We start from the raw sequence: 288,358 nt of genomic DNA on the forward strand, positions 1-288,358 counted from the left end.
AAAAGGCAATGCAGCAACATATTGTTCAAAACCGTAGTAAGCAGAATAACTTCGAAACATTATACGGAAAACGCTATGCATTGAATCAATCACCACAGGCAAGGTATACTCGGTCATTATCGGCTTCATCATCGGAGCAGTCGACACCAGCAGAACCCAATACAGTGACACCTCTAAATTCAAGGGAAAGAGCAACACGTCAACAAAATGAAGCAGTGAGAACGAAATCTGCGTCGCGTGCGCGAGTTCCTGCGGAACAGTTTACTCGGGTACCATTGCGAACACCTCAAAACATAAACCGAATAGCAGCATTACGCAATTTAGGTGAAGGATCAGCAAGCATGCTAACTAATTCCCCGCGAGCCATCAGTAAAATCGAAATACCCCATTCTACCGGAAGAGTAACGGCATTTGACAGCGGAAACTCGCAAGAACCACCAATGACAATTTCCCAACGTGTTTACAAGTCCGGAATGGTTCTGCCATCTAAACAGGCGAATCAGCACATAATGCAAGACGGACGCCTTTTTTCTAAATCGTACATTCAATTGCACGGAGGCGTACAGCTAGGTGGTCATTTACCTGCGGACGTGCGGCTAGGAAGTGCACGAACCACCGCGCAGCAAGATGCAATTCCACGATCTCAAATGGCTTCACAACAGCAACACGACGCAGCAGCTTATCAGAAAGACCCGAAACCTGCTGACATCTCACCTTCTTGGCATAGTTCGAGTGGAGGGGCGCTAATAAATAACACGAAACGCGGGCAGGTATATTATAACGCACAACGTGGGAGTGGAAGAGTGGCGTCACAGTTTTCTGAAATTTTGAATAAAATGGATAGGCAAGGTCAAACAAAAGCTTATCGCGCAATGGGGGCGAACAAATCACCACTTTCTGGAAGATTCCAAAGCATGAAATACAGCGACCCGCTTGCACAAAGATCTACAAAGATTTCCTCGGCGAGCGAAGCGCAACGTTCGCCCGTTCCAGCAAGAGGCATGACCAATACGCCTGCCCTAGTTAGCTCGTGGAATCCAGAAAGTAGGTTCAGAAATGCCACGCCAGGAGTGCCAGAAAATGAAAACTCTATGCAGAGGTCCCGCAGTTTAGTTGGTCAGGATACAAAGGTATTTGAGGGTGCATTAGGGCATGCGAGTCGAACTTTCAGGCGAACTAGTGGGGTGACGCAATACAGAGCGCCATTCAATCCGCATAATAAAGCTGTCGAAGAGAGTAAAAACCGAGAAGTCATCGCACATGGAACATTTCTCCCAACGCCATCTATCGGAACCTTTACGCAAAACAGAAACTTTCATCGGGCACCTCCAATGACGTCCATCACAACAACGACCGGAACTTCGCCGACGCTGTCAACGTCAAATACAGTAACTCCAGCGGTGACACCACTACAACCGGGCCGAGCGAGCTATCAAAGAAACATTCCGTTCACTTCTGATCCAAGTGGAACGCCTACACATATACCATATGGACCAGTTCCGGAGCAACGACAACGTATGAGCGCCGAAACTACTAATCAGCCGTACGCGTTAGGCCCTAACGATGGAACGGCTGCATACCAGCTCGGTACAGCCCCACAAACGCCCACACGGCTAGCAACACATGGTGTGAGTTCCACAGTTACTGTGCAGCGAAAACTAGCGTCTGTCTTTGGCCCAACACTAGGAACAACTCGAGTACGTGACGTGCCTTCGTTGCAGCGGGATCGCCAAACGCAAATAAACGGAACACCACGAGCAGTGCGTCCCGGTAGCACATCAGCCGAGCCGTATTTTTCCCCAGCACCTGAACAGCCACCACAAGTAGTGAGATCTGATGCATATATGCAACGCGCAGGGCCATCAGCAATTCAAGTTGGAGGTACGCAGGGGATGTCTCAGAAACGGTTCATTCGCAACGCATTAAGTAATGCGCATTTAATCCCAAGGCGACAAAGTCCGCCACCACTTACAGAGTCATCCAGGGGCAATGTGCGTGTGGCGTCTCCAGTTTCGGGAAACATTGATGTGCGACCAATTTATTCACAAAACACAGTCCTACCAGGCACACCAAGAGAAAATAGTGGCTATGGATCAGCGTCGCAAGGACGTCCACTAGTAAGAAACAGTGCAACTATCATGCAGCATTATGCAGTCAGCCCTGTAGAACGAGAACAATTTATTCCCACCCAGACTAATGCACAAACGACATCCACGTTCACACGTTTGACACAAGCGACTGAAACGACAACGCAGAATCCGCAGAGGCAGAAGCCCGTGCCAAATCCCCAAATACCATACAAGCAGCCCATATTGACGGACGCTGCTATAATAAAAAACAAACGAACATTCATTCCTTTTCAAAGACAGACATCAACCTCAGCTCGCGTAGTTGACGTTGCCGAGAAAGCCCAAATGATAAACCGCAGAACTGCACCTCAAACTACGTCGTCATCTACTGGCTGGCTGCCTGTGAAAGGAACGACTATTGCGGAAATGCTAACTGCAAAGATGGACCGGCATTTACGAACTATCTCTGGGCAGCCAACAATGACATCGAACAGGCTAATTCACAAGAAATCGGTGGCATTTCCAGGTCAAGGAATCGCACCTGCACGCAGTGCAATGCCGATAGTACGGCCTAACCACACCAGCAGGGCTGAAGAACAATATGCAGTGCCTGTAGGCAAGCGGCCCACGGAGCCATATTATAGAGTAGGGCAACAGGGGTCAACATATGTGACAAGAGGTGAAGTCAAAGAGGATAGCTCAGTGCTTACTTCAAGACAAACCGGAAAAGAGAACATAGCATCTCAAGCATCGTTCACTGGCAAGAGATATCAAGCGGTTCCTCGTGGTCCATATGTGCAAAACCCGCAAACCTTCACAGCACCGAGCAGAAACCGCATAATTGCCACCCATCCTTCTCAACTAACGCCCATTTCCACTCGTGGATACGTTTCAGGGAAGGCCTTTCAAGGCGCATCTCCAGACAGTATACCCATTGAAATCCCTGCTCAACAAACATATGGTGCCGAGATTCCACATCAATCACCAAACAGATTAAATTCTGCGAGTGTTAGAATACCTGAAGGCACAAGTGCAGCATCAAAAAATACAGCAGTATTTCAAACAATTGGAGGGAACGCACTACCTTATGCAAAACCATCTATGGACTATTCCGCAGACTTGCCTCAGAAAACGCCGAGGTACGTTGAAGGGCCACAAGTACCACAAAACTTGGCAATCAGCAAAACAGTGAAGCAGTTTGCAGCATTCCCGTTAGTTGAACCTGGAACACTGAGAAGTGCGCAGGACACCTACCTACACGATGGAACTACTACGGAAAAACCAGGACATCGACTTATGCAAGATGTACCACGTACAGGGGCCCAATTTGCAAAACGTGTACCGCCAGAAACCGCAAGCACGCTTGAACGTAAAGTACCGCGCCAAGTACTACCTGCTGTATCTTATCAAAAGACGCCATTTAAACATGTGCCAAGAAAACATTTTCCAGGCACAATACAAACATCAAAATTTACTGCTGGAAGAACACCAGCGACGAGGCTTGCTACAGTTCGAAAACAAATATATCAAAGAAAGACGAGAACGACCATGCCGCATAGTGCTCTACAACCTGGGCAGAAACCGGCACGAAATATGGCAACTTATGATTCGCATGCTCAGAAAGCAGTGGCTGTGAGCAATAATAGCAAAGATAACGAGACAGCACAAAAATTAATAGCTAAAGCGCCTACAAAAACAACTGACACAAAGATATACAAAATTTACAAGTCTACAAAAGTAGAGAAGGCTAGTTCGCATCTAAAATTGAAATCAGATCAAGGAAAAAGGCCACCATGCGCAGCTGTACCACCTACATCAGGTGTGATTAACGAAGCTGAAACTACGCCGCAAAACTTAGATAGAACAATAGAAAGAACGTCTACAGCACCAGTAGCTTGGCATAACAGTAAAACAGACCTCACAGATACGTCTCACAGAACTGCCGCGAATATACCTAAGGAGATGCCGGCGAGCAAATCGGAAACGCTGAAACCACATTCTAGAATTCGGCAATCAGTTCAAGCAAACAAAACGACAACAAACACAGGGTTAAGCAGGAGACAAGAAGGCAAACCACGTGCTCCAGTGCCGCGTACGCAACCTAATAATTCTCCGCCTAGCGCTGTGGATGAAAAGACGTCAGTAGGAGCAGATGGAAAGATACAAAGAAGTGCCGTTTCGCACACCAAGGAAACGATAGTTACTAATAAAACGACAGTGCACAAAGGGACAATTTCGAAAGTGACAATAGGACAAAAGCATCCTCGCAATCTTCCAGGCAAACAATCACACTCCGAAGAACGGACTACGTCTAGAACAGTGACGACATTTCCTACCAATGCAAGTACGAGTGTAACAAGAGTCACGACTCACAGCAATGCAACAAAGATAACAAGAAAGGCGCCAGTGACCGAAAGAACAACGGTGAAACCACATTTAGGAAGTCAGCAATCAATTCAAGTAAGGACAACAACTACAAACACTACAATAAGAGGAGGGAAAGCACCCGTAACACATGCACCATTACCAACGACGAAACATAATAATTATCAGCCGAGTACTCTTCCTCGAACCCCATCGGTAGGAACACATACAGGTGCAGTTTCGCACACGAAGGAAACGACAGTTACTAATAAAACGACAGTGCACAAAGGGACTATTTCGAAAGGGACAACAGGACAGAAACATCCTCGCCATCCTCCAGCGAACCGGTCAACCTCCGAAGAATCGACCACATCTAGAACAGTGACCACATCTCCTACGAATACAAGTACGAGTGTAACAAAAGTTACTACTCAGAGCAATGAAACAAAGATAACAAAAAAGGTGCCGGTGACCGAAAGAACAACGGTGGAACCACATTCAGGAAGCCAGCAATCAGTTCAAGTAAGGACAACAACGACAAACACTACAATAAGAGGAGGGAAAGCACCCGTAACACATGCAACATTACCAACGACGAAACGTAATAATTATCAGCCGAGTACTCTTCCTCAAACCCCATCGGTAGGAACACATACAGGTGCAGTTTCGCACACGAAGGAAACGACAGTTACTAATAAAACGACAGTGCACAAAGGAACTATTTCGAAAGAGACAACAGGACAGAAGCATCCTCGCAATCTTCCAGGCAAACAAACACCCTCCCAAGAACGGACTACGTCTAGAACAGTGACGACTTTTCCTACGAATACAAGTACGAGTGTAACAAGAGTTACGACTCACAGCAATGCAACAAAGATGACAACAAAGGTGCCGTTGACCGAAAGAACAACGGTGAAACCACATTTAAGAAGCCGGGAATCAGTTCAAGTAAGGACAACAACGACAAACACTACAATAAGAGGAGGGAAAGCACCCGTGACACATGCACCATTACCAACAACGAAACGTAATAATTATCAGCCGAGTACTCTTCCTCAAACCCCATCGGTAGGAACACATACAGGTGAAGTTTCGCACACGAAAGAAACGATAGTTACTAATAAAACGACAGTGCACAAAGGGACTATTTCGAAAGAGACAACAGGACAGAAGCATCCTCGCAATCTTCCAGGCAAACAAACACCCTCCCAAGAACGGACTACGTCTAGAACAGTGACGACTTTTCCTAAGAATACAAGTACGAGTGTAACAAGAGTTACGACTCACAGCAATGCAACAAAGATGACAACAAAGGTGCCGTTGACCGAAAGAACAACGGTGAAACCACATTTAGGAAGCCAGCAATCAGTTCAAGTAAGGACAACAACGACAAACACTACAATAAGAGGAGGGAAAGCACCCGTAACACATGCACCATTACCAACGACGAAATATAATAATTATCAGCCGAGTACTCTTCCTCGAACCCCATCGGTAGGAACACATACAGGTGCAGTTTCGCACACGAAGGAAACGATAGTTACTAATAAAACGACAGTGCACAAAGGGACTATTTCGAAAGAGACAACAGGACAGAAGCATCCTCGCAATCTTCCAGGCAAACAAACACCCTCCCAAGAACGGACTACGTCTAGAACAGTGACGACTTTTCCTACGAATACAAGTACGAGTGTAACAAGAGTTACGACTCACAGCAATGCAACAAAGATGACAACAAAGGTGCCGTTGACCGAAAGAACAACGGTGAAACCACATTTAGGAAGCCAGCAATCAGTTCAAGTAAGGACAACAACGACAAACACTACAATAAGAGGAGGGAAAGCACCCGTAACACATGCACCATTACCAACGACGAAACATAATAATTATCAGCCGAGTACTCTTCCTCGAACCCCATCGGTAGGAACACATACAGGTGCAGTTTCGCACACGAAGGAAACGATAGTTACTAATAAAACGACAGTGCACAAAGGAACTATTTCGAAAGAGACAACAGGACAGAAGCATCCTCGCAATATTCCAGTGACACAATCACCCTCCGAAGAACGGACTACGTCTAGAACAGTGACGACTTTTCCTACGAATACAAGTACGAGTGTAACAAGAGTCACGACTCACAGCAATGCAACAAAGATGACAACGAAGGTGCCGTTCGCCGAAAGAACAACGGTGAAACCACATTCAGGAAGCCAGCAATCAGTTCAAGTAAGGACAACAACGACAAACACTACAATAAGAGGAGGGAAAGCACCCGTAACACATGCAACATTACCAACGACGAAACGTAATAATTATCAGCCGAGTACTCTTCCTCAAACCCCATCGGTAGGAACACATACAGGTGCAGTTTCGCACACGAAGGAAAGGACAGTTACTAATAAAACGACAGTGCACAAAGGAACTATTTCGAAAGAGACGACAGGACAGAAGCATCCTCGCAATCTTCCAGGCAAACAAACACCCTCCCAAGTACGGACTACGTCTAGAACAGTGACGACTTTTCCTACGAATACAAGTACGAGTGTAACAAGAGTTACGACTCACAGCAATGCAACAAAGATGACAACAAAGGTGCCGTTGACCGAAAGAACAACGGTGAAACCACATTTAAGAAGCCAGGAATCAGTTCAAGTAAGGACAACAACGACAAACACTACAATAAGAGGAGGGAAAGCACCCGTGACACATGCACCATTACCAACAACGAAACATAATAATTATCAGCCGAGTACTCTTCCTCGAACCCCATCGGTAGGAACACATACAGGTGCAGTTTCACACACGAAGAAAACGACAGTTACTAATAAAACGACAGTGCACAAAGAGACTATTTCGAAAGGATCAACAGGAGAGAAGCATCCTCGCAATATTCCAGTGACACAATCACCCTCCGATGGACGGACTACATCTAGAGTATTGACCACTGCTCCTACGAATACAAGTACGAGTGTAACAAGAGTCACGACTCACAGCAATGCAACAAAGATGACAACGAAGGTGCCGTTGACCGAAAGAACAACGGTGAAACCACATTTAAGAAGCCAGCAATCAGTTCAAGTAAAGACAACAACGACAAACACTACAATAAGAGGAGCGAAAGCACCCGTGACACATGCACCATTACCAACAACGAAACATAATAATTATCAGCCGAGTACTCTTCCTCGAACCCCATCGGTAGGAACACATACAGGTGCAGTTTCACACACGAAGGAAACGACAGTTACTAATAAAACGACAGTGCACAAAGAGACTATTACGAAAGGATCAACAGGAGAGAAGCATCCTCGCAATATTCCAGTGACACAATCACCCTCCGATGGACGGACTACATCTAGAGTAATGACCACTGCTCCTACGAATACAAGTACGAGTGTAACAAGAGTCACGACTCACAGCAATGCAACAAAGATGACAACAAAGGTGCCGTTGACCGAAAGAACAACGGTGAAACCACATTTAAGAAGCCAGCAATCAGTTCAAGAAAGGACAACAACGACAAACACTACAATTAGAGGAGGGAAAGCACCCGTAACACATGCACCATTACCAACGACGAAACATAATAATTATCAGCCGAGTACTCTTCCTCGAACCCCATCGGTAGGAACACATACAGCTGCAGTTTCGCACACGAAGGAAACGACAGTTACTAATAAAACGACAGTGCACAAAGAGACTATTTCGAAAGGGACAACAGGAGAGAAGCATCCTCGCAATATTCCAGTGACACAATCACCCTCCGATGGACGGACTACGTCAAGAACAGCGACGACTTTTCCTACGAATACAAGTACGAGTGTAACAAGAGTCACGATTCACAGCAATGCAACAAAGATGACAACGAAGGTGCCGTTCACCGAAAGAACAACGGTGAAACCACATTTAGGAAGCCAGCAATCAGTTCAAGTAAGGACAACGACGACAAACAATACAATAAGCGGAGGAAAAACACCCGTAACACATGCATCATTACCAACAACGAAACATAATAATTATCAGCCGAGTAGTGTTGCTCGAACCACATCGGTAGGAACACATATAGGTGAAGTTTCGCACACGAAAGAAACGATAGTTACTAATAAAACGACAGTGCACAAAGGGGATATTTCGAAAGAGACAACAGGACAGAAGCATCCTCGCAATCTTCCAGGCAAACAAACACCCTCCCAAGAACGGACTACTACGTCTAGAACAGTGACGACTTTTCCTACGAATACAAGTACAAGTGCAACAAGAGTCACGAAACACAGCAATGCAACAAAGATGACAACAAAGGTGCCGTTGACCGAAAGAACAACGGTGAAACCACATTTAAGAACCCAGCAATCAGTTCAAGTAAGGACAACAACGACAAACACTACAATAAGAGGAGGGCAAACACCTGTAACACATGCACCATTACCAACAACGAAACATAATAATTATCAGCCGAGTACTCTTCCTCGAACCCCATCGGTAGGAACACATACAGCTGCAGTTTCGCACACGAATGAAACGACAGTTACTAATAAAACGACAGTGCACAAAGAGACTATTTCGAAAGGGACAACAGGAGAGAAGCATCCTCGCAGTATTCCAGTGATACAATCACCCTCCGATGGACGGACTAAATCTAGAGTAGTGACCACTGCTCCTACGAATACAAGTACGAGTGTAACAAGAGTCACGACTCAGAGCAATGCAACAAAGATGACAACAAAGGTGCCGTTGACCGAAAGTACAACGGTGAAACCACATTTAAGAAGCCAGCAATCAGTTCAAGTAAGGACAACAACAAACACTACAATAAGAGAAGGGAAAGCACCCGTAACACATGCACCATTACCAACGACGAAACATAATAATTATCAGCCGAGTAATCTTCCTCGAACCCCATCGGTAGGAACACATACAGGTGCAGTTTCGCACACGAAGGAAAAGACAGTGCACAAAGAGACTATTTCGAAAGGGACAACCGGAGAGAAGCATCCTCGCAATCTTCCAGTGACACAATCACCCTCCGATGGACGGACTAAATCTAGAGTAGTGACCACTGCTCCTACGAATACAAGTACGAGTGTAACAAGAGTCACGACTCACAGCAATGCAACAAAGATGACAACGAAGGTGCCGTTCACCGAAAGAACAACGGTGAAACCACATTTAGGAAGCCAGCAATCAGTTCAAGTAAGGACAACAACGACAAACACTACAATAAGAGGAGGGAAAGCACCCGTGACACATGCACCATTACCAACCACGAAACGTAATAATTATCAGCCGAGTACTCTTCCTCAAACCCCATCGGTAGGAACACATACAGGTGCAGTTTCGCACACGAAGGAAACGACAGTTACTAATGAAACGACAGTGCACAAAGGGACTATTTCGAAAGGGACAACAGGACAGAAACATCCTCGCCATCCTCCAGGGAACCGGTCAACCTCCGAAGAATCGACCTCATCTAGAACAGTGACCACCTCTCCTACGAATACAAGTACGAGTGTAACAAAAGTTACTACTCAGAGCAATGAAACAAAGATAACGAAAGAGGTGCCGGTGACCGAAAGAACAACGGTGAAACCACATTCAGGAAGCCAGCAATCAGTTCAAGTAAGGACAACAACGACAAACACTACAATAAGCAAAGGGAAAACACCCGTATCACATGCACCATTACCAACAACGCAACAAAATAATTATCAGCCGAGTACTGTTCCTCGAACCCCATCGGTAGGAACACATACAGGTGGAGTTTCGCACACGAAAGAAAGGATAGTTACTAACGAAACGACAGTGCACAAAGGAACTATTTCCAAAGGGACAACACGACAGAAGCATCCTCGCAATCTTCCGGTGACACAATTGCCCTCCGATGATCGGACTAAATCTGGAGCAGTGACCACTATTCCTACGAATACAAGTACGAGTGTAACAAGAGTCACGACTCACAGCAATGCAACAAAGATGACAACGAAGGTGCCGTTCACCGAAAGAACAACGGTGAAACCACATTTAGGAAGCCAGCAATCAGTTCAAGTAAGGACAACAAAGACAAACACTACTATAAGCGGAGGGAAAACACCCGTATCACATGCACCGTCACCAAGAACGAACCATAATAATTATCAGCCAGGCACTGTTCCTCGAACCCCATCGGTAGGAACACATAAAGGGATAACACGAGGTGCAGTTTCTCAGAACAAGGAAACGATATTAACTAACAAAAGGACCGTACATGAAGGGACTGCTTCGAAAGGCATAACTGGGTTCATAGGTGCTGGCCGTTACCCAGAGAAACATTCACCTTGCGCACGACAGACTACGTCTAGAACAGTGGCGAAGTTCCCTGCGAGTACAGGTACAATCGTAACCCGAGTTACGACTCACACTAATACGACAATAATAACAAGAAATGTGCCATTGACTGAAGGAACAAGGGTTAAAGCACATCCAGAAGGTCAGCAATCAGTTCAAGTGAACAACGTAACGACAAACACTACATTAAGCGGAAGACAAGGGAGGATATTGCGTGGAGCCTTGCAACGTACACAGGCCACTGTTCCTGAACCAAGCGCTGCGCCGTCTCCTTCCTATCCTCCTCCTTCTACTTCTTCTCAACCAAAGCCATCAGCTGGAGCAAATGAAGGGACAAGAATTAGTTGGCAACCGTGCAGTGGTGCAGTTAATCGCAGTTATGCATCCAACATACAAGACGGGGCTTCGGTAAGGATCAATGCGACTACTACACGCTTTATAACGGTCACACAGACCATGCCTCGCAATGAAAACGGCAGTTCACTACGTATAACCACCACGACTGTGGAAAACCAAACCATCCAATTTCCCGTAGGATCTGGTGGTGGTAAATCTTCGGGTAGAGTTCCTTCCACGGGAACAAGTAGTGCTTTATTGTCTGCGTTAGCACAAGACTTCTTGCTGAGAAGCCTGGTAGGAGTTCATGCGACTAGTCACAGCATGGATACATTTAGAAATGCACTTGCTTCTTTGACGAGGAAACCTACCCTTGCGGCAACTGGGTCTACGAGCGTTAAAGAATGGATATACGGCGCAGATTCAATTGCGAAAAATATCAAGGGCTCTAGAGCAACTCCTTTGGGACTCGAACACCTGTTTCAGCTGAGAACTACCACCACGACAACAACTACTCTTATGAAATCTAATGATGGTCTGCTTTTCAATAATGCGGATGCCAGCGTGTCCGCTACCACCACTAAGTCTGCTGAGACGTCAGCAGCTGCGACACATAACGGAGGTCCCACAAAGCCTTGTGCCACCGAGAACACCCACAATCAAATGTCTGCAGCACGAGATCATTCGAATGGCCAAACAGCAGCTCAGCGCGAACCATCGTCTTTGGGAGTACGAACAAAAGGAAAGCCTTGCAGACTACAACCACCGGTGAGTAAGAAAGGTGAAGTAGAATTTGGTTATTTCGGGCTGCTTCATTGAAGCGAGGAATATATGAGAAATAAATGTGCGTAGGCAAGGTGATGAACACCAATGTGCAGGATTACCGCACGGCAGGAGTACCTCAAAAGCAATACCATGCCGTGCTTTTGGTGTCAAGCTATATATTTACGCAATTATCCGTTTGCGCTGGGCACTCTGGGGGCCAGCTAGCTTACTATTTCACCGGAAAAGGGTAAAAATTATATGAAATCTAGAATTATAGGTGACTGAACCACAATTTAATTATGAGGCACGCAACAATTTGAGAAGTTGGTCCTCTATCAGATGACTTGGGGGTCTTCAGTGCGCACCCTAATCAATCAACACGAATGTTTTCGGACGTCGCACCGACCGAAATTCGTCTGTTGCGAGGTCGATCGCTCGACCTGATATTTAGCAACGCAGCTTCAAAATCATAAGGATGAAAGAACGGTGGGTTCTAGAAGCGGCAATTGAATGTTACTTCGATATAGAGGCATAGATATAAAATGTGTTAGTGGTGGCAGGGGCAGGCGATAGGCGAGTGAACCTCTATTACCATATGTGAGTCTGAAGGAAGGGAGATGATTTTCTAAGGGCTCGTTTATCTTTGTTAGACACAATATTAATGAGAACTAACAGACAATAACGCCAAGGAAAGTATAGGGGGTGTTATCTGTAGTATTTAGAACATAAATGTGAAGAAAGTAAAGTGGACGAAAAGATGACTTGCCGCCGGCAGGGACTATTGGTCAGCTGCCAGCTCCTAAAAAGATCACGTGCTACGTGACGCCACCAGGCAAAAAAAGAGTGTTCTACACTCGCCGCCATGGCTGCGATTGGCGCTGACTAACGCTCCTACGTTTAAATCAACATATATACCCCAAAAAGTGGACGGGAGGATGACCGCCGCTGTAGCTCAGTGGTAAAGCATCGGACGCGTTATTCGAAGGTCGCAGGTTCGGTCCCTGCCGGCGGCAAGTCATCTTTTCGTCCACTTTACTTTCTTCACATTTATGTTCTAAATACTACAGATAACACCCCCTATACTTTCCTTGGCGTTATTGTCTGTTAGTTCTCATTCATATGTGAGTCTGCGTTATATAGTTTGCAAAAAGAGTAACACTATTGAGATTTACATTTTATTCTTTTGGCTGCTCGAATATTGCTTCTCGGGGAATGAACCCTTTGAAATAATGACAAAACAAAGTTCACACAACGTATAACAAAACTTTTATTCTCGCTACCGTGCAATAAAAAAAACCGTCTGGGAAATACTTTAGGACGACACTAAAGGTGTATGGTTTCCTTGTTACCTTACGTAAGCTAACTTCAAAAACAGATTTAAAAGCCTCTTTGGTGGCTATTATAGCGAAGTATTGTATTATATTAGGTGCTTTGGCTTATAGTTCATAAACTTAACTAGCACTTAGTATCACCTATTTAATTGAGGAATTCACCTTATGTTTACATACAAATAGCTCACAATGTTTAGAAATGGTTGTAATTTCCACAATGGTCATTAAATAATTGTCCGCCATAGTTGGCTGATATGTATCTACAGTCAGTTACAACATAAGAATCAATACAAGATACACCCGCAAAACCTCGGCGCGCTTGTACATCACGTACGTAAGAGAGTTGTGCAGGCTGATTTCTTTTCGCACTGTAAGTGCATTTCTGTGCTAATGTGAGTACCACGCATACCGGAATATAAGGGTTGCTCATTCCTACCTTAAGTATGACCTCTGGCTAAATAGTGATGTGAACCTTTGATGAAATTCGCCAGGACATTCAAGTTTCTTCACTTGAAACCTGCGACACGAACATGTCTCTGTATGGATTCATCAATTATCTGAAACTTGTTACACGGAAATCAGCGAATATAGCGTTTGGTTGGTTACTATGTGTCTAATGGTGAATTCCATTGGCGGATTCGGAATGGCCGAAGAACTCTACGCCGGAGCACTCAATTCCATGGAGAGCATCCGGAAGAAATCTGCCAATGGAACACAAGCGCCCTCGCCAGAGCAAACGGTAGGGGGCGCTAGAGCACATCTGCATCGCAAGCGCCCAGCATTCCTCCCGGTTCGCGCAGTTTTCGCCTTCACGGGCACGAGCGGAGAGAACGGGCGCGGTCGGACAGCGCATTTCATCGCACGCGCGGTACGCCACGCTCTGCGCACCCGCGGGGAGCTTGCGACTTCCGGTCGAATCCGTCGCATTTCGCGGAGTAGCGAGAGCTGCTCCGTAGAGTGGATCTGGCGCCGGAGCTGCTCCAGATCTGCCAATGAAACATACAGGGAGTACTCTCAATCTGCCAATGGAACAGGCTTGCTCCGAATGGAGCAGAAAAACTGCTACCGGATGTGCTCCGAATCTGCCAATGGAATTCACCATAAAGTCGGTTACAACTTAAGAAACACTCAAAGGGTCATTTAGGCATTCGCCTAAGATGACTCGAAGGCGAAAGCCATCTTTTTTTTTTTTCTTCACAATCAATGTACTGATCCTGGCCCGCCACCCTCCGAAAGCTTTCCGCAGCTAACGCGTTTTTCCACTGCCTCCAAGATTGGAGACATTGCAAGCAATCTGCATCTCGCCTGGTTTTGCACTGCCTCCGTGATCAGACCCCCTTTAACCATGCGTCGACGTCCCGTGGTCATTATGACGTACAAATTTTGGTGATCTGTGACATCTGATGGCGTCATATGGTGAGGTCATCACGTGATCATGATTTTTTGCATGACTCGTGTTGACACCGTTGACGCCAACGATCAATTTTCGCCTTTTACGAGGCATCCAAGGCTTTCGCCTTAATAAATAGAAGCACCGACCGCAAATGTCTTTGCAAACGTCTATGCAAATTCTGTCTGTGTGGGACAGTGATGGCAGCGGGTGGAGCTCGTGTTTATTCTTAGGTTCTTACCCTACTATATTATGTTTTCTGTCCCTGTGTTTCAACCATGACATTACTCGCCCAAGGCAAAAGCCTGCTTGCGCAAAATATAGTTTCCACTGCGGCGTTCGCAGCGCGCAATTGCTTGCTGTAAAGGTGCGACCATGTGAGGCATGGTCATACCTTTTATATATGCATATTTAATATTCATTTACACTATTATTTAGTATTCCTTCTTTTTTGTAGTTGCCGCCCGTCCTAAATTGCAGGTTCAAGTGTGACAACCCGAAACACGATGAATGGTACGAAATGGAGAAAGACGGAACACCGTGCCACTTGCACATGAGGGTAAGCTACAAGGGTTCGATTACAGACCAGTAAATATATTTGGATAAAGTTGCTTCTGTACACCCCGGCATAAGGTCACAGTGGTAGTAGTAGTATCCCCTACTGCATGGTCACCGTGCTCAAAACAGCATCGTCTTCCGCTGCTTTCAACGTGTTCTTCGTGACTTCTCTTCATTTACGGCAGCTACAGAGATTAGACAGCGCAATTTTCTTGCATCATTGAGGGGTCTGGCTGGTTCCTAAACCACAAGACTGTAAATAACCTCACAAAGCGACCTTGAGACATAGAGATCGAAAGGTATTGTCTTTAAAGAAAAAATACTCACAGGGTTCATTATTCATTCGTCCAAGACGACTCGAAAGCCAAAGCCATCTTCTTCTTTTTCTTCCTAGTCAATGTATAAATCCTCCCCCGCGCCCTTCCGAAAGCTTTCTGCCCCTACGATGGTTTTACAATGCCTCCGATTCTGGAGGCACCGATGATGGCGCCGATGATGCCGTCACCGATGATGGCGTCACCGATTCTGGAGGCACCGATGATGGCGTCAATGGCGACGTCATTACGTGATGATGATTTTTCGCATCACTCGTGTTGAGGCCGACGCCGACGGTCAATATTCTTGTTAATGAGGCATCTAAGGCTTTCACATTAATAATAGTGAGGTATGTGAAGCACTACCCATCTCATCAGGAGCATCGGAGCTATCGCTACTGTTTTTAAATGTGACAAATAGTAGTAATAAGCTACCCCGCCTTTGAATTGAGCTTAATAACATGGGACGCATTCCTAACAAGTAAGCTTCATATATATGAATATTTTCACATGACTCAAAGAAAAGCAGGCTGTAGAAAGATGGAACGAAACAGCTCTTTACTGTCTTTTTCTTTGCAGGTGAAGAGCTTAGTCGGCGTCTGCGTGAATGGATGGTGCCAGCAGGCTGCAAATAAATGAGCACATGCATTTTAATATTAAAATGTTTTTTTATTCTAGTAGATGTGCTCTTTGGTAGTTCTATGGCTATGTCTGGTGTTGTGCTGCTGAGCATGAAGAAGCCGAGGGTTTAATTCGAAGCCACGGCGGCTGCAGATCTATGAAGACGAAGTGGAAACATGCGTGCGCAAATAAACTTAAGTGCGCAATAAAGGACATGGCATACTTACAATTAACCCAACGCCCTTCACTGTTAGGTCGCCCACACCAACTGTGCGCGTTAATGAAATCCTTAAAAAGCGCAATTTTTTTTTAAAAGTAACCTGGCTGGCCGACCAACATTGGTGTCTTTGTGTTCAATAAAAATGAGCGGAAGGTGTCTGTTCACCCGAGAAATGCACACTACATTTTGTTGGTGGATCCCAGAACAAGATCTAATCACTAAGATAGACAAATACTTTGCATTCCTCGGAAGATCTCGAGGCTTGTACTTGGAACACGGTATTTAGCTTTGCGGTAGCAAATGTTGTGATTCGCTTGATTGAAGGAAACGCTGCGGCAACTCATTTGTTAGCACAATGCGTGCTATTAGTTGTAAAAATAAACTGAAGCATCAAAGGCTCTCACACAAGATTTTTTGATATATGAAAAATTTTTCAGAGTTATAAAACTGAAAGTTAATTTTATTTATGGTCTAACTGTAGGGTTGTGCAATCATCATTGTTTGGCTCTACAAACAAATTTTTGAATGTAGGGGTCGTTTTGTAGGTCTTACGCTTGAATAGTGGGAATATATTTTTCCCGCGCACTGACTTTTGTGCTGTTTCTTGCACCTTCAAGTATATCTTCAGTCGATCTTCAGCAGCTGCTCGGCTGAAAGACAGACACTAAAGATATAATAGGAGATAAACATGTGAGTTTGAAGAAGATGGGAAAAGCAGGTACACCGAGGGTCAACGTGTATCATAGTAGTTTGCAAAATATATGCTAATTTATTTAAAATTTAAAAAAAAATGTTAAAGATCGGGCTAGTAAGTACTCCATCATGTAACTTCATCGCGTAAAACAAAAAACAGTCATACTGTTCCTTATGCATTTGTCTAAGACGACACGAGTCGATTATATTAATACCCCCCCCCCCCCCCGCACCCCCCGAAAGCTTTCTGCACCTAGCGTGGTTTCGCACTGCCTCCGGGATCAGAGGCATTGCAAGCGTTATTTTATTTTGTGAAAATAGTAAACATCGCTTTCTCAAAGTACTTCGCTTAGTTTATCGGTGTTATTTGTTTATTTATACGGGGTACGAATGCAGACAATGACAAATAAAAGAGATGAATGCGAATTGTATTTTGTACCTTTAAATTGTTGGAGGTAATTGATAATCTATGGAAATGGCGGACTGCATCAATTTTCTTGGAGTAGTTGAATGAGACTGCTTACCATCTTCCCTTAGTGTGGTAGAAATGGCAAACCATTCAACAGTTTACCGGCTGATGTTGGGGCTCGTTTGTTTCAGACGAGATGGATAAGCGGTGCTGGTGGCTACCAATAATATCGGGTACGCAAGCTGTCACAAATTATTAGCATATGCAGTTCAGTACGCGAGCCTAAGTGATACACTTTATAAACTGCTCAAATACGAGACGTGTATGCAGCTTTGTAAACATACAGTTCAGCTACGACAACACGCAGTGTCCCTAATGCTCATAAATATTATGTGTCGAAGGCTTTCTGTTTATTGGCAACTTGCTTCATGTGGTGCCTCTGGTCTTCTGTCAGTAAGGCTTAACCAGCAGTTTCTAGTGAATATTGAGACATCTGCTACACTAAACGAAATTTCGCTCACATGCTAGATGAGCAAGTTTACCACTCTTTTATAGGTCAGTGCTCGGCTCCTGCTGACAAAAATGTAGGTTAAAGTTAGCTATGTGCATCCATAAGAAAGGGGACGTCAAAGACCTGAAAAATTACAGGCCCATAAGCTTACTGTCGGTTGTCTACAAGCTATTTACAAAAGTAATTGCTAACAGAATTAATACGACATTGGAGTTCAATCAACCAAGGGACCAGGCAGGATTTCGTACAGGATTCTCAACAATAGACCATATTCATACTATCAATCAGGTGATAGAGAAATGCGCGGAATACAACCAACCCCTATACATAGCCTTCATAGATTACGAGAAGGCATTTGATTCGGTGGAGACATCAGCAGTCATGCAGGCACTGCGGAATCAAGGCATCGACGAAGCCTATATAAACATAATGGAAGAAATCTACAGCGGATCCACAGCCACTATAGTCCTCCATAAAGAAAGCGACAGAATCCCAATAAAGAAGGGCGTACGGCAGGGAGACACGATCTCTCCAATGTTATTCACCGCGTGTTTACAGGAGGTTTTCAGGGCCCTAGATTGGGAAGAGCTAGGGATAAGAGTTAATGGAGAGTATCTCAGTAACCTACGATTCGCTGATGACATTGCATTGATGAGTAACGCGGGAGACGAATTGCAGCTCATGATTACTGAACTGGATACGGAAAGTAGAAGAGTAGGTCTGAAAATTAATATGCATAAAACTAAAGTAATGTGGAACAATCTTGGTAGAGAACAGCGCTTTGCGATAGGTGGCGAGACACTGGAAGTTGTAAAGGAGTACGTCTACTTAGGACAGGTAGTAACCGCGGAGCCAAACCATGAGAGTGAAATAACTAGAAGAATAAGGATGGGTTGGGGCTCATTCGGCAAACATTATCAAATCATGAATGGTAGTCTACCACTATCCCTCAAGAGGAAGGTATATAACAGCTGCATCTTACCGGTACTTACCTACGGAGCAGAAACCTGGAGACTTACAAAGAGGGTTCAACTTAAATTGAGGACGACGCAGCGAGCGATGGAAAGGAAAATGATAGGTGTAACTTTAAGAGACAGGAAGAGAGCAGAGTGGGTCAGGGAGCAAACGGGGGTTAATGACATCATAGTTGAAATCAAGAAGAAGAAATGGATATGGGCCGGGCACGTAGCACGTCGGCAGGATAACCGGTGGTCATTAAGGGTAACTGACTGGATTCCAAGAGATGGCAAACGCGTGACGGGGAGACAGAAAATCAGGTGGGTAGATGAGATTAAGAAGTTTGCAGGTATTACGTGGCAGCAGAAAGCACAGGACTGGGTTGATTGGCGGAACATGGGAGAGGCCTTTGCCCTGCAGTGGGCGTAGACAGGCTGATGATGATGATGATGTGCATCCCTCTTGCACCCCAACATTTCAATACTTCGTTTCATACATCAGGGGCAGCGCTGTAGAAGCTATGCAAGAAGTTCGGTCAGCAAAATGTCCGCGCATCTCTTATGTGGATTTCACCATTGTAAATGTGGCCTCCGCGATTGGCTCCGGCTGCTCGCTACCGGAACTGATCGCAGTGGCCATGATACAAAAACACAGAGACACTAGGCGATCCAGAAAAACATAATGACAGCCGTATAAATAACAGGGTTTGTTTATTTTTGAAGCACCAAGCATTTGCTATTATTACTTAGTCTAAAAACAAAAGAAAAACCATAATATGGTGGCAAAATTATTGAAGTATATTTTGGTGCGAATGCATGTACTGCAAGAAGTCTCTCGCTGGCTTTCATAGCGTTGCCTCTGGTTTATGAAACGAAGTATAAGAAAGGCCGCGTGCTGCCCGCTTGCGCTTAGACAGAATTGGACCAAGGTCAGTCCTCCATCTTTCATGAGTAAAATCCTTCTCTTGACAGATGTGTGCCAAGAATCACCGCATAAAAAAAGCCTGGCATACAATAACAACTTGACCCATTTGTCCCAGCAACAAGAGCGCGATTTCTTGACGCCCATATGGCCGAAATCGTGGTGGCTTAGCCTTTAGGTTCCCTGATCCCTTTCTTTATATGCTGACAGCCATCGTCAGCGATACACGGCAGACACACGTGACCGAAGAATCGGCCAATAATCCGCTCGCAGTTGCATTAAATGTAGAAACCTTCACTTCTTGTGTGAACGTATTTATTCGTGCAGGCGCTAGAGTGCGTAACAAAACGCGCGAGCCAGTGGATATTTGCCGAAGAATATTTAGCCAACGTCTCGGCCTTGGAAATATCGGCGCAATGTTCCTTGACATCGTTATATATGCAAGTTTGGCCATTTTAGCCTCAGGTACGTGGTAAAGATGCTTGTGTTGGAATAGGAATGGTTGTGAATCGAGGCTGCATGATCTTCAGAAGCAAATATAATAATTAAATAAACATAAACAACGGATCCCAGAAGGCCTTTACTTAGGTTTCAGAAGTGCTGACTTTGTCCAGCATAGCTCCGTGAGTGAGGAATGCTGAAATATACACGTTTATATGGTCATGAAATTGTGCGTCATGAAATTGTGCCTGTTGGAAAACAGAAATTGTTGTACGATTATCGCGTTGCGTTTATTAGGGAACTTTAAACTTAGCGCCTTAGTGTAACTCAAAGAACTTTAGCGCACGTATAGTTCCAAACCCAGCCTGCGTTCTGTATGGTCAACAAGTTTGTGATTTTTTTTTTTTTTTGGAGTACCGGCGGTTCGCGAACGCTGCATTACGCTAAGACGCAAGAATGTAAAGCTCCCGCTGTTCTTATGCGACACTGATGTCACGGACATTACAGCCAAATTTCCGCTGTCGATGGTGCTATGCAGTGCAAAGGCGCCATCGCAAAGTCAGTAGTAGGTTTCTAACAAACCATATCATGTACGGGACCACAGTCTAAGCTTGGACAATTATTTCCTACTTTCTTCTCGCTTAGCGCAAATTAAGGCACCAGGACCCGTGCCACCCTCGGTACTCACGCCACCACCTGAACCACAGGTTGCTCAGACACCCCAAGTACCACCACAACAAAAAGTACCACCTGTATCCCCGAAACCCCCGGCGCCCTCAGCACCATCGCCACCTCGGGCACCTCCTGCGCCCCCGTCACCCCCTGCAACCGCAGCGCCGCCGAAGGCGCCACCAACGCCTTCGAAAGCTCCTAAGCCCCCGAATGACAACAATCCGGATTGTATTGCCATGAGGTACCATATACCCGTAAGTATCGCAATAGATTTCCTTCTGTAAGTTCATGCCGCTCATACTCCTATATTGTCAGAGGCCGGGTGACTTTAACGCCCATTTAATATAGCACAAGTCCTTAAAGATACCTTAAGAGGATGCCATGAAGTATTCACAATGAAAAACATGGAGGCAAGGCAACGGCAACCGTTGCCTTGCCTCCGTGTTTTTCATTGTGAACACATTGTGAATACAACTCACTCGTTCATTTTCAAACATTATAACATTTTGTGTATTGATGTTACGATTTCCTTTAGATTAAATACCACGTGCAGTGGGCACATACAGGGTGCTTTCTTAGACAATGCAGATTTTTAAATAAAAATGCTGTAGAGTAAGGTTCCTGTCGTCTACGCACACGAACTCTACGTCGAGGCGGAAAAAGCTTGCCGCAGCTAAAGTGCCAGTAAGTGGACTAAAAATTAAGAGAGGCTCGGTAATTTACATTTTAATGACTGAATTGAGGGCAATCGCTTCGTGGGAAAGTTGCAGGGCATCACATTTCATGGTGTGCCATTTTTTAGAAATCGCGAAATTTGTGCTTAATTTTAGATATTCGTCATACAATTTTAATGTAGATAACGAAACTGAGCCTGCCGCCCGCACAGCAAACATGGACGCTTTGTTACGCCATGCCGGAACCTTCCGTGGCAAGGAAGTGACAAAATTTGAACCAAGGCGCGTCGCGGCAGTATTTTGACATTGAAAGCAGTGAATCATGGCTGGACTAAAACCACAATTCCTCCGTCCTATGTATGCAAGAACTCCTAGAGTGTATGCCATATATATCCGGCAAATCCCACTACTCACCACTGGTCCGCTAAAAATCAAGAACACACGGGCGACAAACCTTAGTTAAGATTACTGGACAGGCGTAACCAATTAATGAGAGAGGCTTTAACGAACTGTCAGTATTAACCCAGTGATAAACACCTGGGCCGCACGATTCAGCTTCGCTGATTAGCCGTCAGTATGAAGTGCTAGGCTTACCATTTTTGATAAAAAAAAGCTTAGTTCCGTAAAGAAGCTACTCTAAATTGTCGACCATTTTTCCAAACACAGAAGCCCCTTCCAGATTCAACTTTTGTGGTTATAGAACGCCAATACCCTGGCACGCTTCTGTCTTACTGGCTGGCATGTTATTAGCTGCCGTTGATGCTTATGAGTTTCAATTGCGAGATATTATGATAGTCCAGTTTGTTTACGTATGTTATTCGTAGGCGTTATTTTTTTTAATGAGTAGTGGGTTTGTTAGCTGGGAGCTGCATTGCCTTCCTATGTAAATATGGTACGGGGAAAGCACAGCGACTTTACCTACAAACACGTGGCACTTGTGAGGTCTTACTTCGCCTGCTGTATCAAAGAACCGTTCTCTTTACTAAGATGCACTCTACTGCGTTCCCTGTCGCAGAAATCGAAAGTTTTAGCGAGGTGATGCATCTGCATATGTTAGAATCTAGGTCATAGTCCTTGTAGGAAAGAAAAAGGGCCGAGTGACCAAAATGGGCGCACTGACGTCTAGTGCCTAAAATTCCAGTGCTTTTCCTTTAGGCTCATATCAAGTATCGTTTTATCTTTCTTAGTTCTTTGCATTTTTACATACGTCATAATAACGTTAGCATGACCTAACATAAGCACTAAATCTCGAACTGCGCCCTAATTGTGGGTCGTTTTCTCCTTCAAACTTGGCAGTTCTCCTTCAAATTTTCCTTCAAAGTTGGCAGCACAATTCTTCATGGCATGATTCACTTTTCTTTTCGATTTAGTGTAATTGGTAACGTTTTTATTTTTCCTTTTTCCACAGAGGCACCTTTTTTACAACTGTACATTTGTTTGTGAAGGAGATGAAGAATTTATTTTGGGCAACCGCGAAACATGCTTTGTAAGTATAGTTCGACTTTTACGGTCTATTGCAATGCGAAATCTTTTCTATGGAAGTTACCTTTATCATGGTACCATAAAATTATAGCATAAAAGTTGAAGAAAAATAATTTGTGCAGAACAACTAACGACGAATCACAGCATGATTACACGAGATGTGAAAATGGAGCACAAGTTAGGCGATACGACTCAGCAGCAAAAAAAAAGCAAAACTTTTGACCTCCTCATTCTCAATTAATAGGTGGGTGTATCACAAGTGTAAGACAGTCTTCACAACGCACGACGATCTTCCCAGTCATTCCCTAAGCAAGAAAAGAACTTCTAAAGATTTAACTGACAAAACTACCTGCGAGCTGCTAGCACACGTAACTGGACATCTAGGCAGAAAAGACAGGGTTTCGTCCGAGGGGCTCATTTTCTTATTATGTATGACTAATGAAACCGACAGACAGTTAAGCTCAGAAAAACATAGGGGACATTATTTGTGGTTTCTTAACTGCAGTGCAATGACTCTCGATTAAATTGAAAGGAATTAAAGTGGTCAAAAAATCATCCTTTCTGTCAGCGGGATCCGCACCCACAACCTTCTAGTTATGCATCCGATCTTCTACCAATTGGTCTGCAACGGAGGCTGCTTCCTCGTCCACCTGGAAAGAAGTTGAAAGTGGACGAAAAATCACCCTTTCCTTCGGTGGGATCTAACCCCACAACCATAGCACAAATAAGTACCGGAGAAAAAAGTGGGCGAGGGCGCGTCATCTATTGTAGCGCAATTGGTAGAGCATTGGACGCGTAGCTCGAAGGTTGTCGGTTCAGATCCCGCCGATGGAAAGGGTGATTTTTGGTCCACTTTCAACATTTTTCAACTTAAGCGAGAATCTTTAGACTACAGTTAAGAATCCACAAATAATGTCCGTTATGCTTTCCTTAGGTTAACTGTAGGTCGGGTTCATTAGTTGTGTATAAGAGAGGCAGGCATGTGTTTGAGGTGAAATTATTTTGTGGCATCTATTTACGTAATTCTGTTCAAATGATCTCTGCTCACTGGTAAATTCCTCGAATGTGCTGATATTAAGCACCGTTCATGAGACAAACATCTTTGCCGCATGGATCCATGACTTGTTCGTAACTAGCCATTTTTCTTTTTGTTTTTCTTTTGATGTGTTAGGCTCAAGACCCAATCGAAGACATGCCTGTCAGAAAGGGTGTAAGAACTGTCACCGGGGACATGGGAACCTGTATAGATGGAAAGTGCGTCATTCCAGAGAGTGGGACACCACCGAAAAAGCGTAAGGGAAATTTTTAAAGAATGAGAATGACCCGCATTTCTTCGAACTTTTTATTAATTTATCTGCTCGCTTTTTTATCAAAAATAATATAAGCGCTTGCGGGCTGTCACAGGGGTGGGAATGCAATGCACAATACGACGTACGAAGCAATTCGCTAACAATGGTTCGTCTTAGTTGAGCACGCCTTAGTTGAGCTTTCCGTGTACTGGGCGATGTCAGTGCACGTCAAAGCACACCAGATGGTCGAAATTTCCGGAGCCCTCCACTACGGCGTCTCTCAAAATCATATCGTGGTTTTGGGACGTAGAACCTCAGATATTATTATTATTATTATTATTATTATTATTATTATTATTATTATTATTATTAGTTCAACTTATTGCACTTATAAATGGTACGTAGCAAAAAAAAATAAGAAAACTGAATATATCAACTTTTGTGCTGAAGGAAAGAAGTGGAAATTTTAAGGGCTCGTTTTTCTATGTTATACACAATAATAATGAGAACTAACAGACAATAATGCCAAGGAAAGTATAGGGGACGTTATTAGTAGTAAATGTAATGTAAATGTGAAGAAAGAAAAGTGGACGAAAAGATAGCTTGCCGCGGGCAGGGACCGAACCTGCGATCTTCGAATAACGCGTCTGATGCTCTACCAACTGAGCTACCGCTGCGGCCATCCCCCCGTCCATTTTAAGGCCCGAACACACGTACGCGTTGCAGCGCGTCAACGCGTGACCTTTTGACGCGGCGCCGCACATTCTCCCTATGGGGAGAGAGGGCGCGCGGCTGCGCGAAGCTGCGCGCCCTCCCTCTCCACAGGGAGAGGGCGCGGCACCGCGTCAAAAAGTCACGCGTTGACGCGCTGCAACGCGCACGTGTGTTCAGGCCTTTATGGGGTATATATGTGTATTTAAACGTGGGAGCGTCAGTCAGCGCCACCAGTAGATCGGTCCCTGCCCGTGGCAAGCTATCTTTTCATCCACTTTTCTTTCTTCACATTTACATTACATTTACTACTAATAACGTCCCCTATACTTTCTTTGGCATTATTGTCTATTAGTTCTCATCAACTTTTGGGCTGTAAGATAAGACAGCACTGCGGATATTGATACGCGGTGGCAGTTGTCCTGGAAGGCGCAATACAAACTAAAGACAAGGGACGATAAGAGACATCGTGAGGAGTTGAAGACGTAAGAAAAGGTGCATGTATGTGAATAAAGCCTCCCGCAAAGAAATGAGGTACTAATCTTATCGTTAAGCGCGCAAAAGAAAATAACCTTCAGTGTAAGAAACCAAATACCAACGCAAGGTAGACCATTTGCTAGTTCATAACCAAGACGGGCAATAGAAAATACAAGCAATGGCGAATCGACAGCTAAGATGATCGCACATAGAGTGTATATGCAACTATTTCTGTTTATGGGAAGCAGTTAAGAGAAAACATTTATTCCACAAAGACACCACTACAAAAGTCACAGGGTCACTTATGCATTGACCTAAGACAACTCAAAGGCGAAAGCCATTTTCCTTTTCTTGTCAATCAATGTATTGATCCCGCCCCGACACCCACCGAAAGCTTTCCGCCGCCTAACGTGGTTTTGCAATGCCTCCGGGATCGGAGGCGTTGCAAGCATTCTGCACCTCACCTGCTTTCACACTGCCTCCGTGATTAGCCCACTTTTGGCCAAGCGGCGATATCATGTGATGATTTCACAATGACGTCATCCCGTGATGATTCATCCTGCCTTCTATATTCCCGGACAACTTTCTTTTCTTTTTGCCATGGAAAGACTTTCTTTCGAACATTTAGGCCCAGCCCCCCCGAAAAAAAGTCTTGGCTACGTGCCTGTCATATAATATACCAAAAATGCATCAGTACACTGCAACAACACAGGTAGAGTACACTCGAAAATGCAAAATTTCATTACGTATGTTGACTTTTCAACCCATTTTTGTATTTAGATCCTTTCCACTTTAAATTCGCTTGAGACGTGAGTAGCATATAATTCATGTATGAGCGATGTGGAGCTTTGGGCGTGAGCGCCAAGTAGCGTCTACTGTACGATTCCTTGAAGACATTATCGAACGCATTGTAATAGTGACTCCTGAAACACCACTTATAACATTCTATCGCCTTTTAGAACTGTCACAGAAGACGTTTATTTATTTTATCAATAATTATCTTTTGTTAGCTAAACCTCCAAGGCGTACTCCAAAGCCGAGGCCACCCGCTGACATCAGCCCAGACTGTGATCATCCGAACACCACCGTAAGTTTAGAAATATATTTAACTTTGCTTTTCAACGCTGTGCGGAAATCAGGGCTGTAAAATCGCGTGTTCAACTTTTTGATCCGGAAAAGCAAAGTAAGATTAAAAGCATTGTGAGTCTTCTGCTCTTCAATGACTATTACGCCTTCCTAGGTCGGCTCAGGATGTGCACCCTGAAAGAAGACCAGGATGCATACAGTGATTAGCATAAGGAACGCGTAAATGCAGGTGGATTTACCAATTCAGGTTACTTGTTAGACTTCCAAAACAGCCGACTCTAATTCTGCAACCTACTCGCTTCCAGTAGAAGTCCTCATAGTACCTTACGTAAAAACTGAAATACCACGTATTTTTTATCTTACGCACGAAGCCATTTTTTTCACGTTGTTAGAAATCTCACTGCATGAATACTCAATGAACAGCGCTGTTCAATTCACAGAAATGTTCACAATAAAATTGGTAGGCTGTGAAAATTGCGTCAGAAAAACTTTCGGCGCAACACAGGAAGCACATTTGAAACTGCATCTTCAGATGCTCTTCTGCCAGATGCGTAAGTTACTTACACGGGCAGTTGATATCTTCGAGGGGGGTGATTGGTTCGGATCAGCAGCAATGTTTAATTGCGTTAAGTTTATTATATTAATTTTTTGAGGATTTCAATACTACATATTTTTAACGGAAATCCTTTGATTAGCCCTGTTTTCAATATATGTCCCGTACTGCTGAAACAATACAAATAATATGTCAGCGCATATATTGAGCATCTATTAATGTTAAGGACGTACCTATGTGTCTATATGGTCTCAAGGACGGATGTGTCGAACGGGTGTAGTAGGCTTACGAATAATCAGACACGAATTATCAGACACAATTTTTAATTTTCGATGCCTTATACAAGGTGACATTTGGCGGCTAATGCTTAAGTATACTACTCTCGTTGAACCTTGTAATCAACTCACACCAGATGTTCAAGCCGCTAAAACATTCGTACTCCAGCGAAAGTAAACACTTAAGGGTTGGTGAATAATATGTAAAAAATACAAGAAATGCGCAACTTGTACTATCTAGACTATGATCACTGGCTTATAAAAGTTGCCGCGAATAATGATTGCCATGCTACTATTTAGCTTCAAGTTTATCATTTTGAACATGTATTCTAAGGTGACCATTCTGTAAGTTTAAGGAGGGGAATTCTTCTGTTACCTATACCTCGCCATTTTGAGTTATGACGGTAGTGTCCACGTTAACGGAAGGAATGAAGAACTAAAGTATGTACTTAGTGATAAAAACATTGTTCAAAATAAAAAAAACACAACACGAAGGGCTTAACGTTGATGTCGTGACAGCTGTGACACCCGACTGATCTGCAATTTTTTTTTTATTTCAGAATTACGTTTATCAGGAATGCAGCTTCATTTGTCAAGGAGACCAACTTTTCACCTTGCGAAGTCGCGAGCGGTGCATAGTAAGTGTGAATCAACGACAATTTTTATTTTTCAGTGCCTTATACAAGGTGACATTTTGCGGCTAATGCTTAAGTATACTACTCTCGTTGAACCTTGTAATCAATTCACACCAGATGTTCAAGCCGCTAGCGCATTCGTACTCCAGCGAAAGTAAAGACTTAAGGGTTGGTGAATAATATGCAAGAAATACAAGAAATGCGCAATTTGTACTACCTAGACTATGATCACTGGCTTATAAAAGTTGCCGCAAATAACGCCCACAACATCGCCAGGTGAAGATAAACAATCAGCTTTTCTGACAGGCCAAAAATACTGATTGTTAATTTCACCTGGTGATGTCGTGGGCGGTATTGGTGTACTGTGCATGCGTTTTGAGGGTTCCTGAAAATAAGATTTGCAGGTGTTATTCCAGCGTCGTGTACGTCGGGGTTCTTTGTCCTCCCTAATTTTTTGCTGGTATTTTCAACCAACATGAACCAACTGACTCAGACAGCGACTCTTCTTACTATTTCAGAATGAAACTACATAATATTCACTAAAATAATTTCAAAGTTCCAAGCTCCACGATAAGGAAGCCGCACTTAGTTACTTGTGTTGAAAACGGGGTGAAGAAATGGCAGAATGCCACCCAAGGAAATTGCTGACGACGTGCCAGTGCTTTGAATCCTACTATTGTGACAGTAATTCAATTAGGCCGTACACCTCAGCTTTATTTGTTCATTCGTGTGCCTGCGAAAACTGCGTGAAATTCTTTCCCCCCTCTCAATTATAAGAACAAAAGCGTAAAACCAGGTGCACAATGGTTTAATCTGAACAAAGAAGTTAATAAGTTAAACAGAAGAAATAGCACTTGACCTGAATTCCCCTTGCACTAACTGTTTCCCTGTAGAAACTAATAACATCAATTGTATGTTCCCCAGCTGAGGAATTAAACTCTTAATTCGTGTGTTTTACACCACTTCCTGTGACGTAGCTCATTTTAGTAAATGTATACCCCTCAAGGTGGTTATTGTATTTCAAACTATAAGCTATCGCTGTCGGCAAAGCAAATCACTATATTTCAAGAATACGATAGTGACATCACTGACGAGCTTATTTCCCCCTTCCAACATTTCAGCTGCCAGGGCAAAATTCATCGCGTGGAACATCTCCAGTAAAGGGAAGCGCGACAGCTTTCGTTACGGGAGTCTGCGTAGAAGGAAAATGTGTACTTAACGATACTTTGGCTCCACCGCAACAGCGTAAGTTGTGTTCGCTCACCATTTTCGCTGATGGGATTAAGGGCAGCAGACTTAGGCGGTACAAGGTAAGGCTTTCTCGAACTTCGTCGCGCAACACAGCTCGTTTAGCCGCCGCTTCTATTGTATACTTTAGGACAACAACCTAGAACCACAATATATTATGGACAATCAGAATAAAAAAAATGTGTTGTTGTATTGCTGATGTCTAAGCCATTGTCTCAGACACAGTCATAACTCTTTATGTGAAGAACAGTCTCTTTAAGTTTCTTTTCCGAAAAATTTCTTTTTTTCTGAACGGCATTGGTGCTCAAGCATTTATTTGTTGTGGGGTTTCTCCGTCGAAGGCACCATTTTCCGCCAAGAAAACGATCGCCCCGCCATGGTGGTCTAGTGGTTCTGGCGCTCGACTGCTGACCCGAAGGTCGCGGGATCGAATCCGGGCCGCGGCGGCTGCATTTTCGATGGTGGCGAGAATGTTTGAGGCCCGTGTACCTAGATTTAGGTGCACGTTAAAGAACCCCCAGGTGGCAGAAATTTCCGGAGTCCTCCACTACGGCGTCATTCATAATCATATCGTGGTCTTTGGACGTTAAACCCCAGATATTGTTATTAAGAAAACAATCATGCATGATGAGCCAGCAAAATGAGCACGTCTTTATTTTAGGATGTGTTTCGCTGTAACAATAGCCAAACTTGTCATTTTTATGAATTTTAGCATTATTTACGATCCTCCACGCTCTTAATTTGCACAATTCCACGTGATGAAAATTTCCTTTTTCCGAAAGAAAAAGGCTAGCAAAATGCTGCCTGAATTAAAACGGTAAAATCTGCACCGGCCATTATCTGAAAGTTCCTTGACCGGCTACATCTTCCATGCGTACATTGGATCTCGACAAATAAACAAAAATATAACGAACGAACTTCTGCAAGTTAACTTGAAAAAGGCCGAGTTCATTTGGTATCGAAGCACAGACACCGGCCTAAGCAAGCAGCAGGGGTGCTGAAAATGTTTCGTGTACACGGGAAGACGTCAGCTTTCTGGAGTAATGAACAAGTGAGAAACCAAAAGCGGATGATATTAGATTAAAGAAGCGTACTTACATGTACCCTGTGCTTCTTGAGAGCAGTCTATCAGTGAGTTTAAGGTGCCGTTTCTGTACAATGATTACCTTCTCCCCCTAGGACCTTACCATTTGAAAGTGTTTTTGGTGTGTTTGTCCCCTTCTGATTTGCGTTCTTAACACACACTTGGTTGTATTTCTTTGTTTTCCTTGTTTCCTTGTACTTCCTTGTTTCTTTTAATTTACAAGAGCGCGAAACAACGGGAGACCCATCGGGAACGAGGCTGTACCAAACTAGGCTGCGAGGAAGCTAGATTAATGCAGATATTTTGTCTTCTTTGCTTTTGTACATATCGGCTTCGTGCTGCTGTAATTATGGGTACTAACAATAAGTGCGCATACTTTAAGTATTGTTATGGCCCTTCAACTAGAATCGTCAGTGGTGCACCTCTCCCATTTTGCTTCGACTCTATGGAGAAGCTAGTAAGAATGCCCGAATGACACACTTGTCGAACTGGATGTGACTTATTCCAAGACTTACAAGGAACGCACTTCTCATGTTCCTTGATTTTGTTTCACCTTAGAAAAATTGTTGCTGAAGATTCAAATCCACACATGTCCCATCAACATTTTTTTAAACAGCATGCTCTGAATTTGTAGGTAATCAATAATTCCTTACTTTTCATGTAGCAATAATACCAATGCCCCCACGAGAAACTAATCCGGATTGTGCTGCTAGCAAGCAGAAGAATTCCGTAAGTACCACGGATTCCTTTCTCGAGTTCGTTGGTTCAATTGCTTAATTACATCTTCAGATGCTCTAAAAGCGATAGCGTGTTTTTTGTCTTTTTTGTTAGTTTTTCAAAACTGAATGAAAAACTTCCGTCCTAATTGCTGTCCTTCCTTGGGCTTGTGCCTATCTATTCACATTTTCTCGACTTTTGTTGAGTTTTTTTTTTCTTCGAAATTTCGCCAAGCGGAGAGCACACAGCCACACCTTTAATGCAGCTAAACCGTCTTTCTACTTTTGTCCCCCCTCCAATCCATATCAGTGTCATTCAGCTGTACGCTCATCATTTCCCGTTATAGACGTTTCGGCGGCATGCTTCTAGAAGCTAAATCACCAGAGCTCGCGCACATGCATTAAGGGCCATTTTGAGGATAAAGGAAGAGATTGTGGCTTATTAATGGTATCACACCTGCTCCGGCGCGTAGACACAGATTTAGCCGCTCGCCTTCTCTTGAACCACAATTTCGTCACTGAATAAGTGTAACCAGGTAAATTTCGCAGGAAATAATTGTCACAATGTATAACCTAATATTAGCAATCAGCATTAAGCCCGGCGATTGGCGATATATTAAGGCTTCAAGTACACAGCCCGCAGTGAAAGCACGCAGTTCTGCCCCATATGCCAGCATTGTTTTGGTACGCTAGGGATAAGTTTGTTTTCTAAAGAAACGATGTTAAATTAATTACACGTGCCATATGTCTGATCTAATTAGCAGTCCTTACTTCTATCATCCCTTTTTTTTTCAGAGTTATCTTTATCACAATTGTACATTTGCCTGCGAAGGTGATGAAGAAGTAGCGTTGGTCGATAAAGAATCCTGCGTGGTAAGTATGTCTGAAGGAACAATTTTCGTTTTCTAAGAAGACAGTGCTGCCATACTGTTTCCTAGACCAAGGTTTCTAAACTACACTCTATATTTGTGCAATTCACATTCAGTTTGAGCATGATGTGCTGTATTCCTTGTGCAATTTCCAACGAAAAGAGCTGTGCTAGTGTAGAATAATTCTAAGCTCTCTAGCATATTCCATATGAAGTATTTAAAAAATAGAATTCGCTAAGCTAAATATAGAGCAAAGTTCATAGCTGTCAGTAATCCCAGTGGAAGTCGTAGCCATTATTGACACTGTTATTCAATATTCTTACACCCGAAATTTCAGCTCAAACAGCTATCCCAAGCAGGTACCAAAAATCAAGTTAAAACAGGAGGCCAGCTTGAAGTCGAAATGGGATTCTGCTTAGAAGGCAGATGCCTTCCGCCGGGCAGTGAGGGGCCACCATCAAGTAAGATAAATTCACGTGATTTTTATTCCCGTACCCAAAATTAATTGCAATTTGAACAAACATACTGTACCTAATACAATTCCACCCGCATAAGTTTTAGGTACGTCACAAGACATGCATTGCACAATATGCAGTTAAGAATCCCAGTAGGACTTCGAAAATGGTAAATTTTCAGCGACAGTGAAGTCATATAGAGCTAGTAAAATAAGCAGTAGCATACTTGCTTGCAAAAAGGAAAATGGAATGTCGAAGGCAACAAGAGTAATACAAGAAAAAATTTGCTTGTATTAGTACAAATCCGGCGTGTTTACTCTTTTTATTTATTAGTGTGCTCTAAAGGCCCACACGGGCATTACGTAAGAGGAAGGGGGCGTGAGTTTGAATGACAATCATGCAAAGAAAGAATATTAGTAAGATACATTGAAGTAATTATCTAGAGCAAATGAGTTGATAAGTAGCTAATTAATCACCAATATATCTAATTTTGCTGTTTCGTTTGAATGCAACTTCGTTAAGGATGTTACCGACATGCGTTTTCATAAAACATTGATTCAGTGACATGCAAGAAAAATCACACCATCTCCCGCTAAAGGGGACCATGAGGCGATGCGAAGCAGTGTTTCGGCATGTAGAGCCCGCGTTCAGAGGTGGAGTGGTGACGGGGGAAAGGGGAGAGGAGAAGTGGTGAGGGCGTGCGCATGCGCAGTAAGGGTGATCACGCCGCACACCACCACCACCACCGAATTGAACTCCGCTATAAGATGCTTCACATCTAATATAACGTTACATGGCTTAGTTACACTTCAACATATACTAAAGCACGAAAATGGGCGGTAATGTGTACAGCCCCTGTCGCCATTTTTTAAAAAGAAACTGACTAATGCTTTGACGTCAATCTTCCCTTCATATTTATTGTAGATGGAAAGCCCCCACGTGACACAAACCCGGATTGCACTGCTTGGAAAAAGAAGCAAGCCGTAAGTATTACTCTTACAATACTACGCTCTGTCTTATGTAGACTTTCTACACATGCCTCACCGCCATTTTCAAGAAATTAGATCGGGCTAGTAGTATAAATATATCGTATTAGGTAGCTCACTTTTAACACGAAAGTGTTTTATGCCGGGGTCCACCAAGTACATCCGTCACGGATATGACGTTGATAAAATAGACGCCAACGGGTGAGAAAGAAAAAAACCAAGAAAAAGATACCCCGCTGGGAATCGAAGCCACGACGTTGCCGCCGCGACAGCAAGCGCCCGGCGCCCTACCGACTAAGCTAACTCGGGAGATGCGAGACCCGGTGCGAACGCGCCTTATATCTTTCACACATTCTCTTTCGCGGCGGGCGGAGCTTAGGCGGAGCGGGGCGGTGCCGCCGTTTGTGAGAAGTGAAAAGAAGTAATGCTTCACGATCGACACTTACTAGCGCTTACTCCGAGATTGCACGCGATATCGGAGGTCATGGTTACAGCGTCTCGATACCAGAGAGGTAGACTGGCCGCGCTTGCGTCGCCGAGGCACCCTTGACGCAGTTACGTTGGTTAAGGTCTTTCTTTGCATTTCGCTTCGTGTTAGCGTGCGTCGGCTCATCGGAGTAGTGCAGCTTCCACGTGCACCAACGGGATTTCTCCGCCGCCGACTACTTCAATTGCGAGAGCACCAACTAACAAAACTGCTGCAATACGCGTTGCAGAAAGGATGCGATTTCGACGGGCGAATGTCGTGCCTTGGTGGAGCGAGAGCAGCGCCTGCGAGACAGAAACCAGCGGGACGCACGCGTTTGCGGCTCAGGCTACGAACCTCTACCTCCCGTGTTGCTGAAGCGCAGTGTGTGTTAGTGTATGCATGAGCACAGGCGTCGGCTACCCATTACTAGAAAGACCACACCGTGCCGTTTCTCTCCTTAATTGACGACGCTTTGAAGAAGTGCATACCGGGTACCAGTGTTGATTATGAGCTTGTTGATATCACCCTTACGCGGGATTCACAATTCGCTGTGTCCAAATATATGTTCACACCGTCAGCTACTACAACGGTTTAATCATAATCATGGGCGTTAGTCGTCGCGATATAGACATACTGTCAACATGGGTGCATCCACGTCAAACGGTGCTATAGCTGGCAAACACGAATAGACATTGTGGAAGCTTTCATATATCACTACACAATAAGCACTACTTCTGTGAAGAAACGTTTCACTTTCGTGTTATACCGATTCCTATGACGGAGGGATCAGCCATGTTTTTGCAGGGACAGGGTAACAGATATACACAACACGCACTCTTGTGGTTTGCTTTAGTCTACTTGACGTGCAGTCCACAAGCGCAGTCCGTTTGTCGAAATGGGTCCAGAGACATTCCTTGCATTCAATGATTTCTCATCACATCCTCGAATGTATTTCGTTAAACACATGGAATATAAGGTAGTCTAATCGGCATTCATTTCCATCTTAATGTACAGACCTTTTTGCCCCATATACGATTTTAAATACTTATTAACGAAATATTGCTTCGTATGTGTTTTAAGAGTTGCAGTCTTGTTCTGCATTATCTTTCAGGATTACCCATATAACAATTGTACATTTATATGCGAACGAGATGAAGAAGTGCCATTGAACAATAGGCAATTCTGTGTCGTAAGTATAATGGTGGCTACCACAATGTGATTTACGCTTCTATTTTCATGATGAAGATATTTTAAAGGGTGCACCATTTCAAAAAATTATAAAATATACAGCTTCTTGCTCATTAAAGTAGTGACCATCTTGTTTTTATACCTTACACTGAGTCTTGTAGATAAACAAGTGTTTAAGCAGTAGGAATGAACTTTAGTAATAAAACAGGGACGACAGAAAAATAGTTGGATGAGCGTGGCGTTTCTTGTCCACGGAAAAGTGAAACTGTGCTGATATATTGGACCGGTTCACTACGTAATGATGATCTCCGGGGCTAAAAATACGGTCTTCTCCATGAGCAATGCCATTTGCGCGTCCATCATATCGAGCAAGCAAGTGGATACATAAAGTTTTAGTTTATGTTCTTCAAGATAAAGCAAGCACACATCGCTTGAATTCATCGTTCGGGGCTTTTTGTAATATAACAATGGAAATTTTCAGCTGAAACCAGCATCTCAAGCCCCCACGAAAACTCAAGTTAAAGGAGGAGACCGGGATACTGCCGAGTTAGGAGTCTGCGTAGGTGGCAGATGTGTTCCAACGAATGCCCAGACACCGGGAACAAGTAAGATGAATCCACGTGTCCTTCGTTCACGGGGCCATTGGAGAAATTTTAAACATACTGCCACAGAAGCTCCCCAATGGATGTTTGTGGGCTTTTCAAGGCATGCACTGCCAAAGATTTAAGTGCATATGTTATTAGCACAAGGAAAATGTTAAATTTTATATAAATCTACGCAATGAGGATACTAAGCACCGTCATATGCGTATAATGAAACAAAACACAGAAATACAAAAGAAAAACATAGCATTATTTCTTACCTTTGTTTTTGAGCGCAATAACAGCGAAATGGCACTGCGGGTAAAGTATGAATAAGTGAACAAAAGAATCCTTGTCGCCCACGAGCGTCGGCAGGACGTTGTCTTGAGGGGTGGGGGCGAAACCCGCGTTGCATCGCGGTGGGAGAGGGAGGGGGGTGGAGCTGGTGTGGCTTGGGCGTGGGGCACGTGTTTGTGTGGCTTTGGGAGGCAAGTACTCCTTTTGCGCACCCCCTGCTGACTCCCATGTCGTCGCCTCCTCTAAAGCAACTAGATTCTGCTAAATGTGACGTAAATCTTCCCTTATCTTTTAATGTAGCTGGAAAGCCAGGACCCCCACGTGACACAAATCCGGATTGTAATGCTTGGAGGGAAAATCTGACAGTAAGTACAACACAGACCCTTGTCACTTGTGTTGGTTCTCTAATATAGAGACCTCCCACGCACGAATGCTCAATATTCATCGCCTTTGTGCATTAGAGCGGTGGGCTGATAGACCGTGTTGACTCTCGCCGCTGCACTGCCGCGTGAAATCTCGTTGTGTCTTGTTATCTCTGAGCACCACATAGTCTTGCATTTTAGGCACATTAGTGTGCATTTCGGGTCGAATTCCGATTGTTTCGTTCACTAGGCACACCAAACAGGACCTACCTGTAACTTTAACAGCATTTTTTGCGCTGTTTCGAAATAGCTGACCTGGTAATACGAGGATTTGGCAGGTTCAAATAATGGGAGTTCCGAAATGTCTTAATAATCAGGAACTGAGATAGTAAAGTGAATCATGCTTGGTGACTCGAAGTTCTATCATTCGGTAGAGCAGGTAGTAAGCTTCCGTATCCAGACGCTACCCCCCTCTATTCACTCTTACGCGATAGTGACAGTGATCACCACGTCAATCTCTCCTGTCAACTAAGGGCTTCAGATACTGCGGTCACTCAACCAATTTCACTCGCGTGTTCATACAATGTCGTAAAGGTTTCAGGTCTACCTGTGCGTATAATGGCCTGGCAAGCTGGGGTGAGTAATTATGCAGATATCCCAGACAACTCGCGTATTGCCACCTCCAGTGGTTTTTAATGAATGCGTCTCAGGTAAAAGAAATCCAGAAAGAAGCGTTAATTATCCATTCATATATTCATAAATTTTAGTGCAGTTCGTGAAAAGATTGTATATATAAAAGTGATTGTGCCGGCATTCACTTTCGTCGAAAATGTATACACCTTTTTCCGCACGCAGGATACGAAATCTTGAATAGCAAATTAGCATTCATTGTTTCGCATATTTAGTTACATTTTTTGTTCATTTTTATATTTCAGAATTACCTTTATCACAGCTGCATGTTTGCATGCGAAGGAGATGAAGAAGTGCCTTTGAAAAATAAGCAATCATGTGTTGTAAGTATGATTTATCAAAACGCTTTGATACATCAATTAATAAATTAGCGTCCCATTTCTGTTTACCTAAAACATTAATACCTCCTATATGGAGGTATTAATTATCTTTAGACCTTCTTTCTCTTTCCATAGTCCATGAACATCGATCTAGAAATGCAGTATTCTGATTGACCAATGGTGTTTGCGCCTTTAATATTAAAAAAAGCGAAAGCTGTATGATACCTCAAAGTTTTAGTTTTGCAGAGAAAAACTGCGATGCATCCCTCCCACGGATGCATATTTTTTTCAACTTCCTAATTGAAATTTCAGCTCCATTCGACATCCAAACAAGGTAAAAAAAATCATGTAAAGGGAGGAGAGCTGGGCACCGCAGAGATCGGATACTGTAAAGACGGCCAGTGTGTTCCCTTGGACAACAAGTCACCGGTTACGAGTAAGATTTACATTCTCGTACTTTTTTCATCCGTATAAAATATCTCTAACAATTTTAAGATGACTAGGACGCGTAAAAACACACTCAGAATTATATCTAGGTGTGCGTGCCGGTAGATAGGCATGTGTGTCATGCGCACACAACACCATTATGTAATATTATTTAGTAGAGCCATAGGCAAACGATGGAGAGACGACTAATATGTATGTTTTCAAACTCTAATTAGAACTCCCAAGGGACGATAGAAGTATCTATTAAATCCCACAGTACTGGACCTGAGGTGGTGTGGCTTTTCGCTTGTTTCTCGTGAACGTAAGAACTATAGTTGAAGCTAGCGATACGCGTTAAACTAATGATAATTACTGAATGAAATGTCCGATAATTGTAATGTTACGTCTTTTACTTGCAATTTCATGTTGTTGTTTTTTTTTTTTCTTAAATCACGGGAAAATAGTTGAATCGACAAAACCCCGCCATCATTTCTAAGCACATGAAGCGTTGGAGCGCTGTGACGTCACTCATCCCTTCATTTTCTATGTAGCTGGAAAGCCACAACCCCCGAAGGAGAAGAACCCAGATTGTTATGCTTGGGAGAAGAATCAAGCCGTAAGTATCATACATTATCTGCTCCATTGTGTTGGGCGTACACATCTTCGCGTATACAGACCTCCTTTATTTGTCTGCTCACCGATCTTCACTTGTCGACTTTTCGGGTGGAAGATAACGGTTATTGAAGTCTCTTAACACGAGAGTGTTTTTCTAGGCACATAATCAATCGAGTGAGGTTACTGAATTTTATTTCCAAAATAGTTGTGCAATGCACATAACACCTGCAGCGTGTCTTTTGAGTTGTCCGTGACTGTTTCCCTATCAGGAAAGTAGCATGAGGTTGCTATCTTTTGCAGCGCTGCCAATTTCCTCCAGTCACTCACAGAAGAGTGAAACTACTCGCCGTGATAGCTCGGAATGTAAGGTTTCGCGCTAGTAAGCTCGAGGACGCAGGTTTGATTCCCTTTCACAGCTGCCGCATCTCGATGGGGGCGAAAAGAAAACTCGTGTATTTAGATTTAGGCGCACGTTGAAGAAACCCAGATGGTTAAAATCGATCTGGAGTCCCGCACTACGGCGTGCGTCATTATCATGTTATGGGTTCGGTAAGTAAAATGACCGAAATTATATTATTTCGCGAAACACCCGGTATAGAAACAAAATCCAGTGTCTGTATTCGCGAAAGCATCTTAGGGTGCGATTGTCCTCGAGTGCGGAAACTTTAGCCAACCTGGCATCTCAGCATACCATTAGCGAAGACATGACCAAGGACAGATAGGTTGCTTACGAAAGAAAACCTTCGTAAGTATGTGCCCAGTTTTGTACCTGATATGTACTGCATTTTTCGCATGTAGCACACCTAATCTTTGTTAGGAAATAAATGCTGATATTTTTTCTCGCGTGTTTGCTTGCACATATTCTTTTTTTCTCATTTTTACCTTTCAGAATTATCTTTACCACAGCTGTACATTTGTTTGCGAACTAGATGAAGAAGTGCCATTGAACAATAAGCAATCTTGTGTAGTAAGTACGTTTCTTTGTAATACGCTTGCTGCCTGTTCAATTTTGTTTCAACAACCTCTGCATAAAACTCTCCCGTAGTAGTGTAACGGCTGCGTAGCAGAAATTTTTTTCCGGGGGGGGGGGGAGGTTTCAACTCCCCCCCCCCCCCATCCTCGCCAACACCCAGCCTTCCTGGCTGCAGCAATGCAGTGTACTTAGTACGCTAAACAGTTTCCCTTTTTTGTTAACACATAAAGTGTTGTAGTTGCCAGGCCTGCTTGAAACGTTATGAAATATATGTATTTATATTCGTCTAGTGGCCATCTCTTGGTTACATTTTACTGTGGTTTTGTTGTACTTGAAAAAAATTCGCCAAAATTCCGAGATTTGATGGTAAATAACAAAATAATATATATGACATTTCCTGGTTTTACAGTTTTTAGCCTACTCCGCTTGAGTACGTCAGTTTGACATTTCTTTAACACTCTAATCCAACATTCCAGCTTCAGCCTGCATCCGGATTACCTTCAACACATCCGGTGAAAGGAGGAGAGCTAGGAACTGCAGACATTGGACACTGCGTGAATGGCAAATGTGTGTCCCCGAACAGCAAGCCACCAATGATAACGAGTAAGGTACCTTCACATGACCTTTCCTTTTAAATTATTTGAGCGCAAATCAGTCTAAAAAGCATATACAGGAATTTTGTGTATAATCTTATCTTCGTTATTCACGTTGCACGCTTGGTTCTTACTAGCTAGTGTTGTATATGCACATATTATTAGTGGACGCTATTACTATACTATTGTATTTTATTACCATTGTATTGTGCTTCATTTCCCGGTTACCCCTCCCCTTTGCAATGCCCTCAGGCCTTGAGGGCACAATAAATAAAGAAATAAATGAATAAATGAATAAATAAATATTCATTATCAATTTCATCGGGATAATGCAAGCGTGTCCTTGTGTATACAAGATGTCCATTGCAGCAGCTAGATATCATGGAGTACTTAAAGATGGCAAATTTTGCTTCATTGCTCAGTAATAAGCAACAGACAAACCAATTGCTTATGTGCATGTTCTCACATTATAAATTGATCGCTGAAGGGAAAACGAATATCCCGAGGAAAAATGGCCGTGTCCTAGCTCTTATACGGCGTGTTCCATCCCCTGAATGTGGTGCGTTCACATGAACGAAGGAACTCTTTGAACGGAGAGTTACAGATATCTAGTAGATCAAAAATCTTTCGTAAATTACTTGCAAAAAACTTCTGTGCCTTTGTTTTATATCGACCTTTTTTTCAACAGCGGAGCCGTTTAAGCTGGCTGTTCGTCCGTGACCAGAAAACAGACATGATCATCATCATGAACCGGCGCACGTTCTCTTCGTCCTCTTCTTCATCTTTGTCGTCTGCTTATCATCTTCTGCTTCGCTCCCAGAACGCGCGCGGCAATTTCTACGGCGCGGGAAACAATAACCTAATGTGCGAGAGAACGAGTACAGAGAGAGGGAAAGAAAGGCAGCAAGAGAGAGAGAGAGAGCGAAAGAAACATATAAAGAAAAATAAACAGAGAAATTCTTCGGTAAAAAAAATTCTTGGCGAGGCCGGATTTGCATCCGCGTTCCCACGATCCGAATACGAGCATCGTAACCACACGGCTCTCCAGGTGCGCTAGCAGAGCATAACATAACGTTGTATACAATAGTTATAGCAAGGGGTAGGAAAGGGAAGTGAGGAGAGATGTGAGGGTGAACAGGAGGGAAAGGAGGAGGGAAGAGAGTAAAGGATAGCACAGAAAGAAGGAGAGAGAGAGAAATAGAGAGAAAGGCGGGCAAAGAAGAAAGAGAGAAAGAATAAAAAACAGTGAGAAAGAAAAGAGAGAAAAGATAGGAAGAAAGAGGAAGCAAGCAAGAAAGCGAGACAGAGAAAGAGAAGGAACAAAGAGAACGAAAGATAGAAAGAGCGACAGATAGAAAGTGTGGGTGACCAAGAAGAGAGTGAGAAAGGAAAGTCAGGGTGACGAGGAGGAAAAGGAGGACGGGAGAGAATAAAGCGTAGCACAGACAGAATGAGCAAAAATAGAAATAGAGAGAAACAAGTGTAGAAAGAGAAAGAAAAAGTGAGAGACAATCAAAGAAAGAGAGAGAAAGAAATATATAGAGAAGAAAAGGTAGAAATAGAGCGGAAGCAAGCGAGACATAGTGAGAGTGAGAGAGAAAGAGAAGAAATAGGAAGAAAGATAGAAAGAGCAAGACAGAGACAGAAATAAATAGATAGAGAGAAATAAACACAGAAAAAGAGACAGAAAAAACGGAAAGAGAGGAAAAGAAAGAACGCAAGAAATAAAAGAAATGAAGAGACAAAGAAGGCATCCCAGCTCCGCACTTCCTTCAGCCTTGGAACTTGCTCGAAACTGCTGTAATATTTTTATAACGCTGCAAATGACACGAATCCGCGCTTCCGCAGTCACATTTTTAAGCACCTAAAACGTCGAAAAGGTGTGACACTAACCTTCCCTGCATTTCCCGTGTAGCCAAGCAGCCAGGACCCCCACGTGAAACTAATCCGGATTGCACTGCTTGGATGACGAATCGAACTGTGAGTATTATGTATTATCTTCTGAAGTGTTATCTTTGTCGTTAATAATAGTGATCTCCCTGGTCTATCTTATTGGGATTTTTCGATGCTAAAAGCTGCTTTGAGGTGGGATACCTACCATGTACTTCACTAAATAGAATCGCATGTACGGTAGTACCACGAGAAGGAGAATAGTTCATTCATCGCTCCTATGGGCTGAACTATACTAAACAGGAACTTTTGAGCCAAAAACAGTGATGAAAACTTCATCCCTTCTCTGGAGCTGAACTCCTTCAGTTATTACACTTCACTGTGCGGCCACCGTAGATATCAACATCGGTAGCACTGTCCGATTCTTCAGCCAGTTCGAGAGGGAGCGTCCTTGCGTAACTGTCGCCGGCATTTAAATATATTTTACACAATGTCATAGGATAAGTATTTCAGTCGAAGTGTAAGCCGAAAGTACACGAACGATTTTCCGTACATATTAGTTTCACGGTAAGGTAAGAGTCAGCAGCGAAACGTCAGGAAAAAAATTGTCCACCCTGCAGTCCGGCACATACGTTATACGTTTCATATTGCGGATGCGAATTGCCAATCGCCTCGCACATTTTTTGGACTTCGTACATAAACGTGCGCATCTACATCTGTTTTCGGTTTACCTGGTTCATTCAATATTTCAAAATAGCAAGCACGAACCAGCAACAATTGCAGCAGCATTGAAAATCACTTTCCCGATAGTAAGAGGCGAGGACAGCTTCATATAACGCCTTTCTTAGAGTTAGCCCAAGTTTTAAAAATCTCATCTTGCATATAGGAGAAATCTAATTAAGCTAGATTACTTAAAGAGGTAGATATTACCACAGCGCTGGAAATCAAAATACATAATTGACCGCATTGTTTACAACCCCACAGAAGGCTTTAGGCAAGTTGTTAAAACGTTAGCATCAAAGTTAGAGACGGGAGTGCAAATACGGACACAAAAGAGAAGTCAAGACACCACAAACGCTGAATGGATGGGGACAAAGTGAATAAACGAACCGAGATACACGGGCGTTGTTCCGTGTCTTCACCTTGTCCCGTCCTTTTAGCGCCGCGCGATTATTCCTGTGCGTCCCCAATATATTAGGGCGGAAGACTTCAGTGCCTCTCCAAACGCGAAAATTGACCATCGGCGTCGGCGTCCCGCGGCGTCGGCGTCCATACGAGTGATGAAATAAATTATCATCCCGTGATGATGTCACCACATGGCATCACCATGACGGCAGAGGTCGCCAAAATTTGTGACGTCGACGTGACGTCACATGATGACGTCATCACATGACATCATCCTTGGTGAAATGTCTGCCGATCACGGAGGCAGTGCGACACCCGGCGAGGCTTTCAGAAAGCTCGCAATGCTTTCGATCCTGGAGGCAGCGCATAAGCACGTTAGGTGCAGAAAGCTGTCGGAAGGGGGCCGGGGAAGGATGAATACATATACTGAGAAGAAAAGGAGGATGGTTTTCGCCTTCGAATTGTCTTAGGAAAATGCACAAGGGACCCTGTGAGTTTTAATTTTCTCTCGCATATACGGCACGTCTTCACCAAGCACAATTTTATTCGTTATTTGAGATCTTTCACGACCAGTTGCTTTTTTTTGCCGTTTTTCAGGATAATATTTATCACACCTGCACGTTTAGCTGCGAAGGAGATGAAAGAGTGGCTTTGCGCAATAAGCAGTCTTGTGTGGTAAGTACTGTTTAGGAATTTTTCTTATTAAATTTTATGTCGAATTGATTGCATCAGTACACTATCTTTGTTACTTCGTTGAATCTTCCAGCATATTTAAGCAGCGACAACCTCATTACTAGATTTTACTGTGTTCGTTGTGCACGCTTGTATAAGTCTACTTGCAGGGCCTTGCATGACCACAATGAAATCTGCACCTCCAATATGAAACGAACATGCTTCATATATAAATTCAAGCTTTTACTGTTTGAAACGAAAAACATGCAGCGTCATTTCGATATTTTCCACTTTTTAACTAAATATTTCAGCTTCAACCGGCGTCTGGGTCAACTAAAAACCAAGTCACAGGAATTTTGCCTTATCTGGAGATAGGAGTCTGCGATAACGGAAAATGTGTTCCACAGAACAGCAACATACCTCCGAAGATACGTAAGATTCATTCATCTATCGTACACCGTAACACTGGCAGATTTTCAGGAGGCAGCATAAACTCCTCGTATGTAGCATTGTTTTTCTCTTAACATGACGCATAAGCGAAACGCTGCGACTAAATGCGGTTATTATAGGTATTTCAGATTTGACTCTCTACTTGGTGCCATATTTAGTGTCACTTACGTTTTTCTCTTCTTTTTTTCTTTGTATTGAATGTGTCGTTTGTTACGAAAGGAGTAGCCAGTGCCGCTATAAGTGCACCAACCTCTCCTATACATCGTTTCCAGATCCCTCTGTCATAGGAATCGGCATAACATGAAAGTGAAACATGTCGTCACAGAAGTAGTTGATTGTTTATAGTGCATTGGTATACGAGAGCTTATGCAATGTCTACTGTTGTTTGGCAGATACAATGCCGCTTGATGTGGACGCACTCATGTTGACGCCTATTGTGGCACATCTCCGTAACGATGCCTAACGCCCATGATCGTGATTTAACTCTTGCGGTAGCTGAAGTTCTTAACAAATGCGTGGACACTGCATATGGTGAATTCCCCGCAAAGATGGCATCAACAAGAACATAAACACTGATACTCGATATGCTCTCCATCAAAGCGTAGTGAAACGCGAGAAGAAACACTACGTGCGTCGTGTCTTCCCTTTAGCCTGGCCGTTAATTCTCGCAAGGCGAGCGGGGAACGCGGTGCGACAGCCAGGCGAGCGTCGGAGAGCTACTTTTTTCGATATGAATGGATGCTATGAGCGAGGCTTGGGCTAAAGCCACCACCTCGCGGTGTGTTAAAGCGTTGACGAAATTACACTTCTATTGGAAACGCACCGAATGGCACGGACGTAGAAACGGTGCCTCTTTTTTTTCGATACTGGTGGCACACATGTCACCGCCCCGTTATAAAGGGGGACGCTCATAGCAGCCATCCGTCCATCGAAGAGCACTGTGAGAGGAAGGTGCGAAACATAAAAACCGCTTTCATGTATCCTCCTTTATGTGTTTGGCGGCAGCACAGTGGGCTAAACGCCCGCCAGTCATCGCAGCGGACCGACAGGTCATGGGTTCGACTCCCGTCAACGGAACTTTTTCTTACAGCTTTTCTTTGCCATCTGATGGCGTTCATTTTGGTGACGTATTTCTGTGACGGAAATACGTCATGAAAGTCTTGGTGGACCCCGGCAACAAACACTTTCGTGTTAAAAAATTACTATTATATTGCCATCGGTAACACTTGATGATTTCGTAAAAGTTATGACGCACCACGTACACCAATATTATGAGCTTAACAGCATAAATATACCCACAATATTACGAGCATATTGTCCTGTGCCTTTGGCAGAAAAACAATATTCAACAGGTGAACTGATGTATACGTAGCTAACAACTATAACCTAATGATCAAGTGATCATTCCTAATTTAGTGAAACTAAGATTCCAATAAAGAGAGAACCCTTGATGGTACCCTGACGATGATAGGCTGGATGATCACCCGGCATGCAATTTCATGTTTTGGGCAATAGTTTTCGTTACGCGTTGATAATATAGACGCACAAATATTACTATGCACTCACGAGCTGACACCCACGCAACAGATGAAGTTCGAAATGCTCAACGAAGCATTGCCGAACATGCTAAAACTATACTGGAGTATTTCGGTATTCAGTCAATAAAGGGCAGTGCTTGCGTAAGGCTGCATATTCTGATTTATTGCTTTCCTAATTATACAGCTCTACAGAAAGAGACTGTTGCCTAAATAATGGTTATACGTCAGTACGGGAAACAACCCAAGTTTTATCGTTCCAGGTGCCCGTGTCTATATAACAAAAACATAGCGAATGAGAAGCCTATCTGCATCATACAAATGCAACGTATCTTCTCGTATAATGATTTCAAGGGTCTAAGGTTCCGCATATTTCCTTCTCTTTTGTTTATTTAGCAATGCCCAGGCCACCAATTGACAATAATCCAGATTGTAATCACATGGACGATGGCTCCGGTGTAAGTTGCTATCTACAGTTCTTTTTTTATAAACCCTCGAATCTTTCACGGTATTTTTTCGACGCAGCAAGCTTACACTGCAAGGACAGGGGTAACTGGGTATTTCGCAGAGTTCGTAACGCATCAGCTCTTTGGGGCAGGCAACGTAGCCGTTGTCGTCGAATGCAGTGAGCACACAAAGTTAGCAACTACACCACGTGCTGTATTAATGAGGCTACGATTACGAAAAGCCTGATGCTTGTACTGCGGATGTGTTCCCTGCTTTTGTTGCCTAGTGGTGGCCCCCTGGCCTCGTGAAGAGGTACGCTCATGGCTTTCTTGCCATGGTGGCCTTCAACACTTTTGTTCGTGATTGTTGTAAATAAATCTTGACGTGACTTGCAATCCGAATGGCAAAACCCTAATCGGCTTCTTCTGCATGCAAACCATCTCTGAACTCCATAGATGTGTGATACAGGGTACTGAGGTTACATAGTAAGAAATCTCGCGTAACAGTTGTATGGCACAGCCGGTTTTTACCTCCCCTACACTGCGCACTATGAAGCTCAGATGAATTCCACGGTAATAACTTATATATTTTCTTCCTTAGTTTCATGATTTATGAATTTTTCAAACATGGCAGTTGTACGGAATGTACAGCATATCAGAAATTGTGTCGAATATCGGCGATAACCCTAATGATATCTCTAAAGGCGTCAGGCATAAATGCTTCGTTATCGAGTAGTCGCTTGAGATTCTGAAAGTCTCGTGGGAGACGACAAACCCAGGAGTCTGTTTGTGATATAGCGACAAGACAAGCATACAACGCTGAATAGGTCCCTTTATGCACTCTGATCGAAAGAAATACCCTCAAGCTGTTTGCCGAGCAACAGTTGTTGTCAACGCACGTCATTCTGCCCACCTAACCCAACTTGGCCTCGCGCCTACTAACGCACATAAACCAATGTTCTTGTCGGAAGAAACCAGAACTTGTACATTTGTTGATATTAAGAGAACTGAGCACCACGGTGACTCCTGCTTAGCTTTCGACGTTTTTCTTCACGGCATTGCAATTCCATAATTAACACGACGCCTGCAATTTTTCCAGGAATACGTTTACCAGAACTGCTCGTTTGTTTGTGAAGGGGATGAAGAGTCCTACCTGAACAACAGTGAGAAGTGCGTTGTAAGTATGCCTAAGTTCCGATGAAATCGTGTATCTGCGACCATGTTATGATTAAGGTCTTTATTTCCTAATAATATGTGTGGAAAAATGATCGTGCAGTTTGATGATGCAACAATACAGACTGCTATTATTGCAGCAGGCATCAAACTGAAATTTTGTTTGACCTGTTCAGGCTGCATCAGTTGCACCAGCTGAAAAAGAAGCTGAACTAGTGACAAGAAAGCAGCGTCACGTCATTTATTGTAGGCCGAGCTTCCTTATAGTTTAAGTATTTGTATTACTTATATACTCTCTATAATGAAGGCCATTGCACTGATTGCCTTTGGTCTTTCATTAATTTCTCGTCAAATACCTTATCTGCTAAGAAGGCTCTGAGTGAAAGGATCCTTTCATTTTTCTTACATTTATTTCTGTTCACAATTAAAATTTAAACCTGCTGGGTGTTTTTTTGCTTCCGTACTTAAAGCTTCAAGGCCAATCTCCAGTCGCCATTCCAACTTCGTTACAAACAACGTCAGCTGCTTTTGGTACGGGAGTCTGCAAAGAGGGACAGTGCGTTTCTAAAGATGCGGTTCTACCTCCAAACCGTAAGTTGAACTATCACATGTTTAGCCTCTGAAAGCAGATGAAACATATACAGTTTCTTGTAGATTAAAGCATCGAAGTACGGCGAACTAGTTCTCGAGTACGCTGAAGAGTATTTAAGTTTCGCGATATTTCACTACCGACACCAATGCTCATAGTTTTCAAAATGAGGCAAACCATGGCTTTTTATTGCGTCAACACAGTTGATTGTACAGACCAGGCACTTTGGTTTTACGAATACCTATTACAACATGTTGTGTTCTTTCAGCCTTACCCTGTACTTTCAAGTGGAGTGATGATATGGTTGCTCTTTGCGACATGTGCTGACTCTTCCCCTTGTTTGTGATCGCCCAAAGGAGAGACATGATACTGTCGCTCTCTTTGATAGGCCATCGCACACACTGTAGCTTTCCTTCCTGCAATAAATAACCGTTCTAGCAAACATTGCTCGACGCACTTTCGCCCTGCGATGATGGTCGCTCGTCAACTTATCGGGTTCTCTAGCGTTTTCAATAAACATTCTGGGCGTTTATGTCCGCATTTCCTTATGGGCTTCCGTGGCACCACGTTCGCGCGGTTGTTCGGCATATCTTAACACCTGCATAGCGTACTAGTGCACGCGCAAATATCACAGTTTACAAGTAACATGAGCAAGTTATGGATCATCGATGTATCATTTTTGTATTATCGTCTCCAGAGGAAGATGATGATACAAAAAGGTACTGTACATCGTGCCATCGCCACTTGCTCAAGCAGCAGATGGTGACGGCGCAACGGCTTTTATCGGACATTGTCGTGTGATGGCTACAATGAAAGTTTAGAATACTGCTACTTCTGTGGACATTCCCCGGTGGAATTATATTCGCAAAAACTTAGTTACACGCGTTTATGTTGATGTCTTCGACATTGAGGGGGGCCAATGTACTATGGCTGCGTATATTTCGCCGCCATAGCCTTCCAAATCTCTTAGAGGTATTTAAAAGGGCGTAAGGCTAGTCAACCTTGATTATGCATTTATTTTACGTTCCCTTCCTTCAAATACAACTAGCTGGACGGCCAAGACCACCACGAAGGAGCCCTGACTGTAAAGCTTGGAAGAAAGGGCTCAAGGTAGGTGTGCGCATGCGCGCCACTAAGCTCTACAGCCTGTACCTCTTGCCTGCCTATATTTAAAAATCTTGCAGCGTTAAGTAGCCTGTCTGCACATTGCTAAGCTCTTCTGACTTGGTCATAAGCCACAGGCGTTTTCGCACAATAGTTCAGCTTTCTAGTTACATCGATACTCCTTTTTTATCATTTGCTTACCGATGCCATTTGTAACTGAAATGACAAAGTAACTAAGCTAGCTGTGAATATGTGTTGCTGGCTCGCGGTGCATACACCCAGTATCGAGAGCGACCAGATCTGCAACGCAAGTAGGACAGACGTGCATATTGCGAATATCTTCATCCAAATCTGACGTTGAGTGGACGTTTTCAGGGTTTAACTCAAATCAGACACAAGTGGAAACCTCTTACGTGTGCACAGAAAGACAGAAACGTATATATTTTATTTTTTAGCCTTCCAGCGTTAAGATAACGAGCAAAGGTATGCATGAATTTATCACTAAGAAATAGTGCGATAATTTGACTTGGCATGCCGTGTAATTCTCAAATACTTCGTCGAGTGTCTGCGTAGGATCACCAACTAATAATACCTTACAAATAAAATTCCCGTGTGCTACGACGATCGTCAAATACGGCCATGTAATTCAATGTCATTATTTCAATTTCCACAGAAGGGACTAAGGCTTTTCAACGTCTATAGGCATTTTATTACACGAATATCCGCATCCAGTTTTAATTTACCCTTTTGTCTAAAAGCAAGCACTCCAAATAATAATCCTCTCCGCGACCTCTTTTGGGCCAGAAGGCAGAAACCCAATATCGATGAGTGATATGGGCTTTCTGATATGGGGAATATATAAATGTTCATATTGAGTGATATTGGGTTTCTGATATAGGGAATAAGTTCTAGGCAAGGGCACCTGAAATTTATGCTACTTTGTGAAAAGCCGCAAAGATTATTGCAGGGTCGGTAGCAAATTGGCAGTGTAGCTTAGAGTCGTTCATTGAAATTAGGTTATTTCACAACACCTTGTTCAAAACATTTTTCTATTTGCTATAAGAGCACAAAGCTAAGCAGGAGTAAAACCCTGCCGAAAATGAACAGTACACACACCACCTGAAAATGCCTCTACTCTGCAACCTTCAGCACGTTAGCAATAAAACATGATTTTTTTTTATGAAACCGAACAGCCGTTACTTCAACATAAATGCAAGAACGAGTGGGAAATTACAGACTTTTCGCTCAAATATGCGAAGATACATTTTACGCTGAAGCTAAAGATCATTGAACTTGATAGCTTCAACAAACATTGCTTATTTAGGTATACTTCTATTTCAGAATTACGCTTATGGCAAATGTGCATTTCCTTGCGAAGGAGACGAAATGGTGTTCTTAAAGACAGGACAAAAGTGCATTGTGAGTAGACGTCACGTCATCTTTTTTTTACTTCTTTGTAAGTCAGATCTACCGCGTAATGTGTGCGAAGTGTGAAGCCATGTTGTCGTCCTTGACAAGCCCTTTCCCGAAGTGTTAAAATACTTTTAAGTGAGTTGTGTTCTACGATAGGGTATCTATTCGTTGAAATCCTCTCTACCGCTAAGTTTAGCGTGGCAGGTCATATTGGGTTATGAACATATTGCCGTTGTTGACTGTAAGGTGAAACACATAAATAAAAAACCTACTGGTTTAACTCGTCGAGTGCAAGTTGTGTTATTCTAAAGCAAGTCGAGCTATGTCGCATGTAAAACTTAATAATAATGAACATGTGTCTAACCAGCGTCTAACGCAGTATAATCGTAATGAAAAAAATACTTATTCATTATAATCATTGCTTAATTGACTGCGTTGCCGGGCCGGTGTAGATGATTAAGTTTGGTTTCTTTAAATTCGCGTTTTAATCATGCAATAGGATGTGAAAATATCCGTTTTTCATCAATACACTAGCACATGTTATCTAATTTCCTGCGTGTACCTGTGAACGTTTGTTTTGAAACAGGTCATAAGCATCTGTTGTTGCAAAATTAGGAAATGATCGTGTGGTTCTAAGAAGAGTAAACTTGCCTCACAACCAACATTTAGGGATAAGTGGGCGGAGCGCCCTCTCTTGGCGGTGGCTACGCATGAGCCCGAATATGAATTGAATATAAACATAAATTCATATCTGAAGAACAAACCTAGTTACCAAAAGTGGCTCATCGTTGTACATACCAGACACTTACTGTAATATTCTGTTAAAATTTGAGGCGTACCATAAGCTACCTAGGTTTCGAGAACATTTGCATATTTTGCAGATCCACCCACTAAAGTATTGTGTAATGTTGTAAAATATTTAAATGCCCTGGACATGTTTTGTGGCACGACACGAGAATTTTACAGCATTATTCCAGTTCTGCATTATATAGAACCATGGTTCGATTTTGGTATGGTGTTTTGTTCGTGAGATACGATTATTGCGGTCTATTTCCTATTCGGCTGTGGTGTAGTGCGCGGCCACTACCGAAAGACACGCCCTGATGTCCAGAGAATGATGTAAATAAAGATAAAGGTTAGACCCTGAAGGTCTTGTGCGCAGGTATGCTTATCGACTATATACTACCAGCTTTCACGTTAATATTATTAAGGCAAAAGGCTTAGATGCCTCATCGAACGCAAAACTTGACCGTCGGCGTTGGCGTCCCGCGTCGGCGGCGTCAATACGAGTGATGCAAAAAAATCATCGTCACGTGATGACATCATACACGACGTCATCATGACGACACAGATCGCCAAAATGTGTGACGCCATCACACGACGTCGACAAAGGTGTGCCGATCACGGAGGCAGTGCAAAACCAGGTGAGGTGCAGAAAGTTTTCGAAAGGGGGTGGGGGGATCAATACAATCAACTTAGAAGAAAGAGAAAAAGGGGATGGCTTTCGCCTTCACGTCATCTGAGGGGTATGCGTAAAGGACCCTGTGAATTTTTGACAATTTTTTCAACTTTGTTGCTGCAGCGCCTTCTTGTTACTATTTGTTCTTTTTCAATGCATTCCAGCTTCCAGAGGGCCAGACTATAGATACTGCAAAGAAGGGTAGACGCACACGCCGAAAAGGAATCTGCGAAAAAGGAGTGTGTGTTCCTAGAAACAAGAAAGTGCGACCGCCAAAAGGTGTGAACCATTATACGTACCTCTTTTTCGACGCATTGCTGTGTTTGTATTTTAATTTAGGCCAAGCAAGATTAGGTCGATCAGATCGTCTTGCATTGCAGAGAGCGCGTGAAAGCACGCATTATCTTTAAAGAACGCTAGAGTATCTACAGCGTGTAGGATAGGTACAACAGCCCATAATTACAAACCATAATCACACATTATCACTAACAGAAATTCCAATATTCTGAAAAATTGACAAACTGTATTTGTAAAATATGTCGAGTGCCTCTGTCCTGAATTCTCAAACACAATGTTGCAATTGTTCAACAAATGTACGATGCAGGCACTTATTAACACTGTGGAATGCGTATCACGGTAAGCTTGGGAAGTTTGTTTCCACAAGGTAAATATTGAATGCGGCTTCAGTGAGTCTCGCAACATAATGCTTGCTGAAGGTTTAATGGAACGCTGCTCAAGACTAAGAACCACAATTCACATTTTCAATGAAAGGCTGCTAAAAAAATCAGTGCATGCAGAAAATGAAGTCTGTAAGGTCACCAATGTTTCCCCTTGGCTTCCTCCACGTGATTCCTGTATATGAGTGAAATTTAACAAATTCTTGCATCTGTAAGTCACCAATGAGTAGTCGTGAATTTCCACTTTGGTGGAGTCCCCTATATAGTATTCACCAAGGCTTCTTACTATCTCACTCAAAGAACTGCAATAGAGAGGTATTTTTGGAACATCTCGCACTCCCATGCTGATGTCACAGTTGCGCAAAACAACAGGCAACAGTTAACCGTTGCACCTTTCCGCAGTCCCACCTACGGTGCCAACACCGCCACAGGAGAAGAACCCGGATTGTAAAGCTATGTATCAAAAATCAAAGGTAAGCAGCACAAGCTCGCACATACTGCTTTGCACTTTCAAAACATTTAGTATCGTGCGAAAAAAAAAAAGAGACACCACAGCAGTCGCTAAAACTTTTGCATCTTGGCAGCATCCCAGTATTTCCGTCACGAACTAAGGAATATCCTCTGAGGACAGCCTGGGGGGACATTCAAAACTGCCGCGAACATTATCCGGCCAATGGTTTAGACATGCATTGGAAGTGTGGGGTACTGGTGGAAGAAACACCGCTGTCTTTACTGGCACGAAGTCGTTGTATGGTCTAAACAGATAGTTCTAAATGTAAGGGAAAAATATGAAGTAGAGATGCATAAAAATCTCACACCGCAATAAATAATAGTGATACCTAATTTAATAAAGCAGGCTAGGTAACAAGACGTTACCAAAAAAATTAACAACATGATTTTTATTTCTTCTTCTAACCTGCTTAAAGCAGGCTAAGAGATGAAATAAAAATAATCCGTCATCTAGAGCTATTAGGCACCGCCTGGGCTTAATATGCGGTGATCTGGAGAGGGAAGCTTCTCTCCTATGCCGAATTAACACTACCTAATGAATTGAGTTGACGCAGAGTCGTTCTCCTCTATACATCGCCTGAATGATAGTGCGTAAAAAGTAGAATAGCTTATTGTAAGCTTGAAATCACTTCTAAGTGATGAGCATTAAATTTGGCTACAAAAATAAAAGGTCCTTTAGGTGCCTTAAGTATTTTTCGTCACTCTGGTTCACGCATTTATTTTGACACGTCTGCTATAAATTACTTCAAATTTAGCTGATAAAATAAAAGCGAAGCTGATAAACTAGTTGCTAACTCGCATAAAGTCTTGACGTCAAGGACGCAAATGATTACCAAGTTCGAAATTTCAGCCTGTTATATAGGGAACCCAAGCTCAAGTTTGGGCGCGACGCTCGCGCGGCTGAACTATGCGTTACTAGGGGCCGACGCTGCCCGCGAAGGCGGTTTGTCGCCAGATTTGCCAGCGGCGGCGGCAAGGTGCGCACGCGCTCCTCATTCGGCCTAGTCAGCAATAGTTACATTGTGACGCACCACAGATGCAATCCAAGAGGTCTGCGCGTGCGCGGAAGCGGGGTCGGCAGCGTTTTGGCCGTGCATGCCCCCAGTTGCGATAAGAGCAGTGGCGCCGCTCGACGTTGCTTTTGAAGGCTATAGTAGAGCAACAGGTGTTCGGACGCGTGTAACACCTACGCTATACAAACGTAACCTAGCCTAAACCTGTTCACTAAGCTTGGTATTTCCTAATAAGTAGCTCGATCCATACAGAGTTAGTGTAAACAAAAACATTTAAAATAACGAATAGAAAAAATAAAAGATGCAAATACAGAAATAAAAGAAGAGCATGAACATAAAGAATGAAGAAGTAAATTTATAATAATTCTTTATTATAACATACAAATATGACGTGAAAACAATATTACGTCCAAAACACCGGCCCTTCACAACGCCGAACAACAGGTGTTGGGCCGCATGTACCATAGATGTTTTGATGAACGTTTGTAGCGAGTCCATATTCAAGTAACCTTAACTTCAATATTTGTGTTTTATATAGTATATTTTAAGTAAATGGTCACGTTGTGAAATCATGTAGTCGTTGCGTGTGTCATCTGTGAGTGATGGTTACCGCTATTTTTCTGGCGCGTCAGTAACAGCTACGGCATTGTGGATAGCTTAAACAATGGTGAGTAGAGACACCTGAAAAATAGTCATTACAGAGAGGATCAGTCTAAATAACTACACGCTCTGGCCTGCGAAGTTTCCGAAGTTTTTTTTTTTTTTTTTAGAATATGAAGAAGTTGCACCTTGTGATGCTACTGCTCTATTCTCTTGCATTCTACTTTTAATAATTCCCAGTACAATGTTTATTGATGAGTCCCGTATTGAACATCCAGATCGAAGTTAACTTCGTGAACAAAAAAATATTCGTAAATCCCACAGGCACTCTTTAAAGATCACAAATAAGTGATTATCACTTCACAAACGCATCGTCGAAAACTAGAACACAGGCATACAGACACAAACACCATACTACCTGTGTCCCCGTCTTCCAGTTTATGGCCGTTTTGACATGTGTTACCAACATTCAGGAGACGTCTACACATGTCAGTTACTACATTTATTCGTTTTTAATGTCTATTTTAAAATATTCTTTCACAGGCTCACGTTTATCACAAATGTACGTTTGTTTGTGAAAGAGACGAGGAGATTTGGTTGAGAAACAATGAAGAGTGCATGGTAAGAATTTTTTAATAATAATTAACATTATACAAATTGCATTGCGAAGTGTACGAGGCAGATATTTACTATCATCACACACACGTGTCATGTTTTCAAAAAATAATAGATAACTGAGCTGACAGATACGACACGTGGCTGTGGTCCCAAAACGTACGGTTTCCATAGACAAATTCAAGTTTTCTTCGCCATTCACAAATTTTGTACGCGGGAAATAGCTAGTTTCACTGGCATTGTAAGGCTTTCAGTGCAAAATCAGTATATCATCTGACGATATTGAACATCACAAGCAAAAAAATTTCACTAAAGGATGTTTCGAAATTGGCACAGGGAAGCGCACCAATATATTTAAACAATTATTTACATCCATATGTGCATCAAGATATATGTTGCAATCCTGGGTATCATGGTTACTATGACATTTATTAGCACGACCCTGGTATATCAGCTCAAGCAAATAGTTCTAGATTACTTATCACACATAGGAAAGCTCAAGAAATTGAAATACCAATAATAAATAAAAGAGGTCTGCAGTAATATTTCAAGCAATGTTCTGTCCGGCGTGGTTCACAGCACGCTGACGCGAAAGTAGTGCAAGATTTGTGCCGGAGGAGTCGAAAACAACCTTGCAGAACAATCACGTTACTCACACAAACAAAATCTGTGCTACTGAGCAAACTTCGCTTCTGTTTACTATACCGATACATGCTGATTCTGAGCGCACCTTTTGGGAAAGCTGCTGCGCGAATCAGTACGAACTTACGGTTATAAAAACATGCTTTCTTATTTACTGGTCAATCAGTATCCTGCGTACATTTTCTCCGGTTTCCTAATTGCTTCTTACGATCAATGAAATCAAATGAACCATCACGGGTGCTCAAAATTATATACAGACAGCAAAGAGAAGCAGTTATACCCACAACAAAATTTAGCACTGCACAAGCACTCTTGCTCCTCCCGTTTCGTCGCCAACACCAGGGGATGGAGTAACTAACATTCAAATCTAAAAAAAAATACACACGCCGCGCACATAAGCAGTCAAAAATAGAAAAGGGCATTATGTCGTATTTGTGAGCGCTTCATTTGAGTATCGATAAAGTTACGAATGATTTGCTCCAGCTTATATTTTATCAACTAAGAATTTTAGCGTTGGTATATGATAGGAATGCTGCTCCTGTCCTGCCTGGTTCGAAAATTACAAAGACATCTTATACTCAGTGTTCGAGTGTGCTATGGTACAACAAAGAGCTGTACCAATTACATGATGAACTCCAATGTATGGCGACTGGGTATCAGATATCCACCTGTCGATCGTTCCCACAGCTTTAATTACACTACTGATGCCATTATCAATCTGTGTCACGTAAAGTTCAACCCGTAAATGCAAACCTGTCGTTCATTGAAGTGTTCGCTGGTCACGGTTATGTTATATGATAATGGACCGCTAAGTGTGTGGAAGCCACAGCACCACCTTGCCAAGCACTCTTCACGCTGGCTCGCTTTACCACGCGCTCGTCTTTTTGACGAAATGTTTCGGAGCGCAGACGTCGAGAAAAGTCTTATCTTCTGTAAACTGACATCAAGGCAGACACAGGACCAGTTAATTATAATAGTATCTGGGGTTTAACGTCCCAATACCACGATACGATTATGAGAGACGCCGTAGTGGAGGGTTCCGGAAATTTCGACCACCTGGGTTCTTTAACGTGCACCTAAATTTAAGTACACGGGCCCCAAACATTTTCGCCTCAGGACCAGTTAAAGAGCAGCTGTTAAAGGCCCTCCTTTTTAAGTAACGGAATGATTTTTAGGCAGGTAGAAGGAAACCGCCATCATTGCAATTGGGACCCTTTCTTTAGCTTCGTACTATTTGTAACTTACGTGAATTGCAACCATATTAACAAAGATTTCTGGGGCTTTACGAGCTAAAACCATCATATGATTAAGAGGGACGCCATAGTGGAGGGCTCCGGACAGTTTTGACTATTTGGGATTCTTTAACGTGAACTGAAATCTCACAGTACACTGGCCTCTAGCATTTTACCTTTATAGAAATGCGGCCGCCGCATCCGGTATCGAACGGGTCAGGCGCCGAGCAACGTAACTACCGTATCACAGCGGTGGTAACTCAACTATAATAAAATGTAAAGTGAAATGTAAGTTAACGTGTAACAACCTTCTTTTTTTTATTGCAAAGAGGCGTTCATTTTCTCGGCCTAATCACAAGATTTGAAAGTGCTTTCTGAATCCAATTTATATTTTAAAGAGCACCCCCTTAGCACATCAGTTCGAACGGCGTCTCGAAAACCAGTGTCAAATCTCATGGCACAGGAAAAAACAAAGACAACGCCTGTTTTGGTGTTCCTACAATTTTCATAGTAATGTTTAATTTCATTAACGCAAAGTACTCTCAATTAGCTTGAAGGCATAACAGTTGCACGTTTTTTTCTTCATTCCAGCTTCCAGAAAGCCAAGTTAAAACCTTTTTTCCCGTTTCTACTCAACAAAGGCTCTCCAAAGGTACCTGCATACAAGGAAAATGTGTTCCTAGAAGCCCTGAAAAGAATGCTGTTGCATTCGACATGACGCAGAGATAACCTCGTGTCCTGCCTTCCATGTAAAGAATAAATGGTGGAGTGTTTATGTCAAAGAAATGCATTACCTAACTGTCTAAGAAATATTAGACAAAATATAAAGTGTCGTTTCAAGTAAAGTCCTGTTTTATGTTAATCAAAATTAACTCCTTAGTTGGCTCTCTTTTTCAATTTCAATTTCAAAATTTGTTTTATTGTATTCTTGTACAAGGAACAAGAAACAAAAGGATGTTGGGGCTAAAGGCATATAGCCTGACAGAGGACCCAACACCCTTACTCAACTCCTACTGAACCATCTAACACTAGAAGCCGCCATCACTTAAAAACCGCACCTTATTTTGCCTGTACAGACAATTTTTCTTTGCGTAACCGAAAACTGGAATTCATTGCCTGGGTCTACTCGTTCTCTTGCTTTAAATTTATTCATAGAAACTACTGAATAGCAGGAATATTTCTTTGATTTCGCTTGTTTATATTCATATTGACACTGTTGTTCAGTCTTCTGTATTCACAACCACTCCTGCAGTAGCGCATCAGGGCTGCAGTATGTACAAATGAATAAATAAATTACTTGTGTACAATTGACACATTACAATGAGCCTCGTCAAACTCAGAGAAATGAGACTCCCACGGGCATCTCCTGGAAGAGAACTTTTGTTTAGTTTTTCTATCTATAAGTGAATTTTGAAGCCGTTTTTAAGCAAAACATAGAGTACTGAGTTAAGATTAAAAATCTCGGAAAGGCCTTGAAAGAAAGCCATGAATGGGAGTAGCCACAAAATGCTTCGCGTTTAGACACCGAACAATCACTTGCTGCAGCCAACAAGCCGTAACTAGGTGAACGACGACTATCCCCGCGTTAGATAGACCGAGAGCCATGGTCATGTAACCAAGGCTCTGTGCAGATTTTACCAACCCAAGTCACACTTCTTCAAAGCCAGCTGACCAAAACTTCAGACCCTACGAGTGGCAATGTCTCGTCAAGCGGTGTCTGGCAGAGGAGGAAACCAGAAGGTGGCAGGACCAGGCTGCTCTCTTATTCGCCTTATGGAAATTCCATGCTAAACAAAATGTTCTCAGTCAGTCAGCAAATCTCACACTATGGGGATTTAACGGGCCTTTTTGTTTTATTTATGATTGTGCCCCACACATGCAAATGACTGATCTATTATATGAGTTCCGTGCCGACATTCTCAAGAAAATTCACTAGCACAACGTTTTGTAGTTACTTGTATTTTTCAGCTACCTGCCATTCAATTGTGGATCGACAAACTGAATAATCGATGGCATATCTGACCAACTCGCGCCACACACACACAGAGTGACATCATATAATTGTGAGTGACGTCAGGCCACACGAGTAACGTCTGCGCAGTGCGTATGTACTCCAGTAAACATAAAAAATATGTTAATAAAAATGTTCCCATGGCAGTATTTGAAAAGTCGATTGCCTAAATTGCCTAAACAGGCTGAATAGAACATATTTAAGATTGTTACGCGTGCAAGCGCGCACGTTCACCCACATGTCGCTGGATTGAATCCAGGCCGCGGCAGCCGCATTTTCGATAGAGCCAAAAATGCTTGAGGCCCGCGTACTTAGATTTGTGCATCTTAAGGAACCCCAGGTGGTCGAAACTTCCAGAGCCCTCAACTACGGCGTCCCTCATAATCATATCTTGGTTTTGAGACGTTAAACCCCAACAATTATTGTTATTAAGCACGCGTGTTCAAACCTACATATGCGCTGGCTGCTGACACCGCTCTTCTTCTTAACTACACAGCAATGCAACAAACGCAGTCAGAAGAAATTGCGTGCAAGCAATGTATTTTATCTGCAACAGAGTGCCAATCAAACTTTACCATGACATTGTTCCGTATAAGTTGTACAGAGTAGTTTACGTCAAATTCAGCGCCGTAACTGCAGGTAGCATGAATAATGAGAGAATACTCTTCGTACGCAGATGTACCATTGGATCAAATTATGGTGTCGCCGGAAAGCAACCAGTTTATTTAACGCCTGGTGATGCACATGTCCCCTGGCCAAATGAAAGACAATTTGTGCGAGTTTTTCATGTCTTGAAAGATGGTCTTTATTTGCGAAGACTTTACGCTTTTATTCCGCATAACCTTATTTGGAAAGTCGTTACGAAAATTCCGCTAGTCCGTCTGTCCGCCCGTCCGTCACCTAAATTAAATGCAAGTGAATACCGGAGATGCAGCAGTACCAGGTCGGCCCTCGATGAAGGTAATGAAGACTTCACACCTAAAGGGAGTTCGAGGATATTCCATGGTGAAATGCCAGGCCGGCCCATGGCAGAGGTAAAGCACACCTTTCACATTGCATCAAAGAATGAGCTAACAGCGCAAACGCGGGACGAAGAAAACACGAGGATGGGCGTTGTTTTCTTTTCTTCATCCCGTCTTTGCGCTGTTAATTCATTCTTTGAAACATGCACCATCTATCTCGCCTTTCGCCACTTGTTTAGTTCATAATGCAATATCGGGCCTACTTCCGTCCGGTATTGTACCGTTAACCAACACAGACATAGAATGTCCAGTTTCCGACCGTTCTGTGCGCGATTGACAACGGCGGGTACCTGCGGTTCGATAAGGACGCATAATTAGTGCCACACTTTAACACCCATAAACCAGTACTCGGTGTGCAGTGGTTAAACATGTACAAGAAGAAACAAGACGAAGATGTACTCAAGAGGAAAAGCGAACACTCCATGTGTATTCGGAGGGGCGGGGGGCGGGGCGGGGGTGGGACGACGGGCAATGTGAAATATAAGATTACGTGAGCGTGCATGCATGCATACGTTGCCTTTGACGTCATACGCGCACACAAACATCATCCCTCTTCTCACGATACGTGTAAAAAATATCCATGAGAGCAGCAAAAGCAAGCCGAAGGATCATATACCACGAATTTTATGCATAGTTCTCGTACAGAAAGGTTCACTTTATATTTTTGTCCTCGACCAATCTGTTAGGAACAGCGCTTTACGTTTGGTGAAGTGTCCACCTTTTAGCCTTAAATGCCGTACCATTGCGTATAAATGCGCTGTAAATGGTTCGGCCTTCATTGTTTAGAGGCCCTGAAATGCCGTGAATAGCAGTGCTATCCAGCCATGACAAAGTGTGAATCATACCTAAACGCACCTGCTTTGTGCTCCTTGAGCTGTCAACTATCCTTTCTGCCGACAATTACGTGATATGCCCTCTCATTCGTGAGGTTATTTATTCAGCTGCTGGAATTCCGCTTGAGAACATGTGCGTAGGGCACAGGGCCGACAAACGAGCTGCTGGAAATATTGCGAAATGCCTTCGGTGGTGATATTCACATTGGTAATCGCTGCTTTTGCTATATGTAAGTATAACTGATTTTTCTGCAAAATTTCGAGACCTCATAAAACTCAGTGCGTGATGCCGGGGCAAAGTAATCCGCCTGTACCCTCAGCAATATCAGAATTCCTGAGGCGGACTTTTTCACAAACTTTCTCATACATGTTGCCGCTGCAGAAGACCCGCAAGTTGTTGCCAACATTTTAAAATTCTGGACAAGTTTGCTTGTCATGGCCATAGTCCGTATATCGCGTCCAAATGTGGATATTACTACATTGCCTTAAAATTCGCAGTATTGTGATATTTAGATAGTCAGGCAATGCGTTTCAAAAGTTACATGTAATTTTTTTTTTTTTTTTTTTAAGTAAGTAAGTAAACTTTATTTGGGCATAACACATACAGCGTTTGCCCGCGAGGCAAGGCAAAAGGAGGACTTAAACCCCCTGACTAGGCCTTACCTCGCTGGGGCAGCAGAGACAGCGGAGTCGAAAGTTCCAATTTCTCTAGAACGTGATCAATTAACAAGAACATAATCACTAATACAATAAGAACACGATCACTATTTACAGTAATAACATAATGACAGTAATGACATAGTAGCAGAACATAATCACTAATGCAGTAATAACAACAAGAACATAATGAATAATGCAGTGACCAGTAATGCTCGCTAACAGTATCGCTTAGTACCATTACTAATGCAGTAACCAAACATATTAACATTTATACAACACATCCAGTTCCGAAGCAAGAAACATGTTCATTATTAGATGTTTAAATTCATGAATTGTTTTACAATTTCTGGCTATTTCAACAACATTAGGATACATATTACATAAACACATAGTTTCATACTCAATGGTTTGCATACCATAGTTTGTCCTGGCCTTCTTTATTACTACTGATGTGTGGCGTAAACTGTATCCTGTGTCTCGACTGAGGTACCGATTTGAAAATGTCTCAAAGTTGCTGGAAACTTCTTTAAATAGCCGAATGCAAATCTTTGCTCTGTAAGAGTTTCTAATGTTAAGGATATTGTAGCGCATCATTATTTCAGAAGACCCTATGTATTCATTTGAAGAGTTAAGCAAACGAACAGCTCGACGTTGTAATACTGCCAGTTTTTCTATGTCGGTTTTGTTTCCGTTCCCCCATACTAATAAGCCGTAGCTAAGGTGCGAATGTACAAGTGAAAGCACTATTCTAAAACCAAGTTTCCAATGGAAATTTTTTTTGCCGACATGGAAGATGCAACATAAGTATTTTTTTTTTTCAAATCTCATGTCTCTGAGCACAGAAGCTGACGAACTAGAATATTCTACAGACCTAGGCTGCTCGTGAAATTTATAGACACAAAATAGTGAATGTTCCGTTTCCATTAGTTGATACTTTAATTGCTGCGCTTGAGCACTATCATGACCCCACATGTTGAAAATAAAACAAGAAATGAATGTGACCTTGAAGGGTCTTATGAGAAGTAAAATTACACCAAGAACAAGCTCTGGAAGACACGTAGAGTTCGCGCTTACATTTGAAGAGCCAAACCGCTGACATGAGTCTTGATGTGACGGGGCATTTGTCTCTGGCATCTACAGGCAGTGTTCACATGCAAGGAGCTCCAGCAAGTAGTGATCCAAACTGCCAGAAAACAGGAGACACCGTAAGTAGCAAACATCTCGTTTATCTTGCTGATTTTTATTTAATAAGAACAATATCAGCCAACGTTACTCGGCGACGCACTCATGGAGGTTACAGGCTGACATGTTCTGGGGCTGGCGGTGCATCTGTGCACGATGATTCTGATTTCCTAACGCGGCGGTAAGCTGTGACATTGGGGCCGAACGATTGTTCATTTGATGCTATTGTTGGCATGCGCAAACTGATGACGTCATTATAGTAGGAAAGTCATGCAGACACCGACATAAGAGATGACACCAACTCCCATCAAACCGCTGGGTATTCAGTTTAAAATCTAACTTGGTGCCGAGATTATGCAGAGTGTATATAGTACAAACGATCAGGTCCTGACTAGTCGATATTTGTGGAAGGCCACACATGACGTAAACCTCTAATGGGCGGACACCACACCGGGTGTCTCATGACACAGTCAAAACTCGGCGCATGCATATGGCAATTGCAGAATCTAAGTTCGAAGGATTGTGCAAGTGACACGGTAGAAAACAAAGATCGTTACGCAGTGCACTAGAGATGAACCATAGGACGACAGGAAGTTCAGCTGGTCGGTAGGTTTCCCTTCTGTTTTGTCTATGTCAGCACGTCATTTTTTTAAAGATAAATCCATATCAACTATACAAAGCTTCTGTCTGAGCCATCTCCGGGTGTACTCCTATGAGTTTCTAGCGCACTCTATTTCCCAAAATTCTCGAATTCTCAATGTTCTCGATCGTGAAGCCCCGCCATGCTAATTTGAGAAAAAAACATTTAGTGCGTCATCCGTTCGAAAAGCACCCCATTCAAGTTACACAGGCAGTGATATTTCAATGACAAAAGCAGTACAGTTTGCATTAAGCGTGTTGTTATTATCGGACCGGACTACAACTATCAGCTACGCTGTATGTTCATTCACCGTGGCAATTTATATATAAGAAACAGTTTTGGTAGATTGAAATCAGAGACGCAGCCGCGATTATATTTCAGGAAGGGGGCTATAGCTACCACTATGGCGTTGATTACAAATTTCTTAGTGGTAGCAAACTATGTTATACAGTCTATATAAACTTATACAATGACAGTGTGATTGTTTTTTTTTTCTTATTGGCCGCAAACTATGCTATACAGTCTATATATACTATTGCAGTGACAGTGTGATTTTTTTTCATTGACCTGGCGCACAGCAGATCGCAGACAACTGCGCAAGTTTACGCACTGAGGAACTTGAACAAAATATCGAAAACATCCACAGCCTGGCGTACGGATATTTATCATTTAGTAATATGTCCTAAGAGCCTATCGCGATGCATGTGGTTTTATTGGATACAGCCTTTACTGCTCGGAAAGGCAGGAGTTACTCAAATGCCATTGTTCATATTTTTTTACGGTTGACTACGTAAGCATCACACTAAATAGTGCCCTAAACACTGTGTTACGTCAGCTTGAGTAGCCTTACGGCCAACAACACTCAAATGCAGTAGAAGGCAACGATACAGTAATTTCTACGTACCGTGACCGTGCTTCTCAAAATGCACGGTATTAGCACACCAAACTTAAAATATATCAAATTTGTAGAAAAAAAGAAAGTACACTGAGCGCCACATTGACAAACCACGCAGGTATGCATCGTTAAGTTTAGAATATTTGGGAGAAAACAAAAAGCGGTAACTTCTACGCGGCTACAGAATATACTTCTTATCCCTGTGTCTTACTCTGGGATTACCTCGAATATTATCTTAGCTGCTGATTCATATGGCGTACACATAATTTCCCTACAGCTGCGGTGTATAAAATGTCTGCTTTTTCTTACGTTAAAGGGACACTAAAGAGCAAAACGATTTTTCTCGTATTAATAAACTACTCTTTCACAATACCAAAAACACCCCGCTTGCTGCGAGAAGACCCCTAGTAAGCGAGAAATCGTGCAAAAAAAAATGTGGGTGGCGACGCCACCTTGAAGTTTCCGCACCATTCGCCGTGATGTCACATATTTTGACGGCGCCTACTAGGGCCTACGTAGTTCCTAAACGGTAAAAATGAAGTACACTGTCCTCTGAGGGGGCCATAGAATTAACATACTAAGTTTGAGTAAATTTTGTTGAGCCAATGGCGCCAAAATACGATAAGTACACTTTAAAATCCGTGACGTCACGGGCGGATATCTTGGCGCGAAATTTAAAAATGAAACTTTCAACTTCATTTTCTCCGTTGTTAATACACCTGTTATGGTGAAATTAACGACATTATAGTTCTCAAAGAACAATTTATCAATCTAAACCAATTCATTGTTCCTCTTTAGTGTCCCTTTAAAGCTAGCATACGGTTAGTTCGTATATATGGTGGACCATGTAACGGCGTGTAAAGTATTTTCTCGTAGTACTACCAAATTTCTTAATCTTGGAGTGCTAATAGCTCCAACAAATAATTATTATTTCGTAATTAACAAGAGAAAAACAGCTTGTGTCGCAAACCCGCACATTATGGAAAGAGCACTTTATCGTAAGCATTTGCTCTCATCTGGGCTGTAGCTCACTACAAAACAATAATGACACATGACGCATTTTAGGAGAACCAGAGCGATGTAGCTTGTTCCTATTGTGAAATAAGCTACGCCTTCAGTGGTCTTTGACATGATTTGTCGCAGGTGAACAGCTCCTGTGACGGCTGTTTTTTCCTTCAACATCTTCATTCAAAATAGTTTTTTTATTGTTAGTTTTCCATCTGAGCTGCTAGTTCTTTAATTACAGGTGAAAATTTTCGGTCACAGCAGTGTGCGGTGCCCACGAGCACTACATTGTGTACTGAAAGTAAGCTCATTAGATTTTTCTGCGATCTTCAAAAAGCATAGAACAGCGTAAAGTGAACGCAGAGTACAGTATAGTAAAATGACAAAGCCAAGACTTAGCAATGCGCTGATGGGAACCCTGCGGAGAACATAAACGATAAAAAATGATGTCACAGCATCTACTTATATACATAACAGGTCAAAGATCGATTTTCAAGAATGTTTTACATGGTCTCATCTATGCTTGCTGCCACTTTCATTAACAGGAAGTGCGTGTAGCAGAATACTTAGATTATAATTAACGCCATATATGTTATTGTGAATATCTTGTTTTCTTTTCAGAGTTACGTTTACACAGCCTGTACATTTACCTGTGAAGGTGATGAAATAATAGTATTACAAAGGAACGAAAAATGCTACGTAAGAACATTCCCATTTAAATCTTAAGTGAACGCCTGCATCAGAGGCTCCTTTTATAGCCTTTTAAAACTCACCTGCTGTTGCACTGATTTGGGAAACGAACATCGTACCTCCTTTTTAGGCGTAATTGTTGATCATGCTACAAATATCACTCCTCGCAAGCTGCGACGCATTAAATGCAATCGATCTAAGATCTTCAAGTGCGTCCAGCTCAGCACATATTTCGAGTGCAATGTAACTGCGCGGGTAAAAAGTTTTCCTTCTAAGTGCGTTTCGTTTAATTAAATAGGTACCAAAGAGCCCATCGGCCTTCTATATGACTGCCGTAAGTTAACATGTTGGTATAAACGTGCAGCGTGGCCCATACGGAGGACTAATAGACGACGCGAGCGCTGACTTACAGCTGAGGAATTTATTGCGTGCGCAAACAAAATATAAGTTTTGAGTCAGCGCTCGTGTCATCTGTTTCTTAATCCCTCGCCTGTGCCGCGCTGCACGTTTATCCCAACATGTTATCTTACCAACTCGCCCACCTTGCTGCATTAATCCGTAAGATATATCTTACGCCGAGTGACCGGGGTTTAACTTCAGGAACACTAAACGGTCCTTGGCATTCCACAAGTGCTAGCGCGGAATTCAAGCTGCTTCTCCAGTCGATTCCTAAAGGCATAAAATAGATCAATTCGACCCGGTCGTTTTTCCTTCCTTCTTAATCGTTATTATTTTGTTACTAAAGAGGAGAGCACATCCCTGAAGGGCCCTTCTCTCCGTCTCTACGCCTGTTCTCCGTACAGAGGAGAAGGTTTGCAAACAACCTATTGGAAATAACCATGAGTAAGAAAACGCATAAAACTACGCCTAGGAACACGATACAGGAAAGAACTGGAACGGACGAACTGTGTCCTGTTCCTAGGCGTAGCTTTGTGTTTTAACGCGATAGCGTTAAAGAGCTCGTATCGCAGAAATTCCGCCGTCGGCGTCGGCACCGTTGGTTGTGAGCGAAAAATCATCATCTTGTCCGTGACCGAAAAATCGAAAAAGCTACAAATAAAATAAATAATAAAAATGTTGGGTCCGAGTGAGAATCGAACCAAGGCCGTCTGCGTGGTAAGCAGGTCTTCTACCACACAGCCACGCCTCTGCTTGGAGCTGCACTGAAAGTAACTTTCATGCTTCCCAAAAATACGCGTCCTGTATGAAGGTGTCACAGTACGAGATGTAATATCGCAGTAATACTGCGTGCTACAAGCGTACATTGCTATCGGGCGTCACGCCATGTCAATATCATAACGACTTGGTGGTGTAAAGACAGCCACCCATTACAAAAGGCACTCACATTACTGCGCGTATTTCCTTAAGACCACGTAGTGGGTGCATCGCAACTTTGAAAACGTTTCTCGCGCATAATTGCTCCTGGTTTAAAGCATGCTAAGCTTAAGTGTCCCCCAATTTTTTACCATGTCTTCCAACTAGCCCCTCAGCGCACGCTCCTTGAACCATGAGTACGCACTTAGCAAGCGTTCGAAATTGAGTTCCGGTGCAGACTTCTGGTTAAATTAATTTTAAGTTTAAAGGTGTGATTACGCGTAATAGTGACCTAATAAATAATATTATAGAGCAAAATAAATTGTAATTTTGAATAGGCGCAGACATGCATTAAGGAGAAAGTTTTTTTTCCCTCTTGCTTGGTCTTAAAATGACTGATAAGTTGTAAGTAAGTAAATTAATATAAGTTGAGGGGCTTACACATAGATTATCATGAGTAGATAGAGCACTTCTCAGAGTAACTTTAGCACATTATGGCCAACAACCTAGACGAAACTTTCAAATGTTGATGCATATTTCCTTAAAGCTGTACCAGTAGAACTTGACCAGTAGAATACCTATAAGACCAGTTCAACTTCGAGCGGGGGAATCTGATTGAAGATGAACAGTCCAGCTTCATTTTGTTGCGAATCCCTGTCTTTGCAAAGTTCACACAAGATAACACGCGCTGAGCACTAGCACAGATGGCGGGCAACGTCCGAAACATGGAAGCCACGCGTTTGCTTGCACGAGCGCAACTTCATCTCTCCGTCATTGAAGCCATGCCGTACTTCCAGCGCACCAGCCCGCTGCCGCGGAGAAAACATGCGCGCGCGTCCCGAAACACGACAGGGAAGTTCGTAAACAGTGAATCGCATTTTCGCTTAATATATTGCTATTGTATGAAAAAAATAGTAAAAGTGACTAGAAAATAGGCCAAATAAAAAGTTCAGTGTATATAGAAAGTAGCGATAGAGCCAACCTGAAATTTTAGTGACCAGATGGGGTCCTAAACTAGCCAATACGGCGTGAAGTATTCCCCAACAGAAACCCTGCGCAGGTCTCAGATCTGACGCGTTGCAACACAACTCTTGTTAACACAATTCCCTCTTGCCTTCTCACCATGTTCGGCTTGCACCTTGCTGGAAATATTAAAGCTCGCTTACGTATAATCATTTACTCATTCCACATTTCGCACCAATACCCTTAAAGTAGCATTACATCAATTTTTACAATCGCGGGTTAGTTAACAAATATAATACAGCAATAAAAAAAGGATATTACGATTTAGGGAATGTTATATAATAATATATCTACGCGAACAAAATTGAGGTATTGTACGCTGCTCTGAAATATATCCCGAATGTCTCAGTGAGGCTTCTGCCAAACCTTCTCAATACTGAAACAATTTTAGGTTAGCTGCAAATTCATACAATAAATACGCTTAGTCTAGGTGGTGTATTAGACGCCACTTACAGAACAGTGATGTGTTTTTGTGCGGCTACGAATTTATAAATTTAGTGCTTCTACCTTTACGTAATTCTGTGATTTCCAATAATATATTAAGTTAAACTTTGTACTCTAAATTAAAATTTTATTTCCTAGAGTCACTAGAAGGCAACTTTCTGTTCTCAAATGCAACGAGCTTCCCTCTTTTTCTTTTTAACCAGCTGCCAGGAGGAAAAGGCACGTCCCCGAATAAGAACAGCAACGGAGCTACAGGAAAATGTGTGGATGGGAAGTGTATTCCAAAATAATTTCAAAGATCAAATACAAGATCTGGGAATCGGCACATTGAAATAATCCTAACCACGAATGTCAAATTTCATGGACGCTTCTGATGGTGAATAAAATAAAACAATACAGGGTGGTTCCTAAACAAAAAAAAGTTACGAATAGTTTCTCTATTTTATAAATGTTACGGTGTACTGCAACTCATATGAGCAGTATTTTTGCCAACTGTTAAACCATATTGTCAATAATTAAATAGCATAACAAAGACGCGCTGATAATCCTGACAATACTACGCCAACTTGTCTACTCTTTGCTGAAGCGTAAGCATTTTACACAAAAGTCAACACAAATTTGCACAAGGGATGTCGTTGCTGTAATGACGCAGAATGGCAAAGCAGAGGTTGCTTTGTAACAAATAGTGGCCCTTCAGAGACCACCTCAACTCATATGAGTTGACAAGTTCTCGAAAATCTAGCCACTTTATTCATATGAGTTGATTTGATAAATATCTGCTTGGTGAAGTTAAAATTGTTGTGAACAAGCATAAAACAAAAATAAACTGCGCGATGACTATTGTTGCATGTGAACATGTATCCGTAAAATGTGTATCTGGGCAGGTTAGTGGACATCTAAGGAATGCATGGTAGCACGAACAGGAAAACAAAGACTCCCGAAAGAAGTGCCAAGCAAAAGATAGGGCACAACTTTTAGGTATGATATGCAACGAGCTCAAGGCAACTGATGCACATAAGCTATTCGAACAAAGCGCATCAATGACCTAAGCTTTAGAGTATGCTTTTAACTGTTAAATTAATTTTGTTCATTTTTATCCAGTCCTATAGGCACCACCACTTGTCGCCAATCTCGCCCGCTGGTCAAGTCTTCCGCCAGGGTTTGCGCTCAAGAGATTTGCCGTACTCAGTGTCAGTGTGTTTCGGGTTGTCGAATAATTCTCCCTCGAGGTGCATTCGCCTAGCCTTCTTGCTATCTCAAATGTCAGAGCGACCGCTATGGGCATGTGTTACGCCCGGGCTGAAATTCTATATTCCCTTCAGGTGCGAACTTGGCGGATTGTCTGTAAATGTCTGAAGTTTGCAAAAAATATAATATAAGGTACTTAATATCTCATTGCAAGAAATACAACGTTGTAATATGTTGATTTGCGAGTTTTTCAGCTACATATAATAATTAGTATGCAAATAAAGATCTCGTCATTCGGATACCAACCACGTTCCGTTTTCTATAAGGATAATCAACTATCGGGCTCGAAGCACATGGGGAACTTGTTATTGGTTGTATCCATTCCGAGAAAAGAAATATAATTTTCGCGTTGCAATCGGAACGGGGTACGTCGAACGGCTCGTGCGACTTCGTAGCGTCTTCAGGACAAGTGATGCTATGCACCAATACGGAGCGCAATTAAGTGAACATGTGCTAGATGTCCACTCAGTAAGCGTGTACAAATGTGTATATCGCGTTTCAAGCCGGATGAAGCAACACGCGGCGTGTGATAAGCCTCTACAGATGATGTGCACAATTGTACACACTGCCGCTGAAGCAGGTCCCGCAAAAAGTTTTTCATCAGCTATAAGAAGCTTTCCTTCTCGGAAATTTGTATAGATTTTCTCATAGCTCTGAGAGATATACGAACAGGTGGATCGCAAGTTTTACCTTTGACCGAACCTTTCACCACCTTGCGGCAGTCGGCAGCATAGATTTGCCGTTTACGAAAAACGTTGTGCCTGAACAACCGAGCCCTGTATATTACCACGGGCCAACCTGAGCCTGGAGGGCGCTTTCGGACTTTTGTGACCCAGCAGCAGCGAGCACTGTCAAAGGTGCTGCTGGCCGATCATTTACCGCTGCATGACACGTCCCATCAAACATTCCTCGGTTGTGAATGTCTGGGTATGGACGGTGAACGCTGATATGCGTGTGCGAGTATCAGTTGTTCTCCCCTTCCCTTTTTGTTTCTTATTTCTTTTTATCCCTTCCCCTCACGAAGTGGTTGCAAACCGACTACAACCTCATTAACCTCCCTGCCTTTACTTTGCCTTTTTTTCTTTCTCTACATCACAGGCAATGTGATACCACTGCGTCGTGGAGTGGAACTAAGGAAAACCTGCCAATATAATATGTGCCACTTAGCTTAGTTTTATTCTCCTACACTCAAGAAAGAAAAGAGTATGGGTGACTCTTTTCGGAGAGTTCTGACTTGCTACGTATGCGACCCTTTTTAAAGAGTCGCGGTGACTCTCTTGGTGGGTCAGAGTCAGCGCGCTCTGGCAGAGTACCCTGACCCTCTTGGAAGAGTGGAAAGACTCTTACCCGAAGGATCACATTACCACATATGAGGGAGTCAGACGACTCTTGCCGGTAACACTCCTACGGGTGTCAAATGACCCGCACCGAAGCGTCAAGCCACTCCGGATCTATTTTAAGCTACTCCTTTGACCCTTCCCCTACTTTTGAGCGACTGCTGTTGAAAATAGTGAAGTATTCATTTTAAGCAAGTCCATAATACTTGCCGTTCTGCCCAGCGACTGCAAAAAAAGAATAGTTCAATTTTAGCATTATTTTAATAAAACTCGTCCAAACGACACACCTTTTCAAGCAAAGTAATATAGAAAGTGCGAAAATATGGTCGGTGATCTCCAATTAAGAAGTTGAGGTATTTCTCATTTACATGCTTGTATGAGTATAGCCAACTAAAATGTGTGACTGATGTGCATAGTGTCATATGGTGCAAAATAAACTGCAGAAATCGGCATCATGTTTCCATATTTATTCCTTATGATTAAGAATAAATCAAGAAGCGGTGACGGCTGGAGGCATCAGACTAATGACTTGCTAGGTTTTCGCTCCTGTTCAGTGTGAGCACCATGAAAAACGGTATCTAAAAAGCAGAACATGATATCATGATGAGAAAATGAAATTGCAGTAAAAGTTTGCAAAACCTATATACGCAATAAGTGGTTCACACAGACAGAATGAAGGCTCCCAACAAAACAACAAATGCAAACAGACATGGTAAGGAACCAAGTTTCTTGCCGTTATCGTGTAAAACACAACTTGAGAATAGTAGCTTTTGTAACACGTCACTTGGCGACAAACTTGCAGCACAAGATGATCTGAGCCTCTTTTAAACAACAAACGAAATTGGTTTAGGTTCCTTTGCCTGAGTGCCACTCACCTCTTTTCCTACGTCGTGTTGTCCAACCAAAGAAAATGCATGACCGACTGCCTCGTTGACAGGGCGAACGCCGCTGTTGATTGTCCCATCACGAGTGGTGAGGCGCCAAACCATAGCGACACCTTCGTTTCCCCGAGTGTGGCTGTCAACTGGAGTGAAGAGGTGGGAGAAGTGATCCGGTATTCTGGGAATAACCAAAACATACACACTGATTATTTGTATTTAAAACCACCCTTTGTTCAACACACCGTTACTGTACACACATGTGACGTGAGTGTTTCGTTCGAAATATTTTCGCAACGAAAACAAATTTTCACGTAAAAAGCAGCGCGAACCTCGTTTCTCAATAGGCACTGGCTATGCATAAATGAAAGCACTTCTTCTCTGAGAAATCGCTTCATAATTTGGTTTCAGAATAAGCACGGCTTTGCGCCGGCATGTTCCGACACCCAAGCACATCCTCCGGCACTCAGGGGCACGCCGTGAGCGGTTACTGACCGCATGTTTTACAAACGTAACCCATCTTTAAATACTCAAACACATGCAAGGAGCGCCCAAACGACACCCAGCGCGCGCGGACGCCGTCTACGTCGAGATCAGACATGTTATATGCTAGAATTACCGCACATAGCTCCCACAGTCACGTACACTCACTAGATTTGGTTATAACGTCAGACGTCATCGCAGATGTAGACAAACCACGATAACAGCAAACAGAATTGAGGAAAAGAGTGCATGGCAGCGGCCGCGACAACGCGCACCGTCGAAAGTCTCGAGCTTTTTCGCCTTACCGGCGAGGCGTGTCCAACTTAAGTGACTACCGCGTACGTGCTGGGAGCGTCGTACGATATCTGCACCTCAAACTACTGCCTTTAAGTCAACAAAAATCATTACATATAGTGCGTCTAAGCGTTCTGTACACAGGCTTTTTTTCTCACGTTACCACGCGCGGAAGCACACTGCACACTCAAGGTCGATGGAAATGTTATCAAGTAGACTAAAGCGAATCTCAAAACGACATCTTGCACCTTCAGCAGTGCAAACACAATGCACGATCAGCAAAAATTCGCCAGATCCCACGTACCGTAAGAATCGATGTTATGCGAAGCATGCGCGGGATGGTGACTGTGGCGTAATTTTTCACATTGAGTGAAACGTTACGAAATGACTTTAGAGAAATGTGGAAGTGGTATACACACAAACATATGCCGAAGAGTCGCGTATGTGTTATGTAACCAGTTGTTTACAGTTGCGTAACGATGCCAACAGCAACATGGGTATTAGCAACACCAGACGCGGTAAGTTGATATTTAGTGCTTATATTCTTCAATACTGGATAGCGCGAATCCGAACAGCACAAAGAAGAAGACATATGCACAGGACAGGCGTTACTCGCAACTAAGCTTCATTCAGGAAAGTTTCCCTGGATATACACGAAGCCGAGTGGCACGCGCAGGCGCACTGCACGTACGTTACAGTTACAGTTGCAGTTGTTAGAGTTGCGTTACAGTTGTTATGCTTACGCTTGTCCGTTATGCCAGAGAACGCACGTACGTTTCACGAACCCGTGTGTATGTGTAGAGAGGGTTCGTGACAGTTCTTGAACAAGGTCATCATCACCGTGATCAGTGAGCAACAGCAGCTGGACAGAACTTCTCATCGGATCCGTTCCTGATTGCGGCTACGAGGGGTTCAAGGGTATTGAAGTGCGAGGTATAGCAAAGCTGGTGGAAATCCTGGATGCCTCTTACGATGAACTGATCTATGATGCCTCCTGTCCTGGACGTGGCAGCGAGGCCTTTGATGCCCTGTCCACATTCAAGCCGTCTTTCACGCAGTATAAAGTCCAGGCGTTGTTGGGTCTTGATAAATGAATGTTGAAGTCGCCGGTAATGATGAGGGGCCTGGTTCTCTCGGCAGATTTATTCTAAAATAACATTGACCCCGGTTTTTGCGTAATCGACGTGGAACGAGTGCATGGTAGTTGAGCGTCTTCCAGTGGCGCTCTGTCTTCAGCTCTCTAACTTTCCTTGCGTCGGCCGTGGTGGTGAAGCGGTTAGAATGCTCGACTGCTGACCCCAAGCTCGCGGGTTCGATCCCGGCCGCGGCAGTCACACTTCGATGGAGGCAAAATGCTAGATGCCCGTGTGCTGTGGGATCTCTGTGCATGCTAAAGAATACCAGATGGTAAAATTTCCGGAGCCCTTCGCTACTGCATCTCTCATAAACATATCGTGGTTTTGGGACATGAAACTCAAACTATGATTATTGTTATCACTTTCCTTGCGTTTCAACGTGTGTTCGCCATTACTGTGTTGGTTGAGACTTTGTATCACCTGTGGCACATACCCGCATGACATGAACTCTGGTATGCGTGTATGTGTAACACGTGATTGAAAGAAAGGATTTCAACACGTACGCGACAGGCGTTTTGCGTTATTCATGTCATGACCAGTGAATCGTGTTTGTCATACACTGATCCCCTCCTATGCCAACTTTGGTATACTACAAGTTATGGAGATAACCAGGAGAGCGCCCAGACGTAGGCGGATAGATAGATAGATAGACAGATAGATAGATAGATAGATAGATAGACAGATAGATAGATAGATAGATAGATAGATAGATAGATAGATAGATAGATAGATAGATAGATAGATAGATAGATAGATAGATAGATAGATAGATAGATAGATAGATAGATAGATAGATAGATAGATAGATAGAAACGCCCAAAGTGCCTGAGGTTCGCTAAGAAATGCTTCGCATTTAAAAAGCTCGTGTAAGAGCAACGGGAACCGATATTTTACATTAGAAGCCTGACTTAAAGCGAAACTATGCGCCGTGGACGTATTGTGAAAGTTGTAGGATAAATCCTCCGGTAGCAAATTGATTGTCCATATTTGTTTCCCTTTAACTCATAATTATTACAATTCCAATAAAAACTTCACATTGCGCGCCTCATGCTTTCCTTCACTACATTATTTGCCTGCGTCTAACAAAAACCTGTGGAGGGGCGAAGCATGCAGTGTGCGCCAATGTTTCCCACAGCAAAATCACTGCTAATGGGCAATTAGAGACGGAAGAAAGATTAGACACAGGGACCCGCAGTCCGCTTTTAGTTAACGTGCACGCTGCGTATGTTTATTGCTCAACTACGCACAAGAAAAATCTCCCACCGGCACTACATTGCAAGATTCAGTGCATATATATATATATATATATATATATATATATATATATATATATATATATATATATATATATATATATATATATATATATATATATATATATATATATATATATATATATATATATATATATATATATATATATATATTGTTTGCGTCGACTACCTCGCACGCTACTGCGAAACGGCGGCCGTTCCCTCCGCAACCGCCAGTGACGTCTCATTGTTCTTGCTACAACACGTCATCCTCCGGCATGGCCCTCCTCGAAGGATCATCAGCGACCGTGGACGACAATTCACAGCGGATGTCGTGGAGGAGCTCCTTCGTTTGTGCGAATCCCGCTTGCGTCACTCGACCCCCTACCATCAACAAACGAATGGGCTTACGGAGCGTACCAACCGGACAATTGTCAACATGGTGTCTATGTATGTTTCATCCGACCACAAGAACTGGGATGACGTACTGCCTTTCATTACGTACGCATTCAACACCGCGAAGCACGAGACTATAAGCTATAGCCCTTTCTTCTTGCTCTACGCACGTTCGCCCTGGCACGCAATGGACACAGTCTTCCCTTTCAGTGATCACGAAAACGTCACTGTCGCAGAGACCCTCTGCCTTGCCGAAGAGGCGCGTCGCATAGCTCGGTTACGCACCTTGCACTCTAAAAAAAAGGGAGCGAGAATGGAGCAACGGGCTCCGTTACACTGTAGTTCCTCCTTCGGAGCCGCGACTTTCTCCTTTGCGGACGATTTACTCGTCGCGCCCTCTTGCGGCAAGCGCCAAGGGAGGAACTTTTCTCCTTTTCTCCTCAACCACGTGACTTGCGCGCGCGCGCATGCGCACGCCGAGTTCAATCGTGATTCCGTGCTGCGGAGAGCGGCTGCCCTTTCGCGGTCACTCGGCAGCCTCAGACCGGACTATCCAGTGCTACCGATCTCGGCCAGTCGCGTGCAATTACTTGTACCTAGAATTGATGCGAGCAACACACGAGTGACGTTCATTGTTTTTGTTCTATGTGTTGAGTAACGTGTGTGGAGTTCTTTTTTTTTTTATAGGCTCGGCGTGTGCGCGATGCGCCGCATACTTTTCCGTGTGTCTCGTGTTGTTTGTATAGACGTCAGACTCTGAAGTTTCCAAGACGTGTGGCGCCACCTGTCGGAGAAGTTTTGAGTAGTGCATAGACCGACTCCCTCGCACAGTTTGCTATGGGACCAGGTGGAACTAGCGAGTGCGAAACAACGATTTGAGCTTAATATCGCGTGTGTTTGCGCATTTAACACTCAGAACGAAAGCTGTGAATTGCTCTCCGCTAGTCGGACGCGCCACCGAACCGTCGTGAAGTGCTTGCTCGATCACTCGCCAGAACGACGGCGAAAACAGCAGCAGACGAGACCCCTCCGCACGCTACGAAGAAACGCCGCAAAAGACGCAATGTTGCGTTGTGAATTGCCACGGACGTAAAAGACTGAATAACAACGTTCAGTTTTGCCGATTTCCATAGTTGTCGTACGAAGAAGAAAGGCGAGAGCGCTGGATACGGGATGTCGCGAGAGTGTTGGGTAAGCGAAGTACCCGCGTTCTCCACAGCCGGTCGCATGAGAAAGTGTGATAATGTTGCTCTGCTGTTGTTTTGCGTAGCCCTGATGGAGAACCGTGGTAACCTTGACTATGAAGCTCAGCAGAGGCTCTGACCGCGGTGCTTGTCGTGTAACACGAAGTGAGCAGCTAGAGGCAGACTGAAGACGCGTGATACGCACACCACGACGAGTTGGTCGTCACAGCACAGCATCGCGGACGTACGTTTTGAAGGCTCAGAGTTCTGGTTCTAACTAGCTAACACCACGTGCGTCATACAAGTAAATCGCAGAATGTTGGTCGTGACCACCTTCAGGTTTGTTTCGCCCGTGTCCTCCGCGGTTGCCGTAGGTTTTGCCTTTGGTTGTACCCCGCGAAAGTGGACACGCACGTATCCCCATTTGCAGTACACACAAACGGAAGACGACCATCAAGAGACCATTTGAGGATGCGTAATAAAACAGTCCAATTCACGGGAAGCGAGAGATGAATTAACGGAGAATACAACTGCAAAGGCGAAAATCGCCGGGGCCATTCGTCCCTGATGAACGGAGTTTTGTACCACTGATCGTAAGATGTATAGCTAAGTAAATTGATCGTGTATGTACTTTATCGCTGTGGCATTACGTATATACCCGATTTTAACGCATTTAGGCGCTAGAGAACGGATGTCGGAGGGCTTGCCTCGAACTCGATGTCGTGTGATGCTCGCTTGTACTTGCGAGTTGCAGCGCGCGGGAATAACTAAAACTTGTTTTGCATTGTACTCGCACTTCGCTTTGATCAGCGTCCTTGGTTTCTGAAGCGTGTATTGGCAGAAGAAGCTGTCTGGGTCCTTGATTTTCAGGAAACGGCGCCTCGACACCAACGAAAGAGGAAGGATATATTGTGGTCTATGCACATTCGCTTGCGGACGGCTCTCTTTGCACTACCCAGTTAGTGCCAGGGCTGCGATGAGGCCGCTGGTGGCGGTGTTTTTCGCAGCGCCGCCTGGGCAGAGTCTGACGTCTATACGCTTGCGCACGATCTGCTTGTCATAAATACAGTAAGTCCCGCTTCACAAAACAGTCTTGTTTTAATGAACACCTTCGACGGTACACCAATAATTCAACTTTTTTCGGCGTTAACATACTTGGCTAGAGCACGCGTTTTTAGTTTTACACAGCACTTATAGGACTTATCAATGCAACAAGCAATATAAAGAAGCATGAAGGTTAATTTTTACAACATTTTAGCAAACGTGATACCACTGGACAGTGCATGCGTGAAAGTACGATAACATATAATTGCTGGAGTTTGACGTGTCGAAACCACCGTATGATTATGAGGCACGCCGTAGTGTGGGACTACGGATTAACTTCGATCAACTGGGGTTCTTTAACGTGCACCCGAACATAAGCACATGGCTGTTCTTTGCCTTGCGCCCCCATTGAAATGTGGCCGCCGTGGCTGCATTTTAACGTTAACCTGCATCATAATTGCACATATCTGAAAAATAAGTCAATGACTTCTGTCAATTAAGCCAAAATTCTCAATCACATGCGTTTTGGAATACGCATTCCATCACTGAGAATTAGGACCGACTTATGCACGCGTGCAGTAAGTATCTCTCGTTCTCAGGATTTTGCTTTGGCGTGCGAAACTCAACACAAAATGCGCTTCTAATGACAGCTGTGCACAGTGGGTAATCACTAACACTCTCACTCACCTTTGTGAAAAGAGTATTCCAAATCTAACGCAAGACAAACCACCGCCACAACGACAACTACACAGTTGTCGCACAATGACCACAATTTCACACGCCAGGCGAATACCGTGACGTAACAAGCAGAGCAGCATGTAGGTACAGCGTACTGAAATATTACAGAACACGTAGTGTGGGCAAGGGTCGGTTTCTTCGTATACCTCCCATAGGACGCGAAATTCAAACGCTCCGCCGACGCAAGCTCCGACAGCGCCGAGAGCGCTATTGAGTTACGCCCCTTGCAGAAGGCCGCCAAGCTCAAAGGGCGATGACGTAGCGATTACGTTGCTTACGTCGTCAGGGCAACAGTAACAACAGCCGCTCGCCTCCACCCCCTCTTTCTCCTCTCCGCGCGCCGTTTTCTTTCTATTTTTTTTTTGCGCTTGCTTTTCCTCCTCTCCCATGCCGCGCACCGTTTTTTATTAACACGAAAGTGTTTTATGCCGGGGTCCACCAAGTACATCCGTCACGGATATGACGTTGATAAAATGGACCCCAACGGGTGAGAAAGAAAAAAACCAAGAAAAAGATACCCCGCTGGGAATCGAACCCACGACGTTGCGGCCGCGACGGCGAGCGCCCGACGCGCTACCCACTAAGCCATCTCGGGCGATGCTAGACACGGCGCGAACGCGCCTTATATCTTTCACACATTCTCTTTCGTGGCGGGCGGAGCGGGGCGGTGCCGCCGTCTGTGAGAGGTGAAAAGAAGTAATACTTCACGATCGACACTTACTAGTGCCTACTCGGAGATTGCACGCGATATCTGAGGTCATCGTTATAGCGTCTCGATACCAGAGAGGTAGAGTCAGTAGAGTGGCCGCGCTGGCGTCGCCGAGGCACCCTTGACGCAGTTACGTTCTTTGCCTTTGGCTTCGTGTTAGCGTGCGTCGGCTCATCGGAGTAGTGCATCTTCCACGTGCACCAACGGGATTTCTTCGCCGCCGACTGCTTCAATTGCGAGAGCACCGACTAACAAAACTGCTGCAGTATGCGTTGCAGAAAGGACGCGATTTCGACGGGCGAATGTCGTGCCTTGGTGGAGCGAGAGCAGCGCCTGCGAGACAGAGGCCAGCGGGACGCACGCGTTTGCGGCTCAGGCTACGAACCTCTAGCTCCCGTGTTGCTGAAGCGCAGTGCGTGTTATGTATGCATGAGCACAGGCGTCGGCTACCCATTACTAGAAAGCGCACACCGTGCCGTTTCTCTCCTTAATTGACGACGCTTTGAAGAAGTGCATACCGGGTACCAGTGTTGATTATGAGCTTGTTGATATCATCCTTACGCGGGATTCACGATTCGCTGTGTCCAAATATATGTTCACACCGTCAGCTACCACAACAGTTTAATCATGATCATGGGCGTTAGTCGTCGTGATAGAGACATGCTGTCAACATGGGTGCATCCACGTCAAACGGTGCTATAGCTGCCAAACACGAATAGACGTTGTACAAGGTCTCATATATCACTACACAATAAGCACTACTTCTGTGAAGACACGTTTCACTTTCGTGTTATACCGATTCCTATGACGGAGGGATCAGCCATGTTTTTTTGTACGCTTGCTTTTTCTCCTCTCCTATGCCCCGCGCCGGGATTTTTTTTTTTTTTGTTCGCGTGCGCTCGCGCGCGTGCTGTGCTTGGCCGCGCATTCGCGTTTGCCCGCAGCCAGCATGTGCTAGAGCATAAAGGATGAATCCACCTACAACATTTCTGTTACCTCTTTTTATTGTTCTGTTTCCGAAACTCAAGATTTGCATGTAATGGGGCACGATACAAGTTCAGGAGAAGAACAGAAGGGAAGAATTCACAGTGTGTGCATGACTAAACACAAAAGTTCATTGTAAAATTTAGAAATTAAAAAAATCAAACACATTGGAAAGTGTAGGCCCTTTGACGTACACACATATAAGAAACACGATTTTCATTTGGTGCAATACCGAGCAAAGTGCAGAGGAGCCTCTGATGAGAGGTAATCATGTAGTTTAAAGAAATGTCAGTGCATGACAAAAACATAACGAAGCGCAAAATATGTAAATATGAAATAATATTGCAATGGTTTACTTATTAACCGTTGAAATGATACGAAACACAAAACAACCAATTACATATTTGCTCAGATTTTGCACAAATATACATGAAATGCTGGACACCATCACCAGATAAACAAAACGAAAACGATAAGATTTAGCACAGTAAGTAGTACATTGCGCTAAAAAGAGCAAGACACAATATATGGTACTTGAACACTACTTGAAAGTTAGTTGGTGGCAACGGGATGCAGGCCATGGTCAGTTTATGCAGCAGCACATGACATTCGAAGAAAAGCGTATTACTCAACGACCAGGTGAAATAAGCCTATACGCAGCTTTTCTTTCACCGCGAATACAATGCCTAGCTGAATATAACGCCACTGAAGGGAGGACGTCATGTTGGGTACACTGAGCACTTCATTGTAAAACAGTAAAATTCTGCATATAGGACATGTCTCATGCCTACAAGAGCGGTTTTTCCATAGGCAATAACAGAGACAATATATAAACACACAAACTCCTTCTTCAGCCGTAAGTACATAGCATATTCACGCACCGAGAAGAAGCACTGGGGGCAGGGTAGAAAGCTGGTCCACTTGAGTTGCGGATAGAGACTTCGCAGAGCGCTGATTCTACAGCTGTTAACCCCTCCAGTCCTTGGGCAAACGCATCAGTTCTTGCCTTCTCGAATACTCCGAAAACGTTTCCGTCCTGAAATAAAGCAAGTGAAAACTATTAATTCTAACGATACAAATTACGCAGTCGCATGAGGGAAACGTAGTTTCGTCGTCTCGGCTCAGTGCAAGCTGCGATACATTAGGCAGTTTTAGAATAGCGTACGCTATTTTAGCGTTTGCGGCTTGCTATTTCCGTAACTACGGGAGCCCGCAAGCGGTTAGCGTACGACGCATGACAGTTGCGCGAAAAGCCAACGCAAAGCTTTTCGTACGCTATTCTAAAACTGCCTATTGAGTCTTAGGAACGCGTATTTAAACGATGGCGAGTGATAAACAGGCAAAAAAAGCAAAACGCACTTCCATCACGCAGTTCTGTCATAGACGCAAAAGTTAAACTATGAGTCTCAAGTTCTTTAATTTATTCCTTCTAGGAACAGCGATATTAACTGCAACATCGTGCTTTTCACGATTCAGCCGTAATTAAAAAAAACAATAACTGTGTTGTCCAACTGCAATTCGTAAAAGTGTGGCTGCGAACGCAAGCCGCATGCTCACCTTTAGTTTTTCGGAACCTCGAAGAATCTTGCGGAACTCGGCCGGTCTTGAAGTATCCGTGCACCGTTCCATGATGTACGAATGGTGCGTGCCGTTAACCACCACGGCGGCAAGAGCGCACAACACGCAAACACCACGAAAACTTCACACGCCGGCCAAAGCTCGCTTCATGTAACGGAACATCACGAAACTTCATATCAAGGCCGGCGACTAGGACGGGCTCCTGTATGGCGGCGACGGAGCACGGCTGACATAACGACCACTCCGATAAGTCTCAAGAGCGAACAATGCCCGCTAACCACAACGGGAGACTTGCAGGTGTCCGCCAAGCATAGCCTCCCTGCACGGCCAGCCTGGTGCCCGCTCTCAGCACTCGCTTCGTGCTACAACGGAACTTTCGAAGAATTCAAAACTAGCGTCGCGGCGCGCGCGCGGCCTCCGCGGCCGGCGCGGGGTGCACAGCTTTGCCGGCACGGCGGCAGGCTGCCATTGGCTGCTTTAATTTTGAATCTCCATGATCACTAGCGCCAATTTCACCTTCAGTTACGGCCCCTTTTAAAAGGCCGCCGAACTAGCAAATTATTCAAGATGGTGTCGGTGACGTCATCATGACGTAATTCTTTGGGACGCCGGAGCGGCAGTGTTTCCGGGTATTGGTGTGGGTAGCGTTCTTTTCCACATGGAGGAAGGAAAAACTAAGGAGAGGCCCTGACGTCACATTCGTGAAGCCTCCACATCGCAAACACCCGCATTGCCTCCTAGCGAAGGCGCAGCGAAACATTTCGCGACTTCCGTCTCGATGTTTGCAAGCGCATGCGCGCATCGCGAAACTTTGCAGCCTTTTTGTTTGTTTGTTTGTTTTTTGCCGTGCGAGCGGTGTAGTCGATTCACGCATGCTGCTCTTTGTGTGTGTTCTTTAGGAAAGCTACGCAATGCCCAGCTGTTGCGTATACCCGGTGAAAATCGCGTGCACGCGGACAGTACCGGGTGTCACTTTTCATGTGTACGTATACGTTCGCTTCATTGCTGATCACTAAGGCATGGTATTTGCGTGCGAAGCTCTCGGATGTGCGCTCTGTTGCTTGTTACTCATTCTGTCAACTCAGAACTCATGTGAACTTTGGTTTTGGCGTCTGACGCGCCGTACATAACATGCGCTGAAAGCATCGTACGTTTTAGAGGCTGGTTCGTTCAACGAAAGGGCAATAAACTTTTGTTGTTATTATCGGACTACGTGATGTATGTATTGTTCGGTGTGCACTCGCTGCGTGCTTGTGTTGTGTGCGCACTGGAATTACAAACTTTACGTGCACGATCGCCTATACAATTCAGCGGTGTCCTCTTTTCGACGTGAAGTTACGTCAACTATAGGTTGGCGTTGCGCCGCAACCGCTAATCGGGCTACGAGAACGGAAAAGAGAGATCTAACGCCCAGTAGAACGCGTAAGTCACTGCTAGGTGAGTTCGAATACAATGATGCAGGGGCTGAATGTTTTTGATTACGGCACGTACCGGTACTTTCTGTACTGTTGCACAAAAACGCTCGCTCGGGCCTGCCACGCACGAACAGCCTGGTAAACGTCTGCTTGCAACGTTTTACTGCGTGCAAACCGCACAATACGCGCTAAGTTTACGCCGGGACTACAAATCTGAGCAGAAGCGAACCACCGTAGAGAGCACGCCGCGGGCCGTCTGCTGTTTTGTTTGCCCCATACCGGTTTGTTTGCCCCATAAATCTGACGTCACTTCCGCCACACTTTTCGCAATGCATTGGGATACGATAGGGCCTCTCCTGAGCCATAATTCGCGCGGTGTAGCGCCAGTTTCTCTACTCAAGTAATCGAGCTGCCGCGACGCCAAGAGCCACTGACATCGCTCTCGAAAGACCACCGTCCGGTGCGAGGCCATCTTGTCTTGTTTCTTCGCACGACCCGCGTTGTAACGTACGTATACACAAATGAGACGGCCGTACCGCATCAGAAGCATTGTCACTGAAGGGCTAGCAGTTGAAAGAATCCATGGCCCATCGTCATACTTCTGGTCAACGCATGAACAGAATGTGAACAGATGTTAACGCCAAACCACTCAACGAAGTCGACGCGACGAAGGCGACGGAATCTGAACTATGTTGCCGATGTTGCGCCCTCACCCCCTCACACAGTAACTATTGAAAATAAAGAAATAAGAAGAGAAATTTCATCTGTGGCCGCTGTCGGAAGATGGCGCTACTTCAAAATGTCGCCGGAATGGTATGAACGGTTCACAATATGGTCGTTTTGGCACTAACTAATCAACTCTCTGTAATTATATTGTTTATTATCATGCGGCTTTAGATTAACTGGTGCGCTTGGTTAAGCCATAGCTAACATTTAATAATGTCGGCGTATATTGTGACGCAGCCATGAAATCGTAAAGAGTTGAAGAAAAATGACGCATCTTTGTGCCACTATGGTCCACTGTAATTCAGTGACTATATAAGGGCCAGCGCTTCTTAGATGGGTATGTGTAAACGTCTATACGTATGCGTCTGTAGTGAATTGTTTGTGTTGTAGGTTTTATACATGCGAATGAATTGTGTATGTATTGAATTGAATGTGCGTACTATGTGTCTGCCTAGTGAACATGTGCGTATCAACTTTCCGGTGTCCTTGAGTAATCCATGAATGGGCCCACCTCCCCGAAATGCCGTGTGCAGTATTGACGTACGCCGCCTCAGTCAGAAACAACTTTTTTTTTTAGTATTGTTTAATCCCTCTAGATGGCACCAGCTACCACCTACTTCGCGGCCGAGGCGCTCTCATAGCTCCACCTACTTATATGAAGTTGAACATCTATCTATCGAAACTATGCTCTGCTGCGCCGGGATTGTTTTGATGCGACAGAATGTACATTTTGGAGGCACAAACGCGTGGATAACGTCGCTACACCGTGTGACGCTTCGACAAATAAAGACAGCAAGCGTAACGTACAGTCTCCGGGTGAGAGCCCCTTTGCAGTATCCGTCTCTTTTAAAGTGAACGCCGTCTCGCTGGCCGAGCGAAACGTACGAGTTCCGTCGTTCCGTTTCGCGAGGTTTTCATCACTACAGGTTTGTCTGCTTGATTTTATTGTCATAGCGTTCGATATTAAGCTCAGCGGGACCGTTTTTTGTGACTGCCAGTGCCGCATACTCTTTATCAGTCGAGAATCGATGCGCTCGCTAGGCCTAAATCTATTGCTCGCTTCACTGGCTTGGCGTCAGCCATCTTGATTTTGACGGTTTCTCCATTGAAAAGGGAGGAACGGTTTCTCCATTTGAAGACGAACATTGGGGACATCGCCGTTTCTCCCTTAAAGGAGAGAGGGTCACCCCATTTTTTTTAAGAGTGTGGCATCGCAAGACAGAGCGAAAGCACGCTACGACATTCACCACCGACCTGTAACCTATGGCCATGGTGATTTAGTCTGGTTGTGGACTCCTACACGAAAACGCGGGTTGTGCCAAAAGTTTTTGGCCACTTACGATGGACCATTTGTTATAGTCAACAGACTCACAGAGGCCACCTACACAATAGCTCGCCTCACGGCGAGTGGTCGAAGATCTGCCAAGACCCAAGTTGTTCATGTCGCCCACCTGAAATTATTCACGCCGAGAGAAATCGACTGACTCGTCCAGCGGCCTTCGTCTAAGAGGAGAGGAATGTTGCGCATACGGACGAGGAGAACGAAGACCACAGTAAACGCGCTTGCCGCTCCAGGTTAGAAAGAGAGAAGAGGACGAGGTGAAAATCACCAACTAGTCGGCCGCTCCTGAGCTCACCCTCACGACGTAATAAACAGCCCCTTTCAACCTTGACGGTCTCCTTTAAGCGTAACAATATATATATATATATATATATATATATATATATATATATATATATATATATATATATATATATATATATATATATATATATATATATATATATATACACGGGTGGCCGGTAAACGGTTGTGCAGCGCGAGCAGTCGGTTTTTCAATCAAGAAACTCGCCAGCAGAAGCTGCTGTGTCGGCGTTGTCTCTCACTGACGAGGGCGCTTTCTCGTTCCTTGCGAGTGGGTAGTTCAGCGTTCATCGCAGAAAGAGCGTTTTCATAGTCAAAGCACTCCGTTCGCTCTCTCTCACCACACGGCGAGTGCTGAGGCGGTGGCGCCCTCTCTTGCGCTCAAGCTAATGGACAGGACACGATGATGCAAGCGGCAACAGGACACGTCGATGCCCGCCAACACGCCGAGACCAAAAAGTTCTTCGCCCCTAAAACGGGCCATGGATATATCCCCTCCTGCCATTCACTTCACAGGGAAAGTCTCGATTTCAGCATTCATATCGCTATGCCACATAAAAATCTCTGAAGATAAAGAGTGCAAAAAAGCACGGCCACGAAAAACAAACACACAGGACTAGCGCTGAGAGTGTTTGTTTTTGTGGTCGTGCTTTTTTGCGCTGTTTATCTTCAGTATGAATAACCACCCAGCCCAGTCAGCTACTTTAACAAAAATATCATTGAAACAAAAACAAAAATAGTAAGACTCTCACATGTCTGTGTGTTTGGGTTTTCATTGCTGTTGCTTCCTTTTTTTCTGAGCGTACCCTGCGACAACGCGCTAAGGCCTCATTAGAAGTGCGACAACTTAGTTTGTGAAAGTGTGATCCTACCTTTATTCACAATCACGACACCATAAGCTCTAAAAATCTGGGTTATGAATATCTCTTCATCTTTTCCCGTGCACTAAAGCCACTTATTTCTGCTGTTCAGGAACGCTAGCCTAATCAACATCTGTCTGCGCTAAAATATCAACAGCAGAAGTTTTTCTTCCAGTTCTTTGACATTTCAGAAACGAATGGTCTTGAAATGTTACACTTAAACATTAAGACTAAAGCTGTCCTTACTGAGACAAGCTGTCAGCTGTAGTTGTGCAAATGCGTCACTCAGTTACCTTCAAAGACTTCAACCAATGGCCGTTGTCGGCCTTCTCTAAACAAATGTATAGGGGCTGAAAACTGAACAGCATTCACTCGGCTTCATTTGGATAGCAGTAGTAGGAGCCTTTAGCAAGTCGCCATGGTCAAGCAGTGGTCGCGAAAGCTTTGGTTTGTGGGTTTGTGCGCGGTATTGTGCGCGACATTGATGGCTGCCGAAGGAGGTAAGCTATAATTTACTCAAAGCCTGATTCTAAACTTACCGTTTTGGAGAAGAATTCACCAAAGCAGCAATTTCAATACGTTGCTGTTCATAAAGATATACAGGTTAACGCTATTTTGTCATACGTAATTGCCAACCAAATTATGTACCCCCCCCCCCCCCCCCAGTATGGCTTAGAATAATAAGAGCTTTAAGAAGGTTACAGCTCTGATGTAAATAGGGGAGTTTTTTTATGCTTATTGATAATGGTTAGACAGTAAGCAATGAGAATCGAGTGAGCCTACACATGCCACAAAGGCTTGACCGTCAAACGAAACGTTAGAAAAATGTCCTCTGCAACATCAACGTTCACTATTCAGGGTGCCCCAGATAACTCGGGCCAAGCTATATAGCCGAAAAAAATGCTTACAGTACATATAACAGGTCCAACAGCGCTTTGCTAGAGACCGCCTTGAGCAAACTGGAAAATTTTTGTGTTACCACTGCTTAACTAATCAGGAAAAATAATAACGTTTTCTCATGTAATTACCGTAATTACCTAATCTGGCATGTGAAATATTGTGTCACGAGACACCGGGTTGCATCAGTGGTTACGGTCCTTGGCTAGTGACCTCAAAAGCGCGTGTTCGATCCCCGCAACGGCGGTAGCATTTCGATCGAGCCGAAATGCACGAGGCCCCTGTACTATGTTATGCCAGTGCACTTTAAAGAAACCCAGAAGGCAGAATTTATCAGGAGTCCTCCAATGCGTCATCTCTTATAGCCTTAGTCGCTTTGGAACGTCCAACTCCATAAGCCAAAGTGTACATCACATTCGAAAGCATCAAATCCGTTGTTTCCAGCAGGGGCGTAGCCAGGAAGAGGGTGTTTTGTGAGCGCTTTGTATATCCTCCTCTTCCCTTCCTTTTCACTCGTACTTTTTCGTATAGATATTACAGTGAACGAAACAAGTAATCCTTCGGCTTTACTAAAGCAGAAAAATGACTAAGATATTGTTTGAGAAGAGGCCGTCTTTCTTTTTTATTTTTTTACCGCTGGCATATAACGCCCCCCGAAAATATTTCTGGCGGCGCCATTAGTTTGAACAGTCCTAACTGCCTTTTGTGCGTTTCACAGTTGTGGCACCAAACGCGAACGAAATTTCGACGTGAGTTCTTGCAGAGAAATTGTCGGAGCAACTTCCTGAAATATAGCTCCGAATTAAGGTTTCTTGCAATGTCCCGGGCGGGTCGCTTTGCACATCAAAGCAGGGCATTTGATGAAGTGCGTCAGCAGTGCTGATAGGAGCAACGTGCACAGCGCTTCCGCTCCATAGACTCCCTCCGTCGGTTTCATCAACTATCGTCACGAGCATTAAAGCAGCTGTCTCTGCTCATGCTGTACAAGGAGTACAGAGAACGTATTCAACTTTACACTGATGGCTCCACAGTGCCCGGAGGGTCAAAAGAAGCAGTGATCTTCCCAGAAAAAACGGAGAGCTATCAATTTAAGACGTCTCACACGACTTCGTCGACTACCGTGGAGCTTGCGGTACTCTGCAGTGCATTACGAGCGGCGCTCACTAACACTCCCAGGTATAAATGCACATAATTACCCGATAAGTGGACGAGGGGACTGCCACCGCCGTAGCTACCTCATATATTTGATATATATTCTATATTATCGGTAACTAAAAGCGTAACCTCAGTTCCAGAGGCGACCGCTAGAGGCGACCGCTACAGGCGCAGCACGCGCGAATGAGAAGTCCTCTTCCTCTTGTTCTTCGAGCACTTTGATGATGATACTAACGCAGGCAAAACCACATATAGCATAGCCAACTGTAGCATGCGCACGCTCGCGCGAAAGAGAAGTCTTCTTCCTCTTGTTCTTCGAGCGCCTTGATGATGTCATTAGAGAGTTTGAGAACTGGAGACCCAAGACGCTGGGCCCCCAAGCCGCGTTGGGCAGCCTGCTCTTGCGTTCGGATGATCAGTAGAGTTTGAGAATTGGGCCAACGCAGGCTGCGTTGGGTCAAGCGCACGGAGCGCCACGCGTGACGAAATTTAAAATCATGCGAGACGCAGGCCATACTGCGCCGTGGCCCGCGCTCCGTCTGTGTCTTCTCGCTGGTGACCCAAGACGCCTTGGGGCCCCACGCTAGTTTTCAGTTTTTGCGTCTCGGGTCAACGCGAGCGCAAGAGCCCAACAGTGGCTTGGGTTCTGCGCATGCGCCCTGGCGGCTCGCAAGCTTCTAGGGTCCCCAAGCTCCTTGGGGCCCCAATTCTCAAACTCTCTATTATCGCAGGCAAAACCACATATAGCACAGCCAACAGTAGCATGCGGCGCTCGCTGCATTCTGGCAGTGCGCTTCGATACTAATAACATGAACGAAGAAGACAAGGCGGTGGAGCATCTCTGAGCCGGCTCCTCAATCATCATTCACTTCGGGAATATGGCGTGATTTTAGATGCAAAGCATCTTATGGCGGAGTTCAATCCGGTAGTGGTGATAGTTGTGGTGGTGTGCAGCATGACCACCCTTACTGCGCATGCGCAAACTCTCTCCGTACACGTCCGCTCCACACGCCCCTCTCCCCATCTCCGCTCCCACTCTCCCACTTACCACCTCTCCCCACCCCTAACTTCCACTTCCCCTTTCAACTCCCCCTCTGAAACGCGAGCTCGACATGCCGAAACGCTGCTTCTCATCGCCTCATGGTCCCCTTTAGCGGGAGATGGTGCGATTTCTTTTCGACATATGATTTCTTTTCTATTAGTTACCGATAACCCTCGTAAATAAAAAAAAATTAGCACAACTTGCACTAGTTCGCGGAAGGCTGGGTCACAGCAGAGCGTGTGGGCACATAGCTGGTCCTGGCTTGGTTTGGCTTTTACCCTCTCACCTCTTTCTTTTTACCGTCCTTTGCTATAATATACTATACATGACTATGCTTTCCCTCTTTTTTCTATCTTTTTTTTCTGTTTCGTTCTATCTCTTCCTCTCTGTGTATTTCTTTCTCGGTATTTCTATCTTTTTATCTCTGCCTATTTCTGAGTTTTTCTTTCTTTCTCTCTCTCTCTCTGTACTCGTTCTCCCCTCTTCCTTTCCCTGCTCCTCACTCTCACATCTGTCCCCCTCATCCTCAAATTCCTTTCCCACCCCACTCCTATACTATAGTATACAGGGCTACGCTATGCTCTGCTAGCGGGTCTGGACAGGTTAGTGGTTACGACGTTCACCTTTGGATCATGGGGACGCGATTGAGCGCGTGCCGGTTCATGATAATAATTTTCTATCTACGAAACACGGCAAATCTCGACCATAACAGTTCTGCTGTAAAGTCTGGTAGAAATATGTTCTTGGCACTGCGGTATTCATTGAGTAAGGCTCGACATACGTGCTACTCAAAATGCAAAGCACGATTATTGTATGATCGCAGTCGGGCTCCTGTGTAGCTTATTGCATCATACATATGGAGTGCATAGTTGCATTTTCAATATCGTCTGTATAAAGACTATAGGCATCTCACTCTCAAATTCATATAGGTATGAAGATTTTAGTAACATATTTTGTTATTTATGTCCTAATTTCTTGAAAAAAACCTTAACAGAATCCAAGCCAACCGAAGTCAGTAGCAGTGACCAAGATTCTAACAGCGGTAAGTCAGCCTACAAATAACTCCTCAGTGCTAAGCGCACCTGTAAGCTCCACGTCCCTCACAACCAAAGAACTTGCTTTCCGGATTCACAAGTGAGGTCGGAAATTTCATTTAATGTAATTACTAATCTGCACGATAACAATGCAGTGATTACAGAAAGAAATAGGCTCCGCTTTACACGACGGTTTACGAGAAAGAAGAGGCGCTGAAACGTAACTGCGATTAAGTCGTGTATCGGTACAACCTTGAGCATGCGTATAGCAGAGCAAAACTATTCAGCATCCCTGAGTCAATATGTTCTTACTTTCAAGTATCTGTGAGAGCACTTCAGCACTGCTATCACGGCGGCTAAACCCAGTACGATCCCTTGGTTTGTATACCCAACTGAAATAGCCATAAACACTATGTTGCGATCAGAATATAGCCAAACAGCCAAGTTCTCTCAGAGAAGTTAGTATGACGCGGTGCATCATTAAAGGCATATATTAAAGGCGTTTATTAGACGCGACGGCAAATCATACCACGTAAAATCACGATTCATAGACCAACGCTTCCAGAATATTGTCACGTGGTTGTGACCGCGAAGGAGGATGCAGCAGGACTGGGAAATGTGAAACTCTTTATTAGGGCGAACTTGGGCTCCGGAAAATGAAAAGTCAAGGTACAAGCAATTCACGCCCTACACTGATAGCGGCGAGAACAGTCGTCGGTTGTCGAGAATTCTGATCATCGCTGGAACGCGTCGACTTTTATACATAGCCATAGAACCTTCCCGCGTTATCGCCGGCACTCGCGCAAGCTCCAGCATAAACTTGACTATTTGCGGCTTGTGCGTAATCTTCAAAGAATGATATGAAACAATCACGAAGCTTCCCAAACATTGGGGCGCGTTATGCGCCGAGCGTTGCTAACATTTCTCGTGGGTGAAACCCGAAACATCAAAATAAAGCAATGAACTCGCGTGGCAGTGTGAATAAAGAAGAATAAACTTTATCACATGAAGAGACCCCCACTGTGAACCTAATGAATATGTTGCAGCCGCGATACCAAAAGAAAAAAAACTTTCTATTATGGCATCGTTAAATTTGTGTAAGCAGAGTAAAAGCCCTATATAGTATAAGATGTCAAGCCGACCTAGAGGATTGCACACATCAGGAAAAATCCGACTTTGCGAAAATTTGATGCAGAGCCAAATCACTTCCTTGTTCCGCAATTCACATTGAGTGAGCCTTTGTTCAATTTTACGCTATTTTCACGCAGTACTACGTCTGTTAGCAAGACTCTTCGCCGAACAGACGCCTGTGTAGACCTTCTTGTGTACAGTTTATTTTTTTCACATTTATATCCTATGTACTACAAATAACATCTCCTATACTTTCCTTGGCATTATTTTCTGTTAGTTCTTATAATATTGTGTCTAACAAAGAAAAACGAGCCCTTGAAAAGTCACCTTTATTCCTTCATTCGTAGCGAGGGTCTCGTTCTGGCAGACTTGGTGCCTTCAGGTAGCATACGAGGGATTCGCCTAGCCTTCTTGCTCTTTGAAATGGCAGAGCGACCGCTATGGGCATGTGTTACGCCCGGGCTGAAATTCTATATTCCCTTCAGTTGCGAACTTGATGGATTGTCTGTAAATGTGTCAAGTTTACAAAATATATAATATAAAGTACTTAATATCTCATTGCAAGAAATTGAACGTTGTAATATGTTAATTTGCAAGCTTTTTAGCTACTTATAACAATTACTATGTAATTAAAGATCTCCTTATTCGGATGCCAATCACATTCCGTTTTCTGTCAGGATAATCGACTATCGGGCTCGATGCACATGGGGAAGTTATTGGTTGTATCCATTCCGAGAAAACAAATGTAATTTTCGCGTTGTAACCGGAACGGGGCATGTCGAACGGCGTAGCGTCTTCAGGAAAAGTGATGCTATGTACTAATACGGAGGACAATTAAGTGAATATGTGCTATACGTCCACTTAGGAAGCGTGTACAAATGTGTATATCGAGTTTAAAGCCGGATGAAGCAACACGCGGCGTGTGATAAGCCTCTACAGCTGATGTGCAGAATTGTACACACTGCCGCTGCCGGAAAAAGTTTTTCGTTAGCTATAAGAAGCTTTCCTTCTCAGAAATTTGTATGGATTTTCTCTTAGCTACGAGGGACATACGAACAGGTTCATAGCAATTTTTACCTTTGACCGAACCTTCCTCCACTTTGCGGCCATCGGCAGAATAGATTTGCCGTTTACGAAAAACGTTATGCCTGAACACCCGAGCCCTGTATATTGCCACGGGCCAACCTGAGCCTGGAGGGCGCTTGTGACCCAGCAGCAACGAGCACTGTGAAAGGTGCTGCTGGCCGATCATTTACTGCTACATGACACGTTGCATCAAATATTCCTTGGTTGTGACTGTCTGGGTATGGGCGGTGAACGCTGATATGCGTGTGCGAGTATCAGTTGTTCTCCCCTTCCCTTTTTGTTTCTCCTTTCTTTTTATCCCTTCCCCCCGCGAAGTGGTTGCAAACCGGGTACAACCTCATTAACCTCCCTGCCTTTCCTTTTCCTTTCTCTCTCTCTACATCAAAGGCAATCCGATACTACTGCGTCGTGGAGTGGAACTAAGGAAAACCTGCCAATAAAATATGTGCCACTTAGCTTAGTGTTATGCTCCGACAGCGAACTAACTCTATTATCCGCATCGGTTTTCTTCATGACATATACGGGTGAACGGTTGTGCAGCGCGAGCAGTCGGTTTTTTCCATCAAGAAACTCGCTAGCAGACGCTGGCTGCTTCGGCGTTGTCTCTCGCGGGCGAGGGCGCGTTCTCGTTCTCGCAGTTCTCGTTCTCGCAGTTCATCGCAGAAAGAGCGTTTCCGCAGAAAGAGCGTTTCCCGTGAACTGAAGCCACTTATTTCTGCTGTTCAGGAACGCTAGCCTAATCAACATCTGTCTGCGCTAAAATATCAACAGCAGAAGTTTTTAGGAGCGGAGCTCCTTATAGCATCACCTGGTTGGTCGTCGCTCCATCCGGCATGTCCCCGCCGTCGCGTCTCCCGTATCATTCAATAGATGGTGCCGTCCCATAGAGATACATGCAAACTGCAGTTGGGTGACGATATACTAGATGGCGCTGTCCCATAGAGATAGAATATATATATATATATATATATATATATATATATATATATATATATATATAAATAAAATAAAAAATAAAGAAATAAAAATTAAAGAAAATAAAACAAGAAGAAAAAAAGGAAAAAGGAAAAATAATCAAAGCGGCGTATCGCTTTGATTACTGCTGGGCGAAACCACTGAACCTTTCACGGTGTAACCATGATTGCTTCAGGAGCTTCGCCCAAGCTCTTCATCATTCACCCGTGGATATGCTGTAATTTTTCTTCCAGTTCTTTGACATTTCAGAAACGAATGGTCTTGAAATGTTACAATTGAACATTAAGACTAAAGCTGTCCTTACTGAAACAAGCTGTCAGCTATGGTTGTGAAAATACGTCACTTAGTTACCTTCAAAGACCTCAACCAATTTCCGTTGTCGGCCTTCTTTAAACTAATGTCTAGGGGCTGAAAACTGAACAGCATCCAATCAGCTTCATTTGGATAGCGGTAGTAGGAGCCTTTAGCAAGTCGCCATGGTCAAACATTGGTCTCGAAAGCTTTAGTTGGTGACTTTGTGCGCGGTATTGTGCGCGACATTGACGGCTGCCGAAGGAGGTAAGTTATAATTTACTCAAAGCCTGATTCTAAACTTACCATTTTGGAGAAGAATTCCACAAAGCAGAAATTTCGATACGTTGCCGTTCGTAAAGATGGACATGTTAACGCTATTTTGTCATACGTAATTGCCAACCAAATTATGTCCCCCCCCCCCCCCCCCCCGCCCAGTATGGCTTAGAATAATAAGAGCTTTAAGGCAGTTATAGCTCTGATGTAAATAGGGGAGTTTTCTTGATGCTTATTGACAATGGTTTGAGTATAAGCAAGGAGAATCGAGTGAGCCTACACATACCACATTGGCTTGACCGCCAAAGGAAACGTTAGAAAAATGTCCTCTGCAACAACAACGTCCACTATGTAGGGTGTCCCAGCTAATTCTAGCCAAGGTATATAAGCAAAAAAAAAGCAAATAGTACATATAACAGGTCCAACAGCTCTTTGCTAGAGACCGCCGTAAGCAAACTGGAGAATTTTTGTGTTACCACTGCTTAACTAATCAGGAAAAATAGTAACATTTTCTCACGTAATTACCTAATCTGGCATGTGAAATATTGTGTCACGAGGCACCGGGTTGCCTTAGTGGTTGCGGTTCTTGGCTAGTGACCTCAAAAGCGCGTGCTCGATCCCAGCAACGGCGGTAGCGTTTCGATCGAGCCGAAATGCACGACGTAAGGTGGCAAATGGGGCTAGTTGGAACGTACTCGCCATGTTCAGCGCAAAAAAAGGACACGAAAACACAAGTGTGTCGTGCACTTCCTTGTGTTTTCGTGTCCTTTTTTTGCGCTAAACATGGCGAGAAATGCACGACGCCCCTGCACTATGTTATGCCAGTGCACTTTAAAGAAACCCAGAAGGCAGAATTTATCAGGAGCCCTCCACCGCGTCATCTCTCATAGCCTTAGTCGATTTGGAACGTTCAACCCCCCAAGCCGAAGTGTACATCACATTCGAAAGCATCAAGTCCGTTGTTTCCAGCAGGGGCGTGGCCAGGAAGAGGGTGTTTTGTGAGCGCTATGTATACCCTCATCTTCCCTTCCTTTTCACTCGTCCTTTTTCGTATAGATATTACAGTGAACGAAACAAGTAATCCTTCGGCTTTACTAAAGCAGAAAAATGACTAAGATATTGTTTTAGAACAGGCCCTCTTTCTTTTTAATTTTTTTTTACCGCTGGCATATAACGCCCCCCGAAAATATTTCTGGTGGCGCCATTAGTTTCCAGTGCCAAAGAACAGTCCTAACTGCCTTTTGTGCGTTTCATAGTTGTGGCACCAAACACGAACGAAATTTCGATGTGAGTTCTGGACATCAGCGCTCTCAAAAGATGTTTTGAAAAAGTAATTGTACTCTGTCGCTTACCTGGCAACCCCGCGAGCGACAAGCTCTTGGTGGTGGTGGTGAAAACATTTTTATTAGTGAAAATTAGCCAGAGAGTTGCAGTGTGAGGCACTGCATGCTTGAGTGGCCAGACCCTATTCCGGGACGCCAATGGAGCTGGCCGCTGCCCGAGCGCGCGTCACCAAGGAGCGTTGAGCATCTAAGGTGGAGCAGCCGAGCAGGTACTCCTCCCAAGCCTCTCTAGTTGGGATGGGGAAGGGGGATGAGAAGGGAAGTGGGTTGGAGGGGCACGAAGCTACGACGTGATAGGTGTCGGCGAGGACCTGACAGGTCGAGCAGGTGCCATTGATTTCCGGCAAAAAGTGCCTGGCGACCGCCGGACTAAGATAGGTGTTTGTCTGGAGGCGGCGTAGCAGTCGTTCGTCCGCCTTCTCCAGACCACGTGCGGGATCTGGGTAGAGGCGGCGCGAAGCACGGTAATAAGCCAGAATTTCGCGGAAGCGCGTCAAATTCGTATTGCCAGATTCCGTCTCGGGACATGGAGGGGCAACGGCCCGGGTGAGAGAAGCGCGGGCAGCGGCATTCGCCGCCTCGTTGCCGGGGAGGCCCGAGTGGCCTGGGGTCCATACTATGCGAATGGGGTGAGGGTTAAAGCGCCAAGAGGCTGCCCGAAGCAGGCGAGCCGCCAGCGGGGCGATTGAACCCTGAAGGTACTGAGAACAGGCCGAGCGCGAGTCCGTCAGGATGGTGCGTGAGGTGGGATGCGAGGCGGCCAAAGCAATGGCAACCTCCTCAGCTTGCGTTGCAGTGTCGCCTCTAAATGAGAGGCCATCGACGTGTTTTCCCTCTGTGATCACGGCGGCCGTGAAGTGACCCGAGGGGGAGGGGCCCGAGACGTCCACGTAGAAAACGCCAGGACGATCGGAGTGTCGCGCCTGAAGGGCCGCGGAGCGTGCTAGTCTACGGCCGGGATGTAGCTCAGGGTTCATGTTGCGGGGCAGTGGTTCCACCCATAGTTTTTGACGCCAGAGTTCCGGTATCGGTGTAAGAGTGTCCTCATCAGATATCGCGTTCAGGCCAAGCCTGTGTAGCAGACGGCGCCCTGAAGGCGTCTGCGACAGACGGTTGATTTGACTAACGCTATGAGCTTCCCGCAGCTCTGCAAAGGAGTTGTGCACCCCCAATGCCGCGAATCGGCTGTTGGAGGTGGCAATGGGAAGGTCTAGTGCGCGTTTGTAGACTGAACGGAGGAGGACGTCCAGTTGGCGCTCGTGGTGACGACGCAGGCGAAGATAAGGCGAGGCGTAGAGGACGCGGCTAGTCACAAACGCGTGGGCCAACCGCAGGGACTGGGTCCCGCGGAGGCCACCGCGCCTGGTAGAGACACGCCGTATCATACGGCTCACTTGTTCGCTGGTGCGTCGGAGGCCTGCTATTGTGCCCTTGGGATCCAAGGATGATGTGAGGTGAAGCCCAAGAATTCGTATGTTTTCGACTGACGGGATGAGACCGGACGGAAGAAAAATCTGTGGTGGCGGTAAGCGGGAGACCGAGAGAAGAGCCGATTTAGCTGGAGAGCACTCCAGGCCGCATGAAGCAGCGTAGGTGTCCATCAGAAGGGCAGCCTTTTGCAGGCGTTCTTCGATTTGCGCTGGGGAGCCAGTGTTAGTCCAAATTGTGATATCGTCAGCATATAATGCGTGGTGTATTCCCTCGACTTCGCGCAGAAGGGAAGGGAGGTTCTTCATGGCCAGGTTAAAGAGTAGGGGTGACAGGACTGCCCCTTGCGGTGTACCCCGTGTGCCTAATAGGTATGGGCCGTGTTCGGTAGAATCAAGGCGGATGAAGGCGGCGCGATGAGATAGAAAGGCGCGAATGTAGTTGAATGCCTTCTGTCCACAGTCTGTGGTAGATAGGTTAGAAAGAATACTACTGTGTCTGACATTGTCGAACGCCCCTCGAAGATCGAGAGCTAGCACGGCTTTATCGTTGCGGCGCATAGTGGTCGGGTCTATAATATCGTGTTGAAGCTGAAGCAGGACGTCCTGCGCCGACAGATGCGGGCGAAAACCAAACATCGTGTCGGCAAAGGTCCCCCTGGCCTCCAGGTAGACGGAAAGGCGTTCGCGTACCATAGTTTCCATAAGCTTGCCGGCGCAGGAGGTAAGTGAGATGGGTCTCAGTGCCTCGATGCTTACCGGCTTGCCCGATTTAGGTATGAATGTAACGAGCGATGTTTTCCATTCCGATGGGAGCGGGGAGCCGTCCCATATCGAATTGATCAGGTGGAGTAGCGAGAGGTGTGCCTGGTCGGGAAGGTTGGCCAGGAGCGACACTGTGATGCCGTCCCGTCCAGGGGCCGTGCCCCGTCGCATTTTCGCCAGTGCAGCTCGTAGATCGGAGAGCGTGTATGGGGCGTCGAGATCGGCGTTAGGGGCCCCGGAATACGCATATTCTGGGCCTGCGGGATCAACCGTGCGACTGATGTATCGGTCACAAAGTTCTTGCGAGAGTTGATCTGTAGTGCCCTGGTAGGCATGCAGAGCGCGGCGGAGCTGGCGTTGCGTTTCTCCCCGGGTGGTGGAGGGATCCAGAAGGCTACGAAAGAGTCGCCACGTACTCTTAGAACTCATTTGGTTTGCCGCCTTCGTGCAGGTGTCGATCCAGTTTGAATCGGAAAGCTGCGCACAGTATGCCGCCGCCTCTGCGGTGAGCGCCTCGATGCGAGCGCGAAGTTTTCGATTGAGTTTGTTACGCTTCCAGCGCTTTATAAGCCCGCGGCGAGCGTCCCAGAGGTGTAGAAGGTGTGGATCAATTGCGGGAGTCAAATTGGAGGTCGTGAGGGTGCGAGTGTTCGCTCGCTGCGTATGGAGGACGTATGACGCCCACTCCGCGTATTCGCCCGAGTCGGGGATCGCGGGAAATGGTTGCATTCTGAATTTGGTCCAATCTGTGAGGCAGGCCTGGCCCCGGTGTTGGCGCATTTTCTGCCGCGGCGTGAAGCAAATGCGGATCATAAAATGGTCGCTGCCCAAAGTCTCGCCCAAATTTTCCCATGTAGCATCGCGGATGTTACGAGTGAGGGAGAGGTCGGGACATGTGTCACGTGTGACCGAATTGCCGGAACGCGTGGGCTGTGCCGGATCGGTAAGCAGCGTGAGGCTAAGCGAGGAGATAAGCTCCTTGAGCTCTCTGCCCCGGGCCTTCTCATAGTGGTAACCCCAGTGAGGGCTGGGGGCGTTGAAGTCCCCAACAATCACCAGGGGTTGACGGGCCGCCGTACGCAGCGCCCGATGAAACAGATGTGCAAACGAGGCCCCCGCAAGACGAGGGGGACAGTACACGTTTAAGATATGTATTGATGGTTGGCCTCTCTGTTGAGGCAGCACTGATATCATACAGTAGTCATATGGGAGATCCAGATCGAGGTCGATCTGTATCGCCGTGTACGCCTTATGCACTAGGAGGCATGCGGTAGTGCCTCCCATATAGGAGCAGTATCCAGAAAGGGTTGGAGTCGCGCCAGATTCTTGGAGTGCCAAGACGGCCGGCTGAGAGCCAAGGGAGTGGAGGAAGAGAGAAAGGTGCGAGCGCTTTCGCCTGTTCCCGAATCCTCTAGGGTTCCACTGTATGATCTCAAATTTCGAAGGCAAATTTGAAAGGGATGTACGGTTGGTAGCCATCGTGAATATCCTAGGTTTTAGATTTGGTCCTCCATGTCCCGCTCAGAGCCTTGAGAGGCAGGTAGGGGTACGGAGGCCGGATTGTCTGGCGGCAAGGTGGTGGTAGCCACTTTACGACGACGTCGAGGAGCTGAACCCGCACTGTTCACCGAAGAAGAGCGGGAACGCGATGCTTTCGGTTGAAACTGAGTGGTCGCCCAAGCTTGAATAGCTTGAGTGACCTCTACTACTATGCGTTGGACAGAGAAGTTAGTAATGAGGTGATTGATCGAGGCTTCGACGCGCGTAAGGCGTTCCTCTATGCGCGGGACGCGGTCCTCGCTGGGCTGAGTTGGGTTAGTGGGCAAGGGAGCCTGAGGTGCCCCAGAAACTGCCGGAGCTGCCGGAGTAGGTTCGTCAGCCACTGGAGCTGGGGGGTTCTTCGGAGTGTACGTAGCGCGAGGGCTAGGCTTTGAGGTAGCCGGCGTAGCTGCCTGGACAGGGGCGGCAGTACCGGGTGGCTTGGCAGTGCGCTGTTGTTGGGGTGCAAGTTGTTTAGTTAAGAGTGAGAGTTGTTTAGTTAGGAGTGCATTTTGCTTTTGAAGTTCCGCAACTTGCTGGCGAAGGGTCGCAAGCTCGGGGGAGGGAGCATCGACAGCGGGGGGTGAAAGAGGCTGGGAAGCAGCAACCCCTGCCCAACTGCTCACCTGAGGTACCGCCGCCGGTGCGACGAGCGGTGGGAATGCCTGGGTGTTGGCCGGTTGCGATGCACCTGTCTGATGCATGCGGGTGCCTTCGGAAGATGAAGTGGGCCCTCGAGATGTCGAGGGTGGCTTGGTCTTTCGATATTTGGCCGCGCAGCCACTGGTCCCAGTCTCGTGGGCGCCGTGGCAGAGGAGGCACTTGAGGTGGCAATCGTGGTCAGTGAGGCCCTCGGGGGCGGGGATCCCACACTTGGCACATTGCGTTGGAGTGGGGTGAGGGCACTCTGGCGGTCGATGGCCGATGGTGCCGCACCTAGTGCAAGCCGGGACGGTTTTCTTGTAAGGGCGGATATACGTCGCCACGCAGTGGTAGAAGAGGAAGCGGGGCAACTTCGTGCCTTCGAAAGTCACCACCGCCGCCGCGGACTCTCCGAGTTTTCGGACCGCGAGGATGGTTCCTCGAGGCCAGTACAGTTCCGATTTGATTTTCTCCGGGGTTTCAGCAGGGTTGATGGTGATCACACCCCTGCACGTATCCCCTGATGCCTTGGCGTGGCCTCGGACGGGCAGCTGTTGACCCCCACTTGCAGCTGGAAGTCCCCGAGGAGTTTTTGAGCCATAGGCAGCATGGTAGTGCTGCAGACCAAGATATTTTGCTCCCAGATTGGCCACACTTGAACTAGCGTGGTGGATCGATCGCCCAGGTAGTTCCGGATCGCGTCGCCCGCGCGATCGGCCGGGACACATGTGCGTAGCTCGCAGGGAACGCGAGGTTTCACGACCACGATGTAGTCATCTCGAGAGAGGCGGGGCGTCTGACGCGGACGCCACTTGTGTTGCCTCGCCGGCAGCGAGGATGAAGCAGAGGTGGGCGCACCACCGGTGGGTCGGCACGCCGGCGCTCCTTGCGCAACTGGGGGATGGCAACCAGCTGCGGCGCCTCGCTGTTGCTGGGACGCAGACTCGGATTGCGCTTGCTTGCGTTTCCATATTCTCACCATATCCTCGAGATATTCGTCTTCTGAGGGCATAGCCTCTGAGGGCATAGCTTGTTCGGGGGATGGAATCTCCATCGACAGTACTTGCGTTGAGGCAGGGTCATAGCCCGTAACCACGTTGGCAGCCGCCATCGCAGGGCCGGGAGCCGCCCCGACGGGCTCCCCCAGCGAGGCGGCCTTGCAGCCGGGAGTGAAAAATGTCCTTCAAGTTCCAGAAGCTGGGCCCACCTGGACGAGGGTGGTGTCTAGGTGAAGCGTAGAACTTGGTGGTGACGATAAGCCCGGATTTGAGGGGTATGGTGGTGGTGGCCCGCAGAAATTGAAGGAAATCTGCGGAGCCGGTGCGGCGTGCGTCCGTCACCATCCAGCGCTCACAGCGCCCTCAAGCTCTTGGCGTTGCCAATTCGAAATAACACTTCAATTTATACTCCTTGGAAGCGTAAGGCTGAGATCACAACGTATAACGTAATAGAAAACAGTGCCACAAGCACAACCGCTAGATTCAAACGCACAGCCCCGCCACGGTGTTCTAGTGGTTATGGCGCTCGACTGCGGACCCGAAGGTCGCGGGATCGAATCCCGGCCGCGGCGGCTGCATTTTCGATGGAGGCGAAAATGTTTGAGCCCCGTGTACTTAGATTTAGGTGCACGTTAAAGAACCCCAGGTGGTCGAAATTTCCGGAGCCCTCCACTACGGCGTCTCTCATAATCATATCGTGGTTTTGGGACGTTAAACCCCAGATATTATTATTATTAGATTCAAACGCACATGGCGCGTCCTCTCGCGCACTCCGAAAACGGTATGATGGGTTCTGGTTTCCCGGGCCACCACCGCGGAGGCGCCGATAGGGCGCCTAGTTGATTGAAGACACCTGCAAATGAAAAATTTCGAGCCAGCCCTCGCCGAGAAGCAACTTTGAACCCAAATCGCTTTTCGTGGAAGAAGTAAACGCAGGAATATTTTTCCGGTTTTGGCGCTCGACTGCGGACCCGAAGGTCGCGGGATCGAATCCCGGCCGCGGCGGCTGCATTTTCGATGGAGGCGAAAATGTTTGAGCCCCGTGTACTTAGATTTAGGTGCACGTTAAAGAACCCCAGGTGGTCGAAATTTCCGGAGCCCTCCACTACGGCGTCTCTCATAATCATATCGTGGTTTTGGGACGTTAAACCCCAGATATTATTATTATTAGATTCAAACGCACATGGCGCGTCCTCTCGCGCACTCCGAAAACGGTATGATGGGTTCTGGTTTCCCGGGCCACCACCGCGGAGGCGCCGATAGGGCGCCTAGTTGATTGAAGACACCTGCAAATGAAAAATTTCGAGCCAGCCCTCGCCGAGAAGCAACTTTGAACCCAAATCGCTTTTCGTGGAAGAAGTAAACGCAGGAATATTTTTCCGGTTTCCTTGAGCATCACAGCTAACGGATGTAGAGGTGTTCCCCCTTGACTAATACATTTGAGTCTTACTTCGTCCCTTCAGGTTTAATAATTACATTCAGGCAAAATGAAGGAAAGAAGTGTTATATGTAAGGGCTCGTTTTTCTTTGTTATACACAATATTAATCAGCACTAACAGACAATAATGCCAAGGAAAGTATAGAGGATGTTATTAGTAAATGTAAGGTAAATGTGAAGAAAGAAAAGCGGACGAAAATATAACTTACCGCGGGCAGGGACCGAACCTGCGACCTTCGAATAACGCGTTCGATGTTCTACCAACTGAGCTACCGCGGCGGCCATCCCCCCGTCCACTTTATAGGGTATTAACACTTCTTTCCTTCATTGAACACTTCTGTCCTTTTCTTGAAATTAACACTTCTTTCCTTCATTCATAGCGAGGGTCTCGTTCTAGCAGACTTCATGCTTTCAGGTGGTATGCGAGGGATTATTGGTCAGCTGCCAGCGCGTAATAAGTTCACGTGCTACGTGACGCCAACAGGCAGAAAAAGAGTGTTTCACACTCGCCCTCATGGCTACTGGCGGCGCTGACTGACGCTCCCACGTTTAAATGTACATATATACCCTATAAAGTGGACGGGGGGATGGCCGCCGTGGTAGCTCAGTTGGTAGAGCATCGAACGCGTTATTCGAAGGTCGCAGGTTCAGTCCCTGCCCGCTGTAAGTTATCTTTCCGTCCACTTTTCTTTCTTCACATTTACCTTACATTTACTACTAATAACATCCTCTATACTTTCCTTGGCATTATTGTCTGTTAGTGCTCATTATTATTGCCACGCCCACTTCTTGTTTTATTTTGATGTATTCGGGTTTGACCAGCAAGGACGGTCATCAACGCTTGACGCTGTCCGTGAAGCAGTGTTCGAGCGCCCAGACCCGCGGAAAACAGCTGCCATCGCCAACTTCGCGCCACCCACCGATAAGAAGGCCGTGCGCCGATTTTTCGGCTTATGCGCCTATTACAGACGCTTCGTCAAAAACTTTTCACGGCTCGCCGAACCACTGACGCTTCTCACGAAGACTAACGTGGAATTCAGGTGGGAAACGGCGCAAGTGCAAGCCTTTCAAGAACTTAAACGACGCCTGCAGACGCCAACCATACTTGCGCATTTCGACGATTGCGCCGATACGGAAATACACACCGACGCAAGCAGTGTAGGGCTCGGTGCCGTCCTTGTGCAAAAGACTGACGGCCTTGAAAGGGTTATCAGTTATGCTAGTCGGTCACTATCCAAGGCAGAAGCCAACTATTCCACAAGAGAAAAGGAATGCCTTGCCATTTGTAAACTTGTGTGACTGTATGTGTTGTGTGGTTATCACTGTATATATCATAATCGTCACCCAGCACCTGGAGTAGCATGTCAGGCGAACAGCCAGGCAAACATCTCCAGCTTCATTAAAATGTTTATCTCTCTCTCTTGCCATCCTCTGGGCTACGTCAAAGTTTCGCCCCTACCTCTATGGCAGGCCCTTCAAAGTTGTCAGAGACCATCACGCCTTATGTTGGCTAGCTAACTTGAAGGACCCTTCAGGTCGTCTCGCACGATGGAGTCTGAGGCTTCAGGAATTCGACATTACCATCGTGTACAAGTCAGGACGAAAACACTGACGCCGACTGCCTGTCTCGTGCCCCCGTCGACGCGCCCCGCAAGACGACGACGATGACTGCTTCCTCGGAACTATAAGTGCCGACGACTTCGTCGAAAGGCAACGAGCCGACGCGGAACTGGGGGGCCTTATGGAGTACCTCGAATGCGAGACCACCGTTGTTCCGAAGGTATTCAAGCGAGGCGTTCTCCTGAAGAAGAACTTCTCGCCACTTCGAACCGACTACCTTCTCGTCGTGCCCTCATCATTCCGGCCAGAAGTCCTCCAGGCCCTACACGACGACCCGATGGCTGGACACCTCGGTGTTTCCCGCACGCTCGCCAGAATACAGGAAAAATACTACTGGCCACACCTTGCTACCGATGTCGCCCACTACGTTAAGACTTGCCGAAATTGCCAGCGACGGAAGACACCGCCGACTAGGCCAGCGGGACTTCTGCAGCCAATCGAACCAACTCACCGGTCGTTCCAGCAAATCGGAATGGACCTACTGTGGCCGTTCCCGACATCGACTTCCGGCAACAAATGGATCTTAATAGAACTTTTTGTTGGGCTAGTTGGTACATGCTTCCTTGATGGTACGCGTCTTCTTGGTTTTTCAGTAAACAAATGGATCGTCGTAGCAACTGACTACCTCACCCGCTACGCCGAGACAAAGGCCTTGCCCAAAGACAGTGCCGCCGAGGTAGCCAAGTTCTTCGTCAAGAACATCGTCTTGCGTCATGGCGCCCCAGAGGTCCTCATCACAGACAGAGGCACCGCCTTTACTGCGGACCTAACTCAGGCGATCTCCAAATACAGCGAGACGAGCCACCGTCGCACCACCGCCTACCACCCGCAGACGAATGGCCTCACCGAACGTCTAAATAAGACCATCGCCGACATGCTGGCCATGTACGTCGACGTTGACCACAAGACGTGGGACGCCGTCCTTCCGTACGTGACCTTCGCTTACAACACGGCCGTCCAAGAAACAACGCAGATGACGCCGTACAAGTTGGTCTACGGAAGGAGCCCGGCGACGACGCTCGACGCCATGCTACCGAACGTCACCGACGAAGAAAACCTCGACGGGGCCGCTTACTTACACCGTGCCGAAGAAGCTCGACAGCTCACCCGCCGGCGCATCAAGACCCAGCAGTATACCGACAGCCGTCGCTACAATCTTCGACGACGCTTCGTGGAGTACCAGCCCGGCGACCGTGTTTGGGTCTGGACGCCGATACGCCGACGTGGGCTTAGCGAAAAGCTCCGTCGGCGATGCTTCGGGCCATACAAGGTTCTTCGACGTCTCGGCGCTCTTCACTACGAGGTCATCCCGGACGGCATTACGAACTCCCAGCGACGCCGCGCACGACCTGAAGTCGTCCATGTCGTGCGCCTTAAGCCATTTTTTGCGCGTTAGCAAACCTGGGGACTCTACTTTTTCCTTTGTTATTGTAGTTGGTTGGTTGGTTGTTCCTAGAGGAATGGCACAACCCACCACGGGAGATCGGCCACGACTCGTGCGGCAGTAGGATTTGTGAATTTAAAAAATTGTAATTCATTTATGTATGCACTTGTTTTCTTTCTCTTCTTTCTTCTTTCACAAGCATCGGGACGATGCTTTTTCAGATGGGGGCAATGCCGCGCCCACTTCTTGTTTCATTTTGATGTATTCGGGTTTGACCATCAAGGACGGTTATCAATGCTCGACGCTGTCCGCGAAGCAGTGTTCGAGAAGCTTCGCGATTGTAGTAGATCGTTTTGTTAAGATTGCGCGCCGCACGCGAATGTTCCAGCTTTGTCTAGAGATAACGCCGCCACCAGCGATATCGCTGGAAAGTTCTATAGCACCTGTATAAAAGCCGACGCGCTTGACCGCTTGTCAGTTGATCGACGGTTGACGCTGTTTGCCGCTATCAGTGCATACCGTGTGCATTATTGTAAATTAACTTTCCGTTTCCCGGCCACAAGTTCGGCCAAATAAACAGTTTCATCTTGAAAATGCCGACTGCTGTCTTCGTCGACGTCACGACCACGTGACAATATTCAGGCAAAATGTGAGATAAAATAGCGAAAAACATTTCGCACTGTTTCCCTAACGTGAAATAAGCTAAAACTTATTACTTCCAGTGAACATATATATAGCAAACAGAGAACAGAGTATGACATACCACAGCCACGCAATATTGCTTGAAATATGAGTGCGACTGCCTAAGAAAAGTGTATTCGAGGCACTTGGAAGAAATTTCCCAGCACAGTAACTTTTATTCAACGCTGAATTGTGACAGCACAAAATGAGACAAAATACGCGAAGCTAATTTATTAAATACCAAGTCAGCGCTATTCCTTGCCATTATTTCTTCCTCCTTTATTTTGCCCTGCACACACCTTTGCATCAAGCCCATATTAACTCACCTCCCAATCTAAAAACGTTTCTTGATTGCGCTTTTTGCATCAGCTTTAAAAGCCACTGAACTGCTGCATTGTTCTGCCAGTCTATTTGCAGAGCAAACGTCGAAGCAACTTCCTGAAATATAGCTCAGAGTTAAGGTTTCTTGAAATGTCCTGGGTGTTTCACTTTGCAGATCAACGCAGGACACATGATGAAGTGCGGCAGCAGTGCTGAAAGGAGCAACGTGCATAGCGCTTCCGCTCCACAGACTCCCTCCGTCGGTTTCACCAGCTTTCGTCACCAGCATTAGAACAGCTGTCTCTGCTCATGCTGCACAAGGAGTACAAGGAACATATACAACTTTACACTGATGGCTCAACAGTGGCTGGAGGATAAAAAGAAAGCAGTGATCTTCCCAGCAAAAACGGAAAGCTATCAATTTAAGACGTCTCACAGGACTTCGTCGACTACCGTGGAGCTTGCGGCACTCCGCAGCGCGTTTCCAAGGATTCAACCAAAACCACCACTAAAATGCAGCATATTTACAGACTCTAAGCTAGCCCTGCGGGCTCTGCCATCAGCAATAAAATCGTGGGCCACAAGACCAAGTAGCATTAGAAGTAAGACACACGCATCAGCAACTAAATGAAAAAAGGCCATGACCTAACTATTCAGTGGCTTTCAGGTCACTGTGGCACCAACCGCAACGAGCATGCCGACAATGCGGCTAGGAATGCTCATGAAAACACCGTGCAAGAAGCCATTCCACTATCAAGCAGCAACGCAGCAGCAAAGATTAGTTCCCTCCTGCGCGATGTCACACATCCGATATGGAATAGACCCGGTTTTCTACATAACCATCCTCTCCGTCTGGATCCATCACTTCAAACTCCATCCGTGCTATTCCGATCCGAAACAACCGTTCTCTGCCGTGTTCTTCACGAATAGCTTTCCTTACTGAATCGGAAAGGCAGGCATTGCTGCCTGTGATCACTGTGGCAGCGAGGAAACCATTGCACAAGTCCTTTCTTATTGTCGTTTCTAAAGTACCCAGAGACAACAGCTCTCAACAGCGTTAGCATGCCTCCATGACCAGCCACTTCCCGAGTAGTCAATCACAGAAGGCCGAAACCTTGGAGCTCCACATAAGAAAGTGACGATGGCACTGCTGAAGTTACTGCGGTCTACGCACGCCTATGCAGGTGTGCACTTTGTGATGGTACGGCTGATAATGATTAATTATGGGTGAGTGCGTTATAAATGGTGGGTTTTTAGGCCACGCACTCGTTTCGAAATTTTCATGGACTGACGCCTGTTACGATATTACGCTTCTGCCCCGCAATATTACATCTGTTAATGAGGCTCCTCGCCCATCATGACGCCTGTAGTATTTTTGCCGAACCAGTTTCAAACGCTGGCGTCGCTCAGTTGTAGGACACCTCACTGCCACGCAGAATGCCTGGGTGAGACTCCGACTCAGACCCCCAATTTAATTATTTGCATCCATAAGGATTTTTTCCTCGTGGACAACGCCGCCGACGCCGGAATTTCTACCAAACGGGTTCTTTAACATGATCACGTTAAAATATTGTCACGCCTCAGTAACCAAATATGTGCTATGAAATAAAGGTACCAAATATTTGTTTAAATTTGCGACCGTGGAATAAATGAGTATTTTCAAGACGTAGAATACCTTTGTTGTCAAATATAGAATTCACGCTTTACCTCTACTAAAGATGAGACATTATGGGGAGCAATGCACCCTCGTACTTTAAAAGTTTAATGTTCCGTGGGCCAAACCACGGTCTCACATTCTCACAGTCTCACATTTAGCGTAGTTCATTCGTGCATCAGAAATGGTTGAACTTCTCGGACCGCAAGTCTGGTGGGCGCCAATAACTAAGTATAGATACTGAAAATTATAGTCTGTTTGATAGCCCTTTTCCAAAAAAAATTTATTGTCACTGATACAAAATGTAATCTGTCTCTGGATGTCAATATGACGAAGTTTTTCTGCGTCAGAGTATTTTGGAACTAACACATCGCGGATTTTTGTATATTATTGAAGAGGGCTATCCAGGTTAAAACACTGAGTAAACTTTCTAGTAGTACTGAGCACAGCAAGGATTTCAAGGTTTTTTAAATATCGCCTGAAATTGCGTCAGGTATTGGCCTTTTCGACATTGTTAATTCGTCAATGGCGAGTTCTATCTCTTGTTCAGTGATTAAACCACTAATAGGAGCACACACTTACTCAGCCAAAGGGGTCACAAAGGGCATAAATTCCGTTACAAGATAATTCTGTTTTTCAGGAGAGGCGCTGAACATCGTTTTGTAGAAATCTTCGAATTCTGACATATGATTTCTTTTCTAATAATTACCAATGATTCTTGCCAATAAAAATCTGGTACAAAACCACTTTTTGTGTTGTGGTATTCGTTGAGTGAGGCTTGACGTGTAGGTTCCTCAGGAAAAAAATTACGACCTTGAACGACCGAAAACAGGCTTCTGTATAGCGTATTACATCGTACCTCAAGAGTGCATGTTTGGCATTAGCGGTTTCTTTTGTATAAGAACTAGGCGGCTCACACAAATTCAAGCCTATGATGATTTTTATTAACCTCCTTTTGTATAATTTTCTATAACATTTCTTTGCAGATTCCCAGAGCGATAGCCGAGAAACAGGCAGCCAACAGTCAGACCAAGGTATATCAGCCGACCAACATCTCTTCAGTGCTAAGCGCGGGTGTGCAGTAAGCTCCTCGTCACTAACAATCGAAGAGTTGAGATTACAGAGTGCCTACTGAGGTCGGAAATTTGATCGAATGTTATTACCAATCTACGCGATAACAATGCAATGATTTGAGAAAGAAACATGTTCCGGTGTTCACGATAAACAAGAGGTGCTGAGACGTAAATGCGATTAAGTCGTCTGTGAGTACTACCATAGTCCCTCAATACTTTTTACTGGTCACGAGACTTCGGGCCAAGTTTGGTATAGGGACAGAACGTCCCGCCAGGAGCGCCACTACAGACAAGAAGGCTTTCATCGCAGCCGCTTAAACAGCATGTTTTTCGTGCGTTACGAGGTTTCCGCGGCGGAGACTCGCGCTGCTGGCTTCACGGACATATTTCAGTGGGGTTTCATAACCTGGTCTCCCATCGCTTGCAGGCAGCGCACTCGTACCTGCGTGAAGCGGCCATAACTGTCTGTTCGGTTGCGGCAGTGTTCCATTCCTTTCGATCGTGGTGAAATCGGTGTGCAGCGCGGGGCCGCACGTCGATTTAGCAAACACTGTTTAATGTCTAAGGGCCCTCGCATGCCGCAAAGTGCCAAGCGATTGTTTATAATGTGTATTCCCAGTCATGCTATACAACAGCTCCTTTCACTTGGACGAAAGTCAAACCAGCGTCTTGTGCGGCTGATTGATCTAGGAACGACTGAAACCTTTTAGCATCTTAACAAAAACCAGTAGGCTTCAAATATTTTGTTTTCATAACAAACAATCCATCGCAGGCTGTAAGCGTTTTATTTTCGAAACTGAAACTGAAGAAGGCACACATACAAGTGCACAAATATAAATAAATATGCATTATTACATGCTCACAAAATACATCCGAAACAGCTAAGAACTTATAGCAGCACAAACAACTATCAAAGTATTAAAGATATATGGTAAGGCCAGGCCCGTAGCCAGAAATTTTTCCGGGGGTGGAGGGGAGGGCACTTCCTGAAAGACTTGATTATTTGAGAAAAACGCCTATTTTCATTATTTATTTTCGATAAAAAACCATATGTCATCGAAATTTCGCGGGGGGGAAGGGGGCAGCCTCCCCCCTTCCCCCCGCTCTGACTACGTGCCTGGGTAAGGCTCAAGTTGAACGCAGATAGATTTTCGAGGACATGCACAAAGAAGCACGCCGTGTAAAACTGCAGTATTTACCGTCATTTACTGCATCCGATTCGTCGGAGCCGTGCGCGCGCATCATCTGTGCCGAATTTTCCCCGCTGGAATTATCTGATGACTCCCGGGGACGCTTGACCGGCTGCCTCTGTGGCAACTGCTAAGGTGCCGACTACTTCTTCGACTAATAAGCCGGGAGGCCTTCATACAATCGAGGAATTGCGTTGGCCCTCAGCTTAGCTCTTTCACTCGGCAATCTAACAACGGTGCCTTGTACAACGCACTCGTCTTCACGAATAACGTCCTTCTTATCGAAATGTATTTCGCATACGCGAACATTCGGTGAGCTAAACGAGAATGTACCTTTTTTCCTGACACGTCCGTTTCCTAATTCTCTCGGCTTTCGGGGTCTGTGAACAACACGAACAACGACACTTTTTCGACGGTTCCTCTGTAGTGGGAGCGACAGTATGGCACACAGCATATGTATTCGGCATCATTTGTCAAGCTGCCGCTAACTATTCGTCGCGTTCGAAGACGGTAACAGGCACAGACATCATCGCGCTCTCGCGATAAAACACGACGCCAACAGAGCCAACACACCACGCCGTCGTCTCGCTGGCCTCGACGAGCGCCTTTTTAGCATCGATGGCGCCGTGCAACGGTCAAAGTAAGTTGGCAGCACAAGAAGCTTTCTCATAAAGTGACGGAGACATTTCGTGACCAGTAAAAAGTATTGAGAGACTATGGTACTACCTTGAGCATGAATATACGAGAGAAAAACCATACAGCGTTTCTGTGTCAAGAAATCCCGCATTTTCAGCTATCAATGAGAACACTTAGCACTCACACTACGGCCATACCCACTATGATCCCTTAGGTTGCGTACGCAATTGAAATCGCCCATGAACACAATGTTACTATCACAATCTAGCAAACGACCCACGCCATCAAATAATATAACGCGCCGCGGTGCATCACTAAAGGCATATACGTTTATTAGGCACCAGAGTAAGCCACAAAGCATAAAATCACATTGTATAAACTCACGCTTACAGAATGTTAACATATCTAAACCTAATAAATTCGTCGTGCCCGCGGTGCAAAGAAAAAAAAAGCTTTCTATAAAGGTTTCGTTGAATTTCGTGTTAGTGGAATAAAAGCCCTATATTGGAGAAGATGTGAAATCGACATGAACTGTTGAACAAATAATTAAAATCCCGAGGCGCTGAACTATGCTTTGTAGTAATCTTCAAATTCTGACATATGACTACTTTTCTATTAATTACCAATGACTCTTGCCAATAAAAATTTGGTACAAAACCAAATGTTGTGTTGCGGTATTCATCGAGTAAGGCTCGACGTGCGCTCTCCTCAAAATGCAAAGGACGATTATTGCATATGATCGTAGACGGTCTCCTCTGTAGCTTATTGCGTCATACATCTGGAGTGCATAGTTGGCATTAGCAATATAATCTGTATAAGGACTAGCCACCTCAGGCTAGAATTCATATAGGTTATGAAGATTTTTACCAACGTATTTTGTTCTAATTTTCTGTAAAAAAACCCTTACAGATTCCAACAAATCCGATGACGGTAGCAGTAAGCAACATCCTAACAACGGTAAGTCAGCCTACAAACAACTCCTCAGTGCTAAGCACACGCGAGCTGTTCACTCCTCGTCACTCACAATCAAAGATTGTCTTTCCAGATTGCCTAATGAGGTCGGAAATTTCATTTAATGTAATTACTAATCTGCGCGATAACAATGCAGTGATTACAAAAAGAAATAGGCTCCGCTTTACACGACGGTTTACGAGAAAGAAGAGGCGCTCAAACATGACTGCGATTAAGTCCTGTATCAGTACAACCTTGAGCATGCGTATAGCAGAGCAAAACTATTCAGCATCCCTGAGTCAATATTTTCTTACTTTCAATTATCTGTGAGAGCACTTCAGCACTCCTATCGCGGCGGCTAAACTCAGTACGGAAATAGCCATAAACACAATGCTGCGATCAGAAATAGCCAAATACCCAAGCTTTCGGAGAAATTGGTATGACGCGGTGCATCATTAAAGGCATATAATAAAGCCGTTTATTAAGCGCCACGGCAAACCATACCACATGAAATGACGATTCATAGACCCACGCTTCCAGAACATTGTCACGTGGTTGTGACCGTGAAGAAGGCTGCAGCAAGACTGGGAATTGCGAAACTCTTTATAGGGGCGAACTTGTGCACCGGGAAATGAAAAGTGAAGGTACAAGCAATTAACGGTCTACACTGATAACGGCGAGAAGAAACGGCGGTCATCGAGAAATCTGATCATCGACCCAGTCGCGTTCTGCAGGACGCAATAAAGTTATTTGCCTTCCTTCCTTCGATGATACGCGTCGCCTTTTATACATCTGTCAGAGAACTTTCCAGCGTTATCACTGGTGCTCGCGTAAGCACTTGAATAAACTTGACTATTCGCGGCATGTGTGTAATCTGAAAAGAATCATCTGAAACAATCGCGAGGCTTCCCAAACATTGCGGCGCGATCTGTGCCGAGCGTTGCTAACATTTTTTGTGGGCGAAACCCGAATACATCAAAATAAAGCAATGTACTCGCGTGGTCGTATGAACAAAGAAGAATAAACTTTGTCGCGTGAAGAGACCCTCTTGTAGAGCCCCACTGCGAACCTAATGTATATGTTGTAGCAGCGATACAAAAAGAAAAAAAAAACTTTCTATTATGGCGTCATTGAATTTGTGTTAGCAGAGCAGAAACATTATATAGTATAAGATGTCAAGCCGACATAGGGGATTGTACACATCAGGAAAATTCCGACATTTGCGAAAATTTGATGCCAAGCCAAATCACCTCCTTGTTTCGCAATTTACATTGAGTGAGCCATTGTTCGATTTTACGCTACCTTGACGCAGTACTACGTCTGTTAGCAAGACTCTTCGCCGAACAGACGCCGGTGTAGTTTTTTTTTTTTTCGGAGCAGATTTAAGCACTGGCGTGGCTCGGTCGTAGAGCACATGACTGCCACACAAAAACCTGGGTTCAGTTTCGAATCGAACCCCATATTTTTATTCTTTACATCGCTCAGAATTTTTGGCTCATGGACAACGCCAACTATACCGTAATTTCCACGAAACGGGCTCTTTAACGCTACAGCCTATGGCATTAAAATAATGTCCCGCATCAGTGGCTGAACATTTGCAAATAAAGGTAGCATGTGCTCGGTAAAACTTCCGAATATAAACCATGGAACAAGTGATTATATTCGGCACGTAGAATATTTTCACTCGTATTAGTAGATTTAACGCTTTAGCTGTACCAATGATTGATATGCCATGAGGAACAAAACTATGGTCATAACACTTTAGGCTGGATGTAAGTTCTTGCTAGTACTGCGCTCCTGATATATACAATACCCTCGAAATACATTGGTTTAATTTTCTACGAGACCAACCACAGTGCCTAAATTTTAGCAAAGTTTATTTCCTACATCATAAAAAGTACATAATTCCCCAAATATGGGGGTTACTATATTGATACTAGAATAGTTAGTACAAAAAAATTATGTAATCTGGATAAGGTAATACGTTTATTTATATCCCATAAACATTGAAACCCCGAACATTGCAAGAGATAATCACGCTAAAGCACAGTGGTTCTGAATAAACGATAAAAAAAGGAGTGGATCAACCCCACCATTTGCACGAGCCGTACCAATGCCCATCAAACGGGCCGAACAATCATTGTACCATATTATTACGTATTTTAGTATAGAGGATCGAACGTTATGATGTTCAAGAAAAATCAGTTCATGCGAAGCGGGAAAATTTATCCAGTACTGTTAGGGCAATGTGAGTATTTGTTTGTATTGAGCGACTTCTCCGTCGCAACTCTGGTGGGCACCGAAAAGTATAGACATTGAAAATTGTAGTTTTTTAATGCGAAAGCGTTACAGAGCTCGTGTCGCAAAAATGTCGGTGTCGGCGTCACTGGTTGTGAGCGAAAAATCAGCGTTGTCCATGAACACAAATTCGAGGTAGATGCAAATAGCGAAATACTTAAAAACTTTCGGTTCGACTGGAACCGCGGATTCGAACTTGCGACCCCATCACTCCATGGCGCGATGCGTATAGCTGCTCGATCACCACGCATACGTCCTCTAGCATACTAACGGCGAGCTATTTATGTACACCATTTACCGTTCGTGGTACGCACATCTCGGAGGTGCTTCAGCGTGGCAGAGGCTTGACTATCACCTGCGAGATGGCGCAAAGGGCCCACGGGCGCTCTTTAAACGGCACCGCCCCGCCGTGTTTCTTCGTGCCGCGTCCATGGATATAAGAACCGGAGGGCGTCCGCACTTTGGCTTTCATTGCGGCACGGTTTAGGTGTCTGCCAAGAAGCGAAGGCAGGATAGCGATGGGGAAGGCGATACGAACACGGTCCTATTACCCTATCGCGCTCGACTCTTGAAACCGAAGCTCAAGCATCCTCCAATTTTCGATAGAACTATTGTAAAAATTGCATAGAAAACGATACACGATTTAATCTGTCTGTAGCTGTCGATATGACTAAGTTTTTCTCTATCACAGTATCTTGAAATTAACAGAGTGTGGCTTGGTGTAAAGAATTGACGAGGTGTTCCCGTGTTAAAACTCTAAGTAAAAATCTCGAGGAATACTGAGCAGTTAGGGCTTCAGGGTTTCATAAAGCGCTCCTGAAATTCCTTCAGGCCCTGACGTTTTCAACATCGGTAATTGGCCAATAGCGAGCTCTATGTCTCGTTCAGTGATTTAACCGCTAATCGGAGCACACTCTCCCTCAGTCATAGGTCGGCGAACTCACACATGGGTCGACTCACTCAGACTCAGATTGATTCGTGAGTCTGAGTCTGAGTGAGTTAGATTGAGCAATGTTTTTTTGAGTATGCATGAGTCCGAGTGAGTCCTAAAGGCAAAATATATTTCATGAGTGAGTGAGTGAGCTCCACATTTTTGCCGACCTATGCCCTCAGTTAAAGGAGCAACAAATGACAGAAATTGCGTTACGGGACCATCACCCTGTGTTTCAGGAGAGGCGCTGAATTATGCTTTGTAGTAAAGTTCTAATTCTGAAATATGATTTTATTTGTGTTAGTTGCCAATGACCATTTTGAACAAAAATGTGGTAACAACTGCGTTTTTGTATTTCGGTATTCATTGAGGGAGGCTTGAGGTGTGGGTTTCTCGGAATCGAAACTACGACTACGGCATGATTGAACATGTCCACTTCGGTAGCGTATAGCATCGTACCTGTGGAATGAATATTTGCTATTAGAAATTTTGTTTGTATAAGCACTAGGCACCTCACCCTCATATTTATATTGGTCATAGCGATCTGTTACTACTATCTTTTGTTCACATTTTTCGGAAAATTTTCTTCCAGATTCCCAGAGAGAACCCCAAGAGACAGATAATAACGAAGACACGAACAGCAGTAAGTCAGCCGACAAACAACTCCTCAGTTCTAAACGTACGCGAGCAGTGAACTCCTCGCCACTCAAGATCGAGGAGTTCAGTTTCCAGAAAGCCTACTGAGCTCAGAAATTTGATCGAATGTAATTGCCAATATGCCCGATAAAAATGCACTGATGTACTGATCTGAGAAAGAAACATGTTCTGGTTTACACGACAGTTCTGAAGAAAGAGGCGCTGAAACATAAGTGCGCATTAAGTCGTGTGTGAGTACTACGCTAACCACGTGTATACGAGAGCAAAGCTATTCAGCGATTCTGTGTCAAGAAGTCCCTGAATTTCAACTCCCAGTGAGAACACTTCAGTACTCCTATCACTACGGTTAATACCAGTACGATCCTTTGGTTTGCTTAAACTTCTGAAACGCCCGCGAACACAATGTTACGGTAGGCGTCTAGCAAAGCAGTCAAATATTTAATAAAATTAGTATGCCGGGGTGCATCATTAAAGTCTTATACATTGATTAGTCGCCACGGCAAACCATAAAACACAAACTCTCATTGAATAAACAACCTCTCTCCGAATGCGAATGTCTGACCCTAATTAATGCTTTGTACCCTGTGTGCAAAAAAAAAAAAACATTTGTACTAAGGCGCCATTGAATTTTGTGATAGTGCAATAAAGCCTTATATACAACAAAATGTGAAACCAGGATGCAGGATCGTACACGTCAGAAGAATACCTAATTGGCGAAAATTCGTTTCCAAGTAGGGGTGTGCGAATAGTGAAGTTTAGCCTCTAATCGAATTCGAATCGAATAGTGCCGAAGAGGTGCCAGAAATAGGGAATATCCTATCGAATTTCCAGTACAAAAGATTTCGTTGAAAATTGAGATATATAACAAATAAATGATATCTACTCACGTCCTCGAGCACATACCGCGTTGAGTGACTGCTACCGAAAGACAACCAATTGCCATGCAGAAGCACAAGCTGTTCCACGTGACTCGGCTTCACGCTCACGCACAGTGTTGTTACGATGTTTCCTGCAGTTGAAAACATGCGCTCACTGGGCTACCCTTATTTATCTATCTTATTTACACGAAACGTATACCACTAGTTACACCAAGACAATTGAAAAATCAGAAACGCTACGGCGTGGCGGCAGCTTTCATACGCTCTTGTGAGCTTTTATGGGGGCGCAGGCATGTTGATAAAGGAGCCGCCATTCTAGTCAGCAGCGGCACTCCTAACCTCCTAACGGCTAACAGAGGTGGCTACAGTAGCTAGTTTCTTCCCCTATACGGCTCATCTGACAACGGTAATGCTGTGCTTCATCCTCATGAGCGTTCCGGCCCCAAACATCTTCGTGCTCTCGTTCACAGCAGCGCTTTAACGTTGTAACTGTGCGCCGGAACGATGGGACTTTCCGAACGAGTGGTGCTGTGTGGCAGTGGCGACTACCACGTGAACACATTTTCACAAGGAAAGCTAGTTACCGAGGGTTTCGAGGGCCAAAGTCGGGACGTTTTACAGCGCTTGCGGCATGCGCTACCGAACTACGCAAGAAGTCCGTGCCTTCGTTTCGGAAGGGCAGTTGTGAAAAGCTTGACAGTTATCTCATTTGCTTTTTTCTTTACATGCGGAAATGACATAATGTCCTTTAAAATAAACATGCGTTCGCTTTGGGACCAGGATGTTCGTAAAAGTTTGAACGAAAGGCCTACTGTAACGACGTTAGCGTTGGCTATAGCCACCCAACCCTAACCAAGCTGCACCATTGGTGGTTGTCGCGTTTTAGATATTCGTGCTGTTGAATTATTCGAAACTTCGAATACTAGATATTCGAAAGTCGAATCAAATTATTCGATTAGGTATTATTCGAATGGAATTCGAAACTCTAATATTCGCACACCCCTAATTCCAAGCCAAACGCGGTTTGCGTCGTTCATTTATTAATTTATTTTTGACACGCAGCTTCCTTATTTCCCTACATGGCTTGCACTTCCTCTCATATTCAATGCACTGTTTATTTACGCTATTCGCGTAGTCTGCGTAATAAATGATTCCTCAGAGTTGTATTCACGACTTTGCAGTAGTATTATGCTGCGAAGCATACGTATTATATCAACGAATGTGTATTGTTTAGTAAAGCCCACTAGCAGTGGAAATGGGCATCTACGCACGAGGACTGAAATGACTTGAATTCGCGTAACATGACTTGAAGGCGAAAGACGTCATCGCCTTTTTTTTCATTCTCTGTAGATTGTATTGATTCCCCCTCCACAAATAGCTTTCAGCACCTAGCGTGGTTTTGCATTGACTCCGTGATCGGAGGCAGTGAAAGCTTTCTACACTTCGTGTGCATTCGGCATCGGCTCACGCATGACCAAGCCACGATGTCATATGTTGACATCATTATTTTGTTGACATGTGACATCATGTTGACGTCATCAAAATGTGATGATTTTTGCATCACTCGTGTTGATGCCGCCAACGACGACGGTCACTTTTCGCGTTTGATGAGGCACCTAAGGCTCTCGCCTTAAACCTAGTACGTAGTGTTGTGTTCCCTTATTCTAAAACAAACCCACGCAATCTCTAGTACGAGGACCGAGATGTCTAATAAAGTCACTGGCTGCTCTTCAAATCAAACAGTTTCTGACATGGCTCAAATTATAAGATTTAGTAATTCAATAACCGTTCATGAACTTGATCACAACCTACCAGGAGCCATCGCAAGGTCACTTCATTTCTTCGACCAACCTGCAATCATCAGCAACTAACTTCATTAGAGAAAACCAAGGAATTCCGTAGTTTATTGGCACTTATTGGAATAATAATAATAATAATAATAATAATAATAATAATAATAATAATAATAATAATAATAATAATAATAATAATAATAATATCTCGGGTTTAACATCCACAAGCACGATATGATTATGAGGGACGCCGTAGTGGAGGGCTCCCGAAATTTCGACCACCTGGGCTTCCTTAACGTGCACCTAAATCAAAGTACACGGGCCTCAAACATTTTCGCCTCCATCGAAAATGCAGCCGCCGCGGCAGGGATTCGATCCCGCTACCTTCGAGTCAGCTGTCGGGTGCCATAACCACTAGACCACCTTGGCGGGCCCCTTATTGAAATAGTGGAGTGATCATGGGTTCCGCTTAATTCTGTAAAGACAGATTAATTCAAAGAATACTAAATTAAGTCGCCTGAAAATAGATCACACACTGAAGTTGCTGCACTACTACGAGCTGCTGCTGCTGAGTCTACTTCAACCTCGAGCTCACTGGTACATTTCAAGTAGAGTAAAGACTTAAGGATTTTATAAACCTCACCAGAAAGGTCTTCAGGTCCTGGTGTTTTCGACATTGGTAATTCATTTGGCGCGCTGTATATCCAAATGAGTGATTGAGCGACTAATAAGCGCACACTCTTCCTGAGTTAAATGGGTCACAATTGACACAAACTGCGTTGCAGGATCGTAAGTAAGTAAAATATTTAGCGCAGCTCGTAAGTAAAATATTTAGCGCAGCTTGCACTAGGTCGCGGAAGGCTTGCAGAGCTTGTGGGCACATAGCTGGTCCTGGCTTGGCTAGGCTTTTACCCTTTCACATCTCTCTTTTTACCGTCCTTTGCTATAATATACTACACAAGACTATGCTTGCCCTCTCTTTTTTCTATCTTTTTTTTTTCTCTTCCTTTCTATCTCTTCCTCTCTCTATTTCTTTCTCGGTCTTCCTATATTTTTCCCTCTTTCTTCCTTTTCTTTCTATTTCTGTTTCTCTTTCTCTCTCTCTCACTCCGTACTCGTTCTTCCCTCCTCCTTTTCCTGCTCCTTACTCTCACATCTGTCCCCCTCATCCTCAATTTCCTTTCCCACCCCCTTCCTATACTATAGTATACAGCGTTATTCTATGCCCTGCTAGCGGGCCTGGATAGCCTAGTGGTTATGACGTTGACCTTTGTATCGTGGGGACACGATTGAGTGCGTGCCGGTTCATGATTATAATTTTCTCTCTACGACACACGACAAACATCCACCATAACAGCTCTGCTGTAAAGTCTGGTAGAAATCTTTCTTTTTTTTTGTTTTTTTGGATTGCGGTATTCATTGAGTAAGGCTCGACGTGCACGCTCCTCGAAATGCAAAGGACGATTACTGCACGATCGCAGACGGGCTCTTTTGTAGCTTATTGCATCATGCATCGAGTGCATAGTTGGCATTAGCAATATCGTCTGCATATAGACTAGGCACCTCACGCTCAAATTCGTATAGATTATGAAGCTTTTTAGTAACATATTTTGTTCTAATTTTCTGTAAAAAAAAATTACAGATACCGAAAAACCCGAAGACGGTGACAGTAATCAAGATTCTAAACCCGGTAAGTGGGCCTACAAACAACTCCTCAGTGTTAAGCGCATGTGAGCTGTAAACTCCTCGTCACTCACAATGAAACATTGCCTATCCAGATTGGTAGTGAGGTCGGAAATTTGACATAATATAACTATTAATCTGCGCGATAACAATGCAATGACTACAGAAAGAAACAGTCTCCGCTTTACACGACGATTTATGAGAGAGAAGAGGCGCTGAAACATGCGATTAAGTCCTGTATCAGTACAACATTGAGCATGCGTATAGCAGAACAAAACTATTCAGCATCCCTGAGTCAATATGTCCTTACTTTCAAGTATCTGTGAGAGCACTTCAGCAGTCCTATCGCGGCGACTAAACCCAGTACGATCCCTTGGTTTGTATACCCAACTCAAATAGCCATATACACAATGTTGCGATCAGAATATAGCGAAACAGCCAAGCTCTCTCAGAGAAATTAGTATGACGCGGTACATCATTAAAGGCATATATTAAAGGCGTTTATTAGGCGCGACGGCAAATCATACCACATAAAATGACGATTCATCGACCCACGCTTCCAGAATATTGTCACGTGGCTGTGACCATGAAGAAGGCTGCAGCAAGACTAGTAAACAGGGAACTCTTTATTGGGGCTTTATTCACGCTCTACACTGATAGCGGCGAGAACAGTCAGCGGTCGTCGAGGAATCTGATCAGCGGTGGAACGCTTCGCCTTTTATGTATTCAGTCATTGAACCTTCCGGCGTTACCGCTGGTGCTCGCGTAAGCTCTCGAATAAGCTTGACTATTCGCGGCCTGTGCGTAATCTTAAAAGAACGATCTGAAACAATCGCGAAGCTTCCCAAACGTTGCGGCGCGTCCTGCGCCGAGCATTGCTAACATTTTTTGTGGGTGAAGCCCGAATACATCAGAATAAAGCAATGAACTCGCGTGGCAACATGTATAAAGAGGAAGAATAAACTTTATCGCATGAAGAGACCCTCTTGTAGAGCCCCACTGCGAACCTAATCAATACGTTGTAGCCGCGATACAAAAGAAAAAGAAACTTTCTATTATGGCTTCGTTGAATTTTGTGTAAGCAGTGTAAGAGCCCTATATAGTATAAGATGTGAAGCCGACATAGAGGATTGTACACATCAGGAAAAATTGGACTTTGCGAGAATTTGATGCCAAGCCAAAATCACTTCCTTGTTGCGCAATTCACATGAAGTTAGCTCTTGTTCGATTTTACGGTACGTCGACGCAGTACTATAGATCTGTTAGCAAGACTCTTCGCTGAACAGACAACTGTGTAGTTTTTTGTTTTGTTTTTTTCCGGAGCAGATTTAAGCACTGGCGTGGCTCGGTTGTACAACACATGACTGCCACACAAAAACCTGGGTTCAATTTCGAATCGTGCCCCATTTTTTTTTATTCTTTACCATAAACCATGAAACAAGTGATAATTTCCAGCACGTAGAATATTTTTGGTCGTATAAGTAGACTTCATGCTTTAGCTGTACCAATGATTGATTGTTATGGGTAACAAAACTATGGGCATAACACCTTAGGCTGGATGTACGTTGTTACTAGGAATGTGCTCCTTATAAATTCAATACCTTCGAAATCCATTGCTTTAATTTTCTACGAGCCAAACCGCAGTCCCTAAATTTTAGCAAAGTTTATTTCCTGCGTCATGAAAAGTACATAATACCCCAAATATGGGCGTTACTATATTGATACAAAAATAGTTTTTACAAAAGAAAATTAGGTCATCTGCATACGCTAATACTTTTGCCTCAAACATATACACACTGAAACGCCGAACATTGCAAAAGAGAATCACGATAAAGCACAGTGGTTCTAAGTAAACAATAAAAAAAGGAGTGGATCAAGTCCGGCATTGCCACGAGCACTACCATTAATAACCAAACGAGCCCAACAATCACTGTACCACATTATGACGCATTTTAGTATAGCGGATCTAACGTTATGATGTTCAAGAAGAGAAATCACTTGTTCATGCAAGTGGGAAAATTTATCCAGCACTGTTAAGGCAATGTGAATGTTTGTTTATATTAAGCGACTTCTCAGATCGCAACTCTGGTGGGCACCAAAAAGTATAAAGATTGCAAATTGTAGTCCTTTAACACGATAGAGCGTTAAAGAGCTCGTGTGGCAGAAATTCCGATGTCGGTGTCGGCATCGTTCCTCGTGAGCGAAAAATCAGCGTTGTCCGTGAGCAAAAATTCGAGGTAGATGCAAATAACGAAATATTTAAAAAGATTCGGATCCTGTGGGACCGGGGATTCGATCTTGCGACCCCTCGCTCCGTGGCGCGATCCGGTTAGCCGCTCGGCCACCACGCATACGTCTTCTAGCGCAATAACGGCGAGATGTGCGTACATCTCGGAGGTGCTTCAGCCACGGCCGGGCTAGACCGCACGCGCGCGTGCGGTCTAGTTCGGCCGTGCTTCAGCATGGCAGAGTCTTGACTATCACTCGCGAGATGGCGTAAAGGCACACGGGCGCGCTTTAAACGGCATCACCCCGCCATGTTTTGTCGCGCCGCATCCATGGATATTCGCCGCGAGATCAGGCTACAGGTGGCAGCACTGTCGCCGCGTTTGTGTGGATAGGCGATTGGGGGCGCGTGTACAAATGTACGCAGCGGCGCTTCACCGTATCGGTTTGAGTCGATTGTCGGCGAATAAAGGGCGCTGACTGCAGCGTAATGGTGGTGTATACGCCCTCCATTGCCACATGAATGCACGAAACCATCCTAACGTACCTACTACGTGTGAGAGAAGTGCAATCTGCCAATCAAGGGGGTACTGGCCTTCGGTCACATTCTTGTTTTGCACTGTGCTCGATGTTTTTTCTTGCTTTATCTGCACGTGCTTAAATTGTTTTGCCTATACCACAATATAAACAGTGTCGCGCGACTGAGCCAATGAAGTATTTACTTCTTGCTCTAGCGGCTACAAAGAAAGACAGCCTGTATTTCTGCGTAATTATAGATGAAGTAGAACTTTGTGCACTCTACACTGTAAGCCAAAAGAGAGCAACGGGGGTATAGGGGTTCGTCCTTTGAGGGAGCAAGTGCATTGCCACTCCCATTACTCTCTTAAAAGGAGCAACGGCAAGGGGACGAACCGTTACTCTCCTTTCAGTTGCTCCTTCGGGAGATGAACGGTTCATTCCCCCAGTTGCTCCTTGAGAACCAACTGTTACTCCTTCCTGATGCTCCTCAAGGGAGCAACGGATGCTCCTTCCCGTTACTCCTTAGTTTGTTCTTGGGCGAAAAAAATCGTTTTTGATTGCCTTATACAGCATATTGAGGTTTATACAGATATTTGTTTGGATGTACAAACGATATACAGACATCTCATTCGGAAATAATCCTAAGAAAATTTGCAACAAACACTCAGGATTCGAACTCGCGACCACTTAATCGCCATGCGCGCACGCTAACCACTACGCCACCACACGCTACGGCAAGAATTCGTGTACTGCTGTAGAGATGCCTGGCTTCAGGTATTCTTTACCGCTAACCATCCTCTTCAGACGCCAGTTCATGCTTTGCGGTATCACTAGGATTTCGAAATCGCCAACACATCCCGAGATAATGTCGCTAAAATTCTGCATTCACACCTGGACATTTAGTACCTTTTTTTTTCCTTTAGGACGACGCCAAATGCGCTATGTGACGTGCTTGGACGAGGAAGTGGTACCCACATTGAAATGATTTTGGCGAATGGACAGTACGATGGTTAGAGCTAACGCCATACCGACACGGGCGTGTACTCACTTATTAGAGTGCATACAAGTCTCGTAAGGCGAAATGCTTATGTATATTGTGTAGGCATACGTACATGTACAAGCATTTGATACTGTGCTAGCACAATGGAATAAGCTGTGATCTGAGAACGTGCATGACGTACGCACACATGCGAAGACGGTGTGGCTAGCAGACGATGCAAGGAGCCATCCACACCACGGGGTTTCGTGCCCTCGCCGTTAGGTGCCGACTCCGCTCGATCTCGCGGCCAATACCTATAGGCTATTGGCCGCGAAATCGACCTATAGGTGGCAGCACTGTCGCCGCGTTAGTGTGTAGAGGCGGTCGGAGGCGTGTATACAAATTCACACAGCGGCGCTTCGTTGTGAGCGGTTTCAGCCGATTGTCGGCGAATAAAATGTGTTGATTGCAGCTTACTGCTAATATATACACTTGCGCATTTCATTTTTTATATTCTTTCTTTTTATTATTATTTCCTCCCCTCTCCTCTTTAGTCTGTCAATCCCATTCCCCATCCCTACACAGAGTAACATGCCAGCGGTATACTGACGCTGGTATCGCTTATGGCTAGGCGTGGCATTTACGAAGTCCTATACCTTTCGGATTGTAATGGCCGACAACGCTCTTTGCGATGCCTGTCGTTGCGAGGAGACGCTACACCACGTCCTGTGCGACTGTTCGGCATATAATATTCAGAGACAGTCACTGGCGTCCGTTCTAGCGCGCCTAGACTGTGGACAAATGTCTGTTGAAACAGTTCTTGCATGCCGTCAACAGAAGACATCACAGCTGAAGGCGACGAAGGCACTGCTGAGGTTTTTAAGAGAGACGAACTTGGACAAGCGGCTGTGAAAGAAATGTCGCGTACCACGCAAGAGTGACCGACTGATTCTGTGTGTGCAGTGTGATGTGCTATATCTTTTTATCTTTCTGTCTTTCCTCTCCATCTTTAATCTCCCCCACCCTGTCCCCATGTGTAGGGTAGCAAACCGGTTGTCCCATACTGGTTAACCTCCCTGCCTTTCCTTCTCTATTATTTCTTCTCTGACAAAAATCTCAGTTTTTTTAATAAAGACTCTCTCTCTCTCTCTCGCTCTTCATTGTTGAATCGATGCACGAAGATCATCCAACGTTATTATTACTAGTGAGAGAAGCGCAACCTGCCGATGAAAGGGATGCTCGCCCTGGGTGACCGTCTGCGCTTACGCACTATATGACGTTTTCTATTTGTTTTTCTCTGTACGTTGTATACCAGCCCATATTCCTGTGCAGTGAGTTCAATAGCACTGGTCACGCGAATACGCATATATACGCAGGTAATAGTTTAGCACAGAGCTTTTATCGATTGATTACGTGAACGACAATGATGCAGCAAAGGTCCGGTTATTTTAAGGAACAAGAGTCTTTTTTTTTTTTTCAAACCAATAATGTCCGCTGCCTTCCATCAATGTATAACAACTCCAAACAAACGCTCAAGACAATGTAAAACGAAAGGATGAGGTTTTGCGTGAAATTATACGACATAAATGTAAGGTACGCCGTCGGGATTCATTTTGAACATCTGGATCCTTCATAGAATAGCTAAATCTAAGCACACGGGTTGTTCTGCATAAATGTCGCCCCAAGTTAAAATTGCGCGCGGCAACTCCATTTTATCACTGCCGTGTCATTCCATTGTCTGTTTATCTTTTTTTAGGGACAGTTTGAGTACCCCAGTCTCAGACTTCACTTGAAATAAATATTTCGCTGTAGCGGGACCACGACTGCACAATAAAAGGAGATCTTAAGCACAACTAAAGCTCATCATGAACTGGAGTGCCGCGGTTATACACCTAACAACGCGAAAGTGCATGACCCTCGTTTTTGTTTATCACTGAGTCGCTGAAACGCTGCATTCACGCGCTATTTAATGTTCCTCATGTTTGGGACTATGCCAAGCGCACTTTAGGGTGTGATTGAACAAGAAAGCGGCACCAACACTGAAATGATTCTGGCGAACGAAGGGTACGACACCAATACACAGCCCTCTCGAAAGTCGCACTCACTGATCTTATTACAATGCGCATACTGCCGAGCAAGCTCATTTGCTTCTGTACACCATGTTAGGTATACGTACGAGCAGTTAAACTCGCGCTAACATAACAGAACAAACCGCCCTTTGAGAACGTACGCGCACATGCAAACACGACGTGGCTAGCAGACGACGCAGGGAGCAATCCAAACTAGGCGCGCTTCAGCCAATAGCCGCAGGCGGCGACTCCGCTCGATCTCGCGGCCAATAGGGGCCGGAGGGCGTCCGCACTTTGGCTTTCCTTGCAGCACGGCTCAGGTGTCCGCCGAGAAGCGAAAGCAGGCTAGCAATTATGAACGCGACACGAACACGGTCCGACTACGCTGTCGCGTTCTACTCTTGAAATCGAAGCTCAAGCCTCCTCCAATTTTCAACAGAAATTACCAGAGTGCGGCTTGATGTAAAGAATTGACGAGGGGTTTCCAGGTTAAAACTCTAAGCAAAAATCTCGAGGACTACTGAGCACAGTTACGACTTTAAGGTTTTATAAGGGGCACTTGAAATTCATTCAGGCCCTGACGTTTTCGACATCGGTAATTGGCCAATGGCGAATTAATTCTATTTCTTGTTCCATCCACTAAGCCCTCGCATACTACCTGAAGGCATCAAAAAAAGTCTGCCGGAACGAGACCCTCACTATGAATGAATGAAGGAAGCAAATATTGAGGGCTCGCTTCTTTGTTTGGTACAACCTTACTGAAATTACGCAGATAATGAAGCCAAGGAAGGTATAGGGGACCTTAATTGTACTGTTTTAAATGTATTGTGCGCTCCACACTCGCCGCCATGGCTACAAGCGGCGCTAACACTCCCAGGCTTGTATGCTCATACCAAAATACCCGATAAGTGGACGGGGGGACGACCACAGCCGTAGCTGAATTGGTAAGAGCCGCGGGTGCGTAATCCGAAGGTTGCAGGTTCGGTCCCTGCCGGTGGCAAGTTGTCTTTTCGTCCACATTACTTTCTTCACATTCATATAATAGCTACTACGATAGGGTTAAAACAGTACAGTTAACGTCCTCTATCCCTTCCTTGGCTTCATTATCTGCTCGTTTTCATTAAGGTAAGGTTTGAGATCACTTATGACGTTAAAATACTTGAAGGACGCTTCATCTTCGCTTTCAAGATTGTCATGGGCCCGGTTAGCATCGCTTTCCCATTCGTCTGGCTCGCTTCGCTTCTCTGTGTAGACGTCAACCGTGCCGCTAGGGAAGACACTTGTGTGCGCGTGACACTGGCGGTTCTAAACTCTCTTAGAGCCTCTTCTGTAAATACTGTTGTGAAGTGACAATACTCCGTATTTCATCATTCTACCAAGTAGCAATTTAACAAATACGTATCCGGAAGTCAATACGAGAATCTACGTACAATTTATACGAAACGGTCTTTTTAACGCTGTCGCGTTAAACATTGTCACACCTCAGTGGCCAAATATTTGCTGCAAATAAGGGCCGCTATTCCGCAAATATTGGGAATATAAACCCTGAAATAATCGACTGTTTGCAGCACATAGGATATTTTCTTTCCATCAATAGATTGTACGCTTCAGCGCTACCAGACGTTGTGACATTATGACGAACACAACACTAGGCATAACGCTTCAGGCTGAGTACACTTCTTTCCAGTAATGTGCGCTTGACTCATATGCATTCCGTGGAACGCCAATGTATTTTGGTGGTACACAGGAACATCCAGTACCCTTGAACTTGATTCGTTTAGTGTTCCATGGGACAAACCAGATTATCAATCTTTTAGCATAGTTCATTCGTGCACAAAGAAATGGTTTCAAATTCTTCAAATATGCTCATTATTATTTTAATGCCAGAATTTTCTATACGAAAGAACGCTAGGTCATCTGCACTTTTAGGCCATTATCGTTACCATTTAAACAATGAACTTTGCTAGAGCGAATCACGTTAAAAAACTTTGGTTCTAAGTAAAAAAAAAGAAACAGTGGCAACAACCGACAAACTTGTTTCACGATAGATTGAAGCAACACTGGCACAGGTAGGTGCGCGACAATTAACAATCAAACGAATCGCACGAGATTTCTAGTACAGTTTCACACCTTTAAATATAGTGGAGCCAACGTTAGCGTGTTCAAGAAGACAAAACAGAATAATAACGGAACCAACAAAAGCCTTCGCTAAACCTATATTTGTAGCATAGCCAGTTGTTCATGCGAGTGAGAAAATGATTCCGGTCCTGTAAGGGCAATACGAATGCTCCTTTGGATTGAGCGACTTCTCAGACCGCAAGACTGGTTCGTACCAAAAAATATACACACTGCATAATGCAATCTCTTTGATTGTACTGTCGCAATAATATTGTGGTCAACGATAAACAATGTAATCAGTCTGTAGTGGTCTATATGACGAAATTTATGGCTGTCAGGGTATTTTGTAATTGACACAGTATGACTTTTAAAATAGTGACGAAGGGCTTCCCGATTAAAACTTTGCTCTCTGTACTCGTTCTCCCCTCCTCCTTTCCCTGCTCCTCACTCTCACATCTGTCCCCCTCATCCTCAAATTCCTTTCCCACCCCACTCCTATACTATAGTATACAGGGCTACGCTATGCTCTGCTAACGGGTCTGGACAGGTTAGTGGTTACGACGTTCACCTTTGGATCATGGGGACGCGATTGAGCGCGTGCCGGTTCATGATAATTTTTTATCTACGAAACACGGCAAATCTCGACCATAACAGTTCTGCTGTAAAGTCTGGTAGAAATATGTTCTTGGCACTGCGGTATTCATTGAGTAAGGCTTGACATGAGTGCTACTCAAAATGCAAAGCACGATTATTGTATGATCGCAGTCGGGCTCCTGTGTAGCTTATTGCATCATACATATGGAGTGCATAGTTGCATTTGCAATATCGTCTGTATAAAGACTATAGGCATCTCACTCTCAAATTCATATAGGTATGAATATTTTAGTAACATATTTTGTTATTTATGTCTTAATTTTTTGAAAAAAACATTAACAGAATCCAAGCCAACCGAAGTCGGTAGCAGTGACCAAGATTCTAACAGCGGTAAGTCAGCCTACAAACAACTCATCAGTGCTAAGCGCACGTGAGCTGTAAACTCCTCGTCAATCACAACCAAAGAACTTGCTTTCCGGATTCACAAGTGAGGTCGGAAATTTCATTTAATGTAATCACTAATCTTCGCGATAACAATGCAATGATTACAGAAAGAAATAGGCTCCGCTTTACACGACGGTTTACGAGAAAGAAGAGGCACTGAAGCATAACTGCGATTAAGTCGTGTATCAGTACAACCTTGAGCATGCGTATAGCAGAGCAAAAATATACAGCATCCCTGAGTCAATATGTCCTTACTTTCAACCATCTGTGAGAGCACCCTAGCACTCCTATCGCGGCGGCTAAACCCAGTGCGATCCCTTGGTTTGTGTACTCAACTAAAATAGCCATAAACACAATGTCTCGATAAGAATATAGCCAAACAGCCAAGCTCTCAGAGAAATTAGTATGACTCGATGCATCAGTAAAGGCATATATTAAAGGCGTTTACTAGACGCGACGGCAAATCATACCACATAAAATCACGATTGACGTGGTTAAAATCACGTTGTTGTGACCGTGAAGAAGACTGCAGCAAGACTGGGAAATACGTAACTCTTTATTGGGGCCAACTTGTGCCCCGGAAAATGAAAAGTCAAGGTACAAGCAATTCGCGCTCTACATTGATAGCGGCGAGAACAGTCGGTGGTCGTCGAGAAATGTGGTTGGTTGGTTGTTTCTTGGCAACCTGGCACAACCCACTGCGTGGAAATCTGATCAGCGGTGGAACACCTTGTCTTTTATACATCAGTCATAGAACCTTCCGGCGTTATCGCTGGTGCTCGCGTAAGCTCTCGAATAAGCTTGACTATTCGCAGGCTGCGAAGGAGCCTCCTCCGAGGCCTCCCCGCCCTACACCTTCCACCGAGTCTACTTCAGTTGAGGATGTGTCAAGGGTCGATCGACAGATCATCCCGATGCTGCGATCCCTCGTTGCTGTAATGGCAGACCTACGAAGAAGCCTGGGAACTCCAACCGCTCGAAGCGGGCTACAGGTGTTGGATGCGCTGAGCCCAGTCCTCGCCTCCCTCGCGTAGAGCCGTGGCAGGAGATCAACAATCGTTCCGCAAAGAGGTCAGAGGAGCATCAGTCATCCAGTGGAACGCAAGAGGACTTAGATCACGGATTTCTGATTTTCGTCAGTACGTGTTTTCCAACCGTTTCCCCATCATGGTAATATGTGAACCGAAATTATCAAACCCCATCAGGCTATCCGGCTACGAGTCAATCCCGTCCCAAACCCGCAACGAAAGCAGCAAGGTCATTGTATATATTCTTCGGGAGCTTACATAGATCATTCAACCTGTGTCGCCTCATGATGAGAACCAATATGTTTGCCTGACTGTGAAGCAGAAAACCCTCACCTTCACATTAGTAGGTGCCTACTTATCTCCCTCAGCCCGTTTAGATCGAAAAATACTGGATGACATACTTACGAACATCCCGGATCCGTGGATAATTACAGGGGACTTCAACGCCCACCACCCAATCTGGGGAAGTTCAAAACTCAATGCCACGGGCCGGAGACTGGCATCATTTGTGTCGGCTCATGAACAGTCTCTACTTAAATATGGGACTCCTACATTACTACGAGGATCAACGTACAGCAGCTGCTTGGACTTGACGTTTGTGTCACGTCGCTTCGCCACAAGCGTTAAGTGGTTTTTAGACATCGAGACACATGGTAGCGACCACATCCCCAGTTATCTCACCATCAAAGGCTTTGCTAGTGGCCACCCGCCGAAAACCGTCCGGAGGATCGATCTGTCAGCATTCACAACTAACATTGAACACGCTTGTGAAAAAGGCTTATCCTCTGGCATTGAGCAAGCGATTAAAGAAGCAGCGCAGAGTGCGATGCGCACGCTGACATGTTCTACAAGGCCCTCATAAACGGATGTGGAGTTAGAGCGACTCCGTGCGATTCGTCGGTGTGCGGAGCGCAAATATCGACGCACAAAATCCATTCAAGATCTGCGGATAGCTAGGCGCATGCAAAAGAAGATCCAGCGTCGTATGGACAAACTGGAGTTTCAATGGTGGGCGAAGTTTTGCGAGTCTCTAGATCCTCGCAAACCGCTTTCTCAAATATGGCGAACCGTGCGAGGCCTACGCATTTTTCCCTAACAACGTTTTCCGCTTAAAGCCTTGGCCCTTTTCCAACGTAGAAGGGATATCGAAGTAGCGGAAGATTTTTGTAGGAAGATTGCAGGCCCGTCAACTTGCACAGGAGCCCTTACTGCTGATGACACGCCACATTCCCTTGACCCGCACATGGACCTGCCTTTTTCCATGGAAGAGCTGGATGCGGCTCTTGCTTTATGCAATCGATCGTCGTCGCCTGGACCGGATGGCATATCATACCGCCTATTACGCAATCTCGGTGATCGAGCACGAAGCTCTTTGCTGGACGTGTTCAATGAATCCTAAAGAAATGGAACGGTCCCCAGAGAATGGAAAACAAGCCGTTTGGTTCCACTTCTAAAACTTGGAGATCACCTAGATCACCTAAATCACCTCTAGAGCTTACGTCATACCGCCAAATAGCGCTGGCTAGCTGCGTAGGGAAGCTGATGGAGAAAATGATCCTTGCCAGACTCAAGTGGTTCCTAGAACGCTACAGAGTATATCCAGACGCCATGGCCGGTTTTCCTCGTCTTCGTAGCTCCATTGACAATGTCATTGACCTGGTGACCTACGTACAACACCAGAAAATGAGTAGACGGCTATCTGTCGCCCTATTTTTAGATGTCAAAGGAGCATATGACAATGTTTCTCACGAAGCCATACTTGACGCCCTCGAGTCGGTTGGTTTGGGTGGGCGAGTGTACCGCTGGATCTGTTGCTACCTACATATGCGATCACTGTTTGTGCAAACTGATGATGGGCCGACTTCTGAACATTACACACACCGTGGTGTTCCTCAAGGTGGTGTATTGAGCCCCACACTATTCAGCCTCGTTCTGATCGGTCTCGTGGAACGCATACCGGATTCCGTGCAGATATCTCTCTATGCAGATGATATATGTGCCTGGACGTCAGGTGTAACACGCCCTCAGGTACGTGCGAGGCTCCAAAAAGCAGCGAGTTCAGTATCGGCGTACCTTAGAGAACAAGGCCTCGAGATTTCTCCTGAGAAATCGGCGCTGGTTGCGTTCACGCGGAAGGCAATGACGTCATATCACATCGCCATCGATGGACGCAATGTCTGCTACGCCAGGACGCACAGGTTTTTAGGGGTCACGATCGATCGAAATCTCTGCTGGAGTCCCCATGTGGCCACTCTAAAGAAGCGCCTAACGGCCATCGCACAACTTTTCAAGTTCATCGGAGGAAAAACGTGGGGCACATCAGTGCACGCGATGTTGCAGCTATACAAAACGCTGTTTCTGGGGTACCTGCGGTATAGCTTGCCGGTTCTGACGAACGCTTGCAAAAGCAGCATACCCACGATCGAAAACGCCCAGGGCCAGGCACTCAGAGTTTGTCTTGGATTATTACCACGCTGCACATCAACAGCCGCAACCATCGCAATTGCTAAAGGTCATCCGGCCACGGTGCACATTACATTGGAGGTGCTTAGAGCTCACATTAGGCACCTTGCTCGCGCCCCTGCCCACCATCTTGCTTCGCTTACAGAAGATCGACCGAGTGCCTCCTTCTGTAAGAGAATATTGACTTACCGAGAGTGCCTTCCTACAGTCTACACGCCTCCGGAACGGATTCTAACACCCCCTTGGTGCTTGGACCGACCAAAACTACGCCTGACAGTGCCGGGGATTCGCAAGAAGGCGGAGCTCTCATCGCCAGCTTTGAAGCAGATGACTCTACTCATGCTGCACGAAGATTACAAAGATCATGTTAAACTTTACACGGATGACTCGACAACTGTTGGAGGATCTGCAGGAGCTGTGATCTTCCCAGCAAGAGCCGAAAACATAAAGTTTCGAACGTCACACAAGACAACATCGACAGCCGTGGAGCTCGCGGCACTCTGCAGCGCACTCCGAAGGATTGATCGAGAAGCACCACAAAAATGGGGCATTTTTACTGACTCGAAACCAGCTCTGCAATGTCTTCGAACTGCTCTACGTCGTGGGGCTCGAGACCAATTGGTGCTGGAAATAAGGCAACTGTACCATCAACTAATAGACGAAGGACATGCTATAACTTTTCAGTAGTTGCCAGGCCACTGCGGCATCATCGGTAACGAGCATGCCGACGATGCAGCTAAGAATGCTCACGAAAATGGCGTGATGGAACCTATCCCACTATCGAGAAGCGACGCAGCAGCAAATATTAATACGCTTGCGCATGATGTCGCAAGGTCTACGTGGAACACGCCCGGTTTTCTCCACACCCGTCTTCACCGCCTGGATCCATGCCTACGACTCAGTATTCCATCTGGCCTGCCCCGATCCGAGACGACCCTTCTCTGCCGCATGTGTCTTGGGGTGTCTTTTACGAACGCGTTTGCGTGCCGCATCGGAATGACAGACAGCGCTGCATGTGACCATTGCGGCAATGACGAAACCAGTGAACACATTTTATGTCAGTGCCCTCAGTACAGCTCTGAGAGACAGTCCCTCTCAGCAGTGTTTGCTCGCCTCGACGACCAGCCGCTTTCTGAGCAGTCAATATTGGAATGTCGGAAAGATCGAGCTTCACGCCAGAAAGCAACGAAGGCGCTGACGAAGTTTCTGCGAGCGACCCGCCTCGTTGAACGATTGTGACGCTCCTGTGTGTGTGTGTGTGTTTGTGCTTCCCTCCCTCCCTCCCTATCCCATCCCTCTATTTCTTACTTTTCTGTCTCCCCTTACCCCGTCCCCAGTGCAGGGTAGCAAACCAGATATGATTTCTGGTTAACCTCCCTGCCTTTCCGCTTTACATTTCTCTCTCTCTCTCTCTTGACTATTCGCAGCTTGTGCGTAATCTTAAAAGAATGATCTGAAACAGTCACGATGCTTCCCAAACATTGCGGCGCGATCTGCGCCGAGCGTTGCCAACATTTTTTGTGCGTGAAAACCGAATACATCAAAATAATGCAATCAACTCGTGTGGCAATATGAACAAAGAAGAAGAATAAACCTTATCGCACGAAGAGATCCTCTTGTAGAGCCCCACTGTGAACCTAATATATATTTTATAGCCGCGATACAAAAAAAGAAACTTTCTATTATGGCTTCGTTTAATTTGTGTAAGCAGAGTGAAAGCCCTATATAGTGCAAGATGTGAAGCCAACATAGAGGATTGTACACATCAGGAAATTTCCGACTTTGCGAAAATTTGATGTTAAGCCAAGTCACCTCCTTGTTCCGCAATTCACATGGAGTGAGCCTTTGTTCGATTTTACGCTACTTCCACGCAGTACTACGTCTGTTAGCAAGACTCTTCGCCGAACAGAAGCCTGTGTAGCCTTTTTTTTTTTTTTCAGGAGCTGATGTAAGCACTGGCGTGACTCGGTCGTAGAGCACATGACTGCCACACAAAAGCCTGGGGTCAATTTCGACTCGAACCCCATTTTTTTTATTCTTTACATCGCTCAGAATTTTCGGCTAATGGACAACGCCAACTATACCGCAATTTCCACGCATTAAAATAATGTCCCGCATCAGTAGCTGAATATTTGCACAGAAAGGTAGCAAATATTCGGTAATACTTCCGAATATAAACCATGGAACAAGTGATTATTTCCGGCACGTAGAATATTTTTGCTTGTATAAGTATATTTCACGCTTTAGCTCTACCAGTTATTCATATGCCATGAGGAACAAAACTATGGGCATAACACTTTAGGCTGGATGTTAGTTCTTACTAGTAACATGCTCCTGATATATTCAACACCCTCGAAATCCATTGGTTCAATTTTCTACGAGCCAAACCGCAGTTCCTAAATTTGAGCAAAGTTTATTTCCTGCATCATAAAAAGTACATAATTCCCCAAATATGGGCGTACTATATTGATACTAGAATAGCTTGTGCAAAAAATATTAGGTCATCTGCATACTCTAATACTTTTATTTATATCCCACACACATTGCAACCCCGAACATTGCAATTTCCATGAAACGGGCTCTTTAACGCTACAGCCTATCACATTAAAATAATGTCCCGCATCACAGGCTGCACATTTGCAAATAAACGTAGCAAATATTCCGTAAAACTTCCGAATATAAACCATGGAACAAGTGAATATTTCCGGCACATAGAATATTTTTGCTCGTATAATTAGATTAGACAAATAAACATGCGTTCGCTTTGGTACCAGGATGTTCGTAAAAGTTTGAACGAAATGCCTACTGTAACGACGTTAGCGTTGGCTTTAGCCACCCAACCCTAACCAAGCTGCACCACTGGTGTTTGTCGAATTTTAGATATTCGCCCTGTTGAATTATTCGAAACCTCGAATACTAGATATTCGAAAGTCGAATCAAATTATTCGATTAGGTATTATTCGAATGGAATTCGAAACTCTAATATTCGCACACCCCTAATTCCAAGCCAAACGCGGTTCGCGTCGTTCATTTATTAATTTATTTTTGACACGCAGCTTCCTTATTTCCCTATATGACTTGCACTTCCTCTCATATTCAATGCACTGTTTATTTACGCTATTTGCGTAGTCTGCGTAATAAATGATTCCTCAGGGTTGTATTCACCACTTTGCAGTAGTATTATGTTTAGTAAAGCCCACCAGCAGTGGAAATGGGCATCTACGCACGAGGCCTAAGATGACTTGAATTCGCGTAACATGGCTTGAAGGCGAAAGACGTCATCGTTTTTTTTTTTTTTTTTTCATTCTCTGTAGATTGTATTGATTCCCCCTCCACAAATAGCTTTCAGCACCTAGCGTGGTTTTGCAGTGACTCCGGGATCCGAGGCAGTGAAAGCTTTCTGCACTTCGTGTGCATCCGGCATCGGCTCACGCATGACCAAGCCATGATGTCATATGTTGACATCATTATTTTGTTGACATGTGACATCATGTTGACGTCATCAAAATGTGATGATTTTTGCATCACTCGTGTTGATGCCGCCAACGACGACGGTCACTTTTCGCGTTTGATGAGGCACTTAAGGCTCTCGCCTTAAAGGCCAACTCCGGCGATTTTTCGAGGTCCATGGATCTCAATAAAATTCGCTGGGTACGTTCCTTTCCACGTTCCCGTTATATATGCCAAATTACAAGCTGGAGACATACGCAGATTCATTGCAAATGAATTTTATTGATTGCCCCGACTCTCCTCACCTCGCTTCCCAACATTACTGGCAACATTGGGTGCGTGACGTCATTTTTGTTAAGCGGAAGTGACGGAACCGAGGGACCCCTAGAGCGTCTGCTATCCGCAAGGCAACAATCGCGAGTGTTTGGCGAGCGCTTCGTTGGCTGGGCGTGCGAGTTTCAGTTCCTTGTGGTAATGCGTGCGATGGGTGGCAAGTGGTGTCGCGTTGTGGGCTGCACACGATTCCCCGTTGGCAGTCACGAAACACTCGCACCGGTTTACCGCACGGAAAGTACGGTAATACCGTACCGGCTAAGGAATGCACATGCGTGAACACCACGGAAACACTTCCCGTAGCATATACAGGGTGCACCGTGACCGGGCCTATATCGGTATACGGTGAGCTTCGCATCGTGCGAAACAACGTAACCTAATGGTGCGAAAGGAGGCTTATATTAAATTCCTTCGGCCGTACCAACGCGATGTTGAACGCCGCTATTGCCAAACTTATGCACTCTTGCCCTAGCAATATTAAGATGCTTTAGTTAGTCCGCGAAACTTCTCAGCGATAGCATCTTACCCGATCACGGCCCCACAAACTTGAGCTCCCTGGACAGGTGGTGCCATTTGGCGGTGGAATGTGCAACCAGGCAAGCAAAGAGCTAAACAGGTGTGTTCCACTTCATCGAAGAGGAATGGCCATTACAGTTGGCCTCCAAATGCGTCGGAATCGCAGCTGTCATTTTCCGACAGCTCAGCTTGTGCACGTGACACGGTCAGTCACACACAAGATTTCCGACGGAGTCACCTTTCAAATGAGCGTCTGCGCTTCGCCGCTTTCGCAGCCTTCATACTACGCGCTGACGGGACCGGCATGCCTTGCATGATTTCCGGTTTTGTAACCACTTATACGTCACGCGAAGACGGTATGCTCGGTTGGGTTTCGGTTTCGGTGTTGCGCTTTTTTGCTTATTTAAAATTATTCTCCAATTTGCCGAGTGCTTCTGCTATCGGACCCGTGACAGGAGCGTCTCAGGAATATAAAAGCACCATTACTTTGATATGGCCAAAAAATCGCCGGAGTTGGCCTTTAAAGCTAGTACGTATTGTTGTGTTCCCTTATTCTAAAACAAACCCGCGCAGTCTGTGGTACGAGCACCGAGACGTCTAATAAAGGCACTGGCTGTTCTTCAAATCAAAGAGTTTTTGACAGGGCTCAAATTATAAGATTTAGTAATTGAATAACCGTTCATGAACTTGATCACAACCTACCAGGAGCCCATCGCAAGGTCACTTCATTTTTCGACCAACCTGCAATCATCAGCAACTAACTTCATTAGAGAAAAACAAGGAATTCCGTAGTTTAATGGCACTTATTGGAATAATAATAATAATAATAATAATAATAATAATATTAATAATAATAATAATAATAATAATAATAATAATAATAATAATAATAATAATAATAATAATAATAATAATAATAATAATAATAATATCTCAGGTTTAACGCCCACAAGCACGATATGATTATGAGGGACGCCGCAGTGGAGGGCTCCCGAAATTGCGACCACCTGGGCTTCCTTAACGTGCACCTAAATCAAAGTACACGGGCCTCAAACATTTTCGCCTCCATCGAAAATGCAGCCGCCGTGGCAGGGATTCGATCCCGCTACCTTCGAGTCAGCTGTGGGATGCCATAACCACTAGACCACCTTGGCGGGGCTCCTTATTGAAATAGTGGAGTGATCATGGGTTCTGATTAATTCTGTAAAGACAGATTAATTCAAGAGAACACTAAATTAAGTCGCCTGAAATTAGATCACACACTGAAGTTGCTGCACTACTACGAGCTGCTGCTGCTGAGTCTACTTCAACCTCGAGCTCACTGGTACATTTCAAGTAGAGTAAAGACTTAAGGATTTTATAAACCTCACCAGAAAGGTCGTCAGGTCCTGATGTTTTCGACATTGGTAATTCATTTGGCGCGCTGTATATCCAATTGAGTGATTGAGCGACTAATAAGCGCACACTCTTCCTGAGTTAAATGGGTCACAATTGACACAAACTGCGTTGCAGGATCGTAAGTAAGTAAAATATTTAGCGCAGCTCGTAAGTAAAATATTTAGCGCAACTTGCACTAGGTCGCGGAAGGCTTGCAGAGCTTGTGGGCACATAGCTAGTCCTGGCTTAGCTAGGCTTTTACCCTTTCACATCTCTCTTTTTACCGTCCTTTGCTATAATATACTACACAAGACTATGCTTGCCCTCTCTTTTTTCTATCTTTTTTTTTCTCTTCCTTTCTATCTCTTCCTCTCTCTATTTCTTTCTCGGTCTTCCTATATTTTTCCCTCTTTCTTCCTTTTCTTTCTATTTCTGTTTCTCTTTCTCTCTCTCTCACTCCGTACTCGTTCTTCCCTCCTCCTTTTCCTGCTCCTTACTCTCACATCTGTCCCCCTCATCCTCAATTTCCTTTCCCACCCCCTTCCTATACTATAGTATACAGCGTTATTCTATGCCCTGCTAGCGGGCCTGGATAGCCTAGTGGTTATGACGTTGACCTTTGTATCGTGGGGACACGATTGAGTGCGTGCCGGTTCATGATTATAATTTTCTCTCTACGACACACGACAAACATCCACCATAACAGCTCTGCTGTAAAGTCTGGTAGAAATCTTTCTTTTTTTTTTGTTTTTTTGGATTGCGGTATTCATTGAGTAAGGCTCGACGTGCACGCTCCTCGAAATGCAAAGGACGATTACTGCACGATCGCAGACGGGCTCTTTTGTAGCTTATTGCATCATGCATCGAGTGCATAGTTGGCATTAGCAATATCGTCTGCATATAGACTAGGCACCTCACGCTCAAATTCGTATAGATTATGAAGCTTTTTAGTAACATATTTTGTTCTAACTTTCTGTAAAAAAAAAATTACAGATACCGAAAAACCCGAAGACGGTGACAGTAATCAAGATTCTAAACCCGGTAAGTGGGCCTACAAACAACTCCTCAGTGTTAAGCGCATGTGAGCTGTAAACTGCTCGTCACTCACAATGAAACATTGCCTATCCAGATTGGTAGTGAGGTCGGAAATTTGACATATTATAACTATTAATCTGCGCGATAACAATGCAATGACTACAGAAAGAAATAGTCTCCGCTTTACACGACGATTTATGAGAGAGAAGAGGCGCTGAAACATAACTGCGATTAAGTCCTGTATCAGTACTCCCTGAGCATGCGTATAACAGAACAAAACTATTCAGCATCCCTGAGTCAATATGTCCTTACTTTCAAGTATGTGTGAGAGCACTTCAGCAGTCCGATCGCGGCGGCTAAACCCAGTACGATCCCTTGGTTTGTATACCCAACTCAAACAGCCATAAACACAATGTTGCGATCAGAATATAGCCAAACAGCCAAGCTCTCACAGAGAAATCAGTATGACGCGGTACATCATTAAAGGCATATATTAAAGGCGTTTATTAGACGCGACGGCAAACCATACCACATAAAATGACGATTCATCGACCCACGCTTCCAGAATATTGTCACGTGGTTGTGACCATGAAGAAGGCTGCAGCAAGACTAGTAAACACGGAACTTTTTATTGGGGCTTTATTCACGCCCTACACTGATAGCGGCGAGAACAGTCGGCGGTTGTCGAGGAATCTGATCAACGGTGGAACGCGTCGCCTTTTATGTATTCAGTCATAGAACCTTCAGGCGTTATCGCTGGTGCTCGCGTAAGCTCTCGAATAAGCTTGACTATTCGCGGCCTGTGCGTAATCTTGAAAGAATGATCTGAAACAATCGCGAAGCTTCCCAAACATTGCGGCGCGATCTGCGCTGAGCTTTGCTAACATTTTTTGTGGGTGAAACCCGAAAACATCAAAATAAAGCAATGAACTTGCGTGGCAACATGAATAAAGAAGAATAAATTTTATCGCATGAGGAGACCCTCTTGTAGAGCCCCACTGCGAGCCTAATGAATATGTTGCAGCCGCGATACCAAAAGAAAAAAAAAAGCTTTCTATTATGGCATCGTTAAATTTGTGTAAGCAGAGTAAAAGCCCTATATAGTATGTCAAGCCGACCTAGAGGATTGCACACATCAGGAAAATTCCGACTTCGTGAAAATTTGATGCCAAGCCAAATCACCTTCTTGTTCCGCAATTTACATTGAGTGAGCCATTGTTTGGTTTTACGCTATTTCCACACAGTACTACGTCTGTTAGCAAGACTCTTCGCCGAACAGACGCCGGTGTATTTTTTTATTTATTTTTTTGTTTGTTTTGCGGGGCAGATTGAAGCAACGGCGTGGCTCGGTCGTAGAGCCCATGACTGCCACACAAAAACCTGGGTTTAATTTCGAATAGAACCCCATAATTTTATTCTTTACATCGCTCAGAATTTTTGGCTCATAGACAACGCCAACTATACCGAAATATCTACGAAAAGGGCTCTTTAACGCTACAGCCTATCGCATTAAAATAATGTCCCGCATCGGTGGCTCAATATTTGCAAAAAAGGTAGCAAATATTCGGTCAAACTCCCCATATAAACCATAAAACAAGTGATAATTTCCAGCACATAGAATATTTTTGTTCCTATAAGTAGATTTTATGCTTTAGCTGTACCAATGATTGATATGCTATGGGAAACAAAACTATGGGCATAACACTTTAGGCTGGATGTACGTTCTTACTAGTAATATGCTCCTGCTATAATCAATACCCTCGAAATCTATTTGTTTAATTTTGTACGAGCCAAACAGCAGTCCCTAAATTTTAGCAAAGTTTATTTTCTGGATCATAAAAGGCACATAATTCCCCAAATATGGGTGTTACTACATTGATACTAGAAAAGTTTGTACAAAAGAAAATGAGGTCATCTGCATACGCTAATACTTTTACATCAATCTCATACACATTGAAACCCCGAACATTGCAAGAGATAATCAAGCTAAAGCGCAGTTGTTCCAAGTAAACGATAAAAAAGGAGTGGATCAACACAGGCATTGGCACGAGCAGTACCATTAACAATCAAACGAGCCGAACAATCATTGTATCATATTATTACGCATTTTAGTATAGCGGATCGAACGTTATGATGTTCAAGAATAAATATCAGTTGTTCATGCGAGTAGGAAAATTTATCCAGTACTCTAAGGGCAATGTGAACGTTTGTTTGTATTGAGCAACTTCTCAGTCGCAACTCTGGTGGGCACCGAAAAGTATAGACATTGCAAATTGTAGTCTTTAATGCGAAAGTGTTAAAGAGCTCGTGTCGCAGAAATTCCGGTGTCGGCGTCTTTGGTCGTGAGCGAAAAATCAGCGTTGTCCGTTAGCCAAAATTCGAGGTAGATGCAAATAACGAAATATTTAAAAACTTTCGGTTTGAGTGGGACCGGGGATTCGAATTTGCGACCCCTCACTCCATGGCGCGATGCGTTTAGCCGCTCGGCCACCACGCATACGTCCTCTAGCATACTAACGGCGAGCTATTTATGTACGTACACCATTTACCGTTCGTGGTACGCACATCTCGGAGTGCTTGAGCGTGGCAGAGGCTTGACTATCACCCGCGAGATGGCGCAAAGGGCCCACGGCCGCGCTTTGAACGGCATCGCCCCGCCGTGTTTCGTCGCGCCGCATCCATGGACACGGCCGCTGGATCGTCCGCACTTTAGTTTTCCTTGCGGCACGGTTAAGTGTCCGCCAAGAAGCGAAGGCAGGCTAGCGATTGGGAAGGCGATAGAAACATGGTCCGATTAAGCTATGGCGTTCTACTCTTGAAATCGAAGCTCAAGCGTCCTCCAATTTTCGACAGAACTTTTGTGAAAATTGTATCGAAAACCATAAACGATGTAATCGAGCTGTAGGTGTCGATATGACGAAGTTTTCTCTGTCACAGTTTTTGAAATTAACAAAGTGCGGCTTGGTGTAAAGAATTGACGAGGGGTTTCCAGGATAAACTCTAAATAAAAATCTCGAGGAGTACTGAGCACAGTTAGGACATTAGGTTTTATTAAGCGCACTTAAAATTCCTTGAGGCCCTGACGTTTTCGACATCGGTAATAGCCAATGGCGAGTTCTATTTCTTGTTTAGTGACTGAACCACTAATAGAAGCACACTCTTCATGAGTTAAAGTGGCCACTAATGACAGAAACTGCGTCACAAGACCATCATTCTGCCATTAAGAGGAGCGCTGAACAATCCTTTTAGTAAGATTCTAATTATAACATGATTTCATTTGTAGTAGTTATCAGTGACCATCGGGAATAAAACTCGGGTATATATCTGCTTTTCCCGCTGCGGTATTCATTGAGTGAGGCTTGACGTTTGGGTTGCTCAGAATTCAAACTACGATTATTGCATGACCGAACATGGCCACCTCTGTTGCGTAATGTGCCTCTATAGTTGATATTTGGCATTACAATTTAGTCTGTATAGAACTAGGCGCCTCACACTCAACTTCATACATATGTTACGACGGTTTTTCTTTCTTTTTCACATCTTTTGTTCTAACTTTCTGTAAAACCCTGTTACAGGTTCCAACGGGCAGTCCGATGAAACAGAGAACCCCGAAGAACCAAGCAACGGTATTTCATGCAGCAAACAATTTTTCAATTCAACGCGCACGCGAGCAGTTAACTCCTCCTCACTCAGAATTGAGGAGTCGAGTTTCGCGAGTGCCTGCTGGGGTCTGAAATTTGATAGAATATTATTAGCAATCTACGCGATAACAATTCAATGATCTCAGAAAGAATGTTCCGGTTTACACCACAATTCACGGGAAATAATAGGTGCGGCAACATAACTGCGATTAAGTGGCGTGTGAGTAGTACCTTAATCACGAGAGCAAAATTATTCAGGGTTTCTGTGTGAACAAGACCCTTACTTTCAACTATCAGTGAGAGCACTTCAGCACTCCTATCACTTTGGCTAAACCCAGTAGGACATCTTGAATCGCATGTACAATTGAAATCGCCCATGAACAGCGTTACGATCCCAATCCAGCAAAATAGTCATGCTTTCAATTACTGTACCGTAGTGCATTACTAAAGGCATATATAGTGATTAGGTGCCGTGGAAAACAACAAAAATCACATTCTATAAACCGGCGCTTGATTAATGGGAATATATCTCAACTTTATGAATGCGTTGTACCACGGTGCCCAAAATATAGAACAAACAAGAAAAGAAAAGACCGCTTTGTGTGAAGGCTTCGCTGAACTGAATGTTAGTGGAATAATAGATCCTATAGAGGACGAGATGCGAAGTTGACATGGAGGATTGCACACATCAGGAACAAATCCGATTGCGAAAATCTGATACCAAGCCAAATCCGCGAAGCGTGCACCGCCCCATTTCTTTTAAATGCGAAGCATTTCTTAGCGAACTTCTGCGACTTTGAGCGTATCTATCTATCTATCTATCTATCTATCTATCTATCTATCTATCTATCTATCTATCTATCTATCTATCTATCTATCTATCTATCTATCTATCTATCTATCTATCTATCTATCTATCTATCTAGCCGCCTACGACTTTGTGCTCTCCTGGCCGTTTCGTTAATCGGATGTATACCAAAATTGGTATGGAATAACATGAACGTATTACGAACATAAATGACAGGTCATAACATGAAAATCATGACATGCATGTCATGAACAGCATGATTTACATTCCACGGCCTTGGGGCTCTTGCGGCCGTTTGGTTAATTTCATATATACCAGAACTGGTATGATGTGACAAGAATTCATGGCGAACATAATGACAGGTCCTAATGCGCAAATCGTGACACGCATGTCATGTGCGCCATGATTTACATGACATAGTCTCAGGGCGCTCGCGGCAGTTTAAATGAATGGATATATACGAAAACGGGTATGACGAGACATTTCGACATGACGAACATAACTGACACGTGGTAACATGAAAATCATGCCATGCATGTCATGCACGTCATGATTTACATGCCACGCTCATGACGCACTCGCGGCCGTTTTGCTAGATTGATATACACCAAAATTGGTATTGCGCGATGTGACTGTATGAAGAACATGAATAACAGGTGGTAACATGAAAACCATGATATGCATGTCATGTCTGTCATGATTTACATGCCACGCTCATGGTGCATTCGCGGCCGTTTCACGGGCTTGTTATACACCAAAATTGATATTGCACGACGCGACTGTATGACGAACGTAAATTAGAGGTGGTGACATGAAAACCATGACATGCATGTCATGTATGTCATGATTTACATGCCACGCTCATGCTGCATTCGCGGCCGTTTCGCAGGCTTGATATACACGAAAATTGATATTGCGCGACGAGACTGTATGACAAACGTAAATTAGAGGTAGTAACATGAAAATCATGACACGCGTGTCATGCACGAGATAATTTACATGCCACGCTCATGACGCACTCGCGGCCGTTTCGCTAGGTTGATATACACCAAAATTGGTATTGCGCGATGTCACTGTATGGAGAACATGAATAACAGTTGGTAACATGAAAACCATGACATGCATATCATGTGTGTCATGATTTACATGCCACGCACATGGTGCATTCGCGGCCGCTTCGCGGACTTGATATACACCAATATTGCTATTGCACGACGCGACTGTATGACGAACGTAAATTAGAGGTGGTAACATGAAAATCATGACATGCGTGTCACGTAGAACATCATTTACATGGCATGCTCATGGTGCGCTCGCGGCCGTTTCGCTAGATTGATATGCCCCGAAATTGGTATTGCGCGATGTGACTGTATCAAGAACATAACAGGTGGTAACATGAAAACCATGACATGCATGTCATGATTTACATGCCACGCTCATGGCGCATTCGCGGACGTTTCACTAGCTTGATATACGCTAAAATTGGTATTGCGCGACGCGCCTGTATGACGTACGTAAATGAGAGGTGGTAACATGAAAATCGTGACAGGCAAGTCATGTGCGACATGATTTACATGCCACGCTCATGATGCGCTCGCGGCCGTTTAGCTCGCTTGATATACACCAAAATTGGTATTGCGCAACGTGACTGTATGGCAAACATACACGACAGGTGGTAACTTGAAAATTATGATATGCATATCATTTACGGCATGATTTACATGCCACGCTCATGGTGGACTCACGGCCATTTCGCTCGTTTGATATACACCAAAATTGGTATTGTGCGATGTGACTGTAGGACGAACATAAGTGACAGGTCCTAACATGCGAATTATGTTATGCATGTCATGTACGGTATGATTTACGTGACACTGTCATGGTGCGCTTCCGGCCGTTTAGATAACTGGATATACACCAAAATTGATATGGCATGACAGGAGTGCGTGATGAACATAAATGACCGGTCATGCAGTGTATACACCAGAATATACGCTTCACTGGCATGGTGTGTATCATATTGTGCATGCACGCGTGCATGGCAAACATGCGATATATGTAGAACTAGATGCCATGGCATGAATGATTTCATTTGGCTCAAAAATAAACAAAGCGATGTATGCAGCTCTTTGCTGGCTGCTTCGCATTACATCGATTCCCACAATGCGTGGGATCTGCCGGATTTTTTTTTGACGCATTCCTTGCTTTTTTTTCCTACATTACTTGCATTTCCGCTCAGATTCAATGCTCTGTTTAATTGCAATATTTACATGTTCTGAAATATAAACTATTCGTTGAAGTTGCTATCACCACAGGGGAGTAGTATTATGCTGCGAATCTTATATATTACGAAAACAAACCTTAATACGCAGTGAAACCCACCGGCAGCGAAAATAGGCACTGTTACGCACAGGGCATAATAATTAGTGCGTAATGTTGTGTTCCTTAACTGTACAACAAACGCGCCCTTTGTCTCCAGTATGAGCACCGAGACATCCAATAAGTGCACTGGCAGTCCTTCAGATCAAACTGTTTTTCACATGACTCAACTAATAAGATCTATACGCGTAGGCTTGCGCAGGGTTAACCATTAGGGGGGAAGGGCAATGTATCACCGAGCCCCCCACCCCTCACCATTAGTCGATTTCAAAAGAAAACAACCTTCGCAGTGGATGCAATAACAAAAATGACGCGATGGCGTGCTTCGCACGCTGGCCTGCCTTTGGCTCCCGGCTTTCAGGGGGCGAAAATGGGAAGTAAACAGCTCTTAAAATGCAACATCAGGGCTATGCGGCTACCTTTATTGTCAGAAACCCGCATGGGCATAACCTTGCACTGACGGGAGAGGTCCAACTGAGTGAACGTACGGGGCAGGCTTCGCGGTCCCGTCATATGATTCGGGGGTGGGGGGCGCCCCCCTCCCCACGGCCGCCCTCGTGCCCGCGACTATGTTGACAAGTTTGAAAACCTTTCTCGAAATCGCTGGCAACCTAGCAAATGCGCATTGCAATGTCCGCGTTATTTCTTCGACCTACATTGCAAACGCTAATCTGTATAATCTGCAACAATTCACTTGATTAGACAAAAGTAAAGAACTCCATATTCTTATTGGAATAGCGGAGCGACCATAGGGTCAACTTTATTATGTGAACATACATTCTGACGAGAGACCACCAAATTAAGTTGCCCGAAGCTGGATCACACAGTGAAGTTGCTGCATGACTACGAGCTGCTATGAAGTCTACCTCAAACTCCTGCTCACTCTTACAGTTAAAGTGAAATAAAGGCACAGATAATGAATTCCTTATCGTTCAATGCGTGCCAGGCGCTTACACCGGAAGGAGGGTTCAACCATGCATTATTCGTGCATATGTTTGTATAGTCATGCGTGCGTGTAGTAGACGCATGCAAAATTGAAATATTTCGGTGGTGGAAGGGGGGGGGGGGTTGTTGAACTCTCCCAAACTTCTGCCCCCTTGCTAGGTCAATGCACTGATAAGCAGCGCGATTGATCCAATCTAATCGAAGAATCTCCAATGATGTCTAAGTTGAGGATCCCAGGCTGCAAGTACAACAGCGAAATGCCCCCTACGCCCTAATTCTTAGTTTTCCGAATTGGCGAGGTACCCACAACGCGTCCGTAAGGCGACACGCGCACTTGCACATTTTGTTGATGCTGCTGCTGATAATGATGATTAATTATGCCTGAGCAAATTATGCCTGAGCGCTGTGTGATCGGTGCGCCTTGAAACCACCCACTCGTTGCGCCATTCACATGTTTTCACGCCTGAGGTGATTATACGCTTCTGCCACGCAATGTTACATTCCTTAAGAAATGTGACCTTTATTGAAATGAAGGGACGACTCTTGGTCGCTGTTGGGGATAAGGTGGGAAAGGGGTGAGGGGAATAAAGGGTGATGAGCATTTCCGTGTCACGCCTTCGCACGAGTCAGTCGACCTCTTCTACACCACATGAAACAGGCCACTTTGACTACCGTTTATTGCGAGAATTTTCTGTGCTTCATGGTCAGACTTTATTAAGTTACGTACAGCTGCCACGTCGGCGTGCAGCAGATGTTGAATGCGCCCTCTGCCTTTTCAGAAAGCTGCGCATGTCCAAATGAGATGTTCTAAATCTGTTCGGCTCAGCGTCTGACTGTGTGTGCATCGCGTAGAAGCATTTTCACTCAAAGGCCGAGTAGCTTGCTGCCATTTGTCTAGTAGGTGTGGTGTGTATACAGAGTTGGCCATAGCTTTGTTTAAAAAGATTTCGCGTTGACGATTAAACCCACATTTGCCATTTAGCATGCGGGTTGGTGTAGTTTCCAATGGTTGGTTTTTGGTGTCTGCTTTCATTTTAGCGCGAATGTAACGCATCAGTGCTCTGCTAGGATCGCATTCTGCCCAGATCTTAAGATAGGGATCTTAAGATAGGGATAGCGGAATAAAATCCCTATATTGGACAAGATGTGAAACTGACATGGAGTATTAAACACATCAGTAAAATCCCGAGTTTGCAAAACTTCACGGGCTACATGACGCCATCTGGCAAAAACAGTGACTCGCCGCCATGGCTATACGAGCGGCGCTGACTGACCCTCCCAGGTTTGCATACACATAAATACCCGATAAGTGGACGAGGGGACGACCACCGCCGTAGCTTAATTGGTAGAGCATCAGGTGCGTAATCCGAAGGTTTCAGATTCGGTCCCTGCCGGCGGCAAGTTGTCTTTTCGTCCACATTACTTTCTTCGCATTTATATGATAGCTACTACGATACGCTTAAAACAGTATACAGCTAACGTCCTCTATCCCTTCTTTGGCTTCATTATCTGCTGGTTTTCATTAAGGTAAGGTTTCAGACCACTTATGACGTTCAAATACTTGGAGGACGCTTCATCTTCGCCTTCAAGAGTGTAATCGGGCCCGGTTTGCATAGCTTTCCCATTCGCCTGGCTCGCTTCGCTTCTCTGTGTAGACCTCAACCGTGCCGCTAGGGAAGACACTTGTGTGCACGTGACGTTGGCGGTCCTAAACTCTCCTAGAGCCTCTTCTGCAAGTACTGCTGTGAAGTGACAATACTCCATAATTCATCATTCTAACAAGTAGCAATTTAACAAAAACGTATCCGCAAGTCAATACGAGAATCTACGTAGAATTTATACGAAACGGTCTCTTTAACGCTGTCGCGTTAAACATCGTCACACCTCAGTGGCCAAATATTTGCTACAAATAAGGGCAGCTATTCCGCGTATATTGGGAATATAAACCCCGAAATAATCGACTATTTGCAGTACATATGAGATTTTCTTGCCATCAATAAATCGTACACTTCAGCGCTACCAAACGGTGAGACATTATGACGAACACAACTCTAGGCATAACGCTTCAGGCTGACTACACTTCTTTGCAGTAATGTGCGCTTGACTCATATGCATTCCGTCGAACGCCAATGTATTTCGGTGGTACACAATAACACCCAGTACCCTTGAACTCGATTGGTTTAATGTTGCATGGGAGAAACCGCATTATCAGTCTTTTAGCATAGTTCATTCATGCACCAGAAATGGTTTCAAATTCCCCAAATATTCACATTATTATTTTAATACAAGAATTTTCTATGCAAAAGAACGGTAGGTCATCTGCATGCGCTAATACTTTTAGGCCATCACCATTACCATTTAAACAATGAACATTGCTAGAGCGAATCACGCTTAAGCACTATGGTTCTAAGTAAGCGAAATAGTGTTAACAACGGACAACCTTGTTTCACGAAAGACTGAAACAACAACACAGGTAGGTTTGCGACAATTAACAATCAAACGAGTCGAACCAGATTTCTAGCAAAGTTTTACACTAAGAGTGTGCGAATATCAAATTTTTCGAATACGAATTGAATACGAATATCCACCTTCGAATATCGAATCGAATATCGAATATCAAAGAAAAATTCCTCCACAGTAACGATATTTTATTTAACATGTAGTTATTTGAAAAAAAAAACATTAACAGCCTGGCTGGCAACACAACATACACTGCTATCTCCAGAACACAATGTCCAGGCTAGCACAATGCACATCACAACACAAGCAAATATCACGGCACAATGAAAGTAATGGCTAGATGTTATCATGAAGAAATATGAGTTGCTCCACATGATCAGGCAGCAGGCGCTCCCTTTTAACAGAGACACCCCCCCCCCCTGCCACTGAAAAGGCACGCTCGCTTGGAAAAGAAGTGGCTGGTATAGGGAGTGACATGGGGCATAGCTTTGCCAGACTGGGGTATCCGAAGGTGCCTACAGTCCGCCACCAGTCACATGGGTCACCGTCTTTCTTCAGAAGTGGTCCCGCATAGTGAACGAGTGGTAGTGCGGCACGTTACGGCCGCATAATATTGAAAATGTACGGTTACATGATCGCCAACAGCGCTGCACGTCGGAGATGCACCAGAAATAAATCATACGTATTGGGGCGCTCGTCGCAGGCAGATGTCGTGCCTCCGTGTACTTACGATGTTTATCGCTCCTCTCGGCAACGTTTTTAGCGATACGAACGCAGCAGAAATGTGGAAGACGATTTATTTTATGCATGATAATCGAATCGCATATTCGAATTTTTCAAATATTCGAAGTTATCGAATATTCGAAACTTTTCGAATACACGATTTTCGAATCGAATACGAATATTTCGAATGTAATATTCGACGAATATCGAAACTTTCGAATATTCGCACACCCTTTTACACCTTTAAATATAGTGGAGCAAACGTTAGCATGTTCAAGAAGAAAAAACAGAATGATGACGGAACCGATCAAATGCCTTCGCTACACCTATATTTGTAGCATTGCCAGTTGTTCATGCGGGTGAGAAAATGATGCCGGTCCTGTCCGGGCAATACGAATGCTCGTTTGCATTGAGCGATTTCTCAGACCGTAAGACTGGTTCGAATCAAAAAGTATACACACTGCATAATGGAGTCTGTTTGATTGTACTGTCGCAATAATATTGTGGTCAACGATAAACAATGTAATCAGTCTAGCGGTCTATATGACGAAGTTTATGGCTGTTAGAGTATTTTGTAATTGACACAGTATGACTTCTTTTAAAATAGTGACGAAGGGCTTCTCGATTAAAACTTTGCGTAAAAATACCGAGTTGTACTGAGCACAATAAGCATTTAAAGGTTGGAGCGCGAAAGCCTTAAATGCCTCACTAAACACGAAATTTTACCGTCGGCGTCGCCATACCGTGTCGTCGACGGTGTCTCGGCTCCTGTGGCGTCGGGGACGAGTCGTGCAAAAAATGATTACTACGTAATGAAGTCGCCATATGACGTCATCATGACGTCACCAATCCCAAAAATTTGTGACATCTTCATGACGTCACCAATTCTGCGTTATGTAACGCCTGATAATGCCGTTGAAGCGTCCTCCTTTGGGCGGCGAACAAAGCCGGAGAGCATGCGACCTCAAGAGAAGAAAATAAAGGCCACGCTTCGACTTAAAGCAAAGACTTCAAGACTTAAATACTTAAAGCAAAGTCTTAAAACAAAACTTGAAGCAAGGACTTAAAGAAAAGACTTAAAGATTTTATAAACCTCGCCAGAAATTTCGTCAAGTCATCTTGTTTTCGACATCGGTAATTCATTTGGCGAGCTGCATATCTCATTGAGTGATTGAGCAACTAATAAGCGCACACTCTTCCTGAGTTAAATGGGCCACAATTGACACAAACTGCGTTGCACGATCATCATTCTGTTTTTAAGAAGAGGCGCTAAACAAAGCTCTGTACGAAGTTCCAAATTTTAGGAGCTGGTCTTAAGCTGGGGAAGGTCCCGCGCCGTAAGTGTAACCTTAGTTCCAGAGGCGACCGCTACAGGCGCAGGTCGCGAGAATGCGAAGTCTTCTTCCTCTTGTTCTTCGAGCGCCTTGATGATGACATTACGCAGGCAAAACCACATATAGCATAGCCAACTGTAGCATGCGGACGCTCGGGCGAAAGAGAAGTCTTCTTCCTCTTGTTCTTCGAGCGCCTTGATGATGACATTAACCCATATATGCCCAAACTCGGAAACATGACAAAACACAAATATTTTTTTTCACAACATTTTTTCAAGCCGTAATATTGCCACGCCCACTTCTTGTTTTATTTTGATGTATTCGGGTTTGACCAGCAAGGACGGTTGTCAACGCTCGACGCTGTCCGCGAAGCAGTGTTCGAGAAGCTTCGCGATTGTAGCAGATCGTTTTGTTAAGATTGCGCGCCGCACGGTAATGTTCTAGCTTCGTCGAGAGATAACGCCGCCACCAGCGATATCGCTGGAAAGTTCGATAGCGCCTGTATATAAGCCGACGCGCTTGACCGCCTGTCAGTTGATCGACGGTCGACGCTCTGTTCGCCGCTATCAGTGTATTGCTGTAGTTTGACTTTCAGTTTCCCGGCCACAAGTTCGGCCAAATAAACAGTTTCATCTCGGACGTGCTGACTACTGTCTTCGTCGACGTCGCGACCACGTGACAATATACATATAGGACACTGGGCATTAGGGCTGTTATATTCGCGTGTAGTAAGCCTTAAAACATTTCACGTGCACGCCGACATTGCACTTCTTCCTCTCCATGACGTCTTTGATACAAAGCACGCGTTTGCCCGGAGAAAGAGGTCGGCATTTCACGTGCACTTCTTTCTCTCCATGACGTCTTTCACACAAGCACGCGTTTGTCCAAAGAAAGCGGTCGGCGCGTGGCAGCATGAAAAGCAAGCAATGTCTAGGCTTGCACACGTTGAGAATGAGGCCTGCTTGATGTGCTGTAGGTGGCGCTAGTCATTAGCTAAAGAAACAGCGATGTTAGAGTGCATCAAAGAAGCGTCCTATATGTAGGACACTGGGCATATATGGGTTAACGCAGGCAAAATCACATATAGCATAGCCAACAGTAGCGTGCGGCGCTCGCTGCATTCCGGCAGTGCGCTTCGATACTAATAACATGAACGAAGAAGACAAGGCGGCGCAGCATCTGCAAGCCAGCTCCTCAATCATCATTCGCTTGGGGATAAGCGTGATCCTGGCGACTGGAGACTTACAAAGAGGGTTCAACTTAAATTGAGGACGACGCAGCGAGCGATGGAAAGGAAAATGATAGGTGTAACCTTAAGAGACAGGAAGAGAGCAGAGTGGGTCAGGGAACAAACGGGGGTTAATGACATCATAGTTGAAATCAAGAAGAAGAAATGGATATGGGCCGGGCACGTAGCACGTCGGCAGGATAACCGGTGGTCATTAAGGGTAACTGACTGGATTCCAAGAGATGGCAAACGCGTGAGGGGGAGACAGAAAATTAGGTGGGTAGATGAGATTAAGAAGTTTGCAGGTATTACGTGGCAACAGAAAGCACAGGACCGGGTTGATTGGCGGAACATGGGAGAGGCCTTTGCCCTGCAGTGGGCGTAGACAGGCTGATGATGATGATGATGATGAAGCGTGATCCTGGCATCCTGGCTTTAGATGCGAAGCATCTTATGGCGGAGTTCAATCCGGTGGTGGTGGTAGTGGTGGTGGTGTGCAGCGTGACCACCCTTACTGCGCATGAGCAAACCCTCTCCGCACACGTCCTCTCCACACACCCATGTCCCCATATCCGCTCACCCTCTCCCTCTTACCACCTCTCCCCTCCCCCCTCCCCACTCCCACTTCCCCTTTCAACTCCCCCTCTGAAACGCGGGCTCGACATGCCGAAGCGCTGCTTCGCATCGCCTCACGGTCCCCTTTAGCGGGAGATGGTGTGATTTCTTTTTGAGATATGATTTCGTTTCTATTATTTACCGATAACCCTCCTAAATAAAAAAAAAATTTGCGCGGATTGCACTAGGTCGCGGAAGGCTGGGTCACAGCAGAGCTTGTGGGCACATAGCTGGTCCTGGCTTGGCTAGACTTTTACCCTCTCACCTCTTTCTTTGCTATAATATACTATACATGACTATGCTTGCCCTCTTTTTTTCTATCTCCTTTTTCTCTTTCTTTAAATCTTTTCCTCTCTATTTCTTTCTCGGTCTTTCTATCTTTTTATCTCTGTCTATTTCTGAGTTTCTCTTTCTTTCTCTCTATCTCTGTACTCGTTCTCCCCTCTTCCTTTCCCTGCTCCTCACTCTCACATCTATCTCCCTCATCCTCAATTTCCTTTCCCACCCCCTTCCTATACTATAGTATACAGGGCTATGCTATGCTCTGCTAGCGGGCCTGGATAGCCTAGTGGTTACGACGTTCACCTTTGAATCGTGGGGACGCGATTGAGCGCGTGCCGGTTCATGATGATAATTTTCTATCTACGAAACACGGCAAATCTCGACCATAGCAGCTCTGCTGTAAAGTCTGGTAGAAATATGCTTTAAATGCGAAGCATTTCTTAGCGAACCTTTGGCACTTTGAGCGTTTCTATCTACGTATCTATCTATCTATCTGTAGCCGCCTACGTCTGGGTGCTCTCATGATCGCCTACTTAACTTCGTGTAGACCAAAATTGGCATGGGTGGGTAAAAGGATTTGACGAATATGATTGTCGGGTGATGACATAAATAACGTGAAAATCCTGTCGCGTACGTCGTCAAACCCTTTCCACTAGACACGTGTGGCGCATACCCGTTTACCACGGGCAGAGGTGTACGGGTATGCGCCACAGGTGATTGACAGTCTACCCAGGAACGGCGAGAACAGACATTGGTAACCTAAGTGCTAGAGCGTTAAGGAAAACCAGCATTGGTAGCGTTGACTCGACGAATGGAAAGAATGAAAATTAGGATCCCAGCAGGAATCGAACCCAAGCATTCTGCGTGGCAATCAGGTATTCTACTACTGAGCCACGCCACGTCTATAAACTGGTTTGAAAAACAGCCTACGCAGGCGTAATATCGGTAATACATCTATTGTGGTTGTGGTGCTTGCTATCTAATTTTACAAGAAAGCAATAAACACTACATGATACTCCTACGATATGTACTCCTACGATACAGGCGTCATATCGAATTAACATCTGTGGTTCCAGTGTTGGCTCCGCTTTTATAGCAGTCTAATAAACATTACGCTTGTATTCCTATGATTAAGCAAGCTATATTGAAGCATTGCTCGATCCCGGAGGAATGCATTAACGAAAGTTACATATGATATTCACCGCACCGCAAAGTGCACTTCGTCCGCCAGAACGACGCAGTGTCCTCTTCATTTCTTACGAGGCTGGCGATGGCCTCAGGCTGACCCAGGATAATGCCAGATTGATTGTCAGCCGCTTTGTAGGCTAGGCTACGTAGGCCACATACGCCCAGGTAGTCTACGAATACGACAACCACCATCAAAAGATGTTGGTCTACGTAGCACTATCCAGGACTACCAGCCTCGACGGCTTCAGGTTCCGACATGTCGCCGGCTCTATCGACAGACAATTTGTCGACAAAATGACCGAGGCACCCACGAATTCCAACAGCTCTACTATACCACATACATCACTACACATGGACCCCTCATCACTACGATCACGACCGGATCCTATAACAAGTCATGACCAGTTGGTGGTGCTCTCTGATCACAGTGATGATACCCTTCTTCAAGAACTGTCAAGAACTTCTTCCCGACATGCGCACGAATTCGTGAAACGTGTGTGTGTTCTCGGGACACGCATAAGCACTACATATCAGCTTACCACTTCTGGTGTTGGTAATACCCACGTTGCCATTGGCACCGTTACCCAACCGTAATCAACTGGTTATATAACACATATGCGGCTCTTCAACATGTATGTGTGCGTATAAAATTTATACAAATCTTTAGCGTCATTTTGTAAGGTGTCGCTCAGTAAAAAAAGATTACGCCACAGTCACCTTCCCTCCGCATGCTTCATATAACATCGACTCCCACGGTACGTGAGATCTGCCGAATTTTTTGGCATTGCGGTATTCATTGAGTAAGGCTCGACATGCACGCTCCTCAAAATGCAAAGGACGATTACTGTATGATCACAGTCGGGCTCCTGTGTATCTATAGCTTATTGCATCATACATCTGGAGTGCATAGTTGCATTTGCAATAGCGTCTTTATAAGGACTATATGCATCTCACTCTCAAATTCATATAGGTATGAAGATTTTAGCAACATATTTTGTTATTTATGTTCTATTTTTCTGTAAAAAACCCTTACAGAATCCAAGCCAACCAAAGTCGGTAGCAGTAATGAAGATTCCAACAGCGGTAAGCCAGCCTAAAACAACTCATCAGTGCTAAGCGCACGTGAGCTGTAAACTCCTCGTCACTCACAACCAAAGAATTTGCTTTCCAGATACACTAGTGAGGTCGAAAATTTCATTCAATGTAATTACTAATCTGCGCGATAACAATGCAATGATCACAGAAAGAAATAGGCTCCGCTTTACACGACGGTTTACGAGAAAGAAGAGGCGCTGAAACTTAACTGCGATTAAGTCGTGTATCAGTACAACCTTGAGCATGCGTATAGCTGTGCAAAACTATTCAGCATCCCTGAGTCAATGTGTTCTTACTTTCAACTATCTGTGAGAGCACTTCAGCACTACTATCACGGCGGCTAAACCCAGTACAGTCCCTTGGTTTGTATACCCAGCTGAATTAGCCATAAACACAATGTTGCGATCAGAATATATATAGCCGAAACAGCCATGCTTTCAGAGAAATTAGTATTCCGCGGTGCATCATTAAAGGCATATAATAAAGCCGTTTATTAGGCGCCATGGCAAACCATACTACATAAAATCACGATTCATAGACCCACGCTTCGAGAACATTGTCACGTGGTTGTGACCGTGAGAAGGCTGCAGTAGGACTGGGAAATACGGAACTCTTTATTAGGGCGAACTTGGGCCCCGGAAAATGAAAAGTCAAGGTGCAAGCAATTCACGCCCTACACTGATAATACGAGAACAGTCGGCGGTCGTCGAGATATCTGATCATCGGTGGAACGCGTCGACTTTTATACATAGCCGTAGAACCTTCCGGCGTGATCGCCGACGCTCGCGCAAGCTCTCGCATAAACTTGACTATTCACGGCCTCTGCGTAATTTTAAAATAATGATCTGAAACAATCGCGAAGCTTCCCAAACATTGCGGCACGTTACTAACATTTTTTTTGTGGGTCAAACCCGAACACATCAAAATAAAGCAATGGACTCGCGTAGCAATATGAATAAAGAAGAAGAATAAACTTTATCGCATGAAGAGACCCTCTTGTGGAGCTTCACTGTGAACCTAATGAATATGTTGCAGCCCCGATACAAAAGAAAAAAAAACAACTTTCTATTGTGGCTACGTTGCATTTGTGTATGCAGAGTAAAAGCCCTATATAGTGTAAGATGTGAAGCCGACGTAGAAGATTGTACACATCAGGAAAATTCCGATATTGCGAAAATTTGATGCCAAGCCAAGTCACCTCCTTTTCCCGCAATTCACATGGACTGAGCCTTTGTTCGATTTTACGCTACTTCCACGCAGTACTAGGTCTGTTAGCAAGACTCTTGGCCGAACAGAAGCCTGTGTTGCCTTTTTTTTTTCGGAGCTGATGTAAGCACTGGCGTGACTCGGTGGTAGAGCACATGACAGCCACAGAAAAGCCTGGGTTCAATTTCGACTCGAAACCCAGTATTTTTATTCTTTACATCGCTCAGAATTTTTGGCTCATGGACAACGCCAACTATACCGTAATTCCACGCGTTAAAATAATGTCCCACGTCAGTAGCTGAATATTTGCACAGAAAGGTAGCAAAGATTCGGTAAAACTTCCGAATATAAACCATAAAACAAGTGGTTATTTCCTGCACGTAGAATACTTTTGCTTCAGTAAGTAGATTTCACGCTTTAGCTCTACGAGTGATTGATATGCCACGAGGAACAAAACTATGGGCATAATACTTTAGGCTGGATGTACTACGTTCTTAGTAGTAATGTGCTCCTGATATATTCATTGCCCTCGAAATTCTATTGGTTTAATTTTCTACGAGCCTAACTGCAGTCCCTACATTTGAGCAAAGTTTAAAAAAAAGACGTTTTTTTTTTAAAGACCGCGATACGCGCATTTAGCGTGTAGCGAAACAACTTCTGTAATATAGTACGAGACCTGTAACTACAGATTACGTAAATGTGTTATGCTCCCTCAAAACAGCTGTCACTCATTGGGTTGAATGTTCTCAGTGCTGCCTGAGGCACTAATCTTATTTCAAAGCGGGCGCACAACGAGCACACGGCATACACATTCGAGCTTCGCTAGCACAATTTGAACACTCTTACCTGTAAGTTTACGTCGTACGGTGCTTGACACTTCGCCGAAAGGTCACAATCGCTGTCTCTGCGAAAAACAGCTTCTTCCACGTCATCAACATACTTCGCATTGGACAGCTTCCGTCCTTTCGACAACACACTCTCGCGAAGGTACCCATCCGCACACATAACATCACTGAAACCGCTGCGGAGAATAATCGGTGGCATCGCTGCTCGCCCGCTGCGCCACAGTGCAGCGAAGTGTCCCGGTCTTCGCTAGTCTTGCGCGTTCCAAAGTACCTACAAAACGACGCACATCGAGCAAAAGCCGCGGTAGTGTCGAATGACGTTCAGCATGCGTTTGAAAGACGTGCCACGAGGTGTGTGAGGGCACGCTGAAACGTGCCGTCGTACGCCTCGCGGCGGCTCTGTATTACTAGATGTTTCTCAGCTAGCTCGCCAGGGTGGCACATCTTGTAAATTTTAGGCGCGCCACCTGGGCAGCGCTGGCTACCCATAACGCTAACATTGGGCGATGCTTTGGTGGCTCTTTAGTGCCGTGCCTGGTGTTACGATCCTGCGCCGAAGAGGAAGCGGCGTCCCCTGTTCTTCGAACAAGGCACCGAAGGGCTGCTCGCCTGCTGACGGCCGTTCAAACAATTGAATTGTCCTCCCGAGACAGGAAGCGAGACGCCATGCAGTCCGACATACCAAGGTTTGATGAGTCGACCGTAATGGTCCTTGAAGAGACAGCGGCGTCAGCGCGGATGACAACCAGTCCCGCTAATTGAGCGATGAGGTACTTCGGAGCGGCGGACCTTTTGATGCGCCCGGTTGTCCGATGTGTGACTCATCGCCCTACGGCCTTCACATGGCCAGGAATAGCCCCCTTGGTCCCACAGGTGCAGAGTGCGGAGGCCACGCTCCGGTCGAGGAGGTTGACCAGGGCGGGTGTGGGTGGCACCCTCATTAGTGTTGTGTGGGACGTGATTGGACCGTCCAAACTTTGAGCAATTCCCCCATTCTGGGATCTGGGGAAAAGAGACCCTTTAAAATGAGCCCCCACGGGCTCATTCGGCACGAAATCGTCGTCATGTAGAAACGAGACCTTCGTCATGTAACAAGATGTGCGTCATGTAAGACGAAATGGTCGTAATGTAAGAAAATGCTCGCCATGTAAATAAACCACTTTAAGTTTTCCTTCAGTCTCTTCATGCTGCCTCTGCATCTTCTTCCCGAGTCTCCGGTGCCTGCAAAGGCCCGTCGCAACACTCGTGGGGCGGCGTGGGTGGAGGTGCCGTATACCCTCTGCGTTACTTCACCAGGCTTGAACTTACGTTGCTTTCACTTCGCGCAACTTGAATGTTCTGACAGGCATCCTAGCAACCCACACATTCTGTCGCCTGCTTCTGCATGCGCGGGTAGCTACAGTGTACAAGCTGGGTGCTGCCGCAGTCTCTCCGCGTGGCGTGGTTCTCTGATCTACTGTTCTGTTACGTTAGTCACATGCGCACGGGCTTGCTGGCGCGCATGCTTACGCTTAGCTGTGTGGTTCTGCCTTTACATCAGTGTGCACGGCTTGTTTTCGATCTTGTGCGTTCGTCAACAGTAGGCATAACCGCAGGCCGATGAATCCTGCGTTCCGAGAGCTAGAACTCTGCGCTGCCCATAAGCTGCATAAGGTTTCAAAGCACTTATGAAATTGACAAAACTTGGAGTCCGCTTGTGCTTCGCCTTAAATAGTTGGAACGCGATAGCGTGATCGAGCGTCATTCGCAACGCTTTTTCATTCGCTTGCCACACTTCGCTTCTCGCTTCGCACCTCAACCATGCCACTAGGAAAGAAACTTGTGTGCCCGTGACATTGGCCGTTGGAAACTCTCCGAGGATACCTACTGGAAGTACAGTGGCGAAGTGACAGTTTGCCATAATTCATAATTCTGCGAAGTTGGACGACCGACCTGAGTGTGCATGTGGGAAACGTTTTTCGTTTTTATTTTATCTCTCTCTCTCTCTCTCTCTCGGCCTTCTTTGCTACCCCTCTTTCCTCACCCCTGTCAAGGGTAGCTTACGCTTAGCTTTGTGGTTACGCCTTTACGTCCATGCAGTGTATACGCGCCTTCTTTTATATCTTGCGCGTAGAGCCGTCAGCACGTTTAACACGAACACTCCGCATCAAGACCTGAAATGGCTTGATTGACGCCAGCGCCGCGTTGCTTTGTATTCTGTTGCCGAGATGTTATCAACACATGCCGACATACTATATTCGCCTCGTGCGCCACAGATGGCGGCGCTGCGAACGGCGTTCCGGTGACGCAAAGACGGGGATTCGGCTTTTGTCGTCTGCTATAGGCTCGGGCTAGAATAGCAGCATTTTCATTCCTTACCGCGCCGTATTCTTTACTTACCTATTCCTTATTCTTACCGCGATGTAACAAGAATGAATATTTTAAGGTTAAAGCCTTGGATTCCTTAACAAACGCGAAAATTGACAGTCAGCGTCCCGCTTCGGCAGCGTCAACACGAGTGATGCGAAAAGTCATCACGTGATGACGTCATCATGACATCACAGACCACAAAAATTTGTGACGTCATAACGTCATATCACATTATGACGTTATGACGTCATCATGTGATATGACGTTACGTGATCACATGATGGCCAAGTCTTCAGCCAGGGCTTCCGCTCAAGAGATTTGCCGTACTCCGTGTCAATGCATTATGAGAACTAACAGACAATAATGCCAAGGAAAGTATAGGAGATGGTATTTGTAGTACTTAGGATATAAAGGTGAAGAAAGTAAAGTGGACGAAAAGATAACTTGCCGCCGGCAGGGACCGAACCGGCGACCTTCAAATAACGCGTCCGATGCTCTACCACTGAGCTACGGCGGTGGTCATCCTCCCGTCCACTTTTCGGGGTATATATGTGCATTAAACCGAGGAGTGTTGTGGTACCGACAGGTCGTTTGAGAGCGCTCTGACTTTGTCTAAAAGTGTTAAATTCAAGAGCTTTAAAGCTCTCCAACAAGAATAAACAGGTATGCAAGTCATGTTTCTCCTTCCTGATCATATTTTGACCCAATAATGTTAATAGCAATGGTTAGTTGCTATTTTACGTAATTTTTTCAGCGTCTGCGGAGCGCTCGAAAACGACCTGTCGAATGTACCATTAGTCAGCGCCGATCGCAGCCATCAGCACACACGCATCAGCAACTAAATAAAAAAGGACATGACATAACTTTTCAGTGGCTTTCAGGCCACTGTGGCACCAACCGCAACGAGCATGCCGATAATGCGGCTAGGAATGCTCATGAAAACGCCGTGCAAGAAGCCATTGCACTATCAAGCAGCAACACAGCAGCAAAAATTAGTTCCCTCGTGCGCGACGTCACACATCTGATATGGAATAGGCCCGGTTTTCTACATAACCATCTTCCCCGTCTGGATCCATCACTTCAAACTCCATCCGTGCTATCCCGATCCGAAACAACCGTTTCTTTACCGAGTGTTCTTCACAAATACGATAGCTTTCCTTACTGAATCGGAAAGGCAGACATTGTTGCCTGTGATCACTGTGGCAGCAAGGAAACCATTGCACAAGTCTTTTCTCATTGTCATTTCTAAAGCACCCAGAGACAACAGCCCTCAACATTGTTAGCATGCATCCATGACCAGCCACTTTCCGAGCAGTCAGTCAGGGAAGGCCGCAACCTTGGAGCTTCACACCAGAAAGCGACGATGGCGCAGGTGTGCACTGTGTTGATGCTGTGGCTGATGATGATTAATTATGGTTGAGTGCATTCTAATGGGCGGATTTTTAGACCACGCACTCGTTCCGAAATTTTCATGGGCTGACGTCTGTTGCGATATTACGCTTCTGCCATGCAATATTACATCTGTTAACGAGGCTCCTCGCCCAACATGACGCCTGTAGTATTTTTTTCGGAACCAGTTTCAAGCGCTGGCGTCGCTCAGTTGTAGGACACCTCACTGCCACGCAGAATGCCTAGGTTAGACTCAAAACCATAATTTAATTATTTGCATCCATAAGGATTTTTTCCTCGTGGACAACGCCGCAGACACCAACGCCGAAATTTCTGAGAGACGGGTTTTAACATAATCGCGTTAAAATATTACCTCGCCTCAGTAACAAAATATGTGCGATAAAATCAAGGTAGCAAATATTTGTTTAAATTTGTGACCGTGGAATAAATGAGTATTCTCAGCACGTAGAATACCTGTGTTGTCAAATATAGATTTCACGCTTTAGCTCTACCAACGAGTGAGACATTATGGGGAGCAATGCACCCTCGAACTTTAAAAGTTTAATGTTCCATGGGCCAAACCAAGGTCTCACATTTAGCGTAGTTCATTCGTGCATCAGAAATGATTCGACTTCTCGGACCGCAAGTCTGGTGGGCACCAACAAGCATAGGTCACTCAGGCTCACTCATCAAATACAATTTGCCTTTAGGGCTCACTCGGACTCAGACTCACCAAATTTTCTCATCCGGACTCCTCGGACACAGACTCACTGAAATTTTCGCAACCGGACTCACTCGGACTCAAACTCACCAAAATATTGCTCACTCGAGCTCACTCAGACTGAGACTCGCAGCTCGATCACAGCCTGAGTGAGTCTCAGTGAGTTGACTCATAAGTCCATTAGCGTATAATTAACTCTTTGCGACAATAGTGCCAAATTTAACACCAATATCTCATATAATTGGTGCTCTACTTTGCGCGTTTTGATGTCGTACCTTCAAATACGAGTTATCAATGATTACAATCCAGTAAGGACATTTTTATTGAAAGAGATGTCTCACACCAGATATTTTTATCAAGAACCTACCGTGAAAGATTTTGCCGGAGAAAGTTCAAACCCCCTTCGCCTCCGCCCCACTCCGTAACTCACGCCTCTGATCAATAAATATCGATATGGTGTATGAACTGAAGTGCTTTGAAGTATGTGTGAGTAGACGAGAGGAGAAACGTGAGTCGTCATAAGGCTTATAGTAATCCTGACGTCGAGTAGATAGGACCATAGGTCGGCAAAAAAAAAAATGTAGCGCTCACTCAGACTCACTCATGATATATTTTTTGCCCTTAGGACTCACTCAGACTCAGATTCAACAAAATTTGCCTCATCCGGACTCACTCGGACTCAGATTCACGAAAATATTCCTCACCCGGATTCACTCAGAGTCAGACTCACGAAAACATTTCTCAGCCTGACTCCCTCTGACTCACACTCACGGCTCAATCCGAATCTGAGTGAGTCTGAGTGAGCTGACTCATGAGTGAGTTTGCCGACCTATGCCAATAAGTATAGATATTGAAAACTGTAGTGTGTTTGACAGCACTTTTCCAAAAATTTTATTGTCACTGATACACAATGTAATCGGTCTCTATAGATGTCGATATGACGAAGTTTTTCTGTGTCAGAGTATTTTCGAATTAACACAGTGTGGCTTTTTGTATATTATTGAGGAGGGCTATCTAGGTTAAAACACTGAGTAAACTCTCTAGTAGAACTGAGCACAGCAAGGATTTCAAGGTTTTATAAATATTGCCTGAAATGCCGTCAGGTCTTGCCCTTTTCGACATTGTTAATTCGTCAATGGCGAGTTCTATCTCTTGTTCAGTGATTAAACCACTAATAGGAGCACACACTTACTCAGACAAAGGGGTCACAAAGGGCATAAATTCCGTTACAAGATAATTCTGTTTTTCAGGAGAGGCGCTGAACATTGCTTTGTAGTAATCTTCGAATTCTGACATATGATTTCTTTTCTATTATTTACCAATGACTCTTGCCAATAAAAATCTGGTACAAAACCACTTTTTGTGTTGCGGTATTCGTTGAGTGAGGCTTGACGTGTAGGTTCCTCAGAAAGAAAATTACGACCTTGAACGACCGAAAACAGGCTTCTGTATAGCGTATTGCATCGTATCTCAAGAGTGCATGTTTGGCATCAGCGGTTTCTTTTGTATAAGAACTAGGCGGCTCATACAAATTGAAGTCTATGACGATTTTTAGTAACCTCTTTTTTTTCTAATTTTCTATAAAATTTCTTTGCAGATTCCGAGAGCGGTAGCCAAGAAACAGGCAGCCAACAGTCAGACAAAGGTATATCAGCCGACCAACACCTCCTCAGTGCTAAGCGCGGGTGTGCAGTAAGCTCCTCGTCACTAGCAATCGAAGAGTTGAGATTACAGAGTGCCTACTGAGGTCGGAAATTTGATCGAATGTTATTACCAATCTACGCGATAACAATGCAATGATCTCAGAAAGAAACATGTTGCGGTGTTCACGATAAACAAGAGGTGCTGAAACGTAAATGCGATTAAGTCGTCTCTGAGTACTACCATAGTCCCTCAATACTTTTTACTGGTCGCGAGACTTCGGGCCAAGTTTGGTATAGGGACAGAAGGTCCTGCCAGGAGCGCCACTACAGACAAGAAGGCTTTCATCGCAGCCGCTTAAACAGCATGTTTTTCGTGCGTTACGAGGTTTACGCGGCGGAGACTCGCTCTGCTGGCTTCACGGACATATTTCAGTGGGGTTTCATAACCTGGTCTCCCATCGCTTGCAGGCAGCGCACTCGTTCCTGCGCGTAACGGCCATAAATGTCTGTTCGGTTGCGGCAGTGTTCCATTCCTTTCGATCGAGGTGAAAGAGGTGTGCAGCGCGGGGCTGCACGTCGATTTAGCGAACACTGTTTAATGTCTAAGGGCCCTCGCACGCCGCAAAGTGCCAAGCGATTGTTTATAATGCATATTCCCAGGCATGCCATACAACAGCTCCTTTCACTTGGACGAAAGTCAAACCAGCGTCTTGTGCGGATGATTGATCTAGGAACGACTGAAACCTTTTAGCATCTTAACAAAAACCAGTAGGCTTCAAATATTTTGTTTTCATAACAAACAATTCATTGCAGGCTGTAAGCGTTTTATTTTCAAAACTGAAACTGATGAAGGCACACATACAAGTGCAGAAATATGAATAAATATGCATTATTACATGCTCAAAAAATACATCAGAAACAGCTAAGAACATAAGAACATATAGTAGCACAAACAACTATCAAAGTATTAAAAATATATGGTAAGGCCAGGCCCGTAGCCAGGAATTTTTCCGGGGGGGTGGGGGGGCGGGGGGGGGCCACTTGCTGAAAGACTTGATTATTTGAGAAAAACGCCTATTTTCATTATTTATTTTCGATAAAAACCATCTGTCATCAAAATTTCGCGGGGGCGAGGGCCCCCCCCCCCTGGCTACGGGCCTGCGTAAGGCTCAACTTGACCGCAGATAGATTTTCGAGGACATGCACAAAGAAGCAAGCCGTGTAAAACTGCAGTATTTACCGTCATTAGTGCATCCAATTCGTCGGAGCCGTCCGTGCGCATCATCTGTGCCGAATTTTCCCCGCTGGAATCATTTGATGACTCCCGGGGACGCTTGACCGGCTGCCTCTGTGGCAACTGCTGAGGTGCCGACTTCTTCGACTAGGAAGCCGGGACGCCTTCAAACAATCGAGGAATTGCGTCGGCCCTCAGCTTAGCTCTTTCACGCGGCAATCTAACAACAGTGCCTTGTACAACGCACTCGTCTTCACGAACAACGTCCTCCTTATCGAAATGTATTTCGCATACGCGAACATTCGGTGAGATAAACGAGAATGTACCTTTTTTCTGACAAGTCCGTTTCCGAATTCTCTCGGCTTTCGGTGTCTGTGAACAACACGAACAACGACACTTTTTCGACGGTTCCTCTGTAGTGGGAGCGACAGTATGGCACACAGCATATGTCTTCGGCATCGTTTGTCAAGCTGCCGCTAACTATTCATCGCGTTCGAAAACGGTAACAGGCACAGACATCACCGCGCACTCGCGATAAAACACGACGCCAACAGAGCCAACACACCACGCCGTCGTCTCGCTGGCGTCGACGAACGCCTTTTTAGCATCGATGGCGCCGTGCAGCGGTCAAAGTTGGCAGCACAACAAGCTCTCTCATAAAGTGACGGAGACGTTTCGTGACCAGTAAAAAGTATTGAGGGACTATGGTACTCCCTTGAGCATGAGTATACGAGAGAAAAACCATACAGCGTTTCTGTGTCAAGAGATCCTGCATTTTCAACTATCAATGAGAGCACTTAGCGCTCACACTACGGATAAAACCCACTACGATTCCTTAGGTTCCATACACAATTGAAATCGCCAATGAACGCAATGTTACTATCACAATCTAGCAAACCAGCCACGCCTTCAAATAATGTAAGACGCCGTGGTGCATCACTAAAGGCATATACGTTTATTAGGCACCACAGTAAACCATAAACCATAAAATCGTATTGTATAAACTCACGCTTGCAGAATGTTAATATATCTAAACCTAATAAATTCGTTGTGCCCGCGGTGCAAAGAAAAAAAAAAGCTTTCTATAAAGGTTTCGTTGATTTTCGTGTTAGTGGAATAAAAGCCTTATATTGGACAAGATGTAAAACCGACATGGAGTGTTGAACAAATCAGTAAAAACTCCAGGCGCTGAACAATGTTTTGTTGTAATCTTCAAATTCTCACATATGATTTCTTTTTTATTCATTACCGATTACTCTTGCCAATAAAAATCTGGCAAAAAAGTAAAAAACCAAATTTTTGTGTTGCAGTATTCATTGAGTAAGGCTCGACGTGCGCGCTCCTCGAAATGCAAAGGACGATTACTGCACGATCGCAGAAGGGCTCTTTTGTAGCTTATTGCATCATGCATGTGGAGTGCATAGTTGACATTAGCAATATCGTCTGCATATGGACTAGGCACCTCACGCTCAAATTCGTATAGATTATGAAGATTTTTAGTAACATATCTTATTTTAGTTTTCTGTAAAAAAAAATCTTACAGATTCCGAAAAACCCGAAGACGGTGACAGTCACCAAGATTCTAAAGCCGGTAAGTGGGCCTACAAACAACTCCTCAGTGTTAAGCGCACGTGAGCTGTAAACTCCTCGTCACCCACAATGAAACATTGCCTCTCCAGATTGGTAGTGAGGTCGGAAATTTGACATAATGTAATTATTAATCTGCGCGATAACAATGCAATGGTTCCAGAGAGAAATAATCTCCGCTTTACACGACGATTTATGAGAAAGAAGAGGCGCTGAAACATAACTGCGATTAGGTCCTGTATCAGTACTCCCTGAGCATGCGTATAGCACAGCAAAACTATTCAGCATTCCTGAGTCAATATGCCCTTACTTTCAAATATATGTGTGAGAGCACTTCAGCACTCCTATCACGGCGGCTAAACCCAGTACGATCTCTTGGTTTGTATACCCAACTGAAATAGCCATCAACACAATGTTGCGATCAGAATATAGCCAAACAGCCAAGCTCTCAGAGAAATTAGTATGACGCGGTGCATCATTAAAGGCATATATTAAAGGCGTGTATTAGACGCGACGGCAAATCATACTACATAAAATCACGACTCACATGGTTAAAATCACGTGGTTGGGACCGTGAAGAAGGCTGCAGCAAGACTGGGAAATACGTAACTCTTTATTGGGGCCAACTTGTGCCCCGGAAAATGAAAAGTCAAGGTACAAGCAATTCACGCTCTACATTGATAGCGGCGAGAACAGTCGGCGGTCGTCGAGAAATCTGGCTGGTAGGTTGTCCCTTGGCTACCTGGCACAACCCACTGCGGAGAAATCTGATCAGCGGTGGAACACGTCGCCTTTGTGTCATAGAACCTTCCGGCGTTACCGCTGGTGCTCACGTAAGCTCTCCATAAGCTTGACTATTCGCAGCTTGTGCGTAATCTTAAAAGGATGATCTGAAACTACCACGATACTTCCCAAACATTGCGGCGCGATCTGCGCCGAGCGTTGCCAACATTTTTTGTGGGTGAAACTTGAATACATCAAAATAAAGGAATGAACTCGCGTGGCAATATGAACAAAGAAGAAAAATAAACTTTATTGCATGAATAAACCCTCTTGTAGAGCCCCACTGTGAACCTGATGAATACTTTATAGCCGCTATAGAAAAGAAAAAAAACTTTTTATTATGGCTTCTCTAAATTTTTGTAAGCACAGTGAAATCCCTATATAGTGTAAGATGTGAAGCCTACATAGAGGATTGTACGCATAAGGAAATATCTGATTTGCGAAAATTTGATGCCAAGCCAAATCACCTCTTTTTTCCGCAATTGACATGGAGTAAGCCCCTGTTCGATTTTACGCTACTTCCACGCAGTACTACGTCTGTTAGCAAGACTCATCGCCGAACAGACAACTGTGTAGCTTTTTTTTTTTTTCCGGAGCAGATTTAAGCACTGGCGTGGGTCGGTCGTAGAACACATGACTGCCACACAGAAGCCTAGGTTCAGTTTCGAATCGAACCCCATTTTTTTTATTCTTTACATCGCTCAGAATTTTTGGCTCATGGGCAACGCCAACTATACCAAAATTTCCACGAAACGGTCTCTTTAACGCTACAGCCGATCGCATTAAAATAATGTCCCGCATCAGTGGCTGAATATTTGCAAATAAAGGTAGCAAGTGCTCGGTAAAACTTCCGAATATAAACCATGGAACAAGTGATTATTTGCGGCACGTAGAATATTTCTGCTCGCATAAGTAGATTTCATGCTTTAGCTGTACCAGTGATTGATATGCCATGGAGAACAATAGTATGGGCATAACACTTTAAGCTGGATATAAGTTCTTAATAGTAATGTGCTCATGATATATTCAATACCCTCAAAATCCATTGGTTTAATTTTCTACGAACCGAACCGCAGTCCCTAAATTTGAGCAAAGCTTATTTCCTACGTCATAAAAAAGCATCTAATTCTCCAAATATGCGCGTCACTATATTGATACTAGAATAGTTTGTACAAAAGAAAATTAGGTCATCTGCATACGCTAATACTTTTACCTCAATCCCATACACATCGAATCCCCGAACATTGCAAGAGAGAATCACGCTAAAGCACAGTGATTCTAAGTAAACAACAAAAAAGGAGTGGATCAACACCGGCATTGGCACTAGTAGTACCATTAACAACCAAACGAGCCGAACAATCATAGTACCATATTATTACGCATTTTTTTAGTATATAGGATAGAACGTTATGATGTTGAAGAAGAAAAATCAGTTGTTCATGCGAGTGGGAAAATTTATCCAGCACTGTTAAAGGGGTCATGAAGCACCCCTTGGGCTTGTTGAAAAAACACATCCTGCAAAAAGCTGACACGGCTATGAACTGCTCTGCAAAATATTACAGTCGTGCGCGCCGCGTAAAAGCCACAAGCGGAGCGCGAAGTTGCCGTTCTCTCAGGCGTCCTCTTTTCAAACAGAAGCCGGTTCTCACTCTCGTCGGTGGGCGGGGCGTCTGCAGGTTGACGTCGCGGATCTGCCAGTTTACGTCGCAAGAGGCATAGCTTGCTTATTGGCCGATAGCCGGATGAGATGCGCTTCTTGCCACGGGGTGCCGCCACTTGCCCGCGCCGCACTCCTCAGTCTGCTAACTTTACACGGTAGCCGCACTCGCGCATGCGAATCACAGCGGGAGAGCGATCGCGTTTCACGACGCGCGCTGGCGTAACTTCTTACCCCCGTGCCATCCCCCCCCCCCCTGTCTAGCTTCCAGTGCGCTCGTCGGCACGAGAAAAGAGAGAAAGCGCTGAGAGCGTGCGCCAAACCCCCGTAACTCCGCTCATTCTTCACGGATTCGAGAAATTTTTGCGGCAATCGATTCGGGAGGCAGTAAACTCCGATACTGAGGTCATTAGATCATTACTTGGAAAAGTGGTTCATGACCCCTTTAAGGCAATGTAAGTGTTTGTTTGTATTGGCCCACTTCTCAGATCGCAACTCTGGTGGGCACCAAAAGTATAGACAATGCCAATTGTAGTCTCTTAACGCGACAGCGTTAAAAAGCTCGTGTCGCAGAAATTCCGGTGTCGGTGTCGACGTCGTTTGTCGTGAGCGAAAAATCGGCGTTGTCCGTGAGAAAATTTCGAGGTAAATGCAAATATCGAAGTATTTAAAAGCTTTCGGATCGAGAGGGACCGGGGATTCGAACTTGCGACTCCTCGCTCCGTGGCGCGATGCGTTTAGCCGCTTGGCCACCCCGCATACGTTCTCTAGCATGCTAACGTCGAGCTATTTATGTACACCATTTACCGTTCGCGGTACGCACATCTAGGAGGTGCTCCAGCGTGGCAGAGGCTTGACTATCACCCGCGAGGTGGCGCAAAGGGCCAATGGGCGAGCTTTGAACGGCATCGCCCCGCTGTGTTTCGTCGCGCCGCATTCATGGATATAGGGGCCTTGCGGCACGGTTTTGGTGTCCGCCGAGAATAGAAGGCAGGCTAGTGTTTGGGAAGGCGATAACAACATGGTGAGATTACGCTATCGCGTTCTACTCTTGAAATCGAAGCACAAGAGTCCTCCAATTTACGATAGCACTTTTTTAAAAATCATATAGAAAACGATACACGATGTAATCTGTCTGGAGCTGTCGATGTGACGAAGTTTTTCTCTGTCAGAGTATTTTAAATGTAGGAGAGCACGGCTTAGTGTAAATAATTGACGAGGGGTTTCCAAGTTAAAACTCCAAGTAAAAATCTCGAGGAGTACTAAGCACAGTTAGAACTTTAAGGTTTTATAAAGCGCTCCTGAAATTCCTTGAGGCCCTGACATTTTTGACATCGGGAATTGGCCAATGGAAAGTTCTATTTCTCGTTTAGTGATTGAACCACTAATATAAGCACACGCTTCATGAGTTAAAGTGGGCAATAATGACAGAAGCTGCGTTACAAGATCATCCTTCTGTCATTAAAAAGGAGCGTTGAACAGTGCCCTGTAGTAAGATTATAGAACATGGCCACCTCTGCAGCGTATCGTGCCTCTATAATGCATATTTGGCAATACCAATTTAGTCTGTATAAGAAATGGCGCCTCACACTCAACCTCATACATATGTTATGACGTTTTTTTTTTTGTTACATCATTTGTTCTAACTTACTATAAAACCCCGTTACAGGTTCCAATGGGCAGTCCCATGAAACACAGAAGCCCGAAGAACCAAACAACGGTATTTTATCCAACAAATAATTCTTCAGTTTAACGTGCACGCGAGCAGTTAACTCCTCGTCACTCAGAATTGAGGAGTCGAGTTTCGAGAGTGCCTGCTGCGGTCTGAAATTTGATAGAATATCATTAGCAATCTGCGCGATAACAATGGAATGATCTGAGAAAGAAGGTTCCGGTTTACACGGCTATTCACGAGAAATAATAGGTGCTGCAACATAACTGCGATTAAGTGGTGTGTGAGTACTACCTTAATCACGTGTATAGGAGAGAAAAATTATTCAGGGTTTCTATTTGAAGAAGTCACTGATTTTCAGCTATCCGTGGGAGCACTTCAGCACTCCTATCACTTTGGCTAAACTCAGTACGACATCTTGAATTGCATACACAATTGAAATCGTCCATGAACACAGCGTTACGATACCAATCCAGCAAAATAGTCATGCTTTAAATTAAATTAGTGTACTGCAGTGCATTATAAAGGTATATATAGTGATTAGGCGCCGTGGCAAACCATACAACAAAAATCACATTATGTAAACCGGCGCCTGACTAATGTGAATATATCTGAACCTAATGAATGCGTTGTACCACGGTGCCAATAATATAGAACAAAAAAGAAAAGAAAAGACCGCTTTGTATGAAAGCTTCGCTGATCTGAGTGTTAGTGGAATAATAAGTCCTATATAGGACGAGAAGTGAAAGTGACATGGAGGATTGCACACATCAGGAACAAATCCGACTTTGGGAAAATCTGATACCAAGCCAAAGGCACGAAGCGTGCACCGCACCTTATTTTTTTTTAGATGCGAACTATCTCTTGCTCGGGGGTATGTCACGCGGCGTGGTAATCTGCACGCGGCGTAGTCGTCCGCAATAACACTACGCATGCGCAACTCTCCTCCTTCCCTCTCTCCAACAGCTGCGCGTTACTCTCTCCACTTCTCTACCAGCACCTGATTGCGCTTCCCCTGCGTCTCGCTTCTGCTCTCACGGCGCATACGTTACTCTCCTCCTCTAGTCTCCTCTCCTTCAAGTGGTAGAGCGCTGCGCGCGTTCAGTCCAGCGGTTACCTCGATTGGCTCCTCTGAAATGCGGGCTCGACACGCCGAAATTCTCTCCTGCGCAGCGCGGCAATGAGGGCCAGCGCATGCGCGTGCCCTCCCCCTCTGTCTCCTCTCCTACGCTGCCTCTCTCTCGCGCACCTGTCGACCGCGTTCCCCGCACGCCCTGTGAGAATTAACGGGCAGGCTAGAGGGAAGACACGATGCGCGTAGTGTTCCTCTTCGCGTTCCACGACGCGAGGTCGGTAGCATGCCCAGCGAACGCCAACGGAACGCGATCGTGCAAGTGCTCCGGCTTCGCATCGCCTCATGGTCCCCTTTAGCGGGAGATGGTGTAATTTTTTTACGTGCTTCTTCCTTATTTACCTATATGGTTTGCACTTCCCCTCAGATTCAATCTACTGTTTATTACATTATTGACATGTTCGGAAATATAAAGTATTCGTTAAAGATGTCTTCACCACAGGGGAGTAGTAATATGCTGCGAAGCTTATATATAATAGGAAAACGAATGTTAATGCCCAGTGAAACCCACCAGCAGCGAAAATAGGCACTGTTACGCACGGGGCCTAATGATTAGTACGTAATATTGTGTTCCTTAATGGTAAAACAAACCCTCCCGTTTTCTCCAGTATGAGCAACGAGACATCTGATAAGTGCTCTGGCACTCATTCAGATCAAACTGTTTTTCACATGACTCAACTAATAAGATCTATACGCGTAGGCGTGCGCAAGGTTAACCATTAGGGGGGAGGGGCAATGTCTCACCGAGCTTCCCTCCCCTCTCTCCCCATTGGTCGAGTTCAAGAGAAAACAAGCTTCGCAGTGGGTGCAATAACGAAAATGACGCGATGACGTGCTTCCCACAAAGGCCTGCCTTTGACTCCCGGCTTTCAGAGGCGAAAATGGGAAGTAAAGAGCTCTTGGAATGCAACATCAGGGGCACGCGGCCGCCTTTATCGTCAAAAGCCTGCATGGCCATAACCTTGCACTTTAAGCAACGACGGGAGAGGTGCAACTGAGTGAAGGTATGAAGCAGGAGGCTTGGCGGCCCCCTCATATGATTGGGGGGGGGGGGGGGGGGGGGGGCGGGCTTGGCCACCCTCGTGCGCACGCCTACGTTTACACGTTTGAAAACCTTTCACGCAATCGCTTGTTACCTAGCAGTTGCTCATTGCAATGTTCGCGTTATTTCTTCGACCTACGTTGCAAACGCTAATTTGTTATCAGCAACAATTCACTTGATTGGACAAAAGCAAAGAATTCGATATTCTTATTGTTATAATGGAGCGATCATAGGGTCAACTTTATTATGCGAACACTGATTCTGACGAGAGACCACTAAATTAAGTTGGCCGAAGCTGTATCACACAGTGAAGTTGCTGCACGACTATACGAGCTGCTACGGAGTCTACCTCAAACTCCTGCTCACTGTTACATTTAAGTTGAAATAATCGCACAGATAATGAATTCGTTATCGCTCCATGGGTAGAGCCAGGCGCGTACATCGGAAGCAAGATTTAACCATCCATTATTTGTGCGCATCAAACTAATCGTCAAAACTAATTGAATAATCTCCAATGACGTCTAAGTTGAGGACCCCAGGCTGCAAGTACAACAGCCGAAATGCCCACTACGCCCTGATTCTTCCTTTTCGCGAATTGGAGAGGTACCCACAATGCATCCGTAACGCGACACGCGCAACTGCACGCTTTGTTGATGCCGCAGCTGATGTTGATGATTAATTATGCCTGAGCGCTGTGTGATCGGCGCGCCTTTAAACCACCCACCCGTTGCGCTATTTACATGTTTTCACGCCTGAGGCGATTATGTTACACTCGTTAAGGAATGTGACCTTTATTGAAATAAAAGGACGACTGTTGACCGCTCTTGGGGATAAGGTGGGAAAGGGGTAAGGTGATTAAAGGGTGATGAGGAACTTCATGTCACGTCTTCGCACGAATCAGTCGCCCTCTCCTACACCACTCGAAACAGGCCACTTTGACTACCGTATATTGCGAGAGCTTTTTGGGCTTCATGGTCAGACTTTATTAAGTTACGTACAGCTGCCATGTCGGCGTGCAGCAGATGTTAAATGTGCCGTCTGCCTTTTGTGAAAGCTGCGCATGTCCAAATGAGATGTTCTAAATCTGCTTGGCACAGCGTCTGACAGTGTGTGCATCGCGTAAAAGTATATTCACCCGAAGGTCGGGTAGCTTGCTGCCATTTGTCTAGTATGTGTGGTGTGTATGCAGAGTTGGCCATAACAGTGGCAACAATGGACAACCTTGTTTCACGATAGATTGAAACAACAACACTGGTAGGTGCACCACAATTAACAGTCAAACGAGTCGCACTAGATTTCTAGTACACTTTTGCGCCTTTAAATATAGTGAAGCCAACGTTAGCATGTTCAAGAAGACAAAACAGAATGATGACGGAACCTATCAAATGCCTTCGCTAAACCTATATTTGTAGCACTGCCAGTTGTTCATGCGAGTGAGAAAATGATTCCGGTGCTGTACGGGCAATACGAAAGCTCGTTTGGATTGAGCGACTTTTCAGACCGCAAGACTGGTTCGTACCAAAAAATATACACACTGCATAATGCAGTCTGTTTGATTGTACTGTCGCAATAATATTGTGGTCAACGATAAACAATGTAATCAGTCTGTAGCGGTCTATATGACGAAGTTTTTGGTTGTCAGAGTATTTTGAAATTGACACAGTATGACTTCTTTTAAAATAGTGACGAAGGGCTTCCCGATTAAAACTTTGCGTAAAAATACCGAGTTGTACTGAGCACAGTAAGCATTTAAAGGTTAAAGGTTGGAAGGCGAAACGCTAAAATGCCTCGCTAAACACGAAATTTGACCGTCGTCGTCGGCGTCCCGCGTCCTGCGGCGTCGGGGACGAGTGGTGAAAAAAATTATCATCACGTGATGAAGTCTGCTTATGACGTCATCATGACGTGATAAATTCTGTCGTGACTTAACGCCTCATAATACCGTTGTAGCGCCTTCCTTTGGGCGGCGAACAAAACCGGAGAGCGTGAGACCTGAAGCGAGGAAAATAAAGACGGCGCTTCCCAGTGGCACGTCAAGCCACGCGAAGCGTGGCTTTACGCTTCGACTTAAAGCAAGGACTTACAGACTTAAAGCCTTAAATCAAAGACTTAAAGCAAAGACTTAAAGCAAAGACTAAAAGCAAGGACTTAAAGCAAAGTCTTAAAGCAAAGTCTGAAAGCAAAGTCTTAAAGCAAAGTCTTAAAGCAAAGACTTAAAGCAAAGACTTAAAGATTTTATAAACCTCGCTAGAAATTTCGTCAGGTCCTGGTGTTTTGGACATTGGTAATTCATTTGGCGTGCTCCATATATCATTGAGTGATTGAGCGACTAATAAGCGCACACTCTTCCTGAGTTACATGGGTCACAAGTGACACAAACTGCGTTGCAGGATCATCATTCCGTTTTTTAGAAGAGCCGCTGAACAAAGCTCTGCACCAAGCTCTAAATTTTGACATATGATTTCGTTTCTATTACATACCGATAACCCTCGTAAATAAAAAAAATTGGCGCAGGTTGCACTAGGTCGCGGAATGCTGGGTTACAGCAGAGCTTGTGGGCACACAGCTGGTCCTGGCTTGGCTAGATTTTTTACACTCTCACCTCTTTCTTTTTAGCGTCCTTTGCTATATACTATACATGACTGTGCTAGCCCTCTTTTTTTTCTTTTTTTTTTCTCTGTCTTTCAATCTCTTCCTCTCTTTATTTCTTTCTCGGTCTTTCTATCTTCTTATCTCTTTCTTCATTTTCTTTCTATTTCTGAGTTTCTCTTTCTTTCGCTCTCTCTCTGTACTCTTTCTCCCCTCTTCACCCTCACATCTCTCATCCTCATCCTCAATTTCCTTCCCCCCCCCTCCTATACTATAGTATAGTACACAGGGCTGTGTCATGCCCTGCTAGCAGGCCTGGATAGCCTAGTGGTTACGACGTTCGCCTTTGTATCGTGATTGAGGACGCGATTGAGCGCGTGCCGGTTCATGATGATAATTTTCTATCTACGAAACACGGCAAACGTCAACCATAACAGCTGTGCTGTAAAGCCTGGTAGAAATATGTTTTTTGTAATGCGGTATTCATTGAGTAAGGCTCCACGTGCGCGCTCCTCTAAATGTAAAGGACGATTATTGTATGATCGCAGACGGGCTCTTTCTTAGCTTATTCTATGATGCATCTGAGTGCATAGCTGGCATTAGCAATATCGTCTGTATAAGGACCAGGCACCTCACGCTCAATTTCATATAGGTTATGAAGATATTTAGTAACATATTTTGTTCTACTTTTCTATAAAAAAACCCTTACAGAGTCCAACACAACCGAAGACGGTAACAGTGAGCAAGGTCCTAGCAACGGTAAGTCAGCCTACAAACAACTCATCAGTGCTAAGCGCACGTGAGCTGCAAACACCTCGTCCCTCACAATCAAAGAACTTGCTTTCCAGATTGCCTAGTGAGGTCGGAAATTTGATATAATGTAATCACTAATCTTCGCGATAACAATGCAATGATTACAGAGAGAAATAGGCTCCGCTTTACACGACGATTCACGAGAAAGAAGAGGCACTGAAGCATAACTGCGATTGAGTCGTGTATCAGTATCACCTTGAGCATGTGTATAGCAGAGCAAAACTATTCATCATTCCTGAGTCAATATGTTCTTAATTTCAAGTATCTGTGAGCGTACCTCAGCAGTCCTATCACGGCGGCTAAACCGAGTACGATCCTTTGGTTTGTATACCCAACTGAAGTAGCCACAAACACAACGTTGCGGTCAGAATATATATCCAAAAAGCCAAGCTTTCAGAAAGATTAGTATGACGTGGTGCATCATTAAAGGCATATTAAAGGCCTTTATTAGGCGCCACGGCAAACCATACCACATAAAACCACGATTCATAGACTCACGCTTCCAGAATATTGTCACGTGGTTGTGACCGGGAAAAAACTGCAGCAAGACTGGGAAATACGGAACTCTTTATTGCGGCGAACTTGTGCCCCGGAAAATCAAAATTCAAGGTACCAGGAATTCACGCTCTACAGTGATAGCGGCGAGAACAGTCGGCAGACGTTGAAAGTCTAATCATCGGTGGAACGCGTCGACATTTATATATTAGTCATAGAACCTTCCGGCGTTATCGCTCGCGCTCGCGTAAGCTCTCGAATATACTTGACTATTCGCGGCCTGTGCGTATTCTTAAAAGAATGATCTGAAACAATCGCGAAGCTTCCGAAACATTGCGGCGCGTTATGCGCCGAGCGCTGCTAACATTTTTGTGGGTGAAACCCGAATGCATCAAAATAAAGCAATGAACGCGCGTGGCCGTTCAACCGATGAGCGAAGCTCCTTAGAAATGGGACGTAAACGACTATGCGATTGATCTCGCTGCTGGCTTTCATGAAGGCGGTAGTGTAGGGAGCGGCGATGCGATGGGGTCACATTCAAGTACATCTGCGGTAAGCTGAGTTCCTCGGCAAACTCGTCGAATAGATTCGACTCGGGCGCCCTGCCTTCGCTCGGGACCATTGTTACGGCACGCTCTTGATCTGGTAAAGCATTCGGTCGTACACGATCGTGCGCTGCAAGCATTTCTGGAGTGACCAGGCTTGTTTGGGATCGTCCACGTCATACACTGCCGGTGCGCGCTCGACCATCCCGTGTTCTTCGTCGATTTTTTCTCCGTCGACGTCGTCACGGAACACGCCGAGCCTCTCCCAGTCAATCTGGACGTTGGTGTACAGGTAGAGCGGCGTGTTCGCTAGGTGTTTGAACCACGGGTAAATCATGTTGCGACTCACCACGTCCTGCCAGGAGATTCGAGTGGAAGTAGGAAACTGCTTAATGTTCACGTACATGCCCACGTCGTTGGACAGGCTACGCGGCAAGTCACAACACATCTTTTGCACGTCCGCCGGCACGTTGATGCACTGTCCCTTGACGCCGTACTGTCCCGTGAGCATGGTCAGGCGGCACACGTACAAGAAAGGGATCCGAGGCGAGATTAGCCTTTCCTCAACGAGATTCAGTCTCGGCAAGTGATGTGGTTTCGGCGAGTAGTAGAACCCGTTCGTCACGCTAAACGGCAGCACGTTGCCCCGCACAGGCGATCCCTTGTACGTCCCGCACACTTCAAACTCGGCGTGGTCGTCGGCACTTGGAAACGCTTCCTTGAGCACTCCGACTGCGAGTTCACGTTTTGCCTCGTTGCGAATATCCCTGATGCGGGACAGATTGTTCTTGAACCAGAGTCTATCGCATACGGGGCAAGCGTGTCCGAAAGTGCACTCGGTAATCTCGCGTGTGAAACGGCTGTCGGCACCGATGTTGAAGCGCGGTGGTCTACTTCGTCGTTTTACAGCACGTTCTCGATCCGCCTGCATTTCTTGGACAACGGCCTGTGTCTTGTTTGCTGAAAGCCCGGCGTGCCGCATTCTGCGCTCGAACGACTCCCGTTCGCGCGGGCTTTCGTTACCCGCACGCTGAGCACGACGACGAGCGCTTTGTGCGTGCGATTCCCGAAGTGCCTTGCGAACGCGTGCTTCTTTTGCGCGTACGGTGGCATTATCTTGGCGGCGTCGGAGCATAGATTCGGCCGCTCTAGCACGTAGGGCAGGATCCTGTCGGCGTAGCCGTTGTAGCTCCGCTCGTCGTGCTTTAAGCGCAGGATCCTGCTGCCGGGCTCGTCATGCTGCCGCTGCTTTGGCTTTGCGTTCCGCATCCTTGCCAAGCTGCTTATCGTCTTCATCATCTTCACGTTTACGTTTCTCAGGACGACTATCCGCATTCTGTGAGCAGCCTTAACTAATGGTGGTGGTGGTGGTGGTGGTGGTGGTGGGGATGTTGCAGCAGGCGGGGTTAGCCTGGCCTGCATGGCCGGCAATTGTTCCGCCTGAGCATCTCCTGAATTGAAAGTGTCTGTCACCACGTGTTGGACAGCCCAGTGTCTCGCAGGAAGACCAGCAAAATTCCTTGTGCGTTCCTCCTCGTTGCCGCGGGCGCTACAGGAAAAATGATCTCTTCAACTGCCTGGTGCCTATGACAACGTTTTGCGAGGTGCGGACCATCGCTGCTCTTTCCACATCAAACTGCGGGCAATGCCAAATAAAATGTTCAGTATCCCCGATGTCACTGCAGAAGTCACAAAACGGGGAAGCGTATTGCCCAGTCTTGAATGACCAACCCGGGGTGTATGCGGAGCCGGTTCTTATGCGGTACAACAGCGTCGCTTGTTCATGAGAAAGTCCATGGATTACACATGCTTAGCGTGGAAACTTGCAGATCGCCTTGAAATGATTGCGTGTCGCATCTTTGTTGATCTGGAAAGTCTTAGGAGTTCTTACTTTTGGAACAGATGTCCGCGCTTCGAGCGAAGGGCATCAGCCTTTTCATTGCCTTCAGTGCCAACGTGGGATGGGATCCACTGAAACTTTATATTAAAGCTCTTGCCAATTAAGCGTTTATTGAGCGCCAGAGATTGCCTGGTGAACTTTTCTTGAGGTAGGCCACGATGCAGTCTTTGTAGCGCCGACTTGGAGTCCGTCAGCACTATACATCTCGTGCAGAAAAGGACCGCAATTTTCGCAAAGCCGCGGTGATTGCAGCCCTTTCTACCGTTGTGGACGAGACCACGCGATCCAGGCGGCCCGCCCATGACACGCCAAGGCAGGTATGGTATGCTCTTCCCGGGAGTGAGACGGAAGTCAACACGTCTGTCGCTGAATATTCGAGGCCACTCAATTCGTTGTGCAACAAGTGTCCGTTTCCTAGGCGTTACCATAGACAATAAGCTACTATGGCGGCATGCGGTTGATGGTATAGTCACTGCGTCAGTGCAACGGATCAACGCTCTTCGTCGCATGGCAGGGGTACATTGGGGCAACAATCCTATGTCCATGCTTAAATTGAATGCTGCGCTCATAGCAAGCCGCATTCTTTATCAGCTGCCGCTGATATCACCATCACCAAGCCAGTTCGAACGCTTAGAGGTAGTGCACAAAAAGGGTCTTCGCTTGGCGATGGGAGTTCCTCAGGCGGCTTCAAACAAGAAGGTCACCAATGAAGCCGAGCCTCTTCCGCTCCACCTTTTGGCGTCTCAGGCCTTATTGACGCAGCTGTCAAGACTGGGAGAGACCTTCGCAGGCACGACGCTTCTCCGGCGGCTAGGAGCAAGATCTGGCTCACATTTCAACGCGGCGCCGAACACATTTCGATATTTAGGCTTGAAATTGCCTACACGGCGCCCTATGGACCCGCCATGGTCTTTTGTGGATGTTGCCTGTAACTTCAGTGTACCCAAGCTGCCAGCGAAACGCACCATTCCAGTCGCGGAAGTAAAGTTTCTTGTGCTGGACCACTTAAGCACCATGTACCGCGGCCACCTACAAGTGTACACCGACGGATCATTGTGCACACAAACGGATAGCTGCGAAGCAGCCCTAAATAATCTCAAGTGGGTCCCTGTTTTTATATATGTACAAACATGGTTTTCGGCGAATTTTACTGTCGTTTATTAACGCGAACTGTTTTTTGCGCAACGCACACCGAACGCCGTGCGCCTTTTTTTTAGCCGCGCGTGCCGAACGCCGCGCGCTCTCATGGTCTATTTTCGCCGACGCCGGATGGGGAGGGGTTTGCTATTACTTTCTACAAAGCGCCCGTAGTGCCCTACAATTATCGTTGTCATTTCACAATTCGCGATGAAGGTGGTGAAAGTGAACACGACCATTATACATTATAACCAGTTCTGCACAGAGCTTATTTCTTTTAACCTCGAATTTCTGGTGGGCTAGAACTAAACCGCTCAAGGCCTAAACATTTTCGCTTAAATCACCGGCCACTGCAACCCAAAGCGATGCTTTATAGAAAGGAGCTTCAACGGAGACGGCGGTGTGCGGGCCTAACGAGCTTCGCTCCTAAAAAAAATGGAACGCATCTCCACGAAGTGAATGATGACGAGTGGGCGAAGCTAGGTCCTAAGGTCCATAATGTCTACGTTGTAGACGCCGACTAGTATAAAGGGTTTGTGCCTGTAGGAGTTTTATATTGTTCTATCACAATTATGGTTGATATTAGTGTACTGTTCAACCTTTTTTTTGTGTATCACATATTTTACCTGAGCGTTGCCCCATATAATGTAAATTGAGTGACATGAAAGTGACGTAAAGAGTCGACGACAAATCTCGGTCAGGAGACTGAGGGGAGACGCGAAGTAGAGCGGACGTGCGTTCGATGGGCTCCGTCGACTACGGCCGCTCGAGCACCAGTTCGTTTCGTCGGTTTGTTGGACTCTAGCCCCAAGGTCAGGCCTTGACGAACAGACACGAGGATATCGTCATTTTCGAGGTGGGTCCTCGTTTTTCTCGTCTTCTGGGTCTTCGAAGTGTGCGACGCGCCGCATGGTGAGCTCAGCCTAACCCTACCGCCCGGCCTATCGGCGAGCAGCCACCGTCGGCGGCTACGCCCGGAGACTGCGTTAGCCATGATGGAGACCGTGGAAGGTACGGACATCGATCCGGAAGAATTTAACGTGCCGGGACAGTGGTACGTTAGCAAAAAAAAGGGGAAAGCGGCCCCCCTAGAGAACGAGGCACGCCAAATGGAACGCCAGGCGGAACGCGAGGCGGAACGCCACATCGAGCGGAAGCGCGCCGCTGACAAACGCGCAGGGAGAAAGATAGCGGCGAAGTCGGTTGAAAGGCAAACTGCCCGAATTCCAGACGGTGCCGAAAAGATCATCATGAGACCTCGCGGTGGCCTCGTACGTCTGCTGAAATATAGAAGTGCTTATCTGGCTGACGCAATACTCTGCGCGGCGGGCGTCAGCCTAGACGCGGCTGGAGAGGACGTCTTCTCGATGAACTCGAAACAGCATACCATTCTCGTCGCCACCATCAACGCAGAAAGGAAGAGAAAATACGCCGACTTGAAGCTCCTCATGTTCGAAGGGGAAAAGATCGAAGTGACTACGTACGTCGCTATGCCGGAGGACTGCGGAAAAGGCGTCGTGCATGAAGTCCCTTTGACGTACTCCGACGCCGATATCTTGCAGCGGCTGCGAACCTACGGGAATCCTCCAGTCCTGGGAGTAAGAAGACTTGGAAAAACATCGAGAACAGTTCTGATATTGTTTGAAGACAAAGAGGTGCCACGATGGGTGCGACTCACACCCATGGCGCAACGCTGCGTAATTTACCGCAAGAAATACGAAGTTTGCATCGCCTGCGGACGGCTCGGACACCGCGATGACGTCTGCCCGGACCCCGCGAAAGTGAAATGTCGTGGCTGTGGCATGGAGCAACCGCCACAAGGCCATTCATGTGAGCCCAAGTGCCAACTGTGCGGGAAAGGACACTCGCTCGGTGACAGAAAATGCAGAGAACTTTACCGCGTCCCCTACGAGGTGAAGAAAAAGCAGTGGGAACGTAAGATCAACATGCGACAACAGCAGCAGCTTCAGAAACAGCAGCCAGCTGGGGAGACCGCTGAAGGGACTCCCCGGGGTCGTTCTAAGGAGTGGCGCGACCACGAAGACTTTCGTGCCACAACGGACTCCTTCCCGAGGCTGGAGGAGACCACGGAGCAGCAGCATGACCGCTCGAGCTCCCACACGCGGGGCCGCTCTGGATCCCGACCCAGGGAGAGATCGAGCTCCAGAGACCCGGCGCAACCGTGGCCAAGGAAGCGGAGCCAAAGCAAGGACCAAAACAGTGTAAGCTTTGGCAAAAGTGTAAGCAAATGATAAGCAGGCCGAGGAGATCGATAAATTACGGAAAGAGGTTGGGGCGCTTAAAGAGGTGATCGAAAAGCTCACTCAGGAGCTTCATAGACCAAAACTGCAGGCGCACACGGGCTCCCCCTCCCCCCAAAATGTGCAACCCAAATTGGTATCTAAACCCATCCCCCCGGCCCCTGCGGCTGCACATCCTTCGCAACCTGCAGCACCGGAGGAGGAAAAGATGATCGTAGAATCAGCTAGACCACCCCCAATGAAACGCAAAGGGGAAGACGTTGATCCGTTGGTGGCACTAGAGAAACGATTAGAAGCCAAAATCGATGCTAAATTCGATTCTTTCATGGCCCAAATTATGGGAGCAATACAACAGACTCAAAGTCAGATTCACGGCCTTACCGGCGAAGCACAAAAGCACAGGGCAGAATTAGTTGCCATCGGAGAATGGCACTTAAAAGCGGAGGAAAATTTTGACCAGCTCCAACATGGCCAGAGGCGCACCAAGTGAGTCGTTGATCTGGCAGTGGAACTGTCGCGGCTTCCAACGCAGGCGAGCGTTAGTGCAACAACACTTGACGCTATTACGCGTAGATGAGAAACCGCTAGCTATAGCCCTACAGGAGTCGGGCAAGGCAGCAAAACTTTCGGGATATCAAGCGTTTTCCAGTGACAAGGGAGATAAATCTCGCGTCACAACGTTGATTAAGCGGAACATTGCGGCGATCGAGCACGAAGTCAACTCGAGAGAAATTGAGGCAGTACTCTTAGAAATTCTTACGGGCCGGAAAGATGAACCGAGCGTATTCCTCTTAAATTTATACAGTACACCGCGGCAGAGAAAGGTGAGATTCAGGGCCCTGTTTCGCAAAGCGATTGAGGCAGTCGGGACGAACCCCTTGTTAATAGTGGGTGATTTTAATGCAGCGCACCCGGAATGGGGCTACTCTAAACAGGATCCAAAAGGCAGGCAGCTATGGGAGGACGCGCATGAGCTCGGCCTCACCCTACACACGGACCCTAGTAGTCCGTCAAGGGTGGGTAACAGCGTGTGCGCCGACACCTCCCCTGACCTGACCTTCTCCAAGAATGTGACAGATCTGAAATGGACAAATTCGGAGTGCAATTTCGGTAGTGATCATTTCATTTTGGCCTTGATTCTTAAAAAGGGGGTGAAGACGCGTCGCGCGCGTCAACCGAGGATCACGGACTGGGAGTTATTTAGAGATAAGAGAGATCAGTCTGCCACAGATCAGATCGAAAACATAGATAAGTGGACAAAGACCCTCGAGCGTCACGTTGAAGAGGCAACTAAGACGCTTGACGGAGACGATGCCCCTGAAATAGCCGATAGCAAACTCCTTCACATGTGGGAGGCGAAGCGTTGTATGGAGCGCAAACTAAAGCAACAAAAATGGAACCGTAATCTTAGAAGGAGGATTGCCAGACATAACAAAAATATTGAAAATTATGCGATCAAATTATGCGAACAGAATTGGTGCAGCAGATGCGATGAGATGGAGGGGGGCATGAGCCTTGCCAAAACGTGGGGTCTGTTGAGACACCTGTTAGACCCGACCAACTCGAAAACCCAATCGGGAATTAGACTGTCAAAAGCCAGGCACGCGTTTGAAGGAACAGACGCGGAATTTATGAACAAGCTAACCGCCCTGTACATTGGTGATACTCGCAGTACCGCCCTCCCGGAATATAACGGGGCTCCCAATGAGGAGCTCGACGCACTCGTCACGGAGGCGGAGGTTAGGGCTGAAATATTGGGACTAAAGACGAAATCCGCCCCGGGACCTGACGGGATAACGAATAAAATTTTAAGAAACCTCGACGACGCTTCCATCAGCGCTCTGACAGAGTACATGCAAGAAATTTGGACTAAAGGCGTGCTACCCAGCCAGTGGAAGTCGGCAACTGTAATCCTAATTCCAAAGCCAGGCAAACCGCCGACAATAGAAAATCTAAGACCTATTTCTCTAACCTCGTGCATAGGGAAACTGATGGAGCGCGTAGTTCAGACCCGACTGACGCACTTCATGGAAGAAAACGACCTGTGGCCGCACGAGATGGTTGGCTTCCGACCGGGCTTGTGCACGCAGGACGTGATGCTCCGACTCAAACACGATATAATCGAATCGCGTTCCAGAGACGCTAAAGTAATTCTTGGCCTGGACTTGACCAAGGCCTTTGATAATGTTACACACGAAGCTATCCTCCGCGGTCTTCAAGAAATCGGGATAGGAGCACGAACATACGATTACATTAAGGATTTTTTGTCAGACAGAACTGCCTGCGTAAAGTTCCAAAACATTGAATCGCCACCAATTCACTTAGGGAGCAGGGGTACGCCGCAGGGCTCGGTTCTCTCTCCGTTCCTATTCAATGTGGCGATGCGGGGCCTCCCCGACGCATTAAAAAAACATAGAGGGACTAAAATTCAGTATGTACGCGGATGACATCACCCTCTGGACTAACCAGGGGAGTGATGCAAGCATCGAGGAGCGCCTGCAGGTGGCGGCGGACACTGTCGTAAACTATGCTGCCAGTAGGGGTCTTTCATGCTCTCCGCAAAAATCGGAACTATTCGTCTATAACCCAAAGTCACTGCGTTGCAAGCACAGCTCGGAATTTGATATTAAAGTAGAGGGGAAACCCATCCCAAAAGTGAACCAAATCAGAATCTTAGGACTATTCATTCAAGAGAATGGACATAATGATGGGATAATAAAAAAACTGGAGGGATTTGCCACGCAAGCCCTTGGATTATTTAGAAGGGTTGCGCTGAAAGGTCGTGGCCTGAAGGAAAGAAGCTTGCTCAAACTAACCCAAGCATACGTATTAAGCCGTGTGAGCTATGCCACGCCTTTCTTGGGCATCAGGTCTGAGGAGAAGAGGAAACTCGACTCGCACATTCGACGGTGCATAAAAAGGGCCTTAGGCTTACCAATCAGCACCTTCACAGAGAAGCTTCTCTCTATGGGAGTGCACAATACTTGGGACGAAATAGCGGAGGCTGTTAGAATTTCACAGCTCGATCGCCTAAGCCGAACGACCACAGGCAGAGCTATCCTCGATATGGTAGGCCTTCAAACCGATAGGGGACCACGAGGCAAATCAAACATCCCGAAAGACTGCCGAGAAAATCTAATTATTTCCCCCCTCCCTCGAAACATGCATCCCATATTCCACGCAGAGAGGAGGGAAAAGAGAGCGCAAACTCTAATCAAACGCTTTGGACCAATGGACCACAAGTTGGCTGCGTACGTGGACGCGGCAAGTGGCATGTCGGGCGCGGCGGTCGCCTCGGTGGTTGACGGCCAAGGTGCCCCCGTATCGGCCGCCACCATTAGAAGCCGCAACACGGAGACGGCTGAAGAACTTGCAATAGCGCTCGCTTGCGTTGGAACGGAAGCTCATTTTATAATTAGCGATAGCAAAACGGCCATCTGGAATTTTGGAAAAGGTGGGATCTCGCCCGAAGCGGCAAGGGTTCTGTCCGGTAGACGGCTGAACAGAAAAATCAGCCTAATTTGGACCCCAGCACACACGTCCGTTCCTGGCAACGAGGCGGCCCACGAGTTAGCCCGAGCTCTCTACTTCCGGGTGACTGTGGAGCCGCCCGACTGCCAGAACATGGACGAGCGTCTGCAAAGTTACACCGAAATCGTTGAAAATTATCGGCTACTTCGCAGAGTGGTGCCACCACCGGATAAAAGCCTGAACAATAGGGAGGCAGTCGCATGGCGGCGCCTGCAAGCTGGCAGTTTTGTAAACCCGGTCTGGGCATATCATGTTCAGAAAGATGATAGGCCAAACGATAGGTGCAAGCACTGTGGGGCGAGAGGGACCCTCGACCACATAATCTGGGAGTGTGGTAGCTCCCCAGGGGCTAAGTCAAATATCAATTGTAGAGAGACCTGGGAAGCCCTGCTGCGGAGCGAGGAACCCGCTTCACAGCAACAAGCCATCCGCCTGGCGGAAGAAGCCGCGAGGAGTCAAGACCTCTTCGCCTGCTTCTAATCGCGGAGGTGCCGGCCCCCGTTGTCTAGGCCTGTGTGCCGAGGACGGGGAGTAGGGGGCCTCCTTTTCTGGCGGAACAATAAAGTTGTTATCATCATCATCACAAATCTCGGTCCTTAGGTCCATAATGTGTACGTTGAAGTCGCCGACTAGTATAAAGGGCTTGCGCTTGTAGGAGTTTTATATTGTTCTGTTCCCATTGTGATTGTTGTTCGTCTATTGTGAACCTTTTTTAGATGCGAAAGCATCTTATGCTCGGGGCCATGTCCGCTCTGCTGCGTCCGCACCCATACTGCGCATCAGCCAACTCTCCCCCTCTACTCGCGTGAGCGCGAGGAGGTGGGAGGAGGTGGCGTGAGCGCTGCCTCCGCTTCCTTTCTCCTTTCCCGTTTCTCTCTATCCGCCACAGCTGTGCGCTCGTATATAATACGGCGCGCGCTCGCTCCCGTTGCACTCTCCTTCACAACGGCGCTATGGACGCTCGCGAAGCTGAACGTAAACGGCAACGCCGGCAAGCGTTGCACTCTCCTTCGCAACGGCGCTATGGACGCTCGCGAAGCTGAACGTAAACGGCAACGCCGACAAGGGAATCTCGAATCTGCTAGGCTGCGAAAGCACGCGTTCGCTGTGCTTCCGTCATTCTCTCTCTGTACAACGGTGTGCGAAACGCCATGAACAACGTCAACATCGGCGCTAGTTGCAGCGGCAGCGCCACCGCCGCGGAGCAGAGGAAAGCTCAGGAAGCCGAAAGTAAACGTCAGCGTCGGCAAGCGGTAATTCAAACGCCTCGACAACCACCGTCTTATAAGTCACATAAGAGAAACGGAAACTCGATGCGCAGCCCTCGCGATGCTTTCGCATCCCACCATGGTTGCCCCTAGGGAGAGATGATGTGTAATTTTTATTCACATAGACACAGATGTTTCGACTATAGCAACGGTTTTCTAACCACTACGACTGCGGACAGTGAGCGTCGACGACAAAGCTAGATCCTAAGGTCCATAATGTCTACGTTGAAATCGCCGATTAGTATAGGAGAGATTTGTGTGTTCTGCACATCAAGGCAGCACTCAACAGAAGCGTGTCCAACCAGTATGTTCACGACGGAGAAGCAGCAAATGCTGTCCAGTGATAAACAGTGCTTCACTGTACAACGAAAGGACACAGGGCGCGTGACTGCGAACGAAGGGTTTCTCGCTTGAGGTGCAAAGGTCGCCATGCCTCAAGTATGGGTTATCTGCAGAATATTACCGAGAGCTCGCACCAATGCATCATAAAAGACCGTGCGCGCAAGCCAAATAAGTATGCAACTGAAAAGAAAAGTGCAAGGAAGTCGGAACCAAGTAAGTCAGCAGCAGTTGATAGTCTAGAAGGTGCAAGCTCCCTTGGCTGTCCCACACCGAATGGAACCCCTGAGGATCATGATGTGACTGCGTTTATTCAGACGCCGTCTACGCTCTCGAAAGAGAAGGCCCACACGGAGCTGCATTGTACACTAACCGCAACTGGCTCAACCCGGAGACGGACGCTGCACCACGTCAAGTTGCAGTTCACTGTAACATGGAGCAGGCAGCATGGCTGAAAGCCAAGATGGTCGAGTTGCTATCGAATCTACGCGAGGAGAAAGTGGATCGTGATCGGGAACGCACTGACAATGCGACCAAGCTGCACGAACTTCAACGCCTGCTTTCCGAAGAGCGATAACATCGTAAGAATTTGGATCATAAACATGAAGAATTCATGAGGAAAGCTGCTCAAGCAGACTTGGTGAAGGAGTACGAGTCAAAAATACAGAAGTTGACTCGAGAATTGAAGGAGGTGCGGAAGCGGCTCCTTGAATCAGAAGACAAGCTACGAAAGGCATCCCCCTTTGTGCCCAAGATTCAGCAGAAGTTGGTTGAGGAACAACGCCAGAATGACTTGGACGTCCGCATCAACAGACGACAGGAAGTCAAGCGCGATTGCCTAGCCTGCAGAGCCGTCTACAGGAGTAGCCCCAAGCCGAGGGAACCAACGAGCAATTGCGCATGCAAGACGACCCCGGTCATCCAGAAGCTGCGAGGGCCTCTCTTACAGCTCGCCAAAAAGCATGGCTGATCCCTTCGTCATAGGAATCGGTATAGCGCGAAAGTGCAACGCCTCTTCACAGTAGTGTTTATTGCGTAGTGATACATGAGAGCGTGTACAGTGTCTATTGGTGTTTTGCAGCTATAGCACCGTTTGACGTGTATGCACCCACGTTGACGCCTAGTGGCATATCTCCATCGCGACGTCTAACGCCCATGATCATAATTTAATCGTTGTGGTAGCTGAAGTTTTTAAGATATACCTGAACACAGCGTATTAACGCGGTAGCGTTAGAGAGCTCGTGTCGCAGAAATTCCGCTGTCGGCGTCGGCAGCGTTGGTTGTGAGCGAAAAATCATCCGTGAGCGAAAAATCGAGAAAGTAGCAAATAAAATAAACGATAAAATCTTCGGTCCCAATGAGGATCGAACCCGGGCCGTTCGCGTGGCAAGCAGGTGTCTTACCACAAAGCCACGACGTTGCTTGCAGCTGCTGCGGACAAAAACACTACATAAATGTCACGTAGTGAAAGGAGTCTCGACGCATTTTGTTCGGCAGGTGTCACGACGAAAACGAGCCCATACGGTGGGCGCATTCGCGACGCCATCAAACTACGTCGAAAAACGCCGGGATAGTGCAGTCATCGCCGCTAAATACACACACGAACTTTCAAACAGCTCTAAAAATGGACAACTATGTCCATCTAGAGGAAAACATATCAAACCAACGCAGCAAACGCTAGATAATGTGCTGCCATCTGTGAGGCATTGTGAGAAATATGTCTCGCCTTTTCATGGCTTCCGAGAGGGCCGGCGCGCGGCGTATATCTTGGAGGCCATGCGACTCTTGCTTTAGATCGAAAGCCTGTAAAATTCGCGCGCGTGCGTGCGTGTGTGTGTGTAACAATACACATTAATAAGTATACACTTAGTGGCTGAAGTGCGCACTAGGGGCCGGATTTCGCTATCGCGTTCAACTCTTAAAGGCGAAGCTTAAGGGTCCCCCAATTTTTGTGAATCCTGCTCAAGATGACATCAGCAAGCATATAAAGAACGCTGGTTCTCGATATGCACTTCTTGAAAGCGTCGTCAAATAAGGAGAGAAACGGCACGCTGTGCGCTCCCGAGTAATATTGTAATCTACGCCTGTGCTCATGCATACACTGCCACACTGCGCTTCAGCGGCATGGGAGGCAGAGGTTCGTAGCTTGAGCCGCGAACGCGCGCTGACGTTCCACGTCCCACTGGCCTCTATCTCGCTCCACCAAGGCACGACATTCACGAGTCAACATCGTTGTCTTTCTGCAGCGCTTACTTGCTTACTGCAGCGCTTACTTTTATTGGTCGGTGCTATCGCACTCGAAGCAGTCGGTGGCGAAACACCGTTGGTACATGTGGAAGCTGCGCTACTCCGAGAACGAGTCGTCACACGCTAACACGAAGCGAGAGGCAAAGAACGTAACTGCGCCTAGGCGATTCCCCGATGCCTGCGTGGCCATTGTTTTTCGCTGGCATCGAGACGCTTTAACCACGTCCTTCGAGATTGTGCGTCGGCGCGCAGTCTCCGAGGCCATGCTTTAACTGCGTCGCTCTGAATCGTTCTCAATCGGCGCAAGTATTGATTGAATGATTGAAAACTTTATTGGAATATAGACAAAGTGCTCTCGCTTGTTGGCTTCAGCACCATGGTGTAAAAAAATGGGACAGAAAACAAAAAAAAAGAATAAAAAGGTGATAAAAAAGGTGATTTGATAAAAAGGTGCCCTTCTACAGTGGACGAGACATCCGTGTAGATCATTTCTTCTCCGTCAGATCTAATTTTTAGGTACTCAATATGCTGCTGAGCTCAATATGCCCTTCACTGTTAGTCCGAGGCTTGGTTCATATGTTTCGGAGGCGGCCGATTGTTTGTCACAGTAATATCTTCCCATGGTGGAATGGGGGTAGAATTTGAGGTAGGGCTTCGTTGCTTAGTCCTAGTTCGCTTCTGATGTCTCTTCCCGCACGGGTTAGCTTGAGGCGCTCATTTTGGGCTTGCAGTGCTGGCTCGACGTAGTCGCCTATTGGAAGAAGTAGACCTGTTCCGTACAGGTCTTCGACCTTGGCATACTTCGGTAGCCCTGTGGCGATACGAATGCATGTTTTGTTGATGCTTTCAATTTTGTCAAGCTGGGTCGGCGTCATTGGCAGGAAGAGTAGTCCATATAGGAACCTTGAGTGGACCAGCGCTTGTGCGAGCCTTTTATTTTGACCTTCGGATAGGCCCTAGGCACTGCTTGTCAGCTTCGCAGCTTTTTCTACCCATTGGGTGGACCTTGCATTTTGTTGGTATATTATACCTAGAATCTTAATGTGCTTTTTGCGCTGTATGCTCGTGTTTCGAACAGCAAGTTGAATTTTATCTAGAATAAATTGCTGCTTTCTGTGGTCTGTGGGTTTGAGAACCACTACAAACTCGGTCTTTTCTGGTGAAACCTGGAGACCTTGTCTGTCAAGAAAATTGGTGATAACATATATTGCTTTTTGGAGTTGCTGTGGTTGCGTAGAGGTGTTTCGCGCGTTAGACCATATTGTAACATCGTCTACATAGATTCCCGCGGAGATGGACTGGACTTCACTTAGAAGATAGGCAAGTGGACGCATTGTTATGTTGAACAGCGTTGGGGAGATAACAGCCCTTTGCGGAACTCCGATTTTGTTTGAATATGGTTCACTGGTAAATGAGCCTATTTTTATAGAAAAGATCCTGTTCTGCAGAAAACTCCGAACGTAATTGTACAGCCTTCTACCTAAAGGTAGTTCTGACAGCTCTCGTAGTATAGTATCATTGGGCACCGAGTCGAAGGCCTTCTTTACGTCAATGCCTACAATAGTGCTTGGCTAATATGGTGAGGGGTCCTTTAGTAAATCCACGTATAGGCGCCGGAGTGTGTCCTGCGTAGACAGGTGGGGTCTGAAGCCAGTTTAAATGTCGTACCACATTACTTCACTTCCCCGCTCACAGACGGCAGCCCCACTCCGCCCCGCCTAGCCCCGCCAACAGAGAGAAATACGCGAGAGAGAATGTGTGGAGATATAAGGTGCGTTTGTGGAGTGGCGAGCATATGCCTCGGTAGCTTTGTCGGTAGAGCGCCGGGCGCTTATCGTCGCGGCCAAGAAGTCGTATGTTCGATTCTCGGCGGGGGAACTTTTTAACACGAAAGTGTTTTATGCCGGGATCCACCAAGACTTCAGTGACGTATTTTCGTCACGGAAATGACGTTGAAAAAATTTACACGATCAGATGGCAAAGAAAAAACCTCCGTCACTGGGCATCGAACCCACGACCGCTCAGGCCGCAACAGATACCGGACGTGCTATCCACTGCGCCACGGTCACAGACTCTAGAAGCTTTACAAACGCGCCTTTTATGTCTACCACTCTCCCGGTCGGCGGGGTGGTGTTGCCCTCTGGGAGCGGTAAAGTAAAGTAATTCATCATTACTGTGGCCTCGGCGATTAGCACCTGCAACGCGTTACACGTCCGTCCCATTCGGCGCGTTTTCAATAGAAGTTCAATTTTGTCGATGCCTTAACACACCGCGAGGTGGCGATCTTAGACCAAGCGTCGTAAAAGCGTCGGCCTCGCTCATAGCATCACGCTAATCCAAACCAAAAATAGCTCTGCGACGCGCGCCTGCCTCACCTGGCTGTAACATTGCGTTCACGCTGACGCGCTCGCCCCGAGAAAAATCGCGGCCGGGCTACCGGGGCGGCACGACGCTCTTAGCGTTTCCCTCTAGTCCGGCCGTGGTGTTCAATCACATTTTAACATGCCGCGGGATAGCGACCAAGTTCTGCGTCCAATATGCGACGCTCTTCTGGCTATCATACCTCGTTCTCTCATTACGCTTTCACCGTTAACTACTACAGATACCACAAGGGTTTGTTTATTCATTTAACATGGACGTTAGTCATCGGGATGGACATGTACCACCAATTATCAAAGTTGGTGCATCCACGTTAAACGGTGCTATAATAATAACAATATCAGGAGTTTAACGTCCCAAAACTACGATGTGATTATGACGGACGCCGTAGTTGGGGGCTCCGGAAATTTCGACCACCTGGGGTTCTTTAACGTGCACCTAAGTACACGGTAAACGGTGCTATAGCTGCCAGACATCAATATACATTGTGCAAACTCTCTTATATCAATTCAGTTACTTCTGTAAACATTCAGTTACTTCTGTAAGGGCACGCTTTACTTTCGTGTTATTCCGATTCCTATGAAGGAGGGATCAGCCATCTTTTTTGTTTCCTTCCCTATTTTCTCTCTCACCCTTATATTCTCATTTCACATCCTCCGAGCGTAGGGTAGCCAGCAAGACACTGCTCCTGTTAACCTCTCTACATTTTGCTTCTTATTTTGCTCCCTTCCCATATAAGTGCCCAAGTCGCTACAACAAAGCGAGTAAACATGCATAATTACTTCACCTAATTTCTTCTTTCAGTTCCTGCGCAAATGCCAGGCAACCCGGATAGCAAAGATCCAAACTGCAATAACGATGGAAAGGTAGGTACTACTTCACAGCAGTGCCTGTGTTCGCTTGTCGTTTCTTCCCATGACGCTTTTTCCTGTTGCGCTTTGCGACATTTCATGATGACAACCCCAGACTGTTACGCACGTATTACGTCACAGAACATCACAAAACCAGAGGGGGGGGGGGTGGTCGAGATTCATAGCTAATAATCGCAGGGAACGTTTTCACATGCCTATGATTGTATTATTGTTATTACATTTCTTTTTTCACACCGCATAAGGCAATGCCAGGGGCTCTCGGATCAATTTAAAAATTTAGAAATTGGCCTATGGCCGATAAAGTGGCGTAAATAATACTTGAACCGACAAACGACAGAAGGAACGAAAGGGACAGACGAGCGCTTGTCTGTCCCTTTCGTACCTTAATTCTTTGTGTCCCGTCCGCTGCAGAGTTTGCCAGAAGATGAAACCTCACCAACGCGCCGAGCTTTCAACGCTTGTTGAACGAATGAAAATGCGTGGCTTTTGTGAGACACTTGAACATCTTATCTTAGAAAGCCTCACACACGTTACGCGCCTCCATTCTTTATATCCGAAATATAGACTGATTATACTAAACTATTACCTGTTTCCGAGAGGGGGCGCTGCTCGACGCTGGAGACCTACCGAACCTTTTTAACATTTTTGTGCAAAATATTCCTGTAGCCTCCACATTATAGATATGTTTCAGTGTTCCTAGTTTATTTTGTCTCTGTCTCCGTTATTTCTTTATTTCCTATGTCACGGGGCGGCCGCGCTTCGTGCTTACGCCCAAGGAACAGCAAGCGTACGAGAAACAACGCCGCGAAGAACGGCGGAAATGCGACCACCGCCGAAGGGCCGCGCACTCTGCGGCCTTGGCTGAAGAACGCGCTCGCGACGCGGCGCGCAAGCGTCCGCATCTCACCGCCGACCCTGCTGCACGCGAAGCGGATTGAGTCCGCGTCGCCAAATGTTGGAAGCGGGTTTGCGAAGCCCCATGGGCGGCCGTAAGGGTAATAAAGCTTGTGAAAGAAAAGTGTTGATGAAACAAATTATATCTACGCTTTCGCGAAGATGGAATAAATAGGGATGTATGGAGCTCTCTTTAGCAGAGGCTAGAAATACGAGAAGTACACGTGTTGATAGCCCGAATGCAGACAACAGACTTACATTTATTTAGACGTAAAAAAATTTTAGGTCTCATTCTACCCTGTGAGGTTGGCTGTCCAGCGAACCTGCGACGGTGGCATTGCTGGTTTAGCTCCCAGTACGAGGTGCGGGGTACATAAAACTGTTTCTGTACCGTGTTAAGCAATTCGGAGCCGCTTTAAGCACCCCTTTAACGCCGAGCTAGAGCCCCTTCCCAGAATTTTATTATCTTCAGTTTAAGCTGTCTGGAGCAACATATTCTTGAAACACAGGTAATGTGTGCCGTTCACCATGTTTGGGACATTTTTCCTCAGGAGTCCTTTGGCATCAAAGGGAAATGAAGTACTCATAAGATTTGCCTTCACTTGTTCTTTGATGGGAATAAATATTGTGAGCCAGGCGTGCTCTGTTTTTTCGCTAGGTGCGCTCAATGTTACAATTTGTGAAATTGGTGGAAAAGTATTTTTGCGGCCAAAACTTGTATGTATATTTTAGCCGAGCAAATTCTTTTTCACAGAACTAGCTTCGAAATTATTATTCAGGGTATGAAGACTGCACCCAGGGTAAATTTCATGAATATCGGGAATGTTAACCAGGACCTGGTGTTGCTTGTTATGTGGACGCACCCTATAGTGGTGAGATGAAGCTTGACTGTTTCTATGCGCTCTCATTGGTCAAACTTGGGTCAAGCACCCAAATTTCAGTTACAAGAACAGTCGCATTCGATTTATTAAGTTGAGCTTGTGCGGCGGTACGTAAGCATTCGCTTAAGTTTTGTTTTTCATGTTATTAGATAAAAAATTCAAGACCTTTCAATGCCTATTTCATAATATAAACACGTGTGGTGTAACTTTTCATCTCGGATGCACGTAACCATGCTTTGTAAGCTGTGTTTAGCAGTGTGAATAATTTTTCAGACTCCTTACCCAAGATGCGAGTTTGCATGCAGTGACGAAGCGTTCTTCCTAACTAATAATGAAACATGTTTGGTAAGTATGTCTTTGTTTCCTTTCTGCTTGCTTCATTTCCTACATTCATTAGCGCCAGTAGCACCCATAGTTCGTCAGATGATCCATTACCGTTCATTCTAGAGATCATAAGGAAAGGAAACGTTATGTAATATTGTGAAGCCGAGCAAAAGGTTAATAGAACAAGAACGTAAGTAACAAATGAGATTTAGGAGTACTATATATTGCAATGTTCCACACCTCAAGTAGCGCAACAGTACAGGAGAGTGTTGCGTTCCGCCCCCAGGAACTCGGTCGGGACGGGCGCACTCGCGCCCCAGTGGCGGTGTTACGTGACACCAGCTTCGCGGGCTCCGTCCGAGATTTATCGGCGTTTCGGCCCGGGATGCCTGCTCGCCATTTCCTCGCACCCCGCGAGACTGAGACCGCCGCGTCGGTCGTGAAACTGACGGTGCAGGCCACGGCTCTTTCTCCGAATGGTTACGGAGAAGTGTTTGCCTGTACTCGCGCCTCTTCCTTTCGACCGAGTGCCGCTGTGTTCGGGCCCTTTGATCTCAGGGGCTGGCGCCTGGAAGCCGCGGCCTGGTCACGTGAGCGTCATCGTCTTGGAGGGGGAGAGCGTCGACGAGACGACGAGAGTCGACCTCCGGCAGCCAAGGAGAGAAGCTGCTCGGAAAATCGCTTGGATACTCAATCGGGCCTGGGGCCCTTTGTTTCTAATCGCGTAGTTTAATAAAGACCATTAAATAACCTTTAGCGGAGTCCGCAGTCTGATAAATCCCCAACAAACTGGTTGGCAGCGGCGGGATAAGAAGAAGGCTGGCGGACACCTGCTGAAGGGAAGGAACTTCGACCGACGATCCGGGATCATCGGGTTCGACTACGCGGACGAGGCAAGCGAGGAAGGCTCCACAACGAGCAGAAGGCAGACCTGACGATCTGGGATCGGCGGACCTGAGAACGTGGCTCCGGGAGACACGACCTTCGCAAGCTCGAGGTTGGGTGAGTGCTTGAGCGACCACGTTTTGCCGGACGATTAGAACAGGGTTCTTTCGGGCAATGGGCTGTGTTGACCGCCACTGGTGAGCGGTTAATATTTGATAAGTAGTGGTCAGCACTCGTTAAGGCATGAATATCTCAGTGCTAAAAAAAGAAGAGCTGTTGCTGTTGGCAGCAGAGCTCGGTATGGACCTCAGCAATAGGTTCAGGAAGCCCGAAATTCGTAGGGCGATAGACGAAGTGGGTTTTGAGGAGGACGAGCTCACCGAAGCCTGGGAAAAGATATGTCGCGAGAAGGAGAAAATGGAGGAAGAGAAGAAAGAAAGAGCTGCAGAGAAAGAGAGACAGGAAATGAGAGAACAAAGGCAGGCAGAACTTGAGCTTGAGAAAATAAAGCTAGAGCGGGCGAGATTAGCGCGCAGTGCGGATGCGGCGTCGCCGCAAACAGAGAGCGTGAAGATGACGAGTTTGCTTCAGCCGTACAAAACAGGCGATGACATCGGTCTCTACCTGATTAATTTTGAACGGATCTGTGAGAAACATTCATTTCACCGGGACACATGGCCAGAACGGTTGCTTGCGTTGTTACCGGGAGAGGCCTCGCAAGTCGTGGCCAGACTGAGCGCAGCCGAGGCAGGCGTGTACGGCTCAGTGAAGTCGACTTTACTCGCTAAATACAGGCTTTCCACAGAGGAATTTCGGAGGAGATTTCGACAGGAAAGGAAGAAACCTAGCGAAAGCTTTGTTGAGTTTGCGTGTAGCCTGAGTGATAATTTTTCAGAGTGGGTAAAAGGAGCAGGGGCGGATAACTTCAGTAAACTGGGAGATCTAATCTGCTTAGAGCAGTTTTATGACACCCTGCCGGATAACGTGCGTCTGTGGGTTAAGGATAGGCAGGAAGGTGTGTCTGTGAAGAACGCAGCACAGCTAGCCGACGAGTATGTGGCAAGTCGAGGTTTCAGGACACCGACCAATAGCGCACATCACTATCCAAAGCCAGCACCACGACCACAAGCTTACACTCGAGGGCAGCAAAACACAACGAAAGAGCGAGACGAGACTAGTCGGAATTCGGCGCGCGCTGAAGGTAGGGCGAAAGAGCCTGAAAAGGGTAGAAAGGAACACCAAAATAACTCAGAAGAGCTCGAATCCCGAGCTAAGGTGGCGTGTTTCAAATGCGGCGAGACAGGTCACTTCGCCCGAAACTGCTCAAAAGGGAGACCAGTATTTGCGTGCATAAGTAACCACCCGAGTAATGTAGATCTCTTGAAGCCGTACATGACTGATTTAATGGTAAATGGCAAAGAGTGTAAGGTACTCAGGGACTCCGCGGCCACCATGGACGTAGTCCATCCGAACTACGTAAAAAGTGGAGACTACTTATCCGAATGCGCATGGATAAGGCAGGCCATCAGCGAAGATTCCGTGTGCTTACCTATGGCAAAGGTACAGATTCAGGGACCTTTCGGAGCTATCGAGACAGTGGCAGCAGTCTCTAAGGGGCTACCCGAAGGCTACCCGTATCTTTTCTCGAACAGCTCAGAGTCATTACTGAACAAGAGGGGCTGCACATTTGCTGAAGCCCAGGTCATGGCTTTGACGAGGTCGAAAGCACGCGCATTAGCTCAGCAGCTGCGTTACGACGATGAAGAAAGTGCCAAAGCAAAAGAGGAAACAACTGGATCCAGAATAGTTAAACCGGAGGAGGAAGTATTTCCTATTTCTCCTACCGAAAAATCGGAAGTAGGTCAGGCTAATGAGCCGCCCGAGAAAAAGAAAAACTTTTCGAAGGGAAGAAAAGATCAGAGTTTACAGGGATCTGTGTTGGCACCGATCTCGCACAGCTACGAGCGCATGCTAGGTGTTGACAGGGAAGAGTTACGGATGTCTCAGAAGAATGACCCTAGTATAGCGGTTCTGAACCATGAAAACAGTGAAGGAGTGTCGTCACGAAACATTTCTTTCGAAGTGAGGAACGGTATCCTGTATCGTAAATACCGAGATAGGCGAGGGCAATCTTATGATCAATTGGTGGTGCCGTCACCGTATCGCAAGGACCTACTCAGTCTTTGTCACGATCACTCGTGGGCAGGACACCTGGGCATAAATAAAACCAAGAAAAGGCTGCTGCAGGAATTTTATTGGCCAGGGTGTTTCAGAGAGGTGCAGAGTTTTGTGAAAACTTGTGACACTTGCCAGAGAGCCGGTAAGTCTAACGACAAATGGAAGGCGCCGATGGTGAAAGTGCCCGTTATTTCTGAACCCTTCCGTAGAGTTGTTGTGGATTTGGTGGGGCTGTTGCCGAAAACAAGTGCGGGAAACAGATACATTCTTACACTATTGTGCCCTGCAACGAAGTTCCCCGAGGCGATACCCTTAAAGGAGGCAACTTCGGTCGAGGTAGTGGATGCTTTACTTTCTATATTTTCACGCCTCGGTTTCCCGGTCGAAATGCAATCAGATCAGGGAACAGTGTTCACGAGCGCACTCACGACCACGTTTCTCGAGAAGTGTGGCGTGAAGATTTTGCATAGCTCAGTTTACCATCCGCAAAGCAACAGTGTGGAGAGATGGCATGCTACCGTCAAAAAGGTTTTGAGAGCGGTCTGCCACGAAAGGAAGTGTGACTGGGATTGTTGCTTACCTGGCACGCTATTTGCGTTGCGCACAGTGCCACATGAAGGAACCGGGTTCGCACCGGCAGAGCTAGTATATGGCCGAAATCTTCGAGGTCCACTGAGGTTAGTCCGTGAGCTGTAGGAGGACGATCGGGTGCCTAAAAGTGTGATCGAGTATGTGTTGAACCTAATGCAAAGGTTACATAAGTGTCGTGAGATCGTGAAAGGCAACCTAGAGGCAGCGCAAGACGCTTCGAAGCGGTACTATGATAGAAATGCCCGGAAGCGATCATTCAACACAGGCGACAAAGTGATGATCTTGAGGCCGAATCGCCAAAATAAACTGGAAGTCCACTGGGATGGACCTGCCGAGGTTATCAGTCGCCTTTCAGAGGTGAACTACACCGTGAGATTACCGGGACGAAAACGTGAGGACAGGGTCTACCACGTAAATCTAATGAAACCGTTTTTAGAGCGAACAGCAATTGTCAGCATCGCTATGAATGTTTCAGAGGATGTTTCTCTAGAGGTGCCTTGTTTTCGCGGGAAAACGGGCCCTAGTGTGGAAGATGTGATAGCTTGTGCGGTTAACAAGGACGAGTTGGGTACAGCTAAGGTGGAGGATTTGAAGAGCCTTATTCAGGAATATCTGGATTGTTTTGGGGAAAGGCTCGGAAGGACTCATTTAATACAGCATGACATCGAGCTGACTACGGAGGTCCCTTTTAGCTCCAAGGCGTACCGCATGTCTCCGCGACAGCTAGACCTAATGAAGGCGGAAGTTAAAAGGATGCTTCGCCTTGGCGTGATCAAGGAAGCGTATAGTGACTATTGCTCCCCTTTAATGTTAGTGGAGGTGCCGGGGAAGGATCCACGACCATGCGTCGATTATCGCAAGTTAAATGCGATTACAAAAGACCAGGTCTACCCCTTGCCTAACATCGAGGAAAGGGTGGAGCTTGTAAGCAGGGCTACATACATTTCAACCCTAGATTTAGTAAGGGGATATTGGCAGGTGCCCTTAACAGAACGAGCAAGTCGCTATGCGGCCTTTGTAACGCCTTTCGGGGTTTATCAGCCCGTTACCATGAGCTTTGGCTTGAAAAACGCGCCGTTCTGTTTTTCAAGGTTGATGGATCGGGTACTTGAGGGACTGGAAGAGTTTGCGGTGCCCTATCTGGATGACGTGGCCGTATTTTCAAATGATTGGGAGTCTCATTTGCAGCATACTCGAACGGTTCTTGAAAGGATCAAATGGGCGGGCCTGACTATCAAAGCCGAGAAGTGTCAGTTCGGTCAAGCCCGGGTCACGTATTTAGGACATGAGATAGGACACGGAAAACGGGAACCAATGAAAGCCAAAGTGGCGGCAATAGCTAACTTCCCGAGACCGGTAAACAAAAGGGATGTGCGAGCCTTTCTAGGAATGGCCGGGTATTACCAGCACTATATCCCAAATTACTCGGAGCTCGCCAGCACGTTAATTGACAGTCTCCGAAAACACGAATCGGAAGTGGTCACTTGGAGCGCCGAGAGAGAGGAAGCTTTCCAAAAATTGAAAACAGCTTTGTCTTCACGGCCGGTGCTTGTCGCGCCAGACTTCGGCAGAGAATTCATTCTCCAATGTGACGCTAGCAACCGAGGCCTAGGTGTCGTCCTAGCCCAACTTAACGAAGGAGGTGAGGAGCACCCTGTGCTGTATCTCAGTAGGAAGCTGACTCCACGAGAAGAAGCTTTCAGCACCTCCGAGAAAGAATGTTTGTGCATTGTGTGGGCCATTCAAAAGCTAGGATGCTATATTCAAGGCACAAAATTCACGGTCGAGACTGACCATTGTCCTCTTTCATGGCTGAAGCAAATGTCGAGTAAAAACGGGAGGCTGCTCAGATGGAGCCTCATATTGCAGGAATACAACTTCGAGGTCAAGTACAGAAAAGGAACCCAGAATAAGAATGCCGATGGACTGAGTCGCGGATTTTAGAAGTTAAACACAAGCTTTTTTGTTGTTTTTTTAATGTGTTCGTATCGCTGACTCAGCTGGGCATTGAGCTAACGGTTTTAATTTGCCTTTTCTAGAGCTGACCACCATTGGAGAGAACAATAGAGAGAAAGACAGAGGTAGTATTTGTAAAGCCATGGGGGAGTTATAGCGTCCGGTGGGCGTGTCGCTCGGGCACGCCGACCAGAGTGCGTGTGCTTGTGTTGTGTATCCTAGGGACAAGGCCACAAGCGGCCAAGTGTCTTCATTTACCAGTCCGAGGAGCAACCCCGACTCTTCGGGCGACCTGACAGCTGGCCACCCTTCGGTCGGATCTTCCGGCGGCGGAGGAGTCTGTTGCGTTCCGCCCCCAGGAACTCGGTCGGGACGGGCGCACTCGCGCCCCAGTGGCGGTGTTACGTGACACCAGCTTCGCGGGCTCCGTCCGAGATTTATCGGCGTTTCGGCCCGGGATGCCTGCTCGCCATTTCCTCGCACCCCGCGAGACTGAGACCGCCGCGTCGGTCGTGAAACTGACGGTGCAGGCCACGGCTCTTTCTCCGAATGGTTACGGAGAAGTGTTTGCCTGTACTCGCGCCTCTTCCTTTCGACCGAGTGCCGCTGTGTTCGGGCCCTTTGATCTCAGGGGCTGGCGCCTGGAAGCCGCGGCCTGGTCACGTGAGCGTCATCGTCTTGGAGGGGGAGAGCGTCGACGAGACGACGAGAGTCGACCTCCGGCAGCCAAGGAGAGAAGCTGCTCGGAAAATCGCTTGGATACTCAATCGGGCCTGGGGCCCTTTGTTTCTAATCGCGTAGTTTAATAAAGACCATTAAATAACCTTTAGCGGAGTCCGCAGTCTGATAAATCCCCAACAAGAGGCACAGTTGGAGCAGGGTCAAACCTCCATGTCAAACCTCCCAGACGTGCGCTAGACCCTCTAAAACATTGCGGGCAATCATTTTAGCGCACTATTTGCCCTCCTACAGTAATTCTACCACAACTTTTTTTTTTGCCCTGAGCAGTAATTTCAATGTTACTGTATAGGGAGCGAAACCCTGAAAATATCCCTCAAAAAACATCACTTCACGCAGCGTCTTATTAAGTACTTTTTTTTTTAATTGAATTTGGACTGTGTACTTGTAATCACAGTTTGATCTCCACTGAATTCAAAAACCTATGCGAGAGTTCTCGAAACTGAACGCAAATAGCATTTTTGGTAGAATAAAAGAAAAGAAAACAGCGGCTGCCGTCGTAGGCCTTCTTGAGATGCTGAGCAAACCCAATGACATCATTTCGGTATGCCGCGTCGACTGCGCCAGCAGCACTGTTAAAGCGTGGCCTCCGCGATTATATCTGACAACGGCACGCAGCCGTAACTAGTCACGGAGGCCACTATTGAAGCTACGAGAGACACTTGATCACATTGCGCTAGGCTGTTTGTCGTTATCGCAGATATTGTAATACAGCGGCAGAAAATTAAGCGCCTTTATGCTTATTTGAGCATCCCGTACATAAACAGCGCTTTCACAGTTAATTCGGGTCACTGAGTGGCGGTAAGCTTCAGTCGGAGTGAAGCGCGGCTGCACCAGCAGAACCGAAGATGACGTAGTTCCGGTTAGTTCGCTTCCACGCCCACACTTTCGGCGCGCTCGCGTCGGCGGAGCTAGACAAACTTTTCTTTCGCGTATTGTAATGCTCCTGCGGCAACAACTGCTGAAATAATTACGACACCATTGACAATCACGTATGTCCTCTTTAACTACGAAGTATTGCCGAATTCTAAAACCCCTCCAGCTTCCCTTTAAATTTCTGCTGGTTGCTAGAAAACGAATGGCGCTTTCTTATTCCCGTCCACTGACGTGTGCTACTTCGTCTCATGATATGCTTTCTTGTGCGCTAAAATGAATGTCCACATATTTTATAACAAAATCTGAGAGGGTTGAGTGCAATGTCTGGGACGTTCAGCCCGTTCGGCAGTGACCCAGCAGCGTGAGATAACTTCAGTCTCGCGGGAGCGTTTCTTATACTGGGCGTTTTACAGTGAAAGCTGTTATGATATCATTTCAACGGCCGTTTTTGGCGCCGTAATTGTCCGCCGCCGCCGCCGGGGTCCGTAACCACTATCGCGCGAAATGAGAAAAATTCCAGGATGGAACGGGGTTCGAACCTGGGCCCTCTGCGTGGGAGCCCAGTGTTCTACCTCAGAGTCATGCCAGTGCTTTTTTGTTTGATCATGGTATTTAATAGAATGCGTATGAAAATAGTACACAGTATCACAACAGTCTATAACACAGAGTTACACAACTACAGACACTTAGCGACAATGAAATTACAAGCACTGCCACAAAAACTGGAAGACTAACTTATAGTCTTTCATTCCAGGGAGAGTTCTTCATCAGGTGTTGCACAGAAAAGGTGGCGAGGCTAAGCACCTCGCCAAGATTGTGTACCAGTCCAATCTGAAATCAAGTTCGTCGTAAACTTCTTTTAAATTAATAACCATTCGGGTGAAATGTATACGTGATGAGGTGATCGGCTCTGCGTTACGGTCCTGCATTCGCGTCTTCCACAAACTGTACATACCAGTAACAAGGAACATATCGTACGGCACTTCATCAAGAGGTGTTGGCATCAAATAACGAATAGTGTACGAATTAATTTCAAATTCTTTCTGCAGAGTTCGCTGAAGGACATCCCAGAAAAGAATCGCATCTTTGCAGCTCACGAAGCAATGCTCTATTGTTTCAGGTACATCACAGAGACGGCAGTTGACCGACGATACAAAAATGCCTTTTGTTCGTAACCATGTTTTTACGGGGAGTGTTTCAGAATGGAGTTTATAGAAGAATATTTTTGAATTGGGAGATATATACATTTTTTGCACTCGTTTCAACACATGATGGCCTGGAAGATCAAAATATGATGATCGGTACAGCGGAGGAGGGAAGAGCATAGATATTAAGTCCTTATATAGTGTTTTGCGTGATACAGTATACAAATATTTTGTTGAAAATCAGGCCTAATTGCCTTGGTATGTATTTCAAACACGAGCGCGTAACGTAAACAGGAACTTAGGAAGATAAGGACAAGTTACGCACTCGCCCAATCAGCCATTTTGGCTGGGTATATAACTATGACAGTAAAAAAAAAAAGCTTTTGCACTGTCTGGCTTCTGATCTAATTTGTTGCAGTTATCTATGCGGTGCATGCTTTGCTGCTGGCTCAGCGATGATTGCCTTCAGATATATCAGTGAGCGCAAGATAATCTGTAATGCTGCGTTTTATAGACAACATGCGCATTGTACGTGTTGTGCGTGCACGAAACACAGACCCTGCGGTGATGCCGTTTCGGCCACGCAGTTGTCGTGCACTGCGTGACACTTCCACGCACTTCACCTTCGACATGAGCAACACGTGGAGGAAGCGTTGTCGGCTGCAAATCGAGCAGAGGGAGGGGAAATCTAGGACGGGTCGCCGGGGTTCTCCACGTTTTTCTCTCGCGCCCCTTCGTCATCTTGGAAAGCAAGCACGCATTGCTGCTGCATTGTGAACTGTCACAAAGGTTTAAAAATACCGAAGAGCCGAAAATTGCCCGTCAAGTTACGGAGCACGTGCGACAATGTAAACTGTAAACAAACAAGAGCCACATCAAGCGGAAGTGCATTGCGACTGATCGAGCTCGCCGATGACTTAATTTGCTGACGTATTTGCAGTTGCCGAAGTGGGCAGAGTCACGACGACGGGCTACGCCTTCCCCTCTCTGTGGCGGAGAATTGTGGCGAGGCCGCGCAAAAATTTGAAACCAGATGAAACGGATGTTCTAACGCCTGTAACTTCCCATTATAGCACGTACTCGCAAAATTCTTGCGGCAGCATGTTCACAGAGCAAAAGTACGCACATTTCTCTTCATTACAATTGTTGCTGGTTGTTTGCTGGCCCTTTAAGTGACCTCCAGCCAAACGTCAGCTCTGTTAAACCGGGCACTCAAAGGAGATCCGGGCATCGATTCGTGAAACAAGCAAGAACACCCAGACAATCAGCCAAAAGTTTTAACAACGGAGCTGTTTATGCTCGGCTTACCCCCGTATAGCATTCGCGAAATCTATCATCATTATGCCGGTGGGCGCTCCTTCCGTCTCCTTCATCTACTGCTTCGCTCATCGAACACGTGCGCGAAACGCGCTCTTCCGCTACGCCGATTTGTCCGGCGTGGGATGCAATAACAAGGATGGGCGTACAAACGAGTACAGAGAGAGAGAAAGAGAAATAAGGAGATAGAAAAAAGGGAACGAAAGACATGAAGAGAAAGAAAGCGAAGAAATGGCAAAAATATGCAGACAGAGAGAGAGAGAGAGAGAACAACTTTACTGGTTCGATCCGGCAAAACAGGGGAGGAGATAGGGATGGAGACTCTTGCGTGCCCGCTTGCCCTACGGAGGCGGGGGCCGTACTACAAGCCCGAAGGCGAGCACTGGCCGCCTCGCGCTCCAAGGGGAACGTGGCACGTGCTGGATCTTGTCTCTGTGGGTAATCTTGCCTTCGTTGTGATGCTCCGTATCTTCGTCCTAGACCTTGCGTCCACCCTTATCCGTTGCCCCGCGACAGAAATAGACAGAGAGAGAAAGAGATAGAAACATGCCCATAAAATGACATAGAAAAAATAGAGACCAAAACGGAAGCAGAAAGAGAGAGAAACAAAGAAAGAGAAGGGAATAGAAAGAAAGAGGGAAGGGAAAAGAAAGAGGCGGGAACCAGATGTAAAATCACGTAACACCATTAACGTGGCATGTTCCCGCCAAAATCACGCCACTGCCCTGAGCCAAAAGCCAGCGCTGTTATCCAGTCCCTCAAACGAGACTTCTGGACATTGTTGAGAGAAAAATTGGCCGCGTATCTGCGTGCTTCGCTGCAAATGTCGTGTAAAGACGATAGAAGAGGCGCTGTGTGAGATATGGACGCCATCTGGCAATACGTCGGGAAACATGAGTGCTGTGTTGCGTGCTGGTAGTCCCGGCGTAGCAGCAGGCGAAGACCTTTGCAGAGAAACGTCCGCACTCAACGAGTACTCTCCACACACTCTTTTATTTACACGTCGCCTGGATAAAACAGGAACGCCAGAGCGGCGCCCACAACCGGCAGCCTGAAGGCCGCCCACAACGCTGCTTTTTCATTTTTTAAATATTTTTTTTCACCTTCTTGGCCTTCTCAAAACTAAAGTTTTTCAACACCAACCCATGGCATTCGTACAGTGCAATACAGAACCGAAACCGAAACACAACAATGAGCTCGTGCGAAGGGCACGGAGGAAGGCAAATTTCAGCGCAGTCGCATTTTCAGCTTTGTTGAAACAGCGCTCACTAGACGACGACGAAGTAAAAGAAGGCACACGACAGGCAGCGCCTGTCCTGTGCCTTCTTTTACTTCGTCGTCGTCTAGTGAGCGCTGTTTCAACAAAGATGAACGCATACCAACTCGCTCAGGCTTCCATTCTTATGCATTTTCAGCGCAGCTTAAGAAACTAGGATCCTTAAAATTACGTATGTATGCATTTTCTATTAAAGGAACACGCCACCTAATACTTACCTAGTGATGTTGCACCTCAGATATGCATGATATTTACTTTTTGATCGACAACGTTCACAAGTATGAACAGCCATACCAGTTCAAGACGGCTGGCCCTTGGGCAAGTGGTTCAACTTTGGCCGAGTGGCTGAATCGAGGGACGTGCCGACAAACAGAAAGACAGAAAGACAGACCAAAATTTCTGCGTTTAAGTTCCCCAAGAAAGACTATCGTCTTTAAAAAAAAAATGCGGTTCACACTATCACTCAAACTGTAACTTCAGGTACGCTGCAGTTTTATTCGCAATTTCCAATAGTGCCGTTCCGAAGGCATCATATACAGTGCATCATACACCTGCGCTTTCAAACGCCAGCGCTACGCCTGCGCTCTTATAAACGCCTGTGGCTGCGCGCAGCCGAAGCTAATCAAGGAGGTAGCGGTTCCGCGGCGCGGATGGCCGCCTCCTTCTAGAGACGGCGCCACGCTGCGTGTTGAGCGCCACGCAGCGTTGCGCCTAAGATTGCGGCTAGTAAATTTTCCAACCAACCTGCTTTGCCAGTAGCCATTTCATGTTTACATCTACTCTCGGTTACCGGAGAGCCAGCCATCTTTATTTTGAATTGATTTTTTGTGCAAAATGTCAGTATAAGACAGGCAAATTTAGTGTTACTTCTAGCAAGTGCACTTCGCATCTTGAATGTTATGCTGAATGTACAAGATAAATTGGGGTCAAAAGTCTTGTCCAAACGGACGCTTCTCTAAGTAGTTCTTATTCTATTCAGTCAGGACCAGCGTTGCCAGATTGGAAAGGGGCTTCGACACCAACCCCAGAACAAAATTTCACCAGATTTCACCAACACTACAAAATGGCGACTATGACGTAATTTTTTTTCTTTTTAGCGTTTTACTTTGCAAGAGCCCTGCCCCATAGAAAATATTTTTGTTGTTTATAATGATATTATTACAAAGGAGAGTGATTTGATTATTTCTGCATTTTTTACTTGTGGCTGTCAGCGTATTCGTATTTTGTCCGTCGCCGGCACGGGGACGGAGCCCCGCCCCTAGAAAACGGACCAATCAGAAATCAGTTCACGTTTGGAGTTCTGAGTTCTGAGAAGAGCCGGAAGAGCCACGCGTCGACGGTCCCCGGGTCCGTGGCCTTGGAACACTGAACGCGCGCCTGACTGAATGGGCCATAAAACGGGGGGACAAGTGGTTGTTTTTGTGTGCGTGTGTGTGTGTTTGTGGTGCGAGGAGGAGAGCGCCAGCGAACCATTTGAGCTGCGTGGACAATTCCTATTTTGGTGCATTAGTCGGTCAACACTGCACAAAAACGAGCTGCTTTCGACACCAAAGTACACTGTAGCCAAAGGCCCCGCCGCTGCCATTGAAGAAGGCAGGCGTGTGCTTCCCGCAACATCCGGTGACCGTGTGCCTATGGCGCACTGTGTATCGGCAGGCGAACTTCTCAACGAACAAAGCACCGCGGAGTGACATACGAGAACGGAAGAAAGACAATATATATAAAAATAGAAGATACGGGACGGGGGTGCGAACGGAGGGCGGCGGAGGGAGCAGGAATGTCTTTTCGAAGAAAAAAAAAAGCACGGGAAGAGGGTGGATGGTGCACCATCGAAGCTGCATAGTCCGCAGGCGCCTCTTCCGAGCCCCAGGCAAAGAAACAAACGCCGAAGACGGATGAAATGGGCTACGTACAGATGGGAAGAACAGCGGGGGGAGGGGCGGGAGTGTAGCTATCTCTTGTACTACACTCGTACGGTTGTGTGTGGGGGTGGGGAGAGAGCGAGGGGGCACGGGTGCGCGCAAACGAAGACGCGTCTGCACGTGGCAGTGGCGCTCAACAGATGCATCCACCGTCGCAAAGTGACGCACGAATAGTCAGGCAACCATTTTCGAAACAGCTCCAGGATCCCATAACACTTTCTTTGCAACAAATATTCACAGATTTTAACATTAAAGGAACATTACGATTACTCTTAATCGACAAAAACTACTACAATTATCTAGACTGAGGTAGGCGTACGCATCAGGGACTGGAGAATTCGGGTTATTTTGTAACTATACATTGAAATACAACAGTGACAAGAGTATTCAAGGTGGCTTTCTGTCACTAGCCTTTAAATAAAACTGAGGCATAAGAATTAAGGTCTCTTAACCGAACACCGCACATCGAGCTAAACATTTATTGAAACAGATAAACCAACCGGTTATCACGTAATGGGCTTTAGCGCCACAGACACATAAATATCATTGTTGAAAACTGCATCTGCAAGAAATTTACATCACGCGATAACATTTGCGTTCAAAGGTAGCGCATCCAAGATGGGACAAGGCGAATGACGCATAAACACACATACACAGCATGTATCTGCTGGGGGCGAAGTCAGAAATTTTTTTTCGGGGAGGGGGGGTTCAACTATACTTTATGTATGCTCGTGCTTGCGTTTGTATGTGTTCGTATATATACGCAAGCAAAATTGAAAATTTTCGGGGGGGGGGGAGGTTGAATGCCCCCCCCCCCCCCCGGCTACCCCCTGATGTCTATGCCTGTCTACTTGTCATTCGCCGTCCCGTCTTGCATGCGCTATGCCTTTGGAAGCTATAAATTGCAAGCGAGCCCGCCGTGCCACCCATAACAGTTGCGTCTGTTGTTAGTCATGCATGTAAGCGTGTACAAAAATGACCCCTCAATGCTATAGCATATCGTTACTTCGGGGTTTTCCGTCCATGCTGAAGAGTGTATCTTGGAAAAAATATTTGGTATTTCGAATATACACTATTCGATTCGAATGCCGAATCGAATAGAACACTATTCGATTAATTATTCGAAATTTTAGAAGATATATTCGCACACTCCTAGAAACAGGCAAGGAGGTTTTTGGGTGGCCCACCCAGTGATGTTAAAAAAAGATGCTGGAGTGGAAAAGTCGAACGATAAAACGTCGTCAGCTAAGAAAAAGTAGCAAGTCAGCTGTCACATGTGCTCTTAGTTTAAAACCAATTAGCTTACCCTTACCCACGGTGTAAGATGTATACTCGATCTACATATATCTTACATCATGCCCTTACATCTCGTTTTGTCTTGTGATGAAGCCAGTGTCCACAAACCGACTTCAGTTATTTAGCCCTGTTTACTGTTTTTATCCACTTAGCGCGTGTTAAGGGCCCAAAAACTATAAAGAAAACAAGAGGTAAAGACAAGGTTGGTTTTGAACACGGACCTTCGACGGCTAATTGTTCCGAACAGATACTATGTTACTTGTATCCTTATCAAAACCTTTTACATACTCATTTGGATATATTACCTTCCTCGTAACCGACCAATGACTAACCTAGCATTTACGTCACCAGAACAAGGGCATTTTCTAATCAGACATCAGACGAGAAGGTTATGTTTTTCAGGTAAAATATGTCCAAACGCTGGCTTCACATTCGCTTCTCCGAAGTTTCGATTGCTTCCACTCTAGAATTTTTTTTTAACCTCCTTAGAGCCCGTCGCCTTCTACAGCCATAAAGGTGGATATGCATAAACAAGGAGAAGGAGAAAATAAACTTTATTACTGAAGACAAGAGGAACGAGCGGAGTGGCGTCCAGCAGCTAGGCCCGCGAACTGTCCCGCGACCTTCGCCACACAATCAGCCTGCTCGGCCGGTTTTGGTTTGAAGGTTTGTAGATTTGGAGTGCAGCAAGAAACTGGCGCTACTCGTGGGATGTGGTGTGGTTGAAGCAATAAGTTGTCGGCAACAACGCGGTGTAAATAATAATTGTAGTGACAAGCCATTCCTCAACATTTTTCACCACTTTTCACCAGATTTTGTCTGGTGTAGCCGTTCTGGCACCTCAACACCAGCAGCCCCCAATTTTCACCAGATTTTCCCAATCTGGTGCCGAATTTCACCATCTGGCAACGCTGGTCAGGACAGCTTTCAGACAGGAGTACGGTTCGAGCGCCGCCCAAACTAAGGCGTCCGAGAAGGCTTCGTGCCGACGCAGAAAAGCCCGGGCGTCTGAACAGTTGTGAGGTGCCGGCCACGTGGAAAAGGCTCACAAGTTTAGGTGTACAGCCACCCAAATCTTTAATACGGCCACTCGATAAAAAAAAAAAGGTTCGGCCTGTTGCGTCGCGCTGAAACACATGGGCACAAACGGGAGTGCTATGTTGACAATTTCGCTCGCTTGGGCGCTAGTAGACGTTCAGCCACGCAACTTTAGAACAAAGAGACAAAAAACGAGTCTTCTTGCGTGCGCGAGACGCTGTATTCCGCCATATATAAATATGCCGAGGAGATGCTGCGAACGACAAGAAAGGCTGTGACGTCGGCTACCATGAACTTCCGGATGGCTCTGAATGGACTTAAAGGTCAATATAACGAAATGAAATGTGAGATCTTTGTTTCCGAAGAAACTAATGCATACAGACAAGTGTTGGTGACCTGATCACCAATATTATTTTCAGAGATTTCGGGGCTCCCCAAGAGAACCCGCAACACTAGCACACTTGTGCGGCCCGAGATGTAATATCGCAGTCTTGTGGCGCCACAGCGGCAATAGCCTCAGGTAGGCGGCTCCCGTCGCTTTCGCGTCACGCAACAGGCCACACTTTTTTTTAGGGGCGAAGCTCCTTAAAGCGGCACCCGTTCGTCCCTCGTAGTCGTAGTGCGTAACCAGTCGTAACGCTAGTACCAGATCTCGACCTCCAAGGTGGTGCCGGTGGGAGATTTTAGGGGTGAAGCTCCTTAAGGCGGCACCCGTTCGTCCCTCGTAGTCGTAGTCGTAGTAGTCGTAGTGCGTAACTAGTCTTACGCTTTGACCTCCAAGGTGGTGCCGGTGGGAGATTTTTCCTGTGCGTTGTTGAACAATAAAAAATTCGCAGCGTGTGCGTTAACTAAAAAGCCGAATTCTTCTGTCTCTCATTCCCCATTAGCAGCCATTGGCATGTTCCAGTAGGAAACGTTAATAGAAGTAGGAGTGTAAGCGTTAGCTAAAAGCCGACTTCTTCTGTCTCTCATTCCCATTAGCAGCCATTGTTTACCTCCAAGGTAGTGCCTGGTGAGATTTCTCCTGTGCGTGATTAAACAATAAAAATTTTGTTCAAAAACGCCGTTGATTGATGAAATAAACCAACGAAAACGCCAGATGTTTTGTAAAAGCAAAACGAAAGAACGCCAGATGTTTCTAAAGCAAAACGAAAAGACGCCAGCTGCTTAACGAAAGACGCCAGACGTTTTCTAAAGCAATGGTTTTCTAAACAATGAAAATTCACAGCGTACATGTAAAATTAAAGTGAGCTGCAAGTCGTCATAACTCTCATCGAACCTTTAGTATAAACGCGCCCGATCTCACGTCGGTGATGATGTACTGGGCAGAATTCACGGAAGATTCACGGTTTACCGATGAACCTCCGCAGCTTCGCCCACTCATCATCATTCACTCCGTGGATATGCTGTGATTTTTTTTCTTTTTTTTAGGGGCGAAGCTCCTTATGCCGTGGGTCTGTCTATCCTACGTTTGTTCGTAGCGTTGTAGTAGCCACCTCTAGCTCGTGAGAAGCGCGCGTTCTGGTATTGCAGTAGAAGAAGAAGACGACGTTGACGAGTGGGACTCTCGTGCGTGTTCGCCTGTGTGGCATTCTTTCTTCTTTACTGCGCGCGTTCTGGTATGCAGTAGAAGAAGAAGACGACGGTGACGAGTGACACTCCCGTGCGTGTTCGCCTGTGTGGCGTTCTTCTTTACTACATCTCGTGTTTTCAGCGACACCCGAAGACAACATTTCAGAAGTAACGCGCCATGAGGCTCCCTCTTGGCACATTTCTCTTTAGCTCGGAGTCGCCAGAAGACAAGGCTGCGGAACGGAGGGCACGGAAGGCGGCGGCAGCGCGCGCTCGCAGACAGAATCCTGAGGTGAGAGCCCGCGAGGCCGAAGCTGCTCGACAAGCTGCACGGCTGCGTCGCCAAGACCCCGCCGTTCGAGACCGCGAGGCCGCGAGGCCGAAGCTGCACGGCTACGGCGCGAATCGGATCTTCAAAATGTGAAGGACCGTGAAGCGGCGAGAAAGCGCGCGTACCGGCAGGCAGTGCCCGAGGCTGTGCGAGGACGTGAAGTGGCTGCAAAACGCATCAGGCGGGGGCTCTGCCCGAAGACGCCGACGCGCGCTTCCAGCGGGACTTCCTTGATAACAGTTTCGGCCATAGTTGCGGTGTGTGCAACAGATTGTGGTTGTCAAACAATCTAGTCACAATATCTTCCATCAAGAAGGACCACGCTCGCGCCAATGCCATCGCCGTGCTGCAGCGCGAGTTCGCTTCGCCCCACTCATCATCATTCACCACGTGGATATGCTGTGATTTTTTTTTTATCGAGCGGTCGTGTCTTTAACTAGCGTGCTCGAGCGGCGACTTTAGTGTGCGTCAGCGCCATATGACCGAGCCAAACTGCAAGCAGGGCGAGGGTAAACGCATACCCACGCAAGCCCTCGTCAACGCGGGTGCATCCCCATGAAACCATGCTACAGCTGCCAAACAATAGACAGTAGACATTGTACAAGCTCTCACACGTCAATGTACAATAAACAATCAACTATACTCCTGTGAAGACAGGGTTCCCTTTCGTGTTATACCGATTCAGAGGGATCAATCATGTTTTCTTTTATTTTTATTGCGATAGCAATTATATGTACACCCCCGGCTAATTTTTGCCGTCGCCGTCATAGTCGTGTCCCGTATATGTATATGCATGTATATATACATAAAAGCCACAAATAATAATGATTCAGAAGACAAAGATTCCGCAACGCGCGTCCGGGGATTCGAAGCGGCGACTCCTCGCTCCGCAATGCGCTGAATTACACCATGCGCCTTTCGTTCGCCAGGATACTAACGGTAGAATACAAACGCACACGGCGTTGGATGAAAGGCACGGGACGCCACAAGTGGCGAAATAAAAATTATGCGAGACGCGGGCCATGTTGCATCACTGGCGACCCACGCTATAATTTTCCATTTTGGGGTCGTAGCGCCGCGTCACTCGGGGCCAGTCGGCCAGGGAAAAAGAAGAACGTCCCGTGGCTCGCCGTGGCGCGAGCTAGTGGGAAACTTTTATCTCTTATAGACCAGAACACAGCGAATTTCATGCGCATCGCCATATTTGCATCGCGCGTCGCGCCATCTATCGCACACGCGACGAAACAACATGCGCGGGCTGCCACGCCAGCAGACGCTACACAGAGCAAACGTGAAACTCCCGAAACTCAGCCCGTCGGAGAGCGTGTTTCGCGTCTTTTCTAGCCTGAATATTTTCGCTGATTTTATTGGAACATCAAGATTATCTTGCTCATGCAAGTCCACAATGTATACAGTACGTGCTGAGTGGGCTGCGGAAACAAACTCGTCAGATACGTACGCTGTTACATTTGTAAAAAAACGTTCTCGCTGTAGTACGCGTGAATCGTAATTGCAGTGCAGCTCACGAAAGAGTGAAACTATGTTTTGTTGCCCCGTATTACAAGTTGTGCCCAAAGTTTTGTGAAAGCTCATCATTTCAGCATGCATCGCGTAATATTAGAGTACGCTTTACGGGTAGTTTCGCGGAGCGTAATTTTTGTTTCACGAGCGCTCTTACAATAATGCGTCTTACTCACAAAAGCGTGCTATCAGAGAGTATAACCTGCAGTATCGTTCAGCGACCCCTTTTGGAAGCTACCTGCGCGATTTTATTCTTGTAACGATGGTGCTTTACAAGCGAAACTGTGCTACTCTTAGTTAAGCCGGTCAGCTACGCCTGCGACGTAAATGACACTCGCGCGAGTACTGTTTACTTACGTGCCAATATATGTATTATGTGCGGCTGGATGCCTCGTGTCCAAATAAATTTGGGGACATCAAACACTGAAATGAAAGCACGAAATTCTGGCTAGCTGTTGAGGAGCACCGTGCCATTTACCTTTTGAAGACGAAATATCGAAGGCGTGGATGCCATCAAAAGCAATAAAGCTTAATACTACGTTGAAAGTGGCAAAGTATGCTGGTTGCTTGTGCTTGAAAGCACCACCTTGCACTAGATTTTCGTCAAAGGAAACGCTCAAAGGTATGAAGTGCACCCCCACACAAAGCTCGCGCCTGCCTTCAATCCAGCTGAGTGTCACGCAAATTAAATTCGCAGAATGAAATAGGTGGGCATCACACTGCAGAATGCACGCAGTTCGTGTACTTACTCGCACATTTTCACTCGGCTCCTAGTTTTTTTGCTTGAATCACAGTTATCCACTCGCGGCGAAGCTGAAAACACCGCACCGGCACTATTTCCGTGGCGCGTCGTAATCGTCGCAGACAACGCTAATATCCTCTTGTTGCGCTGTTTGTTTTGGCATCCAAAGACGACGCAGTAGTGCCCAGACGAGCTCTTATACGCTGAAGCTGCGTGAACGCGGGTACTTTTTCGCACTTTAAAGCCTCAGAACTGCGGCTTGCCCTGTTTACTTGGTGCAGCCCGCGCGCGCCTCGGCAGCCCGGTCAGCCCGGCGTCTGGGTGCGAGAGTATCCGCTCGGCTCGCCAGCAGCCTGGGTGCGAGACAGGCGTGCTCTGGTGTATAGGCGTATGCCACAGGAGGCAACAAACGAGATGGCTGAACCATAATCACAGTATATATCTTACACCTTGAGGAGAATCCTCAGGTAAAATCACAGCGCAAATGCACAGGACACCCACGAATAAAAGATACCTACGACACAAGCGCTAAGAACTGCTTTATTCTTTCATATGCCAATTCATATATAAACCCAAGGCAACGTTACCGCACATGCGCGCACAACAATAGCTCTAAACCTAAACGTGTAACAAGGATGATAGTATATTAGGTACGCGAAGACATGAACTCATACTCAGGTGGGTGCAGCGACAAAGAAGTAAAGAAGTAAGAAGGACAAAGAAGTGCGTTTGCGCTATAATTTTAACGCGATAGCGTTAAAGAGCTCGTTCCGCAGAAATTCCGGTGTCGGCGTCGGCGTCGGTGTCGATGTCGGCGTCGTGAGATTCGAACCCAGGCCGGCTGCGTGGCAAGCAGGTGTTCTACCACACAGCCACTCCATTGCTTAGAACTGCACTGAAATTAAATTTAATGCTTTACAAACATACGCGTCCTGTGTTCAGGTGTCACAGTGCGAGATGTAATATCGCAGTAAAATGGGGTACAAGCGTATATTGCCATCGGGCGTCACACCATGTGAACTGCATAACGAGTTGGGGGTTTAAAGCCGGCCACCCATTACAAAAGGCACACACATTACTGCGCGTATTCCCTTACGAACACATAGTTATTGGTGCATCGCAACTTCGAAAAAGTATCACGCTCGTAATTGCTGCTGGTTCTTGGCATTCCACCCATAACAAAGGGCATACACATTAGTGCGCGCATTCTCTTACACACACGTAGTGCGTACACCGTTGTCATAAAAGTGCTGCTGAAGAGGGCGGAAGCTTTTACCTTTACTATTGGTATGTCGAGTGTGTGCGTGTGTGTGTGCGTGTGTGTGGCCGGGCGACAGAACGTAACGACAAGCGAAACAGATCACGATGAGGATGAGGCCTCATATCGCTATCGCGTTCAACTCTTAAAGGCGAAGCTTAAGCGTCCCCCAATTTTTAGCCTCAAGCATATGTACTGACTACACCGAAATGGGGTTTCATTTTAGTGTTCAGAATAGACGCCAGCAGTGAACGCGAGCTGTGTCTTCACGTGTTACTGCCAAGCGCCGTCTCTATTTTCTTCTCTTGAGGTCGCGCGCTCTCCGGTTTTGTTCGCCGCCCAAAGGAGGCCGCTACAGGGTCTTGAAATTGGGACAACGCGAGCACAAGCGTCTGAGAGTGGCTTGCGTTCTGAGCATGCGCCCTGGTGGCTCGCAAATTTCTTGGATCACCAATTCCACATCTTTCTAGTGTTTCGCCGCAGTTGGGATGTGCGCTTCCGACTTGTACTTTGACATACAGGGTGTGGTCGACCGTGCTCGTGCGCTTATCTCTTGAGGGGGAGTTTTGAGGGGGAGTTTTGGCGCTGAAGCTATAGACCACACGAAAGTCACTTTGCTCGCAGCAGCGACCGCGTTTGCGAAAGACGTGAGCTGCTAGCTAGAAGACCCAAAGTAGGGGCTAAGTAACAATTGTGAGAGTTCGCGCTCGTCCTGTGTATACCTGTGCGTTCTTTTCGTGCGCCCATTGTGTTTGAGCAGCGCGCTGCAAGTGTCGAGCTGTGACAGTCGTTAGTTCGCACGAGCGCCTCCTCTATTTTTTAGGGACGAAGCTCCTTAAGGCGGCACCCGTTCGTCCCTCGTAGTCGTAGTAGTCGTAGTGCGTAACCAGTCGTAACGCTAGTACCAGATCTTGACCTCCAAGGTGGTGCCGGTGGGAGATTTTTCCTGTGCGTTGTTGAACAATAAAAAATTCGCAGCGTGCGCGTTAACTAAAAGCCGAATTCTTCTGTCTCTCATTCCCCATTAGCAGCCATTGGCATGTTCCAGGAGGAAACGTTAGTAGAAGTAGAAGTGTAAGTGTTAGCTAAAAGCCGACTTCTTCTCTCTCTCATTCCCATTAGCAGCCATTGTTTACCTCCAAGGTAGTGCCTGGTGAGATTTCTCCTGTGCGTGATTAAACAATAAAAATTTTGTTCAAAACGCCGTTGATTGATGAAATAAACCAACGAAAGACGCCAGATGTTTTGTAAAAGCAAAACGAAAGAACGCCAGATGTTTCTAAAGCCAAACGAAAAGACGCCAGCTGCTTAACGAAAGACGCCAGATGTTTTCTAAAGCAACGGTTTTCTAAACAATGAAAATTCACAGCGTACATGTAAAATTAAAGTGAGCTGCAAGTCGTCATAACTCTCATCGAACCTTTAGTATAAACGCGCCCGATCTCACGTCGGTGATGATGTACTGGGCAGAATTCACGGAAGATTCACGGTTTACCGATGAACCTCCGCAGCTTCGCCCACTCATCATCATTCACTCCGTGGATATGCTGTTTATTGGTTCAGTTGTGTTCGGATCCGTGAGGCGGCGTCTTGCATCCATCATGATTAGCGCCCTACTCATGATCACTATGTTGGTTGTCACGCTGGCTCTCAAGAGACGCGGTGTTTTCAGACGGCGCGTCGCCGTTCATGGCGTTATGCGTCTGACAACGGGGACAAGTCACTGGTGCGCTGTTGCATGCGCTGCCTTTAAGATGTACCACGCGAGCGCTGTGAGGTGGCGGCGGCATTTAGAGCACTGCACGGGCCCGGGCCAACCCGAAAGCCCGAGCCCGGCCCGGCCCGGCCTGCGGGCCGAGCCGGGCCGTCCGAAGCGTTTTCCGGTGGGCCCGGGCTGGGCTCGGGCCTGAATGTGCGGGCCTGGACCGGGCCCGGGCTTGAAGCCGTGGGCCTGGGCCTGGGCCGGGCCCTGGCTTGAGGCTTCGAGCCGGGCTGGACTCGGGCCCACTTATTCAAAGGCCTAAGTCGGGCCTTCGAGCACACGCGAAGGTTATGCATTGCATAGTCTAAGGCATTCTGTGCCAATTAGCTTGATTATATAATTATATTGTACATGGCGATTACGTTTCCGTGACGACGTTAGGATATCAACCATTTATATTTGATCTGCTTTCGGTGGGCTGTTCACCATATGTAACGTTAACGTTTTTATCTTGCTGCAAGAAATTATTAATCAGGAGCCTCTTTAAAAAATTGTGTAATTAATGTTTCCAACGCGAGTGTAGAAAAGAGCGTTAAAGAAAATGTCCCGGGTTTGTGTCTATCCGCTTTTTCATGTTAGTTGTACACTTCTTTGAAATAAATGTTGTTGCTATGTTTTATTTTCACTATACTGAATGACTTGCCATGTGCAATATAGGCAACATTTCATTTATATTCCTTGGTATTGCGTGCCAAAATCATGGTATGATTACGAGGCGCGCCGTAGCGGGAACCGGATTAACTTCGACCACCTGGAGTTCTTTAACGTGCAGCTAAAGATAAGTACACGGATGTTCTTGCATTTCGCTCCTATTAAGATGCCGTCGCCGCGGGAATCGTACCCGCGTCCTAGGACTTAACAGCGAAACAGCTTAACCGCTGAGCTACCACCGCGGGCAAAGCAACATTTCGATGCATGTACACACCAGATTTTCCGTCCGATCGCCCGCTACAAAGCGCAAGGCATCATTAATAATCAACAACTAATATCCTCTAGCGGGCCGGGGCCGGGCCTGGTCATGAAAACGCGCGTCCTTTTTAAGTTAGTAATGAACGCCCGGGTCCGGCCCGAGCCTGGGCTTGTAACCACGGGCCCGGGCCAGGCTCGGGCTGGGTTCAGTCATGCACGCCCGGGCCCGGGCCCGGCCATAGCTTGGAACCACGGGCCCGGGCTGGGCTCGGGCTTCGTAAAGCGGGCCCGGGCCGAGAAATCAGGCCCGTGCAGTGCTCTAGGCGGCAATTTGGAATGGCGAACTGATAAAGGCGAGAGATGTCAATTCAATGATGGATAACCATTTTGCATGTGTGACCTCCTTCATGTGTTTCTCAAGGAATACGCTATACTCTGCCCAACAACAGCAATACAAGAGAGTCCCTTAGATGGCTCACCGTCTGAATTAATCTACCCATGTGAACTAAATCGATCCTTGCCGCTTATTCTTTGAACTGCTTCATCTCGGACAGATAAGCGATGCCATATTTTGGGTCAGGTAAGTTCAGCTTCAGGCACGTTCCGAGAATATCGGTTCGGGTTCAGTTCCGGCCCAAATACCGCTTCGGGCGCGGTTTTCTGTTTCGGGTTCGGTTGGGCAGCCTAGTTCAGACGTACGTTCTTAAATTCCTGCCAAACAACAGTTTCGCTTATGACTGCGCCTACGTTTGTGTTTTCTTGCCCCGTCGCAAAGCGCTTCTCCGTATTAACAGTGACCAATGGAAATCGTGGCTGGCGGTAGTTCAGTAAGCATGACGGAGACGGCCAGGAATAGGTGGACCCGAGCACGCGACACATGATGCGGGTTACATAGTCACTGCTGATTGCCCGCCGGGAGTGACACATGCACGTCGACGACGCAGTAGTTGGAGTCGCCGGTTGACCTGAATCGTGATACGGCGGCTCTTAGCTAGCATACGTTTATAATGGTGTCAACAGTCGAGACGTTGCCGAAAACGACCAAGTCAAAGGCATCGAACACGATTCCTCTCAGTACGTGGGCCACGTCATCTAATTTAGACATCTTATAGTCGCATTTACGGCAAAAAGCAAGAACTTGCTGAATGTTTTAAAATGTGACGCACAGTGTGTATCAATATTCTGACTGGTCCGCGCTGTCGTCGCTTCATTTGCCTTGAGGGCGATGTTTCCTGTGAGGAGTGCCGTCTCGAAGACAACATGTGTTTATTTACATGTTTACGTGTTGTGAGAAACTAGAAAAGCACGCTCGCGCAGCACTAGAAAAATTCCTGAAAAGTCCAACGTTTTCTGTAGATCCCATGCGAGCAAAACTGGGAATTTCTGTCCAAACTGGCGCCCAGCAGTAGTCTTATTACTCCGCCTCATAGGGGAACAAGTTAACACAAGGCTTATGGTCCGCCCCTCGGTAGTGTGATTCAGACCACTACATGCGCGTAACTGTGATTATTATAGTTGGGCAAATAGACAAAGGCTTAAAACAACGCATTGAAGATTATACCGCAAGACTCATAGGCAATGCAATACTCCGAGGGCTTTGATAGCGCCGGGTAGTCTTTTCGTTCCCTAAGTCCGTGTGAAATCCCACTGTCCCTCCCAGCTATGAAGTTCCTCTAGAAAAGACCCAACCATTTGTTGCCCCGCAGTAAAACTTCTTGATCGAGTTGGTTTAAACAAACTCACTCATGGTGCGCCGGGGTTTCCGCTCGTGGCTAGCGCGCTCGTGATGCCCTGCCGTCTCCTCTGTCCGTGTTCCATTGCGCTACAATGACTTCCGTATATTTGTGGTCCCGTTTGATGAGCACCTCAGAGCAGTTAAGCAGTTTGTGTTGCTTTTCGTTCAGGCATCTCTTCAAATTGGCGTAAACTTTAAAGCAAGCACCAATGCCTTGGAGCCTCTTCTGCCGTGGCATTCTCGCGACATAAGTTGATGTTTTGGGAATCGTTGTGGTGGCACTTCCCCTGGTGGCGCGACAACTCGCCCAAATGGCGATTCGGCAAACTCCATCCCGGGTGAGCGACAAGAATGGAGACATTCCTTGAGAAGTGCTGAATTCGCGACTTCGGTGCCACTCTATATTTAGGCGATTGTTTTCTATCTCTAAACGTTAAACGAGGAGGCTGGAATCTGGGCTTTGGTTAATGCGCAAAACAAAAAATGTTTATGACGTAGGTCTCTGTAAATATCTGAAAGCGAGTCTGAAACGACTCCTTCGCGGCAACCATACATGCGTCCAAAAGTGTTCGCCGGACAGGTTACGTAGTCTTTCATTGAAAATGTGCCCGTTGGCTAAGTCGTCTTTATGTGTTTAGAACCAGACGTGTGGAATGTCCCTAAAATGAAAGATGTCGTTGGCGAGCATAATCGTTGGGTTCCACCTGTTAGTAGAGTTGATGCGCCGCCTATATTGAGGTTAACAGGAAACCTACAATACTAAGGAACTCGTAGATTTTGTTAGGCCTAAGAGAACGCATGAACCAATTGACACCCGTACGCAAAAGTATTTTATCCTTACTCTCGTATATGTTGCACCAATTTGATGTTACAACAGACCTACAAACAGAATCTTACAAAAGTGAAGAACAGCTAGGTCCACTTATATGGTACGTTTAGGCGCTCCAAACAAGATAAAAAGTTTAGGGGTAGATGAAGGCTGGAAGTGATGAAAAATCGTTGATTTGGGATTATTGCTGGAGCTAACGCTTCTAAGAGTGGAGGAAATAGACGCAACGGCAGAGAGGTTAGCCAGTTCTCAGACCGGCTGGCTACCCCGTGCTAGAAAAAAGGGGTAAGGCTAATAAACGGCTATAGAAAATTGATGACCAAAAAAAGAGGTAAAAGAAAGAAGAAAACATAATGCGACGCTGCTTAAGGTCTGTCTCTAAGGCCATTTGTCTATAAGAAGCGCAACAATGCATTCAAAGCCTTCTGTGCTGAGGACGGTATTAGCCAGTGTCCCGGGACCCTTTCCTCCGACAAAGGGCAATTGTCAAGTGAATCTAAAGCAATTCAAAGTTCTATTCTGGGCGCACTGCAGCGGGGACATTCAGAGAGACGGGCGATCGTTTCCTCACTGCCACATTTGTCGCATTCGACCGATCCGAAATGAGTAGGCACTTGTGAAGGCCTTGCGAAACCACATGCAGCACAGAAGCGTCTCCTCAGCTCCAGATATTTCTGATGCAAGATGGAGCTGTAGATTCGGATCTATGTTGTGGAAATAAGCGTTAGTGAATTCCGTAGAGTTCTACTGTGCAAGTGTAAGTCCACGTGCTAGCGAACGAAGCCTTGTGGCAGCGTCCGTTCTAGATAACGCTATAACTATACAGTGGGGACCATCAGGGCAGATCAGATGGCCTCATCTGCACGGTCGCTCTTGTATATACCGCAATGACCCCGTAACCACTGATACCCTGCATTGGTGTTTTTCTCTAGTGAGTAGTGATGAAGGAGCCTTACGCAAGCGAGTAATTGTTCACTAGGTCTATGACGAAATGCTTGCACAATTAAGGCACTGAAGAGTTGCCTAGGAGTCGGAGAAATTTGACCATGCCTGTGATGGTTCTTCAATTACGAACTCTAGGTAATCATGGAAGGCAGCAAGTTCTGCAACCATCAATGACATCAAATGCGATGTCTTGAATATTACGCCGAAGAACTTTCTTCGCCAGGGTAGCCCTGACAAAGAGACGTCGTCATTCAGCAACATTGGATCCAGCGCCATTTTATGTTCAACGAGTTTAGGCGATGTCAGAGCAGCTCAATTTTTGTTAAAGCGTGTAGTGAAAGATATGTAGAAACCGAAGGAATGATTTTTTTATAAACTGTTCTATAGCTACTGTTACCTACAAGATTCAAATGGAAGTCTAATGACTCAATTCTGTCCTCTTTGTGTTGGTGTGAGCAGTTGTAAAAGCAAAATAATATTCATCCTCTGTTGCGCTGAAAATATCGAAGTTTGAGACAGAATGTGGTTGTTTTATTCTCGTCGTCTTTTAAAATGAGCCACTGTAGCCACTTTTTGTGCTACCGTACTAACTGCAGGTTGCACCAGAACAAGGACCAGACGGAGCTCCCGTACCGATATCACGCAGCATGGGTGAACAGGTTAGAGGCGTTTGCCAGGACGGAAAGTGCGTACGATGACACGCAGCTCAAACCGACGAGAATATATAAAAAGTGTGAAGCTATTCTCTTGAAGTTCTGATTAAAATTTTTAAACAATCATAACATGTTTGCCTTTTGTTTTTCCCAATGGTAGCTTGTATCTGTCCTTATAATGGTGTGATATGTATTTCTCTTCCACTTCATAGATATAATTCAAACACACAACTGCAGGAAAAAGTCACCTAAATTAAGTTTGTAGCTTGCAACCAACACACAGCATTTTATGATGATAAATACGTTGTTAAATGCAGACCAATTGCCTTACAAACACTAAAGCAAAAAATAAACACGAAAACACCGGCTGAACGCAGTAGTTGCGCACTGTTCTTCTATAGACTATTTTACATATGGGTTTCAATGCCGTCATATTGGGCTGTAAACTTTACCGTTTCGTATCTTTAGCAATTAAAGGAACAGTGCTACGGTTGGTGTATACGCATGATAACGGTTGGGTTGGTGCATTCGACGTTTGCTAACCTTATCAATTCACGTCCCGAAATAAAAGTAAAAAAAAATTGTTTAATAACCCAAGGTGGCGGCGCCCATATGCCTTACGTAAAATAGTCTATGTATTTTATGCGTCTTTTTCCTCGGGTATGAACCAACTCGCTCATACACACGAAAAAACTAAGGCTTGCTTCGCACAAGTGGTGCCAAGTCTGAAGCGAGTGCGGAGCGGGAGGCCTTCTTTGTTTCGCTTTATTTTGTAGCGTTAGCTACACTTGTCTAGCCGGAGCCGATTTCGCGTGGAGCCTCATGAGCCGTGCTGCGCATGCGCGAGGATCAGTGATGTCACACAGCTGGCTCACCGCTCTCCGCCACCGCGTTCCCTCCGCCACCGCGATCTCATGCGCTCTCCGCCACCACCGCGCGCGACTCGCCGCTGCTGGTCTGCGCATTCGAGAGGAGTGAAGTCGCAGCCATGGCAGACACACTGGCGCCAGCGCGCGTGCAACTATTCGCCTTCGCTGTGCAGTCGCCGTCTGACACTGCGCTGGAGCCGATTGATAGCACCTCTGACTGGCGTTTGCAGGTGGGTAACGCCATGGAGAAAGAGAGCGCAAATGCTGCTCAACGACGCAGAAGAACGGAGAAGCTTATCTCATCGGATCCCGAAGTAGTTGCCTCGCAATTAGCGGTTTAGCGTACGAACAATGAGCAGAAGAAGGCTAATAATCATAGACAACGTGGAAAGCTAAGAATAATCAGCTGAACCTTTGCTAACACTACGTATATCCTGGCATAGCCGAGCTAAGCCACTGCAAATTTTTTTTCTCTTTCTTTCTTCCCCTTTTTCTTTCTTTTTCTCTCTTCATTCGGTTTATTCTATTTACTTAGTATTCTATTCTATTTATTTATTCTGTTTTGTCGCTGTTTATTTCTACTTGTTTCTTTATATATCTCTTTTTCTCGCTTCCTCTTTCTATTTCTTTTTCTTTTTGTCTATATATTTCTTCTCTTTCGTTGATTCTCTCTTTGTGTCTTTCTTTCTCTTTCTGTCTTTCTCGCTTTCTTCATATCTATTTCTCTTTTGCTATGCTATGCTTTACTCTCTCCCTCGTCCATTTCCTCCTCCTCAACCTCACATCTCTTCTCCTCATTCTCACTTCCGTTCCTTACCCCTTTGCTATACTATACTATATTATGCTATACTATACTAAAGCTATGTTATTCTCTGTTAGCGTGCATGGATAGCCAAGTGATTACGATGCTCATCTTGCTTACGCTGGTTCGAATACCACCTCGTCAAGAATTTCTTTCGCCAGGAATTTCTCTCTCTCTCTCTCTCTCTCTCTATGTACTCGTTCTCTCACCCATCAGGATTATTGAATTCCACGCCTTACAAATCGGCGCATATGTTCTGGGAGCGAAGCAGAAGAGGAAGAAGAGGACGAGGATAGCGCGTGCCGGTACATGATGATGATAATTATCCGTCGACGCGAACAGCATAACCAAAAGCTTAGCAGCTCCGTTGTAATGAAGTATTCTATTTCAAATCAGATCTTCAAGCAATTTAAGAGGGCAATTCTTTGGGCAAGTTGGTGATCCATTATATCACTAACAGAGCAAAAAAGGACGAGGGACAAAGAAGCGCTCCCTCGTGCTTTTTTGCAATGTTAGTCACATTTCAAGCAATTATTTGTTTCTGACTGCCACAATTCAGGGCATGGCTCTAGTATCTTTCGTTGCTACCTCAGTGAAGTTTGCTATACTCGCGGACAACCTATCTTGGCATTGAAGGGACAACTACGGGGGCTGAGCTTCTGCACATGTACTTCTTCGCCAAGTACTACGGTATGGCGCGCTTTTCGCACCACTTTGGAAAGGATGCATTTTTTTCCCCATGGTGGAAAGTGATGGCTGTGCGCAATCAGCGTTTAATAGCGACGAAGACGCCGCTCTGCATTCGAGGGACACGTAAACGCCGCGGCTCTCTCACGCTAGCAAAAACGCGTAGTGACAACGTATAAAGTAAAACAAATACAAAAAGTCACAGTTCCGCAGCAACGACGAAGCAATGAATGCGATAGCGAGTAATTGGAATGTCACACGAACAACAACAAGCAGCTCGATACTTGCAGCGCGTCGCTGAAGCACAAAGAAGGACGCCCGAAATGAACGCTGTTGGGTATCGGGTGTCTGAGCTTGCGGCTGCTTCTGCGCAGAGATGATAGACGGAGCGGACAAGGCGACGGGGAGTTTATATACATATAAATTTATATACATATAAACAGAGGCGTTACATATTCGGCACTGGGGCCGAGGGCTTGGGGCTCTCAGTGAGCTGCTACGACGACCCGGGATTTCTTCGTTCGCTGTCCCCCTTTCTGCGCAGCTTGGTTCTTTTATAGCCCTGGCCGATTCCTTGCATCAGCCAGTAGTTCGAAGCCTCCAATCAGAAACCGCCGTTGGTCGCTGGGTGGAATCGAATCCGTGGATGAGAGGGATCCGTGGAATCGATCCGTGGATGAAATTTCCGTCGGTCGCGTCAGACGCATCGCAGGAGTTGCTGGGGGTTGCATGAGACTCCCGCGTTAGTTGGCACCCGTTTATATCAGGCACCAGAGGCGTAGCCAGAAATTTTTTTCGGGGGGGGGGGGGGGGTTCAACCATACTTTATGTATGTTCGTGCGTGCGTTTGTATGTGTGCGTGCCTATATACGCAAGCAAAACTGAAAAATTTCAGGGGGGGTTTCAACCACCCCAACCCCCCCCCCCTTGGCTACGCCCCTGTCAGGCACCTCGCTGGTGTTGACGCCACTTACGTCAAACGTTGTACCAGCTTGAATGCCTTGCCGAAGCAAGGAAGTTTGGGTTGGGAGCCCTGGCATAACAGCACCCCCGCCGCCAGACAATGCGCCGGAAAGACGAGCTGCTTCCACGTGGCTCGGATGCCGGGCGCGCTCGTTCGCCAGGTCCATCCAGGTTCACCTCCAGTGCCATGGAGGACGTGTGGCTCCACGCTTCGTTGCGTGAACAGATCCCATTCGCCAGGCCGGATCCCGACTCCAGTGGCTTGTCGCCAAGATGTGTCGACTAGGTTTGTTCGTCTCTTCTGACGGTCTTTGGTATCCGCACTTGTTGTTGATCGTTCCGCAACTTGTCAAGAACAGTCCGACAACAGACAACCCACGACACAAGCAAGTGCCCTCGGTCACCCGACAGAACACCAGACCTAAATAGCATAATATATTCCTAGCTACGTGTCTGTCGAAATTTTGTTCCCTCTATATCAAGAGGCACATGTGGGACCCAAAACTCTTAAAAGCGGAACTCAAAACATTACGCGTGTAACAAACGCAATGAAACAGAATTCAAAATAATTTTGGGCCCTTGAGATCACTCAGGGCGGAAGCGCTCAGCTGAGGCCGCAATGAGGACAAAATTTTGCCCCAATTTGCCAGCGAAAAACCGAAAGGATAGCCGAAGGCGGCACCGATTAGAACGCGCGACTCAGCGCGTTCTAATCGGTGCCTTTAACAATTCTGTTGGGTCCCTAATAGTGTAAATATATATACCACAAAAATAATGAAATAAACTTCAAACTTCAAACGAACGTTCAAATTGTGCTGTTGAAGTATCATGCTCCATCTCAGTAACCGGCCACTTCTGGACGACATGTTATTCAACCAGGTTAGAGGACAGTGGTCCGTTTCGACCACAAACTTGGAACCGGAGACAAAACAGGCCAGCTTTTGAACGGCCTACACGAGGCAGGCACATTCCTTTTCAGAGCTACTATATGCCTCTTCCCTGCAGCTCAGTTTTCGGCTTAAATACAAAACTGGTCTTTCGTGCACACTGCCATCTTCTTGGCACAATGTAGCTCCCATGCCGCGATCACTCGCGTCGCACTGAATGATAAAGCCCTTGGAAAAGTCGGGCGCCATGAGAACGGGCTTTTCGCTTAAGGCTTGTTTAGGCTTGCAAAACGCATTCTCTTTGTCTGAGTCCTATGTCACTTTAATTGGCTCCGACTTCCGGAGTGCATCAGTTAGAGGGCTGGCAATGGTAGAGTAGTGTTGCACATAATGCTGATAGTATCCCGCTAGCCCTAAGAAAGCCCTTATCTCAGACTTGGTGGTTGGTCGTGGATAGTTCACGATGGCGGCTACCTTGATCTCTGAAGGTCTACGCCGGCCACGCCCCATAATGTGTCCCAGGTGAGACACCTCACCGCATCCTAGGTGACATTCAGCAGGTTTCCCTGTAAGACCCGCTTCTTTCAACTTGTTCAGCACGACTCGTAAATGCTCGACATGTTCTTCCCAGCTGTTCGAGAAGATGGCGACATCGTCGAGATACGGCAGTGCGAACTCGGACAGGCCATTAAGAACGCGGTCCATTAGACTCGAAAAGCAATAAGGCGCATTTTTCAGTCCGAAACTTAGCATAAGTGGACGATACGTTCCGAATGGAGAAACTAACGCGGCGTATCGGCTAGCGCGTTCGGTAAGGGGGACCTGCCAATAACCTCTCACGAGGTCTAGCATGGAATTGTAGTTTGAATTTGACACTGTTTCCACCCTTTCCCCTAGATTTGGTATCGGATAAGTCTGGTCTCGAGTTATGACGTTAAGGCGACGATAATCGATGCATGGCCTAGGGTCCTTTCCTGGCACTTGAACCAATATTAGAGGAGATGTATAGTCACTTTCACCCGGCACTATGACTCCCAACTCAAGCATTTTATCGATTTCATCTTTCATGCTCTGCTTCTGCACAAGGGAACATCGATATGGCTTACTATGGATTGGTTCCTCACATGTAAGCTCGATGTCGTGCTTAATAACCGTCGTTTTTCCGGGACGGCTGGAAAACACGTCTTTAGACTCAGAAACAATCCTTCTCAAGTCCTCCTTCCAGACTTGACTCCACCTTGGCTCCAGGTTCAACTGTTCCGACATTACCTCTGAACCCCTTTCGCTTACATCGCTAGAAGCCAGAATTTCTGCTGCTTCCTCCTCTGAAGCATTCAAAAGCAGATGTACGACCGCCTGACGTTGAACGTACGGTTTCATCAAGTTGCTGTGATAAATTATGTTAGACCGCTTTCCTAATTTTACTTCGTAGTTGGTATCGGAAAGCTTCGATATTACTTTAGCGGGCCCTTCCCAATGAACCTCCAGCTTGTTCTTCTTGGAAGGCCGCAGTAACATTACCTGACTTCCCACTTCGAAGTTACGTTTTTTTGGCCGATTTGGCGTAGTATTCTTTGGACAATACTTGCGCTGCCTTCATGTGGATCTCCACAAGGACTTTTGTTTTTCCGAGCCTCTGAAGGAGGTCGAGAACATAAGCAACTACTAGGGGTGTGCGAATATCAAATTTTTCGAATACAAATCGAATACGAATATCCACCTTCGAATATCGAATCGAATATCGAATATCAAAGGAAAAATGCCTCCACAGGAACAATATTTTATTTAACATGTAGCTATTTGAAAAAAAAAATACATTAACAGCCTGACTGGCAACACAACATACACTGCTATCTCCAGAACGCAATGTCCAGGCTAGCACAATGCACATCACAACACAAGCAAATATCACGGCACAATGAAAGTAATGACTCGATGTTATCATGAAGAAATATGATTTGCTCCACATGATCAGGCAGCAGGCGCTCCCTTCTAACAGAGACAACACGCCACCCCCCTGCCACTGAAAAGGCACGCTCGCTTGGAACAGAAGTGGATGGTATAGGGAGGTACATGGGGCAAAGCTTTGCCAGACTGGGGTATCTGAAGGTGCCTATATATATATATATATATATATATATATATATATATATATATATATATATATATATATATATATATATATATATATATATATATATATATATATATATATATATATATATATATATATATATATGTATACAGTCCGCCACCAGTCACATGGGTCACTGTCTTTCTTTAGAAGTGGTCCCGCATAGTGAACGAGTGGTAGTGCGGCACGTTACGGCCGCATAATATTGAAAATGTACGGTTACATGATCGCCAACAGCGCTGCACGTCGGAGGTGCACCAGCAATAAATCATACGTATTGGGGCGCTCGTCGCAGGCAGGTATCGTGCCTCCGTGTACTTGAGATGTTTATCGCTCCTCTCGGCAACGTTTTTAGCTATACGAACGCAGCAGAAATGTGGAATACGAGTTATTTTATGCATGATAATCGAATCGCATATTCGAATTTTCCGAATATTCGAAGTTATCGAATATTCGAAACTTTCGAATACACGATTTTCGAATCGAATACGAATATGTCGAATGTAATATTCGACGAATATTCGAAACTTTCGAATATTCGCACACCCCTAGCAACTACATTCGAGTCCTCATCATATCCTTCCCAGGATTCGCGTAGCATTCGCAAAGGTGTTCTTAAGCTCCGGCCATACACAAGCTTTGCGGGGCTAAACCCAGTGCTCTCATGAGGAGCAGATCTCAAAGCAAACATAGCGGAAGGAATACATGCTTCCCAGTCGCATTTGTGCTCATAAGAAAGAGCTTTCAGTATACGTTTCAGAACTCAATGCATATGGTCTACCGGATTAGATTGCGGGTGATGGATCGAGCTGTGCACCACCTTGATTCCGCATTTATCCAAAAAGGTAGGGGCAAGGCAACTGCTGAAGACGCTGCCGTTGTCGCATTGAATTTCAGAAGGAAATCCGACACGCACGAATATCGAGAGCAGAGCGTCCACGACGTGAGGAGAATTGAGCTCCCTAAGGGGTACCGCTTCTGGAAATTTTGTTGCTGCACAGAGGGCCGTCAGGATGTATCGACAACCTTGCCTTGACTCCGGCAAGGGCCCAACAATGTCGATTACTAGGCGCCGAAAAGGTTCTGTTATAACTGGCACAAGCTTCATGAGCGCCTTCCACTTGTCCGTGGATTTCCCCACCCTCTGACAAGTGTCGCAAGAGCGCACAAAGTCTTCAGTGTCTTTCCAGCATTTCGGCCAGTAAAACTCAAGGGAAATCCTAGCCTTGGTCTTTTTCAAGCCGAGATGCCCTGCCCACGCGTTTTCGTGCACAAGTTCCAATAGCTGGCGACGATACTGTTGCGGTATCAAGAGTTGTTCATACTTGGGACCTTGTACATCTGTGTAGCTACGATACAATAGCTCAGATTTCTCATAAAAAAAAAACATTCTTTTTCTTTATTCCTAATTTTACGCTTTCCATTAGCGCTTTTATCGAGATATCTTCCCGCTGCTCTCGAATGAGCGTCGCTCGATCAACCCTGGACAGCTCACACCAAATTCTGCTAGAGGCTTGAGCGTATTGCCAGCCTCGCCCAACGGCGCCACTTCGGTTTCTCCGCCGACGCAGACGACGCTACTCGCTTCTGCTGGAGGCGGCTCGAGTAACCCACCCCGAGAGTTTTCTGTCCGAGGCTCAGTCTACTCGCTGCCAAGGTCACGCAGCTCAGCCGCTTGTGCAGGTGGTGTTGTACTACATGGAACGAGATCAAGTTCCTGGGAGAGCTTCCGCGCTTGCGATCGCGTGAGGGCCATGTACGCAACGCTGGAAAAGAACGATTTACCCTGCTCTTTGAGAAGCTGCTCCGAGTTGTTCGAAAAAAGATAAGGAAAACAATCTGGGAGAGCAGCAGACACAGCCGCTTCGGTGTAAAGCTTACCAAAAGAGCCTTCAATGATCACCGTAGCAATCGGTAAGCAAGTGCTCAGCTCCTCGGCGACCTGCCTGATCCATGCGCATTCTCCTGTCAAGTCGTTCGGAGACACTAATGAAGGGTGGACAAAGTCCATAGTTGCCGCTGAGTCTCGAAGTGCTCGACGCGTTTTCCCATTGATGCTAATCTCCTGAATATACGGTTCTAACAACCGCATGTTCTTTTCTGATTCCCGAATTGTTGCAAAAGCAACCTTTTGTTTACAATTTAACGCGATGTGCCCTTCTTTTTTGCAATTGTAACAGATTAGCGGCTTCCGTGGCTCAAACGCCCGTGTGGTATCAGTGCGCTGTTTGGGAAGCTCACTCGACTTCTGCGCTTCCGTTTGCCCTTCCCTCACAGTCTCCTTCGTACAAGACGGGTCTTTTCTGAAATTACGGTGCGGAGCAGCTTTCCGGCCATCAGGTTTTTTTTTTTTTTTTTTTTTTTTAAAGCCCTCTTTTCTCTCACCTTTTTCAACACGCACTGCCCTACTGTGCAAGTTTTGACGAGTGTAGTATTCTTCAGCTAACTCTGCCGCCTTGTTTAACCGTACTTCTCCAAGCTTATCCTGCAGCCAAAGCTTGACATCGTCCTCGATACAGCGGTAGAATTGCTCCAAATGCACTCTACCACTTTATCGCGATCGTCACAGACATCTTCGCCCTTGAGCCATTCAATTAAATCGGCTTTAAGACGAAACGCAATGTCAACGTGTGAGTCATTCCCCCTTTTTGCATACCGGAACCTTTGCCGGAAAGCCTCAGGTGATAATTTATATCTTCTCAACAGAGCCTCCTTACCTCGTCATAGCTCTCAAACGCCTCCCTCAACATACACGTTATCACGTCGGATACTTCCCCGGCAAGCAGAGCTAGCAGGTTCCGTGCCCAAAGAGACCGCTCGATGCCATTTCTATCGCAGACGTGTTCGAACTTTACGAGATACTTTGCCATGTCCTCGCCTACTTCAAACGGTGGCAGTTGGTCCCGAATTCTATGACCGCTGGCTTTAACCGTCGCAGAAGCTACGCTAGGCACCTGCAAACGCTGACGGCTTTCGACCTCCTCGCGCTCACGGAGTTCTCGTCTTTTGGAGTCCTCGCGCTCACGGAGTTATCTTCTTTCGGCCTCCTCGTGATCACGGCGTTCTTTGATATCCGCCCAGGCCTCATCGACTTCCTCAGCCGTCACTCCCTCCTTCTGCATAATCTCAAGGATCGCTTGCTTTCGTTTCGCACGGCCCAGAGTAAGGCCGAGTTCTTCACAAATTTCGATGAGTTCCTTCACTTCAAGGTTCTCCATCGTTCACACTAGCCTCTTGCTATTTGCCCTTGTTAGAATTTACTTGCTGTACCCACTGTAAGTCTACTAGCAAGACAAGCAAGCAATTCTCAACACTGCCGTGTTTACACCCTCCGCATTAACTTTGGTTTCAAAGCGCTCCTTCTTGGTTCGAAAGATTCAAAGCTCACTCCAATGCTTCACACAACCTTCTCTAAGCTAAGATAACCTGTGCTAGAGAAGTCTGGTGAACTGAGGGGAAAACATCAGGCACTCACCGCATCGAGGTAGCTGACGCCGGCCGATCCCACCGCTGCCCCCACTGTTGGGTATCGGGTGTCTCAGCTTGCGGCTGCTTCTGCGCAGAGCTCATAAACGGAGCGGACAAGGCGACGGTGAGTTAAGGCAAATTTACATACATGTAAACAGAGGCACGACATATTCGGCACTGGGGCCGACAGCTTATGGGGCTCGCACTGAGGTGCGACGACGGCCCGGGATTTCTTCGTTCGCTGTTCCCCTCTCCGCGCAGCTTGGTTCTTTTATAGCCCTGGCCGATTCCTTGCATCAGCCAGTAGTTCGAAACCTCCAATCAGGAACCGCCGTTGGTCACTGGCTGGAATCGGATCCGTGGATGAGAGGGCTTGTCGCACGTTGCGTGAGAAGTTTCCGTCGGTCGCGTCAGACGCATCGCAGGAGTTGCCGGGGGTTGCATGAGAGTTCCGCTTTAGTTGGCACCCGTTTACATCAGGCACCTCGCTGGTGTTGATGCCACTTGCGTCAGACGTTGTACCAGTTTGAATGCCTTGCCGATGCAAGGAAGTTTGGGTTGGGAGCCCTGGCATAACACCCCTTACCGCCCTGATGTGGCTGAGTCGACCTGTCACTGATCCCGTTAATCGGGTTGGCAATCGCCGGGCGGATTCCAAGGGCGGACGTATCGGCCCCCCGAAACGCACCACGAAAGCGCGGATAATTTAGAGTCGGTCCTATTGGTGCGCCAGCGAACGCCGGTTGTGGTCGAAAGACCGAGTCAGAGCCGAGAGTCGCTAACACAAACAAAAACGAAATATATTCTCAGTTAAGAGCCATCCTGCCTCAAAGTCGCCAGGATGGCTCTTTTACGGAGGGGAATAAAATGCAACGAAGACGATGAGTGGTAGTCGGAAAGGCAGGTGGCACCACTCAGGTAGAAAAGAAGACGTTTGGTTGGCTCGGCGCTTAGGCTGGTTCCGCCATTACCACGTAACTTGCCGTGACTGCTCATCTGTTTTATAAAAAACTGCTGCTCCTAAACGCCTTGTTTTATAATAAATCTTATCTTTAGAGCAAGAATTGTGTTTCTCGGCAAAGAACCCACAGCGAGACGTTTCTGCTTGAGGAATTGTTGGAAGTCATCTTTAGTAGCCCCAGTGTAGGGTAGCATGCCGGTTTTTGTAGACTGTAGATATTTCTGCTATTCCTTTCTCTCCTGTTCCTTCATTGCACTATATCCAGCGTACTGACGTTCCCTCCATCGGGACGACTAAGGAGGAGGAGGAAGAGGAATGAAAGCCAGCTAGGAGGGTCAACCAGACACGCGTCCGGTTCGCTATCCTACACTGGGGGAAGGAGATTGAGGGATGAAAGAACAGGGGGATAGAAAATTGCTCACAGAAGCATGCAGACAAGCTGCTCAAGCACCATGTAGCAGACTTTGGCTAAGCCTTACAAAATTCTTGTGCACGCAACGAAAATGCAACCAACTAAACTTTTTTCACTATCCTTTTGAATAACAGCACCCGCTTGTTACTGTGTGTTTAGACAATCATTTACGACTGCAAACTTGTGCCTTTAGAGTGAATAACATAAGTATAGAGAATCCGACAGTGGAGTTGTCGAGCCTACTAAGAAATACCTTAATAAATTATTTCCCTGCAGGCAACTTCTGTTTCTTTTACCTGTACAGGGCTTCAAAGAGCATCTGGAAACATTGTTATGTCAACGCTTTCCCTGCCGTACATAATGTTAATTCGTTTGATACAGCGACGTCTATCGACAATTTTTTCTGCCAGTAAACTTCTTGACCTTGCCAACTTTTGGATATATACTTCTCACGTACATTCCTGGCAGCCGTTCGTGGGATTCAACCTGCGCACCTAATTTCGCAGCGCGATGAGCGCCTAATTTCACATGACTTATATAGCCTGATCACTATGACGAATCTACACTCTAAGAAAAAAAAAGGTATGTGTGACTCTTTTCGGTGAGTCCTGACATGCCACGTAAATGACTCTCCTTAAAAAGACACGTTAATTCCCTTGTGGGTCAGAGGACTCTCCGAAGAGAGTACAATGACCCCCAAGGAGAGTTGACGTGTCTCTTTAAAGACAATGATATACGTGGCAAGCCACAACTCTAAAAAAAAAAAGAGTCAAATGACTCTTTTTTTTTTCTTAGAGTGTATATCACATGAATACGTAAATGCGGACCTGCGAAATTATCACCAAGACATGGTGAATAAAATCAGTTTAATTAACTGGTTCGGCATACAAACACTCGTAAGCGCGCTCACATGCGCAAAAAAAAAATAATAAAAGCAGGAAATTCAACCGATATAGCTCCGCTGTTAAGCACGAGATAGTAGTTCAGTTTGACCGTGATGGCGAGATGCCTGAAGGCGCCGCGCTGGCCGCATTTTCGATGGAGGCGAGTGTGCTTGAGGCCCGTGTACTTAGAAATTTCCGGAGCCCTCCACTACGGCGTCCCTCATAATCATATCGTGGTTTTGGGAACCCCAGCAATTATTATTAGAGATGTCTGAAGGCCGCTTGCTAAAGAATTCGTATATTGTGCATTGAGTACGCGTTAGAGAACATTCAACAATTATCTGTAGTCATCCACTACATATCATGTCGTAGTTAAATTTGGTACATAAACGCCGGAGTTACACTTATTTAAATTCACTCGCCTTATTCAGTGATTTCAATGTCATAAAGTCAGGTAAAATTTTCAGATTAATCGTTTTTTTACATCATTGTTTATTTCAACATTCGAATGGCTGCCTATTTCATTGATATTTGATATTTTCGTGCCTCGTGCAGGCAAAGTTCGCTAAAATCGCCTTTTGGAGGACGTTGTGCCAAAGACTTCACCACCTAATATGGAATAACAACGCACATGCTCCCAGCCAACCTAAATGGACGAAAGAAGGCGCCGACAGCTACGCCGCAAAACAACCGCAGGAAGAATCTGAAAAGAAAATAAGAAGCGAAAGCGGAGACAGGCGGCGAAGTTCACGCGCCCCACGTCTTTTCAGTTCTCCACCTTTGAAGAGCATGTGTGCGCAGTGAGCTATGCGCAGGGAGCCCCACTCATCGGCCTGTCATGAGTCTGCCACTCTGGGCCAGTGGGCAGAGACTGCAACACAGGCCCGTTCCCATTAGAGCCCATCTTTCGCTGTCAGATGGAGCAATTCAAATATCAAGCACACTGGCTTAAAGCTCAAGAAGTTTAGGTTCATTTTTCACCCGCTCTCGCTTTTGCTAACGGTACGTCCAGGTGTCATTTCCCTTTTAAATTGAATCGTCGAAATATCCCCTGAAAGCAAGATCGACTTTCTGTCAAGGCGCTGCGATCAGAGACAATTATTGATATGTTCGATATGGAAAGTAAAGAGAGCGTGCGAGTCCTTCATACTGTGGCATTTAAACTAAAAATGACAACGAACTATGCCAGTACTTGGGCGACCTTGGCATTGAACTCGATTTGCCATCTATCCGGTCCGCCTCACAGAGTATGACCCAGTTCACAGCTATGCCACCTTGACGGATACACAAGACTAATTCTGCCACTTTATTTCGCACTGTGTATAGGTGCGCATAAAATTACGTGCAAGTGAGAAGATCGAAATTATTTTGAGGATATCTACATTACATCTCATTGAAATGGGTCCATATCACGTAACGACTTCCTTCCAATGCTGCTTCTTTTAGCACTTTGCCAGTGGCCCGAGCACAGCTCCGCCGTCGTCATCACCGCTATCGGCCGACAGAAAAAGATAGACAGTACGAAAGAAGTAGAATCGAGCGATAGGAGTCCTCTTAGAAAGAAATTCAGAGAACTGAGCAGCCTTAGCAAATAAAAAAAAACATAACCGCGCGATCATATTTACTTCGTAATCGGCCTTTGTCGGCACGGCGGTGAGTTAAACAAGGTTTTGATGAAGTGGAATAATCAGGACGCTCTAGTAGAGTCAAACTATGATACTGAAGGAGCGTTTGTTTCATCTAAGCTTAACTATATACATACAGCTGGCGCACAAAATTGCATTTGCACCGCACAAGCATCTTACTTCTACGGCTATCTCATCTTCTATCAATTGTTACTGCTGAACTCACTGTGCTGACAAAAATAAAGACCTCCATTCGGCGCTAACAGGCCGAACGAAGCTGAAACAGAAGAGGAATAGTTAGAAGACATGTGGGAGGCTCTCCTGCTGATGCAATACCTCGGAAACCAACTATATGTGGTGGACAGAACTCGGACGGCCGCAGCGAGACATGACTACCTGGACTAAGCAGGACGCCCACTTTTGGGCTCAAGCCTGGTCGTACAATAAAGTTTATTTCTCTCTCCCTCTTCCATTGAGATGCACGAGACTTACGTCGAACGCACCTAAATAGCTCATTCCAACGTGTACGGTATACAGAAACACCATTATTTATTTATTTATTTGATTTGTATACATACAAGCACAAGGACACAGAGAAAAGAGGGAGAGAGCAAGCTAGCAACTGCCACCAAGAGGGGCACAACGCCTGCCTGCTCTTTCGGGAGGAGGGAAGAGACAGAGGAAAGGAAGTTAGGAGGAGAAAAAGAGGAAAGGAGATAGGAAAGTGAAGAAAAAAAATTGACGAAGACTTGGACAAAAATAGGTAAACACACACACACACAAAAAAAAATGAACTCTTATAGACGGGTGGCCAGATCTGTTTGGTCCATAAAGGTCAGCAGAGCTCGATGGGCCTGGTCGCATCGAGATACACAACCTCTCGGAAAGAGGTAATCGTCGATGGTCGCGCATTTAAGTCCGAGGAATTTATATTCCTTAATCAGCAAAGCCCGCTGCGTAGCAAACGCGGGACAGTGTATTATAAGATGCTCAAGTGTTTCACATGAGCCACAAGCTGCACACAACGGACTGTTCACACGTCCTTGACGGAATAAGCGTTCGCGCACCAGTACTGAACCGACTCTTAGTTTATATAACAGTGCTCTGGAACGACGAGGCAAGCCACGACCACGAACACGGGGAGGAAACGATCCGTTCGCGACACGCTGGTCTGGGTGCTGCTTTAGGAGGTGGCGGCGTATAAGCAGACGAGCGTTGTCCATCATAGACGAAATTTCCGGGCAGTCACAGTCATCATGATTACAAGATGAAGCGAGGCGATCAGCCTCTTCATTTCCAGCAATGCCCACGTGTGAAGGTATCCACTGGGCAGCTAGGGACATCCCGCGTGAGAGAATTTTGTGGACTGATTCTACGATACTGCATAGAATAGGGCTGTCGGCCTCTTTTCCGGTGAGTCTGCTAAGGGCACCACGAAAATTTGTTAAGGATGACGACTTTCGATGTAGGCAGTCCTTCTTGCACGTACTTAAGGGAGACATCAATCGCTGCGAGTTCCGCAGTCACTGATGATGACGGGTGAGGTATTTTAAACACTCGTCTGATGTCTGTCGAAGGACAAAAGAAAGCCGCAGAAGCGCCGATGTGTTAGCTGTGATAAGGCAGCTTGCTTGCCCATGAACGGATGCAGTTCGGAAGGAATCCAAGAGCTCAAACTTACGAAATAACCCTTCTCTCCATTTTAGGGGCTGATTACACATCTGTTCTATTGCTTCGCTGTCCGCAGTGGTCAGGGGCGTAGCCAGAAATTTTTTTCAGGGGGGGGGGGTTCAACCAAATTTATGTATGTTCGTGCGTGCGTTTGTATGTGTGCGTGTATATATGCGCAAGCAAAATTGAAAAATTTCGGGGGGGGGGGTTGAACCCCCCCAACCCCCCCCCCCTTGGCTACGCCCCTGGCAGTGGTACATTAGTGCAAAACTGCCGAATTACAAGGTAGCGTTACGCAGCTGTAGGCTTATAAAAGAAAAACATGTTTGTACACACCGCTTATTAGTCGTTAATTGAGCGCCAGCAGGATTGCACCGTGCAGCAGCCCGTAGTATTCTGATCAATCAAAAGGGCGCTAACCGATGATAATATGTATAAAGTAGTTGGCTGTTTCCGTTGAAAAATGGCAAAACAACCCTACAGGACAAATGCAGATACGACATTCTGTTTCAGCGGATACCTATATGGTCACCTCGAAGAGACCTCCGATTTCTCTCTAATAATAATAGAACATCCAAACATGAGTGCCAGCAGCAACAGCTTGACTGCTTGAAAGAAAAAAGGTCTCCACTTGAAAGTCGCCTCTCGAATACGAGATGCCCGCAAGCGGACATTTTTGAAGGGCAGTGCGCTAGATCTCTCACCACAAAGCACGTTTTACGCTCGCTTAATAAAGTTTTACGACACCCTTTCGAGAGCCTCTTCTGAAGCGCCGCAAACCCTTTTCGAGTAGCCAAGGGCGTAGCCAATTCTCTAATGTTCGGCAATAACTTCGCAGCTGCTGAAAGCACGCGCCACTTGGCGAAATTACGTCTTCAAAACCACCATCGTTCGCAAACCGCACACCAGCCCACAATGGAACCGTACGTCACCGCAAGCCTGCGTTTCCCGTATTGCACGGGGCACAGCGAAGCGTGCCTGCGCACACCCTTTTTACGGAACCTATAAAGATTTCTAAACGCAGTCATTTCGCGAGTGACGCAAGAACCCTCGGCAGCCACAATGCTGTTCGGTTAGCCGCGCCGTGCTTGTAATTTTCTCGGAGAGGGCGACAACTGGTGGCGCGCGTTTGTGTAGATGTGTGCTGTATTTCTACGTTGCAAAGGTAGGGGGAGGGACCGTCGCTAGCGCGCGCGCGCGCTTTATCTGCAAAGAACGCGAACAAGGCGCCTACTGTGTGTGCTCGCTTACTTGCGCGATCCCACACGTAGTAGACAACGAAGCTGCAAGGCTACAGAAGACGCGTAAACGCGCCTAGAAGGCTTTTTAAAAGGAGGGAAGAAAAGGAGGCCCTCTCACTCTTTTAGAGGCGTTTTGTGCGAAGCTTCTGTGGAGGTTGGTTGAAAGCAGTTGAAAGGGTCGACCGGGAAAAGAGGGGGGTGTTCGTCAATGCCGTCCGAAAAAGAGTTCGTGTCCAAACCCTTAGGGCAGCCGAAGTCGCGCCGAGAATAAGAAAAGGGAGCGATCTCCCTGACAAGAATAAATAACACGCACCCGGTCAATCTGTGAGGGCAGTCTGCGAAGAGACAGGTCAGCAATAGGACTAAAGAAAGGGGTGGAAGGTCGCCAGCATAGCCCCGCACACTGGGCCCGAACAACCCCGTTCGGGAACAAGCGAGAGTTTTTACGCTTGAAGAGGCTCCCCCTGGCGGGAGAATGGGAGATTGAATGGAAATACGAGAAATCTGACCGCCCGAACCAGGCCTTTGGCTCTTCGGTACTGCCAATAAGCATTCTTCCGTGGCGGTCTATAGCGGTCCGTGCAGTAGGGTTAGAGGCACGCTCTTTGTGTTTGTTTTTTGCCGTTTTTGCTTCGTTTAGTCCCGCAAAACTAGTGCTGTTTGCTTCTTCTACCTGATGCACGGCAAACATTTTCCGAGCGAGTTCACGGTACGTTATACTTTGGCACACGTTGGGGGAAAAAAAGAAATGACGAAGAAAGGGGTTGAGGTCTGCGCGTTCGCGTTGTGTAGTTCCCGACGACTTCAGCGCGTCCAATCTAACCTCTGCTCTGTGCGCCCGCCATTGTGAATATAAAGTCGTCGCTACTGGACCACCTCAGAAAAGTGCCCGGTATGATTTATTTCTATAAGGCCCGACCCCCAGCCCTCCCACGCCCAGAGCCCAAACTCCGTCGTCCTAAACTTCATTCTTTTTTTCTCTAAAGTTATGATTCACGACCCGCCAGGATGCCTTTCAATGCGCTTTGTATGCGCACACGTCCAGCAAGGAGTACAAAGCAAATATTACAAGGTGCCCCGCGGAGAAATGGACAAGTCATACGAGGTACCGGGGAAGTACAACGACCTCGTTGTGCTGTTTCTGCCCGTCCCGGCGTGTTCCTTTAACATCGCGTGGCTATGAAGGGAACATTTTTCTTTTCAGGCATGCGCCCGGAAAATATGAGAAAATATGAATTCAGGGAGCGCGAGTCATTCCCGACTCGTTTGCCCTTTTACCAGCGCATGCCCTTATCACAAAGCACCATTATTCAGAGCAGTGTTTTGTTTGTTTTATATTCGATGTGCAGAGCAGCGATGCTGTCGTACTTTTTTGTTCACAATATTTTGACCTCTGCAGGGCCACTTTTGTAGATCATATATGTTGTATTCATATATACAAGCTGGCGCAAAACTGGAATGGCTGGTGAAAATTATTTTACGTAAGCCCGTGCGCTTTCGAAAACCAAATAAGAAAAAATAAGGAAGCGATCTTGCACCGTTCCTGCACCCGTTCCCGTCCCTGAACTCGCACCCGTTCATGCGGGTATAAGTAATTGAACTGTGAACAGGGATAACTTAGAACACTAAACCATAGGATAGTGAAAACACTGTCACCGGCAAGAAAATTATTTATATACATGGAATGTGATTCATATATATGGGCGGTGGTCTAGTGGTTATGGCGCTTGACTGCTGACCCGAAGGTCGCGGGATCGAATCCCGGCCGCGGCGGCTGCGCTTTCGATGGAGGCGAAAATGTTTGAGGCCCGTGTACTTCGATTTAGGTGCACGTTAAAGAAGCCCAGGTGGTCGAAATTTCCGGAGTCCTCCACTATGGCGTCTCTCATAATCATATCGTTGTTTCGGGACGTTAAACCCCAGATATTATTAATTTTGAAATGGCCATGTATACAATACTTTTGCTTAACATAGCGTCGTTACGCACAGAATACATATTGTAGGGTATCATTTACATGGATGTAGTTTATACGTCACTTTTGTATAGTTTAATAGCCTCAAGCCTCAGTTCTAAAACGAACAGCCGCTGTTGTTTCTGTTAAGATGACAAAGAGGGAAGTTAATGACATTCGTTTAGTACAGGCTTTGTGTGAGTTGGCAGTAAGTATTAAAGCATTCATTTACTGAGGAGCAGCCAAATGATAGCAAAGTAAGGTAGGTACTTGAAAGTACAAAGTTACGATGGAAATACCGACGTCGAATAAAATGCTTGCTGCATATCACACAGTTTCCTTTATGGTTTTATGAGGAACAGCGATGTAGTATTCGCCTCGTAGTTCGATGTCAAAACAAAGTAGCAATACTAGACATGACTTAGAGAAAGTAGGTGCTACATTACATATTTCATTTTACGAAGAACGTAATTGGGAGAAAACAGAAGGATAAGCTGCGAGGACCGTTCTCTGTGAATATGAACGTGTATGCCTATCAGTTAGGCTACAATCAATCATCACGCCTGAGCACTGGAATGATTAGAGAAGTTCTAATTTGGAAGAATTTTTTTAAATAATGTCCAAATTGTCATTAGTATTTCCTGTGTTAGTTCATGCTACTTTAGTTGTTTACATAGTCATTTGCTGCCTATCTTCAACAATGCAACAGGCTGTGTAACTCTGCCATGCTTAAAATTGAAGATAAAGGAATTTAAACGCATGTAGATGAACAAAAATAATCTAAACGTTATTGCTCATGAGTGTTTTGTTGGATTATCAGCTATAGCTGCAACTTTTGAGAACTTATGTCCCGACGCTGGTCGGTGCTGAATGTGTATCGCCTCAATTCTGTTTGTAGGAATTCCAACATTGGCACTAGTCTTGAAAGTCAACAATGTGAAACCGGTATGCGAACGACTGGTAAAAATGTTGTCCAAATAATTATTATATAGGCTACGCCAATGCTACCGCAATGACAATTCACGAATGGAGTGCAGAAATGGTAAACAAAAAAGACAAACAATAGTGAATTTCTATTTCTGCGTTTATGTTTGCGGGAATGCGAATGAACAATGTGAAATTCGCGCGAAATTCTCGTTATATGAGTTCATGATATACGAGTTCATACGATGAGTTCATGACATATGTTCATGGTGTAGCAGTCTGGAAAACGGGCACGTCGTCTCTTCTTCTCTCGGCCTTGTCCTCTCTATGCGCTATGTCATGATCAATGTCATCAATGCACACAACTATATATTCGCGTACGTGCATTGCTGAGGAATCTGAGAGGGGACACCAAGTTTGTTTGTATACAACGACTTGCATATTTATTTCGTGAACACCTCAGCCATAAGCGAACATGTTGAACAACTTTTCTCCATTCAATTGACAATTCAAGTGTTCGCTTACGTGTTACCATTCCACACGTATAAAATATGCCATGGACCGTACTTGACGTTTCCATTGCTCGCGGTGATATTCCAAGTTAATTTGTCGGAGCCAACAAGAAAACAATAAGAAATGTCGTTTGTACTGAATACAGTAGAAAGCAGTTTTCCTTTTCTTTTTTACATCGATTTGCTTATTATTGGCCTTGCTTTAAAAACACTACTTCTATTTCGTGCTCGTCGTGTCCTTTGGTTATCGTGTTTCTTCATCATGCGCACACTTTATGCTGATAATAGTCATTCTGTTGAGATATCTGCTGCTACCTGACGTCTACACCAGTTGTCTTGCTTAAAATAAATATGTCTGGATGTACCCGCCATAACCGATCACTTGAACTCGTTCAACTACCTTCCGCCTCCTGGTAACGTTTTGTACGACGCAGTTAAAGTTCAGTCGCTTTCTGTTAATGCTGCGATTTATTCCTGGAATGAAAGCGGGAAAATCATCACCTATTTGTAGCATGAAGATACAAAATAACTCACATGTGTTTCTCAGAAAGAAAGCTTTATAGTTCAAAAAAAATCGTGTTCGTCTGATTTGCCATTGCTAGGACTATAACATTCGCGCGCCTCTAGCTTTACACATACGTTCGAATGCGGCTCGGAAAGACGACAAAGTTCAGGAGTGTGCTATTTATAATGTCCCCGGGCACGAATAAGTTCTGCTTTTAGCCTAACATTTTTACGTCAAATGCGAACTGGCCGCTACCGTAGCTTTCGTTTTTGCTTTACGCATACAGTGTATATACCTCGTGGCAATTCAGGAAAAAGTTCACGGGTGCTTTCGGTATAAGATTTATTCAAGCATAGGTCACTAGCGCACGGTGACTCTTGGGGGCCTAAGCTCGTTTTACGACTTCGTGTGGGCACCGTCCGAAAATCCCGACTCGGATCACACCGTTTGTGCACTCCCTAATCCCCCTTTGCTAGATTCTTCCTTTGTGCATCTTCGTCTCGCAAGGATCGCGTAAAAAGGGACTACAAACCACCGTCGGTCAGTAATGGCCGCCATTACGGCCGCGACCCCGTCCGAGAAGAAAGTCAGCCACGTTGGACTCGGGGTCGAACACGAAAGCAACCGCTCTTTTATACGTGTGAAACCGCAATCGTAACCCAGGGATTAGTCGGCGGGCCATGGATGTAGCGATCCGCATCGTCCTGCGTGAATACCTCCTGATTTTTTTTTACCTTTCTTTGTTGCCAGCGGCAGTTAAACACGGCTACATCGATAGGAGGATTAATTTTTACAGCACCAGGTGGCGTCCGAGGAGCTTCGTGTCGCACACTATGCGTTCGTAAACGGTGCCCGATGCGTGCAAGTCATAATGAGGAGGTTGTCAACAAGATACGCGTCACTTGGCTTGTTTATTTCATTTTGTCTGTTAAGGGCTACAGCGCTCGGTTTTATGCATATTATACGAGCGCATACGTGTTGTAAAACATGCATACTCATTTGTTACGAACAGCTGGGCTATAGGGGGGGGGGGGGGGGGGGGGGGGGGGGGGGTGGCAAGCTTTATTAGATTTAATACACGTCCCTCGTGCAAACTTGGGAATATGTTAGTTTTTTTTTTTTTTTTTACTTAGAGGCCATTCCTTATCAGTCGCCCTTTCTTCCTTTGTTATGATATCAATGCTGACCTAATAAACTGAGTTTTTAGTCCGGTAGTGCTGAGACGCTGTAACTCGTCACCGAGTTGACTTGTGTTCTCTGTGCATTGTTACACGCTAATGCTAGAAGCACGTGCGCGAAAAATAAGGTGCAGTATAAAACAGCATTAAATAACGCTGCTCTTTAATGGCTTGTGCAAGACACGTGAGCTCGGAAGAGCCCTCATACAGAAATACAGCGACACCCTTTTTATGCTACGGTTTTTTGGGCATGACACGTTTTATCACAACCAGCTGGGCTATATAAGCTGTAAAATTTTCTTTGAATCGAACTTTTATATTATTTGTTTTTTCTGTTTCTTTCTTGTTTTTTATTCTTCATCGTCGTGGACTATGGGGCACGTAATACAATAGTGATATTGCTCGTGCCTCCTTCATATAACACACATTGACGGGAATAGTTAACGGCTTTCACTGAAAGGAAACTTCGTTAGCGCGATCGTGTTTCTTCTTTTTTGCTGATTTCATAAAGAGCCTATACATACGTCAAACATATCTTTTTTTCTGTATTACTGGATTTGCACTCACCGTCTCACGCGGATACAAAACGTACGTTTCGTTTGTTCGTTTTCTTTTTCACTGTAATATAGGTTATTGCAACATTGACAACTTGCAATTTAGCGTTGTAGGGCGTTAAACCTGTTAAAAAATAATAATGATGCGGATGACTGTTCCACATGATGTAACTGAATTTGAGGTAGGTTATTGAAACAGCAAGTTCTGAAATCTCAGCAGGACGTTACTGCATTTACTATTGACATACTCATTTAAATTCATCATATAACATCGTTCACAGCACCTGTGTATGAGGCCCACCAGCACTTACACCTTTGAAGACGAGAGCATTTCTGTATTAGTTGCTACCGAGCAGCATACGCGCACCTTCACTGTATAGAAACCGTTCCCCTGTAGAAGCCTTAAGATGTTGTTCATTACATTCGCCACAGAAGAAGCCATTATTTCAAACTAAATCGATGGGAGTGCGCTATGCCCATTCCCCGAGACGAAACGAGCTGAAGCCTTTGTAGAAGCGTCTGCACACGAGACCTGTTCAACAGGAATGACAAGTCGTTGCATTTTCGCTCTGACGCTCTTTGTGTCTATACGTGCGACGCGAGCACTTGACGCCGCCATAGGTCACGCAGTTGCATGATGTCTTCGAGATAGAGAGACGGGAACTGGCACGGGGTGGGTCGTCTTTTGATTCGCGTGCGCCTCGTCTCCCGCTGTCCCCTGAGCGCGGTTTCAATTTCTTGCTGCTTGCTGCGGCAGTGGCAGCGACGGTAGCAAATTGCATTCGTGGTCACGCTCGGATGCTCCGTGGGAACCTATCGGCTAGAGAAACAAGAAAGAGCGAGTCAGCCTCGCCTTAAACGCACCTATAGTAAAGAACGTGTCAAAAGGCATCAGTACCACTGCTGCAGAAGCAGCGAGTCTAGCGTCACGAAAGTACTCGAGTACAGCCAATCGTTAGATTCATTTCTTTACGACTCCTTCGCCTACCTTTCTGCATCGTGCATTATGCAACAGCCATACTGCGCGGTTGTTTCTATGAACGCCGCACGCCACTCAGCTCATACATTGAAAGCATAGCTGTGTGACAACCTAAAGTGTAGAACCTTCTTACCTGATTCTTTGTCCGGCGTAGAAGTTGTTGCTAGGCCGAGGCACGGCGTGCCTATAGTCACCTTGTTTCTATTTTATGCACTGTACGCCACACGTCTGACGCTGATCACGAACTGAAAACAAGCCTTATTCGAGGTCCTTAGGCTTAGCGCGAACCTCTTGAGTTCTCCTAATGTCAAGTAATGCTTACCGCGGGCAAGATGCGCGTTATAAGAAAGTACTGCATGCTGTTTCAAAGCTGGCAGGAAATTTTGCACGAACGAATCCATTAGCTTCAGTTGTTAGACGAATGAAAAGACAACTTAGGATGGATGTATGGAAAGTCCTTTATTTTGAAATAGGCAGGCTCAAGTCCTCTGTGGGGACAGGCGGGACTTCGCCAGACTACGATGATCGTTCACGGTGTCTCAGGGTTACCACTTATATAAGTAACAGGCACTTGTACTGAGGCGGTGTGTGGTCGGTACTGTGGTTTGTCAGTCCCCCTAAACCACCCTGGTCAGGCCGTTCTGACTTCCATACTGTGCAAATAATAGCTGCTTGTTCGGATTTTGTGCATCGCAAAGCCTGTATGGCCACTCGCCCTTTATCGAATGCAGAACATTGCCATAATAAGTGGTGAAGGTCTGAGCCCGCAGTGTGTGCACGTCACTGCCTCAGTGTCGGGTTGTCGCCATTTTGCTAGAGAGTATACGGTGTGTAGGCAGAATTCGCGAAGACCTTATTGACGAATATATCTTGACAGCGCGAAAGGGGAGACTTGCTCGAAAAGAGGACCGCTGGGGTAACCTGTGCAGTACTTTGTTTACCAGCATTACGCTGAGACGGGCGTACATAGTGCATCGTAGCTACCGAGGGAACCATTTGACTTAAGAGCTGATACGGGTTCACCTTGAGGGGCGGGGGCAGCGAAATATTGGTCGACCCACCTGCGAAAGCAGCAGCGGCGTGTGCTGCCGTATTGCCCCCGGGCACATCCGTCAAGAAAATTCTTAGACGACCGGGTGTGTTTAGGATAAAAGGCGAACGATTCGGGCTACTATCTATTTCGTAATGGGAGAGATGTATGCAGCTGTCTCTAAATTGCGTAAGGTGTAGCTTCAAGCTCAGTGATCAGACGACCTAATGCAGTGAAACCCAGAAACCGACACATGTAATCGACGAGATAAGCCCCATGATTTTCACGATAACCTTTCTTGTGCCACTACGTTGACCTGGTTATCGCGTACGATGAAACATGTGTGCTTATATTAAATGGCGAAAATATAGGAAACGTTCTATCGACTAGCAAGTCCATCCAAACGTAATCAATAACTGCTACACGAGGTGATGAATCGGAATAAAAGAACACGGGTACAACCCAAAACGGCAGAAGAAATAAGAAAAAAAAAAGAGTTCAGATGGGCGTCGCGGTTTGGTTAACTTTAAGTCACAGGTTCGATCCCTATTCACCTAAGACGACTCGACGGCGAAAGCCATGTTCCTTTTCTTCTCAATCGATGTATTGATGCTGGCCCGCCACCCACGGAAAGCTCTCTGCACCTAACGTGGCTTTGCACTGCCTCCAGAATCGGAGGCACCTCGCCCATAGGTCGGCAAACTCACTCATGAGTCGACTCACTCAGACTCACTCAGACTCATATCGAGACGTGTGTCTGAGTCTGAGTGAGTCCGGGTGAGTAAAGTTTTTGTGATTATGAGTCCGAGTGATTTCGGTTGGGAAAAATTTTGGTGAGTCTGAGTCCGAGTGAGTCCGGTTGAGGAAAATTTTGGTGAGTCTGAGTCCGAGTGAGCCCTAAGGGCAAGATATATTGCATGAGTGAGTCTGAGTGAGCTCCACATTTTTTGCCGACCTATGGTCCTATCTACTCAACTTTAGCATTACTATCAGCCCTATGTCAGCTCACGTTTATACTCCCGTATAATCCCGCATACTTCAACGCGCTACCGTTCATACGTCAGCACAATATTTATTGATCAGACGCGTGAGTTGAGGAGGGAGAGGGGGAGGAGGTGCCTTGACCTCCCCCCGCAAACTTTTTCACGGTAAGTTACTGATAAAAATACCTCGTATGAGTCATGACTTTCAATAAAAAGGTCCTTATTGAACTGCAACCTCAGATAACTCGTATTTGAAGGTACGAGATCAAAAGGTGCTAAGTGGCGCATCGATTATGCGAGATATTGGCGTTAAAAAGCATTGACATTATGGTAGAAAAAGGATAATTAAATGCTAACGGACTCATGAGTCGACTCACTCAGACTCACTCAGACTCAGATCGAGCCGTGAGTCTGAGTCTGAGTGAGTTCGAGTGAATAAAATTTTGATGAGTCTGAGTCCGAGTGAGTCCGGTTGAGAAAAATTATAGTGAGTCTGAGTCCGAGTGAGTCCGGATGAGGAAAAGTTTGGTGAGTCTGAGTCCGAGTGAGCCTTGAGGGTAAGATATGTTTCGTGAGTGAGTCTGAGTGAGCTCCACATTTTTTGCCGACCTATGACCTCGCCTGCATTTGCACTGCCTCCATGATCGGCTCACCTTTCACCAAGCGATCATGTCATGTGGGGACGTCATCATGTGACATCACGTGATTGGACGTCACAGTTGCGTCATGATGACGTCCACATTTTGGCAAGATGTGACGTCATGATGGCGTCATGTGGTGAAGTCATTAGTGATAATGATTTTTACAGCGAAAGCTGTTATGAGGCCACAACAAGGGCCGTTTTTGGCGCCGTAGTTGTCCGCCGCCGCCGCCGCCGGTGTCCGTAACCACTATCGCTCGAAATAAGAAAAAAGAACCGAAATAAGAAAAAATTTACAGGATGGAACGAGGTTCGAACCTGGGCCCTCTGCGTGGGAGCCCAGTATTGTACCTCTGAGCCATCCCGGTGCTTTTTTTTTTTTCTTCTTTAATTCATGGAAACATGACCCGTTATTGCTGTGAACCACACAATACATACTTCGTCACATTGCAAAAAGACCCTATACAGGCTTCATGTCGGGAAGGAACCACATTAACATATGTAATGTAGCGTGGTAGAAGGGTAAAATAACAACCAAGCGTCACAAAACGCGAATTCTGTAACCAGGCGTCACACAATGCGAATTGCGCAACGAGTGGGTTATTGAATGCTTCCAACCCATTACAAAGGGCTCTGCCATAATTCTTCATCGTTATCAGCCACAGCATCAACAAAGTGCGCATAATTCCTTATATGTGTTTAGCAGGTACCAGGATTCTCCGCAGCATGATGAAAAATTGCATAGTGGCTGCTTCCCTACTTCATAAAAATTATGATGATTTATAGCGTAGTGGGTTCCCCGCAAGTGCTCTTCTATTGGTTGCCAAGGAATCCCATATGGCTCCCATGATCCATTTCCTCAGGGTATCAATAACGTTAATTCCCTCTCTGTCTCTCTCTCTTTCACACGTTAACATATGTTATAAAGCGTGGTGGGAGAGTGACATAACGACCGGGCGTCACACAATGCGAATTAAGTAATTAGTGGGTCCATTAAAGCTTCCAACCCATTACAAAAGGCTCAGTCGTAATTCTTCATCGTCATCAGCCGTCGCATCAAGAAACTGCTCATATAATGCCTTACAGATGGTACCTCGCTTCTCCGCAGAATGACGAGTAATGTCGTGGTGGGTGCTTCCCAACTTCACAAAAATTATGATTTATGGCGTAGTGGGTACCTTGCTAGTGTACTTGTATTAGCAGCCACAAGACAGTTTATAACGGACTCCAGAAGTGCCGCTCTTCCAGCTGTCGCTGTGACTGTGCTGCGCTTTCCGCGCAGACCTGGCGATTTTCTGCATCACTCGTGTTGGCGCCGACGCCGCCGACGCAAGACGCCAGTCAATTTTCGAGTTTGATGAAACCTCACGAGCTCGTTTTCTGTCCTACGCTTGGGCTGAGGCAAGGTAAAATAAAAACGTAAGGAATGGCGGAGGAAGAAACGAACGGACAAAAAAAAAAAAAAAAACGAAGCTTAGCATAGTCTTCCGAAGGATGAAGCTTTGAGATGGATGGTGAAATTTAACGTCGTACTTGAACTCCCTGGACTGTGTTTGACTGTACGGGGGTTTGATATATGCGCTCGCGCGCCAAAATGTTTCGCACACTTGAAAGCGGCAACAAGCGGTGAAATAGAACCTGACGTCAACACCACTGCGCTGTACCGACAAAGAGCTACGGCTGTGATGCCAGTAACAGTAAAATGTTTTATATTTGTTAGCGCACTGCACTTGTCTAATATTTTGATGCAGTGGAGGCTGCCAAACCTGGCCAGAGAAGCCTTACCATTCACAAAATATAAAACCTATTTAGCCTATAAGGCCACGCATATAGAATAGAGTACACGTACAGGAATACATAACGCTTCACGACGACAGCGTAAATTTGCATAAAGTGTTTATAGAACTTCTGTGGCAGTAAAAGTAGCAGAAATGAAAGATACGAATGCACTATACGAGCACCGCAATGCGAACGCCGCCGGAACACAAGAAACTACTACATCAAAAAAAAAAGTTATGAACGCCTGCACAGTGTCTATGATAAAAATTACGCGTAAGCAGCACTAGGCGCTCTTGCTCGGCTGTCCCAAGCACAACACACATAGATAGTGACAGGAATGAGGGCTTCGTTTACTGGATTCAGAATGAACTTTTTCAATACGCGAGAAATTAGGCCTACGGCCATCAAAGGTTCATCATAAAGCAAAGAAAGCCTTTCGGCGCTTCTTTGAAAATATCGCTATTTGTGATGACTTTTGATTTAGTTACATGTGGGCATCATGCTCTATGTGCCAAAGATTAGCGGAATGTGCTAAACCAAATCTCTTGAATTCACCGAATATTGCTTTTCTCAATTTTTATTTCGTGTCTTTCAAAATCATATCGTGGTTTTGAGACGTTAAAACCCAACAATTATTATTATAAATTTTCATTTCTCTTTCCCAGCAACAAAGCGAAAAGGGGTAGCCGTCGCCAAGAAATGGCGAGAACTCTGTTACATATTTTTATTTCAGTAAAAAAAACTGGGAGGCTTTAATCATAATATCTGAGGTATCGCGCGCAAAAGAAAAAAAACACGATATGTGTATGAGGCACGCCGTAGTGGAGGGCTTCGGAAATTTCGACCATCTGGTGCATCGCACAGTACGCGGGCCTCCATCATTTCGCCCCCATCCATAGGGCGCTTTAAGAAAGTTGAAAGAAAGTGCAAGTTATGCCCAGCCGTAGGTCAAAGAGCAGGCACTGCAAAAAAAAAAAAAATACAGTAGCCTTGATGTATGGTAGTTTCAAGGTCCCTCTGTATCAGATAATGCCCATTCATTTCTTCACTTCAAGAACTTCGTCTATTGATTCACACACATGCATGCTTTGCTGCAACTCTATTGAACAGCAACGGGCCACTGTAAGCTGCACGTGTGGTTTCTTTCTCGAAATCATCGAGAACTCATTACCGAACTTGGCTCGGCTTCTTTTCACCTCAACGCCATGGCAGATAGCGTCGCGAAGGAATATTAACGATGGGCACGCAATTATTCCTTTTCTGACAGCCTCGATCGCTCCATTCAGCTCTCTCATGCACTCCACTTCTTCTTCTTCTTCTTCTTCTTCTTCTTCTTCTTCTTCTTCGTGTTCCACGACCACTATTATTGCTACTACTACTTCTTGTTGTCTTTTGAACACGTGAATATTAAACGCCACCTAGGGCACTGAGGTCAACAAACCCAAAGCCTTGTTCACTTCTCCACAAAGGTGTTTGTAGTTAACTCAAGCAGGCTTACACACAAATGATGCCGTCCCGAAACATCAAAATGAGCGCGCGTTTCTCCTAGCAAGCCTCACCTTCTCTTCTCTCCAAGCGCTGAATGAATACAAGAGTTCAAACTAAAGTGAAACGAGGCGAGCATCTTCGAATGGGCGGAGGGACCTGAAGAAAGCAACAATGACACGCGAACTACGAAAGCGAAGTATTTTAAAAGCATCGTGTAGAAAAATTGTAAAACCAAAGTTTGTTTGAAGTAATAAAGGTGGTAAGGAGAGAGAGAGAGAGAGAGAGAGAGTTAGCTTCGCTACGGTCCCTACGTTTTGAACGAAGAAAGCAAAAAGACATTCATGGAAAGCTTGAATGTTGCTCTACGCTTTTTAGACGCATCGAGAAAGCAACGAAAGAGAAAGAAACCGAGAACACCGAGATACATGAGCGCCATGACGGGAAAAGAAGTGAAACAACCGCGCACCACGGCAGTTTCGTTAAGTTTCCCAGAATAAAAGAGATAGAGAATACAACAAAGTGAGGCGGGACCGGAAAGTGGAAGAGGTGGCGGGAGCGAGGCAAGCAATAACGGAGAAAATTGGTGTTACGGTTTCACCATCGCAACACGCGACCGTGAGGCGCCGCAAACAATGAATTAGAAACGCCGGGAAAAAAAAAGAAGAACCGTAAGAGGAGCGGCGGGAGCCACTACGGAGTCGGCGTCTTTTCTTTCGGTATCTGGTGGTTCAGCTGTGGCTGCTATACCACCACGGATTGTGCATGCCTGCGAGAATTGCGCACGGTGAGCACGCATGGCCGTAAATTAATCCCGGTATACACCGCATGCGGCTGAAGGGAAGGCGCCAAGACCTCCCAGGGAATGGGCGATAATGGTAGCGAGCTGAGGTCCCCCGCCTCTGGAACCAACTCGCCTACTGTTTCATTTTTATCTTTACGCACATTTTCTTGCTCTCACGCCACGCTATTCATCATCTGCGTGGAAGAAGAAAGTGAGGCACGACCACCATTTCAATTTTCTTTCTCTCTTACGTCTTTTTTCTTTTTTTTTTTTCACACGCTGGCAGGGCACATCAATGTGTTACGACGGCCCCCAGCTACGCGCTTAAACAACACTGCGAGTTGTTTCGTGCTGATAGAAACAATATAACGCAAACAAAAAAAGTGTGCTTTCTTTCTTAATCTCTCTCTTTCTCTCTCGCTCTCCTCAGGTCATTTCTGAGCCAGTAGTGAAAGTACTACGTCGAAATCTCTTAACGTGAATCTTTGCTGCCCGCCGTGGTACATCAGATGCAATGGTATTACTCTGCTGAGAAAGTTCGTTCACCATTCTCAGCGGTAGAATCCTGATGAAGGCCTATAACGCCAATCAATATTCTCGTGTGCTTATTGACATAAGATGGGGAGCACGAAGAAAAAGACGGAAGGACAGGGACGTTAGCCAGTTCTCAGACTGGCTGGCTACCATGTGCTGGGGAAGGGGGCAAGGGGAATAAAAGATGACAGAAAAGAGATGTTACAAAAAAATGAAGAAGAAGAAAAGGGGGGAAAATAAGGAGAAGAATGCGATAAACGACAATGCTTAAAGTCTGTCTCTAACACCGTGTGGCTTATTCAGATAAATATAAGAAAAGTGCTGCAGCTGGTCAAAAGAAATCTGCAGCCCTCCGCATCGGCGCTGCTCATAAACTAACGGTGTTCTTAGGACTGCGTGGACCAGTCATCAATTAACCACAGCAATACATTTTGTAGTCATGAGATGGCACAAACCATTCCACACGATAATATTGGGAGTTTATGCATGCTTGAGTTTGCCTCATACTGAGTCCACAATCTTCGCGCGATAATGTCCCCGAACCATGGTTACTTGCGCAGGCCGCTTTTCGCTGCTGCGCCAGCTGCTGCGAAGCAATAACCTGTCCAGCCATATCTCGCCTTTGATGTATGCCCTGCCACGGCAGAGGGTGGGTCCTTTTTAAAGATTAGTACTCGTCGATAGATATACACAGTTAGGCTCCGCTGTTCAGACATGTAAACTGCTGCATGCTTAATGTGGCCTTCCTGAAGACTCCAGCTATACACTGCAACGGGAAATTCTCCAGTGAGTATACAAGACCGCTGTCAGGTCGCATTCTTGGTGTGCGCCTAGCTTACTGATATCTTTATTCCAACGCAAACAAAATCAAATGTGAACGGCCTCTTCTTTAACTGAGTTGAGTACATGGAAGAATGTATGGCAGCCACAAATAGACTCGCCGCACCTACCACATGCAAGAGACTATATTTTCCAAAAACATATTTCGATCATGTCCTTGTTTCTAATAAGTGGCTTATCCGCCGGACTTGGTGAGGAGGTTATTTTTTAGCACCGTTTATTTTGTCGCCATGAGGTTCGAAGAAATGAGAACAAACCAAGTATACTCGTGTTGAAAACCATTGCAGGTTCTCTTTCAAATCTTCGCACGAGTAATCACGTCGCTCTCAATTTGCCGCTCGGGTAAAAAGAAGAGCTGCATGGATACGGCATGGCCAGTGAGTGAGTATGAACTTTATTCAGGTCCTGAGGAGACAGAAAGCGGTGCTGAAGGCCCCGCCAATCAATGCTGCAGCTCCACCCAGGTCGGGGCCTGTAGATAGAGTCCTTCGGCGACGGCCCGGGCCCTCTGGACAGCGTTGAGCTGAGCTATGAGCTCTGTGCTTCGAAACGCTGAGTCCCATGAGGACTGGTCAGGAAAGCCAAGCTCCAATGACCAAATGCGTCCGTGAATCCACTCCAAAGTTTTTCTAACATGATTCCATAACAGCTAGTTCAACGAACTGACGTCATGCCAACTGTTCTACAAATGTGCTATTTAAATTTTCATCACTTGGCGTAGCATGCAAGTACCTTACGACACTGCGTAGTTCAAGGCAGACCGCAATACTGAATCGCTAAATTTTTTTAGCTAAAATGGCGCCATAGTGAAAGCTTATGCGCAAATTGGCAATCAAGTTATATTGTAAGGACTGCTGTGCTGTACAACGTTTTCTGCAGAATAGCAAATTGCAAAAAAAAAGAAAAACAACGTAAACTACCTCACTACAAAAACCTCAGCGTTTGCGTACTATTCAAAGCGGTTGTGTGTTTCATTACATGTGCATGAAGAGTCACATCTTCCCTGCCAGTGTACGTTGTATTCTGCTGCAGGCTGCCACGATAATGAACCTCAGTCTCTGATACTGGCGTCCCTTTGTTCGTGGTGCTCACAAATGTCGCTTCTGATTGATTCAAAATGGGTAGCGTTATATCCTTCTAATACATGGCAAGAGAGGGTGAGAGATTCATATGTGAAGGAGGAGATAATCGCAGTACTGCGGGATTTAGCAATGACGTGTCCGTGATGGGCAAAAAAAGAAAATAAACAATAGGTAGAAGTAACCCGAGACATGATTCAGTAACAGAATAAAACTGCGTATATACAGTATAAGGTCACTTAAAGCGCGCGCTGTACCTGGTTATGTGAAACTACACAAGGGGTTATCGTACGAACCAATGCACGCATAAGCGCTGGCAACGGTCGATATGCCAACACGCGAACGCACATTCGCATAAGACACAAGTCGAAGTCGCTTTGCCCAAGACCGTCAGAAAATAGAAACCTTAGCAAGGCCAATTGGTCACGCCTCAGGCGTGCCCGTACGTCGGCCCTTGCTCCGTGAACTTTCACTTGAAGCTGTAGGTTGCGCAAGAAAACAGCCCTGTTTCTTTAACTTTCTTCTGCCGATTGCCCACAGCTTTCTCCCTTAAGTCACTTTTCTTATGCGCACTCAATCTGCCGTTGTTCTGAGCCTGTTCTAGAAGCAGCCAGCTTTCCCATGCTTCCTCGTATAGGTGGTGACCCCCCGCTGCCAGCCTCCCCATGCTCCGTATTGGAGCACCTATCGGGCGTCTCAAAACGCAGCGTCCAGCGGCGCCCGTGCGAGGGCATACACCGGTCCCCCAACGAGCAGCAGGTGGTTGGTGCGGACTCTTGTGCGCGCAGATGAGACGGCGCCATAAAACGGGGACCCTGCCCCCCTCCAGTCTCGGCACAAATCTCGCCCCGGCGTCCCATACTAACGCTTTTCGGACGCCCTCAAGGTGTCGGAGGAGGCCAGGAGTATTTAGGCCCGTCCACGACAAACAATATGTGCCGTGCTTCTGGGGAGACCGAAGGGAGCCCGCTGATAACGCGCCGCGGGGAACCCACACTAGCCTCAGGGCCTACAGGTCTGCATTCTTTGGACTGTTTTCTGTTCTCTTTACTTCTATAACGGACACTACTATACGGCCGTGTTTGCGCACTCGCGTACTGGTTTTTTCTTTGGTCGTTTTCGTTAACGGGACCCTGGTCTCTTCTGGCATCGTATTTAGCGCAACAGCAGGCGAGTTGCACGCTGTTACCTGTTTGCTTTAATGCATATGGGATAGATATAAGCGGGGGAAGCCACAGCGCGTGCTTCGAGCCAAGCCATGACAACAGGCGAAGGTGAAAGAGAGGCTGCCGTTACAGGTGATTGAAAGAAGTATACAAGTCTCGTGGAGGGGGGTGGGGGGGGCAATGATGTAAGACTTCCCTTGCACTTCTCGGTTTCGCGTTCATTGACCTTCGCGGTCTGCTGAACGCTGACGGCGCACTTTCGGCGGTGACTTCGCGGAAGAAACCTTCGGGCAGATCTGCACCCGTGATTGCATGGTGCATGCTCGTGGGTTCGGGGTCTTTGTACAGTGAATGCGGGTTGGTTTGCTTCCGTTTTCCTGTTTTGCGCTACCCTCGATATATAATGGTTCGCCCTATAGTCTTAAAATGCTTTATTTTAATTTTTGGTGACTCTCTGCCAAGTATATTGCATCACTCCAACGCTTACTTCAATGTGGTCACGCCAGACCATGAGGGCGCAAGAAGGCTGTCCTCCCGCATACAAAAGTATGTGCTTGTGCACGCTTTCTGAGGCACCTTATAATATACTTTGATACATGCGCGCAACTATACATGTGTACTGTTTGTAAAAATATTTGTCGATCTGCATCCATCATCTCCTCTGAACTCGTGTCGTGCTCTCTAACTCTATCTAATGTTTTTATGCCCATTTAGCGGTGGAATTTTTTGTTTGCCATTAAATTAGCATCATGCGGTGCCACGTAAAGGCACCAACGTACTTAAATTCACACTGTGTTATTTTAGACTTTATTTCCAGAAAGTATACCTGAATAAGAGGAAAATGCGCTCGCATGCGCAGTTATGTCAAACGTAGAGACGCTGATAACACTCAAGGATTTACGTAGGGGCCATGAAATGACCATTTTGTTTACTATTACTACACCACGTGCTGTTGCAGGAAAGAAGTTTGCATGTACTAAGACATCGCTAAAGCCTGGGGCGTTGTTTTTAGACACCCCTTTTAACGCCGTTGTGTTCCCGTTCAAAGGAGTGGCTCAATCAGGTTTTTTTTTGCGCACCTGTCCGCGCGGTGCTTAAAATAGCAGCGCGTACTTCCTTTCGCACATCTTGAGATGTCCCTCTAATAAAGAAGACGTCTCAAAATCACGCCTCTTCGAAAGAAGCTCGGCCGCGTGGCCTATCTTTCTTTATGACGCTCGCTTAAGGAAAAGTGTCTCCTGCATGCAAAACGCATGTAATTGCTTCCTCGCAACGCGTCGAAATTAGTAGTAGGCGATACAGGCCGCCATATGGAGAAGAAGGAAAAAGAAAAGTAAAGAAAGACAGGAGGAAAAAGGATATCATTATAGATTATTGAGTGACACATCATTACCTCGCGATCTTTCCATATATGCTACGTATTTATTGCGAGATACATAATATGCTTCTCTTACACATTCGTTCGACTGCAAAGTTTGTTTTCTGATAACACCCTCCAACAAATCAACAACCCCTATGACAGAATAGCGCTCAATAGCGTGTCGACAGAAATATGGATATTGCAGTATCCTTTACAATTCTCCATTCACGTGTACACATGCCTGCCCAAAGCGCACAACTTCGTGTATACTCGGTACGGAGGCAGTGAACAGCACAGGACACAGACTAACGTTCACTTTCGCACCATATGCGAATACTCCCCTGCATGCCTCCTCCTCCTCTCAATGCAACCGACACATACGTCGATCATGTTTGTTTTCGAAAACGCACCTGGCGCCTTCGCCCTTTAACCACATCGCTAAAAGCGATCGCAACCCTTTCGGGGGGCGAGAGAACGAAAGTGACGCCCTCCTGATGTTTCCGCCGTCAGCACACGCAGCGCACTTAACATAGAGCCACGCGCACTCGCTCCATTCCCAAAGGCTCGTCTCTCAAGAACCTCTACACTGACGGGCAGGTAAAAGAAAGTGCGCGCGCGTTTCAAGCAGGTTGTCAGAGGGCTTCTTCTCACGCGCGCTTGTAAGTTTTTTCGTTTCTTCAGCTTCGTGAAAGGCTGCAACCGATAACCGGTTTCGAGATACTCCCTCCCGTACGTACGATGTGGTTGAACGGATTGTCTCTGTTGAGAGCCTTTTTCCGATAGGCACGCCCTTCGCACGTGCCTATGTATAGAGGTTGCTCTCTCACTTCAAATACGTACGTGTCTGAACGCACGTGTATATACGAGCTGTGTCAGCTGTCACGCCTCTGAGTAAAACAAGTAAAATAAAGTTATACAGTCGCACCGCTCGTGATCTTCGCTTTCTTTTTCCCGAGCACACGAACGGCATTGAATATCAAAGTCGCTAGAACGTGGAGTGTGTGTCGGATGGAGTTGACAGGAGCCACGGCACGCGCTTTTGAAAAGGAAAAAAAGAGGAAGAAAAAAATCCACTGGCTCATACGAAAGGAAGTTTCGAATGGCGATGAACGCTTTAAGTTATGCTGGGCTGCGTTCAGCGCGGCCTCCCAAGGCAAGCGTGTCAGTGACAGCGAGCTGTTTCGTTGAGCGCGGCGCCTGGGACGAAATGTCGATTTTATGGTGTAGCTGTACTTGATCGTTGTGGAATCCAGTGGGCTCGAAAACCGAGGTCAAAACACTTGTCTACAAAACGTGTCACGCGCCATTGCATTAGTGAAGCCACGTGGTTGGAAACGGGCTGAATCTGACCGAACACGGCTACATTTGCGAGATGCCGTGTCCAATGTGGTTAGGCTGTTAGTAAAGTATAGGCTATATGTCACTGCTTTGCTTCAGGAATGCGCTCCGGAAAAGTGTACTTCACTTCGCCGCGATTTTCGGTGGCCCTACGCATGGTTCGAATTGCGATGCTGTTGTTCATTATTTGAAGCGAGCCAAACCGCGACACACTCACCAGAAACTATAGTTTTGAATCTTATGGAGCACTGTCTGTCTGATTTATGGTATTCGAAAATAACGCACAGATACGGAATAATGGCAACTGTGTTTTTATGCGGTGCGGACCATCTCCATCCCCATCCCGCACCCTCCCACCCCACCCCCTTTTCTCTCTCTCTCGATCTCAATTTCTTTGTCACAAGCGGTAATGTTTTGCAAGAATTATAATAACCTATAGTGAACGATTTGATAGTGGTATCTACAATTTCATAGTTCTAACTGCTTCCGCATACGCAACAATGCACATCAATTGCAAGACACCACTTTCAACGGCGTTGTTGTGTTTTGCCAAATGCAAACAAATTGAGTAGAAATCGGCAGGCTGGGGAAAGTTTGCAACCAATTCGCGTGCTTGCAGACCTTTGTGTGGACTATATATAGATGCCCAGTTCACGTGGGCAGGCGGTGGTGGCGTTTCTGCCGTGTTAAATACGACCATGGTACACAGACATGCGAATAATAGGATGTCCCGTGATGCTTAGGTCATCGCGGACAAGTGGCAATTTCGTACACACGATATGAATCCAGCATAAGGCGGGCGCTATCATTTCTGCTTTTGTTTCAACGATCAACGCGCGCGGCACGTTGCCGAGATTAGGCCACCCGCAGTTTATTTTGGCCGCCAGTTCCGGCCTGGACACGCGCGATCCAAGCCCGTATCGCCGATCTCTTGTATCTTAAGTGCCGCCCGCGGGCGCTCTTACCGCAGGAATAAGCGCAACAAAACGCGATTAAAGATCTTCCGGCATCCACGTGGCTAGGAAGTCACCGATAGGAACAAGTGCGTGGCCTCCCACCAGGGGCGTAGCCAGAAATTTTTTTCAGGGGGGGTTCAACCATACTTTATGTATGTTCGTGCGTGCTTTTGTATGTGTGCGTGCCTATATACGCAAGCAAAACTGAAAAATTTCGGGGGGGGGGGGGGTTGAACCCCCCCAACCCCCCGCCCCCTTGGCTACGCCCCTGCCTCCCACCGCTTGTATCTTTCTCTCTCTCTTTCTCGACAGCAATAACTTACTGAATAGGAGTACAAGTTCCGAACGATGGCATCAAAATAGCTTCGTCTAGCATTTTTTCTCGCACCATCACCACCACCTTGATGTTACCTTTTGTAACCATGCTTACAGTCATTTAAAAAACGTGTATATATATGATGAAAATGAAAGTGGTGTAAATGCCCAGGCCATCCATTAAAAAACAAACATGCAGGGGTGCGTGAAAGGAGACTTCCGAGACCGAATAGAATACGAACCGAGTAGTGCCAAAAAATGAATCAAACCGAATCGAAAGGTTTTGGAATATTGAACAGTGGTCCATACAACGAATATGAAACTATGCCTTACATCGAAGTATTCGTAATTGTAGCACGAAAAGAGAGAGTGACGAAAAGGAAAAGCAGAGAGGTTAACCTGGTACTCGTAACCGGTTTGCTACCCTGCACAGGGGTGGGGAAAGAGTGGACGGAAAGAGGACAGGGAGAGAGAGAGAGGGATAAAATAAACATGGCAAAGAAAGAAAACGCACGCACGCATATACAGGCAGGGCATTCCAGTCAAATTTGTTCTGACAGACCCGTGGAACGGAGAAAGCGCAGTAACGTTTGCCAGCCTTCTTTTGTGACGTTAAGTTCTGTCGGTGGCGCAGGACAGGACTCTTCCTTGTGACAGAGGTCGGTCGTTAAGTACCAATGAAGCATCGGGCACACATAAGCAGATTCTTCCAATGCATGGAAGTGTTCGGAGAGTGCAAATGGTTATTGAGTGGTCATTGAAATTCTGCGTCCCCGAACTACGTGCTATACTATGTAGCCTCTCACGTCTTGCGGCTGTACTATATGGCCATCGGACTGAAGCTACCACACTTTTGCATCAATATTGTGTTTATTTGCGTGCAGTTCACACATTTAAACATTCGTTAACTATTCGACAAATATCCGGATTCACGTGACGGATATTCGATTAGAAGACCGTAATTGTATATAAAACGCTATGTTATTTGATATGCAAATTTTCGTTCATTCAGATACCTCTGAAGCAAGCATTCAGTTTTCGAATCGGCAAAAATATCGGAGTCCGAGGTCGTGGAGTTACTTCCAGGGCAAATGCAAAATGGAGGCTAAATGCAAACGCACTCGTGTGCCCATACTTTGAGTGCGCTAAACAGCCGATGGTTAAAAGTTGACCTAGACTTCCTGCTAAGGATATTTCCTATAGTACGCTGAACAATTCAAGCTCGTTGAATACAACAGTAAATAAGTACCAGCTACCTCTCTGTCCTACACGCTTCTAGCTTAGAATTTTATTCCTTCCTTGAAAATTTTATTTGTTTTTATTCACACATTACAGAACTGTTGTGTTGATAGCGCATAAGAATGTAACCAATAACGAAACTCTATTATTGTTCGAGTCACCGCGTAAATTTCTTGTGCATTACTACGATGCGTCGGGATAAGAGATCTAGATGGGAGTACAAAAAGTTGCGCAAGCACATCTGCCCCAAGCCCCAAACACTATCATTTTATTCACCAGTATAGTTTCCGACTATCGCTAGGAAGTAGCGTTGCAAATAAAAACATGTAAATAAAGGCTACCTGCCAGTGACAGTGCTCAGTAAAAAATAAAAAAGTAAACAATGCGACAGTTTTACGGGTGCTTCATTACGGGGTCGGCCATAAAGAGAAGTTTACACTTGCTTCTGATCTAGACGCTTTTATCTATGCCTGAAATAAGTCACTCTATTGAAAGAATTTGAAATTGAACGTCGACCACGAATAAAAAGTACACAAACAAAGGCATTTCAGTTCCCTCACGGAAACCTTGTTGACGACAAAGAAGAACGAAAAGTAAATCCGGTTATGGACGCACCAAAGGATGACGCGCGCATGTGTGGAAACATTACGTCATTGCTATATAGCTGAAGATGCCCTCGGATGTCTGAATTAGCGATTCAAGGTGAAGTTGCGGAGCCGAATACCTTTCTTTGTCTACAATATTTGCATCGATTACACAGCTGTAGTAGTTTCTGCGTGTTCGGCTGACGTTGGACGGAACGCTCACTTCTTCACATCATAAATGTGGTGTTTCACTCTATGCGAGAAATTTCTCGTTTAGACGACTTAAACTGATCGCATTCGTGGCAAGGGATACCGTGAATCACTGCTGGGCAGTTCTTGCATGCAGAAGTGATATGGTAGCTCAATTACCGCTATTTTTCAAAAAAACAAAAACAAAGCAAGCATACTTATTTTGAGAGAACTTTTGAATTTCACGAAGCGGTCGCAAGTCTCATTTCCATAAAAAAATGGTAAATTATTTTTGGTAATACAGTTACCTCTGTCTATGGAGGACGAACTTGTGTTAGTTGGCTCGCTGTGTATTATAGAGAAGACTAAAGGACAACAACCAGAATGTACACCCGTCGGCAAAATAAGTCGGGACGCGCGAGCGACGACCGCAATCAGATAAAACTGCATCGCCGCGCCATCTGACATTGAGAGTGCGCATGCGCGTCCTTTCAATTTCGCAGCCATATCTTTTTACTCGCTTGGAGCGGACCAGGGGATTACATGTAGCGTTTTGCGCTAGGGGTCGCTTTCTTTCTTCAATCCGTGACGGGCTCAATTCGGTGAAATATACGCGGCTCGCTATGCCCTGATTAAAGAGATAGCATATCTTGTCTCAGTAGCAAACCGGTGCCACACACATCATTACATCTCTTCTCTGCACGTTCGTTTTAGCTGAAGCGTACCATGTGATACTGAAACACGAACGAGGGCACCGAAAATGAAAAGGCGAAATGAAAAGGTGTGACCAAATAGGCCATGCAGAACGCGCTGATTTTTCTCGCATTACCAACGCCGCTTACGTAGACACCGACACCAGAATTTCAGCGAAAGGAGCTTTTAACACCAGCGCGTTAAACGAAAAGTTCGACTGTTCTGCGTTGTCTGTGAAGCGAGCCGCGTACACTTCACCGCCACCATGGCCCCGTCGAACTGAGCACGTCACGGATTGAAGGAAGAAGAAAGCGACGCCTAGCGCAAAACGCTACATGTAATTCAGTAAATGATATGAAATGAAATGTAAGCCAGTAAAACGATATGGCCGCGAAATTGAAAGGACGCGCATGCGCACTCTCGACGTCAGATGGCGCAGCGATGCACTTTTATCTAGAGTTACTGTATATGCTACCTTTACGTAGCTGAGTAGCGCATAGGTCCGGCTAGCAACCACAGCTATGCGGTGAAGTCGCACTTCGTTTTTGCAGGCGACATGCCTACCGTGACGCCGATTAACCTGTCTGGCGTGTCGAAGACCGGCAATAAACATTGGCTGTCGATGGCGAGTGTTAATTCAGTTCGCTGCAGCGGCGGCGTCTAGAAATAAAAAAAATTGGCCCAAGCGGCAGCTTCTCCGCAATGCATGGTTGCTAGCGGCGTTGGAAAACAGATGCGCAACTCTGCTACCTAAAGGTAGCATATACAGTAACTCTACTTTTATCTAAAGTCCCTTAATAATAGAAAGTAGCGACACTCTCCTCCATATCCTCTCCAAAGTGTCCAACCCCCTCTCCCAAGTGTCCAAACCATATATATATCCTCTCCCAAACGGCCACCGTGCGGGCGCCGGCCCTATAACCCGGCTCGCGCCACTTTTCTATCAAGAATGCTATGTCACGCTGATAACGCGCACAACGTTGGTGACCGCGAAGTCGGGTTCGGCGAAAAATGAAAACGTAAGAAAAAAAGAAAGAGGTTCGCGCGCGTTTGCCGGGCGACGGCCCGTAATGCGGGGAAGTGGAAGGCGGGAGAGGAGGGTGCTCGGCGTGGCGGCTCGGTTAAAAGAAAGACGGTACTTTCCCAAAAATATCCAGGGACTTTACTTTTATCTAGAGTCACTGTATATGCTACCTTTAGGTAGCAGAGTTGCGCATAGGTCCGGCTAGCAACCACAGCTATGCGGTGAAGTCGCACTTCGTTTTTGCAGGCGACATGCCTACCATGTCGCCGATTAACATGTCTGGCGTGTCGAAGACCGGCGATAAACATTGGCTCTTGATGGCTAGTGGTTATTCAGCTCGCTGCAGCGGCGGCGGCCAGAAATAAAAAAAATTGGCCCAAGTGGCAGCTTCTCCGCAATGCATGGTTGCTAGCCGCGTTGGAAGACAGATGCGCAACTCTGGTACCTAAAGGTAGCAGAGTTGCGCATCTGTCTTCCAAACGCCGCTAACAACCATGCATTGCGGAGAAGCTGACACTCGGGCCAATTTTTGTATTTTTGGGCGCCGCCGCTGTAGCGAACTGAATTAACACTAGTCATCGATAATCAATGTTTATCGCCGGTCTTCGACACGCCGGACATGTTAATTGCCGACACGATAGGCATGTCACCTGCACAAACGGAGTGCTACTTCACCGCATAGCTGTGGTTGCTAGCCGGACCTATGCGCAACTCTGCTACCTAAAGGTAGCATATACAGTAACTCTAGTTTTATCTGATTGTGGTCGTCGCTCGCACGTTCCGACTTATATTGCCGACGGGTGTACATTCAGTACGAGTACGTCCATCATACGGCTCCGAAGCACGCCAATACCAGTGTAACTCAGACTTGTCGCCTTATTCGGGAAAGCAATAAAGACTGGACACAATCCTCGACTGGCACACTGCACTTTATTTCTCGCTGACCTTCGGCCTACATAAGTTACCGTCCCAGTTTTACAGCATCGTTCTAAAGTGTGATCTACGGATGTGTAAAACGACCCGGGCTGCAAAGCCCACGCGAATGCGAGCTCACAGGTGTTTCTTCCACTTCTAAAAAGACCATACGCAGCATGAAACTTTTTTTTTTTTTTGCTCTGTTGCAATGTTACATCCTGCGTGATATAAGTTGTGAGTGCGGCGACAGAGCCTCGCAAACTTGTATCTCTCCGTCAGCGTTTGCTTCTCGGTGAAACAGGCATGCGAGCGGGGAAGCCACCCGTATAACATCAGAAGGCCGGCGTTCTAAGTATCTCTTTCTATTTTGCCCGAGAGGAGGTGGGCATACTCCTCGAACAGCGTTCGCTATGGTGAAGCGTGGTAACGAGCCGGTAGCACGCGATCTCCTCGTTGCCCTAACGGGGCAGGGAAGCGGAGCACCTTATCAGATCGAGGGCATCTGGCAGACGCGCCCTCACGTGCCGCCGCCGACGAGAAAGCCGTACGTCTTCAGTTTTAGGCGATGAAATGTGCACGCGTGCTCGCGGAGGGAATCAGACCTCAGTGCGCCAAAGTAAGGCCGGCCTTTGAGCGCCCTGCTCACCGGGATGCTCCCTTCTGGCCTTGAGCGAGAGAACTTTTCACCCAGCAGCGCAGAATAGGCGTGAGCTAGATCATATTCATTGTATATGCGGACTACAGGTATGCCATTAAGCAATCTTGAATCATAAGATAAGGGCCGGTGTTTCACAACTCAAAACCAGTCGCACGTAAACATTTGTCTATGTACGTGTGAATTCATGTGCGCCTGTGGCGGAGACGGGACTGGATACATGCGTTCACACGTGTTTGTATGTGCAACTGTCTGTGTGTGTGTGTGTGTGGCTGTGTATAACGCACGAGTTTACCAGTGTGAAGATCGAAATCTGAAGTACTGCTTCCTGCTAGTGCAAAGAGAAGAGTGATTTAAGCTGCGATAATATTTAGAGTGGGTCGCAGGTGGGGGAATGTGTTTTAAGGAAATGGGACGAAATGAAAAACAGAATATGGACTAAGAAGTGCGTAAAAAACCATTCACGCGGAACTGATATTTTAAAATACCAAACTGACACTTGGGTCGTTATCAGCCCTCTCTGTTGATAATAGAACAAAAAAATTGCGCATTTATGGCATGAAGATGAAAATGATAACGTTATGCATATATGCACAGGGTATATAGAAACACTGACAACTTGCGTTCCCTTCGTCAAACGCGCGATAGCACGTGTGACGTAGATAGATGGCACTATTCGCGGAAACCTGTTACAGAAGTGGACCAAACAGATCACCGTTTTTATTAGTTGGTATAAGGCATCAATGAAATCATTTGTTTAGGCTGACTTCAGAGCTGATTTCTGTTTCACAGAAATCAGCTCTGAAACCCGCTGCGTAATGAAATTATTCTCTTCTCGTTTCTTTTCTTTTTTTTTTTGTCGTTTTGGTAAAGTGAAGCGATGCATGAAAACGAAGCGCGCTCGAACATTTGAAGCACCGGTGGGAAATGCTAGACATAACTGAGATTCGGCAATAAATTTCCGACGTATGTATAACAAACCATTTGTACAAGTTTCCACTTTGTGAGTACATTGTAGTTTATTCCTGGTCTTCTTTCCGGACCTTTTTTTTTTTTTTCATTATAACCTGACGTTTTTTTTTTTCAAATGACTCAAATATACTGCCGACATTTTGTTCGGCCCTTCGTATCTTGCTTACACAGGTGATATAGCCTGTATACAAAAAAGGGCACCAGATTTTCAATGCGTCTGCACATAAATGTCGTATTCCTGTAACGCTGACTTCTCTGCAATAAAAATTTTTCTACAGTGAAGCAAACCTCTTTTTGTTGGTATATCGGTTGATAACGTAAAGGTGGCTATATTTCCACAGCAACGTTGAACGTGCGTGTAAATAAAGAGTAATGCTTCATTATAGGTGTGAAAGCTGGTACGCCTTGACCATGAACAAGATACGCACCATCGAATGCTCCAGCATTAACTTTCTTACTTCGCTACACTTGGTAAAAGAAGGATATGATGCCTCTTGATGGGAGGATGCCAAGCGCAAACTTTATGTCGAAAGGCGATGAAAGTTAAGTAGAAGTTAACTGGAACGCTAATTAGAAGATAGGTGATGCTCAGATTGATAATCGTTAATTAGCTATTGTTAGCACTTATAATTGAGATTTGAGAGTTTTCCCGTTTATGCACGGGTAACTGCAACTGCTATGAGGAGAAATGAGATGATGTTTCATAAAAATACTTTTATATATTTATAGGGTGTCTTCGCTAGAAGCTCATGATGACACTGCAAACTTGAACCTATATACGGTAACCACTGCAAATAACGCACAAGGCATGTGAACCGATAGCGCACTTCATACCTTCTTCTCGCCACGTTTGTTTTTGTTTGTTTGCTCGCTTGCTTGCTTCACATATATTGGAAACAGAAAAGCCATGTAACTTTCCTGGCTAAAGCTAAACAGCAACTTTTCTTCTCGCTGCTGACAACATCGCCTCCCAAAGGGGCTCATGATGATGTGGTGGACACACACAGGCGGAGGCGGCGCTTTTCCGGGGGAAGGCATTTCGTTAATGCTCGTCCGGTCGTTACCTCTAAGACCGAACGGGCAATCTCAACGTGGCTCGTACAGTCGCCGTCTCGGGCGAGATAGCGATCGCCCGAGAGGATTAGGAACGGAAGCGTGAGTTATCCCGGGGGGAACACGAGCTCCTGGCCTCGTTCCCATACCCGGCCACTTTGTCAAGAGTGCGGAGAGAGAAACTAAAGCACCGCGCGGCGACGCGACATGGAGATGTGCTCTTCTTGTTCTGTAAGGGGCGTTCTTAAACGCACTTACGCGGCCAGCCGAGCGCGCTGCATCGCGTGTTTTCTGAGGAGCAGGAGAACTCTCCGGTGCTACGCTGAGACCACCTGTCTGACAGCGCGTCTGAGGTTTTAGAGATGTGGGGAACAACCGCCGCGTGCATGCCCGCCGGAGCAAAACCATTCATTACGCGAAGACGGAAAGTAGGCTAAACGAATTCCGTAACGTAGAACAGGGCAGGAAGGAGAGAGGGGGGAGGTGATCATCTTACACGATCCGAGGTTCGAAAGTGACGGTCACGGAAACATAAGACTGAAGTAGCACGCGAACGGGCTTCGTGGGTGTCTATACAAAACAGTAGTCTCCTTACGCTTTCATTTTTTGGCTATAGCGCGGAGTCCATCGAGCCTTTTTATTGCGATAGCAATTATATGGACAGTCTCGGCTGAATTTTGCCGTCGCCGTCGCCGTCATGCACCGTATATGTATAAGTATGTATATATATATAAAAGCCCCAAAGAAAAATAATTCAGAAAAATGCTTCCGAAGCGCGGAATCGAACCAGGGACGTCTTGCTCCGCAGCAAGTGGCGCTATCCACTACGCCACGAAACGCAGATCCTCCACGTAGCTAACGGCGAGCGTTATATACATACCCTTTACCGCTGGACGGACTCAGAGACGGCAGGCGATAATAAGCGTTTCTTCATTACCAGCGAGATGGCGCTAGCAGCACGACGGGCGCATTTAAAAGTCGTCGTCGAGCTCGCTCGCTTCTTATATTTGCGCAGCGAGAACATTGCCCTTCCGTTGTCTCCTCGCGCGGTTTTCTCGCGGTGAGGGGAAGAGGAATGTTTCACACTTTCACCGTGATGTCGGCGCTCATGTTACCGAGCGTACGAAAGTCACTCGAGCTGAAGGGACGCCGCTAAACGAACAAACAGAAGATGAGCGCGAACTATCAAGTGTCACAGCTCGACAGTTGAAGCACGCTAGTTTCCTTCGCTGCTTCGGCCGCCTTTGCAAGAGGAACGCTGTTCAAACTGAGAGCATCCAATGGCGAGCCTCACTTCGTATAGCATTAATTTCTTGCTATCGCATTCATTGCTTCGCCCTTGCGGCGAAACTGTGACTTTTTTTTTTTATGTCGCTATTGTTCGATATTTCAATGCTCGACGGGTCATTAGTAAAATGAAGGCTGGAAAGAGCACGCTTCTTGTGGACGTGACTTTTTTTTTCTTGACGTTTACATTCCACTTTGGCCTTGGCTTTCGCGAATACAGAAAGCGTGATCTACATGGCCCACTATCCACTCTTCTTGTGGTGCTCGTAGTTTCGCGGCTGCAAGCAGTGGTATTGCTTCTGAACTTAAAGCTCGCCAAATACTCCGCAAGTACCGTGTTGAAACACATGTTACTACTCTTTTCCAACCTTTCAGAGAGGTTTCGTAAACCGTGGCCAACAGGGCTGCATTTCTTTTGCTTATATGCCAAAGCATAAACGTACGACAGGCTGTCAATTATTACCTGTAGGATATCAATCACAAGCCCAAACTAATCACTAGTTCACGCAGTCTTCGCGTTTCCACTTTTATTCAAAGCTTAATCCAAAAGTGTAAGTAATTAAACGTACAGTTTATACTAAGAGTAAGTTTTGTCGATCATATGTTTTCAAGAAAGCAATCCTACACTTCTACGTAAGCCGAATAAATTTAATAGATCTTTCTTTCTTTTCTTTTTCTTGCTGTGTGTGTGGTTTTTCCTTGCCCTGTCTCTGCGCCCTCTTTCAAACCCCCATTTACTAACTTCAATTCAGGGTAGCAAACCGAACGCTAATATCTAATTAATCATTCATGACTTCCTCATCATCTCTCTCTCGTTTTGATCAAAGGGTTAGAGTCAGCCTATTAATTTGTACAATCAATCAAAATAAAAGTCCTGTCAATCATATGTTGTCAAGAAAGCAATTCTACACTTCTACGTAAGTCGAATGAATTTAATGGGTCTTTTTATTATCCTGTATGTGTAGTTTTTCCTCTGTCTGCCTATCTCTCTCTCTTTTCAACCCTTATTTCCCCGTCCCAGTTCACGGTAGCAAAATAGAATGTTAATATCTAATTCACTTCGGGCCAAAGAGCTATAGTCACTGTATTAAATTGTACAATCAATCGATATAGGAGTTCTAAAAAGCCGTTTCCTTGTGCACAAGGGGCCAAGCCCTACACCACTTATAGTAATCGCTTGGCCTTGAACTTGAACGCGAGTAGGAAAATATGAGAACAGGCTGTCGCCCGCGCTTCCATTGCCCGCCACGTGTAGGCAACCGCAAAACACGATGACACCTGCATATTGGTGAAAGTTGGCAAATCTACAGATCTCCCCGCTCATGGTTCCCTCAGGGTTCACGCATACGGCTATACTACCAACAGCAAGACAGACGTCACTCATCTTCGAAAGCTGCAGCTTTTCGCTCATCTTTATACTTTCTCCGCGCTTCTATCTGCCTAAGAACAGGCATGATGCGTTGCGGGAAAGTAAAGCAGTTGCGGAAAAAGCATTTATATTTGCCTTGTCAAGCAAACAAGCAAAGCCATCTTCCCTACTGGCAATGAAATCTCGCAGCATCTGTGAGTATCCAGACTTGTAAGCCGCGGGCCACAGCATTACATGGCACGCAGAGATATGAAGGAACGTTTAAATCACCTTCACCTCGATAAAGACATCCAGAACCTTTCTTCGCTCATCAAAACGAGACGAATGTGTAGAGTGAACTCCGGAATATATTTTTTTTTCACGATTTCTCTCTACACTCTCGAGCTCTTACGTCTATGACGGGAGATGCTCCAACACGAATGCGCTGATATTCGCGTGAATGTGGAGAGGAGTGGCACTTTCCCCAGTTTCTTTTCAAATCCCGCATTCGCGCACAACTTTGAGTGGTCGGCATTCTTCCGAATCTGAAGCTCCATTCGGACGGGCAAAGCCATCGCGACGTCTCAAGCCTCGACTGGGGACGCAAAATTAAACAATGGTAAAAGGTCGCATCATCCGAAGGAAAGATGAAATTCCCCGCCTTTCTGAGCAGTGGCAGACCCTTGCCCTTTTTTTTGCAGGAGCTGAGGGAGGGAGGCCGAGGGTGCAGGCATTCGAGTGGCGGTGCCACCACTGGCTGCCACTGGCGCCCGTATCACGCGTGGCAGCTAGTGCAGTGTGCAGCCACCGCGTCACCGGCAAAGCACGGCATCTTTCAAGCTGATGGGGGCGGCTGCCTCGGCTGAAATCTCGCTCTGCGTGACCACTACGCGTTTCGCTCTCACTGCTCCTTTTATTATTTTTTTCCACGCTCCCGTGAAGGTCGGAAGGGCCGTGAAACGAAACGCGACGAAGACTCCAAAACGGAAAACATAAACGAGAGAAAAAAAAACGCCAAATAATCCAAGTGAAGTAAGGAGGTTTTTATCAGGTCGCCCGATCTACGAAGGGGCCCGGCCGCGGGATGGTTCTTTTCGGGAATACGGTGCCTCGCGCGCGCGCCCGCAGAGATGCTTATCGACGAAATGCACCTGGTGCTGTCGATGCCTTGCGAGCGCCTCGAGTGCTTCTCCTTCTTCTTGTTCTTCTTCCGGAACGGCGTGCACTGCCGGCCGCTCCGCAACAGGAGAGCACGCCGGCGGCGTGACTGTCGACGGCGACGCGCTGCCAGGTCCACAAAGAGGTGAAGAAGAGTCCAAGGGACGGCCGTCGCCGTTTCTTGAATCTTTCTTTTTGCCGAGGATCTTTCAAAACAGCGTCCTCTGGGTCCCACGCCTACAGGCCGTATGCTCGTCGAAGATGAATTGGGAGTGCCGCCTTCGTACGCATCGCTGGTCACCACAGTCGCGACAGCATTTTGAAGTGGCGGCATGGGAGGCCGCTGTATCGCCAGACGCGAGCGTCGCTTCGGTCGCTTGTTGACAAGCGCATCTGGATAAGGATGAAGGAGCGCAGGAAGGTGCAGGCACGCTCGTTCATGGGACGATCATCGAGAGCGCCGTTTCAAAGCCCGATCGAACCCTGTCGTGGAGGTCGCGGTGCTGCTCACGTTTCAATAAGTTTCAATAATTTGCAAATAAGTTTTGCTGGAGTCTGAAAGATATATAATAATAATATTTGTTGGGGTTCTACGCCCCAAAACCACAATATGGTTATGAGAGATGCCGTAGTGGAGGGCTCCGGAAATCTCGACCAGCCGGGGTTCCTTAACCTGCACCTAAATCTAAGCACAAGGGCCTCTATCATTTTCTTCTCCATCGAAAATGCGGCCGCCGCGGCCGGGATTCGATCCCGCGACCTGCGAGTCAGCAGTCAAGCGCCGTAATCACTAGACCACCATGGTGGGTAAGAGCATGAAAGATTGACGAACGTTTCCATAAAAAGGAAATTTTCATCAAATCAACTGCAAAACGAAGCAGGGTGGTCGGTTTGGCTGCATGGTCTTTATCGTCATCCCTGTTTTCGTCTGCGCTGTAAACCATTGTTCATTTAATGTTGAGCCGGAGAAGAAAAAATACGCACTGGTGCGAGGATATAACACAGTATATACGGTATTGCACATAGGTTTCTGCCCGTAGCTGACAGCTAATTACGGACCGATAGCAAGGTATACCAATAACAAAGCTTTGGTGGTAACACTGGATGTGAAAGTGAGCATTGTTAGTGCTAATTTACCGTACAAGCAGAAATATTTGAGCACGGAGACTTCTTTTAATGTGTAAAACAGAGCAACCAGATGTTATGCCGGTGCATTTGGAAGGAAGAACCGCCATTTAATATACGTACATTTCCACATTAAAAGGTGATCTTGTGAAACGTGGAAATAAGACAGGCAATAAAATTGTTCGAAACATCCACTTTTTGATCAGCGAAACCAACAGGGCTATGTAGAAACACGGCAGCCCGTTCATCGTCTCTGTTGTGTGCGCTGTTCATTCAGAATATTGGTCAACAGGCTATAGCCTAAACTAGCACTCAAACACCTTTGCTGTGAAAGCGAGACGAAGGGTCACAGCAATACGAAAACTTGGGTCTGTTTTCTGCTGGATATTGTAAGAAAGCTCTTATCTCACTTCTGCAAAAATACGCATATTTAACGCTTTCTCGCTATCTGCCTAAAATGCATGTTTCATGAAATAACAGTGCACTAACAGCGTGAGGAAACAACGACAAGAAATAAGACGACACAGAGCGCAGTGTGTCGTCTTCTTTCTTGCCGTTATGTCCTCGTGCTGCAATACTGTTGTAATGGGTTGCCAACAATCTCAGGCCTCCACCCTTGTCAATAAAACAATTATTCGCGTCGGTACAGCTTCGATCCATAATTAACCACACCTGTGTAAAAAGGTGAGCCCAGCACCAGCCATGAGCACTGACAGCGTTTGAAACATATAAGGATGAAAAGAATTCTTAACGTTACATATCGTCAACTCGCGAAAGTAGTCGCTTTAAAATTCCTACCTTGTTAAGTTTACGGCTACAGTTCGATTGGTCCGCAGATATAATGGGGGATAGCGTGAAGAAAATAACTTCCTGGCATCATCATTCGTCATTCATGACATCCATCATTCCTGGCATCAGCATTATCACTCAACACAAATATAAAGTGAACGCCGTGCAAGAGGCTGAACCCGCAGAAGCAATTTTCATTCGCAACTTAAATTTCTAGGTGATAAGCGAACATAGATTCCACAAGATCCAAAGCAATGCGAGAGTTGTTAGCCATCATCAGCTGGTCCCACGCGACTGGACCCTATCACGTCTTGTATTACGGTGTGCATATTCTGCGTCTTATAGAAGGTTAAAGGGACACTAAAAGCAAATATTAAGTCGACGTTGATTGTTGAAATAGTGGTCCAGAAATCTCGTAGTGCTACTTTTATGCCAAGGAAGTGCTTATTTTGAAATAAAATCACGTTTTAGTGGTCCGCATCGCGTTAGCGCAATTCAAATCGCCCGCCTGAAATCAGACTTTCATACGTCACTGCTGCCGTGCCCAACGTTGCCCGCCTTTACTGCGCGGCCGCCGACACTAGTAGCAGCAGAGCGAAAGTAGCGGGACCCACAGCAGCAACAACAGCCATCGAAGCCATCGAAGCTTGCCGCAATGGATGTGGACGGAGAACTTGACAACGAGACATTGGCTCGCGACGCTGGGCTCCAATTCAGCGACTTGAGCCCCGATGAACGCGGTATGCTGCTGAGGGCTCGTAGTGCCGGCGTCGTTGCATGCGGCATTTTGTCGAACTTTCTGTCATAGCGACTTTCACGAGCGCGCAAAACACACGCGGGAGTACGCGATCCCGAAACTACCACTGAGACGCGACCGCGTGAGCGAAGCAGGGCGCCGGGCGAAGCGCAGTTCGGAGAAAACGGAACCTTTGAACCACGCGCGCCGTTTCCCGTGGCAACGCCACAGAGATTCTTTTTTCCATGAATCAAACGGAAACGAACAAACAGTATTTTATTACGTCTTTTGATGCACGGAAGGTTCTTTTTTTATTGCTGCTAGTTTGATTACTAGTGATTTATTGTAGGCAGACTCTCATACGTCATCGGGATCACTTCGAAAATGTACCACTCGTGGCGCTCATCATGTGATACGTTTAGCTTAATTTCTCGGTAAGTAGGGCACTGCTGTTGATAATATTGCCGTTTTAGAAGTTGTCATACATTGAGCTTTCACTCTGGCATAAATTGTTATTTGCCTTTAGTGTCCCTTTAAAGGGGTCATGAACCACTTTTCCAAGTAATCATCTAATGACCTCAGTATCGGAGTTTACTGTCTCCCGAATCGATTGCTGCAAAAATTTCTCGAATCCGTCAAGAATCAGCGGAGTTACGGGGGTTTGGCGCACGCTCTCAGCGCTTTCTCTCTTTTCGCGTGCCGACGAGCGCACTGGAAGCTAGACAGGGAGGGATGGCACGGGGGAAAGAAGTTACGTCAGCGCGCGTCATGAAACGCGATCGCTCTCCCGCTGTGATTCGCGTGCGCGAGTGCGGCTACCATGTAAATTTAGCAGACTGAGGAGTGCGGCGCGGGCAAGTGGCGGCACCCCGTGGCAAGAAGCTCATCTCATCCGGCTATCGGCCAATAAGTATGCCATATCTCTTGCGACGTAAACTGGCAGATCCGCGACGTCAACGTGCAGACGCCCCGCCCACCGACGAGAGTGAGAACCGGCCTCTGTTTGAAAAGAGGGCGCCTGAGGAAACGACAACTTCGCGCTCCGCTTGTCGCCTTTACGCGGCGCGCACGACTGTAATATTTTGCAGAGCAGTTCATAGCCGTGTCAGCTTTCCGCAGGATGTGTTTTTTCAACAAGCCCAAGGGGTGCTTCATGACCCCTTTAAGTACAATACGTGTATTTATTCGACAGTATTAAAACTACACAGCAAAGCCATTTCAGCTGGCTACATGCGTCAGCACGAGCAGAAAGTGGCCTATATAATGGCTCTCGCCATTTGAACTACATTCCGAATGATGGAACAGGCTTTTGTTTTTGTTTTTGTTTATTTCTGAATTTTTATAGCGCGTACAAGCGCACGTAATATTCATGTCATCATACGTTGCGTCATGTGCCTACACACAGAAAAGCACGGCCAATATTAAGAGACCAGTATGAGACAACAGCATCTTAAGGAACCAAACAGTCATAAAAAAACAATAACTAATTATCCCTCCACATCGTATATGTCGCGAAAGTAAAGAGTGAAGAAAATGTTTAGCCTAACAAACCTACACCAAGCCCTTCTTTACACAAGTATCTCAACGCCATCTGCATCATTAGGGGCTGTCGTTACGAATGATTCGAGCAGCACTGCTGTTACGTCAGTCGGCATAGGTTCAGACTTGCACAGAATTGGTTCACGCATGCAAAATGAGTACCTGCTCAGAAAACAGAATGAAACACTTGTGCTTACCTGTAGTCGTTAAAGGGGTCATGAACCACTTTTCCAAGTAATGATCTAATGACCTCAGCATCGGAGTGTACTGCCTCCCGAATCAATTGCCGCAAAAATTTCTCGAATCCGTCAAGAATCAGCGGAGTTACGGGGGTTTGGCGCACGCTCCCAGCGTTTCTCTCTTTTCTCGTGCCGACGAGCGCACTGGAAGCTAGACAGGGAGGGATGGCATGGGGGAAAGAAGTTACGCCAGCGCGCGTCATGAAACGCGATCGCTCTCCCGCTGTGATTCGCTTGCGCGAGTGCGGCTACCGTGTACTGAGGAGTGCGGCGCCGGCAAGTGGCGGCACCCCGCGGCAAGAAGCGCATCTGATCCGAACGCCGCTCTCGATTTACGTCGGCTATCGGCCAATAAGCATGCTATGTCTCTTGCGACGTACAGCGGACAGACGCCCCGCCCACCGACGAGAGTGAGAACCGGCCTCTGTTTGAAAAGAGGGTGCCTGGGGAAACGGCAACTTCGCGCTCCGCTTGTGGCCATTACGCGGCGCGCACGACTGTAATATTTGGCAGAGCAGTTCATAACCGTGTCAGCTTTCCGCAGGATGTGTTTTTTCAATCAGCCCAAGGGGTGCTTCATGACCCCTTTAAAAAACCTGAAGAACTTCGCAGAATTGCAAATTCCAGTGTTCGAACACCACAGAGCCGCGCAATACATGTGATTCCACGATTTAGCCATCTTCGTCTAACGTGCGATTAAATTGTTCTGGTTTCCTGCGTCTCCTGTTCCTTGCACGGCACATCGAGCTCCTCTGTCCTATCTTTCCCATCTTGATACTTGGCACCACAACCGAAGCAGCTAACCGATCTCGATCCGACTTGTGATATCGCTAAACGAATGGTGAGGGTGAGAGTGGAGACAAGCTCGGCGGACGCACGAAATGGAACCCTTTCCGCGCTTCGTCCGATATGAAGTCCACAAAAAGAGAAATAAAAATGAAACTAAGAAAAAATACTAGCAACCCCTCACTCACATTTCTTTATTTGTAAAAACGCGCGAATGACAAGCAATGCGAACATCCACATCTACTTTACATTCTCAAAAAAGAAAAAAAAAACACACACAAAAGGTGTGTTTAGGGTGTCTTTTTGTCCCACAAAGATAATCGTCATCTGACTTGCTTGCATTTCCTTTCCTGAAGACTCGGCGCTCGCCACTTTAATATCGGTAATGCTATGTCACGATGAAAGCGTGTGACACCTTTTCTCGCCTCGAAGCCCCGGGGGCGCGGCAAAAACGCAAGGATTGGCACGCAAGTGAGATGATGCTAATCGTTGTGGCGTGGAAATGCGCCCCAAGTAAGCCCTTCATTTTTAAAGTTTGTTCCAATAGATATCAGTATGCCCGGCAAGCGCTAGAAGCGCGCATGTCTCTTGAAACCGAAACCAGCACTCGCCTTACGGTGGTTGGTTGTGACCATTTCCAATATACTCCATATTAATGCAATCCGACTTCCCGCGACGCATTTGCCACGTTGGCCTCCGGCTATTCCGCGTAGTATCTCTACCAAAAAAGCGGGAAATTAGTCCTGTTCCAGACAACACAGGACGGCCAGGCACAAGACCTATCTCATTTAAAATACTTCTTACTACGAGTCACAAATCAACTGCATTAACAGACATCAGCGTCAGTATAACACAAAATTTGCTTTCCTTCTTGCTATCGTTATTCATTTCCTCTCCCTTCCCTTCCATCTCGCATAGGGTAGCAAATAGAATGCGACCGGGTTAACCTACCAGCATTTCCTTTGTTGTCCTCTTTTTTTCTCGAATAATCACAATGTTACCGACACGCCACACACAACACTTGTGTATGTGCTCTCGTACGAGCTTTGCAACAGGCGTATACTCACTGCTGCGTGACAAATGTCCACATTTATCGGCTCCCCCGCGGGCGCTCCGGCCGCACACAACATTTACCACACCGCGAGCACACGTATACATACCGCTCGAACAAACGGTGCCCAATTTAACTCTATCGGTCGTGTACATCGGACGCGCAACCTCGCTCGTACGTTCACGCAAGACCACACAATCCGGCCGCCAGCTAGGCCTGCCGATTTCCCAAGAAATAAAGAAATGGAAGTACACATCCGCCGCCCGAGTAAGTTGCCACAGGGACAACAAGGAGCGCTGTGACACTTCGCATCTATTTCAACCGTGGCCTGGCCAGGCGACCGCACTAACTCGCCGGCAAAAAAAGAAACGTAGTAAAGAAATGCGCTCGCTCTCACACACAGGATAGCGAACACCAAAGGGACAAGGTCAGATACACGCGCGATAGACATCGTGACATTGCGTGTGGAGGTCGACCGCGGTGTCCGCAAGACTCCCCCTTACGAACTCCCCTGACGCCCCTTATTCTCCTAAGACCCCCCCCCCCCTACTCTGCATTATTATGTCGTTGCAACGTCGCTTCGCTTTTCTTCCGTGAGCGAGTGATCAACGAACGGACCACACAGTCAACAAACGACGCTCCGAGGACGTAGCCGAAAAAGAAACCGAACGAAGTCAAGCCTGCCCCATAGCATTGGATTCTCATGCGCGCGCAAGCGAAGGATATACACGTCACGGCCGTTCGGTTGGTCGCGAAAGGGCGGAAGTGTCTACAACGCAGAACGGAAGTCAGAAAGGGAAACGAACGACGACTGTGACCTGTCACCCGCTGCGAAGCCGATACCACAACGACGTCTTTGGGGCCAGCCAGTAAATTAGCCGGGCCGTCCAGAAGGATTAAGCAGTTAGCTGCCCAGTCATCCCGAAAAAAGGGACGTTCCGGCCTTGTTCTCGTTCGGGACCAAAGAGTTTGTCCCTTCTCTGCAAGCAAACACAGTCGAAGTGTGTGCCCCGTTAAACGTGGTCGCCGAGCAGTGCGGTCAAGCCTTTAACAAAACCGGGGACCCGCGCTGATGTCCACTGACGTTTCCCAAATCAGATTAGATTCGAAATGTCGCTCTCTTTCTATTTTCTCGCCACCCACGGCTCTCTGGCTTTTTCCAGTGAGTACTGTCCGATAGGATCGCCTCGATTTAAGCGGGGTGGCCGCCGTATCGGCGGAAATCTGAGCGCCGCATTCCAAACGCTCGCGTGTGTGTGTAGCGTACGTGCACGACTCGCGGCCGCTGTAATCGCCGAAGGGGATCGCAGCGGACGGCGGCCGCGACCGTGAAAAACACGCACAAAGCGAGACCGACGGCGCGGCCTTGCTCGCGAATTTTTCACGCCAGTCTGAATTCTACCTTTGTGTCGGGGAGAAAAGCAATAACAGAAACTGTAAACACGAGTAAGAAAGCGGCACGGTTGAGGCGAGAGTGAGAACATTGTCGTTTGCTTCCTGTTTGTTTGGCACGGTCCTTCTCTCTGAGTTTGTGTTTTGTTTATTTATTTTTTCGTGCTTGTCAGCAAGACAATCAGCGCTAATTAACGAAACGTTGCTTCCTCTGATGTATTTGTGTTACTGTTCCCAACACTAATGCATACATATTGTTCTTACACAAAAGTGTCTTAAATACTGCGCATTCCGTGAAAAATGGGTACCCTGAGTTATAGTTCCTCTCGACTGCTGACCCGAAGGTCGCGGGATCGAATCCCGGCCGCGGCGGCTGCATTTTCGATGGAGGCTAGAATGTCTGAGGCCCGTGTACTTAGATTTAGGTGCACGTTAAAGAACCCCAGGTGGTCGAAATTTCCGGAGCCCTCCACTACGGCGTCTCTCATAATCATATCGTGGTTTTGGGACGTTAAACCCCAGATTATTATTATTATTATTAGTTATAGTTCCTCTTTCACAATAAAGCGTTATGCCTTCAAAATGACAGTATTGATATTGTTATTTCTAAAAATTGATAATTTTATTAGAGGGATGAATAGTAAAGGGTCACTCGCTCCTTTATGGCGGCACCTGCTACTCTTTGTCACATTTTCTGTCTCCCCTTACCCCTTCCCCAGTGCAGGGTAGCAAACCAGATATGTTTTCTGGTTAACCCCCCTGCCTTTCCGCATTGCATTACTCTCTCTCTCTCTCTCTCACATAGCAAGCTAAGCTAAACGAAAACGAAAGAAAAATATTTATTTGACAAAATACCGTACGCTGCAGCTCACTAGATGCATAAAGCATACAAACTAACAGTATATAAACACAGTGTTATGCAGACGTGAGTCCGTATAAGATGAACACGCGCGAAGGCCAATCTATAAAGAGAACCATTTGGAATATTTTATAATTCGTAACAAACACAGAAGACACCTATAATTGTGCAGCGGTTAAGGCGTAATTTCATGAAAAACTAAAAATAATATCTGGGGTTTAACGTCCCAAAACCACAATAGGATTATGAGAGACGCCATAGTGGAGGGCTCTGGAAATTTCAACCACCTGGGGTTTTTTAACGTGCACCTAAATCTAAGTACACGGGCCTCAAACATTTTCGCCTCCATCGAAAATGCTGCCGCCGCGGCCGGGATTCGATCCCGCGACCTTCGGGTCAGCAGTCAAGCGCCATAACCACTAGACCGCCGTGGCGGGGCAATTTCATGAAATACTAACAACAATTATTCCAGCCAAATAGCTTTCAAGAGGCATTGTAATTTGATGTCTGACAAAGCGAAACTAATGATAAAACTAACTATGGAAGAATTGAAGAAAGAATTGCCTGAAAACCATGGAGCGGAACCTTAGTACGGAGGGCATGGGCGGGGGGACAGGGGAAGGGGGGAGGGGGGGGGTTGGCGAAGCATCATGGTCAGAAGAGTGATGTCTGCTGATAAGATTGCGCTCACTGTTGTTTATGTGAACACACCTTGGCAAAACAATGAGCACAGATGGTCTAAAATAGCATACGAGCGAGCCCAATTTGCCATGATGGAGGATGAGGTCACGTGACGAGCACTATACGCTGTGTACAGTACTGTTCACGTGGCTATGCAGCACTATACAGACATAAAAAAAGGACACAAAATTGTTAGTTTTCTCTTTCTGGAAGCAAAATCCTAATAAAGCATTCCTATCTTATCTAGATATAACTAGAAAATAGAGAAAAACAAAAGAAAAATGTCTACACACATGGAGAAGCAGCGATTATAGTCAGAGTGACAAACACTGTACTGGCGATGTATCAGTATTTGCTACTTCTTGTCTGTTCGACATCAAAACAATAGAGATATGCAAGAGAACACAAAAGGGGACACAGGTATCTACACCAGACGCGCAGTATCCTGCGCAGGCGATCGGGCATTCATGTGGGGGTGCACGTGTCCCTGTGGATTACGCCACTGCGTCGATATCAGTCCCGCTCATTTATCAACAACAGGAAAAAAAAATTTCCTAACAGCAGAGTACGCATTCCACGGCAGCTTATCGACAGTAACCGAGGGCGCGTGCGGTGAGTTCTAGCCCCTAAGCAACTTCTGACGTCACAACCTAATGAATGATGAGGTGTAAGAGTGGTAAATATACAGGACAGTGTAATGGATGCCTACACATTACGGGGACGGGAAAATACATAGCTGCATAATTACGACAGGTGACCATGGTGCGTTCACGAAGGCCGTGTTCAGATTACACGCTGCCTGTATACCTTATTCATAAAGGCTTAAAACAGGAGGGCAATGCAAGGCAGCTCCATTCTTGGTCGCCTTCTGCGCTGTGCAAACAACATGAATCACCAGCAAGCCCATTCCCACACTTTGCTTTAAACTATACGTATGAGTGCTGTACAATATCATCACGTCATGGTTATCTCGTGTAGAACCCTCTCTGAGAGCAACGCACGCAATTGCTGCATTGTGAGAAAAACACAGGGGACACAAAATCTTCTCACGCGTCTTTCGTTCAGTCTACATAAAGCATACATACATAAAGCATACTTTATGTATGTTCGTGCGTGCGTTTGTATGTGTGTGTATATATGTAGGCATGCAAAATTGAAAAAAAATTGGGAGGAAGGGGGGGATAATAACCCCCCAACCTCCCCCCTCCCGGGCTCCGCCAGTGAGTCTGCTGTAAACCTGGCACAAAATTATTAAACGTAACAGCAGGCATCCAGCAGCATTCTCTATACGATTTCCGTACTCTTGGATGGGTTATCCGTTTCAAGGCTGCAGTACGAGTAAAGTTGTTGCTTGGCAAGACCTTCAGCATCCTGTGTATGTCAAGTAGACGATGATGATGGTGATATCGATCACGACGGCTACGACGGGATAGCATGGCCGAAAACTGCCATTTTACTCCTGTGTGAATGCTATAGTGTAATCTTAGTCTTGTAGATAACGTCATGTATATGATGCAGTCCATTTGCAACCACGTCAGAGATGGCGTTCAATTTTAGGCTGACAGCGGGCGACACGGGAAGTCGCTTGGTATTTCTCCAGATGGAATGGCCGTGAGAACGTTGAAGCAACTCCTGCAAAATCTTTTAAACCTACGCCGCCTTCATGTATAGCAACTAATAGCCAACATGCCTGTAGCGACATCTGGTTAGCATGAGCAATACGTGGATGAACGGAATGCTTTCACACGTTGAGAATCTCACATATTTAAATCGGCGAACTCTTTTCTCAGGCTCTTACCCCTCAATGCAAAGTGCGTTGAACCCTGCTGACTACACAGTACGTGTAGCGGTGAGCCAATGCCTCCGTCATGTTTTTTTTTTTTTTTTTTTTTTTTAACAGACCTGGCACAAAATCGTCTATATTGTTCCCAGGAGAATAAGGTAACTCTCCGACGGTGGTCCGAATTGTACGTAGTTCAGAAAGCGTTCCTTCTTTTCTCTCGCGTCACCATTCCGCGGACCCCTTTAAAACTCTTTGTGTTCCGTAAGCGCAGGATTTCGACCTTCCTATACAACGCAGGGAGCAGTTATGTCTAGAAGACAACCGCCTCGGGCGCTATCCCGCCGGACACACAAGCATTCCGTCTTGTAGCACGGGTCCGGTGCCAACTTCCCAAGCGATTGACAGCGGCGGTCAGGCAACCGAGGAAATACAGGACTGGACGCTAGTACAGACCAGGCGTTGTCGGACAAGAACGATAAATAAAAAGAGTGCGATTCCACGCTCCGCAAAGCGCACGCACGGCTGCCCGTGGTAGTGGCATACGTCAAGGAAGCACATCGCCTCGCATGCACCGTCTCTCACGGCGGGGGCGGGACCGACGGCTTCGGCGCGAACGCGCGCTACCTTCCGAATATTTTCTGGACCACCGCTTCAGCCGCTTCTCTTTCTTTGTGACCACCTCGCGTTGTCTAGCCCCGCACAATGCAGTGGCTCTGTAGTAATATAAAGGGACGCCGTTTGAAGCCTTTCTCCCTCGCGGTCTGCGGACATTTCGCCCTTTCTTACTGTGGGAAAAAATAATACTAATAAATAAAAAGCCACGCCGGGGTCTGCACAAGCGGCGTCCAGTTAATCCGCTGCTTTGCAAGGCGTGCACTGGAGGAGACGTGCCTTGGAAATCACTGTCTGTCGTCCGCTGTCTGTATCTTAGAAGGTTTGTACGGCAGTATCTCTCTCTGAGTAAGCAGATACAACTGATGTTTAAATAGAAGCGATGACGTGAAAGCCCGATCCTTAGACTGTGGGAGTGATCTCCGCTTCTCTAAGGCATTGTGGTCGATTATAAATGGGGGCAACAAGCTTCTCTAAGTGCTACTGCTGCGGAAAAGCCTATAGCAAAACGCCTGGCACCCTTCTACATGCATGCATCTATCTTCACTCCCAAACAACAACACCCACACGTAATGATCAAATAACGCTGTTGCCCCATTAGTTTCAGAAAATGAGCATTCGGAAGGAAAATATTGTATTCACAGATGCCAGCTTTCACCGTCTAACGCCGGTAGTAAACGCAAACTATGCAAATCTTTCTAATGCCACGAGGTGTTTCTTCTTTTTATTTTATTTTATTTTGTTTGTTTCGTCATGGAATCCCAGCCAAAGCTTTCTCCTCTGCAACCTTATATTAGACAATATCAGTGCACCTTGTGCTAAGAGTGCGCGTTACTGACACTTTTCGAGCGTGCCCGAGTCGTACGGTTTCGAACTCTAAGTGAATATAGCGTTGCTGCAACTCGTTTTTAAGCAAACATGACCTCAGTTCATCCAGCTGTTTATTCAGTCTACACATAATTTAAAATTTTAATTCCAGATAGACATGAACTGGAACAGAAACTGAATCTTGACGAAGATATACCAGGGATATGCAATGAAGCCTTTCTTTTTACGTGTTGATTAATGTAATGCCAAATTGATAACTGTAGCACAAATTCTGTGTTGTATACATATATAAACTCTCAAATGCGCACACGTATTTCAGTCTGTGCATCTGAATTACAAATAAGATCAATTGTGCTTTCGGTCGGCGCCTGTGGTCTATGCACTCACAGCTCCTTCTAACGAGTGTGCACTGCTGCATACGCTGTAACCACGAGCACACAACAGCTGTGTCGCACATCTACTGCCACTCCGCATGCGAGAAACCCTGCACTGCGCCGACGGAGCCACTTTGATCGAGGCATTATCGGTCGAAACGGCCTGCGGGGCCAAGACCCGCTTATGCGCGCGATTCCCCTTGCGTCTACACGAGGTCCCGCGAACAAACGAATAAATAAATAAACAAGGCAAAACTGCGGAGAAAGGCGAAATAGCGGGGCATGGCGACGACGGTTCGACCCGCCAACAGTAGGGTCCAGGTGTCGTCCAGACAGCCCGACCGGGCCGCACCGGCTGGTCAGCACGTGGATTCCTTTCCCCCTGACGCAAGACACAATGGGCTCCCTAAACGGCTTCGTCTTGCGCATTCTCCTCCGTCTGAGCCTCGGGCCACCTCTCGCTCTTCATCATGTGTGTTCCGTACACTCTGCCCTCCGTGGACAACGCGAGCTACTTGAGCGTCATTACATATTTATTTTTTGGCCAGCGTAACAATACCAACGGCTGCTGCTGCCGTGGTGGTCGACTCCAAGCTTTCCCTCTTTCTTTCTTTCTTTCTTTCTTTCTTTCTTTCTTTCTTTCTTTCTTTCTTTCTTTTTTTCTTTCTTTCTTTCTTTCTTAGTCTTGCGATTCGCCTCTGGTGGACAGGCAGTTGGCACTCGAATATGTATGTATTTGGAGGCTCACTGTCAGGAGCGTCTCACGGCTTAGTTACAGATCTTTCTCTCCTCTCCTGCTCTTGGCGCCAGTTATAATATCTTTCTTCTTGTTATCTTCATTCTTCACAGTTCTAGTGGGCTCTCCGTTGCGTGGAGCATAGGTGTGAGTGCCTAAATACTTCACTCCGCACACGTGGTCCCTCTGCTTGCCGCGCTTGCCATTATACTATCGCTGGCCTTTTCTTTTTATGTACTTTACTAGTGACCTTGCGACATTCAAACCGTGGGCTCAGATTATCGACGGGCAGTTTTGTGCGAGGCACGGCGAGCCAGAAAAATGCAGCATGCAATCGACGTCAGACACCTCTCCGATAAGGACTGGAAGAACATAATGACAAAGGTATTCGAATTAAGCGAGTGATGTAGGGGAACGTGAATCGCTGGAAATTGGCTTGGAAATTGGCTTGAGCTGTCCAAATTATATTTGAAAGATAGATGTCAAAATCACTCCTGAAAAGTAATTACATTTCATTACTTACTGCTTTTCTAAAGTTTTTAAATGTCATTAAGTTGCATTACATATTACAGCTGGCCGAAAGTAACGGCGTTACATTTCAAACATTTAGAAAAAATAATGAAGTTACTCCGAAGTTACTTGAACAAAAAGTCACCATTCATGCACTAACTCATATACTTTATTTAAATAACATATACATGACACCTCAGATACCTTTTTTTCAACTTTTCATGCTTGAGGCTTGGCTCTCAGATTAACTTGTCTTTGTTAATTTTCTTTCCTTTTTTGGTCATATTTTCATGCCATAGGAGAAGAGGACATGCTACCTTTCAGCTAAAAGTAATTGGGAACGTAGTGAGTAATTTTCTTGAAATTTCTAGTTTAAAGTAATTCATTAGTTTATTAAATTACCAGCCCACAAGAGTAATTCATTAGATTACCTATTACAGCAAAAAGCAATTTAATTGCCGTAATTTTATTACTTCCAAGTCTGATTTGAAACAAATGCTCATTTCAGCAAGAACTGTACAAGAATTTTTTTATTCATGCAGCTCAACTTCGACCTGACGATGCGAGGCATTTCGTTTTTGTATTACCCGCTTTGTAACCTTCACCTCTACTTTGTCATGTCCCATGACCTTCCCATTCCTGTACTGGGTACCATATACGTCACACGCATGGAAAAGAAATGTACAGCGTGGTACATCTTCCGCAGGAGCACTTCATTAGAGCCCACGCACGTTCTTCCCTATGATTCTACTGGCACACTGTACTGGCCAGGTTTTACCGGCACATTTCTGCATTCCTGCGCAATATACTTGCATAACTCGAGTCGGCACTTGTAGCTAGAAGCACCGCTAGACTAATAACTATATGTTAGAATTTCCTCTTCAGCAGTAGATCAGCTGTGCATTGTTTCGTCCACGGCGGTGGTGTAGCGGTTACGGTGTTCGGCTGCTGACCCGAAGGTCGCGGGTTCGATCCCGGCTGCGGCGGCCACATTTCAATGGAAGCGAAATGGTACAGGCCCGTGTGCTGAGCGATGTCAGTGCCGCGTTAAAGAACACCAGATGGTCAAACTTTCCGGAGCCCCCCTGCGGCGGCGTCTCTCATAATCCTATCGTGGTTTTGGGACGTAAAACCCAAAATGCTAATATTACTATGTGCACTGTTTCAAAATTTATACACGGGCGTGTTGCTTGCCTGATGTCATTTAACTTTGACCTGACTGTGTGAAGCATTTTTCTTTTGGCCAGCCACGTTTTCTTTCTTTCTTTTTTTCTACGAAGTGTCACTACTGACACCTTGCACGTAATGTACGTCATTGGGGCAGCTTCTTAATGTACAAGTACTTCAAGATGGCAACTATGATGACGTCAAGGCAGCATAATACCGTTTCGGTTAACCTGCTTCAATTTGATGAGGACGCGGCCGGAACGTTATTGGCCTCTGTGCATGAATAACAAAAGAGCATGCATGCGATCTACTGATAACACTAACGTGGCATCGCAAACTTCGCATCCCACCAGGCTGCTACTCCAACATGGCGGTTTCAGTGGCGTCAGCGTAATTTATCTATCTATACGTGTGCATGACATTTGTACGGGCACCCTTAGTCACAGGTTCTCTTTAGTGGCACGAGTGCCGACTGACATTATTTGCTAACTTCCAGACCACCCTCTTCATCACTGGTGCGAGTTGTCCGAAAACCTTGATAAATATAAAAGAAAGTAATGTAGAAGGGATGGTATGGGTAAAGCTAAGGGTTGTATGTGATAGAATGGACATTAAAGTACTTGATAAATTAAAACTGAAATAATATAATTTGTATAAGTTAGTATATAAACAGCAATTAGTATAAACGCTTCGGCAAACTGGCACGAATTTGGTAGTTGTGGTTCAAGTAAGGAGTTATAGTATATATTGCGGCAAAAGCCTTGCATGCCTCATCAAACGAGAAAGGTGACCGCCGGCGTCAACACGAACGATGCAAAAAGTCACGTGATAAGAGATTACGGCTTGATGACGTCATCATGGGAAGTCATAATGACGTCACGGATCACCAAAATGTGTGACGTAACTATGACTTCATCGCATGAAACGATCGCATGGTCAAAGGTGTGCTGATCACGGAGGCAGTGCAATA

The 288,358-nt window shown here is 46.0% G+C and overlaps 2 protein-coding genes and 1 long non-coding RNA gene across 17 annotated transcripts; 2 read left to right on the forward strand and 1 right to left on the reverse strand.

Annotated features, from left to right (window-relative positions):
- Positions 1-20,045: 20,045 nt before the first annotated feature.
- On the forward strand, positions 20,046-57,878 carry LOC119390069 (uncharacterized). Its single transcript, XM_037657605.2, has 31 exons — positions 20,046-20,245; positions 20,867-21,147; positions 22,976-23,053; positions 24,221-24,341; positions 26,537-26,613; positions 28,001-28,078; positions 29,197-29,320; positions 31,072-31,136; positions 31,919-31,996; positions 32,330-32,453; positions 33,372-33,430; positions 35,014-35,091; positions 35,572-35,695; positions 36,269-36,333; positions 37,266-37,343; positions 37,653-37,776; positions 38,318-38,382; positions 39,271-39,348; positions 39,831-39,957; positions 41,863-41,927; positions 43,560-43,637; positions 43,946-44,066; positions 46,016-46,077; positions 47,165-47,242; positions 47,709-47,829; positions 48,876-48,937; positions 50,273-50,350; positions 51,968-52,082; positions 52,883-52,953; positions 55,147-55,224; positions 57,684-57,878. Exons 1-31 carry the CDS (start codon positions 20,197-20,199, stop codon positions 57,819-57,821), a joined length of 2,940 nt encoding a protein of 979 aa, XP_037513533.1. The 5' UTR covers positions 20,046-20,196; the 3' UTR covers positions 57,822-57,878.
- Positions 57,879-59,797: 1,919 nt separating this feature from the next.
- On the reverse strand, positions 59,798-70,830 carry LOC119390070 (uncharacterized). Its single transcript, XR_005183215.1, has 3 exons — positions 70,750-70,830; positions 62,693-62,801; positions 59,798-60,081 (listed from the first exon to the last, which is right to left on the reverse strand). It is a non-coding gene; the product is annotated as an uncharacterized LOC119390070 (long non-coding RNA).
- A 16,197-nt stretch (positions 70,831-87,027) lies between these two features.
- Positions 87,028-223,675, forward strand: LOC119390073 (clumping factor A). 15 transcript variants are annotated; one of them, XM_037657606.2, is made up of 17 exons: positions 87,037-87,219; positions 90,808-90,855; positions 109,405-109,452; positions 112,227-112,274; positions 116,090-116,140; positions 120,468-120,515; positions 129,356-129,403; positions 139,618-139,665; positions 143,235-143,285; positions 156,298-156,345; positions 164,465-164,512; positions 167,288-167,335; positions 171,441-171,491; positions 176,918-176,965; positions 193,926-193,987; positions 196,042-196,113; positions 223,511-223,675. In XM_037657606.2, exons 1-17 carry the CDS (start codon positions 87,138-87,140, stop codon positions 223,610-223,612), a joined length of 951 nt encoding a protein of 316 aa, XP_037513534.1. In that variant the 5' UTR covers positions 87,037-87,137; the 3' UTR covers positions 223,613-223,675. The 15 variants fall into 15 exon arrangements, with proteins under 15 accessions (XP_037513539.1, XP_037513538.1, XP_049270590.1 ...); XM_037657610.2 differs by lacking the exon at positions 171,441-171,491 and having other exon boundaries at positions 87,031-87,219; XM_049414633.1 differs by lacking the exon at positions 143,235-143,285 and having other exon boundaries at positions 87,033-87,219.
- The last annotated feature ends 64,683 nt before the right edge of the window (positions 223,676-288,358 follow it).

Source organism: Rhipicephalus sanguineus, chromosome 4, assembly GCF_013339695.2.
Source record: "Rhipicephalus sanguineus isolate Rsan-2018 chromosome 4, BIME_Rsan_1.4, whole genome shotgun sequence".
Lineage (NCBI taxonomy): Eukaryota > Metazoa > Arthropoda > Arachnida > Ixodida > Ixodidae > Rhipicephalus > Rhipicephalus sanguineus.

Excerpts from the sequence above, each read along its gene's own strand:
- LOC119390069 (XM_037657605.2), top strand. The coding sequence starts at position 20,197 with ATGTTCCTTGACATCGTTATATATGCAAGTTTGGCCATTTTAGCCTCA. Across the intron at positions 28,079-29,196 it reads GAAGTCGCGAGCGGTGCATA|CTGCCAGGGCAAAATTCATC; the intron begins GTAAGTGTGAAT and ends CCAACATTTCAG. Across the intron at positions 52,954-55,146 it reads CTATGTATCAAAAATCAAAG|GCTCACGTTTATCACAAATG; the intron begins GTAAGCAGCACA and ends ATTCTTTCACAG.
- LOC119390073 (XM_037657606.2), top strand. The coding sequence starts at position 87,138 with ATGGTCAAGCAGTGGTCGCGAAAGCTTTGGTTTGTGGGTTTGTGCGCG. Across the intron at positions 109,453-112,226 it reads CAGCCAACAGTCAGACCAAG|ATTCCAACAAATCCGATGAC; the intron begins GTATATCAGCCG and ends AAACCCTTACAG. Across the intron at positions 112,275-116,089 it reads TAAGCAACATCCTAACAACG|ATTCCCAGAGAGAACCCCAA; the intron begins GTAAGTCAGCCT and ends ATTTTCTTCCAG.